The sequence below is a fragment of the Canis lupus genome, chromosome 3 (assembly GCF_011100685.1).
Source record: "Canis lupus familiaris isolate Mischka breed German Shepherd chromosome 3, alternate assembly UU_Cfam_GSD_1.0, whole genome shotgun sequence".
Taxonomy (NCBI): Eukaryota; Metazoa; Chordata; class Mammalia; order Carnivora; family Canidae; genus Canis; species Canis lupus.
In genome coordinates this window covers 35,104,938-35,393,295 of record NC_049224.1, presented here as the reverse complement: position 1 = coordinate 35,393,295, position 288,358 = coordinate 35,104,938, and the positions used below count along the sequence as shown (strand labels likewise).

General features: G+C 41.3%; 1 protein-coding gene, 1 long non-coding RNA gene and 1 pseudogene across 3 annotated transcripts; 1 reads left to right on the top strand and 2 right to left on the bottom strand.

The window, feature by feature from the left end:
- Positions 1-448: 448 nt before the first annotated feature.
- Positions 449-893, bottom strand: LOC100684139 (annotated as a pseudogene).
- Positions 894-66,584: 65,691 nt separating this feature from the next.
- On the bottom strand, positions 66,585-254,366 carry ATP10A (ATPase phospholipid transporting 10A (putative); the record flags this gene model as incomplete). Its single annotated transcript, XM_038533681.1, has 21 exons — positions 66,585-67,881; positions 68,019-68,206; positions 68,618-68,722; positions 68,799-68,879; positions 71,359-71,559; positions 75,413-75,538; positions 78,775-78,851; positions 81,823-82,150; positions 87,043-87,227; positions 92,665-92,791; positions 92,885-92,988; positions 100,124-100,712; positions 103,154-103,348; positions 105,781-105,998; positions 108,523-108,775; positions 110,349-110,479; positions 111,561-111,692; positions 112,101-112,207; positions 124,197-124,282; positions 173,936-174,152; positions 253,999-254,366. Coding segments are annotated over 21 exons (4,434 nt in total), but the record flags the coding sequence as incomplete, so codon positions are not given.
- Positions 254,367-259,411: 5,045 nt separating this feature from the next.
- LOC111095356 lies at positions 259,412-283,615 on the top strand. Of its 2 annotated transcripts, XR_005356332.1 has the most exons (4): positions 259,412-259,468; positions 280,933-281,037; positions 281,463-281,504; positions 283,372-283,615. It is a non-coding gene; the product is annotated as an uncharacterized LOC111095356 (long non-coding RNA). The 2 variants fall into 2 exon arrangements; XR_005356331.1 differs by lacking the exon at positions 259,412-259,468 and having other exon boundaries at positions 280,710-281,037.
- The last annotated feature ends 4,743 nt before the right edge of the window (positions 283,616-288,358 follow it).

Sequence of the window (288,358 nt, the reverse complement as noted above, 5' to 3'; positions counted from 1 at the left end):
CTGGAGGGCTGTTGCAGGAGGGGTGGGTGGAGGGAGGGAGGGAGGGAGCCAGCAGGAGGAGAAGGGGAGAAGGCAGAGACCCCAGGCCATGTAATCAGCAGCAAGGTGATTATGTGATGTGTCTTTTCACAGTTGAGTTAGAATGTGCCCCTACTGGTTATGATGGGAATCAATTTAAATATACTTTCTTGATCCCAGAAGTTCAAATATGTGGACAGTGGTTACACCTGACAGGATGATTTGTTATAGCACAACTTATATATTTCAAATGGACAAAAAATTAGTATCATTTACAGTATCTTAAGATAAATTGCCTTTGAATGGGCACTTCCTTTCCAGTACTTTTGAGGTCTACAATACGTATCTAGAAAATGTACTACTGTGGAAAATGACTACTTCAAATCGAATGGTGGGGGGAAAGGGGAGGGCCTGTGGTTTCTCTTTTTGATTAATTGCTGTAACACTGTCCTTTGGGTGGCTGAAGGAGTTTCATGTTTTCTTTAGACATCATTAGGCACAGGAGCTCTTTCAGCACAACTTTGAAGCTATATGAATTCTGCCATTTTGCTAGCACTGATATGGCCCTTGGATCCACCACTCTGTTAGAACTATTAACTCCATTCATATTAATTTTTGTTACAAATCTTACAAAGGGGGGGTGTTTCTGGGTATTTAGGTCCACATTCTATTTTAAGGCTGTATATTCAGTTTTCATAAATTGTTCTTGGAGGCCCAATTATCATCCCGGTCTATCTTGTAAGTGTCATGTCTTTGTCATCTTCTAGACCCCAGCTAACTGTGCCATCTCCTACTCCTTTCTGGCCTTCTTCCAGTTCTTCCAACAATTGAAAATTGTGAGGGACTTTTACTCCCGAGCCCGTGGTGGCTGCCATCTTTCATCACTATGGTTCCTCTCTGACTTTTCCTTGTGTAGGAGATCAAGTCCAATCACTGTGGCCTAGCCCACAAGCCCTCCATGTACTGCACTGGCCTGGCTTCCTACTTGCCTCCACTACTCCCCTCCCCTGCAGCTCAGCCTCCTTGCCTCTGCCTGGGCTGTAGCTCACCACCCCCAACACATCTCATGCTTCCTGATACGTGTTCCATTTGCCTCTGCCTTCTCTCCCCACCACCTCTTCTCCTCCTTGGCAAATTCTCACCCAACTCCAAACCAACCCTGGCTATCAAATACACTGGGCAGACTCTGGATTTTTGGAGGCTTATGGACCAACCTCAATCCAGTGCCCATCATTGTGTGTTTGTGTATAAGAACTTAACCTCTCTGCACCCTAGTTCTCTTGTCATGTGGGAATTATAATATCATCCCCTTTGCATAGCTCCTATGCAATCTTTCATATATTTATGCACATCTTATATCACCTTTTTTTCTGGACTATCTTTCCAAAGATGTTCGTATAGTGAACAGCTTTGAAAGATAGAGATAGTATCTCCCTCTGTGGCAGAGGGTAGATTTGTCTGTTGGCCAGGATAATAAGGGTACTGTTGCAATTTGCACAAATCTGTTAGTAATCCTCTTGTAGGATTGGGGAGTTCCTAAGCTCAGGGCTTCTCAGCTGTGACAAAGACCCAGTATGTGTGTGCAGTATCCTCTGGGACCATCTGTGCACCACTCTCATGGAACTTTGAGGGCAAAGAAAACAGACGCTATGAGTAATGAAGTTCTTTGTTTCTGACCTAGAAGTTTTGTGTTTTCTTCTAGTTTCCATGAAGAGGGATCCCTGGGTGGCGCAGCGATTTAGCACCTGTCTTTGGTCCAGGGCGCGATCCTGGAGACCCAGGATCGAATCCTACGTCGGGATCCCAGTGCATGGAGCCTGCTTCTCCCTCTGCCTGTGTTTCTGCCTCTCTCTCTCTGTGTGTGACTATCATAAATAAATAAAAATTAAAAATAAATAAATAAATTAGTTTCCATGAAGAGTAAGAGGCTAACTAGTTAGCTCGCAGAGAGGGTAAACTCTCAGTTCACCATTCTTGATACTTTTCCTTTGGCTGAAGGAGACTTTCTTACTGCAAGACAATATGATAGAACCTCCAGGAGCTCCTTTCTGGTTGTCCTCACAACTTAAAGACACACATGCTTCTGTTACAGGATCAATTGCAGCCAGCTCTGTATCCAGACACAGTGACTGGTTCATGGAACTATGAAGCCACTTTTTATGGAATAAATTAACATGCCTAAAGATTGCTCTGCTATTGAATCTACTGCTATCTTGCATCTTCTCATGCCATCACTCCTTCTCTGTTAAAAATATGATTTTTAAAAGTATATAAACACGTATGCATTCATTATTTAGTTTAAATGTTTCTTTTTATTTACCTTTTTTTAATGATAGACAGAGAGAGAGAGGGAATGAGAGAGAGAGAGGCAGAGACACAGGCAGAGATGCAGGCTCTACGCCGGGAGCCCAACACGGGACTCCATCCCGGAACTCCAGGATCATGCCCTGGGCCAAAGGCAGGCGCCAAACCACTAAGGCCACCCAGGGATCCCCTATTATTTAGTTTAAAAGGTAGCCCCTGTTTTAGTCAGGGCCAAATGCTGACACAGAGTTCTTCTCAAGGCTTAATTCAGCTTACTTGGGTTGGGGCTGGGAGGTTATGAACCTTCCAAAATTAAGTGCAAGTTGTGTGAATTTTTGTATTTTCCCAGGGAAGGGATTAGTGTTTTATTGGAATCATAAAGTTACTTGTGCTAGAGCCCCTGAATTGGATACATGTTAGCCATAAACAAACAGGGCTTTGTTGGGTTTTCATGGAGGCTGTGCTGAGAATAAGCCAAATGGTGTATCCTCCAGGCCTTATCATGGGAAAACCATGAAAAAAAAAACATGAAATGCAAACACAAATAAGGAAGTCTGACCATTGAGGGGGGCCAAGAAGAGAGAGGATCAAATAAGAGAGGAAAGACCCTTCTACACCAGAGCAATTGCCAGTCAAGATGGGACATGGAAACTCTACCAAAATAGCTATTTTTTTCCTAAAAACAAAATATTTTAGGGGTGTCCGGGTGGCTCAGTTGGTTAAGTGCCCAACTCTTTGTTTTAGATCAAACTGTGATCTCAGAGTCATAGGATGGAACCCCACATTGGACACTGCACTCAGCACAGTCTGCTTCAGATTCTCTCTCTCTCTCTCTCCTGTTCTTTCTCTCTCAAATAAATAAAATCTTTTAAAAATCCTTTAAAAATATTAAGGATTCTACTAATGTGTATATAAACTGGAAGATAATATCGGAGGAATTCACTCAGTGTTTTAGTCTGCTTGGGCTAGCATAATAAACTACCATACTTGTGGTGGTTTAAACACAGATATTTATTTTTTCACAGTTCTGGAGGCTGAAAGTCCATGATTGAAATGCCAGCATGGTAGATTCCTGGTAAGGATCTCTTCCTGGATTGCAGATAGCTACCTTCTTGCTGTGCTCTCATATGTCAATGGGGTAATAGGGCAGAAAAAGAATGAGCTCTTCAGTGTCTTGTCTTTTAAGGTAGCTTATCCCGTTCATGAGGGCTCCACCCAATTATCTCCAAATCACCTCTTAGAAGGGAGGTAAGATGGTAAAATAGTAGAGGAGCTCATTTCATCTGGTCCCCTGTATTTAGTGGGTAACTATCAAATCACTTTGAACACCTATGAATTAAACCTGAGATGTAAGAAAAAAATTGCTGGTATTCTACAAACAGAAGAGCGATGACTTTTTGCAAGGTAGGAGTGCTGAGAAGTGAAACTGAGAGGATATATTCAAAGATAAAAGGAGAAGGAGCCTCCAAAAGTTGGCTATTGAAAAGTGAAATAGCCCCATAGTGCAATATCATTAGTTTTAGAAATCTGCTTCAGGGAGAGACATCCCTGTCTGAAAGGTGCTCAATGGGGAAGTCTGGCAGAATCCTAGGTGGGACAGTGTGGTCCCAGGATCTGGGGCACAGAGAGAATGAGGGTGTCAGAGTTGGCAGAGTTCTGAAGCATTGGAGTGGGGAAGCCAATTTCAGTCTGCTAGCCTGGAGGGGGCTCTCAGCTTAGATCACCATAAACCTTGAACCACTGCAGGATCCACAAAGACTCTTGGTGTGGCGGTGTCTTGCAAAGCAAAAGAAGTGGCAGCCCTCAGCCTTCCCCTGGAAGAAATATTGAGGGTATGTGCATGACCTGACCACTGCTCTCTGTTGTGCCCAAGATTGCAAATCCGAGAAACCACCAAGGAGCCAACACCGATGCAAACACACGAGGGTTTATTTACAAGCTCTAGCTTGGGTCCAAGTATACCCAACATAGCGGAGCAGGGACTTGGACCCCGAGCCTAAGAGGCAAGAGGCGTAGCAGCTTTACAGGGGCCAGTGTCCAATGGGATTGTAACATATGCAGAAAGTTGCAGTCATGTTGGTCCACACGCAGGTGGCTGATTGAATTACATTTTACCCTATAGTATCCATTTGAGCTGGCCTATTATTTTGGTCAGAATCCAGGCGCAGTTTTGGCGGACACAAGGCGGGATTACATTGTTTTGAGCCGATTTCCGATAAGGGTGTGCCCAGCAGTTTGACTAGGCTGGGGCAGCGCCTTAAGCAAGAAGCAGGTCATGTGGGGGTCATATAGGAGGTGGAGGTGCAGCACAAAATGGAGTTAGTCCTGCTCTGCTTGTCCAGGGGTAGGGGATTTTTGTTAAATATCCCGGGTCCCACACTCTCCTTGGGGGTCCAGTAAAGGACAGAAATGCTGAGACTTTCCATCTTCCCTGAGGAGGGGTGGTGTGGGTGCTCTCCATGTACGGTTCCTGCAAAGAACAGAATGCTTGACCCTCCTCCTTCCCCCAGGAGGATCAGAGCGGGGCTGCACCACAGGAACCTACAGAGTGTGGTACACACAAAAGTGAGGGTTTATTTCCTTGAGGGTTCACTGAAGAAAGGGGACTTCAGTCTTTCAGCTCTGGGCTGCAGATCAGGGCAGGGCATGGTCATTTTTAATCTCATCCTCTATGAGGAGTGGAAAGCCTTCAGGGAACAAAAGCCATATAGAAAATCTAAAACAGTTTGCACAGAGCCTGGGCCTCTGTCAAGTAGTGGTGCAACTCTGCCCAGACAAGGACACTTGAGAATCAACTCAGCAGTTGATATATATATATATATATATATATTTTTTAGCAGTTGCTATTATTTGGGATTTAGTGTCTTCAAACACACAGACCAAAATGTACTAGGACCAAGTGGATCACCCTGTTTTCTTCACCTGGGAGGTTATATTCTCTTCTCTCCCCCTATTTAAATTTTTTTCCTCTTCTTTTCTTTTTTTTTTTCTTTTCTTTTCTTTGTTTCTTTCTTTCTTTTCCTTCAGTTTCTGACCTCATCAGATTTGTCTAGTGTGTATTTCACTTGGGTCATGGTTGATACTTCTGATTTTGTTCTCATTCAGCTGTTCTTCCCCTGGGGGGAGAAAAATGACTAGAAATGACTAGAAGGAGGAATTCACAACAAAAGAAAGAACCAGAAGAAAGGCTCTCTGCTACAGATCTAACCGATATGGAAATAAATAAGATGTCAAAGCTGTAAGTCAGGATAACAATTATTAAAGTTACTACTTGGGCTTGAAAAATGCATAAAAGACACTAGAGAATCTCTTAGTGTAGAAATGAAATCTAATCAGGCCAAACATGAAAATGCCTTAACTGAGATGTAGGCTAAATTGGATGTTCTGACAACTAGGATAAATGAGGTATATGAGAGAGTCAGTCACTTAGAAGACAAAATGATGGAAACGAAAGGAAGCTGAGGAAAAGAGAAAAACAGCTAATGAACCATGGGGGGAGGCTTCAAGAAATCATCAATAATTGATAAAATCAAACAATATTAGAATTATTGGAGTCCCCAAGAGAGAAGAGAGAGAGGGACAGAAGGTAAATTGAGTAAATCATAACTGAGAATTTCTATAGTCTTGGAAAGGAAAAAGGCATTCAAGTCCAAGAAGTAGAGAGGACCACTTCCAAAAAGAAATAGACCAACACCCTGAGTATAATAGTGAAGTTGCAACTCAGAGATAAAGAGAAGACTGTGAAAGCAGCTCAAGACAAGAATTCCTTAATTTACAGTGGCAGGAATATTAGACTGGCAGCAGATCTATCCACAGAGACCTTGCAGGCTAGAAAGAGCTGGCATAATATATTCAGGGTACTAAATAAGAAAAACACAGCCAAGAATATTTTATCCAGGAGGAGGGGCAAGACGGCGGAAGAGTAGGGTCCCCAAGTCACCTGTCTCCACCAAATTACCTAGATAACCTTCAAATCATCCTGAAAATCTACGAATTCGGCCTGAGATTTAAAGAGAGACCAGCTGGAATGCTACAGTGAGAAGAGTTCGGGCTTCTATCAAGGTAGGAAGATGGGGGGAAAAGAAATAAAGAAACAAAAGGCCTCCAAGGGGGAGGCGCCCCGCGAGGAGCCGGGCTAAGGCTGGGGCGAGTGTCCCCAGGACAGGAAAGCCCCATCCCGGAGAAGCAAGAGCTGCACCAACCTTCAGGGGCAGAAAGGGGCTCGCAGGGAGTTGGAGCAGGACCCAGGAGGGCGGGGATGCCCTCAGGCTCCCTGGGACACTAACAGACACCTGCGCCCCGGGAGAGTGGGCCGAGCTCCCTGAAGGGCTGCAGCGCGCATGGCGGGACCCGGAGCAGCTCGGAGTGTGGGGGGGGGGGCGCTCGGGCGGCGGCTCCGCGGAGGGGGCTGCGGGGCAGGAGCGCGAATCCAACAGTGCAGGCGCCGGAGCACAGGGGCCGGGACACAGCCCAAGAACCGGCCTCCCCCCGGGACAAGCAGAGGCCGGGAGGGCCCAGGACAGCAAGGACGCTCCTGCCCCGGAGCCTCCAGGCCCTGCAGACGGAGAGCTCCGGAGTTACTGCGGGAGATAAATCCAGGGCTCCAGAGCTGGCCCCGCCACTGCGGTTATTCCTCCTGGGGCCTCACGGGGTAAACAACCCCCACTGAGCCCTGCAACAGGCAGGGGGCAGAGCAGCTCCCCCAGTGCTATAACCTGAAAATCAGCACAACAGGCCCCTCCCCCAGAAGACCAGCTAGACGGACAAGCTCCAGGGGAAGTCAAGGCACTTAAAGTATACAGAAGCAGAAGATACTCCCCAGTTTTATTTTTTCTTCTTCGTTTTTTTTCTTTTTGATTTCTGTTTGCTTCCCCCACCCTTTTTCCCTTTCATTCTTTTTCTTTCTTTCTCTTTTTCTCCTCTTTTTTCTTTTTTTCTTCCTTTTTTTCTTTTTCTTTTTCTCTTTTCTTTCCTTCTTTCTCTTTTTCTCCTTTTCCCAATACAACTTGTTTTAGGCCATTCTGCACTGAGCAAAATGACTAGAAGGAAAACCTCACCTCAAAAGAAAGAATCAGAAACAGTCCTCTCTCCCACAGAGTTACAAAAATCTGGATTACAATTCAATGTCAGAAAGCCAATTCAGAAGCACTATTATACAGCTACTGGTGGCTCTAGAAAAAAGCATAAAGGACTCAAGAGACTTCATGACTGCAGAATTTAGATCCAATCAGGCAGAAATTAAAAATCAATTGAATGAGATGCAATCCAAACTAGAGGTCCTAATGAGGAGGGTTAACGAGGTGGAAGAACGAGTGAGTGACATAGAAGACAAGCTGACGGCAAAGAGGGAAACTGAGGAAAAAAGAGACAGACAATTAAAAGACCATGAGGTTAGATTAAGGGAAATAAACGACAGCCTGAGGAAGAAAAACCTACGTTTAATTGGGGTTCCCGAGGGTGCCAAAAGGGCCAGAGGGCCAGAATATGTATTTGAACAAATCCTAGCTGAAAACTTTCCTAATATGGGAAGGAAAACAGGCATTCAGATGCAGGAAATAGAGAGATCCCCCCTAAAATCAATAAAAACCATTCAACCCCTCGATATCTAATAGTGAAGCTTGCAAATTCCAAAGATAAAGAGAAGATCCTTAAAGCAGCAAGAGACAAGAAATCCCTGACTTTTATGGGGAGGAGTATTAGAGTAACAGCAGACCTCTCCACAGAGACCTGGCAGGCCAGAAAGGGCTGGCAGGATATATTCAGGGTCCTGAATGAGAAGAACATGCAACCAAGAATACTTTATCCAGCAAGGCTCTCATTCAGAATGGAAGGAGAAATAAAGAGCTTCCAAGACAGGCAGGAACTGAAAGAATATGTGACCTCCAAACCAGCTCTGCAAGAAATTTTAAGGGGGACTCTTAAAATTCCCCTTTAAGAAGAAGTTCAGTGGAACAATCCACAAAAACAAGGACTGAATAGATATCATGATGACACTAAACTCATATCTGTCGATAGTAACTCTGAATGTGAACGGGGTTAATGACCCCATCAAAAGGCGCAGGGTTTCAGACTGGATAAAAAAGCAGGACCCATATAATTGCTGTCTACAAGAGACTCACTTTAGACAGAAGGACACCTACAGCCTGAAAATAAAAGGTTGGAGAACCATTTACCATTCGAATGGTCCTCAAAAGAAAGCAGGGGTAGCCATCCTTATATCAGATAAACTAAAATTTACCCCGAAGACTGTAGTGAGAGATGAAGAGGGACACTATATCACACTTAAAGGATCTATCCAACAAGAGGACTTAACAATCCTCAATATATATGCCCCGAATGTGGGAGCTGCCAAATATATCAATCAATTAATAACCAAAGTGAAGAAATACTTAGATAATAATACACTTATACTTGGTGACTTCAATCCAGCTCTTTCTACCCTCGAAAGGTCTTCTAAGCACAACATCTCCAAAGAAACGAGAGCTTTAAATGATACACTGGACCAGATGGATTTCACAGATATCTACAGAACTTTACATCCAAACTCAACTGAATACACATTCTTCTCAAGTGCACATGGAACTTTCTCCAGAATAGACCTCATACTGGGTCACAAATCGGGTCTGAACCGATACCAAAAGATTGGGATCGTCCCCTGCATATTCTCAGACCATAATGCCTTGAAATTAGAACTAAATCACAAGAAGAAGTTTGGAAGGACCTCAAACATGTGGAGGTTAAGGACCATCCTGTTAAAAGATGAAAGGGTCAACCAGGAAATTAAGGAAGAATTAAAAAGATTCATGGAAACTAATGAGAATGAAGATACAACCGTTCAAAATCTTTGGGATGCAGCAAAAGCAGTCTTAAGGGGGAAATACATCACAATACAAGCATGCATTCAAAAACTGGAAAGAACTCAAATACAAAAGCTAACCTTACACATAAAGGAGCTAGAGAAAAAACAGCAAAAAGATCCTACACCCAGCAGAATAAGAGAGTTAATAAAGATTCAAGCAGAACTCAACGAAATCGAGACCAGAAGAGCTGTGGAACAGATAAACAGAACCAGGAGTTGGTTCTTTGAATGAATTAATAAGATAGATAAACCATTAACTGGCCTTATTAAAAAAGAAGAGAGAGGAGACTCATATTAATAAAATCATGAATGGGAAAGGAGAGATCACTACCAACACCAAGGAAATATAAACGATTTTCAAAACATATTATGAACAGCTATACACCAATAAATTAGGCAATCTAGAAGAAAAGGACGCATTCCTGGAAAGCCACAAACTACCAAAACTGAACAGGAAGAAAGAGAAAACATGAACTGGCAGGCCAATAACCAGGGAGGAAATTGAAGCAGTCATCAAAAACCTCCCAAGACACAACAGTCCAGGGCCAGATGGCTTCCCTGGGGAATTCTATCAAACGTTTAAAGAAGCCATACCTATTCTTCTAAAGCTGTTTGGAAAGATAGAAAGAGATGGAGTACCCCCAAATTCATTCTATGAGGCCAGCATCACCTTAATTCCAAAACCAGACAATGACCCCACCAAAAAGGAGAATTACAGACCAATATCCCTGATGAACATGGATGCAAAAATTCTCAACAAGATACTAGCCAATAGGATCCAACAGCACATTAAGAAAATTATTCACCACGACCAAGTAGGATTTATCCCCGGGACACAAGGCTGGTTCAACACTCGTAAAACAATCAGTGTGATTCATCATATCAGCAAGAGAAAAACCAAGAACCATATGATCCTCTCATTAGATGCAGAGAAAGCATTTGCCAAAATACAGCAACCATTCCTGATCAAAACTCTTCAGAGTGTAGGGATAGAGGGAACATTCTTCGACCTCTTAAAAGCCATGTACCAAAAGCGCACAGCAAATATCATTCTCAATGGGGAAGCACTGGGAGCCTTTCCCCTAAGATTAGGAACAAGACAGTGATGTCCACTCTCACCACTGCTATTCAACATAGTATTGGAAGTCCTAGCCTCAGCAATCAGACAACAAAAAGACATTAAAGGCATTCAAATTGGCAAAGAAGAAGTCAAACGGTCCCTCTTCGCCAATGACATGATACTCTACATAGAAAACCCAAACCCTTCACCCCAAGATTGCTGGAACTCATACAACAATTTGGTAGCATGGCAGGATACAAAATCAATGCCCAGAAGTCAGTGGCATTTCTATACACTAACAATGAGACTGAAGAAAGAGAAATTAAGGAGTCAATCCCATTTACAATTGCACCCAAAAGCATAAGATACCTAGGAATAAACCTCACCAAAGAGGTAAAGGATCTATACCCTAAAAACTATAGAACACTTCTGAAAGAAATTGAGGAAGACACAAAGAGATGGAAATATATTCCATGCTCATGGATTGGCAGAATTAATATTGTGAAAATGTCAATGTTACCCAGGGCAATTTACACATTTAATGCAATCCCTATCAAAATACCATGGACTGTGTTCAGAGAGTTAGAAGAAATTATTTTAAGATTTGTGTGGAGTCAGAAAAGACCCCGAATAGCCAGGGGAATTGTAAAAAAGAAAACCATATTTGGGGGCATCACAATGCCAGATTTCAGGTTGTACTACAAAGCTGTTGTCATCAAGACAGTGTGGTACTGGCACAAAAACAGACACATAGATCAATGGAACAGAATAGAGAACCCAGAAGTGGACCCTCAACTTTATGGCCAACTTATATTCGATAAAGGAGGAAAGACTATCCACTGGAAGAAAGACAGTCTCTTCAATAAATGGTGCTGGGAAAATTGGACATCCACATGCAGAAGAATGAAACTAGACCACTCTCTTGCACCATACACAAAGATAAACTCAAAATGGATGAAAGATCTAAATGTGAGACAAGATTCCATCAAGATCCTAGAGGAGAACATAGGCTACACCTTTTTTGAACTTGGCCACAGTAACTTCTTGCAAGATACATCCACGAAGGCAAAAGAAACAAAAGCAAAAATGAACTATTGGGACTTCATCAAGATAAGAAGCTTTTTGTACAGCAAAGGGCACAGTCAACAAAACTAAAAGACAACCTACAGATTGGGAGAAGATATTTGCATATGACTTATCAGATAAAGGGCTAGTTTCCAAGATCTATAAAGAACTTATTAAACTCAACACCAAAGAAACAAACAATCCAATCATGAAATGGGCAAAAGACATGAAGAGAAATCTCACAGAGGAAGACGTAGACATGACCAACATGCACATGAGGAAATGCTCTGCATCTCTTGCCATCAGGGAAATACAAATCAAAACCACGATGAGATACCAGCTCACACCAGTGAGAATGGGGAAAATTAACAAGGCAGGAAACCACAAATGTTGGAGAGGATGCGGAGAAAAGGGAACCCTCTTGCACTGTTGGTGGGAATGTGAACTGGTGCAGCCACTCTGGAAAACTGTGTGGAGGTTCCTCAAAGAGTTAAAAATAGACCTGCCCTACGACCCAGCAATTGCACTGTTGGGGATTTACCCCAATGATTCAGATGCAATGAAACACCGGGACACCTGCTCCTTGATGTTTCTAGCAGCAATGTCCACAATAGCCAAACTGCGGAAGGAGCCTCGGTGTCCATTGAAAGATGAATGGAAAAAGAAGATGTGGTTTATGTATATAATGGAATATTACTCAGCCATTAGAAACGACAAATACCCACCATTTGCTTCAACGTGGATGGAACTGGAGGGTATTATGCTGAGTGAAGTAGTCAATCGGAGACGGACAAACAGTGTATGTTCTCATTCATTTGGGGAATGTAAGGAATAGTGAAAGGGAATATAAGGGAAGGGAGAAGAAATGTGTGGGAAATATCAGAAACGGGGCAGAACATAAAGACTCCTAACTCTGGGAAACGAACTAGGGGTGGTGGAAGGGGAGGAGGGTGGGCTGTGGGGGTGAGTGGGTGACGGGCACTGAGGGGTCACTTGACGGGATGAGCACTGGGTGTTATTCTGTATGTTGGTAAATTGAAAACCAATAAAAAATATTTTATTAAAAAAAAAGAATATTTTATCCAGCAAGACTGTCATTCAGAATAGAAGGAGAGATAAGGAACTTCCCATACAGACAAAAACTGCAAGAATATGTGATGACTAAACCAGGCCAGCAAGAAATATTAAGGCCTGTGAGTGAAAAGAAAGTCCAAAAGTAACATAGACCTGAAAGAGAGACAAACCACAGAAATGGGAATTTACAGGTAATACAATGACACTAAATGCATATCGTTCAATACTCTGAATGTGAATGGGCTGAATGATCCAAACAAAAGATTCAGGGTATTGGACTGGATAAAAAGTCAAGACTCATCTGTATGCTATCTACAAGAGACTCATTTTATACCTAAAGACACCTCTGGATTGAAAGTGAGCAGTGTAGAGCCATTTCTCATGCTAATGGACATACAAAGAAAGCTGGGGCAGCAAACTTCATATCAGACAAATTAGATTTTAAACAAAGACTGTAGTAAAGGATGAAAAAGGACACCGTATCATACTTAGAGGGTCTATACAACAAGAATATCTAATAATTGTAAATATTTATGCTTCTCACAGGGGAGCAGCCAATTATATAAGCCAATTAATAAAAAAATTAAACACAAGGATAATAATACAAAAATAGTAGGGGACTTCACCATCTCACTCAGAGCAATGGATAGATCATCTAAGCAGAAGATCAAAAAGGAAACAAAGGGTTTGAATGACATACTAGACCAGATGGACTTTACAGATATAATAGAACATTCTGCTCTAAAGGAACAGTACATTTTTGTCTCAAATGCCATGAAACATTCTCCAGAGTAGAACACATACTGGGTCACAAATCAGGTCTCAAATAGTACCAAAATATTGGGATTATGCATATTTTAAGAACCACAAGGCTTTGAAACTTAAACTCAATCACAAGAGAAAATTTGGAAGGAACTCAAACACTTGGAGGTTAAAGAGCATCATACTAAAGAATGAATGGTTCATCCAGGAAATTATAGAATTAAAAAATTCATGGAAAAAATGAAAATAAGACACAACTTTTCAAAACCTTTGGCATACAGCAAAGACGGTCCTAAGAGGGAAGTGCATAGCAGTACAAGTCTCTCTCAAAAAATTAAGAAAGTCTCAAATACACAAGCTAACCTTATACCTAAAAGAGCTGGAGAAAGAACAGCAAATAAAGCCCCAACCAAGCAGGAGAAGAGAAATAATAAAGATTATAGCAGAACTCAATGAAATAGAAAACAGAAGAACAATAGAATATATCAATGAAACAAGAAGCTGATTCTTAGAAGAATTAATAAGATTGATACACCTGTAGCCAGACTTATCAAAAAGAAAAGAGAAAGGACCCAATTAATAAAATCATGAATGAAAAAGGAGATATCATGACCAACACCAAGGAAATATAATCAATTTTAAGAACATATTATGAGCAACTATATGCCAACAAATTAGGCAATCTGGAAGCAATGGATGCATTCCTGGAAACTTGAAAGCTACCAAAACTTAAACAGGAAGAAATAGAAAACCTGAATGGACCCATAACCAGCAAGTAAATTGAAACTGTTATAAAAAATCTGACAAACAATAGTCCAGGGTCAGGTGGCTTCCCAGGGAAATTCTACCAAACATTTAAAGAAGAATTAATACCTATTCTTCTGAAGCTGTTTCAAAAAATAGAAATGGAAGGAAAACCTCCAAACTCATTCTATGAGGCCAGCATTATCTTGATCCCAAAACCTGACAAAGACCCCACCAAAAAGGAGACTTACAGATCAACATCCCTGGCCAAAATAGATGCAAAAATTCTCACCAAGACACTAGCCAATAGGATCCAACAGTACATTAAAAGGATTATTCACCACAATCAAGTGGGATATATTCCTGGGCTGCAAGGGTGGTTCAACATTTGCAAATCAATCAATGTGGTACATCACATTAATAAAAGAAAAGACAAGAAACATATGATTCTCTCAATTGATGCAGAAAAAGCCTTTGACAAAATTTAACATCCTTTCTATATTAAAACTATCTATAGTTCAGGGATAGAGGGAACATACCTCAATATCACAAAGGCCATCTATGAAAAACCCACAGCAAATATCATTCTCAGTGAGGAAAACCTGAGAGCTTTTTCCCTAAGATTAGGAACACGACAGGGATGTCCACTCTCACCACAGCTGTTCAACATAGTACTAGGAGTCCTAGCCTCATCAATCAGACAACAACAAAAAATAATAAAAGGCATTCAAATTGGCAAAGAAGAATTCAAACTCTCACTCTTTGTACATGACAAGATACTTTATATGGAAAATCCAAAGACTCCACCCAAAAAAACTGCTAGAACTCATACAGCAATTCAACAACATGTAAGTAAGTTCACAGAGTGAACAAGATCAATGCACAGAAATCATTTTCAATTCTATACACTAACAATGATACTGAAGAAAGAGAAACTAAGGAATCAATCCCATTTACAATCACACCAAAAACCATTATATACCTAGGAATAAACCTAACCAAAGAGGGTAAAGTATCTAAACTCTAAAACTAAAGAACACTTATAAAGAAATTGAGGAAGACAGAAAGAGATGGAAAAACTCCATGTTAATGGATTGGAAAAATAAATATTATTAAAATGTCTATGTTACCCAAAGCAATCTACACATTTAATGCAATCTCTATCAAAAGATCATTGGTATTTTTCTCAGAGCTGGAATAAATAATCCTAAAGTTTGTATGGAACCAGAAAGGACCCCAAATAGCCAGAGGAATGTTGAAAAAGAAAACCAAAGCTGGGGACATAACAATGCCTGACTTCAAGCTGTATTACAAAGCAGTAGTCATCAAAACAGTACAGTACTGGTACAAAGAACATAGCAGTGCAACAGAATAGGGGACCCAGAAATGGATCCCAACTCTATGGTCAACTAATCTCTGACAAAGCAAGAAAGAATATCCACTGGAAAAAAGACAGCCTCTTCAATAAATGGTGCTGGGAGAATTGGACAGCCACATGCAGAAGAATGAAACTGGCCATTCTTTTACACCATACACAAACATAAACTCAAAATGGATGCGAGACCTAAATGTGAGACAGGAATCCTTCAAAATCCTAAAGGAGAGCACAAGCAGCAACCTTGGCCACAGCAACTTCTTGCTAGACACATCTCTAAAGACAAGAGAAACAAAACAAAATGAGCTATTAGGGCTTCATCAAGATAAAAAGCTTCAGCACAGCAAAGGAAACAGTCAAAAAACCCTAAAAGACAACCTATGGAATGGGAGAAGATACTTGCAAATGATAAATCTGATACTTGCTAATACCAAGATCTATAAAGAACTTATCAAACTCAACACCTAAAAAATAAATAATCCAGTCAGAAAATGGGCAGAAGACATGAACAGATATTTCTCCAAAGAAGACGTACAAAAGGCCAACAGACATATGAAAAAAATGCTCAACATCACTGGGCATCAGGAAAATACAAATCAAAACCACAATGAGATACCACCTCACATCACTCAGGCTGGCTAAAATGAACAAGACAGGAAACAACAAATTTTGGTGAGAATATGGAGAAAGGGGAACCCTCTTACTCTGTTGGTGGGAATGTGAGCTAGTACAGCAAGTCTAGAAAATGGCCCTATGACCCAGCAATTGCACTACTAGCTATTTATCTCAAAGATACAAATGTAGTGATCTGAAGGTGCATCTGCACCCCAGATGTTCATAGCAGCAATGTCCACAATAGCCAAACTGTGGAAGGAGCTGAGATGTCCATTGATAGGTGAATGGATAAATAATGCTTATACAATGAATATTACTCAGCCATCAGAAAGGATGAAAACTTACCATTTTCATTGCCATGAATGGAACTGGAGGGTATTATGCTGAGTGATATAAGTCAATCAGAGAAAGATAATTATATAGTTTCACTCATTTTCACTCACAAGTGAAACATAAGAAATGGTGCAGAGTATCATAGGGGGAGGAAAGGAAAACCGAATCATAAGAAATCAGAGAGGGATATAAAACATGACTCTTAACTATAAGAAACAAACTGAAAGTTGCTGGAGGTGAGGTGAGTGGGGGAATTGTATAATTGGGCAAACGGCATTAAGGAGGGCACATGATGTGATGAGCACTGGCTGTTATTTGCAAGTGATAAGTTGTGGAACACTCCCTCTGAAACTTATGATGTACTATATGTTGGCTAATTGAATTTAAATTAAAAAAAACAAAAAGTCCTCACTTCCAAATACTCTAGTGGTTAGAGCTTCAAAATATGGATGAAGCAGGGCACAATTCAGTCCATAAAACTAGAAAAGTTAAGGATGCATTTACACTTCTCCCTAGCAAAAGCCAATGCCACATATGCCTTTGGTATATGCCTATACATGTGACCCAGGATATATGTACCCCAGCACTCACAGCAACACTGTCACCCGCAGCCTCTAATTGCCAAGACCCAAAAGTACAACAGTGGAATGGGTAGATGCAGGGAAATGCATTCATGTAAGGGACACTGCACAGAGGTGAAAATAGACAAACCACCTCTCTACATATGAACACAGAAGAATCTCACCAATAATCTTTCCACATCAGGTAGAAAGAATTGGCTGCAGAAGTATGCACAGTGTGATCTGGTTTATGTAGAGCTCAAAAATGGAAAAACTGAACATTACATTACCTGGGAATATGCACCTGTTGGGCATGGGTATCAAGTAAACCAAGGAACAACTAGCCAATTTCAGAGTATTAGTGGGATTGGGGGTGGGGGACAATCAAGGAAGACACGTGGCTAAGGCATCTATAGTATCAATGATATTCCCTGTCCTAAGCATGAATTATGGAGATACAGAAGTTTATTTCATCATTATTTTTTAAGACTTGCATATAATCATAAGTGTATGTCTTAGTCCATTTGGACTTTTATAACAAAATGCCACAGACTAGGTGAATTATAAATAACAGAAATTTCTTTTTAAAAATTTTTAAATTTTTATTTATTTATTTGTGAGAGACATACAGAAAGAGGCAGAGACACAGGCAGAGGGAGAAGCAGGCTTCCCATAGGGAGCCCAATGCAGGACTCCATCCCAGGACCCCACGATCACACCCTGAGCTGAAGGCAGATGCTCAAACACTGAGCCACCCAGGCATCCCAACAGAAATTTATTTCTCACAGTTCTGGAGGCTGGATGTCTGAGTTCAGGGTGCCAGCATGGTCAAGTTCTGGTGACAACCCTCTTCCCGCTGCAGACTACCAACTTTTCTCTGTGCCCCTCACATGGTAGAAGAGGCTCTTTTGTAAGAACACTAACCCCATTCACAAGGGCTTCACTCTTGTGATCACCTTTGTGATCTAATCACTTTCCAAAGACCCTCCCTCCCAATATCACACTGGAGGTTGGAATTTCAACATTTCAGACTATAGAATATGTGTACAATATAAATCTCATAGATATCAAAGATAACATATATATGCCATAACACTCTTTTGTAAGCAGAAGTCAAGTTACTTAGGGTGGCACTTACCTTGAAGGTGAGTATTTACTTCTGCCCAGCTGCCAGTAGCAGCAGCAGCAGCAGCAGCAGCAGCAGTAGCAGCAGCAGAAGTACTTCAGCTCACACACCCTGGCCTTTGACCCGGGTGATGTCCTAAAAAAGTAGTGAGTGGTCATCCTACCCCCTCAGGATAGACACCCATAAGAGCTGTGGTAGCCCCACTTCTCAGGCTTAGCACACAGGGTGTGGAGCAGACTCCTGTTTGCACGAACACTGCACACTGTGCATATCATTGCTGATCCCCAGATGAGTAGTGGCCCTGGGCCTGTGGCAGCAGTCCAAGAGCTGCCTAAGTAGTTTCCAAAACTTGACATGTTGGTATATCAGGAGATAGTGATGAATGAGCTTAAGGATTCAGAACTTTGAGGGGAGATCACATAAGCCCTGTGTTCTGCATTCTGCCATCAAGTCATCCCATGTGATTTTGTTTTATAAGCACTGAAGTGTCAACATGCAGCATGTCTATATACCCATAGACAGACTCAAGGTTATCATTGTCCATGTCAGTGGCAATGCAACTGACATCAACACATGCTTTTCTAGCTCACAACTGGCATTCACAGGAAGTAGATTCAGGCACACAGGGACTCCAAAATTAGGCCAGCTCTTGAAGAATAGTTCCCCCTCATCTTTGACACTATTCAACATTTTAGAGGGTGGACTCTCTCATAATATGCCTTTGAAATGTCCAAGATTGCTCTTGAGTAGGGCTCTGTGGAACCACGGACAATACCAGATTATGGTGGGTACAGTTTAGAGAAGTACTACAGGTGACAAATGTTGTAAGCCCTTGGAATATAAGTGCAGAATATAAATATACATTTACTTCAAAGTTTAAGAAACAGGACTACTCAGACTTTGCCAGTGGATTTCTGGAGTCATATGGATCAGTGTCCTGAGGAGGCATTTTAGGTACCTTTATTTTATATATACTTTTCCAGATTTTTTGACCCACTAATTTTCCAGCCACTCATCATATATGGTGCAGTCTTATGGGATTTTTTTTTTTTTTTTGGTCTCTTTGTTTTCTTTTTTTTCTTCACCCCTCTTAAAAAAAAAAAAATGTAAACCGGAAGTCCTAGTTTGTGTTTAGACCTGATTCCATTATTTGCAAAGCCATGCCACTTCCAGCAAGGCACTTAACCTCTTTGAACTTTAATCTTTCCTCTATAAAATTAAGGTACTAGTGTATATAACTCCAATGCTCTTTATGTTAAGTCAGTGATTCTGTAATAAATGTGGGGGCCTATGATGTCTGTCTTGCTGTGAATGCCAGTATGTCATGAATACAGACCTTACCTAAGATTCTTAAAAAAAAAAATGTTTTATTTATTTATTAGAGAGAGAGAGGCAGAGACACAGGCAGAGGGAGAAGCAGGCTCTATGCAGGGAGCCCAACGTGGGACTCAATCCTGGGTCTCCAGGATCAGGCCCTGGGCTGAAGGTGTTGCTAAACCACTGAGCCATCTGGGCTGCCCCTTACCTAAGATTCTGAGAGCCAAGTGCCAACTGAGTGTAGTAAGCTGGGAGAGTTAAATGGTATTCCATTCCAAAGTGAGAATTACAAGAAATTTAACTGGGCTGAGGCATTGATAATATCACCCATACCCACCTGATTCCTGAGGTAGAAGCTCTAACCTTATGCCTTACACAAAAATTAATTCAAGATGTATCATCAACCTAAACATAAGAGCCAAAATTATAACGCTTCTAGAAGTAAGCTAGAATACTATCTTGTAACCAAGGGTAGGCAAATAATTCTTGGACAACACACCAAAAGTACTAATCTTAAAAGAAAAAATAATAAATTCAAGTTCATCAAAAAATTTTTTAAATGATGCTCATCAAAAGAAAAAATGTTAAAAATAAAAAAGACACAGATAAAATATTTACAATACATATATTTGACAAAGAACTTATATCCAGAATATATAACTACTACAACTCAATAATAGACACAGACCTAATTTATTTTTTTGAAAATTGAAAGACTTGAATAAACAATACACAAGAGACTAAACAACCAATGAACATATAAATAAGTGGTCAATATCACTTTATCAATAAAATGTCAGTGAAACCACAATGAAATATCAATTCACACTCACTAAAATGGCTAAAATTGAAAAGACTGGTATCTCTAAAAGTTGACAAAGATTTGGAGCATCCTGAAAACACTACTGGAAGGAGTGTGAAATGGTGCAACCACTTTGGAAAACAGTTCAGCAGTTTCTGAAAAAGTTAAATATACATTTACTCTATGACTCAGCAGTTCCAGTTCCAGGTATTGATCCAAAAGAAATAAAAATATACATTCACAGTTAGAGTTGGATATAAGTATTTACAGTAATGTTTTTCCATAATAGTCCCAAACTGGAAAAATCCTAAATGTTTTTCAGTAGGAGAAAACCAATAAACACATTGTGACATAGTTATGCAATGAAATATAAGTCAGCAATAAAAATAGAATTATTGATACACATTAACAACATGGATGAGCCCAAAATAATTATGTTGAGGAAGCTAGACATTAAACAGTACATAGGCTATTATTCCAGAGTTCAAGAACAAACAAAATTAATCTACAGTAACAGAAATCAGATCAGTAATAGGGGTGCAGAGTGGAATCTAAATGGACAAACCAGAACCTTTTGTACTGATGAATTTTTTGTCTGTCTTAATTAGAGTGGTTATATGGTATATTAAAATATACATGTATATAAATATATGTGATATATAAAATGATGAACTATGAATTTAAAATCTGTGCATTTCATTATTTGAAAATTATATCTTAGTAAAACTAAAATTTGAGGGTGACAATTTAGCTCCTTCCTGATTCCATGGACAGCAACAGGACTTGAGCTTCCACTCCAGGAATAGCAGTGAGGCAAGGGGGCAAGACCCTCAGCAGTTTGGCTAGGGAGGGCAGCCACAGGCAAGGAAGTTTTAAAAAGGGCATTCCTCCATACTTTTCTTCTGCTGTCAGAACCAAGCCAGGTGGGTGAGCCAATTTTCACCATGGGTGAAACTTCATAGTGGCTTCTTCCAACCCAGAACTAGACTTCCAGTTAGAAGCCAGAACCCAGAAATTACAGATCAGCTCCCAGGAGTAGAGGAAGCGTTAGAGCAGATGGAGGCAAGTTCTGAGGTCAGGCTGACCTGACTCCCACTCTGAGCCTCAGCTGCCCTGGATACTTCCTCCTGACCATACCATATACCTCATCACACAGTAAAGTGGGAGCCCTTGCCACCAAGATCTGGTGATGATTGTGGATAACTAGGTAAAATGTCCCATTGATTTGGAGCTCAGGGCAATATAGCATTTGCTACTACTAGGCAGTGCTTTTTGCAGTTTTCCCTCAGTTTTGTACTGTGTGGTCTTTGTCAACATCATCTTCTCCTCCTCCTCCTTTTCTCCCCTCCTCCCCTGGCTCCACCTCCTTCACTCTCCCTTATATCACTTTCTTACTCCTCCTCTGTCTTTCTTACTTAATTGTAGCTCCCAGAGGCATTCAGGACACCATTTTTATAAAACAAATAAATAGATGGTGCTGTGCCTGGATTTCGTTCTGAAAGTTGAAGAGTGAAAAAGACTTTGTACAAGACAGAGCAGTTAGGAGACTCAAGGAAGGACTGACTCATCACTAGCTTTCATAGGTATTTGTTTTCCTAGTCATTAAATTCAATTCAGAAATTGTCAACTGTGTGCTACTCTACCTTGGGCACTGTGCTAGCTTCTGGGAAACAAAAGGAATAAAATATATTCCATTCTTTCTTAGAGCTGTCTAGCTGGTGTGCCACAATAGCCTTGAAAGCTTCTAGACTGGGCTTATGGTGAAGAAAACTGTATGTACATCATGTTTTCTCCCCCCAGTGGATCCATTACATAAACCCAGATTTTTATATTTTGAATTTGTTTAAAAATAGAAAAAATCCACTTGGTGGATGCTTAGATTGCTGATTTCTGGAAGTAATTTAGTCGTCCATAAGCAAAATTGGAACAAAAAATTTTAAAAAGAGGCTCTAAGATGGTGCTTACTAGGGAGTCTTTGTGCACTTGGCAAGTTCTTTGTATGCTGATAGTGAAAAGACATTGATCTTGGGGAACTTACATCTGAGAAGAGGCCATAGTCAGAAAATACTTCATACAATTGAATACAATTCAATACAAAATGAAAAGTATTAGGTGTGAACAAGGAGATATGGGAGCCTGAGGGAGGCCATAACTGTCCCTGGAAATCTCAAGAGGAGAGGAGATGTGAAGGATGAAAGGCATTTTGCCAAAGGAAAAAGGATGAGCTTAACATGCATCTCAGACAGTGGGAACAAGACTGGGAGATGTGAATGATTTACTGACAAAGATTCCCTCAACCAAATTTGAGTCAGGCAACTCTGAGCTCTTTTCCTTTTCCATTTTTTTTTTTTTTAAGATTTGATTTATTTACTCGTGAGAGATACAGAGAGAGAGACAGAGACATAAGCAGAGACAGAATCAAGCTCCATGCAGGGAGCCCAATGTGGGACATAATCCTGGGACTCCAGGACCACACCCTGAGCCAAAAGGCAGATGCTCAACCACTGAGCCACCCAGGTGTCCCTGAGCTCTTTTTCAATGAGACCTTATCCTTAGCATGTCTGTAAGAGTTCAATTTTAGTATGAATTAAGCTAAATCAGTTTAGATGGAATCTTCTGCCCTCAACAGGTGATATATGATCACCCTCAATATCTAACCAAATTCCTCATCCTCCACTATCCCTCAGGTGATGTTTGATCACTGACTTCAACAAGACTCCTGTAAGGTCAGTTTAGCCAGAATCTCCTCTTACTCATGATGTTTCCTCTTAGGAACTTCCACACAATGACCCCCACCAGGTTCCTGGTCTATAAACACCCACTTACCCATGCTGTATTTGAAATTGAGCCTGGTTCTATAATGAGATCTCATTTCCCCTATTGCAATAATTTCTGAGTAAAATCTGCTTTTACTCTTCTAATTTCTGTCTACCTTTGGTGTTATTTTACACTGTCTGTCAGACAGGCTAGGCTATGCCAAGTAACAAATAATGTTACGATTGTAAGGGCTAAAAACAAGGTTGACTTATTACTTATGCTAATGTCAATTTTAACTGACAGCACGTTCTGTTGCATGATGTCTCATGGTCTCAGGATGACATGACCCCAATCTCTAGCTTTGTGGTCACTGTCTCTGAGGACAAGAACATGCGATGACTCATATACTGCTCTTAAAGGCTGCTTTGCATAGGTGACTCATGTCTCTCTTTTACTCACATTTCATTATCCAAAGCAGTCACATGGTCCTACCTATCTTCAAAGAAGTGGGGTTATGCAGTGCCACTACATAGTCAGGAGGAGAAATCCTGAAGTTTACTGACTCTATATATGTTTGATATAACAGGAGTAACTCAAAACCTATGAAGATGAAATTATGAAGAGTCATGTTGGCCACAATAAAAAGTTTCGACTCTGAGCTATAAAAGTACACTTATCATGATGAAAAAAATAGTATAAAGTAGCTAATTCATTGATAATCAGGGAAAGATTATCAATTCTCATGATTAGGCCTTGAAATCCAAACCAGTAACAACAATGAATGGACTTTTGCTGTACCGATTAATAAAGTAAATGACAATGATGCAATTCATAAATAACCAATATGCAGATATCTAACATAACAGTAAAGAAAACAAAAACACAGAAGAAAAGAGGTACAAAGTAAATGTCCATCGTCCAGACCATGGAATAAATGTTTGAGCTAATTACTGAAAGACAGGCATGAGAAGAGTCTGGGAAGGGCCAGAGGCTGGAGTTCTTCCTTTTCATTGTTTACAGATTATGAAAGAAAGTCTATGGTATAGGCAGTGTCTGAAAATATACGACTATATTTCAGGACAGCAGTTAATTTCGGGAATACAAAAAGACATAGTCCTGACAGACAAGAAAAATAGGGCAAAGAGAAGCCGTAAGGAAGTTAGTATTTGAAGTTCAAGCATGCAGTCAGTGTGTTTGAGCTGTTTGTATGGTAAGGGGACTGTGATGCAGGTGCAGGAATCCATTCTCTAAGAGAGAAATGTAGTTTCTGGGTTTTGGACCTAGTAGGTCGTGAACGGGAACTCACAAACTTTTGCCCATCAGAATTACCTGGCAGAATTTTAAAATATCTAGATGGCTGGAACCCAGACCGATTAAGTTGTAGTTTAGTCAATTGTTCTGGGGGGATCTTGACCATTAGTTTTTTTGTGTTTTGTTTTTTTGTTTTTTGCTGTTGGCTGTAGTTTGTTTATATTTTGGTTTTAGTTTGGTTTTATAGTTTACATTTCTGGTGACTCTGGTATTCAACCAGGATTATGGGTCACTGCTTTACAGTGCATACAGAGCTCCTGGAGATTTTATGGAAATGCATATTTTGTTTCAGTAAGCTTAAGTTAGGGCCTTGATATGGGAGAGCTTGGTTCTTATCTCGCAGACACAGGAGAGTGAGTAAAATGATAGAAGTTTATTAAGCAAAGATATAGAGAAACCTCTCAGGAGTGAGAGGGGTCCCAACAGGGTTTCCACTGAGGGTTTGTAGGATTTGTCTTTTATTGAAAGCCAACTAAGGAACCTAAGTCCTTTTAACATATCTACTGATTGTTAGGACCATTGAGTAAGGACTAGTGATAATAACTTCAATGGCTTACTTTCTTTTTAGGGTCCAGTAAGGTAATTCTTTGTTGGTCACAAGTAGCTGTTATAACAAGACCCCACCTCTGGCACCAGGGACAGGATGGTCTATTTATTTATTTCTGGTTTATCTTCATCACCATCTCATTTTTGGGGTTTTTGTGAGCCTGAGTCTATAGACCCCTACCAAGCCCTGCCTAGCCCCATTTTTCCCTAACTCAGCCTGAGAGTCTACATTTAGCAACCTCCCAGGTGCTGCTGGTTCACACATCACACTTTGGGTTATAAGGTTCTACCTTTTTGATCCTAACATTTAGACACAGGGGAAGAAAGTCTCCTTATTAGGACTAGGGAAGTACTTCTTGTAAGTTCATATTTCAGAATTAGGGTAAGAGTAGAATGGGACACAGCTTAGCTTTAGTGTATTCATCTGATCCATCCTTGGCAAAATCTTAAAGTCAAGTCACATTAGCATTTCTCAATCTTTAAAAAAAAAATTTTGATTTCTCTATGGCATTTGACTCACTCTTCATAGTCTCCACAAACAGTGGTATCTTATCAAGCTTTATGTTTTGAAGTCTATATTATGACTTCGTAATTTCTTTGCAAACTATACATATTTTCTTGAATATGTTAATATTCTCTCACTAGCTCCTCATGCTTTGTACTACAAGAACATAATTTGTTTCCTATTTCTTTAAAAATAATTGAACATTGTGACAAGATTCTATTATACTTCATATTAGAAGTGCAAATTTTTAAGTCATTTTAAAATGTCTACCAGATTCATTTCAAAAGAATCGTTCCATTCATCTATGTTTTCTGAAATCACATGAAGGAAGAATTAATCACCACAAAAATGTGATATAATGAGTGATTTCTATAGAAGTGTAATAATAAAAATTAGAGAGCAAGTTATCAAAAAAGTAAAATTTGTTTTTTGGGGGGCATTGCTGCAATGTTTTTAGGGAATCCACTAGTGTCATAATATGCTCATAAAATGTGCACTACCATCAGAATGCTTATAGACACTTTCAGTACACTACACTAAGCAATGGCCTTCTAAATTCTGTATTTGAGTGAACATTCATTGTAATAGGTAAACTAAGAGATTATATTAGGCATATTGGAAAATTGTACCAATACTTAATCCATCTACTTGCTCTTTAAGATTAATTGAGCAAAACAATAATTTATTAAATCTCCTGTCTCGCATTTCTGTTTACATGAATTTCTTTAATTTTTTTGCACATAAAAAAAAGAGAGAGAGAAAGAGGCAGGAAGTGCTTGAGGGGGCATTGACTACTTTCATAAATGAAGAGAGGGGAAGAACACATTTACAGGCAGAAGAGAAGGAGTTAATAAAGAGAAATTGAACATGAAAAAAATTAAGGTACTAGATGATGAAGTTTTGGAATATAGATGAGGTTTAATGGGGTGAAGTCCAGAGCTGACTACCAAGAAAGAATTCTTGGGATGCCTTTGGTGCAAAATGGTGGTTTTATTAAAGCATGGGGACAGGACCCATGGGTAGGAAAAGCTGCCGTCCCGGGCCTGTGAGGGGTGGCTGAGTATATAGCTGGGAGTTGTGAGGGGCTTGAGAATAGCTTACTCTCTAAGGAATTTTGGAAGCAAAGTTTCTAGGACCTTGAGGGGGCTAGCTGTTGTTGGGAAAAGGTCACTTATTACCGGCTAATAAAACCTGAGTCATAAGACCCTTCAGATGTATATGGGTGGGCCATGTGCTTGAGGGATGATTACCAACATGTATCTTGGGGGGCAGAGATAAGGGAAATTTCTAAAGGAATTTTTATATGTTAAAGTAGACTTACAGGGTCCTAGGGGTCAGACTAAGATTGCCTTTTGCCCTTAGCAAAGTATGAACATCGAGGCAGTTGAGTCAGTAGAGGAATGTCCCTTTGCCTGTTTCAAGGGGTTGTCAATGTGCTGCCCTGGACTTGTGCTTTGTCCTCAGCTAGTCCTCTGTTCCCCCAACACTAGACACAGGATGGCATATGAGTCCAGGAAAAAGGATTTTAGTTGCAAAAGAGTAAGGACACATCTATCAGGAACAGATTGAAAGACAAAAGGGGCAAGAAAAATGAGGGATAAACCATTTCTATTTAAAGATGGCAGGCTATGCCCTTGGCCCAGGACGCAATCCTGGAGTCCCAGGATTGAGTCACACGTCGGGCTTCTGGCTTGGAGTCTGCTTCTCCCTCCTCCTGTTCTCTGCCTCTCTCTCTCTCTCTCTCTCTCTCTATCATAAATAAGTAAAAAAATCTTAAAAAAAAATAAAAATAAAAAATAAACTAAAAAAAAAACATGGCAGGCTAACACAGGTGTTTATCTCAGCTCCATCCTAAACCCCAGTCAAAATATAGTAAAGGAATAAAAAATGTGTAGACCCAAAAGGACAAGGAGGAAAGGGGGAAAGTTAGGGGTTGATCCGAGTGATTAATGATGTCCAGTCCTTTACTTTTAAATAAGTACAAAGAATCATCAAACATTTGAGAAAGTCTCTAATATGAAAGCTAGAGTTCAAAGCAAACAGAGAAAAGCATAATATCTTCAAAGACATAGTCCATCTGTGAAAAAATAACACGATATCACAAAAAGTAAGAATCAAGAACAAGACAGTGCTTTTAGAAATAAAAAGGGGCAGCCTGAGTGGCTCAGCGGTTTAGCACTGCCTTCAGCCTAGGGAGGGATCCTAGAGACCTGGGATAGAGTCCCATGTCGGGCTCCCTGCATGGAGCCTGCTTCTCCCTCTGCCTGTGTCTCTGTCTCTCTCTCTCTGTATGTCTCTCATGCATAAATAAATAAAATCTTAGAAAAAAAAGAAATAAAAAGAATGATAATAAATTAAAAATTCAATAGATAGGTAAAGTCAATAAATATTCTGGAAATTATTTTGTAGGTTTAAAAAGACAAAGATGGAAATAGGAAAGAAAAAGAAGAAAACCAGAGTATAAATGCACAAAGTAAAATACCCAACCAGTAAAGGAGGAATTGAAAAAATGGAAGAGAAGAATTTTGATAAAGTAAGAATCAATAGACTCTTATCAAGAATATCCTCAAACTTCTTCTATACAGCAACATCAAAAGCTGGAAAGCAGTGGAGCAGTGCCTTCAAAATTTCAAGGGAAAATATTTTCAACTTTAAATTTCATGTTCAAACAATTAATCAGTTATGAATGAAAATAAAAGCCTGCAAAGAATTAAACAATTTACCTTCTGTATATCTTTGCTAGGAAGTTAGTGTGAAGAATCCACATCAATGGAGAAAGGGGAACCCTCTTGCACTGTTGGTGGGAATGTGAACTGATGCAGCCACTCTGGAAAACTGTGTGGAGGTTCCTCAAAGAGTTAAAAATAGACCTGCCCGATGACCCAGCAATTGCACTGCTGGGGATTTACCCCAAAGATACAGATGCAGTGAAATGCCGGGACACCTGCACCCCGATGTTTCTAGCAGTAATATCCACAATAGCCAAACTGTGGAAGGAGCCTCAGTGTCCATCGAAAGATGAATGGATAAAGAAGATGTGGTTTATGTATACAATGGAATATTCCTCAGCCATTAGAAACGACAAATACCCACCATTTGCTTCGACGTGGATGGAACTGGAGGGTATTATGCTGAGTGAAATAAGTCAATCGGAGAAGGACAAACATTATATGGTCTCATTCATTTGGGGAATATAAAAATAGTGAGGGAATAAAGGGGAAAGGAGAAAAAATGAGTGGGAAATATTAGAAAGGGAGACAGAACATGAGAGACACCTAACTCTGGGAAATGAACAAGGGGTGGTGGTAAGGGAGGTGGGCGGAGGGGTGGGGGCAACTGGGTGACGGGCACTGAGGGGGACACTTGATGGGATGAGCACTGGGTGTTATGCTATATGTTGGCAATTTGAACTCCAATAAAATATAACTTAAAAAAAAAAGAATCCACATCAAATGCAATAAATAAAAGCGGTCCAGTGAAAGGAGAACAATGCAGGAGGGAGACAAAGAGCAGTAAGGGAAGGAATGCTGAGGACAGCCCCACAGCCTGTACCTGCAGATGCTCTGGAAGACTTGCCTCTAGGGAACAAAATGAAATCGATAACATGGTATGTGGAGAAACAGACTGTCCATAATACAAAACAACAGCCCCTGACTACTGACATTTACTAATTTCTATAACATAAAATATTCCATTATGCTGATATCAAGCTCTCAACACAATAACAGCCCACTTACAAAATTTCTGAATATTTAATAATTAGCTCTCCCCAGCTGCTAGAAGTTGGGACCAGCACACTAATAAATCACTTCTGTGTTTGTGTGGAAAACAGCATTGAGAGGCATTTTATCCTACTGACCTGTAGGATAAGACGGGATGAATTTGGGATAGAGCTATAGAAAATGAGGTAAAATAAGAAATTATTAATTCTAAGAAAATATTTTTAAAAAACATATGTAGGAAAAGAAATGTAATTAGCTCAGTTGCATATTGGCCTTGGTGCTAAAAATAGAATGTAAACAATGAAAAGTGACTTAACAAAAATGGCAATAGATTTGAAAGAATGGGGGAGGAAAGGTGAAGGTTATGTAAATGCTAAGTTTATCTTCATACCAGACAGCTGATGGGTAATGCTTAAAGGAATAAATTGATAGATAGCTATGTAAGCAGTTTTGTTTGAAATTTGGAAGATGCAATGTTGAAAGTAGTCACTTTCATGGAATCCAACCTGGATAGGGATGGAGGTGCTGGGGACTGCCTTGTTTTCAGTACTCTGGCTTTTTAATCCAGGAACATGTATTGCTTGGGTAGATACAAAGATTGATATTTGAATGAAGGCAGTGCATACCTCAAGAGTGACTCAAGGAGTCACAGGGTGGAATATGACAGCTTCCCACCTCTGAGAAGCCTTTGGGGAAATGTTTTCACATGTTCCCTCAGTAGCTTTTCAAGGTTTGTACTCACTCTGATGACTTACGTATTCTTTTTTTTTTCTTTTATGTATTTTTTGTTGTGATAAAATACAAATAACATACAATTTACCATTTTCTGTATTTTAAGTGCACAATTCAATGGCATTAAATACATTTACATTGTTGTACAACCACCACCATCCATCCTCAGAATTTCTTCATCATTCCAAACAGAAATTGTCCCCATTAAACACTGTGCACTCATTCCCTTTCCTCCAACCCCCCGCCCCCACCATCTTATTCTATGAATCCTATCTATGAATCCTTCTTTATGAATCTGACCACCCAAGGGACCTCATGTAAGTAGAATCATATACAGTTGGTCCTTTGTGACTGCCTAATTTCACTCAGCATGATGTCTTCAAGCTTTACCCATGTTATAGCAGGGGTCAGAATTTCCTTTCTTCTCAAGGTTGAAAAATATTGCATTCTATAGGGTTTTCCAGAGAAACAGAACCAGTGGGATACATATAGAAATATTTAAGAGGAGATTTATTATAGAAATTGGCTCATGCAGTTACTAAGGCCAAGAAGTCCCACAACCTGCCGTCTGCAGCTAAAGAACAAGGAAAAGCTGATAATAAAATTCAGTCCAAGTCCAAAGGTCCCAAAACCAGGAACACTGATGTCTGAAGGCAGGAGAAGATGAATGTACCAGCTAAAGAATAGAGAGAATTCACCCTTCTTTTATCTCTTTATTCTGTTCAGGCCCTCAATGGATTGGATGATGCCCATCAGTGCTGGTGGGGGTGGATCTTTTCTCAGTCTACTGATTCAAATGCTAGTCTTTTTCAGAAACATCCTCACAGACACAGCCAGAAATAGTGTTTTACAAGCTCTCCTGGCATCCTTTAGCCCAGTCAAGCTGATACAATATTAACCATGACATAGACTGTATATGTATACCACATTGTGTGTATCCACTCATCTGTGGATGGACATTCTGTTGTTTCCACCTTTTGGCACCTGTAGCCTCAAGCTGCAAATTACAGTGGCGGTATTGGGGAGGAGGAGGGTTGGAAATACCTCACATGTGATGAAATGGCCATTTCCACCTGCCTTGGAAGCCTGACCTTGGAGAAGCCATCACCTGAGGAACAGAACTAATACTAATGTGAAACGGGAGAACAGGGTGGGCATGCCACATCATAATAAGAAAGTGTGCCATGGGTTTTTCTTCCTTTTACTTCTTTCCAGCTTTATTAAAAATGTTGACCTAACATTTTTACTTTGTATAAGGTATGAACACCACATTATTTGTCCCCTAATGTTTCACAGGGTGTTTTAGAATAACATTCCATAACATACAGGAGCAGCAGAAGGGAAACAAGCTCTGGGATACCGCCCCTCTGTGTCAGACAGCAGCTTGCCTCTGGGTGTGGAAGGCTCACCTCAGCCAGGCTCCTGAGCCCTCAGAGCAGGTTCCCACCAGACCTGGGACCAAGGAAGAGGAAATACCTTTATAGTATTATACTATCAAAATCCATGTACATGTGGACCCACACAATTCAAGCCCATGTTATTCAAGGATCAACTGCATATATTTTTTCTATTATCTCACATAAAACTAATTTAAAAAACCCTTATCTTGCTATTTCAGTATAATTGGCCTACTTTGCTATTAATGTATTCCTTTCTACAAGCTTAGAAACATGAGTTTGGGGAATCTGTGGTCTTCACCAGAGGGTCAAGGAGATCCATGGCATGAAGAGGTTGGAGTCCAAGTACTGCAGCACTCCCATCATCCCCAGGAGGCATGGGCCTGATGGCAGCCCCAACGTGCCTTGAGGCCAGGACCACCATACAGTCTGATGCCTCTGCTGACAGGCTGCCAAGCTCTCTCCAAGCAGAGAGAGCCCAGAGCACATGTCTGAGAGCCCTGACTTCAGAACTCATGCAAGCACAAGAATCCCAACACACCAGCCACATGGGGGACATATCTGTCATTAGTCACATTCCTACCCTGATTCTTTGACACTTTGGGTAATGCTGTAAACTTTCCTGAGACAGGGCTCAACAATGAATTCATGTGCTGAAAGTGGAGTCCCCAACCTGCCACATCTTTGGTGCTCAATGGGCACGTGTTGGATGAGTGAATGAATGATGAGGAAATTGAATTAAGCAGTAGGTGTTGCGTGAATCTTGATTTAGAAGTAATGTGTGCCCCAGCAGAATTACATTTAAGGTACTGAAGTTCTTTTAATTTACCTTATCCACAACTGAAAATGGCAATCGGCATGTTTCTGTACAAGTAAAATTAATTTTCTTCACTTATATGTGGAGGATAATGTTTCCTGAAATTTTCTGTCTTCAACACAGATACTGTGGTATGAGTGAAGGCTCACACGCTAGCCTGTCTGGGCTCAGATTTCAGCTCTACCACTTACTGCTATGCAATCTGAGCATAATAATTACTCTTGCTGGGCCTCAGTTTTCCTCATCTGAAAAATGGGCAAAATTAGAATATACTTCACAGGCTTTCTTCACGAGGGGTAAATGTGTTCATCTGTAGAAATCACTTAGATGGAGATCTGATTCATAATGAGCATATTAACAGATACTATCTCATTTAGTTTGGAAGTGCATTGGCACCACATTAAGTGACTAACCTAATGTTCCTAGTGGAGGGACCTGGATCCCTATCTCCTCCCCAACCAGTTGGCTGACTGAAAGCTTAAAGATGTAGTTAGAGATGATGAAAATATATATGTAAAATACATTTAGATCTGGGAAAACTATGCTGCTCTCACACCTAACAGTAAGAATCAGATAGCCTCATAACTTTTGTGTCCCTGTTTCAAGAGAATCAAATTAATATCATCTCCATTTAAAATAACTTAATTAAAGCTACATTATAGAACACTTACTGGAGTATGTGTGTGTGTGTGTGTGTGTCTGTATTGGAGTGGGAGAGTAATCCTGAAAGATTACTTACATGTATCTTCTTCCCTGGATCACCCCTCTGCATCACTTTCCTGGTATATACTTAATAATCTGCTGCACTTAATAAGTTAAGAAGCCATGGACACACTTTTTTAAAAGGTAACTATAGTATATGTAGCATCATATATATATTCAGGAAAATATGGGACAATTTTTTTATGGACTACATCCTCATTTAGAGATTTCTCTGTGGGCACCTGCGTGGTTCAGTCGGTTGAGTGTCTGGCTCTTGATTTCAGCTCAGGTCATGACCCCAGGGTCATGAGATCAAGCCCCGAGTCCAGCTCCACACTAGGTATGGAGCCTGCTTAAGATTCTCTCTTTCTGGGATGCCTGGATAGCTCAGTGCTTGAACATCTGCCTTTGGTTTAGGTCTCCTGGGATGGAGTCCCTTATCACAGTCTCTGCAGGGAGCCTGCTTCTCCCTCTGCCTGTGTCTTTGCCTCTCTCTCTCTGTCTCTTATGAGTAAATAAATAAAATCTTAAAAAAAAAAAAAAAGATTCTTTCTCTCTCCCTCTGCCCCTCCTCCCCCCTTTGCAAAAAATAAAGAGATCTCTCCATAGTCCCAGCTTGGGGTGTCTGTGTTTGATTCTTGGTCCTGGCCAGGTTAGGGAATCCCTGTCAGAGGAGAGGGAGGTAATGAGGGGAACCACTGGAGAGAAGGAGCAGGATTGCTGCTTGCTTCCTGCACAGAGCAGCAGATGCACATGGCCAATCCACATGAGAAATTCAAGCTGAAAATAGTGCAGCCTTATACTAGGAAAGGCACAACTCTTCATGTAGGGGCCTAAGTGGCCTTAGGAGAGCTCTGTGCATAGCACAGAAGAAATTACAGACACTAGAGGCTTTGGTTTATTCTAATCTGCACACTGAAAAACATTGAATGCTTAGGGTTTTTTGTTTTTGTTTTTGCTTTTAGTGCTCACTGATGCAATCTGGACTGTGTAAGTAAGGAATGCCAAGCTGTCAAGGCGGCATCTCCCAAGGTTCAAGGCTGTGAGGACTCCTCTCCTAAGCCTGGGAAGGTAACTAGTATACAGAGACTAGTATACACAGGAGCTTCTAGCAGAAGGGTCACATAGCTTAGAATTTGTCACGTGGGCACTCTTTTAAGGAATAACAATGCAGCTGCTGTTTTAGGTGTAACCAATAATCACATTCCTTTTTCACACGGTGGAATATAATATTATACTTTGTTGAACACACACACACATGCACACACACACACAAGTTATCTCCAGCAATAAAATTGCATCATTTGCTCCCAGGGTGTGATTCAATAAGAAGAGAGAGAGAGAGAGAAAAAAAAGGGAATTTGGGGTAATTTATAAAGATATTTAAGTTTTCAAGGTTTACCCCATATAGAATATCCTTTTATTGAGTCTACTTATAAATGCTCTGCTGAATTTCGTGTGTTTAGAAAAGCTGGCATTTTCAACATCAGGCAGCTGATGGAATTTGTGCATTTATTTCTAAAGGAAAGGTAAAAACCGGAGGACTGTATCTGTGTTTTCTGGTGTGAGATGGAGCTGATGTTACATATACAAAGATATAAATGACATTGTTTTTTTTTTTAATTTTTATTTATTTATGATAGCCACACAGAGAGAGAGAGGCAGAGACATAGGTAGAGGGAGAAGCAGGCTCCATGCACCTGGAGCCCAATGTGGGATTCGATCCCAGGTCTCCAGGATCGTGCCCTGGGCCAAAGGCAGGCGCTAAACCGCTGCGCCACCCAGGGATCCCTATAAATGACATTGTTAACCATAAAAGTTGTCTCCAATTAATTATGAAAAATACTGTCTCATCTATCAGGTAATTTCTATCTCTTATTTCTTTCCCTCCTCTCTTTTCACCTCCTCCCCTTCTTCCTCTCCTCCTCACCAGTCCCCTTCTTATCTTTCTCTTTTGTATGGGATATTGGAAAAGGAAACTTCCTCCCTTGGTGGGAAGGGCTGAGAAGGGGGAGATAACCCAACAAATGAGTAAAAAGTAGGCAAAATAATGTAAAATGAGCATTGCTACAAAGGAAATAAAGAGTGTGTACGGCAGACAGAGGATATTGGGTTGGGGTTCTGGGAAGGTCTCTTGAGGTGACTCCTGGCAGAGGCTAGATGTTTCATGGAAGCTGTCCTGAGAAGATAGGCAGAGCACTGTGCCTACAGTGGTCCCAAGCAGCTCTCCTCACAGCCTCTCTGTGGGCTGACCCTCATTTCCTCTAAGAGGAGGTGGGAGTTGAAAATAGTAGAATGGCTCTACCTGTATTCCCATGGCCAATGTGTTTCCTGCTTCTGTGGGTCATATGTAGCTCATGACAGTGATTCATGGCCACCTGGTTCCAACAAGTTATTTAGAGCTTCTGACTCAGTAGACACGTTTGCTGTCATGTTCCTTTTATAAGCATATAAACTCTCAGACCGTTCAACAACGGTGAAGTGGGATTAGGGAGGCCCAGCTGCTGAGCCAGCAGGAGAGCAGGCCAGTGCAGTCTTTCTGAACTCTGGTCAGAATAGCATGCTTGGAAACATTTTAATCTAAAATCGTATTTTCCAAGGTGCTCTTGGCTATGCTGCAAATTTTTTAACTTATTTTTTATTGTGGTAAAATGCACATAAAATTTTCCATCTTAACCATATTAAGTCTACACTTTAGTGGCCTTAAGTACATTATTGTGCAGCCATCACCACCATCCATCTACAGAACTTTTTCAATATCCTGAACTAAAATTCTCCATCCATTAAATTATAACTGCACCTTCTCCCCTTCTCCTAGCCCTGGCAACCACTGTTCTGCTTTCTGTTCCTATGAATTTGCTCCAGGGACCTCATATAAGTGAAATCATAGAGTATTTGTCCTTTTGTGACTTACTTCACTTAGCTTACTGTCATCCAAGTTTATCTATGTTGCAGCATATGTCAGAATTTTCTTCCTTTTTATGGTGATAATATTCCACTGCAGGTACATACTACATTTTGTTTATCCATTCATCTGTCAGTGGATGCTGGTTTGCTTCCACCTTTTGACAATTGTGAATAATACTTCTGTGAACACGGATACGCAAATATCTGTTGAGTCCTTGTTTTCACTCCTTTGGAGTATATACTCAGAAGTAGAATTACTGGATCATATATTAATTCTATGCTTAATTTTTTGAGGAATCCTTATCCTGTTTCCCACAGTAGCTGCATCATTTTACATTCCCACTGATGGTGCACAAGGCTTCCGATTTCTCCACATCCTCGCCAACACATTTTCTGGGTTTTTGTTGTTGTTGTTGTTGTTGTTGTTGTTGTTGATAATAGTATTTTTAATGACTATTAAGTGACTTTGATTTGCATTTTCCTAATGATGAGTGATGTTCAGCATGCCTTGACTATTTATACTATAAAATTTTATTTTATTTTATTATTTTTAAAATATTTTATTTATTTATTCATGAGAGATACACAGAGAGAGGCAGATACTTAGGCAGAGGAAGAAGCAGGCTCCCCATGGAGAGCCCTATGCAGACCTGATCCCAGGACCCCAGATCATTTTATATGTCTCTGCATTATAAAATTTTAACATGAGTGATTATTAAAACAATGAAAAGAACTCTCAGGACACCTGGGTTGTTCAGTGTTTGAGCATCTGCCTTTGGCTCAGGTCATGATACCAGAGTCCTGGGATCAAGTCCCGCATCAGGCTCCCTGCATGGAGCCTACTTCTCCTCCCTCTGCCTATGTCTCTGTCTCTCTCTTTATGTGTCTTTCAGGAATAAATAAATAAAATCTTCTAAAAAAAGAACTCTCATAGGTTATGTTTTGAAGTGTAGACGGAGGATAAGGGAAACCGTGGTATTAAGGAGGGAGCAGGGGTCCCTGGGGCAGGACAAAATACTTCTAAATGTTTTGTACAGAGAGATAACAGGTTTAAGAGCTAACCTATGGTTGTGACCACTGACACACAGGTACAGGAACATATGCTCAGTTACATCCCAATCATATCCATGGGGTGGAGAGGACAAAAGGAAGGTCCTTAAGCGAGTTGCCAGTTAGCAGAATACAAGGCCCACACCCAGGACCTACAGGTGTTTATGGTAAGCTACCTGCCACAGCAGTCAGCCACAAGAAGGACCCTGTAATCCCATTTTATGGAGGATGTGTTACAGGAGGACAGCCTGTTCCCCTAAGTGAGGCTGGTACTGGCAGTCTTGCTGGGCAGTGGTGGGGGTGCCAACCCCTCTACACATGTGAACAGGAATTCCTCAGATAAAATTATAAACAAGAATGGAGGAGGGGTAGAGTTTCCTGAATGTCTGTCTTGTCAGACTTCCACTCCTGGGAACACCAACGAGTCACAGCTAAACATCAGCAAGAAAAAACTTCCTATCAGAATTGCCCTCCTTTGGCACTCGATGTGCTCTTTGGTTTCAAACAATTCCAATGCCTCTTCAGATCTCAGTACACACCAGACTTTCAGAAACAGGCACTCACTGAACTCTGCATTTGAAGAATGACCGTGCCTTCCCGGTGGGCAGATGTGGCTCCATATCAAGGTGGGACTTGCAAGTGGGTTTTCAGGAGCCCGCTTTGCCCTTTGTGACTGTCTATAAAGAAGACCTAGCATACCCTCCCTTGTCTGCCTTGGCTCATTTTTGAAGTTGCTACATTTAAAAGTTTTAAGAATAGTAAGTACTTAAAATATTGAAATCTCTTTTCCTTGTATTAAAGAAGGGGGTAGGTGGCAATACTTCTCTCTGTGTGTCCTTCTGTGAAATGTACCTTTCTGTTGGGATCCTCAGCCCTGCTTCAGCTGCTGGGAGCCATCCTGAAGTCACCTGTATGCCCCCTTATGGGCATCTTGAGCATTCTACTGATGGATATTTTGCAGCTGCAGCAGCACTGTTTGTTTGTTTGTTTGTTTGTTTGTTTGTTTTAGAGAGTGTTTTGGCCTGGAAAGTGTGATACAAGAAGGGGGGGGGGTCAAGTGCCCCCAGATGGTCACTCTTAGACTGATGAAAAGAACATGATGAAAAGCCTTTGCAATGTCCCTAGCCTGGGATACTTTCTGTCAAAGCTGCAGAATTAGTGCACGTGGGCCTCGTGGTGCCCTGACCCATCAGCAGTACTAGAGAGAAAATAGGAAGCTCACTCAGTGTCCCCTCAGGGCTGCTGGGATGCAGAGCCATTATACACCATGGCCAGGTGCCATCCCTCACACAGGGTCAGGATTCCAGATCATTTTCCACAGAGAAGTCACTGCAACTATTTACAACCAAAACCCAAGAGTCACAGATCCTCAGCTCATGCACAGAGTGGAATTCAGGAAGAGAAAGAAGCTGGTAAAACATCTCTACTTTTTTGGCTGCACATATCAAGTATGAACATGACTGGAGAAATCAAATTAGAGTAATATCAACCATCACAGTCTCCTATTTTATTAAGTTTCTGTGTCCCTGCACAGGTCTCCTTGAAATTCATGGATTCATCTCAAAGTTTAATGGCCCAGACTGCCCAAAACACTTTTGCATTTCTCTGTGTGTGGATTATTTGCTAGAGCCAGTAACCAGTGTATCATGTGTCACATATTAATTTTTTGTGATTTAGGTTTGAAAGGCAAGATATAGTCAAAAGTCTCTAAAACCAAAAAGCAATCCCTTTAACATAATTAAATTACAGATTAGGAAGTATTAATTTCTGTGGTAAAAACCTAATTTGCCTGGGGTGGCATAGAAGGCGGTCCTGCTGAAAGTACAAGAGGCAAACCAGACGACACCAGTGGCTTTCTGAGCACAGTCGTTTTTTCAGACTCCTCTTAGCCTGGGATGACCCCCACCCTCCAGCCAGAAAGGGTAGAAAAGGGTGAGAACCAGAAAGGTGTTAAGTTCAGTGGACAATCTGGGGCTTACATGCTGGTTTAAATAAGAACCCACGATGACAGATGATTTTTAACCTCAATTCACCTAAATTTTGAATTGGAAGACTTGACATGGAAGCATGTACATGGAATAGCAAAATTAACAAAGAAGAACTGAAGACACTGAAAATCCTAATAACAAAGAAAACCCGAGTCACCGGACATCCACCCTGAGCTGAGGCCATGACTAAACTGTCAGAATCCACTGTGTGTGGAATGGGCACACAGCTCAGGGAGCTTAAACGAGCAGTGGATTGTCCTCCTGGTAGACTGGGTGTGGCTAAGGACCTTCTCCTTGCTTTTAATTACACCATCCAGTGTCTTGACTGCGTCATAAACTTTCCTATGGAGGCCTCCAGCTATGTTTTTGTTAATGAGGACGGGAGGAAAGCAATGCTGTTATAAGTGATACTTTGTCACTATTGTTTCTCCAAAATACTTCAAGTCAGATATAAACTAAGTTCAAATTGTTCCAAGGACGTTTAGTACTTTTAAACAGAAAGAAAGGGGGATCCCTGGGTGGCGCAGTGGTTTGGCGCCTGCCTTTGGCCCAGGGCGCGATCCTGGAGACCCGGGATCGAATCCCACGTCGGGCTCCCGGTGCACGGAGCCTGCTTCTCCCTCTGCCTCTGCCTGTATCTCTGCCTGTATCTCTCTCTCTCTCTGTGTCATGAATAAATAAATAAAATCTTAAAAAAAAAAAAAAAAAAAAAACAGGTTTCAATCGCGTTTAAGCTGGCCAGGGTGAGATAAAAAAAAAATTGGATAATGCAGATCCTCTGGCAAAGACACTAGGACTTGTGCAGGGGTCTGTGTGATAGAGAGGCTGACCCTGAGCCCTCTTTCATTCTAAGATCAAAGCTGGGAGGGAGGTGCTGGGAGGGAGGTGAGCAGGCATTCCTATCTTCCTCGTGGCTCGCTCAGATGAACAAAAGCCATCATTTCATTAAAGACAAAGAAATAGCTAATAGAGAAAAAGTTGATTTCATAATCTATGGATGGGCTCCAGTGTGAGAACTTGGGTGTGAGAAGCCTTGTCCTAAACATAGGATTTGCTGCAGTGGAAGGATGGACACTCAAGGAAAGTCTTTGTAAGAGAACAAATTCAGAGATTACTCAGTAGAGATACAAAAAATGCAGGATGAGGGTGAAACTGAGTGGCAGCATTGTGGTCAGCACACGATGCTAGAGGCTTGGGCAAGCAGCCCAATGGAGCCCTCCCTACTTGGACAAAGACAAGGGAAAGAGGGCAGGGCAGAGCCAGTGGGTGAGGAGGACCTGCCTCCCTAAGCAATGAGAGTCAGGGACCTCAGAACTTCTCTGGACTCACTTCTCTACCCATAGTCTCCTTCCTGCCTTTCTCTCTGCTTACTTTTCTCTCTGACTACTCCCCTTGTAGCTCATCCCCGGCCTTGCTTGGCCTAATCTGCTTCTAGCTGAGGTAGAGGCAGTCTGTGTTTAACTCATGCAGAAACTGCACACTTACATCTGGGTCTTTATTTTCCACTCATTTCACAGTTACAAGCACAGAAACAAGTTACTTATACTATCCTAGTTCCTACAACCATTTTCCCCCTCCTTATCTATTCTGTTCATTTCTGAGAGAGGATCAGGCTATATTTTTTATTTTTCTATTTCTCCTTTCTGTCTTGTTGCTTATTTGTTTGCTTGCTTGTTTGTTTGTTTAAGAGAGAGAGAGAATTTCAAGTAGACTCCTCAGGAGCACATGAGCACAGAGCTCAGCATGGGGCTTGGTCTCATGACCATGAGATCACCACCTGAGCCAAAATCAAATCAGTTGCTTAACTGACTGAGTCACCCAGGCAACCCTGTTGCTTGTATTTTAAATCTCTATTATTAGGTGCAGACCATTCAGGATTGTTGTTCTCCTGAGATACTGACTTTTTATCATTATATGATGTCTCTTTTTTTGTCTCAAAGTCTTACTGTACCTGATAGCAATCACATTTCCTTTTTAAAAATTTCTTTGTTATCATATTTGTACTTTCAACCTATCCATGCCTTTATACTTCAAATGGATAACAGTTGGGTCTTATTTTTTATCGTCTCAAAATCTTTGTCTTTTAATTAAAGATTTTATAGTTTGCTCACATTTATGTAATTATTGATATGGTTGGTTTAAGTCTATAATTTTGTGACTTGTTTTCTAAGTGTTTATCTGTTCTTTGTTCCATCTTTTCCTCCTCCCTTTATATATAGAGAGGAATGAATCAAATAATTTTTAGATATCCAGCTTATTATCTACTGTTGTTGAGGCTAAAATTCTTTGTATTATAATTTTTTTATTTTCTATATAATGATTTTCTATACAATTCCCATTTCTAATATTGTATTGTTCTTGGGACTGACAAGGTGGGGAATCCTGATTTCTACTTAGGTAAATATAGTCATTATGTTAAAGAAGTTAAAGACAAAGTAAAATCAGTAAGAGTGACCTTATTCTTCTAGTGATGCATGGCATGGACAGCTCAACTAATTCAGGATAAAAATGGTAATTATAGAACAAGTCATTGTTCTACAATTAAAAGTCATAGATGTCACCCTGAAGGAGCTAACAATCTAGGAAAGGAGATCTAGGCGTTTATGGGAATATTGGAGACCAAGGATGAAACTGCTGCAGATCAAAAGAAAGTGAGGTTGCTGCTAAGGTTTTGTACATCCACATCTGCATCTCTGGTAGTGAAAGAGGGGTAAGAGCACTTTAGCTGAGAAGAGACATGAGGAAAGGCATCCAGGAGAGGGGACATTGTTGGTGATGGAGTGCTGAAAGCCCAGAAGACATAATGTGGCCATTGGTGCCAACCCAAACTGCCAGTTTCTTTTTAAAAAATTACTAAGAGAACGAGTGCCTGGGTGGCTCAGTAGGTTGACTGACTTGTGGTTTCAGTTCAGGTCATGATCTCATGAGTCATGAGAGTGAACCTCATGTCAGGCTCTGTACTCAGCAGGGAGTCTGCTTAAGGATTCTATCCCTCTGCCCCTCCCCCTACTTGGGTGCACGTGTGCACGCACACGTGTGCACAATCTCTCTCTCTCTCTCTCACACACATATGAATAAATAAATCTTTTAAAAAATTACTAAGAAAAGTTTAGTTCTAATTGTAGACAATAAATTTGAGACAATAGCAGACAAGTATGATACAGAAGCACACTGAGACACCTGTTCTTTAAATGTAACTACATCATTTTTTTAAGATTTTATTTATTTATTAGAGACACACGGGGTAGGGGGGCAGAGACACAGGCAGAGGGAGGAGCAGGCTCCATGCAGGAAGCCTGACGTGGGACTCAATCCCGGGTCTCCAGGATCACGCCCTGGGCTGAAGGCAGTGGTAAACCCCTGAGCCACCTGGGCTGCCCAAAATGTAACTATATCTTAAAATAGTATTTCATATTAAAATCTTCCACTCCATTGTGATTTCAAATAAATATTTTGATATTTACTTAAAAATTGGTTTAAGGAGCCTCTTTACATGAAAACTAGTTCCTAATCTGGGAGCCATTTTAGTTCAATATCCTTTGAGACTGAGATTAGTGAGTAGCAAGTCTCTCGGGAAATGCTCGCAGAGTATGGGTCTGGGAAGGAAGCAGGACTGGGCGGAGGGAATCGGTGAAGTGTGATGACTTTGTAACAGAGGTCTTGGCTGGTCCCACAAGGAGCTTTGGAGCTGTGTTATCTCTTCAAAGCTGCTAAAGCCTGGTACATCCACATAAACCAAGATGTGGGTTGAAATTAGGGAGAAGGGTCCTGGGGTGGCTCAGTAGTTGCTCATCTGCCTTTGGCTCAGGATGTGATCCCGGGATCCTGGGATTGAATCCCTGCAGGGAGCCTGCTTCTCCCTCTGCCTGTGTTTCTGCCTCTTTCTCTGTATTTCTCATGAATAAATAAATAAAATCCTTTAAAAAATAAAAAAGAAACCAGTGAGAAAATGCAAGCCAGGGAAGATAGTCTCTTTAGCTGAGGGTATTTCTAGAGAGGTACTTACCAGAGAGTTGTTGGAATCAACAATGCCAGGAGTTGGGGAATAAGTGCTACTTTCCTAAAGGGACCTGGAGGGCTTGTCTAGCACATCACATTATGACAGCAATTAAAATTGTTTCGCCATTTTTTAAAACTGGTGGCCTATCCTAATGAAGTAGAATTATGGAACGAAAAGGACTTCATTAATTTTTTACTTGGACTATGTTTCAACTAGGAAAAGGATTCCAAAGGGGAGGTAACATTTGTGGATTTACAGTTACTCTGTGGCTCATCCAAGATCAAAATTCCAATTTTGTGACACTCTAGTTTCCACCTCCACATCATGCTATTTTTCAATTATTAGGATCCAAAAACAAATGGAAGCAGACATAAGACTTCAGTAGGTCCAATGGATCTAATAGACATACCAAAAGTGTCAAATCAAGGTAGAGTATCTTTTAGTACAGTTTTAATAGTACAACATGCCCATGGTCCCCAAAGCCTGTATATGCTGTGTGACATGGCTTGTGTTTTGGTTCAGCAAATATGTATTTAGAGAATAATATGTGCCAGGTTTTGTACCTCTGGACAGGGTGGCCCTGTGGGCACTTGGGGAAGTCCTGGGGTCTTTTCCCAGCTTCTGCCTCCCATTGCCGCTGTGAGTCATGCCCTACACAGCTTCTTTCTCAACTTTTTTGGCTTCTCATTTGCTCATTTTAGGTTTGGCAACCCTGTTCTATATTATTATTTGAAACAATCAACCTGGGCTTTTTAGGATGCTGCTCCTACAAACTTCCCCTTAGGCTAACCATGATATAGTGACTTATAAATAAATACATATCTGATCTTTGTTCCTCTTTCCTAGCACAGATCTCCTAAAAACCTTGAAGTTTCCTGGGATGAGAGTGATAAAGTTGTCTTGGTATTCATAACAAACCCCTTTAAATCACTTCTGAGTTAATGTTAATGAGGCAGGTCTTGTAAAGCACCTAAAAATGGAGACTCCTTACCAGTGAGGCCAATCATGTGATTAGAAGGCTAGAATTTTTAGTCTTCATACCTTTCCCACACCACCCTCCACCTTGACCTATGAGGAGAGGAGATGGGATTGAGACTGAGTTCAATCACTAAAGTCACTGATGTCTATCAGTTGTGCCTATATAAGAAAGCTTCCATAAAGACACAAAAGGAAGGGGTTTAGAAAGCTGTTGGATTGGTGGACATATAGAGGTGATGGAGTGTGATGTCCCTGGAGAGGGCATGGAAGCTCTACATCTCTCTTCCCATACCTTACCCTACATATCTCCACCATCTGGCTGTTCTTGAATTATATGTTTTTATAATAAACTGGTATCCTAATGAGTAAAGTAGTTTCCTGAATTTTGTGATCTGCTCTAGCAAAGTAATCGAACCCAAGGAGAGGTTTTGGGAACCTCTGATTTATAGCCAGTAGGTCAGAAGCAGAGGCAATAGCTTGGGTTTGTGATTGGCATCTGAAACGAAGGGCAGTCTTACAGGGCTTAAATCTGAGCCCTTAATCTGTAGATAGATAATTCCCAGTAGATAGTGTCAGAAATGAGTTGAATTCCCAAAGATACAGATGCAATGAAACGCCGGGACACCTGCACCCCAATGTTTCTAGCAGCAATGTCCACAATAGCCAAACTGTGGAAGGAGCGTCGGTGTCCATCGAAAGATGAATGGATAAAGAAGATGTGGTATATGTATACAATGGAATATTCCTCAGCCATTAGAAACGACAAATACTCACCATTTGCTTCAACGTGGATGGAACTGGAGGGTATTATGCTGAGTGAAATAAGTCAATCGGAGAAGGACAAACATTGTATGGTCTCATTCATTTGGGGAATATAAATAACAGTGAAAGGGAATAAAGGGGAAAGGAGAAAAAATAAGTGGGAAATATCAGAAAGGGAGACAGAACATGAGAGACTCCTAACTCTGGGAAATAAACTAGGGGTGGTGGAAGGGGAGGAGGGTGGGGAGTCGAGGTGAATGTGTGGCGGGCACTGAGATGGGCACTTGACAGGATGAGCACTGCGTGTTATTCTGTATGTTGGCAAATTGAACACCAATAAAAAAATAAATTTATTATTTAAAAAAAAGAAATGAGTTGAATTGTATTACAGTCATCTGGTATCTGAGATTTGGTTGGTGATGCGGAAAAAGAACTGGAGTCAGAATCCTACTCATACACCAATACTCCCATAGAACATGAGAAGCCGTGACTAGGACCCCACTTAGTCCCTAGAACTGACAGTCAGTTCCAGAGCAGGAGTTTTTTGGAGAAAATCTTATGGAAGGGATGGCACTCCCACTGAAAAATGATAGATTAAGCAATGTTTAGTTTTCTAAGCTAGAAATGAGGCAGGTCATTGTAGTTTAAGACTTTGGTTTATGTCTTCTTAACTTCCGGCAAATTGTCTTTATAATTTACAAAGATTATTCTCTGGCATTTGAATTTTACTAGTGTTGCTATTGTATTGGTGACTAAGATCTTTTCCTTCTGCCTCTATAGGAAAGCTCTAGTTTGTTTTCCTCATAGTCAACTTATTGCTTTCTCTTATTAGCTCTGAGAACCTCTTAATTAATTTGGACTTTTTAGGCATATGAGCTTAACTTTTGTAAGTAATGATAATATTATTTTGGATTGCAATATTCATTCTTTCTAAAATTTATGTATTACTGCATTAACCAGAAATTCCAGAAAATATTAAATAATAATAGTTTATAACAAGCAATTTTCTTTATCTCTGGTTTTAACAAGAATGCCTTTAGTGTTTCATTATGAACATTTATTCTTGGATCTATCAAACATTTACTGAACATATTCTAAGAGCTAGGTTCTATGCTAGAGCTAAGGATATAAGGTGAAGATGACACAAGATCTGGGCTCCAGAAACTTAAAACTGATTTGGGGTGTGGAATTGGCATTCTGTATAAAGTCAAATAATTAGTTCTGTCATTTTGTCACCAGGAGCAGAGGTAGCTTTAGAAAGCCATTTAAAATTATTTAACATTGTGATAAGGATTGAGTAATATATTACCCAGTGCTTTTTTTAAAAGTTGTTATTTAAATTATACTCAACACACCATGTAATATTGGTTTTAGGAGCAGAGTTCAGTGATTCATCACTTACATATAACACCCAGTGATCAGCACAAGTGTCCTCCTTAATACCCATCACCTATTTAGCCCACCCCCCAGCCGGCCTCCCCCTCCAGCAATCCTCAGTTTGTACTCTCTAACAAAGTCTCTTATGGATTGCTTCTCTCTCTTTTTTTGCTCCTTTCTTAGGTTCAACTGTTTCATTTCTTAAATTTCACATATGAGTGAAACTACACAGTATTTGCCTTTCTTGGAATGACTTATATCGCTTACCATAATACGTTTGAGCTCTATCCACATCATTGCAAATGGCAATGGAAAGATTTCATTCTTTTTGATGGCTGAGTAATATTCTGTTTTATATATGTATATATATATAAAATATATTTCCATTCATTAGTCAATGGATATTTGGGATCTTTCCATAATTTGGCTATTGTTTTTAATGTTGCTATAAATATCAGGGTGTATATGCCCTTCAAGTTAATATTTTTTGTATCCTTTGGGTAAATACCTACTAATGCAATTGTTAAGTCCTAGAGTAGTCCTACTTTCAACTACTTGAGGAACCTCAAAAAACTGTTCTCCAGAGTGGCTGCACCAGTTTGCATTCCCACCAACAGTGCAAGAGGGTTCCCTGTTTTCTGCATCCTCACCAACATCTGTTGTTTCCTGTGTTAATTTTAGCCATTCTGAAAGGGATAAAGTGGTATCTCATTTTGATTTGTATTTCCCTGATGAATGGTGTTGAGAATCTTCTCATGTGTCTGTTAGCCATCTGTATGTCTTCTTTGGAAAAATGTCTGTTCATGTCTTTTGCCCATTTCTTAACTGATTATTTATGTTTTGGGTGTTGAGTTTGATAGGTTCCTTATAGATTTGGGATACTAACCCTTTATCATATATGTCATTTGCAAATATTTTCTCATTCTGTAGGTTGCCTTTTGGTTTTATTGATTGTTTCCTTCACCATGAGGAAGCTTTTTAATGTTGATGAAATCCCAATACTTCATTTTGCTTTTGATTCCTTTGCCTCCAGAGACATGTCTAGTAAGAAGTTACTATTAATATGTCCAAGGTCAAAGAGGTTACTGTCTGTGTTCCTCTCTAAGATTTTGATGGATTCCTGTCTCACATTTAGGGCTTTCATCCATTTGGGGTTTATTTTTGTGTGTGGTGTAAGAAAGTTGTCCAGTTTCATTCTCCTGCATGTTGCTGTCTAGTTTTACCAGCACCATTCATTGAAGAGAATTTTTTCCATTGGATATTCTTTCCTGCTTTGTCAAAGACTAATTGACATTATAATGGTGGGTCCATTTCTGACTTTTCTATTCTGTTCCACTGATCTATGTGTCTGTTTTTGTGCCAGTAGTGTACTGTCTTGATGACTATAGCTCTGTAATATAGTTTGAAGTCTGGAATTGTGATGCCTCCAGTTTTCCATTTCTTTTTCAAGATTGCTTTGGCTATTTGTGGTTTTGTGGTTCCATGCAAACTTTAGGATTATTTGTTCTAGCTCTGTGAAAAATGTTGATGGTATTTTGATAGGGTTTGCATTGAATATGTAGATTGCATTGGGTGGCAAATTTAAAGATTTAAAATATTTATCCTTCCAATCCATAAGCATGGAATGTTTTTCCATTCTTTTGTGTCATCTTCAATTTCCTTCATAAATGTTTTATAGTTTTCAGAGTATAGATCTTTTATCTATTTTGGTAGGCTTATTCTTAGGTATCATGATTTTTGGTGCAATAGTAAATAGGAATGTTTTCTTAATTTTCTCCTTCTGCTGCTTCATTATTGATGTATTGAAATGCCACAGATTTCTGTACATTGGCTTTATATCCTGCAACTCTGTTGAATTCAAATATTAGTTCTAGCAATTTTATGTGGAGTCTTTGGGTTTTCTTTTCTTTTTTTTGTTTTGTTTTGTTTTCTACATAGAGTATCATGTCATCTGCAAATAATTAAAGTTTGATCTCTTCCTTGAAATTTGGATGCATTTCATTTCTTTTTGTTATCTGATTGCTGAGGACTATGTTGAATAACAATGGTGGGAGTGGACATCCCTATCTTGTTCCTGACTATAGAGAAAAAGCTCTGTCTCTCTCCATTGAGGATAATAATAGCTGTATTTGGTATATGGCCTTTATCATGTTGAGGTATGTTCCTTCTATCTCTACTTTTTTGAGGGTTTTTATCAAGATGGGTGCTAATGGGATGCCTAGGTGGCTCAGCAGTTAAGTGTGTGCCTTCAGCTCAGGGCATGATCCTGGAGTCCCGGGATCGAGTCCCACATCAGGCTCCCTGCATGGAGCCTGCTTCTCCCTCTGCCTATGTCTGTGCCTCTCTCTCTCTCTGTGTGTGTGTCTCTCATGAATAAATAAAATTAAAAAATTAAAAAAAAAGAATGGGTGCTGAATTTGTCAAATGTTTTTTTTCTGCAACTATTGAGAGGATCATATGGTTCTTAGCCTTCCTTTTATTAACATGATGTATCACATCAATTGATTTGCAAATGTTGAACCACCCCAACAGCCCACGAATAAATCCCACTTGATCATGGTGAATCATTCTTTTAATGTACTGTTGAATTTGATTTGCTATTATCTCATGGAGAATTTTTTCATCCATGTTCATTAGAGATATTGGTCTATAATTCTTCTATTAATTGAGGTCTTAATCTGGTTTTGGAATCATGGTGATACTGCCCTCACAGAATGACTTTTGAAGTTTTCCTTTCATTTCCATTTTTTGGGGAGTAGTTTCAAAAGAATAGGTAGGTATTCATTGTTCTTTAAATAGTTAGTAGAATTCCCCTGGGAAGGCATCTGGCCCTGGGCTTTTGTTTGTTGGAAGATTTTTGATTACTGATTCAATTTCTTTGCCAGTTATGGTCTGTTCATATTTTCAATTTCTTCCTATTACAGTTTTGATAGTTTGTCTGTTTCTAGGAATTTGTCCATTTCTTTCAGATTGTCTAATTTGTTGGCTTATAATTTTTTATAATATTTTCTTATAATTTAGTTTGTATTTCTGTGGTGTTTGTTGTGATCTCTCCTCTTTCATTCATGATTTTCTTTATTTGGTTTTTTTCTCTTTTCTTTTTCATAAGTCTGACTAGTGATTTATCAATTTCGGTAATTCCTTCAAAGAACCAGCTCCTAGTTTCATCGATCTGTTCTACTGGGAGTTTTTGTTTGTTTGTTTCTAAATCATTGATTTCTGCTCGATTCTTTATTATTTCCTTGCTTCTTCTGGCTTTATGCTTTATTTGCTTTCCTTTTTTAGCTCCTTCAGGTATAGCATTAGGTTGCATATTTGAGACTTTTCTTGCTTCTTGAGGTAGGCCTGTATTGTGGTATACTTTACTTTTAGGACTGGCTTTGCTGTGTCCCAAAGATTTTGGACTATCATACTTTCATTTTCATTTGCCTCCATGTATTTTTTAAATTCTTCTTTAATTCACTGATTTAATCATATATTCTTTAGTAGGATATTCTTTAACCTCCATGTATTTGTGGTCTTTCCAGATTTTTCTTGAAGTCACCATAGCACTGTGGTCAGAAAAGATGCATGGTTCATACCATGCTCAATATTTTTGTACTTCCTGAGGGCTAATTTGTGACCCAGTATATGATCTATTCTGGAGAATGTTCCATGTGCACTTGAAAAGAATGTGTATTCTGCTGCTTTAAGATAAAATGTTCTCAATGTATCTGTTAAGTCTATGTGGTCCAGTGTATCATTCAAAGTCATTATTTCCTTGTTGATCTTCTGCTTAGATGATCTGTTCATTGTTGTGAATAGGGTGTCAAAGTCCCCTGCTATTATTATATTATTATCAATGAGTTTCTTTATTTTTTAGAGCTATAGTTTTGTTATTAATTGATGCATATATTTGGGTGCTCCCAAGTTAGAGGCATAAATATTTACAATTATCTTATATTTTTGTTTGATAGACTCCTTTATTATGATATAGTGTCCTTCTTCATCTCTTATTACAGTCTTTGCTTAAAATCTAGTTTGTCTGATATAAGGATGTTACTCTGGCTTTTTTTTTTTTTTAATATATCCATTAACATTATAGAGGGTTCTCCACCCCCTCACTCCCAACTGGAAGTGTCTTTAGGTCTAAAAGGACTCTCTTGTAAGCAGCATATAGATAGGTCTTGTCATTTTATCCATTTCTGATATCCTATGTCTTTTGATTGGAGAGTTTAGTTCATTTACGTTCAGGATAATTAATGATAGATATGATTTTAGTGCCATTGTTTTCCCTGTAATGTCAATGTTTGTGGGGAGGTTCTCTGTTCCTTTCTAATCATTGTATTTTGGTCTTTCTTTCCCACTCAAAGTGTCCCCTTTAATATTTCCTGCAGGGCTGGTTTAGTAGTTATCTCTCTTGTCCCAAGTGGGGAGTTTCCACTTGCCACTGTTTAGGAAACCCTCACAAAAGAGCAAACAATGCCCTGTGTCATGTCCCAGGGTTCTGTCAGACTCTTGCCTTCACCCTGCCTATGTCCAAGCCGTTAGCCCACCCAGCAGTGCAGTGTTCCTCTATTTTATCTTGGGCATGCAGCTGGGGTTCAAAACTCCAAATTTTGTGGACTTAGTGTAGCATGGAACTGCAATGATCCTCTGGGGAAGGGTATTTAGCTATTGTTCATCTGGGAAGCTCTTTCTCTTTCCTTCTATTCTGAATGTAGTCTTACTGGATAAAGTATTCTTGGCTGCATTTTTTCCCCATTCAGCACAGTGAATATAATATGCCATTCCCATATGGCCTGCCAGGGTTCTGTGGAGAGATCTGCTGTGAACCTGATTTGTCTTCCTTTGTAGGGATTTGTCTTCCCTTGTTGCTTTCAGGATTCTTTCCTTATCTCTGTATTTTGTAAAATTTAATACAATATGTCTTGGTGGCCAGTTTTTGTTGGGTTTGAAGGAAGTTCTCTTGTCTCCTGGATTTGGATGTTTGTTTCCTTCCCCAGATTAGGGAAGTTTTCAATAATTTGCTCAAATAACCTTCTGCTCCCTTTCCCCTGTGTTCTTTTTCTGGGACTCCTATGATATGAATGTTTTTATGCTCTATGGAGTTGCTGAGTTCCATAAATCTACATTCGTGATCCAATACTCTTCTTTCCCTCTTCTTTTTCAGCTTCCTTATTTTCCATCATTTTATCTATTTCACTTATTCATGCCTCTGCTTCTTCCATCCTTGTGGTCATTACATGCAGTTGGTTTTGCATCTTGGTATAGCATTTTTTATTTTTGGCTTCACTAATTTTTAGGTTCTTTATCTCTGTAGTAAGGGTCTCTCTAGTATTTTCTATGCTTTTCTCAAGCCCAGCTACTATTATGATTGCAGTTTTAAATTCTGGTTCAGGCATATTACTTATATCTGTTTTAATTAGATCCCTGGCTGTGACCTCTTCTTGTGCTTTCTTTTGGGATGAATTCCTCCATCTTGGTATTTTGTCTAGGTCACTGTTTTTGCGTGTGTGTGTGTGTGTGTGTGTGTACGTGCACACATGCATGCATGTTAGGGCATTAGGAAAGTCTATTATATTTCCTGCTTTTGAGAGTAATGGCTATATTAAGAAGACAGCCTATACTGTCCAGGGCCTGGTGCTTCAGGAAGTGCTTCAGAGTGTGCACTCTGTTGCTATATTTTGGCTGCTCTTTCCCTCAGGTCAATCCTCTGCAGCTCTCCTTGCCTGCTGTGGGGAATATTTGGACCCTGTCCACTGTGTGGTGTTTTAACTAGCTATGCTTTGGTATGCTTTTGAAAATAAGCCTGATCCTATTTCCACAGTAGCTGAAATTTTACAGCACTATGATCAAGTAGACTTGGTGCATGTGAGGGGTTTGTGCTGGTCATTTGGGGGAGGGGTCTGCTATGCTGGTTCTCAGGCAGATTTGCTCTAGTAAATGCATTCCTGCAGGGTGCAGCAGGGCAGGACTTGGTTAAGTGGCTCTAGCCTCCACTATGTGTGCTGTGTCGCTCACTGAATTCAGTTAGTGCTGGTGGATGGGCAGGGGAAAATGGCCTCGCTCCACTCTCTTGCCCCGAGTGGGGAGTTTCCACTTGCCACAGTTTAGTACAAAAGAGCCCTCACAAACCCTCACAAAAGAGCAAACAATGCCCTGTGTCATGTCCCAGGCAACTGTCAGACTCTTGCCTTCACCCGGCCTATGTCCAAGCCATTGGCCCACCCAGCAGTGCAGTGTTCCTCTATTTTATCTTGGGCATGCAGCTGGGGTTCAAAACTCCAAATTTTGTGGACCTAAGGTAGCATGGAACTGCAGTGATCCTTCGGGGGAGGGTATGGCCATGCTGTTGCTGGCGTTGGCTTGTCTCAGAAAAGCAGTTGCACATCATACAGCGGCTTGGAGTTCATGATGAAGCACAGCAAAAAGCAGGCACCAAGGTTTGCTGCCCTCAGCAGGGGTCCTTATTCCTATGGTAAAGAATAGGGCAGCACATTGGCATGTGCCAGCTCTTTGTCCCCTGGAGGCAGTGCCACTTCCCCCCAAATGCACTCCAAGAAGGGGGACTGTATCTCCCAGTGCTACCCAGGGGATCCTCAGACCACGCAGTCTACTCTCAGGCCTCCATCCTCCTTCCCAACAGAAGCACCCCTACGCCCACCAGGCTCCACCTGATGACGGTGTGGACGTCTAAAACTTCAGACTTTGAATTCCACTGCTTGTAAAAATTTGTGATTATCAGTTGCTCTAGTTTCCCCAGTCAATGGTTTTGGGGATGTGTTTTTCTTGTGTAATCCTTTGCACACTACTTTCTCTCTTTATCTCTCTCCCCTCTCTCTCTGAGATTAAGGCTCCCTACCCTCTGAAGCACCCTCAATTATTTTCCCCCTGAATCACATCTCCACACCTTTTACTTTCCACTATGTGGACTCTTTTCGCCCTCCAATTCTGCAGTTCGCTTTCAGCATTATTGATTTTGGGGCTCTTCTGAATTTGATATTTATCTAGCTGTATTTGAGGGACAAGGCAAAGATAGTGTATTGCCTACTGCACTGCCATCTTAAATCCTACCCTGTGTTTATTTGAGATAATCATCAACTTCATCTTTGTACAATGTTCATTTTGAGATCACACTCACTGGATCCATTATTACTGTAGGCTTCTATGAATATTTGTCATCCTACAGAGTAGCTGACAGTTCCCTTTATGATGTTTATTTCTCTGAAATGGCTTTGGTATGCATATTCCCAAAGCCACTTCCTGGATCATACCATTTTCCAAGAGGAGGTATCTAGGGAGGAGAGAAGTCCTTGGGAAAGAAGGTTAATTCAGGAAAATCTGGAAGCTGGAGCATTCTGAACTCAGATAATATGCATATGAGAAACATGCATATGGTTTTTCTTGTACTTTGTGCTAACAACCATTATTACATTAGCTCTGGAAAGCAGTATTGTGGATCTTCCCAAGTAAGTTTTTTTTGTATGTGTTGCTCCAAGAAGAGATGAGGCAAACTTAGGCATGCAGGGAGAGAGTTGGAACAGCATCACTTTCCTTCCACTCCTTCTTTGTCCCTGCTCTAACAGGACCCAAATATTCCTGAGAGTACATTCATGTAACTCAGGTACTTGGAGGGAAGTTTACTTTTCTTTCAGCTTTAGCCAGAAGCTCCAGTCAAGACATTCTCCCCTCAATTTGTCAAAAACTCCAATCTGTGCAACTTGAGGTGAAGGAACCCAGAACTCTGCTTCTGTGTGGAGAGCAACAACCTTTTCTATGGACAGTGGGACCTGGCTCAGGTCATGTCATCACCAGGAACAGAGCCAGCCTTAGAACAAAACTGACCTCAGAAAGGTGAAGGAGAAGGGAGTAAAACCCTAGGTCTGAGTTGCTGATTTCAATAGCCCAAAAGCTCATCCTATCTCTGAGCTTGTAGACAGTAAGCCCTGCCTTCCCTTTGTCTAACCAAAAAGGATGCATCTCCTGTCTTCTTCAATGACCCTCACCATTGAATAACCAACCAGCCATTCTTCCTCCTGTGCAATGCTCAGGAATTGCTTCTCCTGAGATTCTCCATCCTCTGTACCTTGCTCTTCTTGGGGACAAGCAGCCAAAAGACCTCTAAGCACGGAGCACATGCTGCTCACTTCACATCTCAAGGTTGAGCAAAGCAATTGATTAACAACTGTTGACAAAATTCAAAGAGAGGGAAGAAGGGTTAAGATGGTGAAGGAGTAGGGGGAGTCTAAGTTTGTCTTGTCCCTGAAATACAACTAGATAACTATCAAATCACTTTGAACAACTGAGAAATCAATCAGAGATCAGAGAAAACAAATGCTGCAAGTCTACAAGTAGAAAAACAACCACTGTTTGGAAGGTAGGATGTAGGGAGACTTGAATCTGATGTGATATAGCTGAGGATATGGCTGAGGAGAAGGAACCTGCTTCAGGATGTTACTGCAAAGTATTATAAGCAGTGCAGTGAAAAAATCAGAACTTTTAAAAGTTTGGTACTGTGTGTGTGTGTGTGTGTGTGTGTGTAGAGGAGGTGCGTATGCCTGGCTTAAAGTGCTCAGATGGTGAAGCAGGGTGGAGTCCCAGGTGTGACAGTGTGGTCTCAGTATCCCAGGATCACAAGAATGGCTTGTGCCTGACTGCAGCAGAGTTCCTAGCATAGAAGTAGGAAAGCTGAATGAGAACAAGGAGTCTAGGTGCTAGCTTTCTGCTCTATTTTGCTATAAACTGCAAACCTCTACACAGTTGTGCAACTGTTTGCCTGGGAAGGGTCCAGCAAAAGGCAGAAGTGTGGCAAAATCCCCCACTCTCCCCGGAGAGGAATAGCATGGGTCTATAACTACATAGTTCAGAGTACAGGTGAACACAGAGTTCTGATGAAAAACCAGGGAAACCAGAATGGTTGATTGCTTTTCTGTGAGGGGTCACTGAAGAGTGGGGGGCAGAAATTCTCAGCTCTGGGGCTAAGAGTGGAATGCAGTCATATTCATCCTGCCCACCAGTGCTGAGAGCCTCCGGGGAGCAAAACAGCCTCACCTATTGGAGTCTGGAGCTGTTTACATCAAGTCCTGCCTCTGGACTGGAGGCACATTTCCACTGGGACAAGTCCATCTGGGAATCAGCCCAACAGGTCCCTCCCCCAGATCAGTACAAACAACTCACTTGCAGCAAATTTACTGATGAGACAAGGCTGCAAAACTTCAGATGTTGGGGAAAACAGTATATAGCATTCTTAATATTTTTTATTCTATAGTTTTTTAGTATTATTTTTATGTTCTTATTTTTCCAGTTTTTATTTTTATATATACTTCATATGTTTTTATTTTTGTTTCCTTTCATTTTATATATGTTTTCTCTCTTTCTGATATTGAGATCTAGTTTCTTTTCTTTTTTTTTTTTTTTTTTAAGATTTTGTTTGTTTACTCATAAGAGACACAGAGAGAGGCAGGGGCATAGGCAGAGAGAGCCTGCTGCAGGTCTCAATCCCAGGACCCCAGGATCATGACCTGAGCCAAAGGCAGATGCTCAATCATGGAGCCACCCAAGTGACCCGAGATCTCGTTTCTTCTAAGGAGCAGACCAAAGCACACCCAGGATCTGGTTGTGTGTGTGTGTGTGTGTGTGTGTGTGTGTGTGTGTGTATGTTTTCCTGTTGTTGTTATTATTTTTGTTTTTTCTCCTTTCTCCTTTCTTTTCTGGACAAAATGATGAGACAGAGAAACTCACCTCAAAAGAAAGAACAGGAGGTAGTACTAACTGCCAGGGATTTAATTAATATGGATATAAGTAAGATATCTGAAGTATAATTTACAACAACAATTATAAAGATACTAGCTGAGCATGAGAAAAGCATAGAAGAGAATTGCTTACTGGAGACGTAAAAGAACTAAAATCTAGTGAGGCTTAAATTAAAAATGCTATTATTGAGACACGGTCCCAAGTGGAGGTCATAAAAATGGGAATGAATGAGGAAGAAGAGAAAAGCAGTGATATAGAAGATAAAATGATGGAAAATAAGAAAGTTGAAAGGAAAAGGAAAGAAAACTATTTGAATACAAAGGTAAACTGAAGGAATTCAGTGATTTCATAAAATGGAATAATATCTAGATAATAAGGGTCCCAGAAGATGAGAAGGAGAGAGGGGCAGAATGTTTATTTGACCAAATTATAACAGAGAACTTCCCTAATCTGGGGAAAGAAACAGGCATTCAAGTCTAGAAGGCATGGAAAACCCCTTCAAAATCAATAAAAATAGGTCAACACCCCAACATGTAATAATGAAGCTTGCAAATTTCAAAGATGAAGAGAAAATCCCAAAAGCAGCTAGGGACAAGAAGTCTTTAACCTACCAGGGCAGAAACAAAAGGCTGACCTGTCCACAGACACCTGTAAGGCCAGAAAGGAATGGCATCATATATTCAAGGCGCTAAATGAGAAAAATATGCAGCTAAGAATAGTTACTTTATCCAGCAAGGCTGTCATTCAGAACAGAGAGAGAGATAAAGAGTTTTCATGACACAAAAACTAAAGGAATTTATGAACACTAAACAGGCCTTCCAAGAAATATTAAAGGGGATCCTTTGAGTGGAGACAGAGCCCAAATGTAACAAAGACTAGAAAGGAAAAATCTACAGGAAAGGTGACTTTACTGGTAATACAATGGCACTAAATTCATATCTTTCAATAATTACTCTGAATGTCAATAGACTAAATGCTCCAATCAAAAGACAAAGATTTAAAAAAAAAGAAGATCCGGGAGGTGGGGCAAGATGGGGGAACAGTAGGGTCCCCAAGTCACCTGTCCCCACCAACATACCTAGATAACTTTCAAATCATCTTGAAAACCTATGAATTAGGCCTGAGATTTAAAGAGAGAACAGCTGGAATGCTACAGTGAGAAGAGTTCGTGCTTCTATCAAGGTAGGAAGATGGGGGGGAAAAAAAAGAAATAAAAAAGCATCGAAGGGGGAGGGGTCTCTGTGAGGAGCCGGGCTAAGGCAGCACAGCGAGTGCCCCCAGGACAGGAAAGCCGGGCTGGAGATGCAGAAACTTTACCAATCTTCCCAGATGGAAAGGTGCTGGCAGGGAGCTCGGGCGGGATCCCAGGTGGTGCGGGGATGCCCTCAGGTTCCCAGGGGCACTAACAGAGGACCTGAGCCCTGGGGGAGAGCAGGCCCACTCTGCGGCCAAACTCCTTAAAGGGCCCCCAGGAGTGGCATAGGTGGCGGCTCCACGTGGAGGGGGCTGCACACCCGGGGCAGGATTCCAGTGGTGTAGGCCGCAAGCCAAGGGCACTGGGGAACACACCCAAGTTCTGGCGCTCCCCCCCAGGACAGGCGGAGTCCGGGAGGACACAGGACAGCAAGGATGCTCCTGCCACTGGGTGCCTTCCGCCCCTGGAGCATCCAGGCATCTGCAGACTGGGAGATGCAGTAGTTACTGCGGGAGCTGACTCCAGGGCTGGAGAGCTGGCCTCCATCACTGTTGTTCCTCCTCCTGGTGTTAGCTTGTACCTGGGACTGAGCAGAGGCCTCACAGGATAAACAGCTCTCACTGAGCCTTGCACCTAGCAGGGGGCTGGGCAGCTCCCCCAGGTGCACACATCTAAGAATCAGCACAGCAGACCCCTCCCCCAGAAGACCAGCTGGAAGGACAGGGGAAAAGCAAGTTATTGACCAAGCAGCACTGGAAAGTTCCGGGGGAAGTCTAGGGATTTGCAGTATATAAAATCAGAGGATACCCCCTTGTTTTTTGTTTTCTGTTTGTCCCCCCCCCCCCCATCTTTCTCTCTTTTTATTGTTTTTCCAGTACAACTTGTTTTTGGCCACTCTGCACTGAGCAAAATGACTAGAAGGAAAAACTCACCAAAAAGAAGGAATCAGAAACAGTCCTCTTTCCAACAGAGTTACAAAATTTGGATTAAAATTCAAAGTCAGAAAGCCAATTCAGAAGCACGATTATAAAGCCACTGGTGGCTCTAGGAAAAAGCATAAAGGATTCAAGAGACTTCATGACTGCAGAACTTAGATCTAATCAGGCCAAGATTAAAAATCAATTAAATGAGATACAATCCAAACTGGAGGTCCTAATGATGAGGGTTAATGAGGTAGAAGAATAAGTGAGTGATATAGAAGACAAGTTGATGGCAAGAAAGGAAGCTGAGGAAAAAAGAGAAAATAAAAGATCACGAGGGTAGGTTAAGAGAAATAAATGACAGCCTCAGAAGGAAAAAATCTACATTGAATTGGGGTTCCAGAGGGTGCCGAAAGAGATAGAGGACCAGACAGTGTATTTGAACAAATCATAGCTGAGAACTTCCCTAACGTGGGAAGGGAAACAGGCATTCAGATCCAGGAGATAGAGAGATCCCCCCCTAAAATCAATAAAAGTTGTCCAACACCTCAACATTTAATAGTGAAACTTGCAAATTCCAAAGATAAAGGGAAGATCCTTAAAGCAGCAAGAGACCAGAAACCCCTAACTTTTATGGGGAGAAGTATTAGGTTAATAGCAGACCTCTCCACAGAGACCTGGCAGGCCAGAAAGGGCTGGCAGGATATATTCAGGGTCCTAAATGAGAAGAACATGCAGCCAAGAATACTTTATCCAGCAAAGCTCTCATTCAGAATGGAAGGAGAGATAAAGAGCTTCCAAGATAGGCAGAAACTGAAAGAATATGTGACCTCCAAACCAGCTCTGCAAGAAATATTAAGGGGGACTCTGTAAAAGAAAGAAGATGGACAAAGAAATAATCCACAAAAACAGGGACTGAATAGGTCATTATGATGACACTAAATTCATATCTTTCAATAATAACTCTGAAAGTGAATGGGCTTAATGACCCCATCAAAAGGCGCAGGGTTTCAGACTGGATAAAAAACAAGAACCATCTATTTGCTGTCTACAGGAGACTCATTTTAGACTGAAGGACACCTACAGCCTGAAAAGAAAAGGTTGGAGAACCATGTACCATTCAAATGGTCCTCAAAACAAAGCAGGGGTACCACCCTTATATCAGATAAATTAAAGTTTATCCCAAAGGCTATAGTAAAAGATGAAGAGGGACACTATATCATACTTAAAGGATCTATCCAAGAAGAGGACCTAACAATCATGAATATTTATGCCTTGAATGTGGGAGCTGCCAAGAATATCAATCAGTTAATAATCAAAGTTAAGACATACTTAGATAATAATACACTTATACTTGGTGACTTGAATATAGTGCTTTCTACAATCGACAGGTCTTCTGAGCACAACATCTCCAAAGAAATAAGAGCTTTAAATGATACACTGGACCAGATGGATTTCACAGGTATTTACAGAACTTTACATCCAAACGGAACTGAATACACATTCTTCTCAAGTGCACATGGAACTTTCTCCAGTATAGACCACATACTGGGTCACAAATCAGTCTTAACGGAAACCAAAAGATTGGGATCATACCCTGCATATTTTCAGACCATAATGCTTTGAAACTAGAACTAAATCACAAGAAGAAGTTTGGAAGGATTTCAAACACGTGGAGGTTAGGGACCATCCTGCTAAAAGATGAAAGGGTCAACCTGGAAATTAGAGAAAAAAAAAAGATTCATGGAAACTAATGGGAATGAAGATACAACATTCAAAATTTTGGGGATACATCAAAAGCAGTCCTGAGGGGGAAATACATCACAATACAAGCATCCATCCAAAAACTGGAAGTAACTCAAATACAAAAGCTAACCTTGCACCTAAAGGAGCTGGAGAAAAAAACAGCAAATAGATCCTACACCCAGAAGAAGAGAATTAATAAAGATTCGAGCAGAACTCAATGAAATAGAGACCAGAAGAACTGTGGAACAGATCAACAAAACCATAAGTTGGTTCTTTGAAAGACTTAGTAAGATAGATAAACCATTATCCAGCCTTATTAAAAACAAGAGAGAAAAGATTCAAATTAATAGAATTATGAATGAGAAAGGAGAGATCACTACCAACACCAAGGAAATACAAACGATTTTAAAAACATGTTATGAACAGCTATACGCCAATAAATTAGGCAATCTAGAAGAAATAGACGCATTTCTGGAAAGCCACAAACTACCAAAACTGGAACTGGAAGAAATAGAAAACCTGAACTGGCAGGCCAATAACCAGGGAGGAAACTGAAGCAGTCATCAAAAACCTCCCAAGACACAAAAGTCCAGGGCCAGATGGCTTCCCAGGGGAATTCTAGCAAACGTTTAAAGAAGAAACCATATCTATTCTACTAAAGCTGTTTAGAAAGATAGAAAGAGATGGAGTACTTCCGAATTTGTTCTATGAGGCCAGCATCACCTTAATTCCAAAACCAGACAAAGACCCCACCAGAAAGGAGAATTATAGACCAATATCCCTGATGAACACAGATGCAAAAATTCTCAACAAGATACTAGCCAATAGGATCCAACAGTGCATTAAGAAGATTATTCAGCATGACCAAGTGGGATTTATCCCTGGGATGCAAGGTTGGTTCAACACTCGTAAAGCAATCAATGTGATTGGTCATATCAGCAAGAGAAAAAATAAGAACCCTATGATCCTCTCATTAGATGAAGAGACAGCATTTGACAAAATACAGCATCCATTCCTGATTCCTGGAAAAAAGACAGTCTCTTCAATAAATGGTGCTGGGAAAATTGGACATCCACATGCAGAAGAATGAAACTAGACCATTCTGTTACACCATACACAGAGATGAACTCAAATGGATGAAAGATCTAACTGTGAGACAAGATTCCATCACAATCCTAGAGGAGAACAGAGGCAACACCCATTTTGAACTTGGCCACAGCAACTTCTTGCAAGAAACATCCATGAAGGGAAGAGAAACAAAAGCAAAAATGAATTATTGGGACTTCATCAAGATAAGAAGGTTTGCACAGCAAAAGAAACAGTCAAAGACAAAAACTAAAAGACAACCTACAGAATGGGAGAAGATATTTGCAAATGACATATCAGATAAAGGGCTAGTATCCAAGATGTATACAGAACTTATTAAACTGAACAGCAAAGAAACAAACAATCCAATCATGAAATGGGCAAAAGACATGAAGAGAAATCTCACAGAGGAAGACATAGACATGGTCAACAAACACGTGGGAAAGTGCTCTGCATCACTGGCCATCAGGGAAATACAAATCAAAACCACAATGAGATACCACGTCACACCAGTGAGACTGGGGAAAATTCAGAAGACAGGAAACAACAAATGTTGGAGAAGATGTGGTGGAAGGGGAACCCTCTTGCACTCTTGGTGGGAATGTGAACTGGTGCAGCCACTCTGGAAAACTTTGTGGAGGTTCCTCAAACAGTTAAAAATAGATATGCCCTATGACCCAGTAATTGCACTGCTGGGGATTTACCCCAAGGATACAGATGCTGTGAAATGGCAGGACATCTGCACCCCAGTGTTTATAGCAGCAATGTCCACAATAGCCAAACTGTGTTAGGAGCCTCGGTGTCCATCGAAAAATGAATGGATAAAGAAGATGTGGTTTATGTATCCAATGGAATATTATTCAGCTTTTAGAAACGATAAATACCCACCATTTGCTTCAACATGGATGGACATGGAGGGTATAATGCTGAGTGAAAGAAGTCAATTGGAAAAGGACAATGATTACATGGTCTCCTTCATTTGGGGAATATAAAAATTAGTGAAAGGGAATAAAGGGCAAGGAGAGAAAAAGAGTGAAAATATCAGTGAGGGTGACAAGCAAGAGAGACACCTAACTCTGGGAAATGAACATGGGTAGTGGAAGAGGCAGTGGGCTGGGGGTTGGGATGACTGGGTGGTGGGCCCTGGCGGGGGGGCACTTGGCGGGATGCGCACTGGGTGTTTTGCTATATGTTGGCAAATTAACTCCAATAAAAAAAATAATTAAAATAAAAAAAAGAAGATCCACCAATATGCTGCTTATAAGAGACTTATTTTAGACCCAAAGACTCCTCCAGATTGAAAGTGAGGGGGTGGAGAACCATTTTTCATGCCAGTGGACATCAAAAGAAAGCTGGAATAGTCATCCTTGTATCCAACTAGATTTTAAACCAAAGACTGTTATAAGAGATGAAGAGGACACTATAACATAATAAAGGGGTCCTTCCGATATGAAAATGTAATAATTATAAGTATTTATGCCCCTAACCTGGGAGCACCCAAATATAAAATCAATTACTAACACTTAAAGAAATGTATTGATTATAATGTAATAATAATAGAAGACTTTAATATTCCAGTCACTGCAATGGACAGATCATCTAAACAGAAGATCAACAAGGAAACAAGGGCTTTGAATGAAACACTGGACCAGATGGGCTTAATAGATATATAATCACAGAATCTCATCTTAAAGCAGAATACACATTCTTTTCAGTTGTACATGGAACATTCTCCAGGTCACATATTGGGTCACAAATCAGGTGTCAACTGGTAAAAAAAAAAAATACTGAGCTCATACCATGCATCTTTTCTGTCCTCAAGTGCTATGAAACTTGAATCAACCACAATAAAAAAAAAAAAATTGGAAGGGCCACAAATATATGGAGGTTAAAGAACATCCTACTAAAGAATTAATGGTTAAACCAAGAATTTAAGAATTAAAATACATAGAAGCAAATGAAATGAAAACATGACAGTTTAAAACCTTTAGGATGCAGCAAAGGTGGTCCAAAGAGGGGAGTTTGTAGCAACACAGGACTTCTTCAAGAAGCAAGAAAGGTCTTAAATATACAATCTAACTTTATACCTAAAGGAGCTGGAGAACAAATAGCAAATAAAGTCTAAATCCAGCAGAGGAGAAATAATAAAGAACAGAGCACAAATCAATGATATAGAAATAAAAGAAGGCCAGTAGAAAAACTAGAAGCTGGTTCTTTGAAAGAATTAATAAGATTGATAAACCCATAGCCAGACATCAAAAGGAAAAAAGACCCAAATAAATAAAATCACAAATAAAAGAGAAGAGATCATAACTAACACCACAGAAATACAAACAATTATAAGAATATTATGAAAAATCATATGCCAACACTTTAGGCAATCTGGAATAACTAGATAAATTCCGAGACACACAAACTACCAAAACCCAAAGAGGAAGAAATAGAAAAGCTGAATAGATCCATAGCCAGTAATGAAACTGAAGCAGTAATCAAAAATCTTCCAACAAAGAAGAGTCCAGGGCCAGCTGGCTTCCCAAGGGAGTGCTACCAAACATTTAAAGAATAATTATACATATTCTTCTGAAACTATTGTAAAAAACAGAAATGGAAGGAAAATGTCCAAACTCATTCAATGAAGCCAACATTACCTTGATCCCAAAATCAAACATCTCACTAAAAAGGAGAATTACAGACCAATATATCTTATGAATCTGGATGCAAAAATTCTCACCAAGATACTAGCCAATAGGATGCAACAAAACATTAAAAGGATTATTCACCACAACCAAGTAGGATTTATTCCTGGGCTGCAGGGGACAGTTCAACATTCACAAATCAATGTGACACACCACACTGAAAAAAGAACCATACGATCCTCTCAATAGATGCAAAGAAAGCATTTGACAAAAAAACAGCATCCATTCTTGATAAAAATCCTCCACCATGTAGAGGTAGAGAGAATATATCTCAACATCATAAAAGCAATGTACAAAAGATACACAGGGAATATCATCCTCAATGGTGAAAAACTGAGAGCCTTTCCCCCTACGGTCAGGAACACGACAGGGATGTGCAGTCTCACCACTGTTATTCAACATAGTACTAGAAGTCCTAGCCTTAGCAATCAGACAAAAGAAATAAAATGCATTCAAATCAACAATGAAGTCAAACTTTCACTCTTCACAGATGACATGATACTTTTGGGTGTAGAACATCCAAAAGACTCCATCAAAAAAAATTGCCAGAACTGATAAAGGAATTGAGCAAAGTTGCAGGATATAAAATCAATGCACAGAAGTCAAATGCATTTCTATACACTAAGAATGAGGCAGAAATCAAGGAATCAGTTCCATTTACAACTGCACCAAAACCATGATACCTAGGAATAAACCTAACTAAATAGGTAAAGGATCTGTACTCTAAAAACTATAGAACATTTACAAAAGAAATTGAAGACACAAAGAAATGGAAAAACATTCCATGCTCATGGGTTGAAAGAACAGATATTGTTAAAATGCCTATGCTAGGGACGCCTGAGTGGCTCAGCAGTGAAGTGTCTGCCTTTGGCTCAGGGTGTGGTCCCAGAGTCCTGGGATCAGGTCCCACATTAGGCTTCCTGCATGGGGTCTGCTTCTCCCTCTGCCTGTGTCTCTGCCTCTCTCATGAATAAATAAATAAAATCTTAAAAAAAAAAAAATCCCTGATGGCAAGTGATGCAGAGCATTTTCTCATATGCATGTTGGCCATGTCTATGTCTTCCTCTGTGAGATTTCTGTTCATGTCTTTTGCCCATTTCATGATTGGATTGTTTGTTTCTTTGGTGTTGAGTTTAATAAGTTCTTTATAGATCTTGGAAACTAGCCCTTTATCTGATACGTCATTTGCAAATATCTTCTCCCATTCTGTAGGTTGTCTTTTAGTTTTGTTGACTGTATCCTTTGCTGTGCAAAAGCTTCTTATCTTGATGAAGTCCCAATAATTCATTTTTGCTTTTGTTTCTTTTGCCTTCGTGGATGTATCTTGCAAGAAGTTACTATGGCCGAGTTCAAAAAGGGTGTTGCCTGTGTTCTTCTCTAGGATTTTTATGCTACCCAATGCAATCTACATACACATGCAATGAAATCCCTATCAAAACACCAAAGCATTTCTCATAGCATTAGAACAAATAATCCTAAAATCTGGGGTGCCTGGGTGGCTCAGTCAGTTAAGCATCTGCCTTTGGCTCAGGTCATGATCCCAGGGTCCTGGGATTGAGCCCTGCATCAGGCTCCCTGCTCAGTGGGAAGTCTGCTTCTCCCTCTCCTTCTACCCCTTCTTCCTGCTTGTTTCTCTTTTTCTCTCTGTCAAATAAATACATCTTTTTTAAAAATCTTAAAATTTGTAGGAACCACAAAAGACTCCAAATAGCCCACGTAACACTGAAAAAGAAAACTAATTAAATAAAAAAAAAAAGAAAACCAAAGCTGGAGGCATCTCAATTCCAGACTTAAAGCTATATTAATTACAAAGCTGTAATCCACAAGACAGTATAGCACTGGCACAAAAACAGATACACAGATGAGTTGGATAGAATAGAGAACCCAGAAATGGACTCACAACTCTATGGTCAACTTATCTTTGATGAAGCAGAAAAGAATGAATATCCAATGGAAAAAGAACAGTGTCTTCAACAAATGGTGTTGGCGAAACTGGACAGCTACATGTAAAAGAATGAAACTGGACCACTGTCTTACACCATACACAAAAATAAACTCAAAATGGATGAAAGCCCTAAATGTGGGACAGGAATCCATCAAAATCCTGGAGGAGAACACAGGCAGCAATCCTCTTTGACCGAGACTACAGCAACTTTTTTCTAGGCTTATCTCCAAAGGCAAGGGAAACAAAAGCAAAAATGAGCTACTGGAACTTCATCAAGATAACAAGCTTTTGCACAACAAAGGAAATAGTCAACAAAACTAATACACAACCTATGGAGTGGGAGAAGATATTTGCAAATGACATATTTAATAAAGGGCTAGTATCCAAAAATTTATGAAGAACTTACCAAACTCAACACCCAAAAGACAACAAAATACAGTCAAGAAGTGACCAGAAGACATGAGCAGACATTTTTCCAAAGAGGACATACAAATGGCTAATAGATACATGAAAAAAATTGTTCAACATCAGTTCGTATCAGAGAACCATAACGCAAAACCACAATGAGATACCACCTCACACCATCAGAATGACTAAAATTAAGAACTCAGCAAACAACAGGTGTTGGCAAGGATGTGGAAAAAGGGGAACACTTACACTGTTGGCAGGAGTGCAACCTGGTGCAGCCCCTCTGGAAAACAGTATGGTGTTTCCTCAAAAAGTTAAAAATAAAACTACATATTACCCAGAAATTGTACTATAAGGTATTTATCCAAAAGATACAAAAATAGTAATCTGAAGGGGCACCTGCACCCCAAAGTTTATAGCAGCAATGTCCACAATAGCCAAACTATGGAAAGAGCCCAGATATCTATCAATAGATGAATGAATAAAGATATGGTGTATATATACACAATGGAATATTACTCAGCTATCAAAAAGAATGAAATCTTATCATTTGCAATGACATGGATGAAACTAGAGGGTATTATGCTAAATAAAATCAATCAGAGAAAGGCTATATGATATCACTTGTATGTGAAATTTAAGAAACAAAACAGGTGAACATAGACAAAGGAAGGAAAAATAAAATAAGATAAAAAACAGAGGGAGGCAAACCATAAGAGACTCTTAACTATAGGAAACAAACTGAGGGTTGCTGAAGGGAAGGGGGTGTGGGGGGAATGAAGTAATTATGTGATGGGCATTAAGGAGGGAACTTGATGGAACGAGCACTGGGTGTTATATGCAACTGATGAATTACTAAATTCTACCCAGGAAACTAATAATACACTGTTTGTTAACTAAATTGAATTTAAACAAAAACATTTTTTTAAGTGCAAAGAGAGGTCTTTGAAGAGGAAATGCTATATAATTAATTGCCTTGGATATTTCAGATATTTTCCTTCCTTTTCCCTCTGTTCAAAGAAATAGAAATAATGAGTCGTAAGAAAAATGTCTAAAGATACTTAAAAAGCCTAGCTCCTTGGCAAGAAGGGTCTCATGGTCCTAATAGCCTGGTATATGGAGCTATGGTGTATCCTAGTATCATATTTAGTGTTTAACTTGCATGACACCCAGCTATATCTTTCATTGTATCTAAAAGGACTTGAGAAGAGGAAGTATCCTGTGGTACTCAGAACATGCTATTAGGTAACATATTAATAACTTCATAAAACAGTGGCAACAGGGCACATTCTTTTTGCAAAGTGAAGGTTGTTTATTGCTTGTTATGATTTTGACAGGCAAGACCCAACAAAGGGACTGTAATACCTACAAGGTGACCTTTACAGAATGCCTGCGTAGACTTCAACGTTGGGGTGAACTCTATGCATGCATTCTTTCTTTCCGTTTTCTGGGTGAAACAGAGCCAAGCTTTCTCAGGTTTGCAGAGGCAGGGTGGGGGAACAAAGGACAAGGACAAAGAAGTTGAATGCTTGCCCTGTCATCTCCCCTCACTGCTATCCACACACACCTAAGATTCACAGGGCTCATACACACATTTTCACGTGGGGAAAGCCAAAGTCATGCATGTTGAAGAAAATCAATCATATTGCATTTTCTTATAAAATGAGATGAAAAAATAAATCTAAATACACTTTTCAAGTGTTACTCTTTAAACTTTTATATATGTTAAAGCTCTTTTCAATATATTCTACTTAGAACTTTTAAAAAATAAAGTTTCTTTTTTGGTACCTTTCATTTCCTGTGTTAGCCTTGGAAACATAAAATATATCTCACTAGAACTCTTCTGTGCAAATAATAAACATAAATAATATTAACATCTAAGTCATAAAAAAAAGAAAGAGAGAGAGAGAGAGGCCATTTCAAGGTATTCACTTCTACTGCCATCAGCTGCAGTCCCTGGAAGATGCTCCTAGAAGTAGTCGGTGGTCTGCCCACTTAAGCCACACAGATCTTGGTCTGGCTGAGGTGGGCTGGGGAGGAACTCGCTGTCCTGTTTGTCCATCTGTAAACTGTTTCGAGAGAACTGTAGGATACTTCCCAGCCCACTGACCAGTGAGAAGGAGGAAATCCAGTTGAGTGAGCTAAAATTGGGCAGGTTGAAAATGGATGACAAGGGGGCTGTCCTGCTGGTACTTGTGGGTTTCATCTTGGAGGCTCCAGAACACCCTTCCAGAATAGCCTCCCTTGGCACAGACCCTGGGGCCTGACCACTCAGTTCCTCTAGCAGAATGTCCTCCCTTAAGGGCATATTCATGTCCACCACATTGGGCTCCCCACTAGCCTCTGGGGAGCAGGCTGGTTGCTGCACATGCCAAGATGCCTGTGAGGTACAGTCCTGGGAGAGGGGTCCAGAGGTTTTGATGCTCCTCTGTTCTGATGATTCGGTCCTGGGTTCTCCTAGGAGGTGTCCCTGAGCAAAGGTCTCTTTTGGAGCAATTAGTTTCTTGGGAGACCTCTTGGCCAGCTGGCGCCCCAGTTGAAGTTGGGTGGGGAAAAGGTTCCCCTGCACAGCTTTGAAAAACAATCTGGAAAGAGCATATAAAAAACAGTCATCTATGGGTGGTGCCTTTGAGCTTTCTGAGACATTTACAGTACAGAAACAGGCCTGAGAAGGCTATCAGAGATTGCTTAGGACTTGAAGGACACTGTCCCTGATACCCACCTGGGAAGCAGTGCAGCAACAGGTGCTATGAGACAAGTCAAATAAAACACGGGGTCGCCCAGTAATGTTTGCATAGTCCAATAAGGGTTGGATGGAGGATAACACGTTGCACAAGAAGCATTGTAAATCAAAGCCACAGTGAAAAATAAAAGGATACTGAAGCCACAAGCTATCCAGTTAAGCCAGGTCTAAGGGAGAAAGAGAAAGGGTATTTATGTCAACAAAAATGCACTGGTCATCCATCAGTGGGTAGCTGTTCTAAGAGCTTCATGAAAACACAGTTCTATGGCATAGGCAGCCAGGAGGGCTTGACAAAGCCTTTGGCATATATGGACCAGCCTGGACACATCAGGGAGATGAAGTCAGGAGTATGATAAGTGCTACCCAGGTGAAGACACAAGTCAGGATGCAGCATGCAGTTCCCACACTAGGGGCTTGAGTACATGTGAAGGGCCCATGTGTTTATTTCCCTTCTCCATGGTGAAACTGGCTTTGCAGTCACCTGTCTGCTCAGAAATCCTCTAGATGTCATAGAGTCTTTCTGGGAATATGGGGCCCTCAGCACCAGGACCCCTTGGGATCATGCCCACAGCTCTTACCCAGGTCTTGGTTTCAATACCCAGGTGCAGAAGGAAGGTGAACAGTGCGATTGCCGTGATGGGAGTTCCCCAGGTAAACACATCTGTGTCTGAGTCATAATAGGCCTGAAAGACAGTAGAGTCCTGTATCTGTGGGTCACTGGATGAAGCTGGTGAGAAAGACTGTCAGGTGCCAACTTACCAGGTAAGGAATGAAAAAGCAAACCAGGCTCTGGAAGGCAGCATCAGCCATATTTAACCAGAACGTGCGTGGTCGATACTCCTAAGACACAAAACAAGCACAGAGATTAAAGGAAAGTGCACATCTCTTCAAATGATGTCTTCCAGTATCTACAAGGCCATCAATGTACAAGATAAGCACCCCAGGGCAACTTGCTAATTCAGGACTTTGGCAAGTGATGTGAAAAGCCCCTATACCAGTCTCAGTCCCAGAGGCTGGGTAAAAAACAAAAAAAACACTGCACAAGTGTCTGCAGAAGCTTCATCTATAGCTGAGTCAATCATTGAGAGGATCTGTCCACAAGACCAGCTACTCTAGTTCTAGGTCGACAGCAGACAGATAAAGTCAATTCCTAAATCCTATGAAGGAGCATTTTTAAAATGATTTATTTATCTATTTGTGAGAGAGCAGGGGGAGGGGCAGAAAAAGAGAATCTAAAGCAGACTCCCTGCTGAGTATGGAGCCCAACGTGGGGCTCAATCCCAAGACCCATGCTGATTATGACCTGAGCCGAAATCATGAGTCAGACCCTTAACTGACTGAGCCACCCAGGCACTGCTGATGGAGCATTTTCCTACAGTAGGCATAGCACCTCAAATTCTGGACATCCTGCTCCAATTTGAGGTCTTCCATACCTACTTTGTCAGGGTATGTGTTGCTGACCCCTTTGTTAGGGAGTCATTTGGAATGTTTCTTAAAAGTGAGTCTTTAAATTAAGATCATGTAAGTGTTTAATGTTAAAAAAGCTGTACACTGAAGGCAAAAATGACCTTGATATGGACTGATCAAGCCTTCATTTACTGGGTAACCAGATTTGTATTCGACTCTGAGGTCCTAAGCAGCTGGGCTGGTACTGGCCTGTAGGAAAAGTAGATTGGACTGAATGAACATTTACTGAGCACTTAAGAAAGTGCTGGCGAGGCCCCTCTTTCAGTCCCCTAGCTCCATAAGACACACTATTTGCGTTTTGTTCCCCGGCAGCCCCAGCCACTGGCTGAGTACAGGAATTTCTCCAGTGACAGGTAATAAGCAGAGGCCTTCCTCATCTGCCTGAACCTCAGTTGGCCGCACCCCTCGGCCCCACCCCTGCTGCCTGACTCAGAGGGAACCCAATGTCAATGAAGGTAATCAGGGCAAGCCAACTCAAAAGTAAACAAATTCTAAATCAGACACTGTTATAAGAGATAGGGAGTTCCCTTCCCTCTGCAAATATAGGGTAATTCCAACTAACAAAGAGAAGAATTTAGAGGGCTTACTGTAGGAATAGCTGGTAATTAGCATGTCAATCTCTGCAGTGAATTGATGTAAACATGTATTTATATCTGTTTGTATTTACTTATTCTCTCAATGGGTTCCCTATGGGTTTATCTTCTGGTTAACTCCCATTCAAAAGAAACCACATTTTGAGGGGGTTTCTGGCCACTAAAGCCTCCTGGAAAAGTGCCCCTTCTACCGGCGGGGTGAAAAAACCTCATCGCTACAGGCCTGGGACCGTAGCCCGATCCGCTGTTACCAGAAGTCCACCGAGCTTCTGATCCGGAAGCTGCCTTTCCAGAGGTTGGTGAGGGAGATCGCCCAGGATTTCAAATTGGCGCGCTTCAGGAGGCCAGTGAAGCATACCTGGTGGGTTTATTTGAAGATACTAATCTGTGTGCCATTCACGCTGAGAGTGTCACCATCATGCCCAAAGACACCCAGTTGGCTCGCTGGATACGGAGAGAGAGCTTAAGTGAAGGCAGTTTTTATGGTGTTTTGTAGTAAATTCTGTAAAATACTTTGGTTTAATTTGTGACTTTTTTTGTAAGAAGTTGTTTATAATATGTTGCATTTGTACTTAAGTCATTCCATCTTTCACTCAGGATGAATGCGAAAAGTGACTGTTCACAGACCTCAGTGATGTGAGCGCTGTTGCTCAGGAGTGACAAGTTGCTAATATGCAGAAGGGATGGGTGATATTTCTTGCTTCTCATGATGCATGTTTCTGTATGTTAATGACTTGTTGGGTAGCTATTAAGGTACTAGAATTGATAAATGTGTACAGGGTCCTTTTGCAATAAAACTGGTTATGACTTGAAAAAAAAAAATCCCTGCTCAGGAGGCAGTGATCCACATGATTCCACCTTTCAATCCAAGTGAACTTTCCTTGGGCTCCTGGAAACTGTTGGTGTAGAGACTTTTCACATCAGTATACTTTTTCTATTAATCTTGCCCCCCCCCCCTTTTTTTTTTAGGTAAACTGATACACAAAAACCGCATACATTTAATGTATACATCTTGATTGGTTTGGACATAGCATATACCATGATCACTCTAACCAATAACCTCACTCTACTTAATACAAGCACAATCAAGTAGAGAGAATCCATTTTTTAGCTCCTTCTTGGTCATTTTCCAAAATTTTAACAATTTCTCTCAGGGTATCCATGTAAAGGGAAGTGTGGACACTTGCACTTTCTGTAAGGCGAATGTGGAGGGTGGGGGGACCAAGAAATAGGAGTTGGGAGCAGGAGGGGAGCCTCACCTCCATGTTCTGGCCACTCTTGTAGAGCTGTGGTGCAGTCAGCAGCACATCAGCTGGCACGTCCTTGTCCAGTACCCCAGTCACGAGCTGGGGAAGTGATGAGAAGAGCAGATTAAAGAAGATCAGATACCACTGGTCAATCATGGCAGATGCAGAGAAGCCACAGTAAAACTGGAACCAAAACAGGAGGCCCACGAACATCTGAAATCAAGAAAGGCAGAGTGGGGACAAGCAATTCTTAAATGTCTTTGTAGATTAGCATCCAAAGGAGGTAGAGGTTTTGTAGAATTTGTCTATAAGGACTAAATCTATAGGCAGAAATCTTCTCCAAAGACAGCCCTCCAAAGCTGCCCTCTCTCTTCCTCTTCATTCCCTTGAGCATGAAGGGGAGATGGGAATTCCCAAGGACAGCCCATGGAGAAGTGACACTGGCACCGGCTCACAAGAAATGCAGACTGGGTGGAATAGCATTTATTGAGCACTTATGAAAGTGCTGGCTAAGCCCTTCCTGACAGTCTCTTAACTTCACAGGACAAATTCTGTACCATGATCCCATGGCCAGTTGAGGAGATGAGGTCCAGCTGAGTATAGGAATTCCCCATAAAGGTCCAGCAAGATCTAGGGTTGCTCATACATCTTCTTCCCTAGTAGCTCTCCTCTGTGATCCTAAATGAAACCTACCTATTCTACATCCCAGATCTTACCTCTCTGTTTTGTTACATACTATTTCTGATAATTAACCATGGACAATTATTGACTCCCATGGCAGGGAGGACATATATAAGCACAGCAGCAAAGTCAATGATGATACCAACATTGTTGCCTTGACCAAGCCCAGGTATCTACTGGGTACTCTGCTTGCAGGTGAGGTATAGTATTATGACTGGTTCTTAAAGCTACCCCTGCTTTGCTAAACAGGAAAGTGAGCAGAAGAGAAGTTGAACAGCCTCTTCAGCTCAGTAGGAGGAGTTGGGTGGATCCCCTATTACTTGATCACTAAACATCAGTGGCTTACTGCATTTACATGGGGGCATGGGAATTTAGCAATGACAAAGCATTTACACTTATTAACTGTATACTTTGGCATAGATCATTTAACACCCTTCTGTCTCAGTGTCCTTATCCATGAAATGGGCATCCCAATGGTACTTAGCTCTGGGTTGTTGTGAGGATTCATGAACTTATGCATTTAAAGTAGTCATGAGGTCTCCTTGTACACTGTAGGTACTTATGATTTATTGTTTTTACAGAGGGTCGTAGAGCTACTTCCTCTGAGGTTCAAGCAGGGCCAGAGTGCTTATTCCATTCAGAAAAAGAACACTCATGCCCATGATGTTAAATGACTTGACTACGGTCATCGTAGGAGTAATAAACCTGACTTGCTCAAACCACTTGTTGTTTGGCCTGGAGGGCATGGACCCTCCCAAGGACAGGAGGGCAGGACACTCCCAGGTGGAAGAATATTCTCTGCTTGGGACCACAGGTAAATGGCCTGGGTTTTGGTTCTCACCTTGACTCAGTCACTTCTCTGAACTTTGGTTTTTGGACCTGAAATTGGCTTGGTCTGAAGATCAGAAAAAAAAAAATGACACATATGCTCCAAGTCTTGTTTCAATCTATGACTTAATGCAACTTTTCCCTTCCACACTGAAAACTGACAAACTTGGGTTTTTCATTGACTTTCTTCCCTTGTCACTCCCACAGCTGACTTCTCTCACCCACCCCCACAGGCTCTGCATAATGAGTCATCAGTGAGCAACTGGAGTCAAGAGAAAGAGGAGGAGAAGTACTTAGATAATTGAGATTTTTTTTTTTCCTGTAGTACCAAAAAGCCTTCTTCCCAAACTACTGTTGCTATGGAAGCTTTTTTCTCTGTTCTTTTTTGGAAAGGAAGACCAACTTACTACTAAAACTAATGAATTCTCACTTTGGGGGGCAGGGTAATTGTCCTTGCACTTCTCAACTAGATTAAGTGCTTGTGAACAGAGACCCTGCATCTTATCTGGAATAAAGACAGACACCCCCTCTTCTCATGCCCTCCCTGAGGACAGATTCATCAAGGCAGGCAGCAGGCTGTGCCCATTCAGGTGGCTACTCTGCACTCATTTGCAACTGAAATGCTGAATTCCTCCCTCCTCCATTCCCTCCCAAGATGGTAAAATTTTCATGAGGAATTATGGAGAGAGGAGCTCAACTCTCATGTTTTGTTTTCAAATAAAGGAAATAAAACCCCTAGAGACCAAATAACTTGCTCAAGATTGCATAGAAATTAATGACAGAAACAGAGCTGGGGTCCCATCTGCCCTGCACCACTAATCTATACTCAGGCATCCATCTACTTCTTTGGTAACTGAGAACCTCTAGGTTTGCAACTATATGCATGGAGCCTCAGCTCTGGGGATGCAATGCCAGGAGACTGTGGGGAGTAATTGGCCAAAGGCCAAGGGTGGTGTGGCACAGACTTCCTTGGATAGACTCCCAGGCAGAACCTAATCAGAATTAATTTCCAGGACCCAACAGATCAAAATGCCATGATTGGTGCTGAGTTTCTGAGTATTCATTTGCTAGAAGACATTTTGAAAAATGGATGAGGGTTGGGATCCTTTGGCCCAGGGCACGATCCTGGAGACCCGGGATCGAATCCCACGTCGGGCTCCCGGTGCATGGAGCCTGCTTCTCCCTCTGCCTGTGTCTCTGCCTCTCTTTCTCTCTCTCTGTGTGTGACTATCGTAGATAAATAAAAAATTAAAAAAAAAAAAAAAGAAAAATGGATGAGGGTGAAGGGGCAAGAGGTTTGGAAAAAATAGATAGGTCTAAATCTCCAGAACAAACAAGGACATGACCAAGAGGTGCACTGATGGCAGTTTAGAGTTAGCATGGAGAGTTTTTAATGGAATTAGAAAAAAAAAAAAAATATATATATATATATACACATACACATATGTTTTAATTTATTGTATTTTGTTTATTTAGAAGAGTATAGGAAGATCTTGACACTGGAATTGTAGCATCCAATGTGGTAGATTTGTGGGACTACCCTGAAAGATCACTTACCCCAAGAGTTTTTTATCTCCTTATTTGTACATTCAGCCACAAGCTATTAGAGACAAGAGCAACAAGTAGCAACTAGCAACTTCTTAGCAGTCCATCACTTATCTAGAGGTAGAGCAGGGTTCTAAAATGGCCATGGAATCCATCCTGGAGGGCTATGGAGAAAGACACCTGTCTGCCAAGGACTTAGTAATAAAAGATCTAAAAGTTATACATTAGGATCTACATGAACTGGAATAGGGCCCAAGATTAGAGTTTCTGGAGACAGAATTGTAATCAGCCAGCCAGGCCTGCACATGAACTCACTGGAGGGTCAATTATAGACAAGCTGGCCAGAAGGTGACACATCTGCCTTGCCAGCACAGGAGAAAGTGGGGAAGGCCCTGCTGGTGGCCCTGTGTCTTGGGCCCTGCACCTGTGTCCTGACCAGGGGACTCACACACTTGGGCCAGTGTTGGTATTGCAATCATAACATGACCAAGTGTTCTCATTCACATTCTAGCACTGCCAATACACTTCTGCTTATCACTGGATTTCCTTGTCTGCTCTACAGAGAGCACGGATTAAAGGATTCTTATCTGTGGACACTTCACCAGTCTGCTCCTAGGAAACATTAACAGAGTGGTTAAGAGTGAGGAATCTGATGAACTGGGGTCAAATGCCTTGACTACTCACTAGCTGTGTGACCTTGAATGGACCACTGTAACTCATGATTCCCCCACTTCTTATTATAAAGCACTAAATGGACATTCTTGTTTGATCAGTCTGTTTCCACAACCTTCTCCCTTAGGGGTGCAACTAACCTTCATGTGTCTGGAAGTTAGACTTCTGAGCCTATCGGGTAGAAGGCCAGGCCAGGCTCAGGGTAAGTTCACAAAAGTCAAGGAGGATGGAACCAACAGGAAGCTCTGGGATGGTCAGATGACTACATTCAGGTGATGGTTTGACATAGCTCAGGCTTTTTGATTCAAAAACCTAGAAACCAGAAATGTCAAATACCTACTGTATTTTTGTAGAAGAAGTACAGCACCATATTGGCAAGTCGGGAATAGCACCAATGTCCGTGAACAATTAAGAGTCTCTCAAGGTATCGGAATCTTGGCACTGCGAAGTCGCTGGCCATCACTGCCTTGAAAGGGAAAGAAGTTCCTTTATCAGTGACAAGTTACGCCGTCTAAAATCTGTCATATCTCTCCCAAATACAAGACATGGAGAAATTCAGTTTCAAACACAATGTGCATGTGACAGGCCAAGGCTAACTTTACCTGTTTCCCTTATTATTTCCTTCAAATAAAAAAAAATCAATTTCAACAAGCACTCTAGTTCAGGGATATCATTTTACAGAATTCATTTAAGATTTCAAATATATGTAGCTGATTTTTAAAAGTTTTTGTGGGCAGCCCTGGTGGCGCAGCGGTTTAGCGCCGCCTGCAGCCCAGAGTGTGATCCTGGAGACCGGGGATTGAGTCCCGGGGATTGCATGGAGCCTGCTTCTCCCTCTGCCTGTGTCTCTGCCTCTCTCTCTCTCTCTGAATAAATAAATAAATAAAAATATTTAAAAGTTTTTGTTTTTTCATGCTTTCTTCAAGCAAAACAAAAACAAAAAAAACAAAAACAAAAACCCAAAAAACAAAAAAACCCAAACCCAGAAATATACACAGTTTCCCTGCTATTCTCCACCCTCCTTATGTTTCATTCATATTAGGATCTCAACTCAAAGATGAGCCAAAGCTGCCCCTTTTCCTTTTGTATGAATCAGATACAAGCAGTTGGCCATCTTGTGAGATGTGTTTTGGGTACTTATCCTCAGGAGCCACAGGTGATAAGCAAAGCCATGGCTCTGCTGGCCTTCATATAACCCAGTCCTAGGAAGCTGCAAAAGGGCAACGGGTGTCTACTCCACCCAGAGGGAGTGGGGACAGCAGGTTTCCTCCATGGAAAGGGCAGATGACTGGGGGCAGAAGCATCCACTCACCTCACTAGTATCATGCTCTATACAATTAAACTAAGTGGACCAGACAAATGCCATCAAAATGACACCTTTTGTACCCAAAATAACTCAGAACCCACCATATAATGAATTTCTCTATTTGAAAAAAAAAGTCAAAGAAAATGTCAGGAAAAGACAGATTTCTGCTTATTTTTGGAGGATTGTTCTACACAAAAATATAAGTCTGCTTTTAAAATTCAACTGATTTCCCTCTAATCAAATAACTCCTTGAAAAGAGTTAGATCATGCTTGATGCAGTCGCTCTGGTGGAACAGAATAATGTCATTATACGTGACAGAAAAGTGTGAAGCCTTTGAATGGTCTTCTTCCTAAGCCAAAAGTTAAGGATTCAAGTTGAGTTGGGATGCACAGTATTCAAAGCAAATACTGTTTATATACCTCTTCCTGTCAATACTGGGGTTTGAAGGCTTTGTGTACTCCTTTCCAGCCTTCTGCCACTCCTTCCCACCTCCAAATTTAGGCCTAAACCCACTGTTTGTCTCTCCAATAAGGCAGTCTTCCAAAATGCTCCCAGCTAGATTAGATCTTCCTATGAAATACTCAACACCAAGACCAGTGTTTCTCTTTGATAGCATTTATTACAATTTTAACTATTTGTGTACATTTAAAATATGTACGCATCTTCCCAGCTTTTCTGGACATTCCATGAGAGCTAGGTTAGTAGATGTTGTTATCACCCTGCACCCTGACTTCCCAGTTGTGCTTGGCCCCATGGGATGCTCAATAAACACAGTGGACCAGATGACCCCACGAAGACCAAGCTTCATGGAGATGCAGGATCTCCTTTGCCTAACTGGGATAAGCTTCCCACCTTGGCTAAGCTGGGGAGCTCCAAACACCCTTACTCATTCTTGATGACTCTGCTCAGATTCCTAGTGTCTGTGTTATCACAGCATTCCACAAAGTCCATCTTCCAAAGGACTCACCTTTGCTTACTGGATTGACTAAAATGCAAATAGGGAAATATTCCCTGGGAACCTGAGCACTTGGAACAGGAAGGAAAGGTATCAGACCTTACCATCATCTTACATAATGTATCCTCAATAAAAAATATAGCTTTAAATAAATGCAGAACTATCCAACTACATCCTACCTAGAAGTTATACCCACACAAAGCTTCATCTTAGTATGTGCCCTATCATTTAGCTGTTCCCATCACTTTTCACATGGTTTGAAGTGTATATCTGCACTGGCCCTGCCTTGGGGGAGTGAGCAGTGAGGGTAACTCAGTCCCCTCCCCATCCACATATCTGGGAGTCTTTCATACAAAATATATTTACTCGGTGCATTTCTCTGCATATGCTATATACAGGCACTGCCTTGGTCAGCTCTTCACTATGGGAAACAGCTACAGTGGAGGTAATGATGAAAACATCAGAAATGAACCAATGACTTTGTTCACCTATTCACTCCCCATGCATACAGTGTTTAAAGGCCAGGATGAGTCCAACCCTGGGCTGCATTTTCAATTCTGTGGAAGAACTAAAACTACACGAATAATATTGCACAGTGACTCTCGTCAGATAAGGGCAAGAGGAGAGTAAGGTACATACTGAGGATGGGCCAAGAGGAACTACTGTGTTTCTAGCTTGGGACTTTCCAACTTACTGTTATTTTAATGTCAGGTAAGAAAATTAATGAGTTCTGCATCAGCCTTGGCACATGTAAAAGTTCCTGAACAACTATTGATTGCATCAATGATTAAATCAACCAATGACTAAATGGTGACCAACTCTGGATTTTTAGAAGGATTAGAAGGAAACTAGATACGTGTTCTCTAAACTCTCCACCAAGTTAAAAAAATATGATTCAAAGTTAATCAAATGTTGGAAATTGTTGTAATACTGCATCTAGAAGAAAGTTATTTTTAATGAACTCAGTTGTTCAACATCTAAATCACATGCTGAGGACCAACCTAGTGACAAATGAAAAAGGCAGAGATAAATTTTCATGTGAGTCAAGATGGCTACATTCCATTTTTATAGTGATACCAAGTTCCAACAGTCCTACAGCAGAGTCATTTTTTTACGTGGTATCCCTAATGTTCAGGAATAGTAAATCATGCCTTCTTCCAAGGATGAGCCATAAACAGCCGGAGAGAAGGTGATGACTCACCTTGCCTCACTCTGTGCCACTTATTTCACAAAAATCTGCTTACTGATGTAGGCAAAGCTATTTACTGCTTCATAAACATGAAGAACTAGCCATTATACCTTATCTTCTACTACTGGCTTAGCAGAAGGTGAGCATCATATTGTACTGAAGGCCAACCCTTTAGCTTTGTTGGAAAAAGCCATGGGAAGGTAAAACAGCAGGCCACTTGGTCATATAGGACAGCCGGGATCAGTCTTTACCTGCATGCCCTCCTGGCCCGAGATTCCCACACCCACATCTGCCACCTGGATCATGCTGACATCATTGGCTCCATCTCCTAGAAAAGCACAGATAGAAGAATCGTTTGAGTTGGGATGCACAGAATCAAAGGGCTTGATGGATCTTCATGGGGTCCCTACTGAGTGAGTCCTGTGAAAGGGTCGTGGGGATGAGTGAGGAAGAGGCAGCGCAGAGTCTGCCCTGGGAAAATTGAGTAAAGCAGTCAGAACAAACATGTTGTGAGGTTTAGAACTGCCAGTCACATCAAGAGATATTTCAGAAAGCAGGCTAGCATGGTTACCATTTTGTTTAGTACTCACTCTACATTATTGGCTCACATAATTATAGTCTTTAATACAGTGTCTGTCATAATAAAGATGCTATCATCATCGTCATCATTACTTATGGAGCTCTAGCCTTTATCATATGTAGAACATATCAGTAAAGGCTATTCTAGTTCATGCTCACATGAATGGCTTTCTTATTTTTATTTTTTAAAATTTATTCATGACAGACACAGAGAAAGAGAGAGAGAGAGAGAGAGAGAGAGAGACAGAGACAGAGACACAGGTAGAGAGAGAAGCAGTCTCCATGCAGGGAGCCAGATGCAGAACTGGACTCCAGATCTCCAGGATCACACCCTGGGCTGAAGGCGGTGCTAAACCACTGGGCCACCGGGGCTGCCCCATGAACAGCTTTCTAAACTGAACAAAGGAGGTTAAATTCTGCCCAGCAAACTGTATAGCTCTTTTTGTATGCTGCTTACCAGCTAGGTAATCAGGTAAGGTAAGGTATTGTGCTTACCTTTGGGCCCTCTAAACCTGTGATAAAGAAGGACTTCTAGGGCAGCCCTGGTGGCTCGGCGGTTTAGCACCACTGTCAGCCCGGGGTGTGATCCTGGAGATCTGGGATCGAGTCCCACATGAGGCTCCCTGCATGGGGCCTGATTCTCCCTCTGCCTGTGTCTCTGCCTCTCTCTCTCTCTCATGAATAAATAAATAAAATCTTAAAAAAAAAAAGTACTTCTATTTATTCAGTGAAGCTGCTGACAGAAAATGGTTAGGAACACAGGACATAGGTCAGAGATCTCATCACCTTTGGGGAAAAGCAAGCATAGACTTAAAGTCATTGTCACTTGGGAATAGGGCAGAAGGGCCCAAATCACAGAGTACCTCCCAGGTTTCAAATATACAAAAAGTGCAGATATACAAGTCAGAGTAATTTATAACCTAGCTATAGGAAGTCTCTGTCCTGTGATATTTTTTTCGTATTCTTTATTGCACTGGACCCAACATAAGTATTTAGTCAATATCTGTCAAGCTGAAATTCTGTGAAATAGTTAACAATTTCTGCAGCTTTTCCCAGAATGTCCCAATCAAAGTGAGATATGGCAGACAACAACGTTCTCTCTACATTATTAACCATTGGACACTGGGGACAAGGTGCCATTAATGCTTTCACTCAAGGTCAAGAAATGAGCTAATGTTCTAATGGGTCATTACTTTCCCTTTCTCTTTTGAGTCTATTTTGTTTTTCTTTTTTTTCTAACCAACTAAGACTTTACCTCCATTTTTTTTTTTTTTTTTTTTTAATAAATACCATACACCAGTGATTCCATGGCTGACCCAGGCACTGAGCAGGCTGTGAAAATGTAATTAATTCCTCCATGTGTTATGACAGCCTTACCCAGGGAGTATGATCCTCATGCTACCAGAGAGGATCTCAGAAAAGCCTGTATCCAGCCTGCACAGTCCTCAGCACCCACCTCAACACTTGCTAAGGTAGCTCTGTAGGCCAAGGCAGACACATAAGAGCTAAGGTGGGACTAAGATAGCCTCCCTTGAAAGGGGTCCACTCCTTAGGCCTTCCCATAGCTTGGACCAGGGAGTCATAGCTAAACATGTGTTCACTTCTGTGCTCATCTCACTCTCCACAGCTGCTACCACAGTCCTCAGGATGTACAAGGCTGTCTCCATGACAACCACACTAAGGTCATCTCACCTCAGACCCAGGCTCTACCAGCTTCAATTCTGTCCTAATGAAGCATCCCATGTGAGAGGGTAGCAATCCCCATATCAACAAGGTGAGGCTGTCACAGATCTTTTGCAGAAAATACTATAATTACTATTGATTGGTGAGATCCAAAATCTCACCTAGGTATGGATTCTATATTCAGGGAGACCAAACTTTTTGATATCTGGGAGTCAAGATCACCCCTTTCTCCAGGCTACCTCACCAGCAAGTGGTGCTGCTGAGTCCCCAAACCTGGCTGGAGGCGGGACCCCAACCAGATGTGGGTGGGGATGAAACCCTCAGAAGAGGTAGGTGAGGACTATTGAGCATTGGAGTGGAGCCTAGAAGGCTCTCCAGGCCAACAGTCTTCAAGGAAAGATCACCATTAGATGCACGGTCCTTAAGGAAATGATGTAAGACTTAGCATCTATTCACATGTTTATGATGGACTCATTTAATTACATGCTTGTCTTGGAAAATTAGTAAAGTTCAAAGGATAAGAGGTAATGGGGATTCTGATCATCATCAAGTCTCTGGGGTTTTGCAGTACTATGGAGTCTTGGACTCCAGTTGGCTCATGGTGACCAGAAGCTCCTGCAAAGGGCCTTCTTCTTCTTTTTTTAGGGCCTTCTTTTTAAGGTGTTCTGAGATAATGCTTAGCTTGCAGGGCTCTGCTATGGCAGAGGCTGCCTGGGATAGCAGATCTTTAGTCTTTTGTCTCCCAAGAAAAAGTATAAGCTCTGTTTTCTTAAATCTACCAGCCTTCTATATATATAGCTTTAACTATTGTACCGTTTTTGTGGTTTTCAAATCTATGTTTTATATTTCAACCAGGCTGCTTATTTTATTGCATTGGGTGTGATTTTATAAACAGTAAGAAGAACAAGGAAGTGTTTCCCTATCTTATAGTATAGAATAGAAGAAGTGAAAAGTCCAAGATGTGTCAGAGGAAGCAGCTGCATAAGATGGGGGCTACTCATTTCACAGGGCCCTGCCTGGCTGGCCTGGATACTTGCCTATGGCCAGGGTCATGGCCTTGAGCTTGCTTCTGACCAGTTTCACCACCATACTCTTCTGCAGAGGTGTCGAGCGACAGCAAAGAACTGACCGGCACTGCTTAGCGAGAAAGAGAAATTTGTCCTCTAGGTTTTTGTCAAGGGCGTAGGCCAGACTTCTCCCATCGATCACGAGGCTTGGGCTGGGGCCAGAGGTGGTGGATGTGGAGGGTGGGCATAGAGGGGAGAACCCCACGCTCACGTTGCCTTCAGTCTTCTGAGGGGTGCTGCAAGGGCTCTTGGACTTCACATAGTGTAGGCACTGGTCTAGCAGGGCTGCACAGGCCTCCTGAAATGGACACGAGAGGAAGCACAGTTCACTCAGCTGCACCACAGATTAGGTTACCTACCTCAACACTGATAGTTTGATAATCTCAAGGGCACCAGGTTATAGACGCTGCCCAGAAGAGAACTTAGTTGAAGATGATTTTCCACATTGAAGATGAGCTTGTCTAGGGTTTTGATAAGATTCCCACTTCGTTGCCCATCATACCGTGTGGAGGTTAGACTAGATTATCTTTACATTGGAATGCCTGACTATACTGTGGCTAAACTGCTGGCTGGTTAGGCTGAGGGGGCCTTGTGTGTACTTCTCTATGCTTCTCTGAGGCTTTTATTCAGTCATTCTTATTTACCTGTGAGGTACAAAACCCTTTAAAAGTCCTTGTGATGATTATCCTCTAAAGAAGTGTAATTATTATTGTTTTCCTAAGCTCTCCAGTCGACCAGGGAAATAAATATTTTAAGAAGCATAATTACTGAGGCTTTTATTGGCAATACCCTTCCAAAACTGTACCTGGATTCCAGAGAGAATAGGAAAAGTTATTGGGGACACTGAAGGATCGGGGGACATAAAAGACATGGCTATTCTGGGAATAAACACACTCCAGAGAAGGCAAGTGGTTCTGGGCCCTTTATGGAAAGTGAGTCCACAGGGTAAGCAACCAATTTCCAACAATGGACTCTGGAAATTCAGTTGTGTTAAGTAGATGCTTACTGATAATACTTTTTGTATTTAGAAAAGTAAGTAAGAGAAAAGAAAAGAAGACTGAGAAGACAGAGTTACTGGTCCTCAAACAAATGGGAGGAGCTGAACATACACACGATCACAGTATAGACTAGGATGCGCCAAAGTGTTACAAGATAATGAAGAGGAAGAGGGAGAGATATGCTTTCAAGGTGGGGTTGGGAGTGGTAATAACTGAAGTAGGGCTGGAAGAGGATGTGGGATCTCATCGTATAAACACCATGAGTTTCCTTGGGCTAGCACAAAGCACTGCTAAAATTGGAGTAAGCACATCCACCCTGGCTCCCCCACTGAATGCAGCTATGGCAGCCAAACAGAATTCATTGGGTAACTGTTTGAGGACTTTGAAAATAAATAGTAGCTGTTGGACTGGGGAGGAAGACCATTATTCTAAGCACACTGGACAGGTGAGTGAGTTTTCTATTCTCCCTCTGGAAGCACTTGGTCTGTACCCAAGCATTATGGAACGAGGAAATGTTTGCCAAAGCAGGGAAAGAGAGAGCTCCAGGAGAAGCCTTCCCATTCTGGCTTGAGGAGTGGAAAAGAGAACTCCCAATGCTCAGAGAAGATAGTGGATATCCCATTTTTATTTATTTTTTCCTCTATTCTTTTGAACCCAGCCTCAGGAAATTTTGCTAACAGTGGCAGCAGGATCACATGCTGCTGAAGGCTCTATCAGAGAAGCTGTGGTCCTGCAGTGGCAAGATTACTGCTTTTTTTCTTTCTGTTCTACCACCATTTGGCCTTGGATGGAGGTGTTGGTGCAGACATACAAAGTAGAGCAAGGTAACTCAAACCATTGCTTTCTGGCCAGAGGCCTAGAAAGGGGAATCCCAGAGAACCAGAAAGTACTGGAAAAAATTGTGAAGAGGGAAGACCTTGGTCAGCTGACCCCATAGAATAGTTTATTAATTCCTGAACTCACCCACAAGTTGTGCACACATAGCCATAATCCTAAATCGTGTAATAAAGACTTTTGAGAATCGAACTTGGAATAGACTGTCACCCAAGTTCCAAACTTTTATTAAGGGATGACAAAAATGTGAGACATATTCTAACAGCTTGACAAAAGCTATATAATACTGACACTAAAACCACTATCCAGAGGCTGTGCAGAGCTTACAGCCTGAATCTAAGAGGATGGATTACCTGTCCAAAATTCATCAGAATACAAAGAAGCAGGAAATTCTCTATGCATGTGTAAAAAGGCAATCAACAGAAGCCAAAGCCAATATGATAGATTCCAGAATTAGAAAAAGACTCTGAAGCAGCTATTATAAAAATGCTCTAATAAGAGTGGACATTTTAGAAATGAATAAAAAGTGTCAGGGAAAAAAAAAAAAACAGAAGACATAAAGAACCAATAGATTTTTTACAGCCAAAAAACACCTTAAAAAATAAAAAGCTCACCAGATTCTAAATAATTTATGTGGATACTCTGTCCTTATTGAGGGGAATATAACTCCATACTTTTTAACTGTGAACTCTGCGTAGATGCTTCCTTCTAAAGAGTACAATATGGAAATGGGTAGAATTAATTGGCTTACAGTGGAGAAAGCTGACAAATATAACATCAACAGTTATAAGTCATGTTGATAGAATGTACTCTTGATATGATGTAATAAAATGATGAAAATGGCACTTTAGGTCTATGGAGTTTTCCCCCTAAACTCAAAACCCTATTTAGTCATGAGAAAAACATCAGACAAATCCCCACATAAGAGTATTTTTCAAAATACCTGACTAGTACTACCAAGTAATCAAAACCAGAAAGTTTAAGAAACTGCTAAAGCCAATAAGAGCTCAAGGGAACATGACAATTAAATGTAATGTGATATTGTATATGGAATCTTGGAACACAAAAAGGATATTAGGTAAAAATTAAGACACTCTAAATATAAGATAGATTTTATTTTTTAATTCTTTTTTTAGAGGCAAGGAGGGGCAGAGGGAGAGAGAGAGAGAGAGAGAATCTTAAGCAGACTCCATGCCCAGTGCAGAACCTGATATGGGGCTTGATCCCAGGACCCTGAGATCATGACCTGAGCTGAAATCAAGAGTCAGGTGCTCAATATACTGAGCCACCCAGGCACTCCAAATGTAGATTTTAGTAAGTAATAATATGTCAATATTGGTTCATTGATTACTGTAAAGATGTTAATATTAAGAAAATCTGGGTGTAGATTATATGGGAACTGTCAATACTATCTTTGCAATTTTTCTGTAAGTTTAAAACCATAAACCATATAAAGTATTTTTTTAACAAGTTACTAAATGGGCTCAATAATGGAATGGAAATAACAGAAGAAAAAGTCAGTGAACTCCAAGATCAATAGAAATTAACCAATCTGAACAAGAGAGAAAAACAAAATTAAAAAATGAAGACAGCTTGAGAGCTTTGAGGCAAACCAGATCTGACCTTCATATCATCAATCTTCCACAAGAAGAGCAAGTGCAGTACAGAAAAAGTGTCTAAAGAAATAAATAATGGCTAAAAATTTGCCAAATTTAGTGAAAGACATAACCTCAGAGCCAAACAGTTTATCAAATCCCAGAGTATCAATAAATAAACACATAAATCTGTGCCCAAACATACCATAATCAAACTGCTTAAACTAAAAACAAAATAAAAAGAATTTAAAAACATCCAGATAAAAATGATGCATTAGCTATAGGGTAACAATGATTTAGAGATAAATCATAAAGAAAAGTAACAAAAGTAACAAAATTTATTGCCAGTAGACCTACTCTAAAGTAGGGAAGAGGGAAAAAATGCTACAAGGACACTTGTAACACCAAGGATGAAAGAAGTGTGGCAGAGATTGTCAATATTTATGTAAATAAAATGGGCTATTCCTTCCCTCTACACTTCTTTAAAGTATGCTTTTTGGTTGACAGCAAAAATTATTATCTGATGAGAATTTCAATCTCTGTAGCTATCATACAGAAGATGCCTACTATATAAGAGGGTAAAAGGACACATGGAGGGACAAAACTACTTCATTCTACGTGAAGTAGCAAAATACGGGTTGTAAGTAGACAGTGACAATTTAAGTATGCATGTTGTAATCTCTAAGAAAAAAAAAGGAAGCTAAAGAATCCAAGTAAAACAATGTTGTCGAAGGAAAGAGACACATTAAAACGGAATATTAAAATGTTTAAATAACCCAAAGACAGGCAGGAAAGGGAACAGAAGAACTAATGACAGAGAGAATAATCAGAAAAAAAAAAAAAAAAAACACAGCAATTTTAAGACTTCTTAAAAAATCCCATAGAGCAGCATGACACTGGTGAAAGGAAAGACACACAGATCAGTTCAACAGAACAGAATGTCCAGAAATAGACCCTAAAAAACATGACCAACTGATTTTCAACAAAAGAGTAAGACGATTCAAAGGAAAAAAAAAAAGACTTTTCAACAAATGGTGCTGGATTGGTCAGCTACATGCAGAAGAATGAAGTTTGACTTGACCTTTATACCTTATACAAAATTCTACACAGAGTGGAATGTGTCTAAAGATGCAATAAACTATAAGAATATACAGGAGAAATCTTTGTGACTAGGCCCATCTTAAATGTAACAGCTAAATGATAATCCATAGGAGAAAAAGTTGATGAATCAGACCTCGTCATACAGTTAAAAAAGTTGTTTCAAGTGGGAGCTCACTCAAAGAATAAGAGCTCAGGCCAGGTTTATGACAAGTAGATACTCCCTACATATTTGGAGATTTGGATAGATAAACATGACTGGATGAAGACTCTAAGTGCCCAGACATCTCTGAGACAACTCATCCTATCCTGGGTACATCAGTGCTGAATGGACTGATTTGCTGACTTGTGTGACCTCATGAAACAATTCTCCAATATTGTTGACATGAATAGGTCAGAAAAAAGCAGGTTGAACTTTGCATTAATAAAGTCCAGAGATGCACCTTTTGGAAATTAAGAAATTCCATCAAATCCCACATTTTCCTAGGCAATATAACAAGAACATGTAAGTGCCAGAAACACAACACAGGTGCAAACACAGAGGGAGAGGGCAAAGGCCCATCTTACAGCAGTTTCCTGAAATGGCAAGTATTCCTGTTGCTGTGGGGGCTAGTTGGGTATGAAGCTGCCCCAGGAAGAGCATGGCCTCCTGGAAATCTACATACCTGGGATTCAGCATTCAGAGTGATGACTTCCTCATCATGGTCCAGCAGTTTGCAGGCATATGCAATGTTAATGGCGGTTTCTTGTTTGTCGCCAGTGAGAACCCAAATCTGCAGGCCTGCTTGACGCAATTTAGCAATGGTTTCTGGGACTCCATCCTGCAGGCGGTCTTCAATCCCAGTGGCACCTGGTCAAATGTGCAAGTGTAGGTGAGCCCCCTCCTCACATGTCCTCAAACTCTAATGGGGTACAAATGCCATTGCCAACGTACCAAAGATACTGGCATGACCCCACAGACTGGGACCTGCTTGATTCCCCGTCTCCTGTGGATGATGATTCATCGTTTCAGGACAGCAGTGAACACTTTTAGTATCTCCCTCCACTGACACAGTCAAGGAGACAGAATAACTGAGGCACTGAATATAATTCTTTGTATCTACAACAAAGCACTTCCAATGCTTTCCAACACAAGGCTAATTTTTAACATAACAACTTAGAAACAAAGCTTGTAAGGAAGAATATGGAATGACCATATTCTGAAGGATGAAAATGTCCTAAAAATTGTCCATCCCATACACAGCTTCTAAATGACATCCACAATATTTTCTCTCAGTATTGTCCATCCCATACACAGCTTCTAAATGACATCCACAATATTTGTTCTCAGCAATGCTTACTGTTAGCAGTCTGAATAGACTATATAAGTCCATTATTTCTTGAAAGCAACATTATCCAGAATGGGTAATTTCCACAAACATAATAAACAGCGAATTTCCCGATGCAGGCCTCTGTATATTGGGACAAATCTTCTACCCAGTGGAGACAAGTGCTCTCCAGGTCAGCTTAAATTTTTCTCCTGTTGTCAACTTAATGAGATGGTCTCTACCTTCCCTCTAGAAGTAGAGCATTGCCTGAGGACTTCTCATTGGCCCAGCCTTTCCCTGTCACACTGTTCCCTGAGGCTGCTATGGGCTGAATGTGTCCCCCATCTCCAAAATTCATAGGTTGAAGCCCTAACCCTTGTTGTGATGGCATTATGAAGGAGGGTGGAATACTTATGAATGGAGCTAGTGCCCTTTTAATAAGGGACACAAGAGAGATGATCTCTCTCCACCATTCAAGAATACATAAAGAAGATAGTCATCTGCAAACCAGGAAGAGAGCTCTTTAAGGAACCAAACTGGCTGGCACTTTGATGTGGGCCTTCCAGCCTCCATAACTGTGAGAAACCAATGTCTGCTGTTTAAACTGCCCCATGTATGATATTTTGCTATGGCAACCTGAAATGACTAAGAAAGACACCCCTTCTCCTCCTAGAACGGATGTTGGGAGGTGCTGGGAGCGTGGAGCCAAGGTATAATACATGTACAAATACCGTGCATTTCTTAAATATATCCTATAATGCCCTTTCACAAATCACATACCTGTTCAACCAGACCTGAGCTCAGGAAACAGAGCATCAAGAGCTCTCTAGAAGCCCCCTCAGGGGTAAGTGTCAGTCTTCTCTCTTTTCATCTCATGCCGTATGTACAATGTGTTAGACCTGGGCTTACCTCTCATTTGAATGTATCATAAGGCTAATGGGAACCTGGGAAGGGATTAAAAAGGAAGAGGAGATATTGTACCCAAGCTGCCCTCAGCTCTGAATCAGAGTTCACATGAGAAGAATCAGGCAGGGGTGTGGGTTTCAAAGTCTACTTAGGAATAAAACCATATTACACTTCATGTGCACTGTAAGCATATCCCTGACAACCCAGGCACTGGAAAGCCACCTGGTCTTGGCCTTTCTCTTAACCCCTAGCCCCCCAGCTCTAGTATGGGGAGACAGTGTGTGCTCTAGGTCTCTGGCTCCCTATTTTAATCATCCAAAAGAGTTGATATCTACCAATATATCACTTTTGCTGTGATATATTCCCTGATATCTAGGGAAAGAGGGAGAGATGATCATGTCTGTCTTCATGCATTCAAAATGTCTTGTTCAGGGCAGCCTTGGTGGCACAGTTGGTTGAGTGTTCAACTCTTGGTTTTGGCTAAGGTCATGATCTTGGGGTTCTGAGATTAAGCTCTATATCAGATCTGTGCTCAGCATGGAGTCTAGTTAAGAGTTTCTCTCTCCCTCTCCCACAGACCCTTCCCTTTGGGCATGTGCACGTGTGTGCTCTCTCTCTAAGTCTTTAAAAAAATATCTTTTTCATACTTAATAATAACAGTGTATGGAATAATCATAATGGTGGCTACCCTTGATGAATTATTAATTGTCAAAAATTTCTGCAGCATCCCTAACATGTGAGTACTACAACTATCCCCATCATATAGATGTGGAAAGCAAAGGTGAGATTAGCTAGGGAATAGCTAGCATTCTATGCACAGTGTGTCTCATGCTCCAAACTTCTGACCTGTCTGGCTGCTCTAGGAAAGCTTCCACTACAAAAGCAGTACTTTGTGAGTAACTCAACCAGTTACCCACCCTTCACTAGAAAGCCACTTTCTACAAAAGGGACTTGTAACTCTCCACCTTTGTAAACCAGTTGCTCAGCCAGGGCTCCTTGATAAATGTCCTCCAAGAAAAGCAGGGAAGGACTGACATAAATTCCAGTCCTTGGGGGAAAACCTAATACCTTAAAAATAAAGCGTCTTCATTTCAGGAGCTAACTGGCCAAAGTAATGGGTCCTAACTAGGTTGCTGGATTGATCCTAACCTCTCTGTGAAGCTTTGAATCAAACACAGAAATATTATTGAACTCACAAAGAGAATTATGTAAAGTATACCTATCTCAGTATGAAATGCGGCTGAGAATAGAGTAAATCTCAGGGAACAGTTCTTTAAAAATTATCTGGAAGCATAGTGGTCTTTCTTCAGCTCTCTAACGTAGCTTATTAGTAATGGAATCCATGCAATTTAGAGTAAATGCCACCTCTCTACAGCTTGAGCCTTGGGAGAACTTGGCATTTTGAGTGTTATAACAGGATAGGTAGTAGGGTTCAAGCTAGTGCCACCATGCTTCACTGTGATCAAATGTGTCAGGTGGCTTTTTGTGGGAGGGGAGTTTCACGTGACATCTGGAAAACAAACAGGAATGCTGGGGAAAGTGAACAGAGTGTTGTCCTTTGAATTTTGGCTCTTGGCCAGAACATTATGGAAAAGAAAATTTCAAGAACATAGTATACTTGGTAACCCTTTCTTTGTAGTTCTCTGATGTTATTTAATATAAGAACCTAAATGAAAAGGTTTAGAAGGGATATTTGGCTTTGGGCTTATTAAAAATATAAATAGTTTACTTTGCATTTCTCAAAAATTAGTGTGAGGATTTGGAACACAGTGTCTGTAGATAAAGCTGTGATGGTGGCTCTCCTACTCTCCAGCTCAGGCTTCATCATTTGAATCCTAAATAAATATCCCAGACTTGAAGAGATGCTAAGTATTTAACAACCAGCTAGCAGGAGGGAAGCTGATTTGGTGTATTTTCCCATTTCTGTGGTACAAATATACTCACCTTGGCTGATGTCAAGCTACCAACAGCATCAAAAAGCTATGCAAAATTCTTGAAAATTTATGCAATACAGCAGTGATTGCAAAATTTCTGAAAATGTATGAAAAGGCCCTCAAGCAGCAGGCATGAGTAGACTCCAGCACACTGCGGGTGCCCACTGTGGGGCACTCTGGTGGTTCACTGTCTCCTCTCAGAGCCATTGAATGTGCCCTGGAGATAAACATCCACTGAGGATGACAGCAGAATGTGGCTGAATCAGGATCCTAAAAACCTCTATTATCCTAGCCCCAAAAGAAAAACACTGGAACAGGGATGAGTAGAAAACCTTGCTTTTAGATGTTTACATAGTTGCCCAAGTAAACATTACAGAATCCAAGCTAGAAAGCAATTCCTCTGAAAAAGATCGAGGAAGGTGAGTTGATCTCAAGTTCAGTATGAACTTCGGGTATTCTAGGGCTATTAAAAATTCAGGACATCTTAACAGAGATACAGCATAGAGGCCAAGGGAGGTGATGGATGCCCAACCACCAGAAGGAGTCTGTACAGAAGAGGTCAGCTAGGCTGTAACAGATATGGAGGCAGTAACCTAAGATTCATCCCCACGTGCAGCCAAGTATTCGACCCTGTGCCTGGACCTTGCTCAGTGCTTCACTGCACCCCCTCTGCTCACCCCCCACAGGATTATTACCTGGCAGATAAGGAGACTAGGATGCCAAAAAGACTGAGTCACTTGCCCAGGCTCTCATGATCAGTAAGTGACAGAGCCAGGATAGGACAGATAACCAAGCCAAGGCTCCTAGACTCTGAAAGAAGGAAAGGTAAGAGTGCCTAAAAATACAGGTACACAGCATGGGGACTCATAGCCAAGCCCTCAAACAGTTTCCCTCTGGAAAAGGGAAGAGATTTTGTCTGCCCTGCTCCACAGGGTGGGACCATCACCCACTGGTAGAAGGGACTGGGGAGGCAAATTTTACTGCATCCAAGAGTCAGAGCCCTCCAAAGAGAGTGCCCACAGTGAAGGGTCGAAGAAGTGAGACAGGTACAACCTGCCCATAGGCCAGGAGGATCAAGAAGGAACCCCTGCCTATCCCACAGATCTGATCAACAGCATCTTTTGGAGAAGCATCTCCTAGATGTGAACAGTCCTAGTGCGGTAAATTAAAACCCAGCAAGCTAGAAAAAACATAGCTGTCTTCCAAGTGTTTTATTTAATCACCCCCAAGGATATTGCTCATGATGTCTCTGGGCATCTGGATCTTGGGGCTTTTTTGAGCAGTGCATGTCCTCTATAGGACACCATAGGCAAAAAAGAATATTATACAGTGTGTATGTTATGCTATTAAATATATTACTATATTAGATATGCATATATAGATATATAGATAGCCCAGATCCTTTGTCCAGGGAATAGGGCCAAATAAATTACAGCATTTCTGTATTAAATGAAGAGGGATGGACTCCAGTTTCTTCATGCCCCAGGTATACCATCTGACTATTGGCACCACGGGTTGGGGTGTGTGCATATACAGCTTGATCACAAGCAGTTCCTGGTATGGTCATAGTACATATACAAAGACTCAGCTACTTTAATACAGACTTAGTATTAAATATTTTAAATATTAAAATAAACATTCTTATAAATACTAATATGAACACAGTAGCAAATATGAACACATTTTAGTAAAAATGAGCTTTTTTTCTTTTCATCCAAATTGAATCTATGAAACATTCATAAGATGTAAAGTACAGCCATTTCTGGAGTCCAATAGTTTCTTTTTGTTTTAGGGGTAGGAGGTGGAGGGAGTCCCTTCAAGCATCAGTTGTTGAGAAGCCTCATTCCTCATCTCTATTTCTGGTGGGAAAGCAGGGTTTAAGGGGAGGCAAGCCAGGTGTTGTCACTGGGTGCCTGGTCGGACAGCACATGGAAGGCCACAGAAACAGGCCATGGTGTGAATGTTCTCTCAAGGATGGCTGGGCCTGGGAGCCATGCTAGCATCAGGCCAGGCAATTCTTCAACCAAGCCAAGCATGTGCAGAGCTACCAAATGACTAGAGCCATGTCACCTCCCCATCCAGAACTGTCTCTGCAAATTCCATACTGCTTGGCACAACACATGCTCATGTGCATAATTACCCAACAGATGCAAGTTTGTTTCCAGGCGAATGGCAGACTGGAAAAGAAGCTCCTCACGGTTGTCCAGAGAAGATTCTGCTTCCAAGTGGCTTTGCAACCAACAGGCATACTCTTCTTTACTCAGAACCTATGTGAAACACACTGATGAGTGCCACGCAGGCACTGAGCACTATGGAGGCAGTGGTCAGCACACATGCTTGTGGAGGTGACACCCACTCACCCTCTTGGCAATGCACAAGGTGCGCAGGCCTTCCACTGCATACAAGTTGAGGTAATTCTGAGTCTTGCTTCGGATTTTCTTTTGATGCCTTCCTCTGGCATCATCTAGGTTGGATTAGAAGCAGAAATAGGGATAAGTAAGAACAAGAGTCCAGTGGAATGCCCTGGACCATTCAATAAACCTCAGGTAGCTTTGCATGGCATTGAAACAACTCCACATATGTAGCTTACCCACATCAGAGGTTGGTATCACCCCAGAGGTTCCAGCCTGGAAGCATTTCTCAGCCCGCTTCCAGGTTAGCTTCCCATGAAAGTAGTCATACTCACAGACACAGAATGTACAATAGTGGTTGCCAGCGGCTGAGGGGGTGAGGAGGCAAGAGCAATTGTCCAATGGGTACAGTGTTTGTTTTGCAAGATGAAGTTCTGGAGATCTATTGCACAGCAATGTTCACTACTTGAACTGTCACTTATTAAGATGGTATATTTTAGGTTATGTGGGGTATTTTTTTTAACCACAATTAAAAAGAAAAAACGAAGTCCATTAATAGTTCTCCAAACAGCCGCCTCTTTTTGTTTCCTGTAGACACAGCTGAGCAGACTTACTTCTTATTGACAAACCAGAAGTGCTGACTCTGAGCCTCACCTGACTGTGGCATCCATGACAAGGTGATGCTTACTTTCTTAAATCTGCCATTTTCATGGGCTGCCGATTATGAGTGGAAAGGCATAAGGCATTTTAGTTTGTGCATGATAAAAATATATTATGACTGTGTTTCAGGGCCAGTGGGAAATAAGTGGTCTGCACCTTCCTGCTGTGCTCTAGCTGGCTGAGTTTGGAACTGCATTTTATTGCAATTCATTAAGCAACAGGAATGTCACAAAAGCATCCTTCCAACAACCTCCTATAAGAGACATGTGTAAACCTCCCCACCACTAGACTCATCCCCAGTCTATTTCATCACATGTAAACAGTACACACTTTTCACGTAAAATTTAAAGTAAAAGCTGGTATTTTAAAAAAGAATCAAATCATATTTTTGATGGTTATTAATGACCTCTGTTGAAATGAGAAGCTTATATAAACAAAACTTTATTAGGAGTGCTCTGGTGTCCTTGGTCCAGGAGGTGGATGTAAATGAAGCTACATATTCTTCTAGTTTGTGAAAAAAAATGTACTTTAATACAAAATGCAGTTTCTTTCCCCAGAGCACCAACAGTATTACCAGACAGAATATAGGATGTGCAAATATCACATAAGACATAGTTTTACTAAAAACATTGTGTTTTTTTTTTTTTTTATCTGGAATTCAAATTTAACTTAACTGGGCATTCAATATATTTTGTTTGCTAAATCCAGCAACTGTACTTACTGGTAGTGAGGCCCCTGGTCTGGGGCAGGCTGTCTACTATCTGAGTCAGGCCCTAGACAAACTGGGCCTGGGAGAAACACTTTCACCTCTCAGACATGTGTTCTTCAGAGAGAAGATAGCACCCCTGAGGGTCTAAAACATTGATTCTGGGACAAAAGCCCAGAATTAATTTTAATTACCTATTTAAAACATACTTAGGCAGAGCATAAGGCACAGATATATAACAAATACACAGCATATCTGTGGCATTAAAATGTCATGGGGAAATCATTAAAAAATGTCTAAAAAGGCTCTTTAAAGGAACAATAGTGAAAAAAAGAGAAAACAGTGCCCTAGATTACTTTGCTTTAGGAATTTAAATTTCCTGAAAAGATGACAATCCAAAGATGACATCTTAATTTTGACTACCATTTACTCCTGATACTGTGATAGCAATTTTAGAAGGGTATAATAACAATTGTTCCACATGCTGTTATTTGAGCAAATACATGTCTACCTGAGGGCTTTTGGAATCAGAATAATAATAATAATAATAATAATAATAATAATAATAATAAAGTACTTTGGTTTCCAGAGAGGGGACAGGAAGACTGCACTCCAGCAAAGCAGCAGTGTGCAGGGGCTGTGGCTGAACACTTGGTCAAAACAGAACTGACAGAGCTAGAGGGTGGGCTTGGCAGCTTGGCACACTGGGAGCCATGGATGAGCGTGTGATCACACAGGCTGCCACGCTGAGCTGTTTCTCTATGAGGTCACCAAAGCAGGGCCTGGGACAGGGAGAAAAGTAGTACTGCTCTGCCTTGGCCCCTCACTCCTCCAGACACACACATCCTCTGCCACCTGAGGTACGACCTTGCTCCTGATTCTTACATGACTTCTCCCTCGTATATTCCCACCCCACCAATGGCTGGACAGTCACTGGGAAGAGCCAGTGTTGGGGTTTGCAGGATTGGCAATTCGTAGATGCTGGGATACGTCTACATTCTGATGGAGGGGCCAGGTCGGTGGAAAGAACACAAACTCAAAGCAGGCAAGCACTGAGGGAGCTGGAGGCATCTAAAAAGAGGGCATTGGGCCCTATCCTAGAAAGCAAACCCATTGACCCTCCCCGCCCCAGTTAAGTGGTCAGCCTGGCTCTCCTGCACTAATCTCAGACTATAGGCATTCCCACATTCATACTGCACTTTAAGTGATATTCACACTATATCAGCCTCTTCTTTCTGATATTGTACAGGCAACCCAGACCCCTTGTGGTTTTTCTGTCTTTGGCAGTAGGAAGAATTCTGTGTCTGCAACATAGCTACTTGAACAATGGGGCAACACCAGGGGCAGAAGTGGCACCAATGCTACCTAGCACCTTTTGGTGGGTGGTGGTGGCCTAAAGGGCACGTGGAGAAGGTCCCTGCAGCCACAGCCAGGTGCTGGGTAGGGAGGGATTTGGGGGGGCATGCACAGTATCAGACAGTAACAGCTCCTGTCAGTCTGTACGGATGACTCCCAAGTCCCTGACCTCAAGATGCAGTAGATGGAGAGGAACCCTACTCCAGCTCTGACTCTGGCTGAGCAGTGCAGATGGACACTGCAGTGGAGTCCCTACCAGGGCACTGCTGGCAATGCTCAGAACCCTATGGAGGGGACCTCAGAGGAAAACATCCACTCCTACTCATGATTTTAACAGGTGTGGTTTTTAAAATTTTTTATTTTATTCATTCATGAGAGACACACACACACACACAGAGAGAGAGAGAGAGAGAGAGAGGCAGAGACATAAGCAGAGGGAGAAGCAAGTTCCCCATGGGGATCCAGATGCAGGACTTGATCCTAGTACTCTGGGATCATGACGTGAGCCAAAGGCAGATGCTCAACCACTGAGCCACCCAGGTGCCCCTTAACATGTGTTTTTAAAATGCTCTAAGTGCAATTTCTATTTCTTCTATGCTTCAGACAAGTTTATTTCTTCTATAAGGAGTTTCACTGTAGTAAGAGTAAAATAAGAAGGTGAATTCCCCTCTTGGTCATGCATGCATTGACTCATTTACTGAATAGCAGCAGTGTGTGAGGCCCATGCTAACTGGTGGGACACTCTCCATCCTCACTCTTGGAGGATGGTGGAGCAGTCTGGGTATTTGTGTCTTAGACACCCCACAAAGTGGCAACTGGACCAAACCTCAAGCAAGTGAATCTTAAGGGGAAGGAACCCGAGAGAAGGGAAAGGGACCTACAGGTTATACTCCATACTTATATCAGACCAGCCCTTGGATAAGGGCCTCCTGTGAGGTCAGCATCCTGATTTCCTTTGTACAGATGAGAAACAGAGGCAAAGAAAATAAGTGACTTATCCAGGGTCCTATGAGCCCATAAATGGAGACCTGGGATTTGAAGAGAGATATACAGGTACGGGGTGGGGTGGACTCCCTGCTTTCCATCTGATCCCATACAACTTCCAAGCCATGATTACATCTTAAGAATAGGACACATTCCCTCTAACAGTCACATCCACCATTAGTGTAGCCTCTTCATGCCTTTTTTGGTAAAAGTGTTAGATCTCTTTGAAAAAAGATCTTAAAGGTCTAAAGTAATTTCGAGGATAATACTTATGTGCCTACTTCACTCTATCACCAGCACACAGGTACAGCAGCACAGGTAAGTACTCTGTATGTCTGCTTCTCTCCACAGCCACCCACCCCACAAAGTAAAGTTGAAGCATTTATACATAATGAATGTCAGGGTGTCATCATTAGATAACCTCAAGGTGACCCCAGAGCCATCCTCCAGTTCCTCTCTTGGGAAACCAACGGGGTCTCAGAACATCCTGAAGCTTAAGTTGCTGGATCTTCCCTATCCCATACTACCTGAACTACACACTGCTTAGAAATTCCTAGAATAAGATGGAGAACTACACAAACTATTTTATTTTTAATTTCCCCTTTTCAATGTCATGGTTTGGGCAATAGTAATATCACTCTTTTACAGGGCTTTTTCATGGTGGAACAGATGGAAAACTTTGCTTCTCATCTATAGTTACCTAGATATGGGTAGTAATTTCCTCCGAGAGACCTCTGTTTGCTAGTGCTACTCCAGACCTTTTACTTTATATATAACTCTGCTGTATGTGGTGAAGGCTGAAATTCGGTGGTCCGTTAAACTGTCTTTAATGAAAGGCTGTGAAATAGCACAGAGATGATTGGATTTTTTTAATAGTAGAATTAAGTCTGTTCAGATAATTGCCATATCTGTTTTTCTTTTGTGTGGATGCAAAATTAAATTTCAGAATAAAGAAGGCTTGTAAAATATATGTGGAATTTTTCTTCTCTTTTTTAGAATAGTTTGAAAAGAATACATATTAACTCTTCTTTAAATGTTAGGCAGAATTCACCTGTGAATCCATCTGGTCCTGGATTTCTATTTTTTGGTAGTTTTTTGACTACTAATTCAATTTTGTTACTATTAATTAGTCCGTTCAGATTTTCTATTTCTCTGTGAAATAGAAAGTTTTCTACAGAAAATAGAAACTTTTTCAGTTTTAGAACATTGTATGTTGCTAGAAATTTATTTACTTCTTCTAGGTTGTCCAACTTGTTGGCATGTAAATTTTTTTGTAGTATTCTCTCATAATCCTTTGTATTTCTGTAGTGTCAGTTGTTACTTCTCCTTTCTTGTTTCTGGTTATTTATTTGGGTCTTTTTTTTCCCTTGATGAGCCTGGCTACGGGTTTATCCATTTTGTTCATCTTTTTTTAAAGAATGAGCTCTTGGTTTCTTTTCTTTTCTTTTCTTTTTTTTTTTTTTTTCTGAGCTCTTGGTTTCAAAGATTTTCTTCCTACTGTTTTTTTTCCCAGTCTCTATGTCATTTATTTTTGCAGTGATATTTATTATTTCCTTCCTTCTACTACTGTTGGTCTTTGTTCTTCTTTTACTAGTTCCTTTAGGTGTGAGGTTAGACTGTTTAGTTGCACTTTTTCTCATTTTTTGAGGCAGGCCTATATCGCTATATACTTCCCTCTTATGGCCACCTTTGCTGCATCCTAAAGGTTTGGGAGCATTGTATTTTCATGTCCATTTGTTTCCATGTACTTTCTGATTTCTCTGATTCATTTCCTGACCCTTTAGTTCTTTAATATCATGTTGTTTAGCTTCCACGTGTTGTTCTGTTCCAGTGTCTTTTCCCCCCCAATAAATGGTGGGAAAACTGGACAGCTATATGTACAAGAATGAAACTGGACCACTTTCTTACATCACACACAAAAATAAACTCAAAATGGATTAAAGACTTAAATATGAGACCTGCAACCACAAAGGTCCTAGAAGAGAACACAGGTAGTAATTTCTCTGACATTGCCCATATGTCAATTTTTCTAACTATGTCTAACTATTTCTAACTATGTCTCCTGAGGCAAGGGAAACAAAAGTGAAAAAAAAAAAAAACCTATTGAGACTACATCAAAAAGAAAAAGCTTTTGCACAGCAGAGGAAACAATCAACAAAACAAAAAGGCAACATATGGCATGGCAAAATGAAGAAGGCTCCTGGAAAGGCCAAGTCAGCCTGTGAATTGGATTCTATGTCCACTAGCACAGAAGCCCTGCCCTCTGGTAGGTTACTGTCATGAAAAGTTATCCAAACTGTTTTCAGAGACATGTTTACAAATTAAGAGGCAACAGCTCTGCCATGGGAAAAGAGTCCTACACTTTCCCACAGTGGAGTGGTGCCACACTTGGGAGCCAGGAGTCTTGTTCTGAGACACTGAGATTATGGTGAGAGGACCACAGAAAGCAAAGTATTCCCTAGTTCCATCCCAGAGCTCTGGAAAGGCTATACCTAGTGTACAGGGTTTCACAGCAGGTTGCACCTAGAGCTGTTTCCAGGATACAATAGACAGGGAGACTATGGAGGTCAGGCAGCAGAACCCCAGCAGGTACCTCTCCATCTGCCAGCAGCATCCTCACCTCCATCCTGCCTCTCTCTCTCCTGGAGGTCAGATGTGCACTCTATCATTGTCCAAGTAGAGAGGAGGGGTGACCAGGTTTACTAATGGGGACCTAGGCCATTCTTCTCTCAAGACCCAAAAGTATTTATATCTAGAAGGAGGTTAAAGGAAACCCTTCTGCTGGAAAAAGTTCTACTCTCTAACACCAATAGTTTTCAAATTCCTCTTGTTTAACACAGAAATTATATGGAACTCTAGTACACAAAAGAGACTAAGATGGAGCTGCTCTGCCTGAAGGTGGGACAGATGGAGGCAGCTGAGAGACCAGCAGCATCCACTACCTAGGCTCTCACTGTGGCCTGAGGCAGCTTCACAAATGGGCTAGAACCATAACCTGGCTGCATACCTGCCCTGGTCCAGGCATCATAGAGCAGGATGGAAGCTCTTGGAACTTCCAGTCTAAAAGTTCTTAACCTTCATTGTCCAGATTTATAGAATGATGCTAATGGATGCCTGGGTGACTCAGTGGTTAAGCGTTTATCTGCCTTTAGCTCAGGTCATGACCCCGGGGTCCTGGAATGGAGTCCCTGATCAGGCTTCCTGTAGGGAGCTTGCTTCTCCCTCTATGTTTTTGTCTCTGTGTGTCTCTCATGAATAAATAAATAAAATCTTTAAAAAAGGGGAACCCCCAACCCCACTGTTCTAAGGTGAGTTCAGGCACTGAAACTCTCCATCTCCCACCCCTCAGAGCATTCTAGTCCAAATCCCTTAAAGGAGGAGAGGACAATCCAGAGAGGCAAATCTCTGATGGGCACTGCTTCAGAAAAGGCTTAATGAAAATCATTTTACATTCACATGGGAAGGGACTGGGGAAAGGGACTGATTTCTTGGGACTTCCACCTGGAACTGGGGGTACTGCCCAGAGGAGGGGAGCTGGATACCTGAGGAGCAGGGCAGCAAGAGATCCATGACCACTGAGTCGGCTCCTTTGGTGTAGACATTGATCTCATCAGTGAGTGGATGGCGGATCACCACTGACATCCTCTTGCGGATAGAGTCAAAGCCCAGTATATGCAGGAGCTCGAAAGTGAGTCTGCCCAAGTGTGGCAGCTCCACTGACACCTGGTCATGCAGTCGGTCCACCAGTGCACAGTTGTAGGCTCGTGCAGCATACACAAGCGCTGCCTCGTCAGGGCTCTCTGCCTCATAGCGCAGCTCCCACTCCTGCTCCTTCTCCTTCTCCAGCTCCTGTTCCTGGGCAGTGTGCTCCGGGGCCCAACTGGCAGCCCCGCTGCTATAGCCATTGCTTGCGATGGCTTTGGTTGGCTGGCTCAGCTTCTCCTCCAGCTTGAGCAGCGTACGGTCATTGGATAGAGTGGACAGAAAGTTGGACCCTGACTTGTGGGTGGCTTTGTTGGTGGCCAGGCTCCCGATGCTGCTGCAGCCTGAGGTCAGGCGGCTGGGTGAGAACCTCCGTAGGAAGTCTTCTATCGTCTTCACGGGGGACTTCACCTCAAACCTTACCCTCACCTGCAAGAGATGCAGTCAGAAGGCAGGTGAGGTATGTCCAGAGGCCTCATGCAAACTACCACAGGGCACCCCTCCCCTTCTCCAGTGGAAGCTCAGAGCACAGAGTTCCCATTTCCCAGATTTGGGGGCATACAGTAGAAACTGCAACCAGAGCCAGCATTTCTTCCTTGAGACCATCCTTTGGTCTCTTCCACTTACTTAAACAAAAATTAGCAATATACATTCTTTTAGAATGTGATCCCCTAAGTAGCCACACCAAGGCTCTGGACTGACTCAGGGACCGTCTGGCTAGTAGTACCTGCAGGCTTAGATACTATCCCCTCTGATAGCTGTTCCCACACTGCAATGTCCCATTGCTTTGCAGATGAGGTTCAGAAGTGTTTGCCTGGCACAAAATCCAGCTTTGTTCCCTGCCCCCCATCAATTACAAAAAGCAGTTAACAAAAGACCAATTTATACATTGCTTTGAATTATGTCTATATAAAACTTAAATAACATTCCCAAACCCAAGAGAACTTTTCCAAACAGATTAAATGGTTGGAAAAATTCAGGATTCAAACAATTTAGCATGTTTTTTTTAAGTCACAATAAATTACGTACCTTCTAACAAGAAGTGAAAACAACAAAATGACAGTTATATATGTTTGCTAAAGTTCTAAACAGCTCAATGATGGAGCAACAGCAATCTTCTATTTAAATGAGTATTGTTCACTAATGCTGGTATAAGATACCTATTTTAATTTTCTGCTAGAAAATGGATTCAGAGCAAATGTTGCAACAATCAAAACACTGAATTATAGTTAGCCTTAAATTTTCATAATTTTCCCCATATGCCCAAAGTTGTAAATTACATAACAGCTTCCAGAAAAGTTAGGCATTTGCTAAAGCAGGGCACATGGGACCAATTTTGGTAAAGATGATGCTTCTTTGTTTGTATAGACTTTAAATGTGCTACATATCCAAGGGGGAGACTCAAGCAGCCATAGTGGAGCTCCTGCTGGCTCCAAATACCCTTGAAGATAGCACTCACTAAGTGCTATCCAGAGACCTGTTCCTTAGCAGTCTGAAGGCAGGAGATTAAATATCCTATATCCTATGTGGAATGCACTACATCTGTGACCATCATCACATGCCTCAGTTATGCTGGGGTCTCTCTCACTTATTCAGTAGTTGCAACAATGTCTGGGTCTCAGACAAGTCTAACTAGAAACCAGACACTTCTCTAGGGATGCATGCCAGTGGGACTTGAATACAGGGTGGTGGCAGAACCCAAAGGTCAGATGAGGGATACTAAGGCAGCTATGAGGTGAGCTGCCCCAGGAAGCAGCCCTCACCTAAGGCAGATGGTGCAACCCTGCAGTCTCTGGGTGATGGGACCTGTCCACTCTGGATCCACCAGGCCCACTGGAGCTTCTGCAGGCCAATGTGGCAGGAGCAAGAGCACAGGAGCAAAAACATGGTGGGGGGTGCCGTGGGGGGGTGGGGGAAGCTGCATCACTGCCAGATATGCTGCTGTGAAGACAGAGCAGAGACCCTTTGTTTATCCCACATCACACACCAATGGCTCCATCAGTGGAACCTGCTGACTTAGGGGGAGGGAAATGGGTCTGGGAGAGAGGGCGGTTGAGGGGCAGGTCTATGGCATGCATCTGGCCCTAGAATACACTGGTTTTTATCCATGTAAAGTTGCCTAGCTGCACTATGCAGATTCCTCCTTAGGTGCACCCCCCACACACACACCTCCTGGCCTACCTGGAGGAGTTGTTAACAGATATAAAGGACCCGTTCATATATGAAACTTAACTCTCTTCAGAGAGAACCTTGTAATTAACCCAAACAAAAAACAACTTGGGCATTGCTATATTTCTACCATCTTAGTAACCTCTGATTGATTCTTGACCACCTCTCCTTGAAAGACATTAAAAGCCCTTTTAACACCAGTTACAATTATTATGTGCAAAGCCCTACTCTGACCCCTTCCTTTAAACTCTTACTACTGCCTCCATGTCACAGGTCAGGTGCTTAAGGCACAGGAGGGGAATGGCTTGTCCAAGGCCACTCAGCTGGGTGGTAAGGTACAGATTCAAGTCCAGGAGATTTGTCCTATCCTGTCCACTCTCCTGTGAGAGTTTGGAACCCTGCAGCTCTATGTAGGTTGTGCAGGGCAGCCCCCCTCCAGGACAGTCTGGTATATGCCCCACTTATCATGGCCTCAGAAGTTTCTCCTCTCACTTGGCCCCAATCCCCCTACCTGTTCACTGTAGCCTGGGGATGGCACCACAGAACCAACGAGCTGGGTTGCCCTATACCAACCCCCTACTACATCCCCTTAAACCTGAGAAGTAGTGCTGAGCAGTCCTACTGGAAAGGGAGGACGGACAACAGTGAGGCCACGCCAAAGGCTGAAGGCATTAGCTTCACAGGGATACTCCATAACTTGCCTTCTGCCGTGGTTGATCCGGGGATGTGACAACTACTGTGTTGCAGATGGTGAGTGCAATGAAGAAGTCAAACACGTCAGATAGCTCTGGTGACAGGTGGGCCAGAGGGTGTTCCTGGTGCCTTGCGATGGCCAGGCACCTGTCACATTCACTCACCTTCTCAAACAGCTTTGGATCGGGTGTAATGTCTTTCTCCTAGAAGAGGACAGAGACTGAGGGGTGAGTATAACCCAGTGACTTGCCAAGCGTAATGGTGCTTGACTATTTAAAGATTTTATTTATTTACTCATGAGAGATACAGAGAGAGAGGCAGAGACATAGGCAGAGGGAGAAGCAGGATCCCAGGACCCTGGAACCATGCCCTGAGTCAAAGGCAGACTCAACCATTAAGCCACCCAGGTACCCTGGTGCTTGACTATTTAAGGCACCTTGATTTTATTATAAGCAGTAAAGACATCTTCATGTGGCTCATATACATAGGCTATTTTATAATGATGAATTATGTATCATTGGTAAAAGAATATATGACTTACCTATGAAATAAAATTCATGTAATCATTCCTTTTAATGCACATGTTCTCATTATAAAATAATACAGGTAAGAATATATATTATAATAACATATCTAACTCAGAAAGATTTGAAAAAGGCAGAGAAAGGAAAATTTCACAAATCTGTATATCACCTGACGGTAATACATACTTTTTTGAAATACATGCTTCTGTGTTGCCTTGCAAACTGTTTTCTATACATTTACATCTTACATCATCAAATATTTTATACATTTCCTTTTGATATAAACTCAGAAGTGAGATTGCTAGATCAGACAGAAATTCTATTTAAGTTTTCGCGAACCTCCATACTTATTTTCCCCAGCAGCAGCATCAGTTTGCATTCCCACCAGCAGTGTCTGAGGGTTCTCGTTTTCCCACATCCTCACCAACACTTCTTCTTCTTTTTTTTTTTTTTTTTTTCTCACCAACACTTCTTATCTCTTGGCTGTTTGATGACAGCCATTCAACAGGTGTGAAGTGATATCTCATTATAGTTTTGATTTACATCCCCACCTTAAATTTATACAATGTTATATGTCAACTATTTCTCAATAAAAAGAATGTATACATGAATTGGCAGTGTCTGTTTTCCCTAAAACACTATATACGGTGGACCCTTGATCAATGCAGGGGTTGGGGCACAGGAGAAAAGTCTATGTATAACTTTCGACACTCCTAAAATAAGCCTACTACTGACTGAAAGCCTTACTGATAACATAAACAGTTGACTAATAATATATTTTGCTTGTTATGTGCATTATGTACCGTATTCTTAAATTATGTAAGCTAGAGAAAAGAAAATATTATTATGAAGGGGTGCCTAGGTGGCTGAATTAAGTGTCTGTCTCTGGGTCAGATCATGATGTCAGGGTCCTGGGATCAAGTCCCCCACTGGGTTCCCTGCTCAGTGGAGAGTCTGCTTCTCCCTGTCAGCCCCACCCCCATGCTCTCTCTTTGACTTTGTCCCTCTCTCTCTCACTTTCTCTCAGAATAAATAAAATCTTTTAAAAAACTAAAAAAAAATATTATTATGAAAATCATAAGGAAAATGCAATACAGTACTTTATACTATACTGTATTTATTTTAAAAATTATGTGTGTAAGTGGCCCTGCGCAGTTCAAATCTGTGTTGTTCAACAGTCATGTGCACTTTGAACTTTCCAGCCTTTTTAGGATCATTTGAAAATACAACTTTTAACAATTTCAAAATAGGCATGCTATGATTCATTTGGCCGTTCTTTGATCACTGAATACATTTTTTTCTACTAGTAAACTTCTATGCACAGAAATCTTTGATTGAATCACTAAATTCCTAGGTCAGAAAGTTTGAATATTTCAAATACTCTTGGACTCATATTGTTAAATCAATGTCAGAAAAGCTTAGTCCAACACAGTTTCCCTCCTATCAAGTGTGAGAGGCCTCCTTCCCAAATGCTTTTATAAAAACCCACCAGTCATGACCATAAGGTAATATTAGGTAGCCTCTATATGGGTTTCAAAGGACATAAGAGAATGAGGCCACCACAGAGTGATCAAAATGGATTCTCTCTCTCTGCTCTTAAATCATTTTAGAAGCGAAAGGATTTTTTAGAGATGGTCATTCACTCACTTCTGGAAATTTCCCTGACTGATCAGAATGGTCCATAAATGTTTGGGCAGCAGCCAAGGCAAGGAAGAAAGAAATTATTGGATTTAGGCTCATCTAATGAAAACTTTTTTTTTTCCACTTGGCTTTGCTTTTTCACAGTTGTCATCTTGCTCTGAAGCTTTATTTATTTCACTTGGCAGGACAAACTTCCTCTCCGTCATCCACCTGGGTAGTTCACTGGCAATCCCCCATTCTTAGAGGCCATGTCAAAGGGGCCATGTCAGTGTTTTAGAAAAGATACAGCACTGTGGGGAGAAGGTGTTGGCCACAAAAGTTCTGTTAACTGAGGAGAGCTAACCCCCCAACCACAGCTCATTTCTATTGTTACATTCGGATACTTTTGATGAATGGAGCTAAGTGACAGGGCAAGGAAAGGTGGTGCTACCCCAGCATGGGGCAGCTGCTGTCCTCTGAGTGGGACTCACCATAGGGCTGCTGAAGGCCGTGTGCTTGGACAGCATGCTGGCCCACTTGGCCTCAGCCCGGCTGCCTGTGCGCCGATGTGACTTGGTGCTCTGGCTCCTGTGCATGATACGAACACTCTGGTGGCTCCCAATGCTGCCACGCTGAGGCAGTGAGCCTCCTTTGGACACTGCCTCTTCCTCCTCTGAGTCTGCCTCCTGGTACCTGGCCAGACGCTGGGCTGTGGGCAGAGGGACATGGGGTGACATGTCACAGGGAGGCTAGGAAAATGGAAGCTGACTCAGAGCACTTCGCCACTGTAGCTTTTTTAAAGGCAAGGCCACTTTATTGAGAATTTCCACTGAGAGATGGATGCTGTTCTCAGTTATCTGTACCTACAGTCAATCTGATGAGGTTGACATTCTCAACAACACTGCACAGATGAGCAGACTGACTCACAGAAAACTTAAAGAACTTGCTAAGTGCATAGGACTCAAGAGGGTGGAGATGACATCCAGGTCAATGTGATGCCCAAGCTCAGGTCCAGTGCATTTTGGCACAGTGGCCATCCCATTCCATAAACAAGTAAGGAGTGGACAGATATAGATTCATATTTGGCCTCTCTCTTCAGGTGACTCGAGGAGTGATGAATGGGGTCTGGGCAGCAGATAGCAGGGAGATGAAGGCAGGGACACAGTGAAGGCCTAGTCCCCAGAGTAGCTAGGCTCCAGGCTTTGTGCTTTATCCTGGGGTCATGGGGCCACTTGGCTCTGTGGGGCTGTCAGGACAGATCACATATTAAACATCTGCCCTGTAATCACACAAAAGTACTGGTTCTCAGGATGTGCTGATGGTGCTTTTCCATGGAGGATCCTTGTTCAGGGCCAGGCAGGGGGTGGGGATCATCTGCATTCACCCTATACGGATGAAGCTCTATGCATCAGGGAGGCTAACAGTCCTTGTGGTTGCACAGGGTGGATAAATGCCACCAGGATACAGAGTCAGCAGGCAAAGCTACCACTAAAGACTACTTTGACTGTATTCTATGCTTGAACCCTCAAGGGGGCACAGTCCAGCAAAAGTCCTTGTGGCCAAGTGGCCATTCAGTGAATCACATGAAGTACATCTGCACTATTTCTTGCTAATGGATGTCTCCAAACACATCTGTCTGGCTTTGCCCAGTTAGTTCAGCTGGTTTCATCATAGACAAGCAAGGAGACTATTCATGAGGATTATTCATTCAAAACAAGCAATTACTAAGAACTTCAAGGGCAAGTTCAGTGCTGGGTGTGAGCACAAGGTATCTCAACACAAGGTGGCCTGCATGAGGGGGTAAGAAGGGCTCTCCAATCTGGGCATGCCTGTGGCGTTGGTCTGTCCTGAGAGCCAGGCCTTATATTCAGTATCTTTCATCAGTAAGACTTTTCTTTTGGGATGAGAAAAACAGAGATAAGGCAAGGAAAGTCACCCATGGTCATAAGGCCAAATAATTGCCAATACCAGGATTCAACTCAGGGGGTGCCTCACCCTAGAAGTAAATCTTCTGCCCATTCCACCCACTCCTGGCTGATATAAGTCCCAGCTTGGTGGTGAATGGAAAGCAAAGAAGAACAAAGCCCAGACACAGTGCTGTCAAACTTCTGGGCTTGTGCGTTTAGAGCTTGGTGTCAACCTCTCCAAGGATACACCTGTCTGTCCCACCCTCCTGAAGCAGTAGTCAAATGTTAGCCTAAAAGTAGCAATCTTTCAGAGCACTGCTGATGTGTATATGGTCTACAATGATGTAGCAGCTTCTGACCAGCAATAAACTGAGTGGATAAGTTCCTATGTCTTCTGTTTAATATGATTACTTTCATTTTACACAAAGGGCCTTAGTGGATATCCTAAAGCTTGGTTTTATGAAACTTGCAAAAATCCCATGCTTCTAAAAGATCTATCCCACTATACCCCCCTAAATAAAAGCTTCCTAATGATGCCCATGTACTGACTCCTGTTCTATATTTGCTTCTATTCCTGTGACAAGACTCCTTTCATGTTCTCAGATGCTGTTACAAGAAGGAGAGGAAGTCCTGGCTGGTGTGCCTCTCAAAGGTACCATGGCTCCACAAATCCTATTGTGCCACCAGGACACTTACCACGGTGCCCTCTTTTGGCTCAGGAGGGTAGATAGTTCTCACCATACCCTCCACTTATGAAGTGGATAGCTCCCCTATGGGTTCAGGGAGGACAGAGGCAGCAAAGGATAAGGAAAGGAGAGGTGGGAGGAATGACCACCTACAAAATTCAAAAGGGAGTGACATTTCTTTTCTGCTTCCATGAACACTTTCTAAGGGAAAGAATGCATCATGAATTGTCCAATGCCCTTCTGAGAAATTTCAGCTGTAAGAAGACTGATGGGTAACAAAAAAATATCTCATCATTTCTTGGTGTGGCAGAGACTGGGTGCTTCAAAAGCGAGTTCCTCAAGAATATCCTTCCTGCTTCTATTGTCTGGCAGAAAATGACTATTTAAGCAGATGCCCACCACACAAGACACTGCAGTGAATAGGGCGTTGTCAGCAACAGGGAATTCTATAAATGCCACCCAGCTTCAGTTTCCTGAATTGCTCTGACAGCCCATGTTTTATTCTCTCTCAAAAATCAGCAATCCCTGAAGCTGGTGTGTCTGTGTGCACACATGCGCATGCACACAGGCACATGTGAATGCAGCTTTGACATAGCAGCTCTGTCCAGCCCAGACTGGGAGTCCCTACCCTCAGACTCACCATTTGCATCATGGGAATATTCTATGCCAGACACAGTGCATCTTCGGAAAACCATCTTATTTTCAGTTAAAGTGCCAGTTTTATCTGAGAAGATATACTGTATCTGTCCTAAGTCTTCCGTGATGTTCAGAGCTCGACACTGCAGCTGTGAGTCTGTTTCTTCGTCATACAACTCTATGTCCTGATTAATGAAGTACACCTGGCATACTTTAACAATTTCAATGGAAACATATAAGGAAATTGGAATCAAAACCTAGAAGACATAAGGCATATAGAAGAACAATGATGAGAACTAGGGAGCTGTAGAAATAGTCCAAACTATTCAAATGACTACAACCACAAATAAGTAGGGACTATATACTGTACCTTTAAGAGCTTAAAAGGTTGGTTTAGAGTCAGTATTGGAAAAGTATTAGGATATTGGCAAAGAGTTTAAAATAGGACAGCCTATGGTGTCACTGCAGAGCAGAAATCCACTATCGTGTCTGGAAGAATGGTAACCATGGCTTGGATAGAAGCAAGCATTTTCGTATTACTAAGTTGTGCTTGAGAGAAGCTAGGAAAGGAAAGAGGAGAAAGAAAGAGAAAAAAAACACATGGCACAGAGTCAGAGTCCTCATAAGCAAAGTCACCTCGCACCACAGCTGCACTCAGCCCCAAGGCTCTCCCAGGGCTCCCGGCAACAAGAGATGCCCATTCTGTGGACACAACCCCACAGTTCAGGAGAGACAGTCTTTCCAGAGACTGTTTGTGTTGCAGGACAATTTTTGTGATCTTGTACAATACATAGCAAAGGGAAGAAGGCTCTGACAAGAATATTCACAGACATTGACAATATAAGATAATCTTCATAAAGTTAATGTTTAAATCTTTTTTGAATAATGGTATTGAACTGATATTCATGGGCTCAGAATATCATATCCAGACAGACTAACTGGGTTCTCCCGGTAACTTTATGTTGGTGCACACCTACTACCCCTACTGTAGTGCTACTACTACTACTACAAAGCTAGAACGAAATGTACATTCATAAAAAAGACTAATTTTGAAAGCTCCTGTCGTATGAAATAGATGTGATAAAAGACAGCAGAGTTCCCCTCATAGGCAAAGACTAAGCAGACGTCCTCTGTTTACACTTTGTTCCTAGGATGACAATCATTGCCCCTTCTCTACTCTCAAACAAGCCCTTTGGGCATAGATTCAGTTAGTGATGGGGGACTGTACATGAGGTATCGTGAACTAACGATACTAATGGTAATACTAATAAAAATAATAAAAACCAATGCTGCAAAATGCAGTGTGATATCCTGAATTGAACCTTGGAACAAGTGGAAAGACTAGTAAAAAAACAAATGACATCTAGAATTTAGTTCATTGCAAAGTACTAAAGTTGGCTTCTTGGTTTTGACAACGCACCACAGTAATGTAATATGTTCACATTAGGGGACTCTGGGTATGAGACACATGGGAAGTCTCCATACTATCTTTTGCAACTTATTTGTAAATCTTAAAATTATATCAAAATATAGTGTTTTTTTTTAAAGAAGGAACTGAATGGAAAAATATAACAAACACAATAATCCAAAAACCAACCCCGCAAGCCCTAAGAATCTTAGGGACAGCAAAGGAGAATGTTAACTTGAAAAGTACCCAAAAAAGACCCTACAGATAAGTTAGGTGGAAAAGTAAGAAGCAGCACACTAGGCAGGTACACCTGTGGTCCTCCCAGATGCAAAATTTATAGGACATTCTTAGCAGAGTATGATGACTTTAAGTTCTTACCAGAAGAGTAAAGCAATTAATTGTATGGTACTTAGTACTGTTACCTGCAGAATTATTATCATTGTCAAAAATGAGTAAACTGCTGCTGTGACCGGGGATAAAGAGCTGCCGTCAGACTCAGGGACATCAAATAATGATTTTTTCTCCTGATACCGCTGTACCCACAGTCCATGTCCTACAGCAACATTCAAAAAGATATACCATTCATCCAATGAAAAAATAAGACACTGCTTGTGCAAATAAAAGCAAAACTATGACTATGAACACAGGCACTTCGTGCCTCATTAGCTTGCCTTGCCACATAAGAAAGCAAAAGCACATGGCACATACTATTGGCACCCACAATCCGACTGCTGGAAGGTACTGGTTCTTGGACTCTTCCTCACATTGGGCATTTCCCATTGTTGGCACTGAAAAGCACACTGGTCATGAGGCAGAAATTGGGTATGTGCTGGCAGCTACTGACAGGAAATCCCCAAAAAGTAATCTCCCAGTGTGTGCCTCACAAAATACCAGTTTCATCAGTCAGCCCCAGATACTGCCCATTATCAACCCTTGCTATAGACTAAATCGCACCTATCAGGGACTCTCAGAAGCCAAGCACATTATTTCATCAACTAAGTCCCACAACTATCTGATAACAGAAGCCCTTTTCGTGTTCCATACACCATGTCTTTTAGCACTGAGCTCCGAGACCATATCACACCCATCTGCACTGCTTCACAATGGTAGCTGTGCAGGAGATGTGGTGAAGACCATTTACCTGGAGGCTGAACACAGTTCCCTGCAAGGCATTCCAGGGCAGCATGCCAGGTCTGGAGGCCATCAAAGTCTGAGAGCCCAGAGCTCATGTGCAATCTAAGTGCTAGCACCTTCTTAGGACCCAAACACTTTTTTTTTTCCCTTTTCTCTTAGAGTTCTCATTAGTAGCATTTGTGCTTCTCCTGCTATATTATTCTCAGTTTATCACCATGTTACTAATACTTCTGCTGGAATCATCATTACTGGTGTGATTAAAACATTCTTTCATTCAAGAAGTTGCAAATTTGAAAAATAACAGTACTTTGTCAAGCTCATTCATCTAGGCATCTCCAATATGGTCTGTGCTGATGCAAGCAGCTCTTGAGTCTAAGTGGATGACAAATGTGTTTTTTAACTTTAGAGTGCTGGTCAAAATGAATCGTCAGCAGCCCACTGGGCTCACCTGGAGGATTCCAATAGTGCCCCCTTATTCATGACCCATGAAGGAGACTTACCGACCGCGGAAAACAGAGACATACAAATGAGGAGGAGGACACACCAGAGCACGTCACAGTTCATCTGCCTCTCAAGCTGGCTGCGCTTGTAGCGGGGCCCACTGTTATTCAGCAGGGCCTTCGTTTCATGTCCTGGAAGGGGAGCATGAGGGGCGCAGTAAATCGATGCCCAACAGTGAATTGACAGAGCACCCTGACACAGGGACTGAAGAACAGTGCTGCCATCCAATCATACTTACAGGATATGCTCAGTCAAAAAGACAGGGTATGAACTTAACCCTAACTATGTAAGAATCATGGAAAAAACAATGGAAAGAAATAAGCTAAGATGCTAAGAGAGAACACTTTTGGTTGAGATACTGTTAGAAATTTTGCTTTCTTCTGTTTTTGTAGTTTTCTAAATTTTTACAATGGCTATGTGCTTTTATAATCAGAAAAAAAAAAAAAGAAAAAAAAGAACAAGAAGCAACATTCAAGAGCACACAGCACAGGTGGCAAGCCAGCTGTGTTACAGACCGTATGTGCCATAGCCATGCCTACCTGCATAGATGACGATGCCAACAACAGCTTCTGTGTTTCTGATGGTACATCCTCGCAGCAGCAGGTTTTCCTTATACAGCCCGGCCTTTTTCCCATTGTCGTGTATGCTATCAAAGGAAAAAGTGGCATGCGTTATGTGGATGCTTAGTGCACCTTGGGTCTTAAGGAGGCCTTCTTCCTCAAGGTCTGGACACTAGGAAGGGGAACGGGGAACCCTAGCAGTGGGCTGCTTGTCTCCGTGGGTCTCTGCGATAGCTGAGAGGGAGCTGGTGCTCACTAGTAACTGGGCTTCTAGAAGTATCTCAACAAACTGATGTTTGTTTATTTTGTCCAAGGGCTTTGCGAAATAGTAAGATAGATATGTCTGTGCCCTGGGTTCCTGACAGAGGGCTCCTAAAACCCTTCTAAGTGTGGTTGCTAGGAGGATCTTTCATTCTAGTACTTAATCTTTGACCCCAGTTCCCAGCATAGGACTCCTAAAACTCTTGTAATTTCCTAAGTGATAAAAGCACTAGAAGCATCTTTTGTTCTAATGTTTGGCCTCTGAACCCAGTTTTTCCTGACACAGGATACTAAATCCTTTTTAATTTCCTGGGTGATAGTAGTGTCTTTTGTTCTAATGAAGCCACTCTAGGTGGGCTCCTGGGTGGGGACTGTCACCAGAAAGACCAAGCCATGACTAGAAACTTAGTTTTCAGCCTTCACCTTCCATTCTCTAGCGTAGAGAGGGACTGGAAATTAAGTTCATAATTGATCATGCCTATGTGATGAAGCTTCCATACAATCCCAATAGAATGGGGTTCAAAGAACTTCTGGGTTGGTGAACATGGAGGTGCTGGAAGAGTAGTATGTTCAGAGAGGGCACAGAAACTCTGCACCCCTTCCCATATATCTTGCTCTATGCATCTCTTCCATTTCTGTATGTTTACCTGTATTCTTTATCATATCATTTTATAATAAACTGGTAAACAGCAAGCAAATTGTTTCCTGAGTTCTATGAGATGCTCTAGCAAATTAATTGAAACTGAAAAGGGAATTGTGGGAACCTTTGATTTATAGCTGATCACTTAGAAGGACAGGTGACAATCTGGACTTGTAGTTGGCATTTTAAATGAGGAAGTCTTGTGGGATTGAGCTTTAACCTCTGGGGTCTGATGCTGTCTCCAACTAGTGTCAGAATTGAGTTAAATTAGAGGACACCTAGCTGGTGTCACAGAATTGCTTGACCGTGTAGGAAAAACCCACATGTCAGAATTGGTGTCAGCATTACAGGCTTGTTTTTATCACAAGGACAGACCACAGCTAGAAAGGACAGACCTGGGAACTGTGAGACTCAGAATTTGGCCAGGGAAGGTTGCTAGGTGGTCTCATGCCCATTTCCTGCTCATCATAGAGAACACTGCTCCTCATCAGTACCTTGTGTTGTCACAAATACACAGATCTTTCTTTAAGTTTTTATTTAAATTACAGTTAACATACAGTGTAATATTACTTTCAAGTCTATGATATACTGACTCAGCACTTCCATATAACACCCTCTGCTCATCATAAGTGCACTCTTAATCCCCAGCACCTATTTAACTCATTCCCTCTCCCCTCCCCCACCCCAACCTCCCCTCTGGTAACCATCAGTTTGTTCCTATAGTTAAGAGTCTGTTTCTCGGTTTGTCTCTTTTTTTTCCCTATGCTCATTTGTTTTGTTTCTTAAATCCCATACATAAGTCAAATCATATGGTATTTGTCTTTCTCTGACTTATTTCACTTACCATAATATCTTCTAGTTCCATCCATATCATTGCAAATGGCAAGATTTTATTATTTTTATGGTTGAGTAAATATTCCATTATATATACATATACACATATGTATATATGTGTATGTTTGTGTATATATCTGTATCTATCTATCCCACATCTTTATCCATTCATCAGTCAATGGGGGCTTGGGCTGTTCCTACAGTTTGGCTGTTGTAGATAATGCTGCTATCCCTTTGAATTAGTTTTTTTTTTTTTTTTAATTTTTTTTTTATTTATTTATGATAGGCACACAGTGAGAGAGAGAGGCAGAGACACAGGCAGAGGGAGAAGCAGGCTCCATGCACCGGGAGCCCGACGTGGGATTCGATCCCGGGTCTCCAGGATCGCGCCCTGGGCCAAAGGCAGGCGCCAAACCGCTGCGCCACCCAGGGATCCCTGAATTAGTATTTTTTACATTTTTTGAATAAATACCTAGTAGTACAATTGCTGAGTCATAGGGTAGCTCTATTTTTAATGTATTGAGGAACCTCCCTACTGTTCTCCAGAGTGACTGCACAAGTTTACATTCCCACCAACAGTGCAAGAGGGTTTCCCTTTCTCCACAACCTCACCAACACCTGTTGTTTCTTGTGTTGTTAATTTTAACTATTTCGACAGGTATGAGGTAGTATATAATCATGGTTTGGTTTGTATCTCCCTGATAATGTATGATGTTGAGCATCTTTTCATGTGTCTGCTAGTCATCTGGGTATCTTCTTTGGATTAAGTGTCTATTCATATATTCTGCCCATTTGGTAGCTAGGTTGGTTTTCTGGGTGTTAACTTTGATACGTTCTTTACAGATTTTGGTTATAGCCCTTTATGTGATATATTATTTGCAATTATTTTCTCCCTCCCATTCTGCAGGCTGCCTTTTGGTTTTGTTGACTGTTTCCTTTATTGTGCAAAAGTTTTTATCTTGATGAAGTCCCAATAGTTCATTTTTGCTTTTGTTTCCCTTGTCTCTGACAACGTGTTTAATAAGAAGTTGCTATGGTTGAGGTCAAAGAGGTTTCTGCCTGTGTTCTCCTCTAGGGTTTTGATGGTTTCTTGTCTCACATTCAGGGCTTTCAACCATTTTGAATTTATTTTTGTGTATGGTGTAAAGAATGTGGCCCCATTTCATTTATCTGAATGTGGCTGTACAATTTTCCTAACACTATTTATTAAAGAGACTTCTTTCTGCTGGATATTCTTTCCTCCTTTGTCAAAGATTAGTTGACCACAGAGTTCAGGGTCCATTTCTGGGTTTTCTAATTCTGTTCCCTGATCTATGTGTCTGTTTTTGTGCCAGTACCATACTGTCTTGTTGGTTACAGCTTTGCAATACACCTTGAAATCCGGAATTGTAATGCTTCCAGCTTTGTTTTTCTTTTTCAGGATTGCTTTGCCTATTCAGGGTCTTTTATGGTTCCATGCAAATTTTAGGATCTTTTAAAAAAGATTTTATTTACTTGAGAGAGAGAAAGAGAGAGAGAGAGAAGTGCATTTTTTTCACGTGTCTGTTGGCCATTTGTATGTTTTCTTTGGAGAAATGTCTGTTTATGTTTTCTGCTCATTTCTTGACTGGATTTTTGTTTTTTTGGTGTTGAGTTGGTAAGTTCCCTATAGATTGTGGATACTAACACTATCAGATATGTCATTCACAAATATCTTCTTCTATCCCACAGGCTGCCTTTTAGTTTTGTTGATTGTTTCCTTTGCTGTGAAGCTTTTTATCTTGACAAAGTCCTAATAGTTCATTTTTAGTTTTGTTTCCCTTGCACTAGGAGATGTATTTAGTAAGAAGTTTCTACAGCGGATGCCAAAAAGGTTACCGCCTGTGTTCCCCTCTAGGATTTTAATGGTTTCCTATCTTACATTTAGGTCTTTCATCCATTTTGAATTTATTTTTGTGTATGGTGTAAGAAAGTTATCCAGTTTCAATCTTTTGCATGTTACTGTCCAATTTTCCCAATACTATTTTTTTGAGAAAATTGTCTTTTTTTTTTTCCATTGGATATTCTTCCCTTCTGTGTCAAAGATTAATTGACTATATAGTTGTGGGTTTGTTTCAGGGTTTTCTATTTTGTTCCATTGACCTATGTGTCTGTTTTTGTGCTAGTACCCTACTGTCTTGATCACTACAGCTCTGTAATATAACTAGTCTAGAATTGTGATGTCTCCAGTTTTACTCTTCTTTTTTCAAGATTGCATTGGCTATTTGGGGTCTTTTGTGTTCCATATAAATTTTAGTACTGTTTGTTCTCGCTCTGTTAAAACTCCTGTTGGTATTCTGATAGGGATTACATTAACTGTGTAATCGCTTTGGGTAATATAGATATTTTGTTAACAACAGATGTTCTTCCAATCAATGAACATGGAATGCTTTTCCATTTCTTTGTGTCCTCTTCAATTTCTTTATCAGTGTTTTATAATTTTCTGAGTACAGATATCTTACCTCTTTGGTTAGGTTTATTCCTAGGTATCTTGTTGTTTTTGATGCAGTTGTTAATGGGATTGTTTTCTTAATTTCTCTTTCTGCTTTTTCATTATTGGTGTATAGAAATGCAACAGATTTAGAAAAGGGGATGGTATTGGTTTCAGCAACATTTTCTACATCTCTCTTACAAAAAGTCACTATGTTATTAGAAATATTAATGTATTACATTTGAAATGTGGTAAATTCCATTTTAGAAACTGGGTTTCCTTGCTGTTTTGAGCCAGAGGGATAGTCCATGTTTAAGCCACTGGTTTTCAAACTTGTCCTTTTGATCCACTAAAGATGGCCTTATCATCATCCATGCTGACCAGAATCACCCCACGCTAGGATCACATTGGGACAGATTTGGTCCTGGAGCCTGATGAACACCAAGGGGAGGCTTGGGAGGTTTCCAAAACTAGAGCAGGGGCCCAGCCTAAGCTACATCGGGCAGTGCCTCCAAAGCTGACTTCAGAAAAGCCAGCTTCCCACATCATCAGTAGACAGCCTCCTCACCCCTCCCCCACACACATAACCCAAACTCCTCTGTGGTTCTTAAAGCTCACCAAGGACACCTGCAGGCATTTTCCCTCACACCAACTCCTAACACAGTGTCACTGACATGGAGAGTAGATATGGTCTGGGGAGTATAAGATCAGAGGACGCACACAAGGTTTCTGGGGAAACAATATTTCCTGCCACATCTGGACCCTGGTAACTGGCATAAGGGGTAGGGCTACCATTCAATCTCAGACACAACCCATGTTATTTACAACCAGGGAAATGAATATATTTTTCTGGTGAAGAAGAGAGGCTAAATCATAAAGACAAAACCAAAATGCAGGCTAGGGAGATGCACTTTCCACAAGCCTGTTATTTAAACGATACAGCATTAATTATTCTGCAGAAAGCATGCAAAGGAACATGGGGGCAGGGGGTTCAAACAACACTGTGTAAATGCCCCCCTTTGGAAATTCCAGAACAGGTTTTGCTTTAGAAAAGATTTATTTTTGGCTAATGCATCAAGACACCAGCATGCATAAGATGGTACACACAAAACACCATTCCCACGTCTGGAAGGAGAGGATGCCTATGGCCACAGTTTTCTTGGTAATAGCTGGACATAGAAACTATTTCTGAGGGATAATAGTAAAAAAAAAAAAAAAAAAAAAAAAAACAGTTTCAATCAAAGTTCCAGTCATGCTCATTCAGAATAAAAGGTGAACTCTATAGAAACAAGAAAAATAGTTTGTATTAAGCTTTCGTTGACATAACACACACTTTTTGAGTGATACTGTGCTTTCTAATTACACTAAGCCAGACCAGAACTGGTTACCAGCAGGTGCATAGATCTATCAGGACTACTACCACAAGGACAGTCAGCACATGGATATGAATGGCCTTTCTTGAGTGAATGACCCCTGTGTTAGGAGGTGGAGCAAGGCAGGCCAAGCTCTAGCAGGGTAGCTGAAGAACAAGGGGAAAGCTGAAGAACAAGGGGAAAGCTGAAGTCCTTGGACTTGGCAGAATAGGCCCAGGGCCAAGCAGGTATGAGGCCTGATTCTAGGAAGATGTTCCCCACCTAGTTGTTCCCAACACCTACTTCTTTGTTATGGGCTGACATGTGCTCTCTGCCCTGGTATTCATTTGTTGAAGTCCTAATCCCCTCAAAAGTGACATTTATACAGAGTCTTTAAAAAGGTAATTAAGTCAAAATGAGGTCATATGGACGGGCTATAACTCCATGATTGGTATCCATATAAAGAAAAATTGGGACACAGAGATAGACAAGCAGAGAGGTTAAGACCATGTGAAGACACAGGGAGAGGATGGTCATCTGCACATCAATGAGAAAGACCTCAGGAGAAACCAGTCCTGCTGACACTCAAACTTCAAGCCTCCAGAAATGTGAGATAATAAACTTCTATTGTGTAAGTGACAGAGGTAGGGAGAAAGAAATAATAGACAATTACTTCCATGGCTGAACCCTGGGCAGAATTTCCCTTTTTTTTAAGATTTCATTTATTTGACAGAGAGAGAAAGAGCACAAAAGCAGGGGGAGTGGCAGGCAGAGAGAGAGAGGGAGAAGAAGCAGGCTTCCCATGGAGCAAGGAGCCCCATGCGGGGCTCGATCCCAGGACCCTGAGATCCTGACCTGAGCTGAAGGCAGACGCTTAACTGACTGAGCCACCCAGTCACCCCAGAATTTCCTTTGAGATAGTAGGTTTCTCTAATGTACATGCAGAAATAATCCAATTGTGTGTTTTGTGCCAATGATGGACTTTCTTGAGATGTAAGTATGTCCACTAAAGGGGTCAAGGTAAAATAAACATTTCCCAGTTTTAATGAGTCCAGGTGGTATAGCTATAGTACATCTTAATGCCTGGTCATTGGTAGTGAGTACATCGTGGACATAAGCTCACACAAAGCTCTATCCAGACACTGGGCTGGAGGGGTGAGGAGCAATGAAGGCTTTCCTGTACCAGGTCCTAATGCTATTATCTATTACAGGATGACAGTGGTGATGGAGTGTATCATTTGCAGGGCTATCCCAACAAACACACCCAGGAAGGCAATGACAGGTTCTCAGCCCTATGTGGTCACATAAGGCTCCCACCAGCATGTGGGGAGGGAGCTCAGGACTTAGTCTGTGGAAGACTCTGGGATTAGAAATGGAACGTGGGGTTTTAATTTGAAATGGAATTTTAAACCAGACTAAACCAACCAGGCTCTCTGCTTTATTTCTAAAGGTAAATGAAAATGTTTGATTGATTGGTGGCTTCAAAGATCACACACTCTATGCCACGAAGTTGGCTAACCACAGCTGAGCAGGGTGCCCTGAGTTGCTGGGACAGTAGACCACCCCTCTCCATTCACAGGGGCCTCTTGGGGCCTTAGGTTAGGAAGAGGGCACCGGCAGGGGTGGAGAACAGTCAGGATTTCATTAGTGCTTAACTTTGGGATTGTGTTATACATCGGTGAGCACTAAGGTGCACTTCAATAATGGAGCTCCTGACACTTTGTTTATTTTAGCAGCTTGAGGATACATTTCACATACCAAAAAATCTACCCATTTAAAGTGTATGGATGAGCATTTTATTGTTGTTGTCTTTTTTTTTTTTTGTATATTCACAGAGTTGCGCAGCTGTCACTATCAGCTAGTTTTAGAATATTTTCATCACCCCCAAAAGAAACCTCATGCCCAATGGCAGTCACTCCCCATCCCCCTCCCACTCCCAAACCCTGGCAATCACTAATGTACTTTCAGTCTTGAAAGACATTCCTATTTAAGTCATTTAATCCTACATACCATGGCTAACACCGCTCTTACATGATGTGTTCTAATTCACCTCATGCTCCACCCATATTCTTTCCCTCTATTCTCATGTCAGCCACTATATCTCCAGCATTCGGAGGAAGCCACATTGAGAAATGCCAGAATAACCTGCCCAGCGAGTGGACAAAGCTGGAATTCAGATTTCTTCTTTCTATAAACCTAAGCTGAGGTCTAAATGCAAGTGGCTAAAGTTTTGAGTTCAGATTGGCTGTACCAAATAGCAATGAAACCTACTGGTACAATGGTGGCTGGGCTTGGCCTGGGCTCCTTGGCTGGCGTGAGGCTACAGGACAGTAGCGGAGACAAGGCTGAAGGGAGGCCACCCTCCGCAGGTGATGAAATCCAGCAAGCCAGCAAACCAGAGAACTGGCTGCTCATCTACTGCTCCCTGTGTCTACACTGCAGGGCTACCACCCAAGTTAGCCCCACCCATGAGCATAATAAGGACCAGTATGGGAACTGGGGACTCCCTTCTCTCTGCCCCAAACAGGACTCTGGTGTGAAGAGGCCCCTCCCCTAACACTCCACTTACCTGCCCTCCTCTCCCTTCAACTCTTCCTGGAGGAGGGCTCCTCATGCTGGCTTGCACCACAGAGGCACCAGAAGGAGAAACTTCAACACACAGTCACCTGTGCCCCACCTCCAGAGACCTGTCTGAGCTTGCTTGCTGGGAGAGAGGCCCATCCATGTTAGGGAACATTTGCTGGAGGCATCTGTTGGAGAAGCTGAGTAAGCCTGTCAGGCTGTGGGGCACAAGATGCCATTTTCCAAAAAAAAAGTGGCTGGGGTGATGTGGGAAACAAAGGCAGAGGAAATATAGATAAAATCAAATGTCCTCATAACCTGCAGCTCATTTACAAATACTTGAGGCAGGCAGAGTATAAATTCCTCCAGGAAGCTCCCAATTGTCTTAATGTTAATGCCTTGCTAGAGGGAAAAACCATCTTGCTTTGACAATAGCAAGGCCTCAGGTTTCCTGAGTCATCTTTCAGCATACGGAAATCCTTCTGAAATTTCCCTAATCTTTACTTTCCCCAACCCCAAAGTATATAATCAACTGTTCCTCATAATCCAGGGGCTGCAGGGAGCAGCAGCTCTTTCTGCCTATGGGTCCTGTCCCATGCTTTAACAAAACCACCATTTTGCACGGAAGATGTCTCAAGAATTCTTTTTTGGCCATTCACTCTGGACCCCACCAAACCTTACCTATATTAAAAAACTACAGCAGGGGTGCTAAATCAGCTAAGGGATGGGCATGGAGGTGGTGCAGGTACTGGAAGGAAGGAAGGAGCCAGTCAGCACATGGATATGCTACCCTTCATTGATCACTAACTCCTCACACCTGAAAGGGGATGTTACCCTTCATTGACCACTAACTCCTCACACCTGAAAGTTATCATTGCCCACATGGAGATTTCTACCAGCCTGGCTTTTTGTTATCTTCTCTTTTCCTAATAAAAGTACTTCCCCTTTCTTTGAGGCTTTCATCTCTGGAGCTGTTCCTCCTTTTATGCCACATTTCTAGAAAGAGTAGTGAAAAAATAGAAGTCCTTTTCTATCTCCTGCAATCTGGACTCTGCCCCACTTGGTCTATGCTCCAATGGTGTGGCCTTCCCGTTCCTTACATTACCACTGGAGTGTGGCATGCAGATCTTCCAAATGTCCTTGCTATGCCTCCACTATTGTACATTGCCTTTGTAACCACACCCCTATCACACCCAAGGATGCTTGCTTCTAATTGTGGGGTTACGGTCTTTATTCCTTTCCTTTTTTCCCAAGCCTTCCATCCCACGTTCCTGGGCCCCTTCCCTGAATTCATACATGACCTCGAGGCAGAGGGTCCTCAAATCCATATCTTTAGCTCATACTTTAGCACCCTAAAGTCCTGGTTCACTCCATCTGAGGCACTTACCAGCTCCTCAAATTCAGGAAACCTCAAAACTCAATCTTCCTTCCTTCTATGGCTTCTTCTAATACACATACTGTAGACAAATCACCCTCCCCTTTAAACTGGACCTCCCTCCCCTGGACACATTTGTGTTCTCACCTTTACCTCTATCCTGATCCTTTTACCTCCTTGCTCTATGGTATTATCTGTAACAGTAGTATTAACAATAGCAGCAATGACCATAATAGTGGCAAATATTAATTAAGCATGCATTGAAAGCTATCCGTGTATTAAACTGACTAAAACTTTGCACCAAGGGCTCGAGGGGGTAAAGTTAACTAGATTGCCCAAGGTTATCTAGCTAGAAAATGTGGGCTCCTACCAGCCTCAGCACTGAACTGGACTTGTTTAAATCCCAATGACAAAGTAGTTCCTAGAGGGCAGGACTCAGAGCTGCTGTCTTAGGGTTCAGTCTCTTTCAATGTTAACCCAACCCAAGAGCAGGCAACAAAAGTATGAGAAGAGTCATCAGAGCATGGGAGCAGTGCATCTTTTAGGGTCTTTGGAGGAACCCCCACAGAAGAGAAGACAGACCATAAGAGAGGAGTATAGTCTTTGGTGAAGGGTGTTTATTCATTGTCTTTGGTAGAGTCAACCACCCCAAATTACCTCATAAGCAAAAACGTGCATAGAATATTCCCCTTAGAAGATGCCTTTGCCACCCTTCAACATGGTTATTTCAGGGTCTTTGGAAATCCAGCATCTGCTCGCTCCATTTAGCTGATGTGGTCCTGGAGATTCACAGTGGTGCTGAGAATGGTGCCATGTGTGAAGTCTGGGGGACAACGGGGCTGTGGGCCTACAGAAGATGGCCCGGAGGGCTATGGGTCAGGGGAAAATCTATAGTAGCCAGTTACATATGAGTAGTTAAGTATTCTCCTATATTTTATACACTATATTTTAACATTTTTCTTAACAAGTTTTATCCTCTTTTAACTGGTTCCGTTAAGGGGTGATCTAACATTGTCCAAGTTCTGATCTTCAGGCATGGATCAGCGATTTCACTGGGTGACTGGGTCATCTCTTGGCAGCACACACATTTTACTCTTTACTAACACTTTTCATTCACTGATCACCCTGTAGTATGACAGGAAGTTGACTATATATGGGGTACATGCAACAATGCTGGATGTGCCAGTGAACCCAAAGATTCAAACATACACTGAAAGGTCTTAGAAATGGAATGCACTTCGAGAAACAGAATATCCTGCCTCACCCCATATTCTGTGGGGGACCACTCTGTGCCTGGACCATTAAGCAGTAGACTGGTCAGCTCACATGTCAAGCAGGAAAGCTGGCAGAGAGAAGGCGTCAAATTCTCCACATAAGGGGCACTTGGGAGGCTCAAGTGAGCATCTACCTTTAGCTCAGGTCATGATCCTGGGGTCTTGGGAGCGAGTCCCACATTGGGCTCCCTGCAAGGAGCCTGCTTTTTCCCTCTATGTCTCTGCCTCTCTCTGTGTTTTTTATGAATAAACAAATAAAATCTAAAAAAAAAAAATTCTCCACACAAGAGAACTGGGAGAGCAGAGTAAGGCCCAGAGATTACCCAGCAAGTTAGGGTAGGTCAAACCTGAAGTCCTTCATGTTCTTGCACACACATTCATTCTCTGTGAGGCTGCTGCCAACAGGTCTGGCACCCAACTCAGCAACTCCATGCTGACACTCCCTCTTCTCTCCCGTTTTCTTTTCCTGGAAGCCAAATGACTACACACACACACACACACACACACACACCCCACAATTATAATTAAAACTTCCAAATAAGTATGAAAGTAGAGAGACTAGCATATATATTTCCCATGTACCCACATCCCAGCTTCAGCAGGTACCAACATATGCCAATCCTATGTCATTTATCTACCTTTTTTGTCTTTCCATTTTGGAGCAAGGGATTAAACTATTTGACACTTATATATATTCTACTTACTTTGGTTGTTTATTGTCCCTCTTTTCTCCTAACTAGAATGAAATAAACACGAAGGCAGCATTTTTTTTTTCCACTATTCAGTTCACTGCATTACTCTCAGAGCCCCTCCACAACAGGGCCTATCATGCAGCAGAGACTCAACAAATACTTGGTGACTGAGTACCTAAGTGAACGAATGAGTGTGCTTCCACACAGGCTCCTCCTGAGTGGCCTGCATGCTTCCATTTAGTGGGGCCATGTGTAGTCAACCATACTTCCCTTGTTCCCCTCAACTTTCCAGGCCCAGCTAGCAGAAGGAAAAGCAGTAATTATTCATCACAGGTAGTGTGGGCAAGTTTCTATTGCTGACAGGATCTTACAAACCAGTCCAATAAGCAACCAAGAAAGTTCAGATATGGGCAGCATTCCTAAAAGGCTACACAATGTGGCAAAGAATATTAAATGTATATTTTTGAACTATGTGTATATAGATATGTACATGTAGATGTGTATGTATATATATATCGTATATATATAATATATACAGTATTATGTACATATTATATATACTATATATATCCTATATATTTATGTGTGTGTGTGTGTGTGTGTAAGAGCAAGATCAAGCATATGTATAATACTCACATGCAACCACGAAACCTAGTCAGGTCGTTGTTTGGCTTCTCACACTCGATTACACTGGTGAACATCAAAGGATTAAATTCAGAGACCTATAACAAAAGCATGCATACATTAGAGAAATCTGGGCTCAGACTATTGCATTCTAAAAGGCACTTACTCTTCTGTTTCACATCCTCGTGGGGCGAAATCTGGGCTCAGACTATTGCATTCTAAAAGGCACTTACTCTTCTGTTTCACATCCTCGTGGGGCAGGGAAATTTCATGGAAGGAGTCTGCCCAATAACCCTCTGCAATAACCTTCTGCAGAATGCCAATATGCACTCAGAGCTTAGCTCATGCTTTCTCATTTTTATACTGAATGATAACTGATCATTATAGAATGTAATAGCAATTAGTAGAACAGTACTGGTGAGTAAGTGAGCTGGAAAGGATTATTGCTCTAATGAAAATAAGAGAATATGAGATAACCACAAAGGAAGCCACTAATGATTGAAAGGGACAAATGACTATTTTGAAACAGACCAGCATCTTCCAATTTCCTATACAGATTTAAAGAAGCAAATTCCATCTGGAAAATAGGAACTTACAATAAAATGACATTTCCCCAATGTGCACTAAAAATTTTGCATAGATACTTAATGAAATACATTTAAAAAACCAAAGTGTAAGCCAATAATTTCTTTATTATTCTACTTGATGAAAAATGGCAGCTCACTACAAAGTCTATCATTGAGAATTCTGCCACTGAGAGATGTAACAGTGTCATAAACTATATGACCAGATCAGGAGTAGAGAGAAGTAGAGGGGAGGGAGAGGGGAGGAAGAAAACCAGAGGGAAGTGCAGGGAATAGACCTTTAGTATAAATAACTATCATTAATGAATTCTTTAAAAAATTAGCTCTCACTGCTCAGGCTTGTCATTGTCTTTTCTCTACTAACTGTCACAACATGGTGAAAAATTGAACTGCCTTTGCTCACACAAGTAAATCCATCAAAAAAAGTGCAAGTGGTTAAAAATCACAGCAATGGCATATACACTGTTAATACCACCCCAGGTGATTATTACTCTACCACAACAGTGTAGTTTCCAGCACAGAATACAGCCATAAAGGTAATTATTCAAATGTCAGTTCTTACTGTTTTCCAGTGCATCGTGTAGATTAAAAAGAGAACTCACTGGATAATAGTAGCTTAATTCAATAGTTGAAATTAAAATGCCATTTTAAAAGGCTCATCTTGAAGTTAAATTAGCCATCAGCCCTGCTCCCCGTGAACTGAAATGGCCTCTGGCTCTATTTCTAGAGTGAGGCTATGTTTCAAGCTGCCTTGTGTTCATTTAAAGCCATGTGAAATATCTTGAAGCCAGTTGGTTGCCTTTTCCAAGGCAGATATCTGCAGGTGCAGTATCAAGGATAGCCACGAAGGGCCTGAGTTCCACAGCACGCAGGATTATTCTTGGCAGACAAGGAGGGTGCACTTAAAATACTATCTCTGTTTGTTATTCTTTCTCTCTAAAAAAAATGTAATGTGAGCGGCTCAGAAATGGTAGGACATTCCATCTCTGGATTTCAGCGCTGCATTCTTAATGTTCCATCAATAACAATGTGCCTTGGGGAATGTATACGTCCAGGGCACAGGTTACCTGGTTTCATCTGCCTCATCTGGAATTGGGGAGAATTTTGAGGATTTTTAGAATTGGAGGGATCTTCAGAGATTGTGATAATTGGATTGTGTAACCACCATTATCCCTGCCCACACCCCAGAATTCATATGTTGAAGTCCTAACCCCCAGAACCTCATAACGTGACCATATTTGACATAGTATCTTTAAGGAGATCATTAAGTTAAAATGAGGTCATTAGGGTGACCCCTAATATAATTTGACTGGTATCCTCATGAGAGGAAATTTGGAAAAAGACACAAACTGAAGGACAATCATAAAAAGAAAAAGGGAGGAGATGTGGCCAAGGAGGGGTTTCTCAGAGAAACCAACCCTGTGGAAGTGGGTTACAGTTCTTATAGTTCTGGAAGCCGGGAAGTGAAATTCTGTTGTTTAAGCCACTTAAGTCTATGGTATTTTGTTATGGCAGCCCTAGCACACTAATATAGAGACCACCTTTAAGATTCTCACTTAAAAGAGATTTCACATCCAGAGCACACTTTTTAGATGGGAAAATTCTAGTTATATTGATTGTTTCTGAGTAAACTAACAACATAATAATATCCCATTTAATAAATATATTATCTCCCCATTCACTCATCTACCCATCTGCTTCATTTCAAACCGGCCTCAAGGTCATGCCTTCAGCACCATCAGCCACCAAACTTTTGCCAACCCTGCCACCTGGAGCATGGACAGAGTAAAAGGATGCCAGCCCACCCTTCCATTCTGAGCTTGCTAATTCCATTAAAAAAAATATCCAGATACATAGTTGGAGAAGAGGAAAGTGTAGCTGATAATAACAGTTGCACAACAATGTGAATAAAATTAATGCCACAGAACTATACACTTAAAATGGTTACAATGATAAACTGTTTTATATACTTTATCATGACAAAAAGTTTTTTTTTTTAAAAAAAGCATATATAATGGGATCCCTGGGTGGCGCAGCGGTTTAGCGCCTGCCTTTGGCCCAGGGCGCAATCCTGGAGACCCGGGATCGAATCCCACGTCGGGCTCCCGGTGCATGGAGCCTGCTTCTCCCTCTGCCTATGTCTCTGTCTCTGTGTGTGTGTGTGTGACTATCATAAATAAATAAAAATTAAAAAAAAAATAAACTATTAAAAAAAGCATATATAAACATACATTGAGAATTGACTATGATGAAACGAATTACTCATCAAGTAGAACACAGCCCAGAAACCCAGGGATTTCAATAAAAATATGGAAAGCACCATGTTGTGTAAGTAATTCTTGGAGGCACAACTGCACCATAACATCTGCATCACCAATTACAATTTTTTGATAGCTTGCTAAACATCAGGCCTTGTGCTAAGTGCTATTCACCACCATTCATGACAGGGTTGATTTTCATGCCACCTTTAATTTAGGGTGATGAAGGACCATTCCTAAGGTCATGCCCAAGGTCAAGAGGCCTTCAAGTAACTGACGGCAGTTCCTCAGCCTCCCAGACATCCAGCTCAGCCACTGACACTGAGACTATTCTGCTTTACCAGGAAAAGATGACACTACGTTTAACAAGCCAGAAAGTGTATAATTAATTCTACAGAAAATTTCAAAGATATTTAGACGTATCTTCAAGTTTTAATATTTTTAAAAACATGCTTCCAATTAAATATATCTTGGTCTGATTGCTGATAGCCACCTCCTTCCCATCTTTGGCAATGCCTGTAGATGTGGAGCTCCCAGAGTTCACTCAAAAATGGAGTAAAGAAAATCAGGAGGCTTGGGATTAGCCCTTGTTCTGCAGTCTAATAGATATGAGCCTTTTAACAAGTCAAGAGAGAGCTTTCAGACTTGGATCTCCAAGGTCTCGGGAGCCCTACAAATCAACAATTCCACAGAATGCAGAGGTGATTCTCATTCACTGCCATGCTTGTGACAGCCTCAGTCCTGGGAGGTGCTGCAGAAGCATCATTACCTATAAGAGTGCTCATGTACATGCAGGTCCTCACACTGAAGCTGCTGGCCCTCTCCAGCACCACCACAGCATGCTGAACATCTCAGGCCAAGCGTAGCTGATGACATTCCAAACAAGTACCTTACTGGAAATAAAATGCTCATACTTTCTGCTGCTATACTCTGAATATTTCTCCAACTTCTTAGACAAAGGGATTTGATCTTACCTGAAAAGGAGGAGGCAGAGCAGTGATACGAGAGAGAGAGTTCTGCCCTTGAACTTGCATTTTTGTTCAAAACTGCAGCAGCCAAGAGCATTATGAACCAAGTCATTCCAGGAAATGGTCCCTCCTTCAGATGCCCAGTGCTCACCTCACCCTTATGCTCAGCAACCACCCCCATGCAGGTATCTCTCTCTGCAGGTGCTGTGTCCCCCTGTTCAACCACATGGGGGAGGCATGACGCCTAATTGAGCAGTACCCAGATTATTCACTAAATGGAAGGCTTGGTTCACGGGGGATACTTTGTTACCAATCTTATAGTTCACATTTGCACTAAATGAATTCCTGTTTAGTAAAAGTGAAAGTGCACTTCCTCCACCCTAAAACATAAGCAGTGATATCTAAAAGAATATTTTCAGTCCATTAAAGTAGACACAATTATATTTTATCATAAGAAGAGTGAAATGAACCAGTTGACACTGCTTTGAAAATGGGATAAGCACATTTTCCAGAGACCCCACCAGCTCTCCATGTACAGATTTCAGAGTGAGGCTGTCTGTCTTGGTCTCTGGATGACATGGTGCCAAAGAAGCCTGGTGAGAGAATGTACAGAGAGCAACAAGCAGTGACAAGACACAGAGAACTCCTATGTTCCTTCTGTCCTGAAAATGTCCTTTGTGCCATCTGTCATGATGCTCCTGGTTACAAGGGACTCAGGATTTTCCCTCTACTTCCAGCCTCAACATCACCACCCCACATTGGCCTTCAAATGCTAATTACCCTGGGCACCTGGGTGGCTCAACTGGTTGAGCATCCAAGTCTTGTTTCTGGTTCAGGTCATGATCTCAGGATGGTGAGACTCAGCCCCAAGTCAGGCTCCCCACTCAGGGGGGAGTCTGCTTCTCTTCCTCCCCTTTCTTTCTGCAACGCGCCCCCCCCCCCCTCAACATGCACTCACACTCTCTCTATATATATAAAATAAATACATCTTTACAAAAAACTTTTACAAAGGCCGATTACTCTGTATTAGCTGCTGCCATACAGAATGAAATTCACATCCAATACAGCAGCCAGGCTCTGCCCAGGATTGGCTGCCACCCCTCCCACCTCCTATTCCTGCCACTTGGGATGTCCTGGAGAGGCTCAGACCTTTCTGCATGGCTTCCTTTGCCCTCCCACACTCCTCCACTTGCTTAACTGCCTCCTGCATTTCAAGAAGTGACAGCCTCCTGCCCTAGGTAGGATAGGCAGGTGCCATTGCTTTGAGCTTGCTGACTTCATCCATGCCTCGCTAGACTTCTGGTTCTCTGAGAACAGGACCTTTATCCCCTCCAGACTAGTACAGAGCCTGATGTACACATGGCCCAGGGGGATGGGTGCTTATTTTGCAAGGATCTCATATACTACAAATTTCCAAATAGACCTAGCGTTCCATGCTAGGCTCTTGGGGCCTAGAACCTCTTCCTGCCTGGTGTTCCCTCATCTGATGCTAAGAGGCTGGTAGGGCTTCTCTGTATTTCAGAAACTCAGTCCCTCTCTGGTACAAATGCATTTCATTTAGTAGCAATGTAAAAGAATTTCTTCACAGTCTTTAATCTAGCTGCTTATTTATTAACAAAGGGTGGACAGTATCTGAATTAACTTAGGCAAAGCATTTTACCTTACATTAATGGAATAATTACTCTAACTTTTGTTCTGCATTTTTAATCCAATTTGTATTTACCACATAGCTTTCAGTGCTGTGGAATTCAAAGGAAGGTGGATAGCCCAATACTGCAGAAGCAGATGAATGAATGAATGAATTTACTTACTTACTACAAACGTTGTATTGCCAAATAAATATATTTTCAAATAGTTAACCTGAAATGGGAAAGAAATAGTCTGTCTTGTCCACCAATGTGTCCCCTTGGCACACAGTCGGTATTTAATCAATCAAAAAATAAAAGTCTCAATGAAATTGTAGGCATTCTGGCACTGGTAGCAGGAGATATCAAACATTTAAGGAGCCTTAAATCAAAGTAATCTCTCTTCTAATCACTTTCATAGACTCATTGTTTCACTGGGAGTTTATGCCTTGATACAAATGATCATAAAACACATTTAAATAACCATTTACTCTATGGTTGCAGTAGTTGTGACTGTTATCCAATGTGTCCTAAATATAGAAGTGCTTAGGTAGGCTGGTGCCGTAGCCCATGATGAAGCACTGGATGTAGTGCAACTCATGACAGTTTCTCTAATAACTGCCACACTCCTTCCTGCTGCCACCGTCCTCTCTAGGGAAACAAAGCTGACTAGGAAGGACCATGGGAGGGGCATAAGGGCCTCAGCAAGCCTTACAGGAGGCTTCTGGAAGCTCAAAGCTTTTGACAGTGCATACAAAAACTGATCAAGGGGTATCTAATTTGCTGCCTTCTTTTTCTAATTGCAAATTTTCCTGTCCTAACTACAAGAATCAGGTGGCCCTCTCTTTGTTTGAAAGTAGAAAGCCAGCCTTATCCTCTTTGACTCTGACTTGAAAGTGGAGGAGCAACCCCTCCCTTCCTTTCCCTGCCTTTTCATCCTTTGTTCCTTGCCTCCTTGCTGTTTCATACTCAAAAAGCCCTCAAGGTTTAGTTTAGATGGTGGCAAAATTCAAAGGCCCAGAGTTCTGGGTTTGAGCCTAACTTCTCAAAATCAAAACACTTTCTTTCTCTCACAGCTACAAATGCTTCTTGCTGCCTTCATGGGCTGTGATTGCCAGCAGAGCTCCACGTTTTCTTTTATCAAATGCGTTAAGAGTATCTAAGGACAGGCTATGCAACCAGACAGCAAGCAGCAGGAGTTGTTTTATAGAAAACCAACTTCAAAACCTAAATGAGAGTTGTATTTTAAAATAGCCCTCTTAAAAGAATCTGTACTTGATCTAACAAGGTGCCACTGTACACAATATGTCTATAGCAATGCTGCTGAGCTAAATTTGCACTGCTAGGTTACAAGTCAGCCTGTCTCATAGCCATGAACCTCTTTGTCCTTCTTCCATCACTACAGGTGGGCATAATAGAATTTGCAAAGACAGGGCTGTGGGTATAAACCCATCAAGTTTTGGGGATCACTAAACAGACATCCTAACTGGAGATAAGGTGCTCTCCTCTCACCAGGCAGCACAGAAAGAACTAGAGACATCTATAATGAAGTAACCTCTGAGGGCGAGTCCCAGTGGTAACCATGTAGGAAAAAGTCATACAGCTACTGTTAAGAATAAAATCAGGATGGAAGACTTAAAAAAGAAGAGGTCAGTGAAGAAGTCCTTGCATTACCCTAGGGAATGACTCCGAGACCAAAATGACAGCAGGATTGTGAATGCTAAAGCACAACCAGATTAGCTCAGTCCTCAGATTCAAAAGGAAGATTGTCCAGCATTAAGGACTACGCAATTGGGACCAAACATCAGCTTGACAGCAAAAAGAAATATTGGGGAAATATTATAAACACCTTCACAAAGGTACCAGCAATTTAACAAGAAGGTAAAGAATAATCAAACCAAGATTCAATAGAGACAAAAAGTCCAGGGAGTTGAGACTGATCTTTGGGGCCTCTTTTCTTTTCTTTTTTTAAAATTTTTATTTATGTATGATAGTCACACACACACACACACACACACACACACAGAGAGAGAGGCAGAGACACAGGCAGAGGGAGAAGCAGGCTCCATGGGGCCTCTTTTCTCTCACAGTAGTCTACAGTTTCTGAAAGAGGTAGTTCAGAAATTGAGCAAAATTAGAGAAAATGTTTTAGAACCTCAACTAGCTTCCTATTGCTGCCATAACAAATTACTATAAACTTGGTGGCTTAAAATGATGTAAATATGTGACAGTTCTAGAGGTCAAAGGTTGGAAATAGGTCTCACTGGGCTAAAAGTGATGCATTCCTTCCAAAGGTTGCAAGAGAGAATCCATTGCCTTGCTTTTTCCAGCTTCCAGAGGCAGCCCATACTCCTGGACTTAGGGCTCCTTTCATTTTCAAAGTTAGCAGCAGGGAAACCAAGTCTTTTTTACACTGTATCACTGTGTACTCTTTCTTCTGCCTCCAAAGCCTCTTGTGATGATACTAGGCCCACCTCAATAATTCAGGATAATTAGGAATAATCTACCTCAAGGACCTTGATTATATTTCCCTTTGTCATGTAATATTACCTATTCTCAGGTTCGGAGAGTTAAGACACTGCCAGCTTCTAAGGGTTATTATTCTGCCTCCCATTGAACTCACCAACAGAAGGGCCTGATTGATAAACAGCTATGCCTTTTTAGAGGACCATGAACAACTGAACTGCAAAGAAAGAGTGAACTAAAAGAGTGAGCCTTTGTAGAAACTGCCACCCAAGCTTAAAATCAATTGGGTGACTCAGAATATCTCTACCCCTAAAATTGGATGAAAGCAATTCTGGATTGCTAGAACCTACAGATACCGGAACAAAATGAACAAAAGTCCTTTCTTAATGAAAAAAAAAAAAAAAAAAAAAAGGTAATCCTAGGCTTCACATTATTTATAAAAAACATAAATTTCCAGAGTGCTTGGATTGCTCAGTCAGTTAAACGTCCAATTCTTGGTTTTGGGTCAGGTCATGACTTGATTGGGATTGAGCCCCACATAAACTCTACACTCAGCAGACAGTCCCTGTGAAGATTATTCTCTCCCTCTGTCCCTCCCCCCACTCTCTTGCTCTCTAATAAATAAATAAATCTTTAAAAACAACAACAAATTTCCACGTAAAACTTCATACATGTACTCAAAGATAGGCACAAGAAGAAATAAGGCATCATGCAAAAAGAACCAACGCAAATAAGAATAGGAATAGGCTTATAGGAACTTTAAGTTATGATAATAACTGTATGTATGGTAATACATGCTTGCCATGATCAGGAAGCTAAAGATATTTTGGAAGAGTCAGAAACCTTAAAATGTGACCTGAGAAGTTTGGAAAAAACAAAACAAAACAAACCAACAACCTCCCCTCAAAACAAAACAAAACAAAAAAATTAGACCTGAAAAAAATCAAATTGCAAACTGAATGAATGGTTTAATAGCATATTTGGTAACCTGAAGAAAAAAAAAACTATTAAACTAGAAGAAAGGTCAGAAAAATTGTTTAGAATAAAGCACAGGGAGACCAAAATGTGGGAAACACAGCAGAGGGGGCAAAAGACAGAGAAGACTGAGAGGAAAGGCCAGTACATACATTTCTGGAGCCCCAGATATGAAGAAGAGAAAGAATTATGCAGGACCAATATTTGAAGAAGTAATAGCTGAGAATATCTGATTAAAAAAGCACCTACTCACAGATCCAAAAACCTGAAATGGGATAAATAGAGGGAAATTTTACCTAAGCACATGACATGAAAATGCTGAAAACCAAAAATGAAATCTTAAAAGGAAATTGAGAGCATTTGATACTGGTAAAACAGAACTAAATACTAAAACAAAAGACTAAATAGTGTTCTCCAAAGAGAAGGAAAAATGGCTCTGACCAAATGGTAAGAAGCAGAAAAGAATAAAGAGCAACAAAAATGGCCAATTATGAGGGTAAATATGAATGTGTGTTGTCTTAAATAATGATGATGTCTTAGGGGGTTCAAAAACAGCTACAATTATGACACATGACTACAAGAGCATATTAAGTTAGGGAATAAAAAAGAATTTTTTTTAAAGTCCTTGCATTATCTAGGAAAACAAAAATTAATGCGTATTAGATATGGATAAGTCAAAGATGCATGTTGTAATCACTAATGTAACAACTACAATGAGAGTAAAAGAGTGGGGGACGCCTGGGTGGCTCAGTGGTTGAGCATCTGCCTTCCGCTCAGGGCATGATCCTGTCGGGATCAAGTCTCACATTGGGATCCCTGCGAAGAGCCTGCTTCTCCCCCTGCCTATGTCTCTGCCTCTCTCTGTGCCTCTCATGAATAAGTAAATAAAATCTTAAAAAAAAAAAAGAGAGAAGAGAGTAAAGGAAGAATAATCTCTTGATCTAAAAGAAGGCAAAAATATAAAAGAAAAGAAGGCAAACATGGACAGAAAAAGAGAAACAAACCAGCCAGAAAAACAAAAATGAAAGAAGCTTCCTACTCAAATATACCAATATTAACATTAAAAGTAAATCAAATAGAATCATGAAGTGAAAATAAAGACTGTCAGAATTAAAAAAACAACAACAAAATGAGGCTTATCAGAAATAAACCTAAAAACTTAAAAATATTTCTAAAAATATAAAAAAAAAAAACCAAAGAACAACGTGAAAAGACAAAAGGGCTTATCTGACAAAGACTAACACAAAGAAACCTAGTATACCTGTATTAATATTAGCCAAAGTATTTTTAAATCTAAAAGCATTTCTATATATAAAAAGGGTTAATATGAAATGACAAAAAGTTTTATTCACTAGAAAAATAAATCAACATCTTAAAGGCCATATACAAAAGACCCATAGCTAATAACATCCTGTGCGGGAAAAACTGAGAGTCTTTCCCCTAAGATCAGGAACACAACAGGGACGTCCACTCTCACCACTGTTATTCAACACAGTACTAGGAGTCTTGCCCTCAGCAATCAGAAAACAAAAAGAAATAAAAGGCATCCAAATCAGTAATAATTAAGAGGTCAAACCTTCAATATTTGCAGATGACATGATACTCTGTATAGAAAACCTGAAAGATTCCACCAAAAACTAACAGAACTAATTCATGAACTCAGCAAAGTCACAGGATATAAATTGAACATACAGAAATCTGGCATTTCTATACACCAATAATGAAGCAGAAAAAGAAATCAAGGAATAGATTCCTCCCATTTGCAACTGCACCAAAACCAATATGATACCTAGTAATAAACCTAACTAAAGAGGTAAAAGATCTATACTCTGAAAACTACAGAACACTGATTAAAGAAATCGAAGAGGATCCAAGGAAATGGAAATGCATTCCGTGCTCATGGACTAGAAGAACAAACACTGTTAAAATGTTTATACTACCCAAAGTAATCTACAATGCAATTGCTATCAAAGTACCACCACCATTTTTCACTGAGCTTGAATAAACAATCCTAAAATTTGTATGGAACCACAAAAGATCCTGATAGGCAAAGCAATCCTGAAAAAGAAAAACAAAGCTAGAGGTATTACAATCCCCGACTTCAAGCTATATTACAAAGCTGTAATCATTAAGACAGTGTGGTACTGGCACAAAAACAGACTCATAGATCAATGGAACAGCACAGAGAATCCAGAAATGGACCCACAACTCTATCTAAGGTCAACTAATCTTTGACAAAACAAGAAAGAATATCCAATGGAAAAAAAACAGTCTCTTTAATAAATTGTGTTAGGAAAACTAGATAGCCACATTCAGAAGAATGAAATGGGGCCACTTTCTTACATCATACACAAAAATAAATTCAAAATGGATGAAAGACCTAACTGTGAGACAGGAAACCATCAAAACCCTAGAGGAGAGAACACAGGCCAAAACCTCTTTAACCTCAGCCATAGCAACTTCTTATTAAACATGTTGTCAGAGACAAGGGAAACAAAAGTAAAAATGAACTATTGGGACTTCATCAAGATAAAAGCTTCTGCACAACAAAGGAAACAGTCAACAAAAATAGGCAACCTACAGAATGAGAGAAGATATCTGCAAACAACATATCATATAAAGGGCTAGTATCTAAAATCTACGAAGAACTTATCATACTCAACATCCAAAAAACAAATAATCTAGTTACAAATGGGCAGAAGACATGAATAGACACTTATCCAAAGAAGATACCCAGATGACTAGCAGACACATGAAAAGATGCTCAACATCATACATTATCAGGGAGATACAAACCAAACCATGATGATATACTACCTTGTACCTGTCAGAATAGCTAAAATTAAGAACACAATAAACAACAGGTGTTGGCGAGAATGTGGAGAAAGGGGAACATTCTTGCATTGTTGGTGGGAATGCAAACTGGTGCAGTCACTCTGGAGAACAGTATGGAGGTTCCTCAAAACATTAAAAATAGAGCTACTCTACAACCCAGGAATTGCGCTACTAGATATTTAACCAAAGAATACAAACATACAGATTCGAAGGGGTACACACAGCCTTATGTTTATAGCAGCATTATCAACAACTGCCAAACTATGGAGAGAGCCCAAATGTCCATAGACTGATGAACAGATAAATAAGATGTAGTGTGTACACACACACACACACACACACACACAGACACACACACACTGGAATATTACTCAGCCATCAAAGAGCAAAATCTTGTCATTTGCAAAGACATGAATGGAGCCAGAGTATATTATGTTAAGTGAAATAAGTCTGAGAAAGACACATACCATATGATCTCACTCATCTATGGAATTTAAAAAAACAAAATAGATGAACATATGGGAAGGGAAGAGAATGGGAGAGAGAGAAATAAATCATAAAAGACTCTTAACAATAGAGAACAAACTAAGGGTGGATGGAGGGAAGAAGGTGGGGGGATGGGATAGCTGCATGAAAGGTACTAAGGAGGTCCCTTCTTTTTAAGATTTTATTTATTTATTTATGAGAGACACAGAAGGGGGGAGCAGAGACACAGGCAGAGGGAGATGCAGGCTCCAGGCAAGGAGCCTGATGTGAGACTCGATCCCAGATCTCCAGGATCACACCCTGGGATGAAGGTGGCACTAAACCGCTGAGCCACTCCGGCTGCCCCAAGGAGGGCACTTTTTGTGATGAATACTGGGTGTTGTAAATAACTACTGAATCACTGAATTCTACTTCAGAAACTAATATTACACTGTATGTTAACTAAGTAAAATTTAAATTATAAATAAAGGAAAATAAAAATACTTCTAAATTTACATCTTCTAATAACTTCAAATTATAGCTTGCAAAAATTAATGGAAACGTATGAGACACAATGAAATCCACAATCTTAATCAGGGGATTTTACTATCCTTTCTTATTATTTGGTAGAACAAATAGTCAAAACAACCAGAAAGGTACAGAAAATTTGAACATCACTTTTAACAAATTTAACCTGATGGACATATATAAAAACTGTACTCAACAACTATAGGATAGTCTTTTCAAGGGCACTCACAACATTTAGAAATACTGATCATATTCTGAGCCATAAAGCAAGTAATCAATTTCAAAAACATAATTCATATAGAACTTAATTAAACTAGAATTAAAAAAATAAGAAAATTTTTTTAAAAACCCATTTGCTCTGAAATTATGGAATACAATTCTAAAGGGTCAAAGAAAAAAGTCACAAGACAAACTGGGACATGTATTTATGAAAATTATATTAAATAGAATATGTATCAATCTGTGGGATAGTGCTTGCTTTTAGGGAAATTAAGAGCCTATTTGCATATATCAAAATATTAAATGATAAATTTAACAAAGTAGGCATTTGTTTCAAAATGAGAACACAGTAAATGAAATCTAAAAAAAAGTTAAAGGAATAATAAAATAACCCAAGAAAAAAACCAAATATAACAACTAACCCACCCTAGAAAGGCAGAGCTTGAAAAAAATGACTACAAATGATAAGCAACTGAAATAAAAAAGAAGATATTACTATAGATTCTATCTATAACTATTAAAAAGTTAAGAGTATTATATGAATAATTATATGCCAATAAATTTGAAAATTTAAAAAGGATTACTAGAGAAATACAAATTATTATAATTTACAGTAAAAAGATACACTTTATAGTTATTTACCTTTATTTTTTTAATTTTTATTTTTTAAAGATTTTATTTATTTATTCATGAGATACAGAGAGAGAGAGAGAGGCAGAGACACAGGCAGAGGGAGAAGCAGGCTCCCTGCAGGAGCCTGAGGTGGGACTCAATCCCGGGTCTCCAGGATCAGGCCCTGGGCCCAAGGTGGCGCTAACCCGCTGAGCCACCCAGGCTGCCCTAGTTATTTAACTTTAAATAAATTGAAAGATCACTTAATTCTTTCCTCAAAGAAAATTTCAAATTCAGTTGTTACCAATTAATTTTACTAAATATATTAGGTTTGAAATTTATGAATGTTGTATGAAGCCAATATGAACTTGATATAAAAACCTAAAAACATTTTAAAAACAAAATTACAAGCTTACCTCATTTATGAAAATATTCTTAATAAAACATTAGCAAACTAAGCCCAGCTATATATTAAAAGACAATATATTAGAAAGTGGATGCAATCCAAGAATTCAAAGTTGGTAAAAAAAAAATCAGTGTAATAAGCCATATAACCCCAAAAGGAAAAAAATAAATCATTTGATCACCTCAACTGAAGCAGAAAATACATTTAATACAATTAAACATCTCTTCATGATAATGCTTCCTTGCTAGGGAAGAAGAAAAAAAAAAAGGGATCATCCTTAGTCTGTAAAATATATTCAGCTATAGCCTAATGAAATATAGTATATAATGGTAAAATGTTCAAATTTTTCCCTTTAAGATTTGTATTTGGGGTGTCTAGGTGGCTTAGTCAGGTAAGCATCCATCTTGATCAGCTCAGGTCATGATCTCAGGGTCATGTGATTGAGGCCCACTTCGGGCTTCATGCTGGGCCCCACTGTCCCTTCCCCCCTAAAAAAAAAAAAAGATTGGTATCAGGGACAGAATAACTGATATCATCGTTTCTATTCAAGACTGAATTGGAGGTTCTTGCCATTGCAACTGGGTAAGAAAAAGAACCAAAACTATAATTGAAAAAGTAGAAATAATGCCATCATCATTTGCAAACAAAATGGCTATATATGTAAAAAATCTCAAATAAGCCTTCATAAAACTTGTCAGAATTAATAAATGGGTTTAGATTTCTGGATATAAGATCATCTACCATATTTCTATAGATTGTATATGCAAACATACATACATGCATACATATATATGTGTGCATGTGTGTGTATATTACATTTACTGCTTTGAAAATGCACATACATATTACATTTATATACACATTATAACAAGCTTACAAAATCATTTTGTAGGAATAAATCTAACAAGAATGTTCAAGTTCTTTATGTTGAAATTACAGAGTATTATTCAGAGAAATTAAAGGAAATACAATTAAGGGAGGATATATATATATATATATACATATATATAAATATAAACATATATATTTATGATTTAGGAGATTCAAAATTATAACTATCAACTGCTTTCTCTCCAAACTTACCTATATATTCAATACCATTACAATAAAAATCCCAACATCTTTGGGAACTAGACAAGTTCATCCCCCCAAAAATGGAAAGGTAAATGACCAAAAATAGCAGATACTTTTGAAAAGAATAGCAAAGTGAGAGGAAGATCTCTACCATGTATTAAGGCTTAATCAGAAAGCCAGAGTAGTTAAAACTGTAGTACTGGTATAAGGTTAGAGAAATAAACAGAAGAGAATAGGAGTCCTCCAGAGTCATGAATATATACGGTCACCTGATTTATGATAAGATGGCATAACTCTAGGAAAAGGATATCTTTCCAATAAATGATTTGGGGATAAATGGATATTTACATGGGGAAAGGAAATGAAACTTAATCTCATCTACAACAATCAATCCAGGTGGTCCTAACTGTGAAAGGAAAAACTATGAAGCTTTTAGAAAATTATCTTCATGATACCAGAATAAGGGAAGATTTATTAAATAGGCCTCCAGAGGAATTAATCATAAAGAAAAAGACCAATAAATTATCATATAGAACTATTAATAAGTTACCTTCATCAAAGGACACCATAAAGAGGGTGGAAAGGCAAGCCACAGAATAGAAGTAAATATCTGCACAGGACTTTGATAAGAGAGTATATAAAGAATTCCTAGAAAATAATTACAAAAAGATAGCTAACCTAGTGGAAAATTAGATAAAGGACATGAATAGGGATGTTACAAAAGACAGAATCTATGTGAGAAAAAAAATTTAAAGGTGTTCAATATCCTTGGTAATTAGAAAAATACAAATTAAACTACAATGAGATACTTCTACATATCCATCATATGACTACAATAAAAAAAAAAAGTACTGAGTACTAATGAGGAACTGGTACAAAGTAACTCTTACATATCAGTATTGAGTTCAACCCCTTTGGATGACTGGCACTGCCTATTTAAATAAAAAAAGGTGTGAGGGGCACCTGGGTGGCTCAGTGGTTGAGTGTCTGCCTTCCGCTCAGAGCGTGATCTTGGGGTCCAGGGATTGAGTCCTGCATTAGGCTCCCTGCAGGGAGTCTGCTTCTACCTCTGTGTATGTCTCTGCCTGTCTCTCTGTGTGTCATGAATAAATAAATAAAATTAAAGGAAAAAAAGAAATAAAAAAGATGTGGAAGTAGAGTGGCCCCTCCCTTTATTAATCACAGAGATCATTATGGGTGAATTAGTGTTTCTGGTCCCTTCACCTTTACACTATGGTTCTGGTTCCTGGAGGAGGAAAATGGGAGTGGAATGAATTAAATTTCCACTAGGAAACCATTCCATTACCTAAAGCCATAGTTACTATCTGTCATAGTTCAGGAACTCCTGAAAATCATGAATATAGAAGGTTGCCACTACATCACTAGGACAGGGAGAAGCATGTTTGAAATTTAGAGAATTTGCTAGGTCATCCCTGGTGCTTTCATAACTGGTGGCAATGAATGCACAGCTGTAGCAACCATCACCAACAAGAGGGCACAGTGGGGTCTGGGTCACCCCACCAAGCAGACCTAGACCAGATGGGCTGGTTGAGGTGGAGGGAACCTGAAATAGGTGGCAGAGGAGAGTGATCATGTATATTAATTATGGCCTCAGGACCAACAATTGTCTTATTTTAATTTTTCAAAAAAGACTCTAATGGCTTCCACTTAGAAATACTGATTGCTTACACCAAATCCTTTTCTCAGTGTGCTTCAAGACAACAATATGAATGACAGGGGTTTAAAAAAATTTTTAAAAAAGCTCAAGTAGAGGGAAGAAGAGATACCATTTGTTAACAGACTCCTGTTTCCCTACTTTCTCTTTGCACTCCCCATTCCTATCATACCCTATTTCTTTTTTTTTTAATTTTTAAATTTATTTATGATAGTCACAGAGAGAGAGAGAGAGAGAGAGAGAGAGGCAGAGACATAGGCAGAGGGAGAAGCAGGCTCCATGCACCGGGAGCCCGACGTGGGATTCGATCCCGGGTCTCCAGGATCGCGCCCTGGGCCAAAGGCAGGCGCCAAACCGCTGCGCCACCCAGGGATCCCCATACCCTATTTCTAAGTTAATTTCAGAACACATGGCTTCTATCATTTTTGTCCCATGCTCCACTCAGTGGCTCCTGCTCCCTAATAAATGAGGTATAAATGTCTCTACCTGACATCATTGCTTTGACAAAATGGTCCCCAACTGACCTTTTCTCCAGAAGTTTTGCCTGCTGCCATCTTCCATCTGTACACTAATCCACCTGGAGAACTCACTCTTTTCTATACACACCCAAGGCTTACTTGAAACCTTGTTCTTATTGAAGCTGTGTCCTATGCCAGGGAACGTTCTTTCAAGTGTTCCAATGTCCATATATCTCCTTAAGAGAAATAATGAGTGTGAAACTCTGCCAATTGTAAAGTACTATTCAAATGTGAAGTTTTTCTATACTAATGAAAGTATAGAGTCAATCAAAGAGTCACCTTTCAGGACTCTTAAATGTCATCTTCTACATGAAACAATTTTCTTCTATCCTTAACTTCTGAGTTCTCTTCCATCAAACTTCTAAGAGTTTTACTAACCCCTGCTTGGATGAAAGCAGTCTACGTACTTAACACTCCCCTGTGACTAAATGTTGTGAAGGCAGGCCCATCCTTGTCATGGGCATTCTCCTTGCAGACCTAAGTGCTTTGCTAGGAGAAGAGGTTGAGCATCCATAACTGAGTGAATTGAAAGACAAGTACAATATTGATGAGAAAAGCAGCCTCAACAAGGAAAGATTTCAAAACATAAAATTCAGGACTACAACTGCTGACAAAGATTTAGTAACAGAGACTGGACTTAATCTACAGTTAGAAATAATGAAAAATAGACAAAATATATAGAACAAACACATTCAAGACACTGAACATTTGGACAGTAACACCTGAGAGGGAAACAAAGGATGTGATCACTACATTCTCCCCAGATTACTGCTTTGAAAGACATTACAGGCCATGACAGAGGGAATGGGAACCCCATTGGCTGATTTCTCCAGTGAAGGAGCTGGACCCAAGAGTTTCAGTACAGAGCTGTAGTCTTTAGTATAGAGGACCAGACAGAAGTGCACAGAGAACCCCCGAAACCTTTACACAGTTCCCCTTGAGTATCCAGCAAAGATGACAAACACATGCATGTGAAAGAGTGACTACAGATGGGCAAGAATAATCTAAGGATTAGAAGGAGCTCTATTCTGGGTTCACACGCATCCTGCAACAGTGCCTGTTCCCAGGAAGCAGACTAGGAAAAGCCATAATTCAGGGACACTGGTGGACTACTCAGAATGGAAAATAATCAGCTCTAGTTGAGTACTGCTTAAATTACACTTAACAAACCAAACCATTTTCAGATACACAAGGGAAACTCAAGCTTAAGAATATTTATGAAAACACAAAAAGGGGCAGCACCCAATAATGAAAAATCCAAATATCTGGCAGGATAATAAAACCCATCAAGAGAAAAATTTAAAAAGTTAAAACTGATTCAAAAGAGATATGGATGTTAGAATTAGCAGAAGATGACATTAAAAGAGGAATTATAACTAGATTTCCTATGATCAAAATATAAGGAGGGATGGGGAAGTTTAGAAAAAGACACAAATTGAACTTCTAGTTATAAAAACTATAATGTTGGAGATGAATAATAAACCAGATGAGATGAATACCAGATTAAAAATTGCAAAAGAAAAGATGAACTTGAATTTTTTAAAAGTTTTATTTATTTGAGAGAGAGGAAAAGAGACACACACACTCACACACACAGAGAGAGAGAGCAAGCACACACATGCATGAGTGGGAGGAAGGTTAGAGGAAGAACATCTTCAAGCAGACTCCTTGTTGAGCATGGAGCCAGGAAGGGCTCAATCACACAACTCCTGAGATCATGACCTGAGCCAAAACCAAGAATTGGACATTTAACTGACAGAGCCACCCAGGTGCCCCAAAAAGATAGTTGAACTTAAAAGACAGCAACAGAGGCCATTCAAACTGAAATACAGAGAAAATGAAGAATCAAAAAGAAAAAGATCAGTGATTTATGGAGCAACTTCAAGAGGCTTAATACTGAAGTACTTGGAGTTCTTGAAGGAGAAGATATGAGAAAAAAAAAACTTGAATATTAATGGCTGAAAAGTTTCCAAACTTGATGAAAATCATAATCCTGCAGATCCAAGAATTCCAATTCTCAAAATGACAAAGGCAATTACAATGTTACATCATAGTCAATTGGCTCAAAACCAACAATTTGAAAAAATCTTAAGAGCAGCTGTGTTATATAAGGGCACCTGGGTGGCTCAGTCAGTTAAGTCTCTGATTCTTGGTTGCAGTTCAAGTCATGATCTTGAGGTCCTGGGATCAAGACCCATGTTGGGCTCTGTGCTCAGTGCGGAGTCTGCTTCAGATTCTTTCCCTCTGCCCCCTCCTCTACTCTCTCTCTCTCAAATAAATAAATAAATCTTTTAAATTTTTTTTAAGTACAACTGTGTTATATACAAAGGTACAAAAATAAGGATGGTGGCAGACTTCTCACTGGAAACTACGTAAGCAAAAAGACAGGTGAGCAACATCTTCAAAGCGCTGAAAGACAAGATGCTGTCAACCTAGAATCCATATCCAAAATGGATATATTTAAAAAAAAAAAAGCAATATAACGATGTTTTCATATACACAAAAGCTGAAAAAAATCATCACTAAAAGAACCACACACTACCAGGAATCTCTTTATTTATATGAATCTCTTTAATATATGTATAAATACAAAGAACAGCAAGATATTATAGTATTTCATACACATAAAATAGTACAAAGGCTGCAAGACTGCCAAAAAAGAAATGGAAGCATACCACTGCAAAGTTCTTTTGAAATATGTGAAGTGGAATAGTATCACTTGAGACAGACTAAAGATGTATCCTATAAACCCTGAAGTAATTATAAAAATAGCAAAACAAAGAATTCTAGCTAATTAGACAAAGAAGAGAACATAAATAGAACAAAGATGAGAAAGCAAATATCAAGGTTACAGACTTAAGTATGTCAGTAATCATATTAAATGCAAAACCTTTAAATAATTCAGAGGCAGAGATTATGAAAAAGTATTTTAAAAAAAGGCAAGACCCAACTTTATGCTGTTTATAAGAAAAATGGACATCAAAAACAAAGTCACAGGTTTAAAAATAAAGGATGGGCATGTTAAAACTACTCAAAAGAAAGCTGGAGTGGACAGAATAAATTTTAGCTCAAAGAGTATTGCCAGGGATGAGGAAGGTCATCTCATAGGGAGAAAAGAGTCAAAATGCACCCCCCCCCCCAATGAATTTTCAAAATAAATGAAGCAAAATTTATAGATATCCAAAGAGAAATGGACAAATCCACAAATATACTCAGAGGTTTCAGTAGCTCTTTACAATAATTCATAGAAGAAATAGGCATAAAGTTAGCGAGGACACAGAAGACTTGAACAACACCATGAAACAGAATGACTTGCTTGAAATTTATAGAACATTCCACCCAACAAAAGCAAAATTCACAATATTCTCAAAAGAGCATTTAATAAAGAGGGACCATATTTTAGATAATAAAATAAGTATGAATAAATTTAACATAGTTAAGTCATACAAAGTATGTTTTCTGACCACTGCAGAATTAAGTTAGAAATCAATAACAAAGATCCCTGGAAAATGTCCAAATATTTGAAAACAAAATTAACACATTTCTATGGGTCAAAAAGAATTCAAAAAGGAAAGTTTTTTTGTAATGAATGAAAATGAGAACACAAATATGTAGGATTCCTTTAAAGCAGAACATAGAAGGAAATTTAAAGCACTAAGTTCATGTATTAGAAATGAAGAATGGTCTCAAGTCAATGATCTCAGATTTAACCTTAAAAAATTAGAAAAGAAGAATAAACTAAATTCAAAGTGAGCAAAACAAAGTGATGAAGATCAAATTGGAAATCAATGACACAGAAAACAGAAAAAAAATCAATGAAATCAAACACTTTCTCTTTGAGAACATCAATAAAACTGATAAACCTCTAGCCAGACAGATAAGAGAGACAGAGAGAGAGAGAAAGAGAGAGAGAGAGAGAGAAAGTTACCAATATTAGGACAGAGTATGAACAAACACTGCCAATAAATTCAACGAATTGGATGAAAAAGGAAAAACTCCTTAAAAGACACACTGCCAATCTCACTGAAGAAAAAAACAGATAACTAATCAGCCCTGTGTCTACTAAGAAACTGACATTTGATATAATGCTATATATAGAAAGTCTCAAAGAATCTTGAAGAAAGTACTATAGTTAATAAATTCAGCAAAGTTGCAGGATACAAGACCAACACACAAAGATCAGCTGTTTCAGTCCATTAAAAATGAATACTCTGGAAATTTATAAAGCTATTCTGTTTACAACAGTATCCAAAAAGATAAAATATCTGGTCATAAATTTAACCAAGGAGGTGAAAGACTTGTACATTGAAAACTATAAAATATGGCTGAAAGAAATTAACTAAATAAATGAAAAGACATCATCTGTTCATGAACTGGCAGACTTAATATTGTTAAGACATCAGCACTACCCAAAGTGAACTACAGATATAATTCAATCTCTGTCAAAATCACAACAGCCTTTTTTTTTTTTTTCCAGAAATGGAAGACAATCCTCAAATTCATGAAATAGAGAAGCTGGACAACTCATATGTCCTAATTTCAAAACTTACCACAAAGCTACAGCAATCAAAACATTGTAGTACTCCCATAAAGATAGACAAACCAAAGGAATAGAGAGCCCAGAAATAAACCCTCACACATGAAGTCAAATGATTTTTGAAGACCACTCAATGGGGGAAAAAAAGTTTCTTCAACAGATGTGCTGGGACAACTGGATATCCCCATGCTAAAAAGTTGCACCCCTACCTCATACCAGGTATAAAAATTAACTCAAAATGATCTAAATATAAGGACTCAGACATATAATTCTTAAAAGAAAACATGGGGGTAAATCTTTCTGACCTTGGACTAGGCAATGGATTCTTTTTTTTTTTTTTTTTAAAGATTTTATTTATTTATTCATGAGAGACACAGAGAGATAGAGAGAGACAGAGGCACAGGCAGAGGGAGAAGCAGGCTCCATGCAGGGAGTCTGACATGGGACTCGATCCCAGAACTCCAGGATCATGACCTGAGCCGAAGGCTGACGCTCAACAACTGAGCCACCCAGGTGTCCCGGCAATGGATTCTTAAATGTGGTAACAAAAGCACAAGCAACAGAAGAAAAAAAAACATTAAATCAACTTTATGAAAATTTAAAAAACTTGCAAATGAAATGACATTATGATTAAAGTGAAAAGATAGCCTAGGGAATGAAAGAAAGTATCTGCAATAATATACCTAATAAAGGTTTAATGTCCAAAATATATATAGAATGCTTACAAGTCAAAACCAAAAGACAATCACCTATTTAAAAAATGAGTAAAGAAATTGAACAAAAAAATCTACCCAAATAATATATACAAATGGCCAAAAAGCATATGAAAAGATGCCTAATATCTTCAATCATCAAGAAAATGGAAACCAAAATCACAATGAAATATCACTTCACGGGCTGCCTGGGTGGCTCAGCGGTTTAGCACCGCCTTCGGCCCAGGGCCTGATCCTGGAGTCCCGGGACTGAGTCCCACGTCAGGCTCCCTGCATGGAGCTTGCTTCTCCCTCTGCCTGTGTCTCTGCCTGTGTGTGTGTGTGTGTGTGTGTGTGTGTGTGTGTGTGTCTCTCATGAATAAATAAAAACTTAAAAGAAATGCCACTTTACACCTACTAGGATGGCTTTTAAAAAAAAGGAAAATAATAAGTGTTGAAAAGGATCTAAAGAAACTGAAGAAAACACTCATACTTCATTCTTTAGAAACTAAAGAAATACTCATACAATGGCTGGTGCGAATGTAAAATGTGCAGCCACTGTGGAAAAGAGTTTGGTAATTCCTTGGATAGTTAAACACAGAATAACCACATCACCCAGCAATTCTACTTCTAAGTATAAAACCAAAGAACTGAAAACAGAGGCTCAAAGAGATACTTGTACACCAATGTGCACTGTAACATCATTCACAATAGCCAAAAGTGGAAACAATCCAAGTGTCCATCAAGAAAGGGAAAGGAGAGAAAATGAGTGAAAATATCAGTGAGGTTGACAAAACAAGAGAGACACCTAACTCTGGGAAATGAACAAGGGGTAGTGGAAGGGGAGGTGGGCAGGGGGTTGGGGTGACTGGGTGATGGGCACTGAGGGGGGCACTTGGCGGGATGAGCACTGGGTGTTATGCTATATGTTGGCAAATTGAACTCCAATTAAAAAAGATTAAAAAAAAAGAAATGAATGGATAAAATATGGTAGAGCCATTCAATGGAATATTATTAGGCCATAAAAGGAATAAAGTTCTGATACATGCTACAAACATGGATGAAACTCGAAACATAAGTGGTAAATGAAATAAGTGACACTAAAGGACAAATATTATTCCATTTATATGAAATTCCTAGAATAGGCCCATTCATGGAGACAGGAAGTAGAGAAAAGGTTGCCAGGGGCTAGGGATCTAGGAGGTTATAGCTTCATGGTTAGAGAGTTCTATTTGGGTTAATGAAAAGTTCTGGAAATCAATAGTGGCAATGGTTGTACACTAATATGAATAAAATTAATGCTGTTAAATTATACATTTAAAGTGGTAAACAATCTAAATTTACATTATATATATTTTACAATGATTAAAATAAAAACACTGGTTGATGACTCACCATATCAGTTATTGTTGAGGATGTAGAGAAACCAGAACTCTCATACATGCTAGTGGAAATGCAAAATTATGCCGCCAATCTGGAAAGCAATTGGCAGTTCTTAATAAAACTAACCTACCATATAATCCAGCTATGCCACTCCTGGGTATTTTATTTATCCAAGAGAAATTATAAGCCTATTTCCATACAAAGATCTACACATGAATTTTCACAGCACCTTTATTTATAATAGCCAAAAACTACAAACAATCCAAATGCCTATCAATAGATAAATGTATTGAGATATAGTTGACATATAGCTACATAAAGGAGTATTAATAGCAATGAAAACAAACAAATTACTCATATACAACAATTAGGATGAATCTCAAAATCTTTGTACCAAGAGATAAAGACCAGACGAAAAAAAGTATACTACAAATCTCTAGAAAATCCAAAATAATCTACAGTGACTAAAAGATCAATGGCTCAGGGAACGGTGGGAGAAAGGCTTTATAAACTTTTTGGGGTAAGGACATGTTCACTAACTTGGTTGTGGTGACAGTTACCCTAGAGTGTACACGTTAAAACTCATCAAACTGTCCATTTGAAATATGTGCAGCTTACTGTATGTCGACTGTACCTCAGTGGAGCAGTTATATCAATAAAAGGGCAGATGAAGTTTGCAACTGATAATTAACTACAGAAAGGTTTTTTTTTCCCCCACTAGTGGTACGTTAATTTTCCCTTTGTATTTTTTGAATGGGTCTTAACAGAGAAGCTAAAAACAAATGCTTAATAAATTGCCTGTTCTTTAGGAACTATATAGTCATGTGACTTCTCCAAGGCTATTTTCACCTTAGGAAAAGAGACACTTTGTTTTCTTCTTACCTTCCTCCCTTCCCTCCTCCCTACTTCCCTTCCTCTCTCTCTTCTTCCCGCCCTCCGTTCTTCCCTCCTTCCTTCCTTCTACATTCAATCAATATTTATTCAGTACCTACTAATTATCAGGCATTATTCTAGACATTGAGAATAAAGTCATAGAGAATATAAATATAAAATTTACATAAATTTATATAAATATAAATATATAATGAATATATAAATATTCATTGAGCTTATATTTGAGTGGGAGAAGACAGACAATAAAAATAAATAAATATAATATGTGATATATTGTTTGAGAAGAATTATTATGAGGAAAAAATAAGGCAGAAAATGGCCAATAAGGCAGAGCCTGGCCAAGGAAAAAGTAAAGTCTGCTTTTCATGAGAAAGTCACAGAAATAATCACAGAAAGAAAGAAAACATTTAAGTGAAGACCTAAAGGGGGTGAGTCAGGTCAGCCATACAGAGAACTGGGGAATGAGCATTGCAGAGAGAACCAGCAAGCTCAAAGCCTCTGAGGCAGAACCATGCTGGCTTCTGGGGAAACAGCAAGAAGGCCAATGTGGACAAATGAGAAGAAAGCAAGGAGGACAGTAGTAAAAGACTATGTCTGAGATGATAGGGGAAGATCATACAGAGCTAGTGAGCCATTATTGACTTTGACACTGAGTGAGAGAGGAAGCCACTGGAGGGTTGAAGAGGAGGCTGGGTAGGTAAGGGGCAGAGGCTGGGTTGGCTGAAGGCAAGGTGGGGGAAGCATAGAAGCAAGAGGGGTAGTTAGTATGGAGGGCAGTACAGTAACCCAAGCAAAAAACAATGCTGGCTTGGTCCAAATAGGAAGAAGAGGAGAGTCAGTGCTTTTGGCAGGAATAAGCTGGAGGATGAAGCATCCAATAACTGAAATGCGGAAAATTGTAATGAAATACTTTTGCGGGGGAAAAACTGAGTTCAATTTTACATGGATTGTATTTGAAGTCAAATACAAATCATCATCTCCTTTAATGGGATTAGTAAGGAAGAACAGAGAAAGAGGTGACTCATCTGAAAGTGAAATGAGGTCAAGAATGATCACTGTTGAAAAAGAAATTGATTAGGATTGGGTGATCCAGACAGAAGACCATGCACGTGAAGCCATCAGGTTACTGTTACAGAGTGGCCAACACAAAGGCACCAAGACCGGCGAGGAGCTCTACATGGGGCTCTGTTGTGCAAGAGGAGTGAATCTTTGGTATTCACACAAGAGCATTCTAGCTAGGTGCCAGTAGAGGTCTGTGGCTACAGAGATGAAGAAGAATGGGAAAATTCAGGCACGTTTAGGAGGTGAAAATGAACAACACTTGGTTCAACGCTGTAAGTGAACAAATCTAGGATAATATACTAAGTTTTACTAAGGTAAAACTCAGAAATAGTTACAATGCCAGATTTTTTTCAAAAAGCAAAAATAAGAAATGCAATTAATTCTTGATAATTCTAATGAATGTTTCTTTAAAATCCAGGGACATGGTGCAGTATTTTAAGTTGCATGTGTAATGCCAGAATACCTAAATAGAAAGGGCAGCATCTAGAAACTATTGCATTTATTTATGTATATATGCATATATTAGGGCATGAGAAATATCACAAAGGAGGTATTAACAAATATTTAGAGTACTTATCGCTGGGTGGTGGAATTCCTGGTGCCTTTCTTTTGTTTTTGTTTTTTTTCTTTCTATTTACTAAGTTCTAACTATCACATTTTCTTTCATAACCTAAAAATAGAGTATCAGTTCTGTCCCTCTAGAGAGAAAATGGAAGAGGCAACAATTGATGAATAACTTACAGTTGATCAAATTCTTGCTCGGTTTCTGGCCCCATTTTTAAGCTCTGAGATGTCAGGAGCTATTCATATGAAGATTTCAATTTAAGTCTGTTACCAAAGTTATTACAATACTATTCACACTATTTCCACACTATTTCTAGTGCTGTATATGAGATCCTCATGGCATATTTGTTTATAACTAGAAATGTGTACTTCTTAATCCCCTTTCCCTATTCCACCTGCCCCCAACTCCTCCCCACACTGGTAACCAAAAGTCCCTGTGTAAACTGTGTCTGGCAGCTTTACAAGCCAGCTGGAGCTGGAGCAGGTGTGGGGCAAGAGGGTCCCAGGCCATGCTGGGTTTGCCTTGCTGAGATGGCTGGATCTGATGCAGGCCAAGGGGCAGTCTCAGTGCATGCTATATAGAAGCCAGCATAGCAAGACAATGGGAGCTAGAGTGGACACAAGACAGGGGTGTCCTGGAACATGCCACACTGGGCAATTATGGCTGGCTGGCTAGAGCTAGAGCAAATGTGGAGGGAGGGCATTCCCGGAACACACTATAATGGGACTGCCTTTTAGCAGGATGGCTGGTTTGGGCACAGGCCATGGGGTCCCTGAGCTCATCATTGTACCAGGATCCCCTTTACCCAACAGCTGGAACTGAGGTGGGTATATGCTACGGATGCTCAGGGTGTGCAGTACTGGGGTCACCTTAGGGAGACAGCTAGAGTTGGTAAAGCCTAGGGGTCAGGCATGCTGAGGTGGCCCTACCAGGCTGGCTAGAGTTCCTGGAACCTGCTCCCATCGGGTTTATCAAGATGGAAAGTGAACATAAAAAATGGTTCTCACTGGCACCTTCAACCCCAGAGAGAGTACAAGCAGTTTCTTGCCCATTTGTTAGAGGCTCTAGGGTTAGTAAGTAGATATCCTTTACTAACAGTTGAGTTGCCCTTAATTTTTTATTTAAATTTTAATTAGTTAACACACAGTCCAATATTGGTTTCTGGAGTAGAATTCAGTGATGCATCACTTACATACAATACCCAGCGCTCATCACTGTAAGTACCCTCTTTAATACCCATGACCCATCTAGCCCATGCACCACCCCCCCCCCAATTCCCCAGTTGCCCTTTAAACCACTGTTTTTTTCACTGTGCCCCAGGGCAGCCAAATCTGCATGTGGGCCCCCTCAGTAATATCCCTTCCTACTGCAGATGGCCCCTTGGGAATGGGGTCCTATTATCAGTGTCTCATCCCTCCGGCTCTGCTGTATGTGGTCCCTCAATTGTTTGTTGTATAGAAGCTGTTCAATCAGCCCTCATTTCACCTTCAGGAGGAAGTGCTCTATACACAGGTATAGGTTCTGTGTGTCATGGAAGGAGGCTGAGTTCAGAGTCTTCCTACACCACCATCTTGGACCTCCTTTCTGCCAAGAAATTTATTTCTGTAAGAAAAGAATTGCTTCTCCACCTGTGCTTGCTTCCCTCTCCCGCAAAAGTAACTTCCCCAGAGCAAGGGCTTTACTTTTAGAAGTCTACATTGCTTGCACATGGAATTCTTGAAATAAATTATTTTCCCTGGGACTCAGCATACTTTTGATTCTAGATCATTAATTTAACATCCACATATTTGTTTATTTCCTGAGTATTAGCAGCTGGAGAGTCCAGCTCATCCCAGATGACAGCAGATGGTCAGACTTCTGCTTGTGGCAACCAACTCACTCTCACTGGGTCCCAGGACTCACTTCTTCCTATGAGCTGGCTCTCCAGTATCCTCTCAAGCCCTCTTCTCCCTGCACCTCTATCACTGACTCCAATCCACTCTCACTGTCCCTCTTGCCTAAACCTTCTAAATCCCCTGGGCTCAGCTTGGCTCCCACTCACAACCCTTCTGATCCCCAGCCCCTGGGAACATCTACAACACACCTGGCCTTTGCAGACATACCTAACAACTCAAAATAGCACTATCTTTTCCATGTGCCAGGAACCATGCCTAAATTTGGGTCCAATCCTTACACAAGCACCAGGAAAATATTTTCTTATACACTTGGCACAAATAAAGAAACTGGAACCCAGAAGACACATAACTGGTTCCAGGCAGAGTTAAGCAAGAAGGCTAAACCCTTTGAGACCTCCATCCTCTTCCTGGCATTCCTCTGTTCCCCCAGGGTCCTTGTCCAGCATGGTGGGCATGGAGGAAGGGGGCTCCTGCTCAGGGAGAGTCACTGTGTTATGTGTGTACTGCTTTCATGCATGTCTCCCTTCCTCCTCTGCTATTAGCACTGCATGTCAGCACCTGCTCACTGCGCTCTGCCAAGCAGGTCAACAGTAGTGGCCTCTGTTGCTTAAACTGATTTAGAACGATGCTCCAAATCCCATGCTTAACTGGCTAGCAACACTCTTTCTCCTGATCAAATCCCTAAATCCTTATGAGGATTAAAAATCCGAACAAATCAAAGGATTTCCTTTGTTATCCAATGATATGAAGTTGGACAGCAATTCTCCTTCTGGCCAAACAGCCCTGCCTCCTTGCTCCCTGCCCAGCCTTCAATGCACTTCTCCCTTGGGGACAGCTGGGGTGGCTGTGGTTCTGTCCTTCCAGGACATGGGATGGGTGATTCTCAGCTCCTGCTGGACAGAGAGCTATGGTGGTGCAGTTTATCTAATCCCTGTCAGGTTCACTCTTACATGTTCTTTGGCAACTGTCTTGGTTTATCCCGATGAAAACAGTGGAAAAGTAAGGAATAAAAGGAACATAGAAAGGGGTGCCCTGGCTCTTTGTCTCTAAGGCTCCCACTGCACTATGACAAATATCCATCTCTTCCAAGGAGGAAAAGCAGTGTTGATCACTCCCTTTGCTATATACATGTACAATCCCCCTGTGACAAGTGGACACCAATGCCTTCACAGCTAACCTACCCGTGCTGGCCTCTGACAAGATCCCCGGGCAGAAGCAAGTTAAAACAGAACTTCTGCTGATAACTCAGTTTTTAAAAAGATTTTAAGTATTTATTTGAGAGAGAGAGAAAGTAAGAGAAGACAAGAGAGATGGAAGGGTCAAAGGGAGAAGCAGACTCTGCACTGAGTGGGGTGCCAGACAAGGGACTCAATCCCAGGACTCTGGGATCATGATGTGAGCCAAAGGCAGACACTTAACCAACTGAGCCATCCAGGCATTGATACTCATTTTTAATCTCATCCTGAAATGTTTCTTTTCTATTAAATATTTTACAAGTTTGTGATTTGACTCACAAACACAATAATGACTTAACCTGATGCACAGAATTTAGTTTATAATAAATAAGCATATATTATAGGAAGATACATGTGCTTCAGCTCTGGTTATCCACTAGGTAGCATGAATGAATGAGTGTGGGTACTCGTAACCTCACCGGGAGAACAAAAACATGGGCAAAGTCAGGCAAATTCAAATGGAAATTCTACATCTCCCATATGCCTGCCAGCAAAATGCTGCATCTGGCTAGGATTCTGAATCTCACATGGAAAGTAGGGATGATGACAGTCCTATTTTGTGGGGTGAGGATTAACAGGACTCCAAGGGGGTGGCTGTGAAGATGAGCCACTTGTGGAGGTTCCAGCCCTGGCAGGTGTCTAAATTGAAGATGTGCCATCATTCTCTGGAGCATAACCCCTCTGTGCCACCAGGGCACTCTGTGTTAAGTATCATCCAAGCCCTCGTCCTTCTGCTAATGAGGACATCCCTCAATTCACAGCTGCTTGCTGACAACAATGCAACAAAGCCTGGATCTTCCTCTCAAAACCAAGGCCCTGCGGCAGGGAGTTCTGTCCCCCCCCACCCCGCCTTCTCCCACACAAGGTTAGGACTATTTTTTATCTTAATAAATTATCTTAAGAATTCAGGAAAGTCTAGCCCCACATCTAATTTAAAATCTTCGCGGCCCAAGTCTGTCTTCTTCCGTTCTATTCTTGACAAAGCTCAACCTCTCCTACAGCATAACAAGGCAGAAGAGAGCAGGTGTCAGCTGAAAGCCTGAGTGCAGCATCTCTTGCTTTGCATCTCATCTGAGAAGTAGATATCACACCCCTGCCCAGCTGCCACAGGGGGCCTGGTGTGCAGTGCACACACTGGTGGGCACTGTAGCTGAACACTGTGATGACAGGGGCACAACTGCCTGATTAGCACTGCCACCTCACTACCTCACACCTTTACCATGCCCCTGTCCTTTTCCATAAAAGGCAGTCACAGAGCAGAGACAGGAGAATCTCTGAGACCTTAAAGTCCAACAATGTCCATTTCCAAACTGGGGACAATCCTGGGCTGTGACATGGTTAAGGTCCCATGGCCATGTCATGGCTGGTGTCCCCTCTCTCTACCCAGCCCCACTGCCCCCCAAAACTGTTCCCCAAACTCCATTCTGCTCCTCTTCTTATGTTCCTTCAGAAGTCCCCAGGATAATGTTGTTCCTCTGAAGCCATTAATCAGGGTCAAAAGAAGAATGGTCCATGCTCAAATGAGCAAAGCTCCAGAACTGCCTCCACTACTTTTTACTTTTCATATTCTCTCCAAGAAAAACACTACAAGATACCAAGTGTTTACATGTGATAGTTAATTTTATGTGTCACCTTGACTGGCCAAAGAGCAGTGCCTAGATTAAACACTATTTCTGGGTGTGTCTGTGAGGGTATTTCCAGATGAGATTAGCATCTGAGTCAGTGGATTCAGTAAAGTACCCTGTCCTCCCCAATATGAGTGGGCATCACATCATCCAATCCATTGGGGACCTGAATAAAGCAAAAGATAAGAGGAAGGAGAGACTTGCTCTTTTTTCCTGCTTCACTGACTGAGCTGGGATATCTTATTTCATCTTCTGCCCTCAGACAGATTTACATCATTGGCTTCTCTGACTCTCAGGCTTTCAGTCTGAGACTGAATTACAACCCCAGCTTTCCTGGTCCCCAGCTTGCAGATGGCAAATCATGAGATTTCTCACTGTCCATAATCACATGAGCCAATTTCTATAACAAATCTCTCCAGACATACAGACCTCCATATATATAGATATCTATATGTCTATATCTCTCTAGATATATGCACCTACAGATTGATTTATTATAGATATTGGCACAGAGAGATAAAGATACATCTATCTCTCCTATTGGCTATGTCTCTCAAGAACTCTAATACCCAACAACCTTTTAGAGTTGTTAGCCTTTCTGAATACTGCAAGAGATCTAAGTGAGGCAGGCCTCTTCTCAAAAAAGCCTCAAGGCCTAAGATCAGTAGGAAATAAGCAGAGGTTGGAAAGAACACAGTTTCTGTAAATGGTTCCACCCTTGGTAATTTCTGCCAAAGACTGCCTCCTGGAGTCTCAGCTGACCTATATGATAAAAATCATGGTTCCTGGGGATCCCTGGGTGGCTCAGCGGTTTAGTGCCTGCCTTTGGCCCAGGGCGTGGTCCTGGAGTCCTGGGATTGGGTCCCACATTGGGCTCCCCGCATGGAGCCTGCTTCTCCCTCTGCCTGTGTCTCTGTGTCTCTGCATCTCTCATGAATAAATAAATAAAATCTTTAAAAAAAAATCATGGTTCCTGAGGCAGACACTTCCCCATGGGAAAACTTCACCTATAGCTCTGTGTGTACCTATCTACACACACACACACACACACACACACACACACACAGTGCACCTGCAGCTTACTCTTATGTTTTAAACTTTAAAAACAAAGAATACTTGTTACATGATTTAATCTTGTATTTGCAAGATTTCTGGAGGCCTTGGAGGATAGGGTGTGGTATTTGGAATATTAAAAAACTGGCAGTTACCTGAAAAAGAGGCCAGACTCCAAGAAGAGAGGAAATCCCCAAGGTTGCCCAAGTTCACAACTGGACAGAAACCCAGGATACCAAACAAAGGAAGTCTGCAGCATGCTGTGGAAGATATTCCAAAATGCTAGCATCTCCTAAAAGTGTGTTCATTCTGGGTAGTGGTGGATTGAAGGAATTTCACAGAGGCAGGGGGAGGACAGACCATGAAAGACTAAGCCAACAGTTTGAAGCAAAACAGGTCAGACATGGAACAGCATTTTGTGGTAGGGGGGCAGAGGGACTTCATTAGGAGGCCAGTTGACAATGATTCTCATTAAGAAAAGCCGGTGGGAACACAGGCTGCCAGTTCAATGAAGTCTGGGACACACAGCACCTGCTGTAAAAGGATTCACCCCAGGAACACTGCTCAAAATTAACTACTACATGGATCAGAGCCAGCCAACACAGGCTCCTCCCACATAGATCAATGAGATCTATCAGTAATACAAACAAAGCATCTCTGAAGCTACATCTATGAAAGAATATCACTCAATTTTATTTCATCCAGAGGTTTTCAAAAGTGCATCTTCTGAAGGTGATCTATGTTTTGTGACTTTTTAAAAAGAGAAGTGTCTTAATTAGTGAATTATGGAAATATCAGCTTCTGTCAAGAGGATAAGAAGAACATTAAGACTGATTATTATCCCACTCATGTCTGGAAAACACAGGAAATAATTGCAGAAAAACAAGTATTTCTATCAGGTGTAAATCTTGCACTGTGTGGCTTTTCAAACTCGAAGGGACTCAAATATGAATCCTCCAGGGATCTTATCAAAATGCAGATCCTGTCTCTGTAGGCTGGGTGGTACCTGGAATCTCTTCACTTCTCACCAGCCCCAGGTGAGGGCAATGCTGCTGCTATACCCACCGACCTGTGGAGCAAGGACCTAGGAACACAAGGATTTATGTGCAAACAGTTATCCAAAGATCCATGATGCACTTGGGTTTCCAGGACTGAGCATGCTCCCTTCCTGGTGATCTCAGCACCTTTAATTTACCTCCCTGAAACATAAGGGTTATCACCACAGATGGCTCCACCTGAGATACTACAAGCCATACAGGCTTTACCCTCAGATTCAGGATGCCAAGAACTAAGGACTGCAGCCTGCCATTTGCAGACGGTTAATTCTGCAGTGTGCCTGCTAAATATTTATGAGGAGGCAGGAGAAACCCTGGACATAAATTAAGGCCTGCTTCTGGATTATTTCCCCTTTGGAAGCTTGGCTTTTATAACAGTCCTCCAGCTTGAAGTGGAGCATCTCTGATGAGCCGTGGTGGCCATGTGAACTCATAATGAAGGTGGCACTGGATTGTGGGGCGTTGTGTCTGCTAAGCTCAGCACTGCAGCCCAGGCTACTGGGCTGTGAGTGTACATTTGTCTAACAGGTGCTGCCACATCAAGCCAATATCCTCCCTTTCTCTGAGGAATGCCTTCCAAGAACGACAATATGCAACAAAACAATTCCCTCTAAAAATCAGAACTTTCCTTCCTTGCAGCTGCTTCAAGGAGCAGCCCCCTCAAGTGTTGGTTCTGTCGTACCTGTTCTCATGTTCTTACACCAGAGAGGCTCAGGTCATAGCTACAGACCTAGCATCCCACAGCCCATGGGCGGGCACTCTGCCAGTGGAGAGCTTGCTCTTACCACAGTCTCAAAGCTGCCCTGCTCTTGAGCACAGGCAGAGAGTGACACCCACTGCCCTGGGAAGGGGTCAATGATGTAGCCGCCTTCTTTCCAGAACTCTGCACAATTCTCAACTAGCTCATAAACTCTCCAGCCTCTCCACTATTCTGTGGACTTATGGAATTCAAGGCAGGCCTCCCACTTGAGACAGATCTATTGTGTTTATTATCAGGTTCTTCTGCACAGAGCAGTGAACCCTTCTCCCTGAAACAAGGCCCAAAGGGGCTGCTCCCACCATCCCTCCAGAAGCCGTTCAAGGACAACAGCATGGGCAGGAGAAGACCTGGTGATGGGAATGGCCACCCCTACAGACCATGAGCCTGCCAGGAAAGAAGGACAACTGGCATTGTCTCCATTTTGCAGATGTTGAGACTGAGGTCCAGAGAAGTCCTAGGATTCCTAGGTCCCAAGCTGGCAAATGCAGGACACCAAAGCCTGCTCTCCATGCAGCAATGCCACCAGTCCCCAACTCCAAGGGGAGCAAGCCTGCCCAGACTGCACCTTCTAAGACCCCCAACTGTCCACAGCATCTTTCCTGCCAGGCCCTGGCAGTTCACTGTACCCTCCAAACATAGGGATTTCCTCTGAGCCAGCAAGAAGGGGTGAGAAGAGCCAGCTGCCACCAGAGCAGGTTGGGAAGCTGAGAAAGCAGGAAGTTGCAGATCATGACCCAGGCCAAGAATGTGCAGCTTTATTTCTTCTTCATACTACCTGAAGGGCGTAGTGTTTAGATTTTTAGCATTTAGCATTGCCCAGTTTGCTCTCCTACAGGATTAATGGGTTTTTCTCCCAGAAATTTATGGAGGGAATGCGACAGGCAGCAGTCACAAGCACGGAGGAACCACATGGCCAAGTATTCTCCTCTACCCTCAGCAAGTAACAGACAGCGGAGGAGGTGTGGCCTATTCCTTCCCCTGCTGGTTGAGGCAGCCTTCAGCTTGAATCCAGCTCCGCAGATCAAATTACTTAGCCAGTGCTTCCCTGAGAGAAGGGATTCTGTTTTAATTATAGTGCCTGCCACACATGTGCTTAATAAATCTGTGAGCAGTGAATGAGTCTTTCAGAACCTCCTGCTTCCTCATCTGCACCACCTGGACACATCCATCCTCTGAAGGACAAGGCTGAAGTCTCAACCTGCCTCCCTGCCTCCGCTCCGGCTGCCTCACACAAGGGGCCCATAGTGAGGGCTTAGTTCTCTCTCCACATCATGGTCACATCCCTAAGTGTGGTTCAGGTGCCATGCTAATTAAGCCCAAATGTAGCACTGCCATGGCAACATGTGATCTGAAGGACTCCCAGTGCTGCACCCTTGCTGAAAAGCAACTTCCCATCCTTACTATCTGGTGAGGTACACACAGTGGGCCTAGGTGGGTCATGTCATCTCACCTGCCAACAGCCCCAGGAGGGTCTCCATTACCCCCATCTTACCAGCTGGGAGGTGAAGGAGAGGTCCCCAGGGGCCCAAGCCAGGTCTTTGTGCCCTGGAACCCCAGAACTCAGTGTCTGTGCTCAACTGTAAGAGCACCCATCATGCCTCAGCAAAGCCTCCAGAACGAAGCCATGGATTGAAACCATAGCCTGGAGAGGCACAGAGTCAGAATGTATCCTAAAAATATTCAAGTCAGAGTTCTGTCAACACTTGAGTAGAACTCTCTTATCAAACAAAATCTTAAGTGAAACCCATAAATATGTGTCTATCTATTATATCTACGTGTATATATGTAACTATATATGTGTGTATGCATATATCATAGAGACATACAGGGACACATAGTACATACGCATTTTGCCCTGATCGGCATCTGGGCATCAGCAGTTTCTCCACACCAAGCTGTTCTACATAGCCCACTGCAGTCAGATTTTTAGACAGTAATCATTTTACTTTCTGTCTGTTCTCCTAGAGAGCTTCTTCGTAACTTTACCACAGTGCCAACAGCACCTGCAGGCTTCTGAGTCAGAATGCGCAGAAGAGCACTGTGATCTGTGTGGATGATTCTGGCAGCTACTGCAGAGAGTGCAGGGCCTACTGCAGTGAGAAACACCACATGGATGTCACGCAGTGCGCTTGAGAAGAGGTGAGGACTGGGGCAGCCCGGGTGGCTCAGTGGTTTAGCGCCTCCTTCAGCCCAGGGTGTGATCCTGGAGTCCTGGGATCGAGTCCCACATCGGGCTCCCTGCATGGAGCCTGCTTCTCTCTCTGCCTGTGTCTCTGCCTCTCTCTCTCTCTCTGCCTCTGTCATGAATAAATGAATAAAAATCTTTAAAAAAAAAGAGAGAGAGAGAGAGAAAAGGTGAGGAGGAGCCAAGTCAGGCTGCTGGTGGTGGCAAGCAAAGGACAGATGCAAGCACCCCAGAAGGGTGCCCTTAATGAGCTGGAGCAAGCCAAGGAGCAGGAGGAGGATCATTGTGAGAATGGGCTCTGCAGCCAGGGTACCATTTGCAGTGGCTCCCTCCTTTGAGTAGCTGCAGGATTTTAGGCAAGGCTCCTAATCCCTCAGACCTGGGCCACCTTATCTGTAAATTAGGGAAGCAACTGTACTTATCTTAGGGTAGTGGTCCACAGCCCTGGGGAGGCTGAACATGTCTCTGCCCACCCCACACCAAGGGGCCAGAGTGCTGGTGGGTCAGGCCCTCAGGGGATGTCTAAAGCTCCTCAGGGGATCCTGTGCACCTCCCAGGTTGGGTTTAGATCAACCATATTAGTAACATGCTAAGTGTAAATACGGGCAAATGTTAGCTGTGGAGACCACAGGCGAGCCACCAGGCAGCTTTCAAAGATTTGAAGAACTTTCCTGGGGAGGGGAGATTAGATGTCCTCCACGTGGCCCCAAGGAGGAGGGGGGGGACCTTTCAGAGTCATATATTTGAGGCAAATCTGACATGCCAACCTGGACAGATACATGTGTTTGAGTGCAGTGACACCTGATGAGGGTGGGGCTGAGGAGGGCTGCCTCCCAAATGCCCCTCATCCCTAGAGTGTGGTTCCTAGGCATTGCCCTGGGAGAATGTACAGGCCTGGGAAATAGCTGTATGTCCTCAGTGAGGCAGGGTCTCAGGACAGTGGGAACTCTAGTTGCTGGGCGGGAGTGGCTGGGAAATGACCAGATCACCATAGGATGAGGTAAAAGGAGCAGCTACAATAAAGGGAATGGTCAGGCTCAGTGGGGGTTCCAGAGCTGTGAATGGGTGGTAAACAGAAGGAATGCCCAGACCACCTGCTCCATGACAATTCAATGCTATTAACTGTGGACTTTTTGTGAAAAAGGTCTAACAAGGGGGAAAATGGCTTCATTTGCTTAGAATAAAAGCAAATGTTTCCTACTCCAATCATGTCATGACTGTAAAACTAGAAGCACAAACTCTGAGTTGGCTAGGAAGCCCCACTGGGGACAGGTGTGGTGGTGGCAGCCACAGGGACTTGATTTTCACCTTGTCTGCCCCCCAGGTCCAGACTTTTTCCCAAACTAATTCTCAGAAGAGCCCTCTTTCTACTACTGGTATAAAATAAATCCTGAAATTCCTTTTATAATGTAAAATGAATAGGTGATAGGAAAAACACAAGATGCTCTGTCAATGGAAATGACATCTTCCTTAAAGGAAACTCTAAAATCAAAAGACTCTAGTTAAGGGGCACCTGGGTGGCTGAGTTGGTTAAGGGTCTGACTTTTTTTTTTTTTAAGATTTTATTTATTTATTCATGATAGAGGGAGAGAGAGGCAGAGACACAGGCAGAGGCAGAAGCAGGTTCCACGCAGGGAGCCCGACGTGGGACTCAATCCTGGGTCCCCAGGATCAGGCCCTGGGCCGAAGACTGTGCTAAACCGCTGAGCCACCCGGGCTGCCCAAGCGTCTGACTCTTAATTTCAGCTCAGGTCAGTATCTTCAGATCATGCATTTGAGCTTTGAGTCAGGCTCCGTGCTCAGTGGGAAGTCTACAATGGGATCCACTCTCTCCTTCTTCCACTGCCTCTTCTCCAACTTGTGCGATCTCTCTCTCTTTTCTCTAAAATAAAATAAATAAATCTTTTTTTTTTAACTTTAGTCAAGAGTTGAAAGGTTTTTCTCTCACTATTTCTAAGACAAATTACTTAGGAAGGAGAGTTTGTGTCCTGGAGTGGCATTATCTATTAAGTGCCCTACACACACAAATGCACAAATACTTAAAAGAACTCTAACCGAATTTTTAAAATTTTCCCAATAGTATAATTCTTGTTCTTTTTGTTCTACAGTCATTCACAGAATGTTTAATATCTAACATACATATATTAATGTTCAGTTTCTTAGCAGGCTGCAGCCAGCCAGAGAAAGCCATCCTGCCTCAGCCTTTGACAACTAACTGCACCACAGTCCTCCTACCCTGATCTCTTTCCAGTTTCAGTTACCTACAGTCAACCATGGTCTGGAAGCAGATGACCTTCCTTCTGATCTATAATCAAAAGATCAATAGCAGCCTAACACCACAACACCTATGTCACAATGCCTACATCATTCACTTCACTTTGTCTCATTTGTCTCATAGGACCTTTTATCATCTCACATCATCATAAGAAGGGTAACTACAGTAAGATATTTTGAGAGAGAAATCACATTCACATAGGCTTTCATTATAATATAATTAGTTATAATTAATCTGTTACTGTGCCTAATTTGTAAATTAAACTTTATCACAAGTATGTATGTATAGGAAAAGATATATACAAGGTTCAGGACTATCTGTGATACAGGCATCCATTGGGGGTCTTGGAATGTACCCCCCAAGGATAATGGGGGAGTAATATACTAGGGATCAAGTTTCTAGAAGTTAATTCATCAAGAGAAAGCATTTTCTTCCTCCTGGCAGTGGAAGAGAAGGGATGTGGAATGCAATGGTGAGTTGATCTGAGGTGATCAGCATGCTTATGTAACTTGCAAAAATGACATCACTTTCACCCTGAAACTGCACTGTTTATAGGCTGAATTATGACCTCTCCCCAAATTCCTATACGTTAGAGTCCTAACTACTGGTACCTCAAAATGTAGATATGGAGTCTTGAGATAACTGAGGTAAAATGAGGTTATTAGGGTAGGTCCTAATCCAATCTCACTGATGTCCTCATAAAAAGAGATTAGGACGTAGGCATGGAGGGAAGACCATGTGAGAACACAGTGAGAAGATGGCCATCTACAAGCTAAGAGAAGCCTCTGAAGAGACAAGCCCTGTGACAACTTGATCTTGGACTTTGAGCCTCCAGAACTATGAGACAAGAAATCTTGGTTATTTAAGCTAAGGTCTGTGGGACTTGTTGCGACATCATTTGCAAATGAAAACATGCACATTTAAGACAAAATCTGCACTGAAACTGAGAGTTACCTCAGTGAAGCCTTGAGCCATCACTGTCTGACATTCCAGTTGGGAGACTCTCCTGGAGCTTGATGCTGATACACAAGCTGGTATGTATACTCACTGACTCCTGTAGATTCAATCTGAAATGTGCAGGAATCCACTAGGTAGCACAGGGCCCTGACGCCTCAGAGCTGGGGTTTCAGAGCTGGAGCATCACAAAACTGATGCCAGGCCCTCCTCCCTTCCTTCCTTCCTGTCTGCATAAGCCTGCATTTCGTCCCCATTCTTCAGGAGGATTCCTTGTGGAGGCAAGGGAGACTGAATTCCCTGAGCACTCACTCTAGGACTGCACGGCTGGCACTCGGCCCATGCGGTGTGGGCTCTTGGGGCCAGCAGTTTCAGGGAACTGGCACACTCAGGTTTGACCACAGTAGCAAGGGGGTACTTCCTGGTGAGTGCCACCAACATGCTGCCACCACAGGCCTGCATGTCCTTACTGGAGGAGAGGCAGATCCCTCACATGATCTAAGTAAACCAGGGACTTAGTAATCCCATTCCCCCAATGTGGGCAGGTCAGTGAGCACACAGTGGTGACCAAGCACTGCCTTTAACAAGTAGCTTTTCAAACTGACCTATCTACATTGCTGCTCCAGTGTCTCAAGTGCCCAAGTGCATGTTTTGGGGGCATCCAAAGCTACTGTTAATTGCAAAAGTTAAAATTTTGATTTGCAAAAATAACAGCACCTCCCTCAGAGAGTCATCAAGAAAATTAGAAGAGACAGAGAGAGAGGCAGAGACACAGGCAGAGGGAGAAGCAGACTCCATGCAGGGAGCCCGACATGGGACTCGATCCCGGGTTTCCAGGATCACACCCTGGGCTGAAGGCGGTGCTAAACCGCTGAGCCACCCGGGCTGCCCCAACCTTTGGACTTTAATGCTTGAGATGAACAGTCCAGTATCAGCAACTGAATCCAACACTACAATGCACAACCTTTCCCTGTCCACTGTTAGCTTTGAAAGGCCAATACTCAGAATATCAGAAAAGGATTTCCATGGCCAACACCAGCTTCACTTGACGCCAAGGTGGAGACATCAACATCCACAAGTCTGTCCTCAATAAAATTTCCTGCCTCATGGTCAAGGCTCCAGAATACTTGATAAAGGCCGGATGAGCAAACCAGCTATTTGAAGTCACATCCAAAACAAACCTAAATCCATATCCTTTGAAGTTGGTCTTTTTAAAACAACCAAACAAAAAGGCTCATTTTTGGACTACAGCAGGTACTACTCTGAGAAGTGAACCATTACAGATGAGTGAGAACTATGTTTTTCCCCTTTCTCTAAAAGACACAAGAACCACATATAGACATGTTTATCTGGGTAAGGCATATGTGTGTGGTATGAAAAAGAATGATTCTAAGGTTTGGCTCAATTCTTAGCCTGTAAAACCTCCCAGATGTACCTAAGTGCTTGCTCTCTGGAACTCGAGGGAAAGACTTTTGCCACTAGCAAAGCATGCTTTTTATATTGGGAGGGGAAGTATAAGGCATTCCGACAGATATACTACTGAAAATAACCTCAGTGAAAACCAACAAACTAAAAAAGTTTGCTTCAGGTCAGATCTCAGCTTGGTTAAAATTCTCATTGGGGTCTGTTAAGTCACATCATTGGGTACCTTTCACAACATGGATTATTCATTAATAATGATGAAAAAGCCCTGAATTTACTTTACTACAGTTGAAACCCAATTTAGATATTAGGAAATACGGTTTCACCCACACATAAGGAGGTAATATTGTCTTCTGAAGTCCTTGCTTAAGACAGATTTTCTTGTAAGGTGTGGTTTATGTTAATATTGTTACAAGGGTCTAAATGCGTATACTGATTCTGTGTGTATATATACGCATATATAGTGTCTCTCACTTGTGAAGAGGAGAAATCCTAGGAAGCACTAATACCAAAATAAGAACAAAGTACTGCCTTTCATTGGAGGAACACATGAAAACTGAAGGCATTATGTAACTTCCCCAGTAATTCCTGTGAAATGGGAAAATAGACTGTTACAAATTCAGAAACAAAATTAGAATAACTCAAAGAATTCAAATGCTCTGGCAATCAGGGTGTGGTGACTGGTTTCATGTTGTAGAAACAGCTATTTTCCTCTCATTGGGGGCTTTGCTCACAAAACTAGAGGAAGGGATATGACACCAGGTACAGATACCCCATCATGGAGCAAAATGTTCCCTGTCCACTGAGCAAAGACTGGATTATCCAAACACTCCACCACTACCACCTAATGTACACAGTGCACAGTAGGTGCTCAATAACCAGACTGACAATTTCAGATTCTCCAGGAATGTTGCTTTTACAGATCAATCTGCTTCTAAACATCATGTCTTAGTCCAGGAAAGAATACTTATCCTCTTCTCAAAGATAACAGAAAGTAGTAAGTCAAGCCCTTTTACTTAATTTTGCTTTCTTCTTTGGAACATGCACAGTCACACCTATACACACATACTCTCACACACATACACATGCCTGTGTATACTCACACATACTCATAAGTGTGCACATAGGAACATATGCACAAACACTGTGTGCACATACACATGCACACCCTTTCAGACATAAACATACACATCCATACCCACTTCTGAAGAGGAACTTGGTGTCAATTGGACAGATCTCACTATTGTCAGCTCTTCCCACTGGTAAAGAAATTTCTAGTCCAGAAACACGCGCACACACACACACACACACACACAAACACACTCAGCTCAAACTCTTTGCAATTGTGGATGTGATTCAACTATATTTAGGAAAGTGGGAATTTTATTAAATTTCTTTTTTTAACAATGAAAATATAATCAAAGAGAATAATAGCATTTCATATCACATACCACCATAAATAGAACAAAAACCTATTAATGCTTTGGTTGTCTTTTTCTGGAATAAAAAATGACCACTTGCAATTACACAAAAGCATTAAATTAAATGTACATAGAGAATGTTCAAGTTTTCATGCATAAGATCTTTTTGGATTAATATGTCAAGTTATCTTAGTACTATCAACCCATGGCATTTAGTTGTTCTCATTATGATCACCGTGCTTTACTCTCTTTACCCACTGATTTGCTAGACTATAGGTTGAAGGCAAAGAATCTAGGGCAAAGTAATGGGGATTAGAAACAAAAATCTTATTATATAACCAAATTTACATTTCCCATGAAGTAAACACAGTTGATATTGCAAAACATGGTATCTCTCAGATAATTATATTAGCTACCTAACCACATTGATTTGAATATCCACACTTGCTAGAATTAAAATTTTAGTCTAAATATAATTGTGCTGGGACTCCTGAGTGCCTCAGCAGTTGAGCATCTGCCTTTGGCTCAGCTTGTGATCCTGGGGTCCTGGGATTGAGTCCCGCATCAGGCTCCCCGTGGGGAGCCTGCTTCTCCCTTTGCATGAGTCTCTGCCTCTCTCTGTGTGTCTCATGAATGAATGAATGAATGAATGAATGAATAAATAAATAAATACAGTTGTGTTTTCAAGTAATGTTCTTTCTCAAAGTCTTTCCTGTTGCATATTTCATATCCTTCAACTAAAGCTACCTGATTGTTAAGTTTGGGAATGAAAACGTCCCACAGTAGAAATTATGAGCTTAGTAACTACACTTCATTATGTAAAATAAAACCATGAGTCTTTTTGTAAAGGCTTGATATTGACCTTTCCAATTAACAGGCCCAGATACCTGTCTTTGTTTTGCACTCAGATGATGGATTGTTTCCTCTTTGATTCCACAGCAGAGCATCTAGCTAACTTAGGTAAAGACTAACAACCTAAAAAGCTTAAGGAAAAAACAGCTTTGGTGCAAGATCTTGCAAACAGTCCTTATTCACTTCCTGTGGTAGAGATAATTTTGAGAGTATTCATAGGCAGAAACAACTAACAACAAAGTAATTTTGTCTCCTACATATATGGATGCAAAGTGATTTTTCCCTAAGCTCCTTGAATTCTGTCAAGTAACTCAGGGGAGGCCTAAATGGCCCTTATAAAGGTAACCCTGTGCTTTGTTAGCCTGAGTGCCTGGCATTCAAGAATGCTGCTGGGAATTTAGTAAAAATTTATGTGCAAAATGGAGGTAAAGCCACATCACTGTCTTGTAATCAGTGCAGGTCTAGACATTAGGTACATCTTTTAAACTAGTGCTTCTCAGACTCTCCCCAGCCTAGGAAAGTTTCCACACTAGTTTCATTCTTCTTCCTCAAAGGGGGCATCCAGCAGGCATACATGCACATGCCTGTGCACACACTCATGTGCATACACCCACACACACCTGAGAAAAGCTAGCTACCATAGGCTTATGATTTCAGCTTTTTCTGAAATCCTCATAATCTGCAGCTCCAAACAGCCTGAAGCAGATGGCCCTGTGGGTATAGCCAGGGTTGTGGGCAATTATCCCACAGGTCTACCCAAGAGATAAACTAGAGGAATATTTTTTCTCAGTAAATTAACCGACATAGAAGTCATTCCCTAAAGGTTCCTCCCTGATACTAACATAGCTTGTTCAGCAAGATCTCAGGTCTGGACTCTCCCACTGTCTTCAGGGAGGCCTGCCCTGCCCTGGCCCAATGCCCATCTGAAATTCCAACACTCACCTAGTATTTCACGTCCCTCCTCAGCGCCTATCACTATTTACAAAGGTCACATAAACATGATGACAAGAAAGACATCTGCCTCTTTTGTTCAACAGATTGCTTACAACTGCATTGAAGCACAGTAGGTGCTCAATAAATACTGTTGAAAGAGTAAAAAATCACAAAAATGAAACTCTAAAAAATATTTTTACATTAAATCGTCAGCCTAAGGAACTGTCATTTCTGCAGAAATCATCGTGCAAATGTTACAGACCAACTAGTCTAGACACTTCTACCTGAATAGAGGCTAAAAGCATGGCAGCCTCATGGGCAAGACTATAGGTCAGAATGAGGGTGTATGTGTGTGTGTGAGAGAGAGAGAGACAGAGAGAGAGAAGCAACAGCAGATGTCCAGTGCAAAAGGGAAGGACTGCATGCTGGAGAATCCCCGCATGCATGCCAACTCAGGAGGTGACAGAACCCAGAACTGCCTCCACTCTACCCTGATTCAGTGATCCACTGCAGGGGTGCCTTAGGAAATCTCATATCTTCACTTAATATTCACTTTATATTCTACTTTTTTAAGATTTTATTTATTTATTTATGAGACACAGAGAGAGAGGCAGAGACATAGGCAGAGGAAGAAGCAGGCTCCCTCTGGGAAGCCTGATGTAGGACTCAATCTCAGGACCCCAGGATCATGACCTGAGCCAAATGCAGACGCTCAACCATTGAGCCACCCAGGTGCCCCAAGATTTATATTCTAAAATATGTGAAGCTGTTTTTAAAATGTCTGTGCTACTATGAATGTGAGAAGCATGATAAGGTCTGATACCAGGAGACCCTGAACAAATTCAAGTTGTTATCCTGAGAGCTTCATGTGAAACACTGGGGTTCTCTATTACTTCTGGGTTAATGTCAATTTGGCTCCCACTTTTAAATCATATGTTTATTTTGAAGTCCTCTTATCTATGTTTCCTTTGCCAGAGTTCAGATGGCTAGGTAGTTTAAAGTCCTGGGATCATCACCCAGTGTCTGAGAGCCCTATCCTCAGATTCAAGGGCCTGGGCAGATCATGCATGCTGCCTTCCTGCTGCTAGTCTGTGAATCCTGTTCAATTTCTGTATTGGGAGTCTGCTGGTAAACAAACCTGAGAGTCCTCTAGATATTGGTCCCATTGCCTTAAATCATTAGAACCTGCAGCACATGAACCAAGTCCCTCTTTTCTTTTCTTTCTTGTTTTTTTTTTTTTTTTTTTTGTCATGGACCAATCTAAGTTATTTATTTAAGCCATCTCCTGCCATAAGCAAAGGGAAGGAAGATCAGTGCAGTGATCATCATTTGATGCAAGAAAGAAGGTGAGCTTAAGGTTCATGTGCAGAGGCATGGTCCAAACTAGTTCTGTGCTCCCTACACTGGGTGGTATTCCAGAGTCTCTTTATTCAGCTTCATAGCCAGTGGGAAGCAGATTCACGTGAGAGTTATGGAATACAGTATGATTACCATCTCCCCAGGTTAACAGCTTGGACCTGATGCAGAGATGGGGTAGGTGACACACTGGGGTCTCTTATAGTCTCCATGATATGACTTCAGGAAGATGTTCAGCTTGCTCAAGTCCCACGCCCGGGGTCACTGTGAAGTAGGTGAGAGCCTTCCACGTGCCAGCCTCAGCTGTCTGTGCCATGCACACATAAACCACCCCAACTGTGCCCTGGCTGAGAAACCCAGGGACCCTGAGGCTGCTACCATTTTCAACCTGGACAGCCTCAGCACTGCCCACGTCCCCCTTTCGTAGCATCCTTCCCTAAGCAAACAAGCACTTCATCAAGACTTTTGGAAACAGAGCTACGTTTTTGCCTCATCAGTAGAGGGCCCTCTGAATGTGCAGGTCTGGGCTCTACAGGCTGGCTGTGGAGGGGGCCACCACACAGCCTTTACCCACTGCAGCAACTGGATCCACAAGAAGGCAGCATTCCGAGAGCCCAGCCAGTGCCCAGTGGCAAACAGCTGCCCCTGGGATCTCCAAGGTCCCTGGCTTGGCATTTTCTTGTGGATGGCTGACTTGTGGCTGATACAGCCCCTCAGAAGCTTTTCTATCATCATGTGAGTAATGGCTGTGCCCTCAGCCATGAAAACAAGACTCAACCTTAGGGACCTCTTCCCAGGGTCAATGACTGGTCTATCAGCGAGGTCTGTATTTTCTCAGATCTTTGTTCTTCCTTCACAATCCCCCACTGGAGTTCTTTACATATACCTTGCCCTGACTGAATCAAATGTAATATCTACCTCCTCACCAGACCCTGACATACACAAAGAGTCCCTGTCACATTTCTTCACCTCAGTTTTGCAAATTGCTTCTAATTTAAGTTTTCCTAGGGACTACCTCTTCCAACAGACCATTCATCAAAATGGCAACATATCACTTGTCTGAGACACACTAGCTGACTTCATTCTATGAAAAAAACATTTCAATACTGAGAACTAAAATGTTCCTGACCTTGTAATGCTGTAGTCAGAACTCTGGTTTTTTAATTGTCAGGCTTTTAATTTTTTTTTTTTTTTTTTTTAGTTTTTAAACATTTTTAATTTTAATTTTATTTTAATTAATTTTAATTCCAGTAAAATTAATATAGTGTAGGATATTAGTTTTCCAACTGTTAGGCTTTCAAATGCCAGAAACTTCCTATTTTTTTCTCCACAGGGCAGTTCTTATGTTTCAGAATAATAATGTATGAATGGGAATTCAGCTACCAGAAAAATATCTTGGACTTTTAGAGAAAAAGGAAAATAAAAGAAAAAGTGAAAAAAATATATCAATAACAGGGACAATGTGCATGCATACTAAAGAATTTGGGTGCTGATAAACTTTTATTTTATTTTATTTTATTTTAATAAATTTATTTTTTATTGGTGTTCAATTTACTTTTATTTTAAATCAGAATTGCTTTGGTTGTTCATTTTGGCTATTTTCACTAAATTATGGCTCAACTCCATTTACTTCCTCAGGCATTCATGGGCCTGATGGAGGGTGATACAGAAACAGTCTGTAGCCACCCTTGAATAAACATCCAACTTACAAACAGCTCATTTATATAAAGCACTACCAAGCTATGAAATGTTCCTGTTGTTGTTTGAGAAAAGAGTAGGTGGAGGAGGTTTTTAGATATTACTGGGTTTAGCAACTGAATAAGACTAGAAGATGTGAAACATGGAAGATATTCTTGAGAGTTGACCAAGGAGACACACCTATGTGGCTTTCCCTACACCATCACCCCAAACATGTATGTTCTGCTCTTCAGTTTTCAAATTTTCATCCATTAAAGATTCAAATGTATTAATTCATGTTGAGGTCATCTTCCATGCACACCAGCCACTCTCCCAGGAGGGTAACATTCTAGCCCTTGCAGCCACTTCCTCATAACCGCAGGCATGCTGAGATGATGAGATGACAAGAACAAGGCAGGCAATGCAGCCGCCATACTGATTTCAGGCTTAGTCAACACACTGCTCTGTGCCCTGGAATTCTGGGCTCTAGTCTAGTAGACTGGGACAGGTCTGGTGGAGAAAGTATGGAAGTGAAGCCAACCTTAGGAAAACACATATGCATGTGGGCCTCGGGGATGAGGGGCTGGCAGTGGAAGGTGAGCCCCCATTTATTGCCAAACCCTGGAACACAATCAATGCAGAAGTTGGAAACTTCCAGCACTGGGCCCAAATTCCACCAGCTCTCCTGATCTGGTATGATGACAGCACCCCATTTTTTTTAAGTGCTATTCTTAATATTTATGTCAGCTCTGTGTCATTCCAAGAAAGATTTGAGGCAGCTCACAAAAAATACTTGGCACAAAAGAAGGCTTAAAAGAAAAGTAAATAAGTGGTGACTACTGTTACCAATACTGCTCTACATATTTGAAAGTTGCTAAGTAAATCTTGAAAGTTCTCATCACAAGAAAAGAAAATTGTAGCTGTGTGTGGTGATGCATGTCAACTAGACTTACTGTGGTGATTATTCCACAATATAAACAAATAATGAATCTTTACGTTGTACACCTGAAACTAATATAATATTGTATGTCCATTATATCTCAACTCTTTTACAAAAGTGAATGAGGAACTTGTGGTGGAAGTAAGTGGGGGCAGATGCTGCTAATGATAATAAGTGCACTGTAGGTTGGAAGAGTGTCAGGCTCTGAAGTCCCCACCAGTGAAGGCAAGGCAGGAAGCCCCAGCTTGTAGAATTCTCTTTGGCCTTCTGATAAGTCATAGTGACCAATGGGGGAGTTACACATTCATTCATGAGTGGGAGGCAAGGATGGCAGCCCCAAATAAATCCTGCCTAATAAACAACCCCCCCACCCCAAATTCTGACAGTGTTCATGGTGAGATCAAGAAGCCATAAAACAAGCCAACTGCTCCAAAGAAGCCTTTGGTATTGATTCTAGGGATGGTTCTCCTATAGGAGGAGTTCAGGGAGAGGTCTTAGTGACAGAGGAAGAAAGTTCCCAATATATGACACTGATTGACACATATTATGTGACACAGGAAGAGACTCCCCAGTGGCATCCTTTCTGAAATGCAGGTACTCATTTCCTTGGGTACGTCTTTTTTTTTTTTTTTAAGATTTTATTTATTTATTCATGAGAGACAGAGAAAGAGAAAGAGAGAGAGAGAGAGGCAGAGACACAGGCAGAGGAAGAAGCAGGCTCCATGCAGGGAGCCTCGTGTGGGACTCAATCCCGGGTCTCCAGGATCAGGCCCTGGGCTGAAGGCAGCACTAAATTGCTGAGCCACCAGGCTGTCCTCCTTGGGTACTTCTTAAAGACTCCTTCCATATAGGCTGGCTGATGGCAGGACTGCCAGGCATGATTGAGACAGGCAGCAGCCTAGGACAGAGCAGGTGTCAGGGTTCAGGGTAGCTGACCTCCCTCCCAGACACTCCTGATCCCTGACAATTCATGCTACTTCCATTTCATTTTTTTCCTTATGAATATTTTATTTTTATTTATTTTTTATTTTTTTGTATATCTTTTTATTGGAGTTCAATTTGCCAACATATAGTATTAACACCCAGTGCTTGTCAAGTGCCCCCCTCAGTTTCACTTGGAGTTTGACCCCTACACCTTCTACACAGACCTGCAGGGAATAGGTTAGAAATCTCTGACAGGGTTTGGATTTTCCAGCCACAAGTCTGTTGGTGAGTGTCAGCAGTCAGACCTCACTTCTGCTCCTACTTCTCACTCTCCATCAACTATACATCTTTGAGCTGTGGCTGAGGCTCTCTAAAGCAGAATTCAGATATGGGAGATCTAATGCCAAACTCAGAAACACCCTTGAGGAGAAAACATTCCAGAGCTACACTCTCAGAATAGGGCATTACTTCTGCAGCGCTATTTAGCAAACTAGAAAAACAACTGAATAAATGTTAACAGTCAGCTAGTCATAAATATTCTTTGTAATTTTAAATATTGTTTTGAGAAACTCCAAAGTCTACAGTAGAAATCAGAATTATAAACACTAGGTCCTGTTCCCCACAGTCACAGGCTAGTCATGGTTGCAGGAGGTCAGGGATCCTCTCAGACCCTCAGTTCCACATCTATCCACTAGGAAAAGTAGCCTGGCCTGATGGGAGTGGCAGGGGAAGGTGGTGGTGGGGGGCATAAGGGGCAGGATGCAAGTGCTGTGACACCCAGAAGCTAGCATGGGAGGTACCATGTGGATGTGATGCTCAGGATACCCTGAAAGTATCAGGTCACTTACAAGCTCTGAGAAGCCACGGACCACCTGCCGTCGCTTCAGATTGGTCTCTCCATCCAGGTTGGCAGTCTCAATGTGGCACAGTCCATCAGGGTCACTGGAGGACAGCAGCAGAATGTCTGCAGGGATGATCTCATTGCAGCGAAGACGCACAAAATCTCCCACTCGGATTTCTTTCCAGAATCGATTCACATACTGCTTTTCCTCCCTGATAAAAAGACTACCATTAAAAAGACTGGCAGAAGATCAATCATACCTAAATCTGTGTGATGGCACATGCAGCTCATTTAACAAATATATCTATTTTCCAGTATGTTAAAAATTTCTATAATAAAAATATTTAAAAGGGATATTCATAAAGGCCATATATAATATGACTCCATTTACATAAAGTATTCAGAATAGGCAAATCCAGGGACACAGAAGGTAGATTAGTAGCTGCCAATGACTAGGAGGAAGAGAAATGGGGAGAAATTTTTTATTGGGTACAGGCTTCCATTTGATTAAAATGTTTTGGGACTAGGTAGTGATGATGGTTGCACAACACTGTAAATGCACTAAATGTCTCTGAATTATACACCTTAAAATCGTTAGAATGTCCACCCATAGGTATATACCCCAAAGAATTAAAAGATAGGACTGATATAGATTCTTGTACATCCATCTTCCTAGAAGCATCAGTTATTACCGCCAATGATGGAAACAACCCTAATGTCTAATGCTGAATGAGTGGATAAGCAAAATGTGGTATATATGAACACTGGGAATATGATTCTGCTATGAAAAGGAAGGGAATCTGACACGTGCTACAACATGGATGAATCCTGAAGACATTTTGCTAAGTAGAAGAAGTCAGTCACAAAAGGACAAATACTGTGTGAGTGCACTATTATGAAGGAACTACAAAAGGCAAACGCAGAGCAGAATCTGTCTGCATCTCACTATCCTTCTCCTATCTGCAGTATGAAATAATAATAGATGCATCCTCTTCAACTCATTCAAGAAGTAGATAGCAAGCACATGCCAATCACTCAGAACAACAGCCAACAGTCAGCTTTCAACATCAAGTAGTTACTATTAATAAATTCTTAGATGGAAACCATATTTGTAGATTTCTTCTTTAGGCTTTTTTCCTACTCTAAAAAAATATAGGCCAATTAATCCTACAAAGGGCATTTTTAAGACTTCCTTCAAGGCTGCTTTATCCGTTTTTATAAATAAGTATAGAAACAGGACTGTATTTCAACATGATATGCTATAAGGAAATTTTAGCAAGAAATCCTCTGGCTTATAGTGTTGAGGGGAAAGAAAAAAAACACACACACCAAAACACATTTCACCTTAACCATCACCTTCTTACTGTTTCCTGTCTCATAAAATGCCTCTCCTCGCCTGAGTTCCTGGAGAGCCTGAATTCAGGCCAGTCTGGATCTCAAGGTGGACCAAGTCAGTCACATCTAAATGACTCCTGAACTTTAGAAGAAGTATTGAGAGTTTTACACATCTATTTAACTCCCACGCTGTGGATCTGAGGAAACCCATGGCAAACTTCCAGGAGCTCCTAGCCATCAGCTGCCCTAGATGTGAAGGGAGAAGTATCCCCTTCCATTTTAAGCCTCTGTTTTCTTTTTCTTCTAATTCAAGGCCCACCAAACCAATCATGTGCAAAGCACAGTTTGGCCACCATAAGACCAACAAAGATAAATTAGATAGCTCTGTATTCAAAAATAATGCAAGGCAAGACCAAACCACAGGATAGCAACCCTTGAGGACTATATAATCAAGCCCACAATGTGAGCAAAGGTATTCTTCCTGGGACAATCCAACACTCCCTACAAGGCTAGGGTATTCTTCAAGACTGCTTCAACAGCTGTGAGGAGGTCCCATCAGCTTCCAGCTCGAGGTCAGCTGGCTCTGAGATAAGGGACAGAATTAGCACTCAGTCATCCAACCATCCTGCTGGCTCACTGCCAGTATGACCTCTTCCCTGTGGACAGACAGCCTTGATGTGTGAAAGATGAAACATTTGAAAATGTTCCTATCTCCTTTTCTAAAGGTCAAACCTTGACTTTATATCATTGCAAGCATTACTTCCTTAGTTTCTCTCCCTTATCATTTGTTGAGAAAGTACAGAGAAATCTGAAAGAGCCCATCCTCTTCCCAAAGAAGTCTCCCAAAGCGAAGTCACTAATTAGTCAGAGGAGGGCAGCATACACCCTGAGAGTGAGGTGGACAGGCTTTGTTGTGATGGGAGTTGCCAGGAGACTGGTGGTAACAGACTTGCCCAGGGAGGGGCACAGGAAGGTGATGACAAGGGGAGGAGCAGAAGTGTCTGTGTTCAGCTTACCTTAACTACATTCCATTTATAGAACTCATCTAATATAAAGTCAGTTTCCATCTGTCTTGGAGTCTTAAAACATTAGCTTGCCCACTCCACTGGAGCACTGTTTTTAAAAAATAACAACTTTGGTGGAGGCATTGAGCCTCCAAGGAGATTCTCACTGTTGGAACACCCCCAACAGATCCCGATGTGGCCATGAACTGCAATCACTGGGTGAGGAGATCTCTGGTGACAGTGCTGGGGAGTGGATCCCTGTGAGCCACGGAAAGAAGAGGAAGCAGGACAGAGGGTGGCTCCAGGATGCCTGAAAGAATGCAGGCTTCTGTGAAAAGGTCCTGCAACTCACAGGAATTCCTACAGTAGGTTGGATCCTTGGAAACCCAAACCTGGGCATCTTTTGTGAAAGAAGAGCAGCATGACAGAACCTTTTGACACCTCAACAGACCAAAGATTCCCCATCAAAGCCCCACTGTCCCATCAACAATTCCAGCTGGAGCATCAGTGCTGAGTCTGGACCCTACACCAACCCCTTGCAATGTTCCTGCTTACTTTTCTGTAATTTTTATTATATAATTATATTATATATTAAATATATTGTATATACTCTATGTGTATATATTATATGCTATTTTATATATTAAAAACTCACCTATAAATGTGTCGATTTTTCAAAATAAGAACATTAAGTAATTTTAATGATATAGAAATTTTAAGAAACACTGCCCCATATAAAGAAAAAATCAAGCTAACTTTAAAAGAAAATTAAAAAATAAATTCATACAGATATATGCAATATGTAATATATATTACATATAACACACACATTATATATGAGTAACCCTTCTTCTCATGGACCTCATGAGGAAGGTATAACACTTATTTTTTCCCAGCAACTATATTTGAACATAGGGTCTTACGTTGAAATGCAGTTGGAGGGTGTGGTCCTAATCCAATGTGACTGACATCATTACAAGAAGAGGAAGAGACACCAGGGATGTGTGCACACAGAGGAAAGACCATGTGGTCACAGTGAGAAAACAACCATCTGCTAGCCAAAGAGAAAGGCCTCAAAAGAAACCCTGTCCTGCCAACATCTTGATCTTGGACTTCAATCTCCAAAACTGAGAGATAATAAACTTGTTTAAGCCACTTGGTCTGTGGTGCTTTGTTATGGCAGCCTGAATAGACTAACACCTAGTAACTGCAATTCCCATGACTCCTTGAGAAGGACAGGCTCCCAAGCTACAGTGACAGAGAAAGAGAGGCAGCAGAGAAAGCAGGTAGTGGAGGGCACTGTACCAGGTGATTTATCTACAGGCATGTGTCCCACACTCCCCTACACATCTGTGCACAGGAAAACACTGCAGAGAAGACAGAAATAAATCTCTGACACAATACTACATAACACTGGCCTCCTAATGACACTCTCCTTCAGACTTTAATATGCAGCCGGTAAACAATTTAGAACTGCCTTATATTTCCTTAGGTCAGCAAGGACGCAGTTCAGGGTGGACAGAATGGGTGACCCTCCTCTCCATGGTAAAAATCTCAGGAGTGCACACTGCACCATGGCTGCCCTGTCAACTCTAACCCCCACCAGGGAGGGGCCTGCACTCCTCCAGGAAACGAGGACTCGCCTGAGACACACAACTTGTATTTTTTTTTTTTTTATAGTAGCAAGGTTGGAAATCTCCAAGTCCTCAATACTCTGCATTCCTTCATAGCAATTAGGAAGTAGCACTGTTTAGTTTGCCCACATAATATTCCTTCTAAAGAGAGGATTCTGAGATGGCCCCAAGATCCTCAGATCAGTCCTGGGGTACACACTCCTGCCGCCCCCGAGTGAGGTAGGGACTGTGAATGTGGTGGAAATCACTCCTGCTGATGTAACTAGGGTGACCAATCGGTAGACCTATGGGCCAATCAACAAAGAGACCATCTGAGTGGGCCTCACGGAGCCACAGGAGTCCTATAAATCTGGGTCTAAGGCCAGAGACAGGAAATCAGACACTGAAAGTGGCCACATGGCAGCGCTGAGACTGTGGGGTCTCAGTCCTAACCACCACTGGAATTACATTGCACCAAGAACCCAAAGAGCCTAGAAAAGGACCCAAGACTCACATAAAACCATAGGCCCAGCCAACACCTCAATGGTAGCCTCTTGAAACCTTGGCCAGAGGACCCAGCTAATCCATGCCTGGACTCCTGACCCCCAGAAAACAAGTTAATACATCTGTATTCTCTTTTTTGACACACAGATTCATTCCTATTTAGGTGTACATCACGGTGATTCAATATTTTTATACAAAATGATCCCCAAAGTGTAATTACCATCTGTCACCATAGAAAGTCATTATAATATTATTGACCATATTCCCTATGCTGTATACTACAGCTCATGACCTACTTATTTTATAACAGAAAATTTGTACCTCTTAATCCTCTTCACCAATTTTACCTGCCACCTAACCCTGCCCCACTCTGGTAGCTTTATTCTCTGTATGAGTGAATCTATTTTTGTTTTGTTCTTTAGATTCCACATATGAGTGAGATCCTACAGTATTTGTCTTTCTCTGACTTACTCACTTAACATAATACCCTCTAGGTCCATCCATGTTGTTGCAACACTGTTTTCAGTTGCTGAGTTGGCAGAGATTTATTGCAGAGCAACAACAAAAAAAATCAATATGCACCATTTCTATTTTCTGCACAGAAGCAGGAGCTAGATGCTCCCCCTTCCTGGCAGCTCAATTTTGGACAGCGTGTAACAAACTAAAGATTCTACCAGGTACCAGAGTTTTATAATCTGCATACTTGAGGAAAAGCTATTCAACAAGAAAAGAATGCAGAGCAAGATCCAAACGTGTTTTTCTCTCTCCCATAAACTGGAAGCCCATCGAGGGCATGAATAACATATTAAAATGTGGGAAAACCCTGAGGGCCTGGGTGGCTCGGCTGGTTGAACACCTGACTCTTGATTTCAGCTCAGGTTATGATCTCGGGGTCCTGGGATCAAGCCCTACATTGGGCCCCATGCTCAGCAGGGAGTCTGCTGAGAATCTTCTCTCCCTCTGCTCCTCCCTCCACTCGCTTATTCTCTCTCTCTCTCTCTCTCTCTCTCATAAATAAAATCTAACATGTGGGGAAACCCTGAAAATGTGCAGTCTTGAAATAGCAGCTATGTTATAAATACTACAAACATGGTGCACAATTGTTCCACAGGAATGTCAACTGGCTCTTCTAATTAGCTGCAATTCCCTGCTCATAATTCCTGAAAGGTCTGAACTCTGGTGTGTTGAACCAAGATTTCGAAGTTCATGAGTAAAAAAAGAGTGATTCTTTTGAAAAGTGGGGGGGGGGGACCTAAAAGGGGTAGAGTGATAAAGATGTCTCATATTTAAAAGATCCACAGATGAAGCCATAGACAAAAGCAAGTCTTTTCTTAAGAAAAGCCTTGCCACTATTTTTTTGTTTTTGTTTTTCTGCACCAACCACCTCACTTTGGGCCTGCTGTTTCCTCAGCTGAACAGTTGAGAATATTAAATAAATGATTTTGAAAATCTGTTCTGAGGCTAATGTGAGCCTTCTGAGATTAATAGATTTCCCCTTCTGGGAAAATCTATTACTAACATTTTATAATTAGTCATGCTGAACTTGGCAATTTTCATCTGAGCCTTTTTTTGTTCAAAACAACAAAACGCAGGAGTGAAAAAATAAGGAAACAAGAGGATAACCAATGACAAATTTTATTTAAAGACAAGCAGTAAATAAAATTTTAAGATCCCTTAATTCATCATTTTTGGTTATTTAATGTTTAGGCTGAGTTAAACTATTTATTTGTACTAGTTATGTTTTTTAAGGTTCAATCCCCTAAAAGGAGATACCTGACTTACAGAATTCACAGGAATTACTCTAAGTAGTTGAAAGCATGTTTTCCCTTCAGATCACTGTTCACATAGCTCTTCTTCATGAATACAGGGTTCATTGCTCAGAATGTCTTGTTAATGTTTTATCTTTTGAAAGGCATCAGAGTCAGGACGCCTGGGTGGCTCAGTGGTTCAACGCCTGCCTTCGGCTCAGGGCATGGTCCTGGAGTCCCAGGATTGAGTCCCGCATCAGGTTCCTGCATGGAGCCTACTTCTCTATCTGCCTGTGTCTCTGCGTCCCTCTGTGTGTCTCTCATGAATAAATAAATAAAATCTTAAAAAAAGGCAGAGTTTTCACTCACTGCAATCTTACTAACCCCTCACCCTCCAGTGTTTAAGGTATCTCAGCAATGGCTCAGAATTTTCAACAATGTATCTATAGATATCTCCAATGTGGTGAAGGTGGATATATTGCATAAAACAAACAAACTTAAAGTTTAAAAAAATGCACTTGCAAAAAATGAGGGAATTATACTTTCATCTTTAATGTACTGTTTCCCAGAAGATTTGCATTTAGGTTATTGGCTATCATTTTCACTACCTAATAGTAAAGCAGCTTTTGTTTTTTTAAGGTGACAATAGGTTCCAATTTGCCACAACCAGTCAACATCCCTGGTGACCCACTGCCACTCCTTGTACAAAGACAGTCACAAGAGTAATTGGATCATCACTGCCCTCATCTCCAACCTGGTCTATGAATTCAAGAATGAAATTCTGCTTTTAAGAGTCCTCCACAAAGGCTGCACAAAGAGGCATGCTCATTTCTGATCCCACACACAGGCTAATCCTCTGTTGTCATATGACATGATCATTCAAATTCTGTAACAGTGTAATCAATACAAAGTAGCAACGGGTGTTGGCAGTGCCAGGCTGCCCACAAAATACCACAGGCCACATGCCTGGGGCTGCCACCTGCCAGCTTCCAGGTCATCTTACAGTTGGAGATTATTGCTTCTTCTCTATTTTGGTATTTTAGGAGAGGAATGAAAAAGTTCAAAATGGCTGCAACATGAATACACATTTGGTTTTCTTACCCTTACATTATCTAACAACATGACATGGCCATATTCTATTGTATACTTCCCCTTGCTGTAAAAATGTTAGCTTTAATTCAATGGCAAACTATTTTCACAACTACACATGGGAATCCCACTCCTGTCCTCTCCTCATTCACCACACCCACATCCTACTCAGGTGCTGGCACTGGAGGCACATGGGAGTAATGCGGCACATCTCACTTGCCTCCCGTGCTGTCTCCCTTCTGTTAAAAATGTCTCTCCTTTAATAAAACCAATCAATAAAGGAATATCCTGGGTGAGGATGAGCAAGAAATAAAGTGAGGATGAGAAAGAAGAGATTCAGGGTTGTGTTTTTCAGTTTCTTTTCTTTTTTTGTAAAGGTTTTCACATTACAGTTTTTATGTACAATTTAATGCTCAAAGGAAGAACATTTGTTTTGAATAGGCAATTGGGGACTGATTCCTAGAAGAGGGGACACCTGAATTTAGATCCTAAATAATGAAAAGAATCTTTTCTTTTAAAAATTTTTTTAAAGATTCTTTTTCTTAAATTTATTTATTCATGAGGGATATAGAGAGAGGCATAGACATAGGCAGAAGGAGAAGTAGGCTCCTCATAGGGAGCCCGATGCAGGACTCGATCCCAGGACCTGGGATCACTCCCTGAGCCAAAGGCAGACGATCAACCGCTGAGCCACCCAGGCGTCCCCCTTTTCAAATTTTTTAAAAGATTTTATTTATTTATTTGAGAGAAAGAGAATGAGTCGGGGGGATGGGCAGAGGTATAGGCAGACACCCCACTGAGTGCAGAGCCCAACATGAGGCTGGAGGCAGGGCTCAATACCCAGACCCTGAGATCATGACTTGAGTGGAAGTCAGATGCTTAACTGACTATGCCACCCAGGTGTCCCACAGATGAAAAGAATCTTAGCCTAAACCATACCCCAAGGGGACTACTTATACTAAAGAATGGAATTTAGGGAGAGGCTAGAAGAGCACTGCCCAAATCAAAGATAAGGCAGGGTTGAATCAAAAGAAGTCAATTCAGAAATAGAAACAGGAAGAAAGGATGGGCATGGAAATTTGACTATAATCTATATGACTAGACACCCACCATGAATGATTAGATAAGAATGGGCATATGATAAATAGACATTTCTCCAAGGAAGACATATAAACTGCCAAAAGACACATGAAAAAATGTTCAACATCACTGGGCATCAGGGAAACACAAATCAAAACCACAATGAGATACCACCTCACACCAGTCAGAATGGCTAAAATCAACAACACAACAAACAATGGATGTTGGCCAGGATGTGGAGAAAGGGGAACCCTCTTACATTATTGTAAGGAATGCAAGTTGGTACAGCCAACTCTGGAAAACAGTACGGAGGTTCCTCAAAAAGTTTAAAATAGAGCTACCCTGCAACCCAGTAATTACTCTACTAGGTATTTACCTCAAAGATACAAATGTAGTGATCTGAAGGGGCACCCGCACCCCAATGCTTATAGCAGCAATGTCTACAATAGCCACACTATGGAAAGAGCCCAGAGGTCCATCAACAGATGAATGGATAAAGAAGATGTGACACATACATACAACGGAATATTACTTAGCCACCAAAAAAAAAAAAAAAAAAAGAAGAAGAAAAAATCTTGCCACCTGCAATGACATGGATGAAGTAGAGGGTATTATTCTAAGTGAAATAAATAAATCAGAGAGGGATGCCTGAGTGGCTCAGTGGTTGAGCATCTGCCTTTGGCTCAGGGCATGGTCCCAGAGTCCTGGGATGGAGTCTCACATCGGGCTCCCTGCATGGAGCCTTCTTCTCCCTCTGTGTCTCTGCCTCTCTCTCTCTCTCTGTCTCTCTCATGAATAAATAAATAAAATCTTTTTAAAAAATCAATCAGAGAAAGACAATAATCTTATCACTTCACTCGTGAAATATAAGAAACAAAACAGAGGAGCATAAAGGAAAGGAGGGAAAAATAAAAGATGAAATCAGAGAGAGAGAGAGAGACAAACCATAGGAGACTCTTAATCATAGGAAATAAACTGAGGGTTGCTGGAGGGAAGGGGGGTGAGAGGATGGGATAACTGGGTGATGGGCATTAAGGAGGACACATGATGTAATGAGCACTGGGTGTTTTATAAGACAAATGAATCACTGAATTCTACTTCTGAAACTAATACACTATATGTTAATTAATTGAATATAATAAATAAGAGAATGGGCATGTGAGTATCCACATCTCCAGCCCTGGTGGATGTAATGTGGGAGCCACTGACCTTACACAGGGGTGCGTCTGCTGTGGGAAGGAAGAGAGTCCAATTGTGGTATCTTCAAGGCACTAGTAGCGGATGTGGGTTGGCCTTGTAGGGGATGCCCACAGCTTGGAAGACAAAGGCAGATAAAGATAGGAATCTGGAGCTTTATCTCACTAAGTCCTCACACAATCCTAACACTATATTCCCACTTAGAGAAATAAAGATGGAATGACCTAACCAAAGTCACAAGCCAGGAAGACAAAGGACCAAATCTCCAGGAACCATGAAGCCTCAAGGGCCATTTGCTTTTGAAAGCACTTCTGATCTGGTGTCCTAACAGAGGAACAACTACAACTCCTAAAGGAGTTGTCTATTGACAACTTTGCAAAATTCCAAGCCAAAAACTTATTTTTTTCTTTTAAATTATGCAGCCCAGAGACCAATGTAGTCTGAAAGTAAAATACTGATATACTTGAATAAGGGTGGAAAGGCAAACAGTCCTAGACCTCTGCAGTGTTTGACACAGATTTCAGTCCATTTGTCTGACCGTCTGCTTATTTGCAAACAACCAGAGCAGCCACATCCAAGGTTAGAAGTCACCAAATTGTGGTCTCTGCTACAAACTGGGAAGTGTGTCCTAAATGGGCCTTGGCAGATTGAGAGATGAGCTCATCCCTAACTGCGGCCAAGAGCCTCTGAGCTTTGGCAACCTGGACACCACCCACTTCGGACTTCTGACTCTGGGGACACCCCTCTGGGGCTGAAGGGCAGTCAGTGGGTTGTCACTGGGGCAGGAGAGCAGGGTTTTTTGCATGGCTTTGGAATGAGCTGGTAGCTTTGACAAGGGCTCCCAACTTGGGTAGGGCACACATGGCACGGCTGGAGACAAGGCTATTGGCCAAACTGCCCATTTTCAAATTCGCTAGCTCGCCTATGGCAGGCATGTTACAGGTCACTTCTAGGGAAAGCTGCCCCCACCTTTCTTGAAAACTTCTTCCCCCAGAGAATATTTCCAAACAGTACTAAGCAGCTGACTCTGGAATGATCAATAATGAATGATGATGCCTCACATCTGGTCACTGCTCCCACCGAGGGCTTGAAACCCCAGCACAGGCACTGTCTTGCCTCATAATGACGGTTAAGTCATTCTGGGGGCTCAGAAGCCTGAACTTCAGCACCTCAGGTGCCTGGTCCATAAATGGAAGTCTGTCTTCCCACAGAAACTGTTCACACCTATCTCCCAGCAGCCCTTCATTCTGGTTGCACAGACTTCCTGTTCTGCAGGTGGGCATCAGACCATCCACAAGGACCTTCAAATTGAGCAAGGCCACAGTCTCTATTTTGACATCACTTTCCATTTTTTTTTTTTGTGCATGATTTTCCTCATTATGCTTTTGAAACAAGAGATTGACTTTGACTAATAAAATCAGAAATATTACACGTGAACAAGTTACACCTTACAGTTAAATTGTGGTTTGGAGTTAAAGCAAGAGCTGCTATTTTGTTTTCTTAACTTAGAAAGATGGCATAATCATTCATTGCAGTTAAGTAAAATAGAGCACCCAGATGAGTAGAATCACAGTGAAAATAAGATTGCGTGCTCAGCACCATTCTTTACTATTTCATTGGCACAGAACAATTAATCCCTGTAAAAAGAGAGTTCTTTTCCAAACATCAAATTGACTCTGGCCTCTCAGTTTATCACAGTTCCTGTGATAAAGGAACTCATCCCATGGATGAGACAGGCTTGTTGCAACTAAACTAAGTTCTGTTACATCTGCAAAACCAACAAAAACAGTTGGTAGAAATCTCTGGATGCTTTGCATCTTAGACAAGAACTGAATCCATATTCTTCCTCTCTTGAATAGTTCAAGGCTGAGCTATGTTCAAATGTAAAGTATATATAAAGATCCACAGAACACATTTTTAAGAAAAAGAGAAGACCATGGAACAAACCTAACATGCAAACCAACTAGACTGCAACATCCCCAGCCTGGCTGGACTTTAGGACTCCTCGGGCCCAGGAAGGGGAGAGCAGCACAACACGTCTGAAGCAAACAGAATGAAGGAGAAACCAGGACACGGTGAGGCAAGCCCTAAATGGGAGGTTCACGGCAAGTGATCCAAGAACCTCGTGGAATAATCATCAGTGCCAAGGCCCAATGCCTTGGGGATAAGAAAATCCTCCATGGAAGTTATTTTTCATCTTGTAAACAAATGAAGGCGTGTGTGTGGAGCACAGAGAGAGAGAGACACAGACAGGAAAAATTCTCACAGCACTTTAAAAAGATCCACTGAGACTCTAAAATTATCTCAAATTTAATAAACCCTCATTTACACAAAGGCAGAGAAATGAAGAGCCCAGAATGAGAGACAGTGGCTTTAAAGCAGGAGTTCTCAACCTCAGCACAGATATTTGGGCCAGATAATTCTTTTTTTTTTTTTTTTAAGATTTTTAATTTATTCATGAGAGACACAGAGAGAGAGAGAGAGACAGAGACATAGGCAGAGGCAGAAGTAGGCTCCCTATGGGGAACCCTATGCAAGACTCAATCGATTCCAGGACCCCAGGATTACAACCTGAGCCAAAGGCAGCCGCTCAACTGCTGGGCCACCCAGGGGTCCCTGGGCCACAGAGAGCTAGCCACCTTGCCTTACAGGATGTTAAGCAGCATCCCTGGCCTCCACCCAAGAAATGCCAGCAGTGTGCCCCTCCCTACAAGCTGTAACAGCTAAAAATGGCTCCAGACATTGCCAAATGCCTCCTGGGGGACAAAATCATCCCAGGTTGAGAAGCACTGCTTCAAAGCACCTGTGACAAACATTCTAGAAAATGGATTATCAAGTAAACGTTAACTAAACCAACATATTTTTTAAATCATATACATGAGAAGTCAGCAATGAAAAAGAAATGGCAAAATCTGCCACAGGAACTTGACCCAAGTATGTTGCACAACATCCAGAATGTGTCTTCTTTCTACCCTAAGTTGAAACATCTGCTCCTCTGGTGAGACATGCTAATGGCTTTTCAATTTAATACTAAAAGTCAAAGGCAGTGAGAAGATCTTTGGGAGTGGTTTTCCTGCAGTTAATCTTAATGATTAGCAAAATTACCAAAAGTATGGTAGTTTAACCCATATGTATGAAATGTATTTTCTAAAATACTTATTATTCCAGATGTCTTCTAAAAGCTACATGCATAGTAAGAAATGCTCCAGATATATATAGAAGCACATGTGTGCATGGAGAAGACTGCTCAAATGAGTCTATACTGAGCCCTCTGAGATACAGTCAGAAAATGCAGAATCTCCCATGTAACAAGGGCCTCAGGCTTCTTTAGAATGAAGGTGAGGTAGATGAAGTTTCCCAGCCTACACTGTATTATGCTGGGACCGCACAATTATTTGCTACAATGCAGCACTGCCTATCCAGAAGAAACAATTTTTCTCAGGAAATATACTAGCCTGTGACAGCAAAATGATACCTTAAGCCAGATCACTTAGAAAACCCCTGGTGAGTTTCAACTTTATTTATTTTTTTTTTGGACAAATCATTTCTACTGCAGTCTTTTCTGAATTTAATGGGACATTCTCAAAAATAATTCCTTAGATATCAAGACCAGGGTATCAGATTCGTCATCTCAATAATAATACGATTACTGCCGTTTGAAGCATGTAATAAACACTTGGGGCACACTTTTAGAGTTGCCAAGGTAATTTCTACTACAGTAATTCACTTGTTGGTATGATATTCTCACAAAATGGGCAGAAATAATATGATCCACATTCTGGCAGGCAATGCCCTAAAGCTGGAAGAGGTCCTGTGTCTTTAATAATTTTAAAGGCACCAATTACATTTCTCCATTGGTATCTTAGAGTACCAGCCCCCTTATTTCTGTAAGCAACAGCTGCTTCATTTTCCAAAATCCTCCCTTTCCAGTTGAAAAAGTAGGAGAGGGCACTCTAGCTTTCTATCTGCATCTCCCTGACTTATTCTGCGAATTAATGCCTATGTTCCCCTCATTTTTTCTATACTTTTTGCTTCCTTCTTGACAATTTGTGAGAACTTTCATATTAAAAATATTCACCTCCTTTCTGTCCTCTGCCTTGAATTTTTTTTCTCTAAAGTATTACAGTTTTTATAATGTTTATTTGTGGCATATTTTGTCATATAACAGTTAAAATTTTTATTTAGTTACATATGCCTGACCTTTCTAGGCCTAACTCAGAAAATCTCCTGTGCCCCTGGCTGTAATGTGGCTTCCTTGTTTTGGGTGATTGGGGGTAGGAATGCAGAGTTCTCTTCATATTTAAATGCTCAAACCAACTGATATTCATTTTTATAAGGTACAATCAAGGATCCAATGCTATTTCTTCCACATAGCCAATTGTATAAACACTAATTATTAAATAATCCTTTTCCCATTGAACTTAAATACCTACTTTAAAATTCTCACATACAGTATCGGAGGTTTATCTATTGTGTTCAAGCAATCAGCGTGTCATTTTTCCTGTCCACACCGTGATACTAGTGGTTTGATTGCAGTGTATTGGATCAGCTGCAGCACTGGGTGCCCCCCTCTGGGGGAAAGAGGTCCCAAACCAGCTGGGCCAGCAATGCAGAGTGACTGCTGGATGGGTTCCTTACCCTTACTCTGCAGGGCACCTGCAAGTCGTGTACACCCTTATGCTGCAGCCCAGGTTTCACTAACTGGTACAAAGTCCTTCCTTCATCTTTTAAAAAATGTCTTGGCTCTACTGGAGCATTATAAACCTTTAAGGCCATTTTATTCAGTCCCACCTTCTAAGCAGCATCGCACTACACACAGGCATATCCCCCTTGGGAGTACTGGGATTATGACAGCACTGACTCTCCTACGCAGGGCCACAGGAAGCTTTTCATCGCTGAGTGCTTGCTGACATCCTTCAGAAAGGTACTACACTTTCATAGAAGGGCTTTGAACCTTTCTTTTTAAATTTATTCTGAGGTCTTTTACAGTTTTTGTTCCTACTTTCAGTAGCTGATCTTCCCCACTTCCCTTCTTCAGTAGACTCAGTGCCCTCAATTACTATGAGCAGTTCTTGTTTGTGTGGCCACAAGTGTCGCTGCCCCCAGCTCGATTTCTCTTGTTCAAACCATCTTCCTCCCCCGGGCAGCCCAGCCCCTTTGGAGGAATGGTTACTATTCTTGTTTAACACACCTGGATTCTGCTGTGCTTTCAACAGTGATGGCAGGTCCCCTCCTGTGGCAGGTGAAGTAGCTCCCCAGCTGAGAGAGGAGCACAAACCTTTACCCCGCCTTCTCTGGCAGTCTCTTCCAGCCCCAAGAGCAAGAATGACACCAGGGACCAGGGCATGTGGTTACCCTTGCACGCACTGTCACCTTCCCCACTAAAGGCTAGAAGACTTCTGCAGGCCCAGGTATTTTCCAAGATGCTCTGCTCTGTGGGACTCACCTCAGGGCTTTCTAATGGTGCTCTCCAGTGCCTGCAGCCCATGGCGGGTAGGCTGCACCAGTGCCTTCCATGGCCCCAGATGGACTAAAGACTGCTCCAGAGGCACCTAGCCCCCAGTGCCCCACCCTGCTCAGGTGTGTGAGGGCTGGAGGGGGAAAGGGTTTGTTTGCTGGCTACCATTTCCCCAAAGCTCCCTGCTTCCTCTGAATCAGAATTTGAAGGGTAAAAGTCTTCATTGATGACAAGATCCTCTCCTCCCATTTGCTATTCTGAGGGGACTAAAAACCAGAGCAGCACAGCAGTTTTCTTAACCAATGGGCATGGCAGACTGGGTCAGTGCAGCCCAAACTGTCTGTCACTGCACCACTGGGAAGTCTTCCTAGGGCTTACTGAACAGCACTAACTTCCAGATCGGTCCCTGACCAACAACCTGGGTTTTTCCCTACTATGCAGAATTAGAAATCATGCAAGCAATCTCTTGTCTATATTAAGCCTTTCTAAAAGAATCAGTATAACAACATTTCTCCATATTACAAATGTCCCTCAATTATGACAAGCTACAAAGTTTGGTCAGTAAAAAACCTCAAATAAGCACTGCTCTTGTCAGAGAAAAATAGAGGGAATATTAAAAATAGATCAAAGTATGCTGTGGTGACACAATTTCTTTTGATGCAGTTTGTATGGTGATATAAGAAACCTTTGGTATTAATAGCTTCAGAGCCAAATTTCAGTGTTCTCTAGTAGAGCAGTAATGGTAGCACTAACCCGGGGAAATTGATTTCACACAATATTTTTCTGAGAACAATCAACAATGCTAGAATTAGGAAGGAATGGTGAACTCTTTGTTTTCCTCCTTGGGTAAAAATATGGTGACAGTGGCCATGCTGACCATCACCTGCATGTCATCATTTTCGTTCTGTTTCTGCAGTGCCCCTGAGGTGGTGACATACTCATTTTAAGGATGAAGATAATTAAGGTCAGAAGGGGTTAAGTCCATGCCCCAAAACTCACAAGTAAAAGTCAGAAGACCTAGGAGAGGGTCTATGACTTACAACTGTGATCTTAGGCTTCTTCAAAACATAACCCTTGCAAGGTTTGTCAAGGCCACCAATCAGGGATATGGACTTCTTCTGGCCAAGAAAGAACCCCATATATCTCCCACCTGCCCTCTTCCTTTAACTTGCAGTTATAACCTCCTAGCAGGCTCTGACATCTGACACTCTTCTGGTGATGACGGTCCTGTCCTGGTTGGGAGGATTGGACTCTAGAGCCAACTAAATCAAAGTATCTTGGAGGCAAGTGTTCCTGAGGTGCCAGGTTCAGTCTGTGGTTTGTGATTCAAGGGCCTGGAGTCGAAACTAAGGTGACTCCCATCTCTGAGGCTAGTGCCCTGGGGTGAGAGTCATAGGTGCCCACCCAGCCCCCACTGCCTGCTGTCCTCCTGCAGCCAGGAGAGCTTCAACAGGCCCAGGAAGCCCAGGAGACACTGTCGTGCAGGTCATTTGTCAAAGAGAAGGGACTAAGTCCCCCACTTCACATGGATGACAGAATGGACATGTGAAATCACGACTCTTGAAATGTACCTGGTGGGGGAAGGATGGAGATCCCCTGTCTCAGCCTGCCTATAGACATCCTAGCAAATGACCAAGGACACATTGGAAGGCAGCATGGAACAATGAGAAGATTCAAATCAACAGGAGAAAAACCAGGCTCTTTCTGATTTTCTCCTTCCTGCAAAGTGCCAGATTCCAATCTGGTGAAACAGCTTCCAGATCTCCACTGCTAAAGTGGACTGGATGACACACAAACACTAAACAAAAGAACAAACTTTCTCCAGATCACAGGAGCAAAACCCAATTCTGTGGTAGCTGCCTGACCACTCTAGCCAACCATCCCTTCCTCCTCCTCAGAAACACATACAGTGCCACTAGCACATGGACAACAGATAGACTGACCCCACTTGGAGTCCCCAGTAATGCAAACTAAGCCTTGTTTAGTGTGGAAAGGCCCAGTAATGTAAAACTAAGCCTTGTTTAGTGTTCCAGCCCACTCTGGAACATTCCCTGAAGCTTCCTACCTGTCCTAATTAAATCCACTTTACTTCAAACACCAATACTCACAGTAACAATGTTAAGCATCTATTTCTTACTTACTTGTTTTATCAGTTTTATTACCAGTATTTCAATGACACCAGAGACTGTGTTTTTACAGAGGTAAAATCCATGCATTTAGTATATTCTTGGTGTTTGAACAACTGGATGACTGCACTATCCTTTTGTTGTCCCTGACTAAAGCTTCAGCTGCAGGCCAAGAGTTTGGTGAGCCCTTGTGGGTGAAAAGAAAATGTGTTTCCTTTTCGGTAACTAACTTGAAGAAAAGAAAACCCTTTGGAGTGAAGGTGTGGAGTGTCCCCAGGGAGATGGGCTGTATTAGGGGATTTATCCTACATGTGCTCCCCTATATGCTGTTGGGTACACACTGGGAGTTTAGGAGGCTACTCAGCCAGCAGCTCCCCAGACCCCCAAGGCGGTAGTCATGCACAGTGGACAGGGTTGGATACCCCTCAGCAGCACCTGGGCACACAGCAGGAGGTGAGTGAGCTGAGAAGTCAGGGCAGAACCTAGGCCCCACACTGGCCTCTGATATGGCACTTGCAGTCTGCACAGGCAGTTATGTCTCTGAGCCTCAGTGTCCCTATCTGTAAAGTGAGGACACCAGTTTCTGTGACAGCATCGTGGGTGGTTGGGGAACAGGTTTGTTAATGTGAGTAAGGCAGCCCTGAGCTGCTTCTGTATGCAGTCACGGCTGCTGTGAATGCATCTCAGGTGTAAGCTTCTGGGGGACAGTGCAATCCCACAGCCTTAAAATGCTGATTCTTATTCAGGTCCCAGGTAGCCAACATCTGGGCCTCAATTTGCTCATTTTGGTAAAACTGTTCTATCTGGCATGGAAAACTACACATCCTAGCTCTATAAAGCACCCTGGCCCTGATACCACTATACCTACAGCTTACCTGGCCAGCTGCCCGTTCCCACCACTGAGCAGGAAGGGCATCACAATCCCCCCTTGGGGAGTCCCTCACACTAATCTCTGAACCCTAAAGTGTCTGCCAGAATACAAAAGCCACTATAGCAGCAAATCTCCTATGCTATGAATTCATCACACTGATAACTGATCCAGGTTGGTGAGCAGCCAGCCACACGCCTCTGGCTAAAGGCTCCCAGTATTCCAAAGGGAAGGATCTCATCTACATTTTTATGTCAACACAGGGAACATGCACTCCACATGAGGGAGGCATGTGGCCTACTTAGGTTCAGTACCACATACAAAGCCATCTTTGTTCACCAGAGAGACTTTTTAAATGATTTTCCTGTTTTAAATCAGTAAAATGTTGCTTTTGGGCCAAGACGTTATTTGGGAACTCTCTGTCTGGATGCTTTTCTTCTTAGAACAGAACAGAAATTGGGCAAAGTGCACTGTGGAAACACTGGCATATGCCCATCTCCACAGTACAGACTGTGTTGTCTTAACATCGCAAACACAGAGTTGGGCTTTCCTCTTTGAAAACTGAAATGAACACATTGATAAATATCCGGGCAGATTTTCTCAGTCCTGAGAACCCCTCTCACTGCAACCTAGGGCTATGTGGACAGTCTATTGAGCCAGGTCAATAATATCACAAATCAAGTTTCCTATGGCTGCTGTTAACAGATTGCCAGAAACTCAGTAGCTTAAAACCATACAAATTTACTATCTTAGAGTTCTGGATGTCACAATCCCAATACAGGTCTCCCTGAGCTAAATCAAGGAATCAACAGGGCTGTGTCCCTCTCTGGAGATTCTAAGAGAGAATTTGTTTCCTTGCCTCTTCTAGTTTCTAAGAGGCCGCCCACATTCCTTGGCTGATGACCTCTTCTTCCATCTTCAAAGCCAACAATGGAGGCCAAGTCTTTCCTACTGATTTGCCATCTTTCTGGTTCTCTTTCTTCTTTCTTCTACCTTATGGGCCTCTGTGATTACACTGGGCTCACCTAGAAAATCCAAAAGGATCTCCTTATTTTAAGCCTAAATGATTTTAACTACTTTAATTCTACCTTGCCATGTAACCTAAAATATTCACAGGTTCTGAGGATTAGAAGATGGACATATTTGGGGAGGCCATTGTTTTGCCTGAAATAAATCACAGACCAAAATTTGGTACATACAACTGCATTGTACATATGAGGAAAGTGTGATTAATATTCAATGGGGTGTGCCATTTTAGGGATCTCACCAGGAACTTAGTTTCCACCTGGTGTCCACATGACCAAGGGATCTTTTTCAGGTGGATAATTCCTGATAAGGCAAAGCCAAGTCTCAGGAATACACCTTCATCTGGCCCCCTGGGGGTTTGTTTCCCTCAGGGGTCCGAAGGGAAACAAATCATTAGTAAGAAGGTAGGTAGTGACACTGCAGCCCGTGCTGGTCTTCTTCCTCCCAGTCTATCATAATGTCTCCTCTAACACTTGAATTACACTTTTCCACCTACACTCCTTTTTTTTTTTAAGATTTTATTTATTCATGAGAGACACAGACACAGACACACACACACACACACACACACAGAGGCAGAGACATAGGCAGAGGGAGAAGCCTGTTCCATGCAGGGAGCCTGATGTGGGACTCGATCCCAGAACTCCGGGATCACGCCCTGGGCCGAAGGCAGGCACTACAGCGCTGAGCCACCCAGGCATCCCATGCTCCTTCTTTCTTTCATCTGTTGAAATATCAAGTTGGTTCTGCAGGGCTCATGCGAGGTGCTAAGGACACATCAGGTGTTAAGCAAGGTGGGTCTGCCAATGTCCTCTTGCCATCTGGGCATCTGCACATTTTCTTTGCTTCTTGGCTACAAGGACTGTGCCTCTAGAGCAATTTACTCACTCAAGGGTTCTCCTAAGAATCAAAATAAGCAGCCTAAATTCCTCTGTCTTTGTGAGTCCATATGAACCAGAGTTTGGCCCCAGTGTAGCTGGCTTTATCCTCAGGAAATCCAGTTCCCATTTGCAAGTGGCTCTGTCATCAGCACTTATCCCATTAAGGATATACATTCTTTTTTTTTTTTTTTTTTTAAGGATATACATTCTTAAAACTCCAAAGCATCTTGCCAATCCTGTTTGTACTTGCAAGATGGCTCATAATGGACGTGCCAGCAGGGGAACTGAATAGTGGATTCAGAAAACCTGACAGTGAAGGTCACTCAGTTTTGGCCACTCTGGGCAGTTCCCAAACCTCCATGGGCCTTGGCTTCTCTGAGTATAGAATGGAAGCAGCAGCTTTCCTCCCAGACTCAGGCTTGCATGTACTTCCAACGCCACCTACATGTTGCCGGTCTGTATTCACAATGCTCTGCCCCCAAGACATGTGTGGGCATGTGTATGTGTGTGTATATCTATATGTATGGGGTGTGTGTGTGCACACATGCACTTGCAAATAGGTATATACATCAAGGATATACACATAAAAGAGACATCAAAATAGAGGAGAAAGAGCATGCGACCTAAAATAAACAGCAACTGCTCAAGTTCATCTCTGCCATTGACTGCCTGGGTGCACCATCCAACTTCTGTAAACATGAACATTAAGTCATCTTATCTGTAAAATATGGCTAATGATGCAAAGCAAATTGCCTCTCAGAACTGTCCCTGGGAAACAAATCAGGATTTTCCTAGCAAACATCAGGTATTTGTTGAATATTTAATATATATATTCAAATAAAAGTTTCTTAAATAGTTGAATGATTCTGAAATTTCTTCTAAAAGTATCAAATATTACAGAAATATTAGGAATTTTAAGTATTAGCTTTTGAGATTTGCTTAAATTATAATAAATCCTGGGTAGGTAAATGCTCTTGGTTTGGAAAATAGGCAAGAATGGAGGAAAAGTAAAAACTCTTTTGAAATATAAAGTGCATTGGGTCACCTGGGTGGTTTAGCAGTTAAGCATCCAATTTTTGATTTCAGCTCTGGTCATGATCTCACGGTCATGAGATTCAGTCCTGTCACTGGGCTCAGGAGGGTGTCTGCTTGAGATTCTCTCCTTCTCCTTCTGCCCCTCCCATACTCATGCACATGCTGTCCCCCTCTCCCAATAAATAAATCTTTAAAAATTTTTTAAAAAGAAATATAAGGGGCATTGCTAGAACAGTACATCAATGGTGGTCCATGGGGATATTCTTGGAGAAGCCGGCTCCAATTTCAACACATGGGCCCACATGAGCCTGCTGGGTCCCTACTCAATGAAACACTCCAAGCTTGATTTTGGATTACTAGTTGAGTCCCTTTGACCCACTTTGCAGATGCAATCTGTCATACTCAGCCGTACACGGGCATCGGAGCCAGTACCTCAAAAAGGATTGGAACTATACTGCCACCTACATGGCTTTAAGTTCATTCTACTGTGCCTAAGAGTCATGATCTGGGAAAAGAGATACCACCTTTATTTTTTAAAAAAATCCTTTATCATCATCAATATTTCAGTACTTGCATTTACTTTTAGTAAAAAAAAACCACACCTGCCCACTGCAGCACACTTCACATTTACTTCTATACTCTCTCTGAGTTGAAACAGTAATGAATTGACTATACATAGATCTTGAGGAGAAAAATAATGCATTAACATACAAGTACAGTCCAGATAAAAATCAGTCTTATAGCCCAAGAAATGTGGGTCATGTTTCTCTCTAGCACCTTTTGGGTCCACAGACTGAAGGATTATGTTTATCTTCTAGGGGAAGAACACAAGGAAATGTTAAATCCATAGATGAAATATGAAGGTTGGGCTATCTTCCTTCCCCAAACTCATCTAACTCTAGGGATTGCCCAACATTTGATAACTTGCTTCATGAAAATAATTTTCTACCTTTACTAAAAATAAAAGACAAAAATAAAACCTGTAATTCTTATAATTCCCAAACCAACCAATTAGAAAAAACAGTATTTTGGAATCAAAGATGGAAGGCACATATCATATTTATTTCAACTAATTTTGCCAAGAAGTTTATCTTATTACATGTGGTCCTTACTGCATTGAGAAGCAGCTGTGAAAACTGCTGAAGATGATTATTTCTATACAGAAGACTAAATGTCCTCTTGGCCATGCATAGAACAAGTGATTTTTCATTCATTCCATGAACTACACCAAACAGCTGCCCTAACACATTCTTTTCCTCCTCCCTACCGTAAATGTTTCCTTTCCCCAAGTCATAATACATTCTTTCTCCAGGAATAACTGAAGGGCAAGCACATATTTTTCTCTACTGCATCTAAATTACAGTTCTGACCACAGCTTATACCTCAACACACCCATGTTTCCGTCAAACAGATGGGCCTCCACCACAGCTCAGAGTGTAGCTTTTTATTAGGCAACAAAAGAGCAAAAGGGACGATTTGAGAGGTTCTCAGAACTTTTAAAGAATGACCATAGTGAGTGTGAGACTAGCAAAACCTCCTTTACTCACTTCCTCACTTCGTAGAACCTTTAAATTTTTCAAGAAGTGGCTCAAATGCCTTCTTATCTCTACTGCCAAGTACCTCTGAACTCTTGAGGTGATCATGTGCCCAGTCTCTGAGCACCTGCACCCCAGGCAGGGAGGCCAGGCAGTCAGGTAGTGCCCTAGACTGACCATGAGCCTTCTCACCCACTCTCCTGCAGCCCTGTGCACAGCCCTCTCCCAGCTGGTCTTCAGGCCACCCATCCCCACACCCACCTACAGCAGGCCTACCAGACATGCTCTGGCTGAATGAAAGAAGGCTTTGACAATTCTTGTGACAGTCAAGCATTCTTTATGGGATAATTGGGGTTTTTTTTTTGGGGGGGGGGGGGTAATTGTTTTAAATGAAATCCTAATTAACCAAATGTTTTTAAAAGGAAAATGCATTGATTGGTGTCAGTTGAGACACTGAAATGACTTCCTTATGAATTCTGTAGCTGTCTTTATAGTAGAGATGAAGGTAAAATCTGATTTCTTTGAGGGAGACCACGGAAGAACATATCAGTAAGAAAAAAAGCAATAAGCAATCATCAAATAACACTTAAAGCTAAATATATTTACCTTTCAAATGAGTCAAATAAATCAGGTTGATAGATCATACCCCCTCTTAACTGACTTACAGATGCAATGAAGCGCCGGGACACCTGCACCCCGATGTTTCTAGCAGCAATGGCCACAATAGCCAAACTGTGGAAGGAGCCTCAGTGTCCATCGAAAGATGAATGGATAAAGAAGATGTGGTTTATGTATACAATGGAATATTCCTCAGCCATTAGAAATTACAAATACCCACCATTTGCTTCAACGTGGATGGAACTGAATGGTATTATGCTGAGTGAAATAAGTCAATCAGAGAAGGACAAACATTATATGGTCTCATTCATTTGGGGAATACAAATAATAGTGAAAAGGAATAGAAGGGAAGGGAGAAGAAGTGTGTGGGAAATATCAGAAAGGGAGACAGAACATGAAGACTCCTAATTCTGGGAAATGAACTAGGGGTGGTGGAAGGGGAGGAGGGCGGGGCGTGGGGGTGAATGGGTGACGGGCACTGAGGGGGGCACTTGACGGGATGAGCACTGGGTGTTATTCTGTATGTTGGCAAATTGAACACCAATAAAACATAAATTTATTATTAAAAAAAGAGTTAACTCTTTGTTTCCAAGCTGACTTAACTCTTTATTTCCATGCTGTACTATGTTAATAATAATAAGACCCTTTGTTTTGCAATTTGAAAATAACATTGCCATGGTCACCCACCCCTGGATATCAAGGTTCATTCCTAGTTCTCAAGTTTGTTTTCATATTGCATCTGCTTTCTCTCACGGTTTCACTGTGGCCTGTCTTGCCAGGCATTTGGATTAATAAGCAGCTAGCCATAATTAACGATTTAATGAACAAAAGATTATTTCAACACAATTGCTCAACAATCCTCATTAAAACATTCTCTCTTTTGTGACTTGTTTCTCAGGTGGGAAACATTTGTGTAAGTAACTAATGATTCCCAACTCATCTTTTTATGCCAATATTGTACCCTTCCTGAGTGGCAAGTCTGGATCTATGGTACTTTTATGCCAAATACTGTCCATTCTTTGGAGAAACCTAGTGAAGTTTCTTGGATAAGGTAGGGTGTGGGTTTATGATTAGACAGTAAGAAATTCACAAGTGCTAACATTAAAACAAGCTTTCCTGGACTTTGGGAAAAACTGAAGTGGTTAGGAGGATGTGATGTGCTCATTGGCCATGAGATGGGGATATGGGGAGGCACCAGATGCCAGCAATAAGGTCCTAACAGAAGAGCGGCACCATTGTGGGATAAAAGAGATATGATGGTTAAATGAGAGAGTCCCTATTGTATTCTCTGAGGCCTGGGCCCTACACAAGCTTACTGAGCACTGGGATGAACTGCATCCTGAGTAAGAGCATCCCTGGTGACCATGGATGGGATGTTATGAGGTGGAGAGGAGGGACCACTACCAGAAAGAGTCCAGCTGTGTAGGATGATGCAAGCCCTGAAAGATGTCATGGTGGAGGACAGGTCCTAGCATATAGGAGGAAGCCTGTAACTCCCCTGGTTCCTGAACATATTCTAGGGGTGAGTAGGGGAAAGAGGTGTGTCATGAACCAAGTACATTAACTCCCTCAGGGAGTCCCCTTCAGGAACAATTACTGCTTGCCATGGTAATGGGGAACATGCATTTCACTCTGATTTTCTCTAAGAAATATATTTTTCTTTCAAAATCAGAGACAAGCACAGAGTGTTATACTCTATGTTGTCAACTTTAAATAAGATTTTTAAAAAATCAAAGACAAGGAAAAAAATCAAATTGAGCATCAAACCTTAATGTAAGGAACCCATCCACTTCATAAATTTGTTGTGAGCTGAAATAAAGGGAACATTTACTTTATACGGGAATGGTATTTCGAGGTTTTTTTGTAACACATAATTAAATTTCTGCCTTATATGTTTCATTTGTACTCACTTCCCTCTTATTGTTGGGAAGACCTCAAAGTCACTCCTAGGTCCACAGATGTACAGTGTGCCTGAGAACCATGCTCATCACCCAGGATATACCAGGAAAGCAGGAAGACACTTCCACTAACACAATGATCTAGTCTCCAGCAACACATTGTGATTTAAGTATGGGACTTGCTACTAAAAATCCCGAAACAGAGAGAAAGAAAGGGACCAAAGACACCTAGCCCTCTTTCCCAAGGCCTTTATTCTTGGTTCCACCGTTGGAGCCCTGCTACTTGGGAGTTTAGATCATTGTTGGTCACCTAACAGGGAAGCGGCCTGTCCTGAAGTCACCAAGCTAAAGACTCTAAGTATAAGTACTTCATGTATATCTAGGACATGTATGATAAACTATCTGAACATAAGAAATTAATTACAAGAATTTTTTTCTGAAATAACCAAAAGAGTATTTTAGAGCCTTGTCTTAAAAATCAGGGTCACCAATCAAAGACTAAGGTCTGCTGGCAGTTACTCCATCACTTACAGCTAACTCCCAATGATGCATGGCAGTGATGGAAAGGAAGGAACAAGGAGGCCAGAGAAGGAAAACCATTCCCAAGCTCATTTCCCACAAACCTTTTAATCAGATCTGCTGTCAGAAAGCCCAAGAGCCTAGTTCAAGTTTCCCTAATTTTGCTGTCCTTAGTCACCTAACAAGATAGTTGTTACACACAGGGTAGGGTTGCCAGGAAGAAGAGGAGACCAGGGCAGAAGACAGGTGAGTTACCAACCAATCAGAGTCTGACACCCCCACTTGTATCTCTTAGAAGTCACAACCATTCATATGCAGTTTAACTGCAGACCAATCCTCTTGCCTGCAATATTTTATGGTTCCTTTAAATCTGAAGGTATTCTAGGAAATGCACATCTATGTACTTAATTGTTTTCAAAGTACAGCAATGCCAACAGGGTTCTGGGCACACAAACTGCTTTGCAAAAGTTAAAAATACACCCTAATGGGCACCTGGCTGGCTCAGTCAGTAGAGCATGCGACTCCTTATCTTGGTGTCAGGAAGTTAAGCCCAATGTTGGGCACAGAGCTCACTGAAAAAAAAATAATAATAATAATAAAATACACCATGAAATACAGCCAAAGAAAATAATAGCCAGACTGACTCAGATTATATGACCAACATATAATGCCCTGTTTAACAGGGTTCTACCTCATACCTGCCTGCAACAGGCATAAGATCAACAGACATTTGTGCCATCGTCTGAAAACAACAAACAGTCCCAGCAGGACTTAGAGGGCAAAGGCTGCCTAGGATCTGACATAAAAGCCTTCCACACAAAATACCCTTCCTGGCATTCCAGCAGGCAACCACTGGGTGGTTGGAGAATCATCCACAAAGCCAAGAAGGTCAGGTGCTACAAAGACCCAAACACCATCAATTATATTTACAAGCTAACTAGAGGGCATATGATGGCCTCCCTTTGACAACAACCTTACCAAAGCAGAGAAAAAGGAATTATGCCCTGATGTGAGTCGGCTGACGTCCTCAAGCTAGATGACAACCATCGTGTGTTTAATGAGGTGTCGGAATTGTGTTATCCAGCAGGGGTCAAGATGACCTTGAGAGCACCTTAGCAGGAATTTTACTTCAATGGATTAGTTACAATCCATTAACACTCTTCAGCTACCAGACAATAGGATCTTTGACAAATAGGTCCTAGATGGGTCAGTGTGGGTGGGACATAGGAGACTGAGGAAAAGTCAGCATCAGAAGACAGTGCATGGACCCAGAGGGAGCTGCCAGGAGGTCAGAGCCCGCAGTTCTTATGGCCTCTTCATAGACACTAGAGTTGAATGATTAAGAGAAGAAGGCCAGAAGCAAATTTTGCTGAAGGGCTAGTTCTTGGCCATAAAGAGAGTGATGCATCCCACTGGACATAAGGCAGGGTTGGGAGAAGTAAGGAGAGGAAAACTCTAAGAGAAAGGAACAGAGATAAGGAGGAGAACAGAGGAGAAAGACAAAATTAATAGTGTGGGGCGTGCAAGAAGCCCTCCAATGGCCTCAAATGGAAACTACCCCTGAGGGTCTGCTTCCACTTTAAACAGATGGAGATAGTATAAACTGTCCTCTCCACTATTTTTCAAGTGTGTGTGGCAAGACCATGCCTAAATGGAAAAGCAATCCAAAAATTTACAAGAAAGATAGTGAAAAGGCACTTGTGAGATTGTGGGAAAGAAGAGATTCAGGGGCTGAGAAAAAACCACATGCATCAAGAGTATAAAGATAGTACACACAGGCTCTCTGACACATGGGGACTGAGCTCAGACTCAGTCTGGACTCAAGGTGCTTCCTCAGTATGGCTAGGCTTCAGCTGTCCCCCCACCAGCCCCCTGTGTATCTGTCCATGCCTGGATGCACCCCACTGCTCTCCACTCTACAAGACTGTCCTAGAGGCTAGGGGACACTGAGGCATGTGGTTGGGAGCTGCCTGTGGGCTGATAGCCACTGCCCTTGGCAGTGCATAGCACCATCCAGGCACAGTGCACGAGGATAGTTCTCAGTGCATATTCCAGGTTTCTCCCCACACGGCTCCTCTGAAATGGACCAAAGATCTCTAGGAGACAGAGCACATGAACACTGTTAAGAGCAAAGATGACAGCTCTGGTCCCTGCCTGACACACTAAGAACCTGAAGCCTAGGAGTTACAACCAAAATGACTGAGTTTTAGTTTTGTGCTATTTGTTTTTGCTTTTTGTTTTTTAAGTTTCCTTAGTTTCTGACTACTCTCTGGTGAGGAACATGGTATCAAGCACACTTAAAAAATAACAAGTCAGGAAACAGGAACCTCACTGAGATTCTTACAGCATTAAAGAACACTTCTGTAGTTTGGATATCATGCCCTGTACAGACTACAAAGCTCTGTTTGTTTCTGCTTTGTAATGTAGAGTTTTATGTTCTACCCGTTGCTACACAATCACTTTGAGGAAACATTACTACAAAAATAAATACCTTTCTTTTTTCATTCAAAGCAAGGGAAAATAACAAGGACGCCCTAAGCACACCCACAAACCTTTTCCAAGAACACTTGCATTTGTTCTTGGGCTGGCAAGAGTGCTCTACTGATGATATCAAAGCGCTTTAATTTATCTACGATCAGCCTCACTTAAACACAGGGGAAAAAATATTCATTTTGTTTCACTTTAAATTAAAACAAGCTATTTTTTGTTGGTACGAGGCTGTCTTTCTTCTTCTTTGAACACAGGGGAATACACTATTCTGAAACCTTGTACTGTTATTCTCTCTCAACTATAGAAGGGCAGCAAAACACATTATTAATCTCTCAGTTGGATTTTTAAAGAAGACCAAGAATAATTCCATTTTCAAAAATGACCACAAACTTTCACTTCCAATCAAGATGAAATAAAGGTACAGGATTTACCCTCGTCTGTGAAACAAGTAAGAAACTGGAACAAAAAACATTTTTAAAACAGTTTTCTGGGCACCTGGGTGGCTCAGTGGTTGAGCGTCTGCCTTTGGCTCAGGTTGTGATCCTGGGGTCCTGGGATCGAGTTCCACGTCAGGTTCCCTGCATGGAGCCTGCTTCTCCCTCTGCCTGTGTCTCTGCCTCTGTGTGTCTCTCATGAATAAATAAATAACCTTTAAAGAAAAAAAATACCAGTTTTCCAACATTGGACCACAGGGACTGAAGGAGAGTGGTACAAACATGGCGAGGCCTACATTTGCCCCACTGTATTGTCTGGAGGAAGATGTGGGCTGCAGATGGGACAGGGAACCAGGCAGAGCCCAAGGTCTAAGCACAGGGAACAGCTGCAGTTTGCAGGGCAGAGGGCCAGACAGGGGAGAGCTGCCCAGCTGTGATACCTGTGATCCATGTGTTCAAGAAGCTACACAAAAGATTAAAAAATAATAATAATAAAGACCAAAATAAATTTTCCAGAGTCGACAACTATGAAGTTTGAGATATAAAATCCACTGAATAGGAAAGAGAGAGATAATGGAGGTCAACAGAGGGTCCCCCCTTGAGTTTTCAGCTGAGTTTGAGATCAGCACTGCATGTAAGGAAACTATTGAAGACCAGGAAAGAGCCACCTGAAATTAAAAAAAACAAAGGGAAGATCACTGGAGCCCAGAGGTAGAGGAACTGTCCTCGCTGTCACCAGCCAGGGTAGAACATGTCAATTCAGGTAGAGTGATCTGATGGGGACTACACCTCAGTAGTAGGGAGAAAATGAGTCACAGACTGAAGGCTGCTCTGATCCTGCCCCACAAAGGTCACATACAGGTAAGCCTCCACAGGACCAAACTGTTCTAAGCAATTTAACTATACTGAGAACAAAACTCAAGAACATTTATAGGAATTAACTCCAAAATATATAAAGAACTCCTAAAACTCAGTATCAAAAAAACAAAAAAAAAATCAGTATTTTTCCAAAGAAGGCATACAAACCACCAATAGACATATGAAAAGATGTCTTGTCATCAGGTAAACAGAAAGATGATTTGTCATCAGGTAAACAGAAACCAAAACCAGAAGGAGGGGAGCCTGGCTGGCCAGTCAGAAGAGTATGTGACTACTGACCTCCAGGTTGTGAGTTCAAACCCCACCCTGGGTGTAAAAATTACTTAAATAAGTAAGCTTTAAAAAAGAAAAACCCACAGTGAGATATCAGCTCACATCAGAATGACGAGCATGAGAAGGGCAAATAACAAGGGTTGGCGAGAATGTGGAGAAAAGAGAATACACTGTTCATAGTAATATAAATTGGTACAGCCACTATGGAAGACAATATACAGATCCCTCAAAAAGTTAAAAATGAGCTCCTGTATGATCCAGCAATTCTAGATATTTATCTGAAGAAAGCAAAAACACTAGGGTGCCCAGGCAGGTCAGTTGGTTAAACATCCACCTCTTGGTTTTGGTTCAAGTTATAATCTCAGGGTCATGTGATGGAGCCCTATGTCAGGCTTCATGCTCAGAGGGAGTCTACTTGAGATTCTCTCCATCTGCCCTCCCCCCTCTAAAATAAATAAATCTTAAAAAACAAAACACTAATTCCAAAAGATATATGTACCTCTATGGTCACTGCAGCATTAATTACAATAGCCAAGATGTGAAAGCAACCTAAATGTCCACTAATAGATGAATTTCCATGTAATATTATTCCATTTTGTGTATGTGTACATATATATATGTATATATATACAAAAAAAATATGTGTGTGTGGTGGAATATTCCTCAGCCCAGAGAGAAATGAGACCTTGCCATTTGCAAGAACATGGATGAACCTAGAGAGCATTGTTAAGTGAAATAAGCCAAACAGGGAAAGACAGATACTATACAATTTCACTTACACTTGTAATCTAAAATAAAAAACAAACACAAAATAAAACTGAAAGAGACTCATAGATACTGAGAAGTGGTGGTTGCCAGAGAATAGAGGGATAGAGGGAAGGACAAAACAGATAAAAATGTTTTAGAGGGGGAACCCTGGGTGGCGCAGCGGTTTAACGCCTGCCTTTGGCCCAGGGCATGATCCTGGAGACCCAGGATCGAATCCCACGTCGGGCTCCTGGTGCATGGAGCCTGCTTCTCCCTCTGCCTATGTCTCTGCCTCTCTCTCTGTGTGTGTGACTATCATAAATAAATAAAAAAAATGTTTTAGAGGTACAATCATCCAATTAAATAAATGAATTGGGATGTAATGTATAGCAAAAGGACCATATTCAGTAATACCAACAATTTTGTATGGTGTACTTGGTAATTAGACTCAATGGTGACTATTTCACAGTATACATAAATATTCACTATGCTGTATACCTGCAACTAATACAATATTGTATGTCAATTATTCTTCAATTTAAGAAAAAAAAGAACATTTATAGGAACACAAAAAAGCCCAACACCTTACAAGGTGAAATTCAAAATGCTCGGCTTCTAATAAAAAATTACCAGGCAGGGGCACTTGGGTGGGTCAGTGACTGAGCATCTGCCTTTGGCTTATTAGGTCATGATCCCGGGGTCCTGGGACCAAGTCCTGCATCAGGCTCCCCACAGGAGCCTGCTTCTCCCTCTGCCTGTGTCTCTGCCCCTCTCTCTCTCTCTGTATGTCTCTCATGAATAAATAAATAAAATCTTTAAAAAGAATAAAAATTACCAAGCAAAGAAACTGGAAAATATAACCAATAATGAGGATACAAATCAATCATTACAAATAGATCCCTAAATGATACAAATAAAATAAGTAAGACATTAAGATAGTTGTGATAACTATAATGCATGAGTTCAAGAAGCTACACAAAAGATTTAAAAAATAAAGACCCAAATAAAACTTCCAGAGTTGAAACTACAATGTCTGAGATTTTAAAAAAACAAAACAAACAAACAAAAAAACTCACTAGATGGGATTAATGGCATATTAGACATAAAAGAAAAAGAAAACTAGGGAACTTTAACACACTGCAACAGAAACTCTCCAATATGAAACACAGATTTAAAAAAAAAAAGATGGGGGGCTTGGGGGCACCTGGGTGGCTCAGTTGGTTGAGCTATAACAAGTGATCTCAGGGTCCTGGGACTGAATTCAGCACTCGTCAGAAGTGTGCTTGAGATTCTCTCTTTCCCTCCCCCTCTCCCTTTGTTCCTCCTCCACATGAGTGGGCTGGCTTACTCTCAAATAAATAAATCTTAAAAAAAAAAAAAAAAAAGATGAGGTATTAGAATGAAAAGAGCATCAGGAAGCTATGGGACAACTTCTAGTAATCTAATGTACCTATAATTAGACTAGGGGGAAGAGTGGAACACAGAAAAATGGAGGAAGAAATAATGACCCCAAATTTCCCAAATGTAATGAAAACTATACAGCCACAGTTTCAAAACACTCAATAAATCCCAAGCACAAGAAACAAGAAAAAAACAACTCCCATGTTCATCCTATTCAAACTGTTTAAAATCAATGACAGAACCTTTAGAACAGAAACAAACATACATTAGGTACATAAAAGCAAAGCAAAGAAAAATAAATTTCTTACTGGAAACCATGGAGCAAAAGGACAGTAGAGAAACACCTTTAACGTACTGAAAGAAAACACTGTCCATCTGTAACTATATACTTAGGGAAAATATATTTTGAAAACACAGGAGAATTGAAAACTTTTTCAGGTTCAGAAAAATGAACAGAATTCATCCAGGCTGACCTGTACTCTGGGAAAGGAAAATGATCCCAGGTGAAAACCTTGCATATGTAAGAAAAGCCACAAGAGGCACCAGGAACAGTGATGGTGCCTGGTGTCACCAGTGACGCCTGCACATCCACACCTTTGGGTCTCAAGTGCAAATCCTCATTTGCCCTTTTCCTCAGCACTATCCATGCTTACTGGGACCTTGTTGTTTTGTTTCTTTAAAGTTGCTCTGGAAAATACATGTTTCCTTGTGATGCCTGCAGGTTTCCACAGCCCTAAAGCTGGGCAGATGGGAGTCAGTTATGTCTAAAGATAAATGAATGAGCCTTTTTTTACATTTAAATTAGGCTACTTTGGATTTCCCTTGGAACTATTTCTGGTTTGGGAATTTATTTTGTGTATAAAAAGTGAAAAAATAACCAAAAAAAAAAAAAAAAAGTGAAAAAATATTTTATATTTCCAAAATTGAGCACAGAAAGATGATAAAGGCTGAGTGAGTCACAGAACCTAGAATTCTAAAGTATGTCAGAGTCTGGGACCAATGTTTAAAAATTAATGGGAAAACATACAAATATTTTCACTTTTTGCTTATGGTGTATACCTTCTAAACAGGAAATGTCCATCTGGACTGTAAACAGTATGTATGGACAAAGGTTCTCTCAAGAGATTAGAAGGTCCTGTTAAGAAAAAAAGATATTACAATGGAACCTCCTGCTGTTTGTTAAAATCAGTTTGATTAAACTGAACTCCCTCTATCTGCTGCATCCTCTACCAACCTTACATCAAAACTACCAGACACTCAAGTTAAATTCCGTAGCTCATGCTGGTATGCTCCATCAAAAAACAAAAATCAAACCAGATGCCTGTTCAATCAATATAATTAGTTCAGATTATTGATCAGTTGAAATGACCAGTGCTCAAATTATTAACATAACCTCAAATTCTAAAACAGGAGAAATCTGTGTGGCCTCCTAGGGAGGGGGGCACAGGGAAGTAACAGAGCCAAAATACAGTAGTGACAGTTTGGCCATTCACATACTCTGGGCCTGTTTTCTGATTTTTTTTTTTAAGTATGCTTTATAAATGCATTTTCACTGCATAAAGTAGGAACTGTGGCTCTCTGTCTCAAGGTTCTATTTTGAACTCTTCTAAAAATGGTACCTAGAGTGTGGATAGAGAGTCTATTCCACGGGAGTGTTGAGGTCTCTAACCAGTGGCCCACAATAACCTCTGCCCTTGGTTGAAAAAAAGAAGCTTATAAAAAGACATTTATAAAAATCTCCATGTCTAGCTTATTGTGAAACCCAGCCAACAGTGCAACTCCATGAGAACAAGGGCATCTCCTGGGGATGAGGGGCTTCTGTAGGCACAGTAATATGTACGTGGGGTGCCTGCCCTCTGGGTGCACACACCCTCTCAGTTAGCTTTCCTCTCCTGCTCCACCAGCTTTCCATTTCCAAAGCCAGGAGTAGGAAACTTCAATGTATCACTTTTGCTATTTAATAGCAGATGTTCTTCAAATGCAGAATCTTAGAAAGCAAAGAACCTTAGGGCTTGCTTACCTCTTCCAATTCTCAATGGTTATTACAGGGCATGGAATACACCCAAACTCAGAAATGAATTCTGCAAAAACATTAAGCTTTTTTTTTTAAAATGATTATATTTTCTTCACATGTGAAAAGCACCTTTCCCCAAGAAAATGAGATTGTGGTGGAAATGTTCAAACAAAAGACTGGTTTATTAGCAATTTTAGAGAATATGTTAACCTTACCAAGCAACTAGCTACTCTGCTTAGAATGATACATTTTTGCTTTAAAAACTTGATACCTTTGTAGTTCAAAGTGATTTGTTTTTTTACTTCCAACTCTTAGAAATATAAGAAAACTTTATCTTTCCAATTCCAAGCTGATAATCTGGCAAATATCTGACATTTACATTGTATGAAAGAGTTTCAAGAAAAGGAGGAAAATTATTTAAATCTTTTTTTAAGCAGAAATTTCCATGGTAAGGATCTAGAATACCTGTATTAATTCATGAAAAAATTAAAACTATTTCTCAGAGTGTGATATTCCCATTATATTATTTTTAAAATTAGTAATATTTAAAATTTACAAATTAAACTGAAGTTGATAAATAGAACTTGCAGAACAATGAAAATTAGGATGAATAAAATGAAAAATTTTACATTGCTTTTCTGGGTTTGCTTTTATTTATTTATTTTTTTAAAAGATTTTATTTATTTATTCATGAAAGACACAGACAGAAAGAGAGAGAGAGAGAGAGGAGAGGGAGAGACACAGGAAGAGGGAGAAGCAGGCTCCATGCAGGGAGCCCGACGTGGGACTCGATCCCAGGTCTCCAGGATCACACCCTGGGCTGAAGGCACCGCTAAACCGCTGAGCCACCCGGGCTGCCCCTGGGTTTGCTTTAAAAGCTTAAAGTGTAAAAGTATGGAAAATCAAACGAATTCAAAGTTTTTCCTTTCTGACTGTGCCAACCAATTCTGATTGGTTTTACATAACTTAAAAATGCAGATTTCCATTAAGAGATAGGCATAGTAAAAATCCATGAAATATAGAATTCTATGTACTTTTTGTAAAGTATAACTTTGTTTAATATTTCCAGAATACTACCACACCTTTAATATCATTTTAAAAGGTAACTGTCAACCATGCTAAAGGTTTGGCCACCTCTCTCCCTCTTTCTCGGCCATTGTACTACAGTTTTGAGATAGTACAATATTACAAGAAATTTTAAAAATGAGAAAAAAATGTGTTTTGTTTTACCCATATGAATTTCTGAGGTCTGACCAATCTGCAAAGTAAAAAGTATAAGATCCCATGTTTAAAGTACTGCTCTCCTCATCAGGGAGATGGGATACTTACAAAGAAAAGCCTGCTGAAGGAATGAGTAAGAATTCCAGTTGTAGCTTATACTCTGGGCTACAAAAGGGTAGGGCCCTATCCTAGAACTTGATAATGTGTAGGAAAAAAATTCTGCCCATATTTTATAATTTCACTAGTCTATGTAATCAACTATTTACAATATAACATTTCCTCTTTCTTTTAACAGTCTGTATCCCATGGGAAAGTAAAACCCATATTTAAATAGATCAGTTTAATAGACTGACTTCCAATTCTGATAGTACAAAGACGATTAAAATGAAAATACTATCTATTCACTTGGGGAACTTAATTTCATGTAACATACTTCATCTTACAAGGAATGATTGATAAGGTAATGTCTTTAGTGAAGACAACTGCCCAAATGTACATAAACATAAACTGCTCACACTCTTTTCTCCAAACTTTCTTGTCCAATCAGATTACAGGTGGGAGGAAGCAGTCAGTGAAAAATGATTATGAGGTTCAAGTATCAGTTCAACTCTTAACAGATGCAGATCCAGCTGGGTACACATTATTTAGCCTTTTTCAGGGTCAGATTCCTTATCTCCAAAATGGAAACAAGACAACATGGGGCTCTCTCAAAGATTAAGAGTACTAAAGAATGTGAAGAATTATATGTAATGAAATGTTATGATGACGATAAAGCAAAATGTGGCTTGTAAACACACATGCTTTTTGGTAGAGTACAAAGATACTTATTTTTACTTTACACAAGAAACTACTTTTAATATTCTAGTAAACTGCATTTTCATGCAATTTGTTTGAAATAACTGTGAGGTAAAGTCACAAATATAAGAAGCCACATGGAAAAATACAATTAATCTATGTCATTATTTATTTGATCTTAAATCCCATTAAAATGAAATGTAGGAATAATTTTACATTGCCAATTTAACTAATTTAACTTTATTTTTATGCCAAAACTGTATAAAAAGAAAAATATTTCTTCCTTTTTAAAAAAGATTTTGTTTGTTTACTTTACTTATTTAAGAGAAACAGAGAAAGAGTGAGCAGGGGGAAGGACAAAGAAAGAGAGAACCTGAAGCAGACCCTGAACTATGTGTGGAGCCCAATGGGGGGCTCCATCTCACAACCACGAGATTATGACCTGAACTGAAACCAAGAGGCAGTGCCACTTAGCCAATGAGCCACCCAGGCACCCTGCTCTTTTCAATTCTTTTTTTTTTTTTTTTTTTTAAAGTAGGCTCCATGCCCAACACGGGGCTCATATTCATGACCTCACAATCAAGAATCCCATGCTCCACTCTCTGAGCCAACCAGGTACCCCAAAATATTTGTTCTTTACAAGAGATAACACTTAAAGCAAACTGAAACTGAAAAGGAACTTTTAATGTGGAAAAACAGAGGACAAACATAAAAGAAAAAAATATTTTTTAAGACAGCAAATTAATACTAAGAAGATATTTTTAAACAAAAGACATTAAATGAATAGGTCACAGTATGCTGATAAATATATATGATAGAACCATCATGATTACAATACCAACTTCAATGAAATAACCAAATATAACTATAAATAATATAGTTATGCACTGACACAAAGTTCAAAAATCTGAGGGAGGACGCTTGTCCAGAGAAGGCAGTCCATTCACAATACCACAAAAATTAAATTTGTAAAGAAATAAATTTAAAAATTAATGTGCAGAGGGGCACCTGAGTGGAGCAGCTGAGTAAGCATCGAGCCCCACATTGGGCTCCACATTCAATACAGAGTCTGCTTAAGATTCTCTCTCCTCTGCCCCTTCCCAACCTTTAAAATAAATATTTTTAAAAATTTAATGTGCAGAATCTATATGGACAAAAACAACATGCTTTCTGAGTGACTTAAAGGAAACTTAGAGGTGCCTCAGTGGCTCAGTTAGTTAAGCATCTGCCTTCAGCTCAGGTCATGTTCCGGGGTCCTGGGATTAAGCCCTACATCAGGCTCCCTGCTCAGTGGTGAGCCTGCTTCACCTTCTCCCTCTGCCTGCCATTTCTCTCTCTCTCTCTCTCTCTGTCAAATAAATAAATATTTTAAAAAAACTTGATTAATACAAAGACCCACCCCACTGCCCTAAATGGAAGCATTCTGCACCTTATTAATGTTGATTCTTCTTATATAAGAGCAAGCCCAACCAAAACTCCAAAGGGACTTTTCTGGAGGTAGTGGGTGGTTTGAAAATATTTCTACTATTTATATGGAAAAATAAACAGATGAAAATACCCAAGAAAACTACTGAAGTAGAAGGATTTTTCATGACGACATGTTAAAATGCTTATAAATATGCAATGTAATGTGCAAGGTAAGATCAGTGGTATGAAATAAGATTTTAAAAATTAATACAATGAAAGTAGGATTTTAAATTTTTTTTTTTAGGATTTTAAATTGTTGAAGAAGAAAGAATTCAATACATTCTTTTTCGACAGATTTGTTATACCAAGAGGAAAAATATACCTCTATCCTCTCAAACTGTAAAACTTTTAAATTAAGACATTATAAAATCATAAGGAAAAGAAATGAATATAGGTGACATAGGTGACTATTTGCATATTTCAGGATTTGGAAGAACTTTTAAAGCGAAAAAGGTATAAAAGAAGCTAAGAATAGGTTTGTCTAAATGAAAATTTTCAAACTTTATGTCAAAAAATTCACCATAAAAGAAATAGAAAGAAATGATTAAGTGGAAGAAAAAGTACCTGCAACATATATACCAGATAAAAATCAATTTATAGGTTGGGATATCTATATATTTTATAAATTTTTAATGAAAAATAAACACCATTTTGTTTAACTAGCAAAGAAATAGGTGATTTAAAAACAAGAAATACATATAGCTTGTAACCTTAAGAAAATAATTCACAATCTTACTAGTCATCAAAGAGACCTAAATTAAAAGCAAAAGATGCCATTTTTGCCTCTTTCGGGGAAGCCTGAGCAAAAGGACTCTGAGCAAGCATTATAATTGTGGCACCTAATACTGAAAAGGGCTTTGGGGGTGCCTGGGTGGCTCAGTCGGTTAAGAATCAGAACCTTGATTTCAGCTCTGGTCATGATCTCAGGATCGTGAGATTGAGCCCCATGTCTGTGGGGGTCTATTTGAGATTCTCACTCTGCTCCCCTCTCTGCAAATAAATTATCTTAAAAAAATTTTTTTAAGAAAGAAAGAAAGAAAGGAAAGAAAGAAAGAAAGAAAGAAAGAAAGAAAGAAAGAAAGAAAGAAAGAAAGAAAGAAAGAAAGAAAGAAAGAAAGAAAGAAAGGGCTTTTGCCCATAACTCATAGGAGCCCTGAAGCAATATATCCAGAGATAACCAACAGGAATTGTGCACAAGGATGCATAACTAGTTCAAAAATTAACAAGCAATGAAGTAAATGGTGACAATCTTTAGAGCAGAAACTCTGCAGTCTTTCAAAATCATACATTTTCAAAATATTTTATTACACAGGAAATACAGTAATGATGCGACCAACATGAGATACAAAGCTGTAGATATATCAGGATAGTAAAAATATCTCTGAGTGGCAGAAAAGGTTACACATGATGGCTGTGTTTTTCTTTCTGTATGTTCCAAATGATCTATAGTTAACCTATACATTTTAGAATCATAAAATATGTTATTTTGCATTGTATGATACTAAGTTGCTATGTACTACTTCTCAAAATACAATTCATGGTGCAAATAATTTATGTTTATTTCAATATTACATTAGAATTTTACCCTGGCTTTGTGAGTTTTGGGACAGCATGTGAATTTTATTTTTCTGGTTTATGTTTTTTCCTCCTATCCTTGCTAACCAGGCATGTCACAATGATGTGACATGCCTTTGCATAACTCACAATAAGGCTATAAGGTAGGTAATATTCCTCTTTTACAGAAGAACATGGGCTTTATGTATCTGTTCAAATTAATTAGCCTCTAAGGTAAGCTGGAGCCAAATCCAGGTCTATTTCACTCCAAAGACATACCAACTCATGTATTCTCTCACACAGAGTGAACCTACAACTTAGATAATAATGTCAGCAGGGAAAACTATCTTACATATAACAATTTCCTCTCCTTTCACACCTTACACAAAGTGGTGTACTGTTAATTCACAGCAAATAAACATTTAAAAGTTTAACCACGGTAAACCAAAGCTTAAGCCAAACTGAATTGCTGATTCTAACCTAAAATAAAAACAAATCTGGATTTCTATATAACGTCTTTCTTACATTAGATTTTCCATCTAAGGCTGTAAATTCTACCTTCATTAAGTTATGAACCATTTAATCTAAAAAAGATCTCCTGATACCCCTGCAATGTGCAAACTTTCATAAGTTAATCAATTAAAGAAAAAACTCTTTTTACATATTCTAGTAGACTTCTAAATTTAGAAACCTCAAGAGTGAAAGAGAAATTGTGATTTAAGTTTGGAAAAGCCTAATATGTTAAGTTAATGAAGAGCTTACTAACACACAAAAATATTCTAGCTTCAATGGTATTCATTTAGGGGAAAAAAAGTATCTTCTACATATCTATTATCTATTAATAACTATATTAGTAATAATAATGACATAGACCATTGTTTAGCTCTTATAGTTTATGTGAAATTTTCACATACATAACCCAATTTTCACAAAGCATTTCCAGAAGAATTGTATTATTCTCATTTAACAGGGGACAAAACTGAAGCCGGCAAGACAAAGTTACCTGCTCAAGTTCACACAGCTGGACACTAAAAACTTGAGGACTTTCTCCAGATATTCTTTTGTAGCGTTAGTGTCTTTACACAGGTATACTTCCTTTTATGGTCAGAAATGTGTACTATTGTATTTCAAATGCTGGACCAAATTGTTTATAAGTAAATGATTTGCCAAGGTAGTTAGTATACAATTTATTCAGAACACAAAAACATCACTTGCATTAATTTAACATCTTAATTTCAATCAGTATAAGGCAAGCAAAATATTTTCATAGTGTAACATTGCTTACAACCAAAATATTCTTATGAATTCTTGACATTATGGTTTTGAAAGTACACATAGTAATAAGCAAACTTTAAGCTAACACTTTTCCAATTCATCACTATAACAAAAAAAAAAAAAAAAAAAAAAAAAAGGTAATTTAAAATACTACTTGGGGATCCCTGGGTGGCTCAGTGGTTTGGCGCCTGCCTTCCACCCAGGGCGTGATCCTGGAGTCCCGGGATTGAGTCCCTCATCGGGCTCCCTGCGTGGAGCTTGCTTCTCCCTCTGCCTGTATCTCTGCTTCTCTGTGTCTCTCAAGAATAAATAATAAATAAATAAATAAATAAATAAATAAATAAATAAATAGCTACGTATTTTACTATATTCCTGAGATTGGCAAACTTTTTCTGTAAGGGGCTTAAGAGTGAGTAAATGTTGCAGGCCATAAGCTCTCTTTTGCATTAACTCAACTCTGCCACTGTACCACAAAATAGATACAGACAATATGGAAACAAACGGTATTGGCCATACAACAGAATTTTATTTACAAAAACGGGTCATAGTTTGCTCCCACTCACCAGTTACCAATAATTTGCTATAAGGCAAACTTACTTGTGTATGAACTTAAATTTATTGTTAATGCTTCTGACTTTCAGAAAGAAGAGATAATTTTTAGTAACTGAAAAAATCTCAATTATTATTTCTTATATTTTTAACATTTTTACATTTTAACAAATTTTAAGAAAATATTTTTAACATCCTATGTTTAGGTTGTCGATGCAAACAGTGGACTGAAGCCTTGACTTCCTCCTCCATGTTAGAGGAAAATTCTCTCCTCAAGATAAGCAAAGACAACACTGGCAAAAATTGTCAAAATCAACTTTTTCAGATATCTGAAAACTAATCAAAGACTAGCAATAATCTGGGAATATTTATTAAAGAAAAATGGCTGAAACTCAGTAAGAGCAGTGAGCTTTTGGCATTTTAACTTTCCCTACTCATTCCTATTACCCTCACGCTAGCTTCATAGTAGCCATAACCACAGTGAAAATTCACAGCCTGGAAACCACTGGGAGTAACAAAACACACGTGTGCCTGCACAGCCCATCCTCACAGATGTATAATTATTTGACTAGTCAGTTTGTTCCCTGGAAGATCTCTCTAACAAAACTGTCTTCATTTGATTTGATTTGGAACTCAGTCAGTGTGAAAAGCCTTTTTCCTGGAGGTGTTGGTTAAAAACAATTAAAGGCAAGTGTATAGGCTGCCTCAGATGGTGAATCAGAGTTGGAGCAAACAACAGGATGACCAAAAGCTTAAAAAAAAAAAAAATTTAAAAATTTTAAAAAAAAGAAAGAAAGAAAGAAAATCTGGAAAATGAGATAATATATGGCTTTGAAAAACTCCAACATATTCCTGGGAATCTAGAAGGCCATAAGCATGCATACAAATATGCACATGCCCAGAGCTGTGTGCATGCTCAGAAGAGACCTAAGTATGCCTTAAGCTCTAACTTCTGACTGTGAAGTTCTGAATAAGCAGAAAGTGAAAGCTAAAACAGGGTAAACTGCCTACCTGAGTGTTAAAGACATGCCACAACATGAATACAGAGCCCACCAGGAAAGACTAGGGGGCTGCTCAATCATAATCCAACCACTAAGTTAGTAATCAAGTAATATTCAGTGACCATAAAACAAGGAACACAAATTTTAGAAAAGTGGTTCAGAAAAGTCACCAGGCAAGCAACAAAGAAAAACAACAACAAACTGTGGGGAGGAGAGAGAATCAGATTTCTGGATCATATTCCTTAAATGTCATTTTCAACAGAGCAACAACAAAAATTAGGGGACAATGCAAAGAAACAAGAAAGTACAGCCCATACACAAGCAAAACTGTCACCAAGGAAGCTCAGATGTTGGATTTACAAGACAAAGACTTTAAATCAGCTATTTTAAATATGTTCAAAGAACTCAAGGAAACCATGTCTAAAAAAATGAAAATATGAGAATTAAATCTCACCAAATTAAAAATATCAGTGAAGAGATAAAAATTTTTACAAAGAACCAAGTAGAAATTCTGGAATTATAAAGTATAATAGCTGAAATGAAAAAACTGAAGGGCTCAACAGATTTCTGAGCAGACAGAAGTATCAGAAAGCTTGAAAACTGATCAACTGAGATTGTTCAGTATGAGGAACAAAAAAAAAAAAAAAAAAAAAAAGGAATAAATACCAACAGAGCCTTAGAAACCTGTAGGACACCAAGTGTATGGAAACATACAAAATGGAAGTCACAATGGAAGAGAGAGAAAAAGGGGAAGAAAGTACATAAATAATGGCTAAAAGCTTCCTAAATTTGATGAAAAATATTAATATACACACATAAGAAACTCAATGAACTACAATACAAGTAACATGAACTCAAGAGGTCTAAACACATATCATAATCAAATTGTCAAAAGCCCAATTTTAGTAACAAATAGAATCTTGAAAGCAACAAGAGAGAAGCAACTCATCTCAGATATGCTATCAAGTAATAAGTGTTAACTGATTTCTCATCAGAAATCATAAAGGGAGATGAATAACATATTCAAAGTGCTGAAAGAAAGGCTGCCATCCACTAAGTCTATATCCAACAGAAACTGTCCTTCAAAAATGAAGGAGAAATTCACATTAACAAATAAACAAAAACTGGGAAAATTTATCACTTGCAGATTTCCCTGACAAGAACTACTAAGCAGTATCCTTCAGGTTGAGATAAAAGCACACTATCAGTAACTTGAATTCACATGAAGAAATAAAGAGCACCAGGTAAAAGTATCTACTAAGTAAACATGAAAGACAGTATAAACATAGTTTTCTCTTTTTCCCGTTGATTTAAAAGACAACTGCATAGGGGATCCCTGGGTGGCGCAGCGGTTTAGCGCCTGCCTTTGGCCCAGGGCGCGATCCTGGAGACCCGGGATCGAATCCCACGTCGGGCTCCCGGTGCATGGAGCCTGCTTCTCCCTCTGCCTGTGTCTCTGCCTCTCTCTCTCTATCTCTCTCTCTGTGTGTAACTATCATAAATAAATGAAAAAATTTAAATAAATAAATAAATAAATAAATAAATAAATAAATAAATAAATAAAAGACAACTGCATAAAGCAACACTTACAAATCTATGTTGATGGGAGGTGCCTGGGTGTCTCAGGTCATGATCCTGGAGTCCTGTGATCAAGCCCCTTTGGGCTCCCTGCCCAGTGAGGAGCCTGCTTCTCCCTCTGCCTCTGCCTCTCCCCACCCCCTCGTGCTCTCTCATAAATAAAATCTTTTAAAAAGAATACACAAATCTATGTTGATGGACATGTAAGGCATAAGTATGTAATTCATAACAATAACACAAGAAAGGGGAGAGCAAATGAAGACATTAGGGGCAAAATTTTTACAATACTATAATTAAGGTGTTATTACTGAACTAGATTGCAATAAATTAGGATGTTAATTTTAATATTAATACCCAGGCCAACTTCTAAGATATCAAAAAACAGAATAACTCTCTCAGGTCCCCACCCCTCTTGGGGACCTTTGTATTATCCCTCAATAAACCTTGCTAAACTTTATGATAATACACTTTGTTTTGTTTTCCACCCTCCAAAAATAAACAAATAAATAAATGACACGGAGGGAAAAAATAGTACACAAGGAAATATCTACTTAACAAAAAATAAGACAGTGATGGAGGAACAGAGGAAAAAATACATAAGACACAATAAAAAAAAATATAGCAAAATGACATATTTAAGTCCTGCCTTCTCAGTAAATACAGTAAAGGTAAATGAATCAAACTCCCTAAAAGGCAGAGATTGACAACATGGAGGGTTTTGATTTTTTTAATTTTATTTATTCATTTGAAAGACAGAGAGAGTGCATGGAAAGAGAGGGAGAAGCAGACTCCCCTGCTGAGCAAAGAGCCCTAGACAAAGGGCTCAGTCCTAGGACCCTGAGACAATGACCTGAGCTAAAGGCAGATGTTGAACCAACCGAGCCACTCAAGTGCCCCAACAAAATGGAGTCGTATTAAAAAACATGATCCATCTACATGCTATCTATAAGACACACATTTTAGATTCAAAAATATAAAAAAGTGGAAAGTAAAAGGATGGAAAAGTATAATAAGCAAATCGTAAGCAGGGGAGCTGGATTGTCTATACTAATATTAGAAAAAAATAGATTTAAGATAGAAATTGGTACTAGAGAGATAACAAAGGATGTTTTCTAATGACAAGTGGGTCAATCTATCAGGGAGTCATACAATTACAAACATAAATGCACCTAAGAGTCACAAAACACATAAAGCAAAAATTGACAGAAAGATGAAACAGACAATTCAAAAATATTGAAGATTCCAAAAACCCATTTATGATAATGAATACAACTATCAGAAAAACAACAAGGAAACAGAAAACTTGAACAACAAAAGTGAACTATATCTATCAGACAAGTACAGAACATTTCATCCAACAACAGTTAATACACATTCTTCCCAAGTGCACATGGAATGCTCTATAGCATAGACCATATGTTAGGCCGTAAAAAAGCCTCAGTAAGATTAAAGGATTGATATACCAACTGTGTTTTCCAACCACAATGAAATGGAACTCAGAATTCAGTAATAAAAGCAAACTTGGAAAATACATAAGCATGTGGACCTTAAACAATATACTAGTGAATAGCCATTGGGTCAAAGAGGAAATCACAAGGGAAATTAGAAAATACTTTGAGATAAATGCAAACAAAAACAGAACACACCAAAATTTAAAGGATGCAGCCAAAAAAGTGATTGGAGGGAAATTTAATGTCCTATATTTAATATAATTTCTATGTTTCTTTTCAAATGTAAGCATTTCCATTTAGTTAAAGCTATTTTTAAGTGCAATTTAATAAATACAATATTATACAGTATTCTAACAATTGAAATTACCATAATATCTGTTGTGTCAATTTGACAGCATTAAGTTGTGTTCCTTTTTTGCTGTCCCAAATACTGGCTGTCTTTCACAGCACTTTAATCTTCGTGTTAAAGATTATTTTCCCCAGATTATATTTGTAGAAATGGAATGTGCATTAAACACAAGTGTTATGGCTGGTGATACCTGGTAACCTTATTTGTAAAGCTACATCAACATCATATGTAATGATGTAATGTTTGGGGAAAAAGGACAGGTGGCAAACATCATACTTTCAATATAAGAATCAACAAAACATGGTAGGGGTGCCTAGATGGCTCAGTCAGTTAAGCACCTGCCTTCAGCTCAGGTTAAGATCCTGAGGTTCTGGGACCAAACCTCACATGGGGCTCCCTGCTCAGTGGAGAGTCTGCTTCGCCTTCTTCACACCCCCTGGCCCCCTCATGCTTTCTCTTGCTATCTCTCTCTCTCTCTCTCTCTCAAATGAATAATCAAAATTTAAAAAAAAAAAGAATCAACATGGTAAGGTGTGGGAAGTGGAACCAGTTGTATTCCATCCTTTCCCATTCTTTCTTGTAACAACATATGCTGATCAAAAGAATACTTTTTCATAAAAGAATTTTTACAAACCTTGGTCATACATGTAAGGAAAGGGTGTCAGCTCACATGGTTTCATGTGTGGTACTGACATCAACAAAAACAATGATAACCTCTGACAACATCCAATGATCAATGACTACCCACAGGCTTTGAATTTATTTGATGAAACTTACACTGAGAAGGTAATATCAGTTCCATATTAAAAATGTGCTAAAATAGGGGAACCTGGGAGGCTCACCAGTTGAGGGTCTGCCTTTAGCTCAAGCCATGATCCCAGAGGTCCTGGGATCAAGTCCCACATCAGGTTCCCTGCAGGGAGCCTGCTTTTCCCTCTGCCTTGTCTCTGCCTCTCTCTCTCATGAATAAATGAATGAAATCTTTTTTTTTAAGTGCTAAAATAGAGTACCCCATAAATAGATATTTTTAGTAAAAGTATTTTGTAACTGAGTCAATGAATATTGAGTGTGTTGATGTTCTTTGTTCTTTCAAATATACTCATACACACTGGGGCGCCTGCGAGGCTCAGTTCAGTTGGTTGAGTGTGTTTCAACTCTTGGTTTCCACTCAGATCATGATCTCATGGGTTGTGGGATCAAGCCCTACTCCCCCACCCCAGTGAGGCGCCTCACTCAGCATGGAGTCTGCTTGAAAGATTCTCTCCCTCTGCTCCTCCCCCACCTCAAAATAAATGAATAAATCTTTAAAATACATACATGCATATGTTAATACACATTAAATATTATATATATATATATATATATATATATATATATACACACATACTTTTGAGCATCATTTAGGAGACAAGCATCACTCTACTCTAGGAGCCAGGTGTGCAGCCAGTCATTGCCTCTCTGGAGTTTACCTTATAATGAGGAGGCAGGATTGCAAAACAGCTAAAGGTCAAACAGGTAAAAGGACAGGTGGTGGTGAAGTGCTGTCGAGGTAACCAGACCAGCATTAAGGACAAAGATAGGGTGGTCAGGGAAGGACTCCCTGAGGATATGACACTGGACCTACAGAGTACTGGAGGAAGGTTTCAGAAAGGACCTGAGGCAGGGCACTGCCAGGAGGCCAGGTGGTATAAGGCAGGTGCAAGGTGGGAGGGTGACGACATGAGGGAGAGAGAAAGCAGACAGCCAGGTACAAAGACCTGCAGGCCCAGGAAAGGGCATATGGCAGGTGGGGCTGGGGGGCTTCCAAGCAGAGATGCATATGATCTGCTTTATAGTTTAAGGCACCACTGTGGTAGCTGAGTGGAGGGTACACAGTGCGTGCTAAGGCAAGGGTTAAAGGCAGGAATAGGCAAGAGTAAAGGCAGAGAGGCCAGCTAGGCTGCCAAGGTCAGTCATAGTAAGGGGAGGCAGCTAGGTCCTCAGGGAAAAGCAGTGGGAGTTGTGGATGGATCTACAAATGGAACAAGGCATGTAGAGGGTTCACCCCACCACACAAGCATCACAGGGGTTTAAGTGCAGGAAAGAAAGTGCACAGGGCAGCTCCTGGCCCTGCACCTCCATCCTCACTCTCACCTTACTCAAGAGGTGTCCCCAGACACCACATCTCCGCTTTACCAAAGCACTACTTGCTCTATTATGACCCTTCTCCTCCTTTCACTGTGTCTGGATCTTTAGTCCAGAACTCTAAGTCTGTGACTCATTTTCCCACACCCAAGCTATCCCAGGAAGACATTACACTTGAAGATTATCTCTTCTCATGTTAACTATTACGCCCTTTAAAAAAAAATTAGTTGGGAAACCTGTCATCTGATAAGAGCTTCAATATCTAATAACTTATGAGAATCAGTATTTCCAATTTAAGAAACTCATTTCCTCAGACTTACAAAAGGCACCAAAAAACAATTAGCTGAGCTAGCAGTACTCTCAGAGGGAGACATCAGTACTTCTCTGGCTTCACAGCTTCATGTCCTGTCAGACTTTCCTTTGGCTGACTGCCCATCCACATTATTCAAAGCCAAAATCATTTTTGGAGTGAATGACAAATCTGCAATGAAGGCAAACAAAACCAACAAAACTCCTGGCCACCGACCCACCTTCCCCACCACACCCTGTCCTACCCTCATCTGACAGGCTAGCCCCTGGGCCTAGCTCCCCCTCAACTCTGTCTGGATGTCTGGGATTGCTGCCCACATCCTCTCCTTTCTAAGGAAGGCTAGCTCATTCCAAAGCCATGTGTGGCTCGGGTTCTCCACGGACTCCTCCCATACAAGGTACGTGCTGCAATTACACGCTGTTGGGCCATTACTATAACTGTAATGGGTTCTGCGTGTTTATGCTCCCTCAGAAAAATGCCAGATTTATTCACGGACACAGTTAATCTCCTTGATAACATTCTCCGGGGGAATGCCGTGGGCGGGCAATTCCTAATACGGGATGGAACCACATTTGGGAATTTTCTAAAAATACACATTCAATGTGTAGAGATGTCAAAGTAAAGCTGACCCAGCAATATTCTTGAAATATATGGCAATCAATTAGATTGCCTTAAAGGATTTTTTTTCTAAATACCATAGGCATTAATGTGCCATGTTTTCTGAGTTTCTATTTATCTACAAACTCTGAGCTCAGATGGTGTGCAAGGGATTGTGCTGGGCATGGGGTACTGTGACACTCTCGCTGAACTTACAGAGAGGCTCCTGGGTATATTACTTCACTGCCTGATCCAGACATCCAGAAGACAAACATTGTCATGGATTTCCAAAAAGCCTTAAAACTTTCTGCTCTTAATAACTCCTCGTTTCTTACACCAAAATGGAATCCTTAAAAATACTCTCTACAGAGATTTGCAAGTGTCAGTAAGTGACTAGAGCAATTATACTATGATGAATAGCATCCTTCCAAAAATCATGCCCACCCAGAACCAAACAACATGATCTTATTTAGAAATAGAGTCTTTGCAGATGTAATTAGTCAAGTGAAAATGAGGCCATTTGGGGGCACCTGGGTGGCTCAGTGGTTGAGCATCGGCCTTTGGCTCAGGTCGTGATCCCGCAGGGAGCCTGCTTCTCCCTCTGCCTATGTCTCTGCCTCGCTCTCTGTCTCTCTCATGAATCAATAAATAAAATCTTAAAAAAAAAATGAGGCCATACTGGAGTTGGGGGGGGGGGTGCTAATCCAATGATTGGTATCCCTATAACAAAAGAAAAGAAAGAGAGAGACTCACACAGAGTGAAGATGGCCATGTTTTGATGAAGACAAAAACTGGAGCCTATAAGCCAAGGAACTCTGACGGCTGCCAACCACCATCAGAAGCTGGGAGAGTGAAGGAAGGGTCCTCCCTGGAGCTGTCAGAGGGAGCATGGCCCTACTGACAGCTTGATTTCAGACGTCTAACTCCCAGAACTGAGAGAAAATAAACTTCTGTTGTCTTAAGCCACCCAGTTTGTGGTGATTTGTTACAACAGCCCTAGGAGACTACTATGGTAATGGTGGAGAACTGAACGCTATTTTCTATGCTGACACAAGGCCTCATTTCTGGGAGGGTGATTACACTGAGTGTGCTATGCAAGTCACAGACATCATAAAGACTGGAGACACTCTGGATTAATCACTGGAATTCCAAATGGGCATCTTTACATGCCCGGTTGCTGATGGGCAGATTCCATTTTTTGTTTTATGATGATGGGTCCTACTTAAAATGGATTCCAGGTTTTCTTCAAATACATTTCCTTTCCATCAGTCACTCTATTTTGATATACTACATGTAAAGTAGAAAATAAAATAAAAATAGGCATAAGCGATAGCCTAAAGAAATTAAAAGATCACAAAGCATACATGCATGTGAGTCATGCTCCCCAAAGACCTCACTGAAAGGTAATACTGATGTCTCTTTGGAATCTAGCCTCAGTGAAACCTAGTCTATAGCACCAAAGAGGGTTGGCTGCAGGCCATTTTGTGCTAGCTTTCTCATTATAACACCCAGTTCTTTTTTTTAATAAATTAATTTTTTATTGGTGTTCAATTTACCAACATACAGAATAACACCCAGTGCTCATCCCGTCAAGTGCCCCCCTCAGTGCAAGTCACCCATTCACCCCCACCCCCGGCCCTCCTCCCCTTCCACCACCCCTAGTTCGTTTCCCAGAGATAGGAGTCTTTATGTTCTGTCTCCCTTTCTGATATTTCCCACACATTTCTTCTCCCTTCCCTTCTATTCTCTTTCACTATTATTTATATTCCCCAAATGAATGAGAACATACACTGTTTGTCCTTCTCCGATTGACTTACTTCACTCAGCATAATACCCTCCAGTTCCATCCACATCGAAGCAAATGGTGGGTATTTGTCATTTCTAATGGCTGAGTAATATTCCATTGTATACATAAACCACATCTTCTTTATCCATTCATCTTTCGATGGACACCAAGGCTCCTTCCACAGTTTGGCTATTGTGGCCATTGCTGCTAGAAACATCGGGGTGCAGGTGTCCCGACGTTTCATTGCATCTGAATCTTTGGGGTAAATCCCCAACAGTGCAATTGCTGGGTCGTAGGGCAGGTCTATTTTTAACTCTTTGAGGAACCTCCACACAGTTTTCCAGAGTGGCTGCACCAGTTCACATTCCCACCAACAGTGTAAGAGGGTTCCCTTTTCTCCGCATCCTCTCCAACATTTGTGGTTTCCTGCCTTGTTAATTTTCCCCATTCTCACTGGTGTGAGGTGCTGTCTCATTGTGGTTTTGATTTGTATTTCCCTGATGGCAAGTGATGCAGAGCATTTTCTCATGTGCATGTTGGCCATGTCTATATCTTCCTCTGATAACACCCAGTTCTATGTTTTAAAGAGTCGTTTGGGATGCCTGGGTGGCTCAGTGGTTGAGTGTTTGCCTTTGGTTCAGGGTGTGACCCCGGGGTCCTGGGATCGAGTTCCACATCAGGCTCTCTGCAGGGAGCCTGCTTCTCCCTCTGCCTGTGTCTCTGTCTCTCTCTCTGTGTCTCACAAATAAATAAAATCTTTTTTTAAAAATGAAGTCATTTTGCAGTAGAGTATTGCTACCAACATTTCTATTCACTTTTAAGTCTAAGATTAAAAAAATATATATATGACCCATGGGCCATCCTGATTCTCAACAGGGGCAATCTCTCTCAGAAATGGCTCCCCTACTTGTGACAGAGAGTGTGGGGACACAGACTTTCACTCAGCCTCTAAAGCTGCTTTCTGGGCTCCAGCAGTCAGGGCATTCTGCACTACATGAAGATGATGCACGAGTTTTGTCACTGGGCACAAGAGCATCCCAAACTCCACTCTGATCCATTGTCATGTTCTCTTCCCTTCAGTTTCTTATACTCTTCCTGCCCCATCTTTCCCAGATACCTCATCCCTTTCTCTGTATCCTTTTTTCTTTGTTAATGTTCTTTTCCTTCTTACTGCCTTTCTGAGTGTTGTATGAACTGACTACCCCATAAGTGTGGCATGACAAAGGAAACACTCCCTGACCACAGAGGTGGCAGTGCTGATATCAAGGTGAGAAGCATTTAAGGCTCATGGTATGAGCTGAATTGACCTAGCCAACACTGAAGCAAGGCAATCAAGCACAAACACACTTAATTCAATTAACTAATTTAATTGCCTATTCAAACACTAAGATATTCCTAAGGCCCCTTAAAGCCCCACCTTCTCCAGATTTCCTCTACTCAATTAATGCCAACAACATAGTAAAACTGTCCTAAGACTTGCAGGTATTGGCTCATGGGCACTACACTCCACAGCAAATCATCTTTGACTCACAGAGGAGGAGCATGAGAGTAAAAGTCACTTGCAAAGAGCCACACATCTAGGAATGTCATAGATGCGCATGTCTGTCCCTCCAACTAGGCTGTAAGTTCCTTAAATGCAGAGACTAATATGTCACCTCTGTTCACAAAGCACCTAGAACGGGGCTTTCTATGTGTAGATAATGACACTGACTTGAAGAACAAAGCAGGAAGTTATAAGCTGCAATATTCTTTAAGCTCTCAGAACTATTATTTAACACAAATGGACACTAATGGATAATGAACATGCACATTCACAAACAGCCAATTCAGTGAAAATCACCTGCCTGCTTCTAGTTAGCAGGAGGGCCCCTGAAAAACAGCTGAGAACATGCGGTAGACTGGGTAAACGGAAGGGGAAAAACACAGGTGGCCTTGTTTACAAGGCAGGCATAGACCCTAAACGAGATGACTATGCTTTTGGAAGGAAGATCTTGGCTGCAGGGCGCTGCTCCTTGGCAGTGTGGAGGACAAGAGCAGGGAGACAGCTGACAGCAACCATGCTCAAGGACAGGATGCTCTAACTTCAGCATGTGACAGCATCAAAAAGATCATGGTGTCCACTCCAGACTCTCTGATTCAGCTGGATAGGGACAGGGTGATAGAATGTGCACCTCCAACAAGTTCCTAGGTAATGCAATGATGCTGGTCCAGGGACCACACTTTGAAAACCAGTGCTCTTGGGGGATCTAGCATAACTTTAGAAGATGTTCTGCTATTTCCATGAAGCTCCACACCAGATGTCCCCAGCAATAAGTGGCTGGTCACACAGGAAGGCCCTACCATGAAGTGTATACCCAGGGAAGCACAGTTTCCCTGCTTTCTGCAGGTTCTTTTTTGACCTGCTTTAGACTGTGATACTTCAGACCTGCTAACAGAAACTGTGATACTTTTCACTTTTTCCAGGTGACACCAACACTCAGCATTAAGAATCTCTGAGGACTGGAACACCTAGGTGGCTCAGTGGTTGAGCATCTCCTTCGGTTCAGGTCGTGATCCTGGGGACGTAGGATCGAGTCCTACATCAGGCTCCCTCCAGGGAATCTGCTTCTCCATCTGCCTCAGTCTCTGCCTCTTTCTGTGTCTCTCATGAATAAATAAATAAAATCTCAAAAAAAAAAAAAAAGAATCTCTGAGGACTTGCACTTTGAACTACATTTTTAATCTCAGTTCATTTTTTTTGAAGCTTTTATTTATTTACGTCCCAGTCACACTGTTAGTGGGAAAGCCCAAAGGGCCTCTGAGGGCCTCTGCCATCTTAGATGGCATTATATAGCACCCCAGTTATAGCCTCAGGGCTTGGCTCCATACTCTCTAATTCTGCACAGCTAATCTATCGTTAATCCAACAACTGGATGTTGTTACTGAAATGCAGATCGAGATTGGATTTTCTGTATCTTTAGACTTACTCTGCAACAGAGTCCCTTGCTCTTTTTTTTACAGGAAGCATCCCATTGAGAGTTATGGTTCTTGATAATATTGCATGAGGCATTTCCTTAAAACCTATTTCCCCTGAGAAAACAGAGTAAGAGTGTGTATTACTCCAGGATATTCTTTCAGTTCCAGAAGGAGTCTTTTTTTTTATAGTTAACAATTAGTGTGTTTTTGGAAGCATTTCCCATTGAAAACTTCCTCACCTGTCCATTAGTGCAAGACACCTGCCCCATTTTTACCATGTTTTGTCTCATGGGAGTGAATGTCTCTGACTACAAGCTTGTTTATTTAGAAACATCGCACAGCAGTGTAGTATTTTGCTACAGTATGCATTTCTTGTAAATGTGTTAAAGATGCATAACTACTTAGGTATGGACCATGATGCAACAATATGTTTTTATCCAATACCTGTTCTTTATGGAAGGCATAGGCTGTGAGCACACAATTACAGTTCTGATTTAAAAGGCAAAGGGCTGTGACACTCCTAGGATTGAGAAAGGGATAATAAGCAGCAGGGGATGTGCATTGGTGCATCCCTTCCAATTGCAATTATCTGAATTTCTCATGACTAGAAGATAAAAGTACTTTAAAATAAAATATTGGTGGATATTTCCAGGCATTAATTTAATAAACTAATATTCCTGAGTGTTTTTTATTTCCCTTATAACCAGAGAACTAAGTCTCCTTAAAGTCAAGTCTGAAAAAATAGTAAGAACCTTCTATTTGCCCTTAATTATAGTTATTCACAAATTTCACATGATTATGCTCACAGCCATAAGAGATATTGTTACCTAAGTGTTTCATCTTTGCTGAAAAGAATGTAAACCTATGATGCTACCTCTCCCTAGAAAAAGTAGCAGGCGTATCTTCTCCCCTACTCTCATCTGAAGTGGCATAGCATCCTGAGAGGACCAGGGCTCCCTCCTGAGGCTGTGGTCCTGGCAGTTTCACATTCTCATTGTGCACTAGGTTTAATAAGTTTGTGTCTCAACTGCATATTTAATAATTATAGTTCATATAATGAAATGACTACTCTTAAACTTTTTTTGAGATAATCATAGATACACAAGAAGTTGCAAAGAAATGGATAGGGAGGTCCTGTTCACCCTTCACTCATCATCTCCCATGTTAAGATACTGCATAACCAGAGTACAACAGCAACACATTGTCCTCTGTACAATCCACAGAGCTTCTTCAGATTTCACCAGCTTTGAGCATATGAGTGTATTTGTGTATGTACTTCTATGTAATTTTCCATGTGTAAAGCCTCTTAAAACCACATCAAATAAATGGCCTCATATTCATTCCTTCTTTGTAGCCACATGCACCTTCCTCTATTCCTAACCCTTGACAACTACTAATCTGTTCCCCATCTCCATAATTATGTTATTTCACAAATGTTACATAATGGGATAAAGCAGGATGTTTCCTTTTGAAATTGGCTTTTTGAACTCAGGAACGTTTCCTGGAGGCCCATCCAAGTAGTATGTATCAAGAGTTCATTCCTTTTTACTGCTGAATAGTATTCCATGGTATGGATGTACCACCATTTTAGTGTTATCACTGTTTTTATTTTTGCTACTATGGTAGATGTGCAATGAAATCTCTTTGTGGTTTTAACTTGATTTATGTTATCTAAGAATGCTGAACATCTACTCATGCGCTTACTGCCTTCCATAGATTGTCTTCAGTGAAATGTCTCCTTAGGTCTTACCACTTTCAAATTGGATTTTTCTGTTGTTCTTGTTAATGTTCGATTTTTAGAGTTCTTTATATATTCTGGATACAAATGCTTTGTTGGATTTGTGAATTGCAAATATTGTCTCTCAGTCTGTAAGCTATCTTCTTCTTAGCAACATTTGTCCCACAGCATGTTTGTATGTTGATGAGGTCCAATTCATCAATTACTTCCTTTTATCAAATATGTTCTTGGGGTCAAGACTAACAACTCTATGCCTAGCAGTAGGTCCCAAATCCTCTTTATGTTTTCTTTCTAAAATTTTATAGCTTTACATTTAAATCTATGATACCTTCTAACTTTTATATGAGATACAAGGTTTATATTGTTGGGTTTTTTGTTTACTCAATTGTTCCTGTAGCATTTATTAAAAGCTATATTTCCCTCAATGAATTGCTTTTGTTTCTTTGTCAAAAACTGAGTATAGTTCCGTGGACTTATTTCTGAGTTGTCCTTTGTTATGAATTAACTGACCATTTATCCAGGGGTTTATTTCTGGGCTCTCAATTCTGTTTCATTGATATATGCTTCTGTTTTAAACCAACAGCATACTATTTTGATTACTATAGCTTTGTAATATAGTTTGAAATCAGAAATTGTGATGTCTCCAGCTTTGTTCTTTTAAAGATTACTTTAGCTATCCAGGGTGTTTTGTGATTCCATGAGAATTTTGTTTTTTTTTAAAGGTTTTATTTATTCATTCATGGCAGACACAGAGAGAGAGAGAGAGAGAGAGAGAGACAGAGACACAGGCAGAGGGAGAAGCAGGCTCCATGCAGGGAGCCTGACGTGGGACTTGATCTGGGTCTCCAGTATCACACCCCAGGCTGAAGGCAGCACTAAACCGCTGGGCCACCAGGGCTGCCCCCTTTTTTTTTAAACAAAAAAAAAAAAAAAAAGAGAGATTTTATTTAAGTTCCATAAGATTTTTAGAATTATCTGTTCTAGCTCCACGAAAATTTCATTGGAATTCTGATAGGGACTTCATCAAATCTGTAGGTATCCTGTAATCTTAATGAGGAAATGTATTAGGTCTAGCAGAGGTTTTGGGGTATCTCTGGTGGCTTCCTTAAGAATTTTTTTCATAAATAATCATGTGTCTACAAATTGAGGTTTTGGGTTTTGGGGTTTTTTTTGTCCAAGCTGTATGCATTTTACTTCTTTTTCTTATCTTTTTGAGTGATGAGAACTTCTAGTATTATATCACATAAGGTTGATGAGAACAGACATTCTTGTCTTGTTTTCATTCTTTGGGGGGAGCATCAGATTTTCAACTATGATTCTGTAGGTCCTTCTGTCAATGCTATTCGTAAGGGAATGGAAGGCACCTTCCCTGGGCCACCTTCTGCTGTAGTGTGGTCAGGTAGGCAGAAGCCCCTGGGTCTGGGTCTCCTTTTGCCCCTAGATGAGGGCATGAGAACACAGATCTCTGTGATGCTGCCCCTAGAGGAGGACCAGACTGCTTGCTGGCATCATGCGGGTAGAGCAGGACTCTGGGCTCTCACTAAAGTCTCTGTGGGCCTTCTTCTTTGGCCATGTTTTTTTTTTTTTTTCTTTGTTTTGTTTTTGTCCATAGTTGTTGACAGTTCTGGTAACAGGCCTCTCCACATCTAGTCTGGGTATATATAAAATAAAAAGGAAATCTGGTGAATTCACCATGTTATCATTCCTCAGGTTCTGAGGTACCTAGCCAGTCTGCCTTCTCCTCCAACTATTAGTGTCCTGTTACTATTCCTATTGAATTACTTCTAGGATTTCATTGTATTTATATAAAGGGGCTGGGAAAAGTGAATCTATACCTTCCTGTTCTGGAACCAAAAGTCTCTGTTTTCCATTTTTCTACTTACTGTGTTTAAAGGAACTGCTAGAAATTAAAACATTAATTTATATTCATTTGTATTTTCTGAAATATTTATATAAGAGTCATATGGTTTCCACAGAATGTGATGAACAGATTTTATATAATCGACATTCATGATTGATGTCAGCAGGGTTTTAGGTCACAATCATTAAACCTCATTCCTAATTTTATAAAGTCTGTTTTAACTGTAAAAGTCTGACTCTATGATCAAAAAGTTTTAATTAAATATTAAGATTACCTCTCTCCATTTTCCAGAATTTCAAAACCTAGTATTCTAAATAGCCGTAGGAGGTGCCAATGGTTTAATGTTAGAGGGAGAGTACACAATTAAGTCATTTGAATTTGTGTCCAATACGGTCACTCCATATGCCTTCTCCCTGGTGCCAGAGGGCTGACATGAACCATACAGCAGCAAGTCCACTCTCCACGAGCCTACTGTGATCAGTCTATGTAGCTGTGGCATTCCAAAGTCCTTTATCACTGCCCAAACCCACATCAGTATGTACAGAGGCTTTCAGGGAACACAGCTCTGCAGAAATTAAACTTCAAAGCAGAAAACTAGAAATGGAAGGAAATTCTCTACAAGTGGAGAGAGATGTGATTTAAATAGTAGAAAACATAATAAATTATCTTTTATTGGGAAAAAAAGAAACTGACTGAATTTTACCCCTATATAAACACAAAGATACATTTTCCCAATTCAAAGTTCATATTTGGTGCGGAAAAGAGATCCTCCTCTCTGTACAGTGCTTTGTCATTATAATTCTACATTATATTATAGCAAGCACAGCTCTGTGTGCACATAGGGCACACACATGCCACATATCAGGTCTTTTAGGCATCTATGTATAAATACATATTCTTTCAACACCCCCCTTTAGCCATAAATAACCTCACTTATTTCCCGTGTATTCAGAGTTCATCCAAGAATCAAGAATAGAAAAGGTCTTTTGAGGATATTCAAGGAGAATTCATTCCCAAATTATAAAAGACAAATGAGTAACCACAAACACGAAACTCCCAACATTTGAGTTACCTGGGTAAATCACACCATACTCACAGCTACTGCCACAGACTCCACTAATTCTAGAAGCTATTTCTGGATGCTCTTTTCAGTTGATGTACAAAACTCTATATTCAAGAACACTCAAAAGGCAACTGTCAGAAAGGGCTCCTTTTCACCTGATTCCTCTTCCCAGGGTCTCAAGGTACAGTTTCGGAGTTTCTGTCTACAATGACAGTATAATCCTCTGACAAAACTGTGACAAAGCCCACCACAGTAGAAACTTTTGTTCAAGACAAATCATTACCTTATTTAAAAGTTCTTTGTCATATACTTTGATAATATCTATTATTTCCAATTGGTTGTATGTCATACTGTTGCAATCTGAACACTTTCAAAAAAAGAATTCACCATTCAGTAGAAATGCCCTTGAGAAAATAACTCTTGAGTTTCTCTCTGCATCCCATCCTTAAGCCAGCTGGACCTTCCACAGAAGGAAGGGTTAAGCAACTGCAGCTTCGAGGTGAACTATGATGCGAATAAAATACATGTTTATAAGTTTTCCAAAACTAAGGATCCTGTCTAGAATAATGAAGCTTAAGAGATATTTTTCTACCTATCACTATGTTCCTAATGTATTCATTTTTATGAATGCCTCATTATTTTTAAAGAGATAAACGAAATTTACAGATATTCAAAAGGAAAATAAATAAGGGAAATTATCTTCCTTTAGATGCAACTTCTGTGTTCCTGAAGCCTTTAAAATATAGGTAGAGCAAGCCCTCACTCATTAGTAAAAGAAGGTTTAAAACCAGCCTCTTTCAGAGGGGGCGTTATGATTACACAATGAGAAATGAGTGAAGTAGAGAAACAGCTGCCAGGGTGCAGTTCCCCCATCTCTCCCCATGACCCCCTGCCCTGCCCCACACCCCTGGCTCAGCTCCCAGCTGCAAAGCAGCCAGCACTCTGGACCTGGAGACTTGTCCTCTGACAAAGTTTTAGATAAGGCTGACCTCCCTGTTCCTCCCATAATCAATCACTGCATGCATCCGATTTGACCAAAAGGGGCACAGCCCAGAACAAAGGCCTTATCAATGGGCTGAACTGGCCAGAAGCAATCCCCCAAATGCAGGGAGAAGTGGTACCTTTGTGTGCATGGTGGACAATCACCAAGTAAAACATCAGCTCCCACCCCCCTCAGCCGTAAGATACACTAGCAGGAAACTCCTTAACCTGACTGCCAAAGGTCAGTGTGAACAAAGGACGCATGCTATGGATAACCATAAAGACAGATGGAGATAAAATAGTTGACTGAACGGCAATCAAGATCAATGGCTTCAAAATTAACAAGTCAGCATGGCCCATTCTACGTTTGTGCATCAGAGGCCACCATGGGAATGCAGCTGTAGTGACCGGGCCTGACCTCCTCCAGCAGTGTCCCCTCAGCCTCCAGCACTGCTCCCCACACTACACTGCAGGCCCACAGCAGTGCCGAGGCAGCCAGCAAGCAGGGCTGCCTCTAGATTCAAAAGGAATCTCAAACTCAAAGATAAATAGTGGGGTAATAGCTAAGCAAGAGAGCATAGAGGAGCACATGACACTGTCTCTGTTGATAGCAACTCCTCCAAGCTGAGTGTGTGCCCTGGTCCATAGGAGAAGGGGGACCAGGGAGGGGTGGAGACAAGTGTGGTAAGTAAACATGTGGCTGGAAATCCTGGATGCCTGTCCATTGGCAGTGTCATCTCCAGTTAAAGGGCTAGAGCAACCTTCTTTAGAGTTCATGAGACCAACACAAAAACTAACAGTAGGAAAATGACCCCATACACAATTCATGGTGCCCTAATAACCATCCCTCACTGTACCATCCTGGATACAGACCTTGAAAAGGATATCCAAATTAAATTCATGCAAAAAGTTACCATAAACATAAATCACAAGATACTCAAGCATTTATTTGCACAGAGCCATGTTCACAGCAGTATTATTCACAACAGCCAAAAGATGAAAGCAACCCAAGTGTCCATTGCCATAAGGATGAGTAAATAAAATGGGGTATGTACACATCCCCAAATATTTTTCAGCCTCAAAAAGGAAGGGAATACTGACCCATGCTACAACATGAATGAAACTTGAGGACATTATGCGAAGCTTGTAAGCCAGTCACAAAAGGACAAATACTACATGAATAACTTCACTCATATGAGGTATCTAGAGGTACATCAAAATCATGGAGACAGAAAGTATAATAGTGGTTGTCAAGGGTTGGGGAAGGGAATTAGGACTTAGTGTTCAATGGGTTCAGAGTTTCACTTTGAGAATATGAAAAAGTTTTAGAGACAGGTGGTGGTGATGGCTGCAAGCAATGTGAATATAATTAATGCCACAGAGTTGTAAGCTTAAAGGCAGTTCTGATGGCAAATGTCACATATACTTGACCATAGTAAAAAAAAATCCAAAATTTTAAGGCATATGAGAAAGGCACACTCAAAGGCAGGAGGCTGGTGTGCCTGTGCAGCCCAGCTCAGGCTGCCCAGTGTGAAGTTACAAGCCCATGCTGGCTTACCACCTGTACCAGCAGTCACCCACAAAGGTCCAGAAAGTGAACCTAGTCAGATACCCAGCACCTCACAGTTCTTGACCACCAGAACCAACCCCACTGCACAAAAGTAAGGACTGTCCCTTTGTGTACATGGTGGTGCCTATAGTTTTTCAAAATTTCATAAGTAATCTCACATAAAAGGGAAATCAAGAGAATGAATTGGGCTGACATACAACTGAAACTATACAATGTTCTTTCAGTGGTCTGAGATGATTTTACAACATAAAGCTACTTGAAGATGTTCCAGGGCAACGGTCCCTGAAGAAGTGGACACACACAAAAAAATACACGATCACTGGGTTGCAAAAACATCACAACTTTGATTTATAATTGATATTCCTCTCTAATTGATTTATTAACTAATAAATATTTACTAGTGTATTTATTTACTCATTCAATCATGTACTGAATGCCTATGACTTATACATAAATAAACACACATTAAGTGCACATGCAGTAAAAAGTACATTTTACTGACAGGGGTCTGAGATCAAAAAAGATTGAAGATCACCACTAACACCAAGGAAATACAAACGATTTTAAAAACATATTATGAGCAGCTATATGCCAATAAATTAGGCAATCTAGAAGAAATAGACGCATTTCTGGAAAACAACAAACTACCAAAACTGGAACAGGAAGAAATAGAAAACCTGAACAGGCCAATAACCAGCAAGAAAATTGAAGCAGTCATCAAAAACCTCCCAAGACACAAAAGTCCAGGGCCAGATGGCTTCCCAGGGGAATTCTATCAAACGTTTAAAGAAGAAACCATAACTATTCTACTAAAGCTGTTCAGCAAAATAGAAAGAGATGGAGTACTTCCAAACGCGTTCAATGAGGCCAGCATCACCTTAATTCCAAAACCAGACAAAGACCCCACCAAAAAGGAGAATTATAGACCAATATACCTGATGAACATGTATGCAAACATTCTGAACAAGATACTAGCCAATAGGATCCAACAGTGCATTAAGAAGATTATTCAAAGTGACCAAATGGGATTTACCCCGGGATGCAAGGCTGGTTCAACACTCGTAAAGCAATCAATGTGATTGACCATATCAGCAAGAGAAAACACAAGAACCATATGATCCTCTCAATAGATGCAGAGAAAGCATTTGACAAATACAGCATCCATTCCTGATCAAAACTCTTCAAAGTGTAGGGATAGACGGAACATTCCTAAGCATCTTAAATTGATCTTTGAAAAGCCCACAGCAAATATCAATCTCAATGGAGAAACACTGGGAGCCTTTCCCCTAAGATCAGAAACAAGACAGGGATGTCCACTCTCACCACTGCTATTCAACATAGTACTAGAAGCCGTAGCCTCAGCAATTAGGCAACAAAAAGAAACAAAAGGCATTCAAATTGGCAAAGAAGAAGTCAAACTCTCCCTCTTTGCCGATGACATGCTACCGTACATAGAAAACCCAAAAGACTCCACCCCAAGATTGCTAGAACTCATACAGCAATTTAGCAGTGTGGCAGAATACAAAATCAATGCCCAGAAGTCAGTGGCATTTCTATACACTAACAATGAGACTAAAGAAAGAGAAATTAAGGAGTCAATCCCATTTACAATTGCACCCAAAAGCATGATACCTAGGAATAAACCTCACCAAAGAGGTAAAGGATCTAGATCCTAAAAACTATAGAACACTTCTGAAAGAAATTGAGGAAGACACAAAGAGATGGAAAAATATTTCATGCTCATGGATTGAAAGAATTAATATTGTGAAAATGTCAATGTTACCCAGGGCAACTGACACATTTAATGCAATCCCTATCAAAATACCATGGACTTTCTTCAGAGAGTTGGAACAAATTATCTTAAGATTTGTGTGGAATCAGAAAAGACACCGAATAGCCAGGGGAATATTAATAAAAAAGAAAACCATAGCTGGGAGCATCACAATGCCAGATTTCAGGTTGTACTACAAAGCTGTGGTCATCAAGACACTGTGGTACTGGCACAAAAACAGACACACAGATCAATGGAACAGAATAGAGAACCCAGAAGTGGACCCTCAACTTTATGGTCAACTAATATTCGACAAAGGAGGAAAGACTATCCACTGGAAGAAAGTCAGTCTCTTCAATAAGTGGTGCTGGGAAAATTGGACATCCACATGCAGAAGAATGAAACTAGACCACTCTCTTGCACCATACACAAAGATAAACTCAAAATGGATGAAAGATCTAAATGTGAGACAAGATTCCATCAAAATCCTAGAGGAGAACACAGGCAACACCCTTTTTGAACTTGGCCACAGCAACTTCTTGCAAGATACATCCATGAAGGCAAGAGAAACAAAAGCAAAAATGAACTATTGGGACTTCATCGAGATAAGGAGCTTTTGCACAGCAAAAGAAACAACCTACAGAATGGGAGAAGATATTTGCAAATGACATATCAGATAAAGGGCTAGTATCCAAGATCTATAAAGAACTTATTAAACTCAACAGCAAAGAAACAAACAATCCAATCATGAAATGGGCAAAAGACATGAACAGAAATCTCACAGAGGAAGACATAGACATGGCCAACAAGCACATGAGAAAATGCTCCGCATCACTGGCCATCAGGGAAATACAAATCAAAACCACAATGAGATACCGCCTCACACCAGTGAGAATGGGGAAAATTAACAAGGCAGGAAACCACAAATGTTGCAGAGGATGCGGAGAAAGAGGAACCCTCTTGCACTGTTGGTGGGAATGTGAACTGGTGCAGCCACTCTGGAAAACTGTGTGGAGGTTCCTCAAAGAGTGAAAAATAGACCTGCCCTACTACCCAGCAATTGCACTGCTGGGCATTTACCCCAAAGATATAGATGCAAGGAAACGCCGGGACACCTGCACCCCGATGTTTCTAGCAGCAATGTCCACAGTAGCCAAACTGTGGAAGGAGCCTTGGTGTCCATCAAAAGATGAATGGATAAAGAAGATGTGGTCTATGTATACAATGGAATATTACTCAGCCTACCCACCATTTGCTTCGACGTGGATGGAACTGGAGGGTATTATGCTGAGTGAAATAAGTCAATCAGAGAAGGACAAACATTATATGGTCTCATTCATTTGGGGAATATAAAAAATAGTGAAAGGAAATAAAGGGGAAAGGAGAAAAAAAGAGTGGGAAATATCAGAAAGGGAGACAGAACATGAGAAACTGCTACTCTGGGAAACAAACAGGGGTGGTGGAAAGGGAGGTGGGGAGGGGGTGGGGGTGACTGGGTGATGGGCACTGAGGGGGGCACTTGATGGGATGAGTACTTGGTGTTATGGTATATGTTGGCAAATTGAACTCCAATTAAAAAAAAGGATTGAAGATGACTCATATGATCCAGTTACACTAAAAAGACTGTCTATAACATTTAATTTTTTCTAAAAAGGATATATGCAGCCTCTTTGTCATTTACCCTTGGTAAATTCTGGTTTCGTCATGTTATCAGGATAATTATCTGGTTTGAGACACTTTCTCAAGAGCCTGAAATATTTAAACAACTGGATCCCATCTACACAGAAATCCAAGTTGAAGATGGCCCTGGATGCTCATGCAGGGTAGTGCATGACAAGAAGGTGGTCAGCGGCCCTGGGTAACATCACCTGGGATCCCAGAGCCCATGGGCCACCTCTCCACTCTCCAGTTTTGGACCTTCTGAGCTGAGGCCTCTCTTCAGCCACCATTTCCAGAGAGGGTCAATGAAGAATTTACAAGGCTAGCCAGGAACTTCACCGTACAAGTTCTTTAAAATTCTGAAAGCGGGATCCCTGCGTGGCGCAGCGGTTTAGCGCCTGCCTTTGGCCCAGGGCGCGATCCTGAAGACCTGGGATCGAATCCCACGTCAGGCTCCCGGAGGCGTCAGCCTCCTTCTCCCTCTGCCTACGTCTCTGCCTCTCTCTCTCTCTCTGTGTGACTATCATAAAAAAAAAAAAAAAAAAAAAAAAAAAAAAAAAAAAACTGTAAAATTCTGAAAGCATACTTCTGAAAGCATACCATACTAGAGAAATGCATAATGTTTAATTATTAAATATTTCAACTGAAAAATAATAAACACCTCTTTTCCAACATATCCAACATATCATGTCTTTGTGATCCCACTAAGCAAAGTGAGATCCTCATGTATTCTCAGCTAATTCAAATAGTTACAGATGTTTTTAACTGATACTATATAACTCAATAGTAACACACCAAAAACTGTAGTTAAAGCACTTGGTATTTGTTATATCCTCCCAGGAACACTAATGTATTCAATTCCTAAAGCTGATGTTAAAAATTACAACTCAGTGGCTTAAACCAACATAAATGTGTTATTGTTTAGTTCTGGAAATCAGGAGTCAGACATGAGTCTCACGGGAATAAAACCAAGGTTTCTGCTGGACAGTGCTCCTCCTGGAGGATGCAAGAGAAAGTCTGTTGCTCTGACTTTTCAGCTTCTCTAGGCCATTTACATTCCTCAAGTTGTGGCTCTTCTATCTTTGAAGCCAGCGAGAATTCCTGAGCCCTTCTCACACTGCATCTTTTTCTGCCTTCTTTTCTTCTACATTAAGGACTTGTGATTCGACTAAGAACTAAGATAATGTCCCCATCTCAGGGTCAGTTCATTAGCAACCGCCCTCACATCACACCAACCTTAATACCTCTGTACCATATAACTTAATAGTCTCTGGTTCTGGGGACCAGGATCTCTAGGGGGCCATTATTCTAACACAAGCATTCATCGTGCCATGACCCATATATCATGATTAGTTCACTCACTCATCTATATATTCAAAGATGCTGAGGCCCTGCTCTGGAACAATAACCACAGGGACAGTGAAAACTGGCTGGTCCCAGAGTGGACCAGAGAGCAGGACAGAGCAGTATGTCCGTAGAAACAGCTAGAACAGAAGAAGAGCAGTAATACCCAGGGTACAGAGGGGGGACTTCTGCTCCCAGCATAGATGGCAGCAGGAGAGAGCAGTCATCAGGAGTCATAGAAAAAAGGCCTAGAGATGGGGTGAGGGTGGCAGAGTGCAGAGGGGCTGGGCTACAGGTGTCCCAGGATCCCATGCACAGAGGTCCAGGGCTGCACCCCACCATGTAGTGGGATGACCTCCAGGCTTACTGGTAGGTTCCAACATTCAAAGAAAAAGACATGACATATTTATAATCCAAAAAATACAGCTCTAGTGACAATGAGGAAGGAGAACCAGAAGTGAGGCACTGACAAAGGCAGCAGTAGATAGGACAAGTCAAGTCAAGCACACAAGGAGGGTGAAGAAGGCCTGAGGGAAGCAGCTTCTTGGGATGTCTTAAAATGAAGGGTTTATTATTATTCAGGTGTGGTGAGGCCAACAGATCAGGAGATGACTGCCATTAAAAATACAGTTATTCACAGTTCCAAGAGGAAGACGCATGCAACACCACAGGCAGTCACTCAGGGAAGCACTTGGGCCCATCAGGACAAGGGGACAATGTGAGCAACTCTTTACTGTGGTTTCCATTGGAAGGAAAGGTAGGGTAAGCAGGCTTAGCAACAACTTCAGTGAGCTCTGGTACACAGGGGTGCCTAGCTGTCTGGCACCTGCACCCTGGCCCCACCCCCACCCCCCCACCCCCGCCCATTGGGGGCAGGGAGATGGTGGTCCTGAGGATAACAGCCTAATAAAGAAGTATTTGGAGTGTGGGCTCTGGATTGGTTGGTTTGCATATGAAAGGTGCACTCACAGACAAGTCCTTGGCCTTCACTAGGAACTGGCTGGTCCTGGGAGGGGTTGTAAACCACCAGGATCCATAGGGCCCCAGATGTCAAAGCCTCAAATACAGACAATGAAAAGACAAAGTTAACACAGGATTGAAAAAGCAGGGACTGATTTAAGACGTTACTGTACACACTTGTTGGAACAGAGCCAGGAATCACAGACACTATGCTCCCTCCACCCAGCCCCACAGGCTTACTATGAGGGAATCCCCATTATATCCCCCACACACTTCACAGAGCTGTTAAGAGGATGTGAAACCAAAAGGAAAAAAGAAACTAAGACCATAAGCAGGGGGGTTCACAGTGATCAACAGTGAGTCTAAACAGAACCCATGAAGAAGTTCCTATCCATGGGGCTGCTGCCACAGTACTGGGACCCAATTCGGGTCCCCATCTCTGTATGAAAGAGCACCAGGGGCCTCTGCAAGCTTGGCATCCAAGCCACAACATGGTGTAACACTCACCGTGCTGTTACAGAAGGCAACGCAGCAACCAGATTTCAGTGTAATGAATCAAACTTTCCATCCCACTTAAAGGCAACGATTTTCTTTCCAAAAAAAGAAAAATTGTAAATGGAAAATGTTACAATGCAAGTCACAATGCCAGTTAAGTGCCAGGAAAAGTCGCACACATCTGATTTGACTAAAGTCTGTCCTGGCAAAATGAACAAAGAAAAGAATGAGGGTGATAACAATTACAATATGGAAAGGTACCACCTAGGCTTCTATCAACTAGCCGTGAGTAACAAGACAAAACTAATATTAGGCAATTTAATAAAAGTGCTCTTTTTTAGAAAATAAATAAATGCCATGTGTATCTTGAGACGGCAGAACATCTGTGGGGAACATTTCTGGCCCTTATTTGTCATTTATAGAAGACATTCTGAAATATATCATTTGGATTTATGTTTTAAAATGGTTTGCTTGTTCTGAGAGAGACAAAAGCTGAAAGCATCCCAAGAGGAACCACTGTCTCCCTCCTGATAACACTCAACTTCCTGCGTTGCCTTTTTGTCTCAGATTGTCCTGAGTTTTTGGAGTCAATACATTTCCTGAGCCACTGTGCAATGAAGAGAGAGAGAGAGAGAGAGAGAGAGAGAGAGGACAGATTTTGTAACTGAAATGAGAATGATGTCCAACATGGCAGAGGGCTGGGGGAGAGGCCCCATCTGCATCTCTGCCCAAGCACAGAAAAAGGTTATGCTAACATCCTCAGAATAAGGTCCCAGGGCCCCCTCTTCTACCCACTCACCTCTTGAGAGAACTGGAACGTCTAGATGAAACCCAGATTCTGGGTGCCACCCAAATGAGATGAGGCTGCTGGAACAAGAAGTCTGGGTGGCACAGATGGGATGCCACTGAGCATCCACCACATGCACCTCCCTATCCACAGCTGACATACTATACATACCACCAAGAGTCCCAAGGTCACATTTTGACGAAGTATGCAAACAGGAACCAAAAACAGACCCTCCTGAACTTGATTTTTAAAAAACTGCTATTAGAAATACACAAAAACAAAGGGTGGGATAGAAGAGTAGTAAGAAGTGAGAACAAAGAGCTCAGCTCAACTGTCTGGTGACAGCTGCATTTCCTTCCATTTCATTAACCCCTCTGTTACTGGATTCCTTTGGGGGCAGCAGGTTCCATTCATAAAAGCACTGATGGGGAGAGAAGAACAACAGGAAAAGAAGTGGGAGAAATGGGATTCTCAGGGGGGCTCCAGAGCTTTGGGATGGACAGCTTTATAAGACCCAGACTACCCCCTCGTCTCACAGCCTGGGGCCTTCCTAGAAAAGTCCTACAGTTCCTGAAAGAGGCAAACCTGATGGGCAAGAAAAACTAAAGCAGATTCCCACACTGATCTTATGTCTTGACTGTTCTGAGATCACAGATCATGGATTAGGATGCCTGGGAAGCACTTGTCCGAAGAGTCCTGTAGAATATATCTCTGGAGGAAGCAGGTCCTGGCAGCTCTAGGTTTGTTTTCCTTTTGAAAACCAAAGACTTACTTTAGGATTTTTTTTTTTAATTTTTACAACAGTTGATTAAACAAAAATGAGAATTTCAAAGACACCGTTAAATGAATCAATGAATTTAACTTATTTGATACATTTATAAAAGGGTTATTGCCAAATAATGAACTACATCACACTGCTTTCTAAGAAACAAAAATGCCTTAATTTTGCTATTTCCCTGTAGTGCTTTTCCAGTGAAGTGCATTTCTAAGAAGATACTTGAGCCAACCAAGGGTACCCCTGGATTATCAAGGGTTCATGAAGGTAGCAACGGGAGTCCACTGCTCCCATTATTTCAGTATTTCAAAATGCTTTTCCAAAACTGTCCACTTACCTATGGTGAAACCACACAGACTGAATGACACTTAAAGTTCGTTGTTTGGGCTGGCAATACATCTACTTCAGTGTAATTAACAATGTTAAGAAAGATTTTGACCAAAAGCTCTGAACAATAATAGAAATAATAGTAGTAGTAATAATCATAATAATGAGCTATAGATAACTTCTTCAAACACCTGCCTGCCTGGCATTGCTTCAGCCTTTTTGTGCATCATGTCACTTAGTCCTCCCTTCTATTTAAATGAGGGCACTGCGCTGAAGAGAGATGCAGCCTGCTCAGCATCTAACTGTTGGCAAGGGTTCAACCTCATTGAAGGGGTTTTAATTGTCCCTGATTGGCTTAAAATGGGCAAAAGAATGTGTTATTACCTAATGAAAATAGTTTTGTAGGCAAAATATTTCAAACTACAGTATACTCAGGGGAAAAATAACCACAGAGTGTATATCCAGGGCAATGCATACAAACTGTACTCTGGGAAAATGCAAAACAAGCAAACATGGAAAACCAAGCTAAGAGTATTCTAAAAAAAAAATCAAAATCAAAATAGCCTTTCCATTTTTAACTGCCAGTTCCTTCGATGTACTATATATAGCAAGGTTAAGACTTGTACAAATAAGTACATTGGGCTCCCCTGCTTCAGGAATTCAGCAGATAGGGACCACCCCACTGTGACGGGCAGGACCCCAATGTCACACAGACCTTTCTGAATCTTCTCAAGTCAAGTAATCCAGAAACATGGATAAGTGCTTTCTTTCAAAGTCTTCCCAAAATCCTTTTTTTTTTTAAGGTTTTATTTGAGAGAAAGAGAAAGAGAGAGAGGGTATGAGCACAGGCAGATAGAGTGGCAAGCAAAGGGGAGAGGAGAAGCAGACTCCCCACTGAGCAGAGACCCTGATGTGGGGCTAAATACCAGGACCCCAGGATAATGACCTGAGCCAAAGGCAGATGCTTAACCAACTAAGTCACCCAGGTGCCCCCAAAATGCTTTTCAATGAGGGCCTAAATGGCCTTGGTGGCAGGGCAGTTTTTTATGGGGTGGGACTGTCCAGAGCAAAGCAAGTAGATCAGATACCATGCAGCAGCCTGGCCGTGAATACCAAGCACAAGCACGAGGAAGACCAGCAGTCATTGTGATAACTAAGTATTTGCAAGCACACCTGGAGGCAGTCCTGCTTCCAGACAGGAGGAGATATCTGCCCCTTCCAGAAAAGGCAGGCTGAGTTCGGAGTAACTCACAAAGTCCCAGCCTCAGAACAATGTTGTAATGGGAGCTGAGCTGGACCTTCTCTGTGGGTAAAGCCCAATACCCAGAGCATTCACTGACTCTCTCAGTTACCGTCCAGCTCTATGTTTTGGCTCACGTCACGTCTGCAGCCAGGAGATCCAGCCCTGCCTCAAGCTCTGCTCTGGCGGCAGCATCAGTTGGAATCTCTCTCTGCCCCTCCCCAACTCATGTGGGACTGCCTGTGCCTCTAAAGTAAATAAATCTTAAAGGGATCCCTGGGTGGCGCAGCGGTTTGGCGCCTGCCTTTGGCCCAGGGCGTGATCCTGGAGACCCGGGATTGAATCCCACGTCGGGCTCCCGGTGCATGGAGCCTGCTTCTCCCTCTGCCTATGTCTCTGCCTCTCTCTCTCTCTCTCTGTGACTATCATAAAAAAAAAAAAAAAAAAAAAAAAGAATCATCTGCAATAGTTCCACATCACATGGCTGCCTGAAGGTGATATACCAGTTAATGCAAAAAAGATAAGTATATTTTTTCATAACTGTTTCTTTTCCTATGTGGACTTAAAAGATAATTACTTATTGAACACTACATCAGATATGAATTATGTCCTATGTGTTGGCTAATTGCATTTAAATTTTTTTAAATTTTTTAAGGTATTTATTTATTTATTTTATGATAGTCACAGAGAGAGAGAGAGGCAGAGACACAGGCAGAGGGAGAAGCAGGCTCCATGCACCGGGAGCCGGATGTGGGATTCGATCCCGGGTCTACAGGATCGCGCCCTGGGCCAAAGGCAGGCGCCAAACCGCTGCGCCATCCAGGGATCCCGGCTAATTGCATTTAAATAAAGTTTCTAAAAAAGACAATTCCATACAGCAGTAATTATAAATCTGTGTTGATAGACTTACGATGTGTAAAGGTACAAATTTATAGGATAGTAATAGCACAAAGGAGAAAGAAAAAATAGAATTATACTGAATGAATTTTCTTTTTTTTTCTTTTTTTTAATAAATTTATTTTTTATTGGTGTTCAATCTGCCAACATATAGAATAACACCCTGGGTGACGGGCACTGAGGGGGGCACTGAATGAATTTTCTGTTGGGCTGGCGAGACTGGGGACCTCAAAACGTCCAACCCCAGGCCAGCACCCTCCCAATAACGCGGCCTTGCCGCCCTACCCTAATTTAGCTTACAAGACCTGTAACCCTTGCCCTAATCGGAATGCCACCCTGCCCCCATCTTCCTGCCGAAAACCCTTTATAGACCCCCCAGCGGTGTGCCTGGGTGCGACTTCCCTGCCTGGGACTTCCCTGCTCTCTCCCTCCCCCGCCGGCCACGGAACCTCATAGGCTGAGATCGTGTCCCATTAAAAGCTTGTTTGACCAACTTTTGCCTGGCTTCTCTATTCCATTTCACTACCAATTGGATTAAACCTGACATTTTCTAAACACAATGGAAATTGTTAGTATTAATGTGAACTACACTATTTTAAATTAAGATACTATCTGCAATCTCTAAAGCACCATTACAAAAATAACTAAGAACATCAATTAGTAAAAGAAACAACAAGGAATTAAAATGGTACACTAGAAAATATTGAAAGGCGGCAATAATGGCAGTCTATGGAACAGAAACATGCAAGACATATAGAAAACACACAGCAGATTGGAAGACATAAATCCTACCTTATCAGTAATTACATTAAATGTTAATAAAATACTATGACAAAAGGCAAAAATTGGCAGAATAAATTTTTCAAAATACAAAATTCAACCATATGCCATCTACAAGACAAACATTTTAGATTCAAAGACAAAAATATGTTGAAAGTTAAAGGATGAGAAAAGATAGACCATGGAAACTGTAACCAAGAGAGCTTAAGTAGCTATATTAATTTTAGACAAAACAGATTTTTAAAATAAGAATTGGTAGAGACAAAAATGCATTTTATATTAATAAAAAGGTTAATTCATCAGTGAGACATAAACATTTTAAACAGCTATGCAGGAGATCCCTGGGTGGCGCAGGGGTTTAGCGCCTGCCTTTGGCCCAGGGTGCAATCCTGGGGACCCAGGATCGAATCCCACGTCGGGCTCCTGGTGCATGGAGCCTGCTTCTTCCTCTCTCTCTATGTGTGACTTTCATAAATAAATAAATAAATAAAATAAAATAAAATAAATAGCTATGCAGGGGCGCCTGGGTGTCTCAGTGGTTGAGCGTCTGCCTTCAGCTTAGGGCATGATCATGGAGTCCTGAGTTTGAGTCCCGCATCGGGCTCCCTGCATAAAGCCTGCTTCTCCCTCTGCCTGTGTCTCTGCCTCTCTCTCCATGTTTCTCGCGAATAAATAAATCAATCTTAAAAAAAATGATATGTATCTAACAGAGCCCCAAAATGCATGAAGCAAAAGCTAACAGAAATAAAAGATTTGGTAAGACTTGGGAAACTTCCAACACTCCACTTTCAATAATGACTAAAACATCAGTCAGAAGATCAACAAGGAAATAGAAAATGTAAACATTTTAAATCAACTAGACCTAACAAATATCTCTAGAACACTTTATACAACAGAATACACATTTTTCTCAAGCACACATGGAACATTTTCCAGGATAGATCATGAAACAAGCCTCAACAAATTTAAAGGATTGACATCACACAGAGTACTTCAATCGGATGAAATTAGAAATCACTAACAGAAGGAAATTTGAAAAATTCACAAACATGTAAAAATTTATAAGACATTACTACATTACTAAATAACCAGGAATTCAAGGAAGAAGTCACCAGGGAAACTGGAAAATACTTTGAGACAAAAAAATATGAAAAAAGAATACAACCAATCTTATGAGATGCAACTAAAATAGTTTCTACAGGGAAATGTGTAGCTGTTAATACCTTTATTAACAAAGAAAAAGGGCAGCCTGGGTGGCTCAGCGGTTTAGTGCCGCCTTCAGCCCAGGGAGTGATCCTGGAGACCTGGGATCGAGTCCCACATCAGGCTCCCTGCATGGAGCCTGCTTTTCCCTCTGCCTGTGTCTCTGCCTCAGTCTCTCTCTCTCTCTATCTCTCATTAATAAGTAAAATCTTTAAAAACAAAGAAAAAATTACTTAGAAAATAACCTAATCTTCTACCCTCAATAACTATAAAAGGGAGATCAAACTAAGCCTAAGGCACAGAAGGAAGGAAATAATAAAGATTAGAGCAGAAATAAATGAAATAGAGAATAGGAAAACAATAGAGAAAAATCAATACAAAGAAACTTGATTCTTTGACGAGATCAACAGAATTGGAAAATCATTAGCTAGAATGAGCAAGCAAATAAGAACATTCACATTGTTAAAATCAGTAATAGAAGATGATACATTATTACCAACCTTACAAATATAAAAAGAATTAGAAGATATTATTATGAACAAGTGTATGACAACAAATAAGATAATTTAGATGAAACAGACAAGTCCTAGGACAATAAGAAAATACCACGACTGACTCAAAAACAAATAGAACATCTGAATGGACCCACAAGTATTGAGATTGAACTAGTGATTTTAAAACTACACAAAGAAAAGCCTAGATTGAAGTTCTCCTCAGTGTTGAATTCTTCCAAACATTTAGTGAAGAACACCAACTTTTCACAAACTCTTCTAAAACTGAGAATAGTAGGAACACCCCCAAATCATTCTATGATGCCAGGATTGTGTTTTCTTTAGAGCAAAACCAAAGAGATATATATACACACACCCCAATATCCCATATAAATACAGATGCAAAAAGCTTCAGCAAATTCTACTAAACTGAATCCAGTAAACTATAAAGAAGATTATACACCATGACTACACAGGATTGACCATGACTACATAGGATGGATCCCAGGAAGGAAAAATTTAGTTTCACATCCGAAAATCAATGTAATAATTATATCAATTTAATGAAGGACAAAAGCCAGATGATCATGTCAAATAAGAAAAAGCATTTAACAAGATCTAACACTCTTTCTTGATTTAAAAAAAAAAAAAAAAAAAGTTCAGCAAAGTATGAAGAGAACTTCCTCAACCTGATAAAGGCATTTATACAAAAGCCGAACATAGCATCATATTTCATGGTGAAAGACTAAATGTTTCCCTCTCAGATCAGGAACAAGACATGACAGTACAGAGAAATTTTCCACAAATACACAAAGCAAGAACTAGCCCTAATAAATGAGTTAGCAAGGTGGCAGGATACAGGATCAATATGCAAAATAACTGACCTACAATAATGCATTAAAGGAAAAACTGTTTAGATCTGAATAAAGAATAAAATCAATAGTTTTGTGGTAATGTTAACTTCTTAGTTTTGATCACTGTAATACAGTCAAGTAAAATGTTAAAATTAGAAGAGGATAGGTGAGGGATATACAAAAATTCTACACTATTTTTGCAACTTTTCTGCAAATTATTTCAAAATAAAAAGGTTAAAAATTTTAGAAAGCCAACTGGTTCCCACCAGAAGATGCTAGAGATGCAAATCAAACATTTCTCTCTTTTTCTTGATTTGTACCACTGGGAACTTAGGTAGTAGATGAGGGGAAGGGTCTTTTTATAAAAGTATTACCAATAGTAAACTAGACCATCAACATTTGGCATCCACCAACAAATTAATAGATGGAGGCCATGATCATCAAATGGCTGCTAATATCCATTCAGAAAAACAGGGGCAAAGAAACATTATGTTCCTCTTGATGGAAGTACACAACATCTATGAATATGGTTTTGACCAAAAAAAAAAAAAAAATGAAAAGAAAGTCAAATCTGTACCTGAGGGAGTTCTGATAAAGCATCCAGACCAATCTACCACTAAACAGAATTACCGCAGAACCGAACATGTTACATGATGCCACAGAAAAGTAATTGGCAATATTCAGGCCATGGGAAACTCTACAGTATAAATAACTTAGTTTCTTCAAAATAATTGCAAGAAGAAAATGAGCAAGAGAAATGGAGTTTGAGAGGAGGACATCTACAGATTAAAGGAGACCTACCAGCCAATCACAGTAAGACTTTATTTGGATCTGATTGAAACATACAGATCAAAAGAAATATGTGGTATTTATGAAACAAATGAAAATCTGAACACAGATTAGGTACTTAATAAGGACTTAGTATCAATTTAGGTATAGTAATGACACTGCAGTTTAGTTTTGAAGAGTCATTGCTTTTCTAAAGATAAATAGTGAAACATTTACAGAAGAAATATCTGGGATGTACTTCAAAATAAAAGAGAGAGGCAGTAGGTAGGATAAAACACTGATGAAACATGAGCTGCTAACTGTTGAAACCTCATGAGGGTACATTATATGTGTACTTCTCCATATGTGTGAATAGAATGAAATTAGAATCTGTAACAGAAAGAAATTTGGAAAATGCACAAATATGTGGAAATTAAGTAAGACATTCCTAAATATCTAATGGGTCATAGAAAAAAACTCATAGAAGAAGTTAGGAAGTACTTTGAGATGAATAAAATTTTCAACAGTTTTTTAAAAAAAGAAGCCTACTTCTCCTGGGGGTAGAGGTTTCAAACACAAAAATAACTGCAAAAGTGAAGTCAGAGCAGGAGGACTATGGTTTCAAACCATGGTACTGCTGCCTCCTAAAGGAGACCTTAGGCATACGAAGTCTCAGTTTCCCCCATCTGAGAAATGGGGATATAAAAAGTAATGGTACTGTTGGGAGGATAAGATGGAATTATGGCCTCAGTTTCCCCATCTGTGAAAAAAATGGAAATGTGAAAATATGACTGGTGTTAGGTTAAGACAGAATTATACTGGGGCACCTGGGTGGCTCAGTGGTTGAGCATCTGTCTTTGGCTCAGGTGGAGATCCCAGAGTCCTGGGACTGAATCCCGCATCAGGCTCCCCGCCACTTGCCTCCTATCAACAAGTAAAGAAGAACTGCCCCATGCCTACCTTCTGAGGGCAACCAAATTTCTAGGAAAAGAAAGGTTCTTTTTCTACAATTTGACAACCATGAGCCCAGTCACATGTGAAACATGACAGGTATCAAAAGAAAAATAACTTCTAAAAGCCATATGAATGTCAATGTCCAAATATAATTCCTCAAGTGTTGTCCTGCCTAGCATACCTGAGAGACAGCCCTGCTTAAAGAAGTCATGCATTACTCGGGCATATTCCTGTCTCCTGGATCTGGTCTTGGTATCTCTGCTTTTGCAAATCTTTGACTCCAACTAAGACAAAGTCGCTATGTTTCTGCTGCTGACAAGGAAGAGATGCAACTCCCCAGGAAAGGGAAGGATGGAGAGGGGAGGGGAGGGGAGGGGAGGGGAGGGGAGAGGGGAGGAGAGGGGAGGGGAGGGGAGGGGAGGGGAGGCCAGATAAATGAACAGAAAACAAAAGGAGAACTTTGCTGGGTGTCATTTCAGGCTCTTCTGAAAAAACAAATCATGAAGTCCAGGGTAAGCCAGTTGGACAGATAACCCCAGTGAGCTGGGGAAATGAAGTGAGAATCAAAGGAAAGGGAACAAAGTTTGAGCAATTCCAAGATAAGCAAGCGTTAGAGCACCTCCTGACTACCTGTTTTCCCAAAGGAGGATGGAAAGACACCAACCCACCACACTCAAATCCATGTACAAAGCCCAAATGATTCTGGGAAAAGTCATCTCAGATTATTTCCTGCAGAAATACTGTTTCCACCATCTAGGAGACAGATATTGGAAGGTGTCCATAAGAGTCTATTTGAATTATTACAAAGAGAATGGAGACAAAAGGAAAACAAAATGACACCCTGACCCAGGCAAGGCATGGGGCAGAGGGAGGGAGGGCCAGAGGACAAGAGCACCAGGAGGGGTACCTGGCCTGGGGCCAGCACCTCACTTGACAAGTTAGGAAACACTGTGCAAGTAAGGCAGGGGCCTTGGGTAGCACCCTTACCTCAAGCTGCACCCTTATTAGGCAGGGGGTGAGGTTTGTTTGTTTTAACAGTGTTATCCACTTGCCCCTATGGTTGAAGAGGAGGATGAGGATTTCTTCTATGCATGGTCTCTGCTTCCTCCCTTTGCCTCTTCTGGGCAACATTCCTTTCTAGGAGTCTTCAACTTTTTCATCAATGTCCTTCTCTGATAACTATTCTCTGCTTTTCTGCCACCAGAATCAGCACTCTGCAGGCGGACTCTGTGCTCCCATCCCCTCACCTCTTCCAGCCCCATCAGCCTTCACCCTGCAACCACCTACCCCCCTCTTAGCCCAAGCCCCTGATGACACCAACCTTGTCCCAGCTGGCTGCTCAATAAGCCCCCTTTCTTTTCACCTGGTGCCCCAAGGGAGATGACTTCTCTAGCCAGCCTCTGCTAGCACCAAGGAGTCTGCATGACTATGAAGGACTTCCCACACCCACTCCAACCCACCAGACCATGACTAAGTGACGCTCAAACTGACCAATCCCACCAGCTCGGAGGCCACTGACAGGACCTGACCCCCCAGGATCACCCACCTCTCTCTCATCCCACTGGGCATGGCTCAGGAGGATCTTCCTAAATACCAACAATCTGAAATCCATAAGAGGATGCAATCGGCTCAGGACATGGAAGCAGAGGACTGCTTCACAAACTTCATGTGTAAACAAAGCCATGCTGTAGATGCCAGCTCTCCCACCTGCACAGGCTCAAGAGTTCAGGGGTGAGAAGGGAGAGCCTGGGAAACTGCATTTCTAACAAGTCTGATGGAGATTCTCATAAAGAAGGGACCCAAAGACTATGTTACTGAGGGAAACATAAATAATGGTGTAAATAACTGACGCACTTTCAGTTGTAGTCACAACACAAAGAGATGTCCAAGGAATGCCAGAAACAGTGTCAGTAGGTAACGCTTCCCCAACTAAAGTTTGCTCATACTCTGATTTACATATGCTTTGACTACATTTACATCCCTCTGCACATCAACCAGAGCAATGGCACAGCCCAAAACAGAACTTGACCTCCCACTGTCTCTGCACTGAACAAATTTTGGTTTGACATAAAATAAGTCATCTCCTGGACTTCTCTGGCCCAATGCCAGCCCCCTGAGGTCCTGGGCTACAAGCACACACCTTGCCCCCACAAACAGGTTATGCCCTGGTTGTAGTCTCAGGCTGCCCTGACCCTATCCCATGCCCTACCACCACCACCATGTTCCCTCCACTGCAGCATCTTCCCTTCACACCCACATCCTTCCTAATCCTCACTCATGCCCTCCTCTGGAAAGCCTCTCCTGAACTGCATCCTGCATCCCTAGGCTAGGTCTAGGGTCTCCCATGCATGGATACATCCTGAAGTATAATCACTCCCTGCAGTAAGTTCTAGGTGAGACCCAGCCTCCTCCTTTTCTATCCCAGGGTCTAGCTAGGGCCTGGCAGAGTGAGGAGCAAATCAGGGCACTGGTTTGAGTTGATGGACAGGAGTTTCAAGGCAGCTACACACAGCCTGGAATGCAATGGGAACACAAGTCTCTCACCATTTTCAGAGGACGGGGGAGGGGTGAGAAATGCATACCACTCACAGCTCAATCCTGAAAACATCAATCTCAGACCCCCTGGGCTTGGAGGAGTTTGACATGGCTTCTGAACACCCCTGTCATACCTACGCATAAGCACCTGGGACCTTCCTAAAGAAAGGACCCCTTCTCTCCCGCAGAAATGCATTCAACTTGGGAGCTGGGAGATATTTAGGAACTCCTGAAAGCATCATTATTCCTGAGGACCTGCCCCTAGGGCTGTACCGATTATTTAAGAATCTCAGTCTGGTCAGGATGGAAGGTGAGAACACAGATAGGTATGGTCCAAGGGGAAGATGAATGCTTCAAAATCCCATGAAACCTTCCAAGGTCAAGTAAAGAGAACCGCTTTTGGGTCCCACTCTATTTTCTCATCTGCATGTTGGGGGTGATAATTGTTTTAAGGGTCAATTGACTTAATGGGTTAAAAACACTCTGTCAATTAAAAATTATACTATACTTCCTGAGGCCCAAGTATTTCTGAAAAGGAGGCCACAGGAGCTACTGACTGGCTCAGTGATAACAGGAAGGGGTATGAGTGTAAAGACTTAAACCTGCTGGAGTCCCACCAATTATGTCATACAGAAGGCAGATATACAGCTTTCCAAAGTCCTCACACTAGGGACAGAGGACGTTTGTGAAATAGGTGCCTCCTCCATTCTTGGCCTCAGGCTTCTTGTGAACAGGAGCCAGGAAATTCCACGGCCCTGTCCACTGACATCATGCTTGCTGACTGTGGACAGTGGGCACCCCTTGAGAGCAAGAGGGCAGCATTACTCAAAGTATGAGCCATTATATAAGCATCACCTCCGTGCTAATTAAATACTCAGATTCCTGGGTCCAGTCCCAGAAGAGCTTGGTCAGAAACACTGGCCATGGAGCCTGAGAGTTATTTTTAACAAGCTCCTCAAGTGAGTTTTATATAAATTTAAGAACCTCAAGCACCAGTAATGTTGGAAAAGCTGTAGAACTGAAAAAGAAAAAAAAAAAAAAACTGGATTGAATTTGAATACCACTACACAGCAGCTGTGTGGCCATGGGCAAGTTACTTAACCTTTGTGAACCTCAGTTTACTCATTTGTAAAATAAGTATGAAGCACAACCAGTGTTGCTGGAAGAGTGAGAAATAATACTCTGCATCTACGTTATCCTAAGAGGTAGGAATAACCATGACCCTCATCTTTTAAGGGAACAATCTGCCACTGTGAACATAAGGGGTTTCCTGGAAGCCTCTCACATGCAATGGAAGCTGGACAAGATCATGTCTTTAACACAGAGGCCCACATCAGCCCCCTACAGCAGGAGTCAAGCAAGGTGAACAGGAAGGAAAGCTGGGCTGAGCTCTGGAGAGAAGCCAAGCCCATCTGTCCTCCTGAGAGGTTCCACCTGAAGGGCTCAGGTACTAGACGCTGTTCCAAGACTGCTCTGCAGCCAAATGGCTTTTTTGGGGGTGAGGAGTCTAAACGGAAAAGAGCATTCCCCCACGCGGAGAGTCCAAAACTCTGGGGAGGTGCCGGGAGAGAGGAAGTGCCCAATGTGATGACATTCCCTTGTACCAAGCATGGGCAGGGCTCGAAAACCCCTGAAAGCCTCCGTTTTCCATTTGGAAATTGGGGTTGATTTTTAGAAAATTAACATTAAACAGTCAACTATGGGATGGCACCCAGCTGGGTGGCCTGTTCCAAACTCACATCAGTGGATGGACATTGCTACTATCACCCCTGCTTTTCTATATGTCTGTGCTGGTCACACCAAACCTTGGTGACAATTTCACTGTTGTCCCAAAACAAGAAAGGGGTTATCTAAGCTTGAGCTTTATATACCTGTCCTTGGTAGTTAAACTTGTTAAACAACCTGTCCCAGAAAGCCTGGCCAAAAACTGAAGTTGGGACTTCAAACCAGAGATCAGGGCATGGATGTCCCTCCTTTTTCTCAAAAGGCGGGGGCGCCGGGGATGAGGCTGCTGGAGTCCAGCCCTGGACCGTGCCGGTGTGGATGCGGCATCTGGACGGCGGGCAGGGGCAGGGCACCCCCCGCGGGCCCAGCCCGAGGTGTCCGGCTTCCTGCGCCCCGGGCGCGCAGGCCAGGGCCTCCACCCCCAGGGCCGCCGCCTGGGCCGCCCCGCCCGGTGCCACCGCTCACCGCGCCCAGCGCCGGGCTCCCGGGGCGCCGCGGCCCCGCTCACCTGCTGAAGACAAGGCAGCCCAGGTGGTTGATTTCGTGGTCTGAGCGGTGGCGGCTGTAGTCCTCCCACAGGTCCTTGAAGGCCGTGACCGCCAGAATGAAGAGCACGGGCGCCAGCGCCAGGCCGGGCTGGAAGGCGTTCACCGCCGGCACGAAGTTGAGCAGCGCGATGAAGACAAAGTACACGTTGGCCAGGCGGTGGAACTGCTCGAACAGGTTCTTGGGCAGAAAGGACAGAAGAGTGTACTTGGTGGTCTTGAGCCGGTTGTCGGCCAGGCGCTGGGCGCCCCCGCGCCGCCGCCGCCGCGCACCCTTGGCCGCGCCCGCCGCGGGGTCCTCGACGCCCGGGGGCGGCAGCAGGTTGGAGCGCACCACGCGCGTCCTGCCGTCCCCGGGCCGCCGCCGCCGCCGCCGCCGCCGCCGCCGCCCGCCGGGGCACCCGGGCTCCTCGGCCGCCGCTGGCTCCCGCTGCATGGCCGCGTGTCGCCGCGCCCGGCTCCTCCGCCGCTCTCGCCCGCCCGCGCCAGCCTCCTAGGTGATCATCGCCGGCCGCTCGCGCGCGGGGGCGCGGGCTCCCCGCCTAAGGGACGCAAGGAGCCGCGGTCAGCGCGCGCCCCGCCCCGCCCCGCTCCGCTCGGCCCCGCTCGGCCCCGCCCCGCCCCGCCCCGCCCCGCCCCGCCCCGCCAGCCCGCGGTTCCGCGGTTCCGCGGTCCGGGGCCGGCGGGGCGGGGCGCACAGCACCCCTAGTCCTCCCGCGCGCCGGGCCGTGGCCGTCGCCGCCGCTCCCGGCCCCGCCCCGCCCCGCGCCGCGCCGCGCCCCGGCTGGGGTTCCGCGGACTGCGGGGAACGTCAAAAGCCGGAGCTGCAAACTTTAAAGCAGTTTCGTTTCGTTTCGTTTCGTTTCGTTTCTAGAAGCACCAGTTGGTTCCAGAACGAGGCCGACGCGCCCTGGCACCGTGGGGGGCAGGGGGGGCGTGGGGAGAACCTGCAGAGTTTGAGAGAACAGGCTCCGCAGCCGGCAGCCGGAGGCTCCCTGGCTCGCTCTGCCTCAGGCCCGGACGGGGGACGCGGGCCAGGAAACCGGCAGGGAGCCCTCTCCTGCGACCGGCTGGCCTCAAAATCCACATGAGTCACACCAGTGCTATGACTTTTGTGCCTCACTTGCCAAGGGTATCTGCTTTTAGAGAGAGCCCAAGAGGTCGGGACTCTGGGCCGCCTGGGTGGCTCGGCGGTGGAGCATCTGTTTTTGGCTCAGGGCGTGACCCCGCGGTTCCAGGACCCGGCTCCCCGCGAGGAGCCTGCTTCTCCCTCTGCCTGCGTCTCTGCCCCTCTCTCTCTCTCTCTCTCTTTCTCTGTGTGTGTGTATTTCTCGTGAACAAATAAATAAAATCTAAAAAAAAAAAAAGTCGGGATTCTGTTGCCTTTAAACCCTTCCCTCCTGTCCCTGTCAACCTCCACCTACTTTCAGATTCACTTTTTGGGTAACTAGACTTTGTCCTTTCCCTAATTATCGCTGCCTTTCCTTACTTCCCTAAAAGGGCTTCTTTTTTTCTTTTCTTTTCTTTTCTATCTTTTAATTGAAAGGAGGAATATTTCGGGTGGCAAAGGCAGACTTTGGTTTGAGGTATTTTTCCTTTCCTCTCTGGTAAAACCTCAGAGACAAAATACCCCTGTGTGTTGCAGTTCTGAGGTGGCCTAGGAGAAGCTGTGACAGGAAATTGTAGGTGGTGACTGGAAGGGGAGGAGAGGACCAGAATTGCAGAAGTGTCTTTTGGGACAAAGGGCTCTCCTCAGTATTCATGGGGAGTCCGACGAGAGAGTTGCATATGAATGGCGGGGGTGGGAGAATGCTGGGTATGGCAAAAGGTATTGAGGAGTTCCTGAGTTCCTACTTCTGCAAGTAACACTCTCCACCAGACATGCACAGAGGTAACACGGTGGCCTTCTCCTTTGGAAGCACAGAGAAAAGCAGCAGAGATTTCTTGCCAGGGAGACTCTGGCTGAGGATTTGGGCAAGAAGAGCCCTTATGAGGACTGTCTTGATTCTGGGAGTTACTGGCTTCCTGCAGGCCAGCGCCTCCTTTCTCTTCTTGCCCTGGGATACTCAGTCATTTCCCACCAGACCACCTCAGCCCTGGGTTGTCCCTTTTGTGCCTGCTACAGGTCACTTCCATAGCTTTGCTCAAACCACTTACGCCTTCCCCATGACACTCACTCACCTCCTGTACTCTGGGGCTCACAACCCATCCAGCCATGCCAGGGTCTCATGTCTCTACGGGGAGCCTTGCCACAGACCACAATATTTGTCAGAATCCAGTAAGAAGGGTAGAGTGACAGATACTAAGAAAATATCGTATGCCATATATCAAGCCTCTTCCCCACGCCATTCCTAGGGGTAGAATATTAATGTGTAGAGGCCTGAGTCAGAGAAAGATTTGGCTAAAGAACTTGCATTTTCAGGGAAAGAAGTTAGGTCTCACGATGAATCAGTGGCATCCCAAATTGGGTATTAATAGCAAGTGAAGGACCACAGCTTCCCTGGTTTCCAATGACTAAGACCCCATGGACCCTCCTTTCTTTTCCTCCATCATCTAACCTAAATGAGGCCCCAGAGCCTACTGGCTCCATGTCTATGGATGTCCATGTCTAGATGCTGCCATCCCTACAGGTATCCTCAGTGTGGCCCGAGTGTCTCTGGGTGGGTCTCCCTGACTCCCAGTCTCTTTGCTTCAACCAGTCCACATATTGCCTAAGTGGTTCCTTGACCGACTGGATGGACCCCTTCATTTCTTTACCCTGGAGCTTACCGGAGTTCCCTGTTGCTTACAAGGTCAAATGCTGACTCCTCAGGCAGAGGTCCCTTGAGGCCCTCAGGGGAACTGGCACCAACTTACTGATTTAACTCCACCCTCCCTACTCCTGGCCCAGCCCCAGGACAAGAGGTCTCCTTACCCTTCTCAGAACAGACCTTGCTCATTCCCATCTACATTCCACTATAAGGTTCCAAGATTCCATGAGTCACACTGCTCCTGAAGCCTGGAATCTTCCCCCACCTGCTTTTCGCCAATCCAAATTCAATACTTCCACTAAGATCTCATTCACCTGGCCTCCAAGGAGGTTTCCACACTGCATAATCCATTGAACCTCATGAAATTACTTCTGTTCTGATATATACGCAGTGATATATAAACCTCCCTGCGATTGTTCTGCTGGGATTTTGAGCTTGGATGTCTTCTGCCAGTTAAACTCGTAGACGCAACTGCCTGGGCCAGAGCCAAGCTTGGATGAACTCTGGGCTGGCAGTCTGCATCGCTGAGCTCTGACAAGGCTGTGCTGTTGGGCCTTGGGCAAGTCACTTTAATTGTCCTCCTTCAGTAAATACTTATTCTTCACCCACTATGTGCCCGGCACTATACTAGGCACTGAGAACTGACTTGAAAGTCAGATCTGTTGATGACAATAGATAATTCTCATGGATCTAACATTCTAGTAGGAAGAGACTGTGATATTGGGATTTATAACAATACATATATATTTGGTCTCTGTCCCTATTTCTGGCACAGAGCTCCTAAACCCTTAGAATTTCCTAAGCAATGAATGCTGAAGTTGTCTTGATATTGATAACAAACCCTTTTCAGCCACACCTGAGTTTATCTTAATAAAGTGACTTTTAGAAAACAGTTTAGATAGGTGCTGGTTGCCAGGGGATCCAACCATGTGATTAAAGAGAATTTTCAGCCCCACTCCACTCATCTCCAGGGAGGGGAGAGGAGCTGGATAGAGGTTGAATCAGTTGCCAACAAACAGTGTTTTAATGAGTCTAAGTAATGATGCCTCCCTAAAAACCTGAAAGGATGGGGTTTGGAGAGTTTCCAGGTTTGTGAACATTGGAGGTTCAGGGAGAATGGCGCTCCCAGACAGGGTATGGAAGCTCTATGCCCTTTCCCCATATTTGCGCTATGCATCTCATCTATCTGCCTATTCCTGAGTTATACCATTTTATAATAAACTGGGAATCTGGTAAGTAAAATGTTTCTTTGAGTTCTGTGAGCCACTGCAGCAACCTAATTAAACCCAAGGACGGGGTTGTTGAAACGTCTGATCTATATAGCTGGTCAGAAGCACAGGTGATCATGTGACTAGCATCTGAAATGTGTGTGTGTGTATGTGTTGGGAGGTAGTCTTGCAGGATTGAGCCCTTAACTGTGAGATCTGACACTGCTTACAAGAAGTCTCAGAATTAGGTTGAATTATAGGACAACTGACTGGTGTCAAAGAATTGCTTAGTGGTGTGGGGGAAAACCTGACAGAATCAGCATCCCTTAACATTGGCAGCATCTAAACAAGACACTCTCAGAACACCATTAAGTGCTCAGGAATGCTATGTTCTCTGAAGGATGTTCCAAAAAGAAGGACACAGGAAATGGAGTGGCATGGGGAACCCATCAGGGAGGGGTGTGCCTGAGCTACAGTGGCCAGGGCTTTTAGAGGGAACCTCCCAGGGCAATCCTCAGCAGAGGCTAAGTAAACAAGTTACAGAAATGTCTTGGTGAAGAACAAGCAAGTACAGGACAGTATCAAATTCCAGGCCCCGTGAGATGATCCAGGTGTCTCAAGCCAAGTGGGCGAATAGAGATGTAGCAGAGAGTGGGCTCATGTAGGGCCTAAAGAATCGCAGTAAGGATTTTGGCTTTTAGTTGAGACAGAAGGGAACCTTTGGAGCGCTTTGAGCACAGGAGTCATGTGACTGAACTCAGGTTTTCGAAGATTATCAGTTGCTGGTGAATAGAATGAAGATGGACTGGGTCAGTAGCAAGGAGATATCGTAAGAGGCCATTGCAATAATCCTGGAAAGAAAGGTTCTGGTTCCTGTGGGTGTGGCCATGGTGCAGAGTAGGCATGGCCATGTTAAAGCAGGCATGATATGCTGTTGAACTGGGTGTGGGGTATGAAAGAAGCAGCAGAGTTGAGGAGGGCCCAAGCAGTTGATAACTTGAGTTGCTGAGGCTGGAATACAATGGGAGGGTCATGCCAAGGATGGTCACCAGGCCCCAGGAGCAGAGGTCTGGTGGAGGTGCCCACAGCCAAGGTCTTCTGGGAGGCCCAGCCAGAGAGGTCAGTCTACAGTCAGAGATTGGATCTGGGTTGAGGAGAGTGTGGCTGGGAGTAGGAGGGAGGCAGAAGGGCCAGCATGTAGGGGCCATGCCTGCCTTTGAAAGGGATAGTGCAACAGGAAGCTGTGGACTACACCAAGCAGAGGCATGAGATGAGAGGATCTTATTTTCCCTTTTAAAAACGAGAAGATAGGAGGAGGGGCAAGATGGCAGAAGAGTAGGGTCCCCAAGTCTCCTGTCCCCACCAGATTACCTAGATAACCTTCAAATCATCCTGAAAATATATGAATTCGGCCTAAGATTTAAAGAGAGAACAGCTGGAATACTACAGTGAGAAGAGTTCGTGCTTCTATCAAGGTAGGAAGACGGGGGGGGGGGGGGGGGGGGGGGGTGGGGGGGTGGGGGGGGGGAATAAAGAAACAAAAGGCATCCAAGGGGGAGGGGCCCCACAAGGAGCAGGGCTAAGGCATGGGCGAGTGTCCCCAGGACACGAAAGCCCCGTACAGGAGAAGCAGGAGCTGCACCAATTTCCCTGGAAGGAAACGGTCTCGCAGGGAGTTAGAGCAGGACACCAGGGGGGCGGGGATGCCCTCAGGCTCCCTGGGACACTAACAGAAACCTGCGCCCCTGGGAGAATGCGCCGAGCTCCCTAAGGGCTGCAGCGCCCACGGCTGGACCCGGGAGGAGCTCCGGGGGGCTCGCGGCGGCTCCGCGGAGTGGGCTGCGCGGCCCCGAGCGCGATTCCAAAAGCACAGGCCCAGGAGCACAGGGCGCCGGGGACACAGCCCGGGATCCAGCCTCCCCTGGGACAGGCAGAGGCCAGGAGGGCCCAGAACAGCAAGGACACTCCTGCCCCGAGCTGAGCAGATCAGCGCCCCCCCCCCGCCCGGGGCATCCAGGCCCCTGCAGATGAAGAGCTCTGTAGCTACTGCGAGAGCTGACTCCAGGGCTCCAGAGCTGGCCGCCGCCACTGTGGTTGTTCCTCCTGGGGCCTCGCGGGGTAAACAACCCCCACTGAGCCCTGCACCAGGCAGAGGACAGAGCCGCTCCCCCAAGTGCTAACACCTGAAAATCAGCACAACAGGCCCCTCCCTCAGGAAACCAGCTAGACGGACAAGTTCCAGGGTAAGTCAAGGGACTTAAAGTATACTGAATCAGAAGATACTCTCCCGTGGCTTTTTTTTTTTTTTTTTCTGTTTGCTTCCCCCACCCTTTTTTTCCTTTCTTTTTCTTTCTCTTTTTCTTCTCTTTTTTCTTTTTTTCTTCCTTTTCTTCTTTTTTCTTTTTCTCTTTTCTTTCCTTCTTTCTCTCCTCTCTTTTTCTCTTTTACCAACACAACTTGTTTTTGGCCACTCTGCACTAAGCAAAATGACTAGAAGGAAAACCTCACCTCAAAAGAAAGAATCAGAAACAGTCCTCTCTCCCACAGAGTTACAAAATCTGGATTACAACTCAATGTCAGAAAGCCAATTCAGAAGCACTATTATACAGCTACTGGTGGCTCTAGAAAAAAGCATAAAGGACTCAAGAAACTTCATGACTGCAGAATTTAGATCCAATCAGGCAGAAATTAAAAATCAATTGAATGAGATGCAATCCAAACTAGAAGTCCTAATGACGAGGGTTAACGAGGTGGAAGAACCAGTGAGTGACATAGAAGACAAGTTGATGGCAAAGAGGGAAACTGAGGAAAAAAGAGACAAACAATTAAAAGACCATGAAGACAGGTTAAGGAAAATAAACGACAGCCTGAGGAAGAAAAACCTACGTTAAACCTACGTTTAATTGTGGTTCCCGAAGGTGCCGAAAGGGACAGAGGGCCAGAATATGTATTTGAACAAATCATAGCTGAAAACTTTCCTAATCTGGGAAGGATTCAGGCATTCAGATCCAGGAAATAGAGAGATCCCCCCCTAAAATCAATAAAAACCGTTAACACCTTGACATTTAATAGTGAAGCTTGCAAATTCCAAAGATAAAGAGAAGATCCTTAAAGCAGCAAGAGACAAGAAATCCCTGACTTTTATGGGGAGGAGTATTAGGGTAATAGCAGACCTCTCCACAGAGACCTGGCAGGCCAGAAAGGGCTGGCAGGATATATTCAGGGTCCTAAATGAGAAGAACATGCAACCAAGAATACTTTATCCAGCAAGGCTCTCATTCAAAATGGAAGGAGAGATAAAGAGCTTCCAAGACAGGCAGCAACTGAAAGAATATGTGACTGCCAAACCAGCTCTGCAAGAAATTTTAAGGGGGACTCTTAAAATTCCCCTTAAGAAGTTCAGTGGAAAAATCCACAAAAACAAGGACTGAATAGATATCATGATGACACTAAACTCATATCTTTCAATAGTAACTCTGAACGTGAATGGGCTTAATGACCCCATCAAAAGGCACAGGTGTCAGACTAGATAAAAAAGGAGGACCCATCTATTTGCTGTCTACAAGAGACTCATTTTAAACAGAAGGACACCTAGAGCCTGAAAATAAAAGGATGGAGAACCATTTACCATTCAAATGGTCCTCAAAAGAAAGCAGGGGTAGCCATCCTCATGTCAGATAAACTAAAATTTACCCCGAAGACTGTAGTGGGAGATGAAGAGGGACACTATATCATACTTAAAGGATCTATCCAACAAGAGGACTTAACAATCCGCAATATATATGCCCCGAATGTGGGAACTCCCAAATATTTAAATCAATTAATAACCAAAGTGAAGAAATACTTAGATAATAATACACTTATACTTGGTGACTTCAATCCAGCTCTTTCTACCCTCGATAGGTCTTCTAAGCACAACATCTCCAAAGAAACAAGAGCTTTAAATGATACACTGGACCAGATGGATTTCACAGATATCTACAGAACTTTACATCCAAACTCAACTGAATACACATTCTTCTCAAGTGCACATGGAACTTTCTCCAGAATAGACCACATATTGGGTCACAAATCGGGTCTGAACCGATACCAAAAGATTGGGATCGTCCCCTGCATATTCTCAGACCATAATGCCTTGAAATTAGAACTAAATCACAACAACAAGTTTGGAAGGACCTCAACACATGGAGGTTAAGGACCATCCTGCTAAAAGATGAAAGGGTCAACAAGGAAATTAAGGAAGAATTAAAAAGATTCATGGAAACTAATGAGAATGAAAATACAACCATTCACAATCCTTGGGACGCAGCAAAAGCAGTCCTAAGGGGGAAATACATCGCAATACAAGCATCCATTCAAAAACTGGAAAGAACTCAAGTACAAAAGCTAACCTTACACATAAAGGAGCTAGAGAAAAAACAGCAAATAGATCCTACACCCAGGAGAAGAAGGGAGTTAATAAAGATTCAAGCAGAACTCAACGAAATCGAGACCAGAAGAACTGTGGAACAGATCAACAGAACCAGGAGTTGGTTCTTTGAAAGAATTAATAAGATAGATAAACCATTAGCCAGCCTTATTAAAAAGAAGAGAGAGAAGACTCAAATTAATAAAATCATGAATGAGAAAGGAGAGATCACTACCAACACCAAGGAAATACAAACGATTTTAAACACCTATTATGAACAGCTATACGCCAATAAATTAGGCAATCTAGAAGAAATGGACGCATTCCTGGAAAGCCACAAACTACCAAAACTGGAACAGGAAGAAATAGAAAACCTGAACAGGCCAATAACCAGGGAGGAAATTGAAGCAGTCATCAAAAACCTCCCAAGACAGGGCCAGATGGCTTCCCAGGGGAATTTTATCAAACGTTTAAAGAAGAAACCATATCTATTCTCCTAAAGCTGTTTGGAAAGATAGAAAGAGATGGAGTACTTCCAAATTCGTTCTATGAGGCCAGCATCACCTTAATTCCAAAACCAGACAAAGACCCCACCAAAAAGGAGAATTATAGACCAATATCCCTGATGAACATGGATGCAAAAATTCTCAACAAGATACTGGCCAATAGGATCCAACAGTACATTAAGAAAATTATTCACCATGACCAAGTAGGATTGATCCCTGCGACACAAGGCTGGTTCAACACCCATAAAACAATCTATGTGATTCATCATATCAGCAAGAGAAAAACCAAGAACCATATGATCCTCTCATTAGATGCAGAGAAAGCATTTGACAAAATACAGCATCCATTCCTGATCAAAACTCGCCAGAGTGTAGGGATAGAGGGAACGAACATTCCTCGACATCTTAAAAGCCATCTCCGAAAAGCCCACAGCAAATATCATTCTCAATGGGGAAGCACTGGGAGCCTTTCCCCTAAGATCAGGAACAAGACAGGGATGTCCACTCTCACCACTGCTATTCAACATAGTACTGGAAGTCCTAGCCTCAGCAATCAGACAACAAAAAGACATTAAAGGCATTCAAATTGGCAAAGAAGAATTCAAGCTCCTCTCTTCGCCGATGTTATGATACTCTACATAGAAAACCCAAAAGCCTCCACCCCAAGATTGCTAGAACTCATACAGCAATTTGGTAGCGTGGCTGGATACAAAATCAATGCCCAGAAGTCAGTGGCATTTCTATACACTAACAATGAGACTGAAGAAAGAGAAATTAAGGAGTCAATCCCATTTACAATTGCACCCAAAAGCATAAGATACCTAGGAATAAACCTCACCAAAGAGGTAAAGGATCTATACCCTCAAAACTATAGAACACTTCTGAAAGAAATTGAGGAAGACACAAAGAGATGGAAAAATATTCCATGCTCATGGATTGGCAGAATTAATATTGTGAAAATGTCAATGTTACCCAGGGCAATTTACACATTTAATGCAATCCCTATCAAAATATCAAGGACTTTCTTCAGAGAGTTAGAACAAATTATTTTAAGAGTTGTGTGGAATCAGAAAAGACCCCGAATAGCCAGGGGAATTTTAAAAAAGAAAACCATAGCTGGGAGCATCACAATGCCAGATTTCAGGTTGTACTACAAAGCTGTGGTCATCAAGACAGTGTGGTACTGGCACAAAAACAGACACATAGATCAATGGAACAGAATAGAGAACCCAGAAGTGGACCCTGAACTTTATGGTCAACTAATATTCAACAAAGGAGGAAAGACTATCCATTGGAAGAAAGACAGTCTCTTCAATAAATGGTGGTGGGAAAATTGGACATCCACATGCAGAAGAATGAAACTAGACCACTCTCTTGCACCATACACAAAGATAAACTCAAAATGGATGAAAGATCTAAATGTGAGAAAAGATTCCATCAAAATCCTAGAGGAGAACACAGGCAACACCCTTTTTGAACTCGGCCACAGTAACTTCTTGCAAGATACATCCACGAAGGCAAAAGAAACAAAAGCAAAAATGAACTATTGGGACTTCATCAAGATAAGAAGCTTTTGCACAGCAAAGGATACAGTCAACAAAACTAAAAGACAACCTACAGAATGGTAGAAGATATTTGCAGATGATGTATCAGATAAAGGGTTAGTTTCCAAGATCTATAAAGAACTTATTAAACTCAACAGCAAAGAAACAAACAATCCAATCATGAAATGGGCAAAAGACATGAACAGAAATCTCACAGAGGAAGACTTAGACATGGCCAACAAGCACATGAGAAAATTCTCTGCATCACTTGCCATCAGGGAAATACAAATCAAAACCATAATGAGATACCACCTCACACCACTGAGAATGGGGAAAATTAACAAGGCAGGAAACCACAACTGTTGGAGAGGATGCGGAGAAAAGGGAACCCTCTTGCACTGTTGGTGGGAATGTGAACTGGTGCAGCTACTCTGGAAAACTGTGTGGAGTTTCCTCAAAGAGTTAAAAATAGACCTGCCCTACGACCCAGCAATTGCACTGTTGGGGATTTACCCCAAAGATTCAGATGCAATGAAACGCCGGGACACCTGCACCCTGATGTTTCTAGCAGCCTTGTCCACAATAGCCAAACTGTGGAAGGAGCCTCAGTGTCCATCGAAAGATGAATGGATAAAGAAGATGTGGTTTATGTATACAATGGAATATTACTCAGCTATTAGAAATGACAGATACCCACCATTTGCTTCGATGTGGATGGAACTGGAGGGTATTATGCTGAGTGAAGTAAGTCAATCGGAGAAGGACAAAGATTGTATGTTCATTCATTTGGGGAATATAAATATTAGTGAAAGAGAATATAAGGGAAGGGAGAAGAAATGTGTGGGAAATATCATAAAGGGAGACAGAAGATAAAGACTTCTAACTCTGGGAAACGAACTAGGGGTGGTGGAAGGGGAGGAGGGCGGGGGTGGGGGTGAATGGGTGAAGGGCACTGAGGGGGGCATGTGACGGGATGAGCACTGGGTGTTATTCCGTACGTTGGCAAATTGAACACCAATAAAACATAAATTTATTATAAATAAAAAAATAAAAGCGAGAAAATAGATTTGGAGCCCAGTGGGAGCAGGCAAGACACTGAATTAGGTGGTAGCTTAGGCTCTAGGCAGTGGATAGACAGAGTGGAAAAACTGTAAGTATATTTTCCAGGTAGGGTTAACATGATAAACCAACAGGTTGGATATTTGGATGAGGAAAAGAAGTGAATCAAGAGTAACACTGAAGTGTTTAGTTGATGACATGGAGATGAAAGATTGTAGAATATTCCAGCCCCCAAATATGCCTCTTGGGCATATTGATTATTTTGAATTAAAGTGACTTGAGGTTCTGGGTGGTTCAGGAGGTTAAGTGTCTGTCTTTGGCTAAGGTCATGATTTCAGGGTCCTGGGATCGAGCTCCACGTCAGGCTCCTTGCTCAGCAAGATGCCTGCTTCTCCCTCTCCCTCTGCTGTTTCCCCTGCTTGTGCTCTCTCCTGCACTCTCTCTCTGTCAAATAAATAAATAAAATCTTTAAAAAAGTGACTTAAGAAACAGTGAGTATAAGAGGGAAACACATTGACCCTCCTTTGTCCCTATGAAAGCAGGAAACAAGTCTTATATGTGAAAGGTATCCTTGCTGTACCAGGGGGGTAGAAGCCACACTTATCACCAGAGATAGGGAATTTAAGACCAAGAAGCCTCTATAAACAGACCATGTCACCTCACCAATTACCTACCCCAAGCCCAAACCCCTTTGTCTTGTCAATTTTTCACAAATTTATTATTTCTTTTTCTAAAAGGTATAAAAGTGTCTTGCTTTGGTCATTTCTTTAGGTCTCATATTTTTATGGGGCCCTTGTAAGTATGAAATTAAATTTGTTTTTCTCCTATGAATTTAATTATTAGTTCAACCAAGAACTTAGGATGGAAGAAGGAAAAAATTTCTTACTCTCCTATAAAGAATAGGATTGGGGAAGAAAATACAAAAAGCTAACACATGCCGTGTGAAGCTTGAGCTGCCTGTTTGACAGCTAACCGATGTCAGGCAGTGTGATAGCAGAGCGTCAGCATGACAGAAAGACCCAGCACTGGAGGGACAGATCTGGACCATGTCAGAAGATATCTGTGAGTTAGAGCTGTGTGATGAGAAGATTGTACCTATGGGTAGAATGTAAATAGAAGAGACTTTGGAGGATACTTTCTCCCTGAGAAATGTAGGGAATTGGATGAAACAGTCATGAAGATGGCTTCCAGCTTTCATGCACTACTCTGGTGGTATGATGCTTAATAAATGCTTATGCAGTAAGTATAAAAACACATTCTACATTTTAACCTGATAGCATTTAATATTTACTCTTGTGAGTGTCTCTAATTAAAATAAATAAAAAGTCAAGAGATTCTAGAATTTGTAATGTGTAAAGTTAGGCACAGATGTTGTCTATTAATTAACAAGGCCTTAACATTCATTTAAATTAAATTATCAAAATATAGAGCTGCAAAAATGAGGTTACATTAATTGGGTAATGATCCAACAAGCTGAATCCATGATAATGTATCAAATCCCAGAAATGCCAAATTCCAGAGGCTTAAGTAATGATTTCTATTTTAGGTTACCTGCCTGAGCACAATTGGTCTCCTTTTCCTCATACGAAATTCCTATAAAAAAGACACATGAGGGGCACATGGGTGGCTCAGGTCAGGATCCCAGGGTCCTGCATGGGGCTCCCCGGTGAGCAGAGAACTCCTTCTCCCTCTACCACTCCCCCTGCTTGTGTTCTCTCACTCTCTCTGTCAAATAAATAAATAAATCTTAAAAAAAAAAAAAAGACAGATGATATACTTGAAAGGAAAAATGTATAGTTGTGCTGAGAAACTGGAGAAAGTATCTTCAGACAAAAGAAGATTCTTCAGAAGATAATGAGGGATATCTGAGAGATAAAAAGCAGATAAAAGTTAATTGGTGAGGAAATCTAATAAATATAAGAAATTACATTATTTAATCAAGTAGACAATGATGCTTTTTAAAAAGGGGGTGTCGGGGTGGGGGCTCCAAAAAGATCTCCTAAGAAAGCCCAAATGTGAGGCAGGCCTGGGACCACAAGCCATTGTAGGGCATCTGGGGAGATAAAAAGTTCAATAATTCACTGCATCCAGGATAAATGTGCCACTCCAGGCCTGATGCTGTCTATTTTGAGTAGTTATTCTCTCTGTTACATTTAAGAAGAACTAGTAGCATAAATGAAAGCAAACTCCACAAAGGTGAATTTTTCCTTTTTCAGGGTAAAGATCTAACAGAACACAGAAAATAATATTAAATGTTATTATTATCCATAAAATTACCATGGAAAAGAAGAAAATGAGGGACACTAAAGAATTCTTGGGAGTAAAGACAGCACAGATCACATATTTTATAAAAACACAGTCTGCTTGGGTGACTCAGTGACTGAGCATCTGCCTTCAGCTCATGGCATGTTCCTGGGGTCCTGGGATCAAGTCCCACATCGAGGTCTCTGCAGGGAGTCTGCTTCCCTCTCTGCCTATGTCTCTGCCTCTTTCTCTCTCTCTCTGCCACTCATAAATAAATAAAATATTAAAAAAAACACAGTCCACAACAATGTGAATGTACTTGCTATCACTGAATATACACCCCCAAAATGTTTAAGATGATAAATTTTACATATATTTTATCATAATTTTAAAACATAATGGAGGGGCAAAATTAGTGGTCTGGATGATCAAATTGAGGAATTCTTTCAGAATGCAGGGCATAAAGATAAAGAAATGAAAATAGGAGAGAAGAGGCTAAAATCTGGAGGATGGATCCAGATAATCCCTTGCCTGTTGACCTGTGCTACTGGTAGACAAGGTATAAACTGGACCAAGGCTTTAGAGGACATCTAGAAAAGATGGACAAAACATTTATGGAAAATCTATTTGGAAGCATCTAAGAGCTGACACAGAGCAAAGGTAATGAGGCTAACACCCAGAAGGAGGAGGAAACCAGAGAACAGAGTCCCGCACTTAGGACAGGACTCTAGGCCCCTCTTCCCACACAGCCCATCCTGTCCCCAACCATTTCTCTCTAATTTGACATATCTGATGGGCCATATGCTTTCTTGTGAGATACTCCTTCTCCTGCACTGGGAGACCTGAGCTCCACTGGGCAGAGTTCCATGTCTAGCCATTCACCATGACCATGTGCCTCTGAGGGGTGCCACACAAGCTGCCTCTTATAAGCATTCAACAAATAAATCCTTACTTTCATTATGTGATGGAAAGACTTCAGCACCATTCTGTGGGAAGCATATTTTAAATATAGGTTTCCGGGATGACTAGGTGGCTCAGGAGTTTAGTGTCTGCCTTTGGCTCCGCATGATCCCAGGTTCCTGGGATCGAGTCCCACATCGGGCTCCCTACGAGGAGCCTACTTCTCCCTCTGCCTGTGTCTCTGCCTCTCTTTCTCTCTCTCCCTCTCTCTCTCTCTCTCTCTCAATGTGTATCTGTCATGAATAAATAAATACAATCTTAACAAAATTAAATATAAATTTCCATACTTGTCAAACTGATATCCAGCTATCCTGGCATTTAATGTATTTGTAGACAAGCAAGCCTTCAGAGACAACCCATGCTTGTTTTCTGAAAGAAAAAAAGTATTACCTTACTATCCATGGTAATTACTTCCTACAATTAGCAAAATATAAATTAACATATTAATGAAAGTGATTCAGAAAAATAAGAAAAATTTTGAATAGATTAATATATTAAGCCCCAGGAAGCCTTGAAAGCTTCCTCAGAAATCCATTCTTCAAAAGCACTTGATGGAGAACCTTTGACAGACAAATTCTATTGAAACTTCAAAACAGTTGATTTATTTTTAGTATAGGAAGATATTGAGACCTTCTTAATTTGTTCCACAAAGTTAGCAAAACCTCCTATTCAAAATTGGAGGGTGCCTGGGTGGCTCAGTCAATTAAGCACCTGCTTTTGGCTCAGGTCATGATCCCACAAATCTCACATTGGGCTCCCTGAGCAGCAGGGAGCCTGCTTGTCCCTCTGCCCCTCTCCTCTACTTATGCATGCTCTCGCTCTCTCTCTCTCTTTCTCTCTTTTTCTCTCTCTCAAATAACTAAAATCTTTTTAAAAAATAAAATAAAAATTGGAAAGTGTAATTGCAAAGGAACCATGCATAGTTTATCTATAGCTTATTACATATAGTAATGTTTATAGGGATAAAAACCAGAAAAGAAAAAGCACAATTTATCACTATCTGCAACATTAATCTTTTTTTAAAAGATTTATTTGAGAGAGTACATACACAAGTACAAGGAATGGGGAAAGGAGAGGAAGAGGGAAAGAAACCCAAGCAGACTCCACACTGAGTGCAGAGCCCAACGCTGGGCTCAACTCCATGACCCTGAGATCATGACCTGAGCTGAGATCATGAATGACCTGAGCCAAAACCAAGAGTCAGACATTTAACTAACTCTGCTACCCAGGTGCCCAAAAGCATCATGATTTTTATCTAGAAAAGTGGTTAGTAATATGGCTAACTATGAGATAAAGATGTACAATCAGAAGTTTCTCATGTATAAGCAAAAACCAATTACAAAATGTAATGGATCAAGAGAAGCATCTCATTTTTAGAATAATATAAAATATATAACAAAAAGCAAAAAATGTCAGTTCAAGATGTATACGAATAATCATAACAAAAATCAACAATAGAAGCAATAATATTTAGCCCTCATAGGGAGTGTAATGCCTACTAAGCATATAATTCCACATTTTATCTCCTGCCCATTGCATGAGGTAAGAGAATCTTTATCCCAATATCACAGTTGAGGAATATGTAATCACAATGTGTAGCCAACTTAACAATTGATGAAGCTGATAAAGGAAGATATCTCTGAATAAATGGAAAAATAATGCACTTTCTCTGAGGTGTTTTGCTTCTTAAACTAACCTGTGGATTTTGTGTGTTTTCCAAACTAATTGCAATTAGATTGATTTTTTTCAACTCGACAGTTTAAATATAAGTAATGGAAGAATAAATGAAGATAAGTAGGTTAAAGAAACATTTTGGATATAGGAAATTAATAACCCATTACACTGACAAAAACTAAGAAGTCAAATACTTAAGGCTTTTGAGGATGTGGATAGGGAGGAACCTGTATTTATTTTTATTTTTTAATTAATTAATTTTAATGATTGTATTTATTTATTCATGAAAGACACACACACAGAGAGGCAGAGACACAGGCAGAGACAAGCAGGCTCCATGCAGGGAGCCTGATGCAGTACTTGATCCTGGGACAAAGGACCATGCCCTGGGCTGAAGGCAGGTGCTCAACAGCTGAGCCACCCAGGTGTCCCTACATTTTTTAATTTAAATTCAATTTGAGGGCAGCCCCGGTGGCTCAGCGGTTTCTCTGCCTTTCTCTCTCTGTGTCTCTCATGAATAAAAATATAAAATATTTAAAAAATATATAAAAAATAAATAAATTCAATTTGACAACATACAGTATAACACCCTGTGCTTATCCCATCAAGTCACCCAGTGATCCATCACCCAGTACTCAAAACCCCACCCACCTCCCCTTCTGCAACCCTTTGTTTCCAGAGTTAGAAGTCTCTCATAGTTTGTCTCCCTATCTAATTTTTTGCACTCACTTCTCCTCCTTTCCCTTATAATCGCTATCACTATTTATGTCCCCTATGTGAGTGAAACCATTTGATGATTGTCCTTCTGTGATTGACATATTTCATCAGCGTAATACCTGCCAGTTCCATCCATGTCAAAGCAAATGGTGGGTATATATCCTTTCTAATGGCTGAGTAATACTCCATTGTATATATGGATCACATCTTTATCCATTCATCTTTCGATGGAAATCGTGGCTCCTTCCACAGTTTGGTTATTGTGAACATTGCTTCTATAAACATTGGAGTGTAGGTGTCCCAGAGTTTCACTATATCTGTATCTTTGGGGTAAATTCCCAGTAGTGCAATTGCTGGGTCATATGGTAGCTCTATTTTCAACTCTTTGAGGAACCTCCACACAGTTTTCCAGAGTGGCTGCACCATTTCACATTCCCACCAACAGTGCAAGAGGGTTCCCCTTTCTCCACATCCTCTCCAATATTTCTTTCCTGTCTTCTTAATTTTCACCATTCTCAGTGGTGTGACATGATATCTCATTATGGTTTTCATTTGTATTTCCCTGATGGCAAGTGATGAGGAGCATTTTCTCATGTGCTTGTTAGCAATGTCTATGTCTTCTTTAGTGAAATTTCTGTTCATGTTTTTTACCCATTTCCTCATTAGATTGCTTGTTTCTTTGCTGTTGAGTTTAATAAGTTCTTCATAGATCTTGGATACTAGCCCTTTATCTGATACGTCATTTGCAAATATCTTCTTCCATTCTATAGGTTGTCTTGTAGTTTTGTTGACTGTTTCTTTTGCTGTGCAGAAGCTTCTTATCTTGAAGAAGTCCCAATAATTCATTTTTGCTTTTGTTTCTCTTGCCTTCATGGATGTATCTTGCAAGAAGTTGCTGTGGCCAAGTTCAAAAAGGGTGTTGCCTGTGTTCTCCTCTAGGATTTTGATGGAATCTTGTCTCACATTTAGATCTTTCTCCATTTTGAGTTTATCTTTGTGTATGGTGTAAAAGAGTGGTCTAGTTTCATTCTTCTGCACGTGGATGTCCAATATTCCCAGCACCATTTATTGAAGAGACTGTCTTTTCTCCAGTGGATAGTCTTTCCTCCTTTGTCGAATATTAGTTGACCATAAGTTCAGGGTCCACTTCTGGGTTCTCTAGTCTGTTCCATTGATCTCTGTGTCTGTTTTTGTGCCAGTACCACAATGTCTTGATGATCACAGCTTTTTAATGCAGCTGGAAACCCAGCATTGTGATGCCCCTGGCATTGGTTTTCTTCTCTTTTTTTTTTTAAGATTTTATTTATTTATTCATGGGAGACACACAGAGAGAGAGAGAGAGGCAGAGACACAGGCAGAGGGAGAAGCAGGCTCCATGCAGAAAGCCTGACATGGGACTCGATACCGGGTCTCCAGATCAGGAGACCACGGCTGAAGGCGGCAATAAACTGTTGAGCCACCCGGGCTGCCCCTGGTTTTCTTTTTCAATATTCCTCTGGCTGTTCAGGGTCTTTTCTGATTCCATACAAATCTTAAGATTATTTGTTCCAACTCTCTGAAGAAAGTCCAAGGGAATTTTGTTTTTTGTTTTTGTTTTTTTTTTTTAAATATATTTTTATTTATTTATTCACGAGAGACAGAGAGAGAGAGAGAGAGAGAGAGAGGCAGAGACACAGGCAGAGGGAGAAGCAGGCTCCATGCACCGGGAGCCCGACGTGGGATTCGATCCCGGGTCTCCAGGATCGCGCCCTGGGCCAAAGGCAGGCGCCAAACCGCTGCGCCACCCAGGGATCCTAAATTTTGATAGGGATTTCATGGAATGTATACACTGCCCCAGGTAGCATAGATATTTTCACAATATTAATTCTTCCAATCCATCAGCAGGGAATATTTTTCCAACTCTTTGTGTTTTCCTCAATTTTTTTCATGCTCTTGAGTGCAATTATAAATGGGATTGACTCCTTAATTTCTCTGTCTTCAGTCTCATTGCTGGTGTATAGAAATGCCACTGACTTCTGGGCATTGATTTTGTATCCTGCCACTCTGCCAAATTGCTGTATGAGGTCTAGCAATCTTGGGATGGAGTATTTAGGGTTTTCTATGTAAAGTATCATGTCATCTGTGAAAAGAGAGAAGTTGATTTCTTCTTTGCCAATTTGAATGCCTTTTATTTCTTTTCATTGTCTGATTGCTGAGGCTAGGACTTCTAGTACTATGTTAAATAGCAGTGGTAAGAGTGGACATCCCTATCTTGTTCCTGATTTTAAGGGGAAGGCTCCCAGTGTTTCCCCATTGAGAATGATATTTGCTGTGGGCTTTTCAAAGATGGCTTTTAAGATGTTGAGGAATGTTCCCTCTATCCCTACACTCTGGAGAGTTTTGATCAGGAATGGATGCTGTATTTTGTCAAATGCTTTCTCTGCATCTACTGAGAGGATCGTATGGTTCTTGTTTTTTCTCTTGCTGTTATAATCAATTGCATTGATTGCTTTACGATTGTTGAACCAGCCTTGCGTCCCGGGGATAAATCCCACTTGGTAATGATGAATAATCTTCTTAATGCATTGTTGAATCCTACTGGATAGTATCTTATTGAAAATTTTTGCATCTGTGTTCATCAGGGATATTGGTCTATAATTCTCCTTTTTTATGGGGTCTTTGGTTTTGGAATTAAGGTGATGCTGGCCTCATAGAATGAGTTTGGAAGTATTCCATCTCTTTCTATTTTTCTGAACAGCCTTAGTAGACTAGGTATGGTTTCTTCTTTAAACGTTTGACAGAATTCCCCTGGGAAGCCATCTGGCCCTGGACTTTTGTGTCTTGGGAGGTTTTTTGATGACTGCTTCAATTTCCTCCCTGGTTATTGGCCTGTTCAGGTTTTCTATTTCTTCCTGTTCCAGTTTTGGTAGTTTGTGGCTTTCCAGGAATTCGTCCATTTCTTCTAGATTGCCTAATTTATTGGCATATAGCTGCTCATAATGTTTTTAAAATCATTTGTATTTCCCTGGTATTGGTGGTGATTTCTCCTTTCTCATTCATGATTTTATTGAGTCTTTTCTCTCTTCTTTTTAATAAGGCTGGCTAATAGTTTATCTATCTTATTAAGTCTTTCAAAGAACCAACTTCTGGTTTTATTGATCTCTGTTCCACAGTTCTTCTGTTCTCTATTTCATTGAGTTCTGCTCGAATCTTTATTAATTCTTTCTTCTCTTGGGTGTAGGATCTATTTGCCTTTTTTTCTCCAGCTCCTTTAGGTGCAAGGTTAGCTTTTGTATTTGAGTTATTTCCAGTTTTTGGATGGATGCTTGTATTGCGATGTATTTCCCCCTCAGGACTGCTTTTGCTGTATCCCAAAGATATTGAACGGTTGTATCTTCATTCTCAGTAGTTTCCATGAATCTTTTTAATTCTTTCTTAATTTCCTGGTTGACCCTTTCATCTTTTAGCTGGATGGTCCCTAACCTCCACGTGTTTGAAATCCTTCCAAACTTCTTCTTGTGATTTAGTTCTAGTTACAAAGCATTATGGTCTGAAAATATGCAGGGGAAGATTCCCAGCTTTTGGTATCAGTTAAGACCTGATTTGTGACCCATGATGTGGTCTATTCTGGAGAAAGTTCCATGTGCACTTGAGAAGAATGTGTATTCAGTTGAGTTTGGATGTAAAGTTCTGTAGATATCTGTGAAATCCATCTGGTCCAGTGTATCATTTAAAGCTCTCATTTCTTTGCAGTTGTTGTGCTTAGAAGATCTGTCTCTTGCAGAAAGTGCTGTGTTCAAGTCACCAAGTACTAGTGTTTTATCTAAGTATGTCTTAACTTCGGTTATTAATTGATTGATATAATTGGCAGCTCCCACATTTGAGTCATAAATTTTCATGATTGTTAGGTCCTCTTGTTGGATAGATCCTTTAAGTATGATATAGTGTCCCTCTTCATCTCTTACTAAAGTCTTTGGGATAAACTTTAATTGATTTGATATAAGGATGGCAACCCCTTTTTTCTTTTGAGGACCATTTTAATGGTAAATAGCTCCTCAACTTTTTATTTTCAGGCTGTAGGTGTCCTTTGGTCTAAAATGAGTCTCCTGTAGACAGCAAATAGATAGGTCTTGCTTTTTTATCCAGTTTGAAACCCTGCACCTTTAATGGGGTCATTAAGCCCATTCATGTTCAGAGTTACTATTGAAAGATATGAATTTAGGGCAGCCCCAGTGGCCTGGCAGTTTAGTGCCACCTTCGGCCCGGGGTTTGATCCTGGGGACCCTGTATCGAGTCCTACATCTGGCTCCCTGCACGGAGCCTGCTTCTCCCTCTGCCTCTCTCTCTCTCTTTCTTTCATGAATAAATAAATAAAATCTTAAAAAAAAAGGTATGAATTTACTTTCATCATGATACCTATTCAGTCCCTGTTTTTGTGGATTGTTTCCTTGGATTTCCTCTTTCCTTTAGAGAGTCTCCCTTAATATTTCTTGCAGAGCTGGTTTGGTGGTCACATATTCTTTCAGTTTCTGCCTATCCTGGAAGCTCTTTATCTCTCCTTCTATTCTGAATGAGAGCCTTGCTGGATAAAGCATTCTTGGCTGCATGTTCTTCTCATTTAGGACCCTGAATATATCCTGCCAGCCTTTTCTGGCCTGCCAGGTCTCTGTGGAGAGGTCTGCTGTTAACATAATAATTCTCCCCATAAAGGTTAGGGATTTCTTGTCTCTTGCTGCTTTATGGATCTTCTCTTTATCTTTGGAATTTGCAAGTTTCACTATTAAATGTCGAGGTGTTGAGCCATTTTTATTGATTTTAGGGGGGATCTCTCTATCTCCTGGAATGAATGACTGTTTGCCTCCCCAAATTAGGGATGTTCTCAGCTATGATTTGTTCAAATATGCTTTTTGGCCCTCTGTCCCTTTCAGCACCCCGTGGAACCCCAGTTAAACATATATTTTTCCTTCTGAGGCTGTCATTTATTTCCCTTAACTTATCCTCATGATCTTTTAATTGTTTGTCTCTTTTTTCTCAGCTTCCTTCCTTGCCATCAACTTGTCTTCTATGTCACTTGTTCTTCTACCTCGTTAACCCTCATTGTTAGGACCTCCAGTTTGGAACACATCTCATTTAATTTATTTTTAATTTCGTCCTGATTAGATCTAAATTCTTCAGTCATGAAGTCTCTTGAATCCTTTATGTTTTTTCTAGCCACCAGTAGCTTTATAATTGTGCTTCCTTTTTTTTTTTTTAAGATTTTATTTATTCATTCATAGACACAGAGAGAGAGGCAGAGACACCAGCAGAGGGAGAGGGAGACGCAGGCTCCATGCAGAGAGCCGGATGCGGGACTCGATCCCGGGTCTCCAGGATCACATCCCAGGCTGCAGGCGGCGCCAAACCACTGCACCACCGGGGCTGCCCTATAATTGTGCTTATGAATTGGCTTTCTGACATGGAATTGCAATCCAAATTTTGTAACTCTGTGGGAGAGAAGACTGTTTCGGATTCCTTCTTTTGTGGTGAGTTTTTCCTTCTAGTTATTTTGTTCAGTGCAGAGTGGACAAAAACAAGTTGTACTGGAAAAAAGGAGAAAGAGAGAGAAGAAAAGGGGGGGGACAAACAAAACAAAAAACAATGGAGGGTATCCTCTGATTCTATATACTGTAAATTCCTCCACTTCCCCTGGAACTTTCTAGTGCTGCTTGGTCAGTAACTTGCTTTTTCCTGTCCTTCCAGCTGGTCTTCTGGGGGAGGGGCCTGCTGTGCTGATTCTCAGGAGTGTGCCCCAGGGGGAGCTGCCCATCCCCCTGCTAGGTGCAGGGCTCAGTGGGAGCTGTTTATCCTGTGAGGCCCCTGCTCAGTCCCAGGTACAAGGTGACACAAGGAGGAGGAACAACCTTGGCGGCGGCCAGCTCCTCTGGCTCTGGTGTCAACTCCTACAGTAACTAACGCAGCTCCCAGTCCGCAGGGGCCTGCATGCTCCGGGGACTGCAGGTGCCGATCTGCACAGCTCGGGGGCGCCCAGCAGGCCCAGCGGTTGGAGCGTCCTTGCTGCCTTGTGTTCTGCCAACATCCGCCTGTCCCGGGGGGAGCACCAGATTGTGGGCTGTGTCCCCCAGCGCCCTGGGCTCCAGGGCCTGCACCGCCGGAATCGTGTTCTTGGGGCTGCGCTGCCCACTCTGAGTGGAGCCACCCCTGAGCCTCTCCCGAGGGCCCCGCTCCACCCCTATAAGGAGCTCTGCCTGCGATGTGTTGCCCGGTGTGTTGCCCGCTCTCCCCGGGGCGCAGGTGTCTGTTAGTGCCCCTGGGAGCCTGAGGGCATCCCCGCCCTCCTGGGGTCCTGCCCGAGCTCCCTGTGAGCGCCTTTCGGTCCGAAAAGATTGGTAAAGTTTCTGCTTCTCCGGGCCTGGGCTTTCCTGTCCGGGGACTATCGCTGCTTAGCCTTAGCTCGGGTCCTCGTGGGGGCCCCTCCCCCTTCGATGCTTTTTTTTTTTTTTTTTTTTTCTTTCTTTCTTTCTTTCTTTCTTTCTTTCTTTTTTTCTTTCTCTCTTTCTTTCTTTCTTCTTTCTTTTTTTCCTTCTTCCTACCTTGATAGAAGCGCAAACTCTTCTTACTGTAGCCTTCCAGCTATTCTCTCTTTAAATCTCAGACCGAATTCGTAGGTTTTCAGGATGATTTGAAAGTTATCTAGGTAAGTTGGTGGGGACAGGTGACTTGGGGACCCCACTCTTCTGCCATCTTGCCCCGTCTCCTCCATGAATCTTTTTAATTATTCCCTAATTTCCTGGTTGACCCATTCATCTTTTAGTAGGCTGCTCTTTAACTTCCACGTGTTTCCGTTTCTTCCAAATTTCCTCTTGTGATTGAGTTCTAGTTTCAAAGCATTGTGTTCTGAAAATATGCAGAGGATAATTCCAACTTTTGGTATTGGTTGTGACTTGATTTGTGTCCCAGTATGTGGCCTATTCTAGAGAAACTTCTATGTGCACTTGAGAAGAATGTGTTCTCAGTTGTGTTCCAATGGAAAGTTCTGTATATATCTGTGTAATACATCTGGTCCTGTGTATCAGTGAAAGCCCTCATTTCTTTGGTGATATTGTGCTTAGAATATCTATCATTTGCTGAAAGTGCCTTGTTGAAGTCTCCTACTATTAAGTATCTCTTTACTTTGGTTATTAATTGATTGATATGCTTGGCAGCTCCCACATTAGGGGCATAAATATTCATGATTGTTAGGTCTTCTTGTTGGATAGACCCGTTAAGTGTGATATAGTGCCTCTCTTCATTTACTACAGTCTTTGGGATAAACTTTAATGAATCTGATATGAGGATTACTATCGCAGCTTTCTTTTGAGGACGTTTGAAATGGTAAATGGTTCTCCAACCTTTCATTTTCATGGTGTAGGTGTTCTTAGGTCTAAAATGAGTCTCTTGTAGACAGCAAATTGATGGGTCTTGCTTTTTTATCCAGTCTGAAACACTGCATCTTTTGATGGGATCATTAAAGCCATGCACGTTCAGAGTTACTATTGAGAGATATGAATTTAGTGTCATCATAATACCTATTCAGTCTCCGTTTTTTGTGGATTATTTTTGGGGTTTCCTCTTTCTTTTACAGGGTCCCATTTTATATTTCTTGCAGAGCTGGTTTGGTGGTCACATATTCTTTCAGTTTCTGCCTATCTTGGAAGCTCTTTATCTCTCCTTCTATTCTGAATGAGAGCCTTGCTGGATAAAGCATTCTTGGCTGCATGTTCTTCTAATTTAAGACCCTGAATATCTTCTGGCCTGCCAGGTCTCTGTGGAGAGGTCTGCTGTTAATCTATCTCCCCATATATGTTAAGAATCTCTTGTCGTGCTCTGTTTTAAGAATTTTTCTTTATCTTTGAAATTTGCAAGTTTCTCTGTTAAATGTGATGTTGAATGGTTTTTATTGATTTGGGGAGAGGTTCCTCTCTATCTCTTGGATCTGAATGCCTGTTTCCTTCCCCAGATTATGGAAGTTCTCAGCTATGATTTGTTCAAATATACTTTGTGGTTCTCTCTGCCTCTCTCTCTCTCTCTCTCTCTCTCTCAGCTTCTTCTGGTAGATGTAGATTCTTCCATCTCAAGCTATCATTTATTTCCCTAAGCCTTTCATCATGAGCTCTTAATTGTTTTTCTCTTTTTTTCCCTCAGCTTCCTTCCTTCCCATCAACTTGTCTTCTATGTCACTCACTCTCTCTTCCACCTCATTAACCCTAGCAGTTAGAGCATCCAGTTTAGACAGCATCTCAGTCAGTCTATTTTTAATTTCAGCCTGATTCAATATCAATTCTGCAGGAACAAAGTCTCTGGAGTCCTTTATGCTTTTTTTTTTTTTTCCAGAGCCACCAGGAACTTTATTGTTGTACTTCCGAATTGAATTTATGACATGTTCAGTACCTCGGTGGCAGAGAGTGTTGCTTCTGGTCCTTTCTTTTGTGGTGAATTCTTCCTTCTAGTCATTTTGTCCAGGGCAGAGTGGCTGAGCAAGCTGAGTCAAAAAATATCAATCACAACCTAAGTAAAATATACCCTAGATCATTCTGAAGAGGTCAGAGACCAGAAATTAAAAGAAAAAGAACAGAACAAAATAAAACAAAAGAACCACTAAGGTGAAAAAACAATTTTAAAACAAAATAGTAAAAATAAAAATCAAAAACAAAGAAAAAGAAAAAGAAAAAAAAAAGGTGGAGGGTGGTGGTGGTGAGGAAGTGGTGGTGGAGAGAATATAGTCTACCTGAGGGGACCTAGAGGGTGATCCTCTTGGTTCTGAGTGCATTTTGTTCTGTATGTTAGAAGGTACTCAATCCCAAATTTATATAAACCAGCAATACTTATATAAAGACCCAACATTGACCACAAAAACATAAACAAGATAAAAGAGGGGGGCTGAATGGGAAGGAAGAGAGAATATAGTCTCACAGAATGAACCAACATAGTGTTCCACTTGGTTCTGGGTGCATTTTGGTCGTGTGTTAGAAGGTACTAATTTCCACCACTGTAATAAAAAATGAGATAGAAAAAAAACAAAAACTCAAATTTCATACATCTACCAAAAGTAAATTGAATACATTGAAGGGAATCCAGAAGTGAAAAATATATCTATAACATGTAATTGTAGAAATATGAAAGTCAAAAAGGAAAAAGCTTAAAAATGAAGAGTGGGTAAAATATTGTTAAGGTGAGAAAAGAGAAAAAATATTGGAAATTTTTAACCTGATATAAAAAGGAGCTGTAATGAAAAAAAAAAGAAAGAAAAAAGAAAAAAGAAAAAGAAAAGAAAAAAAAAAAGACCCTCTAGTTCTTTATACTATTTTCCCTCAGTCCTAGAGCTTTTCACTGCCACCTGTTCAGTAAAATTGCTCTTACTCTGTTCTTCCAGCTGCTCCTCTGGGGGGAGGGGTCTGCTGCACTGATTCTCAGGTGTCTGTGCCTGGGTGGAGATGCCCCGCCCCCTGCCAGGTGCTGGGCTCAGTATGAGCTGTTTACCTGGAGACCTTTGTTCCCTAGAGCCCCCCCCACCCACCCACCCAGGTGCTAGGTGAAATAAGAGAAAACAAAAAAATGGCAGTGACCAGATTTCCAGCTCTGGAGTAGAGCTCCCCATGAGTAACCTCAGTCTCCCAGTCCACAGTGGCCTAGATGCTCCTGGAGACAGGTGCATGTGCACTGATCTGCACGGCTTGCTGGGTGCCCACAGTAAGAGTCCTTGCTGTCCTGTGCCCTCCCCACCTCTGCCTGTTCTGGGGGGAACTGAGCATAGAACACCTGTGCTATCTCAGCTGTCTACCAGATGAACAGCTAGGCTTTGTCCGCTTCAGAGCCCTCAGATCCAGAGCCCTGTGCCACTAGACCTGCGCTCCTGGGGACCACCTCTCCTGAAGCGAATGGAAGACAGCTGACACCGTCTGTTGCTGGGCTCTAAGGTAAAGACAGCTCTGGAGCAGGCCTGTGTAACCAACTGTCTTCTCCCAAATGTCCCAGAGGGTTGCAGTGCTCCAGCCCTTTACCAAGATCAGACTGAGGTTTGTGGTGCACTTTCCCCTGAATGCTCCTCCTCTTATAGTGACTCTGGGAATCTTGATGCTTCACTGCCCCTCCTGCGATTCTGCCCAATTTCCCTGCTAAGCACTTTTCCATCAGGGAAAACTCAGGTGCTGATTTTTAAAGTTCCCACTTGTCTCTGGCTGGGCTTTTGTGCCCTGGAGGCTTTTGAGGCACTGCTTTTGCCCTGCTTATTCCTGGTTCCCCCTCCCCTACTTGATTTTTTTCCCCCTCTGCCTTCATACCTTGTTAGAAGCAAAAACTTTTCTCTCGGTAGTACTCCAACTGTTCTCTCTTTAAATCTCAGGTCGAATTCGTAGGTGTTCAGGATGTTTTGAAAGTAATCCAGGTAAGTTGGTGGGTCCAGGTGAGTTGAGGACACCTACTCTTTTGCCATCTTGCCTCAACTCCAGAAGGAACTTTTAAACATACTGCCACTGGAAGTATGAATGGATGCAGCCACTTTGGCTAGCGATTTGGTATTCCATCTGAAATTTGAACAAAGTCTTTAAATCTCAGCACCCCATACTTAAGAATATGCCAAGTAAATCTTACACCTGAACACTTCCTTTGTAAATGATGTGCTTGTTCATAAAGGGAGCAATTTGTTTACCCTTTGATTGGGTACAGTAATCACAAAATGAAACATTTGTATAGCTATGAAAACAAGCTACAGTTACATTCAGCAATGTGAAGAAATCTTGGAAACCTAATGTTAGTGGAAAGGCAAGTCCCAGAAGACTACATACATGACAATATTGTTTTTACAGAGCACAAATGCTAGCATTTATGAGCAAAAAGTTGTTCAGCACTTTTATCTTTGATAAAGCAGTTTTTTATGAAACTAAACCTGTGCTAACCATGCAATTCAGTGATTACACTATTAGATAAGACTCACATTCACACAAAACTTGTACACAAATGTTTATAGCAGCAGTTTTATTCTCAATAACTAGAAACTGGAAAGAAATCGAGTGTCTGTAACATTTGAGTAGATAAACAGATTGTAGTACATCTCTATCATGGAACTAACTACTCAGCAATGCAAGAAATGAGCTATTGATACACACAAGAGCTTGGCTGGATCTCAAGGGAATTATGCTCAGAAACAAAGCTAATCTCAAAAGGTTACATACTGTATGATTCCATTCCAGTTTTGAGATGACAAAGTAATAGAGATGGAAAACAAATGTGCTTGCTGGTGGTTTGGGAGGAGGGATGAAGGGAAGTGGCTATGGAGGTATAAGGGTATTCCTAGGAGTCTTGTGATGGAAGTGTTCTGTATCTTGACTATAGTGGTGATCATATAAATCAACACATGCAACAAAATTATATAGAACTAAATTCCTACATAACAGGGTGCCTGGCTAGCTCAGTCGGTGGAACATGTAACTTTTGATCTTGGGGTTGTGAGTTCAAGTTCCACACTGGGTGTAGAGACTACTTAAAAATAAAATATTTTAAAAAACAACCAAATTCACACACAAATACACACACATGAGTGCATGGTGAAATTCTAATAAAGTTGATGAATCATATTAATGTTAATTTTCTGGTTATAGTACTGTGTTATAGTTCTGTAAGGTGTTAATGCTGAAGTAAACTTGGTAAAAAATGTACTGGATCTCCCTGTGCTATTTCTCACAATTGTATATGAATCTATAATTATCTCAAAATAATTTTTTTGAGAACGCAGACATTAAAAAAAAAAACAAAACAAAACAGAGACACCTGTATGGCTCAGTGGTTGAGTGTTTGGCTCAGGTCATGATCCCCAGGGTCCTAGGATCAAGTCCCATATGGGGCTCCCTGCAGGGAACCTGCTTCTCCCTCTGCCTATTTGTGTGTGTGTGTGTGTGTGTGTGTGTGTGTGTGTGAGAGAGAGAGAGAGAGAGAGAAAATCTTAAAACACACACACACACACACACACACACACACACACACAGACAAAAAAAATCAGGGTGGAATGATAAATACCAAAGGGAGGCAGGAGGCTGTGGTAAGGAAAAGACACATGGGTAGATGCAAATTATTTGGTAGTGTACAATTTCTTGGTCTTGGTGGTGGTGAGTTCATGGTTGTTCTGTGTTGTGGCCCCAGTGATCTAGTTCCCTCCTACACTGAACAGAGATGATATGTATAAATGGGATACTGAGGAAATGACATGTGACCTCTGATGCTTGGTCATAAGACATTGCAGTTTTTGCTTCTCTTAGATCACTCATTCCAGGGAAGCCAGCTACTGTGGTGAAGTGCATCTAAGAAGCCCTATGAGATCCATGTGGCAAGGAGCTGAGATCTCCTGCCAACTGCCAGTCATCTTGGATGTGGAGCCACCAGCTCTAATCAAGCATTTAGATATTTGCAGCCTTGGTCAACATCTTAATGCATCTTGGGGTTATGGAAGACCCCAAGCCAGAACCATCAGCTAAGCTTCTCCTGAATTCCTGAACCACAAAACTGAAAGACAATAAACTATTATTGTTTTAAGTGACTGTTGTTTGTTTTTTAGTAATAGATAACTATTATTCAAGTGTATTTTTATGCTTTATAACTAACATATCTAATGAAGAATGTTTATATACCAAATGATTTATTTAAAAGGTGGGGGAAAAACACTATAATTTCCACTTTCAAGAAGAAGAAGAAAGGAAGAAGAAGAAGAAGAAGAAGAAGAAGAAGAAGAAGAAGAAGAAGAAGAAGAAGATATCCTATTATATGTCAATTAAAGCTATTATTCCTAATGGTTTTCATGAAGGAATGTATACCTAGGACAAAAGTCATAAATTTCTGTATTTATGGAAATCTGATCTGTGATAAATGTGGAATTTTAAATCAATAGAGGAGAGGAAGAACTTTTCAATATAGCATACTGGAAAAATGGACTATTTAGGGAAAAAAGTCAAATCCTAATCTCATATCATAAACTAAAATAAATCCTAGGTAGATTGACCTGCTCTGGGTGACCAAGTGTCACTGATGGCTGCCTTTGCAAGATTCATCTCTCAAGATTCAGCTCATTTGGGGCCTCATCAGGGGAGACTTTCCTAATTTTCTCCCTCCTAGCCCTTGACATTTCTTATTATTTTAAAAATAATCTCTATGTCTCTGATGACTTCCCCTTCAGTTCTCCCTCCTTTCCCCTACGATTCTCTATGCTGTTTCTTAAATTCCACATATTAATTAAACCATATGATAATTATCTTTCTTTGACTGACTTATTTTGCTCAGCATAATATCCTCCAGTTCCATCCACCTTTGATGTAAATGGTAAGTATTCATCCTTTCTGATGGCTGATTAATACTCCATTGTATACATATATACAATGTGTACATATAATACTCCATTATGTGTCTATGTATACAATACATATTATACATATATAATATATATAAACATAATATATAAGTATATATATACACATTTTCTTTATCCATTCACCTGTCATTGCATTCCTAATCTTGTGGCAGGCAAATAACAGTGGTGGATATGCTAATTGAATAGCACTAGAATAGCAGTTGGTCTCTGCCCACAGAAGCCCATGTTGTGTGGGGTACAGAGATGTATTATGACTTTATCATCTCTCTCCAGCCACATTTACATGCCAAGACTGAAGGTTTCCCTTCCACACCACTGTTGTCCCTCTAGGTATTAAGGACCTCATCTCTGTTTTGGAAGAACACAGATGTGTCCTGTGTGATTAAACAGAAAAGGATGTCTACCAGGACAGTTCTGAGCAGGCTCAAAATAATAGCATGACATGGGGGTAAAATTTGGCTGGGAAATTCCTGATGGCAACTGTGGATGACCAGCATATACATTAAAGGGAGGAGAAAAGCATCAGGGCAACATCTGAGGTTCCTAACAAATGTAGTCTGTCTGCATGTAGTAACTCTACTTCTACTGGCTTTCAGCAACTGTGGAGGGGGAAGTCAGGCAGTGTGCCAGTGTATCCACAATAGCCTACCAGGTCAGATGTTTGCCTCTTGGGCCCCTATGCAGGCAACCTCCTACAGTCTTCCAGCCATGGAGTCATCTTGCTCTTCCTTCACTGTTTCCATTTCTGCTATATTATAGCACCTCAGACCTTCCTTTTTGATTCTCAAAAGCATATTGTGCAAGAAAAACAAAACCCCAAATCTCTAAGAAATATATCCTTCCTCATTTATCCTTCCTCTCCTATATCTCTTCCACTCCCAAATGATCAAGAGAAAGTTCCAAACTTGGAAGAGCAAGCAAAACAAGTTTCCAAGGTCAACATCACTAGGTCCTACCTCCTTCCACTTGTAAACACCTAAGTGCCCCAACATGATTCCACCGCTGTGATAGAAACCTCTGCAGGATTCTGTCAGAGAAAAGTTAATGTTAATAGGACAGAGGTAGTTGAGAAAGGCTTCTAACCAGACATATCCTTGAACTGGGTCTTGAAAGGAGAATAGGAGTTTGACAACAAGAGGGAAAATGGGACACAGCAGAGATCATGGTATAAGCAAAGGGTAAAATAGCCAAGTATTTAGGGGCCTCTTGCAAGGACTTCAGTATGTCTGTGTTACAAAGAAAACCACAGACCAAAAATAGCCTCACTTAGGTCAAGTCACCAGACCTGGTCTTCATATGCAACCTAATTGCTGTTTCAACCTCTCCCAGAAATGTACTCTTACCCATCAGGCAGGAAATTTTCTTTTTTCTTTTCTTTTCTTTTCTTTTCTTTTCTTTTCTTTTCTTTTCTTTTCTTTCTTTTTCTTTCTTTCTTTCTTTTCTTTCTTTTCTTTTCCTTTTCTTTTCTTTTCTTTCTTTTCTTTTCTTTTCTTTTCTTCTTTTCTTTTCTTTTTTTGCTTTCTTTTCTTCTTTTTTGCTTTCTTTTCTTTTCTTCCTTCCTTTCTTTCTTTCTTTCTTTCTTTCTTTCTTTCTTTCTTTCTTCTTTCTTTCTTTCTCAGGAAATTTTCTGGTGTCACAAATGAGGTAATCTGTCACATGGGCCCTATCTATCTCAAATAAATAAATAAATAAATAAATAAATAAATAAATAAATAAATAAATAAAATAATCTGCATGATAAGGTCTCTACTTTTCCCCTTAAGGGAAGATGACCATGCATGAGACAATCCCTTCTTCTGCTAAAAACTTCCTCAACTCACCCTCATTCCTATAAAAATCTTGCATTTTGTGCAACTCCTCAGAACTTCCCTCTACTTGCTAAATGGGATGCTTCCTTATTTAAGAATAACTTAATAAAGTGAATTAGATTTTCAAATGTACTCATTTGGATTTTGGTTCTTTAATATATAGGGCTTAGGGTGTGAGATGAGGAAGCGTCTCACAAAGGCACCCAACTAGGTGTTTTACATGGTAGCCCCTTGCTTGAGCCAGTTCTAGCTAGTTTGGAGCTGAGGACCTGCAGAAACCTCCTGGTTGTCCTGAAGTTTCTTTTACCTCATGGTAATACTAAGATCTCCCTCCTATGGGCAGGGTTTTCTGCCATTTTTTTAACCTACAATATATGTACTAGCATGCTGACATGCTAGGCATGCACAATTGAACCCAAGTGCATAAGTAATAGAAATACACATAAGTTCCTTAATGTGTATGCAAGCTCCCTCCTCTGCCCCTAATATACTGAATAAAAGCCTTCTCTACTAACCCCAAGGGGGGGACTATGCTTTGAGGGCTACTTCACTGTCTCCTTACTTGTAACAAGTAATGACAAGTTTTTGGCTTTCAACATTTTGTTGGGTTGTGTTCAATTTAGTGCACCCAAGCAGCAAACTTCTTGAGTTCGGTTACAAATTTTGGTGACTCAGATGGGACTTCTTGCCTAACCCCTTTGGGTTCCCTCAGCTCCCAGCCAGTTATATATGGAGTTGTGGTAGCTCACCTGGGGTAGGACTCAGGGGCAGAGCAGGGCAAACTCATCTATGTTGCTGGGGAACCTGCGGGAAGGGCATAGGAGAATCTTTCTAAGTGCCTAGTTTGTCAGGTTCATGCACCTTGACAAGCTGAATGAGTTCAGTACCTGCTGAGGACATTTTAATGGGAGAGCCATTTGATGAAGTGAGTAGCAATTAATTGGCATGGATATGCTTTAGGGCTCTGCCCCTCTAGATGGGAGAGCGAGGGCTCAGGATCTGCGCAGCTATCCAATCTGGTCCTGTTAGGGAGTCTAGGAGATTGTAAGTTCTGGAGGCTGGTTGGAGGAGATGCCTGATCATTGAAGGCCTCCATAAAATAAATCTCATGTTCTGGAAAGTATCTGCAAGAGAGGTGCCAGGTTTGTATACCTGAACAACCTGAGCATGCATTTTTAGAGCTTTTAAGAGCTTACTTATCAAATTTCAAGAGAAGGAATTTCCAGTAGGCTAAGACCAGCTGAATCTGTGTCTCTACTAACCCCTATTACAGACCTTGGCAGCTGGGAGAAATCCTTACCAAGGAAATCCAAGGTCAGAAGAAAGGTTGTTTGTTTAAAAGACCCCCATAGGTAAATGCTTTGGGGGATTAAATGCTTATTCAAGGAGAGTTTAGAAATCCCCAAGTGAAGGGCACCTGCACAGCTCAGTCTATTGAAGTGTCTGTACTTAGGTTACGATCACAGGGTCCTGAGACTGACCCCACGTTGGGCTCTGTGATCAGCGAAGAGTCTGCTTTTTCTCCCATTCTCCCTCCCTCTGCTCTCAAATAAATAAATGAAATCTTTTTAAAAACCCTCAAGTGCTAGAAGCAAGAGCATCCTGGGTCACTAGAAGCATAGAAGCATGCACTAGGTACAGGTTACTGGGATAACAAAAATTTTAGGATTATACCAAGCATGATTTTAACACTCAAATGTCCTAAATGAGGATCATCTGAAATACCTAATTAATATATTTGATACAAGTGTATTTGTACACTCAACCCAAGAAAGCCCCCTATTAACTAAACAATTTGAGCAGGTTACATATTTTTATTGGTATTTGGAATCTTATAAAAAATATTGACAGGATACTATCCATGCAAGAAAGTAATAAAAAACTTTTTGAAACAGTGACAAAATTGAGCTCAAAAATATCAACTCCTGAAGAAGTACTTCTTACCACTCTAATTTCTTCACATCCTTGATATGGGACATGGGGAACAAAGCATTAAAATCAAAATCCTCCTCACTCCACTAAGGCAATGACAACTCTGTAGTTACAAGTTGGCCAGAATGGAAGCAGATAATCAGA